Raw genomic sequence first — 262147 nt, forward strand, 5'->3', positions numbered from 1 at the left:
CCATCCTACCGATCCTCAACTTCGGCGATGTCATTTAGAAAATAGCCTCCAACACTCTACTCAACAAATTGGATGCAGTCTATCACAGTGCCATCCGTTTTGTCACTAAAGCCGCATATACTACCCACCACTGCGACATGTACGCTCTCGTTGGCTGGCCCTCGCTTCATACGTCGCCAAACCCACTGGCTCCAGGTCATCTACAAGTCTCTGCTAGGTAAAGCCCCGCCTTATCTCAGCTCACTGGTCACCATACCAGCACCCACCCATAGCACGTACTCCAGCAGGTATATCTCACTAGTCACCCCCAAAGCTAATTCTTCCTTTGGCTGCTTCTCCTTCCAGTTCTCTGCTGCCAATGACTGGAACGAACTGCAAAAATCACTAAAGCTGGAGACTCATCTCCCTCACTAGCTTTAAGCACCAGCTGTCAGAGCAGCTCACAGATCACTGCACCTGTACATAGCCCATCTGTAAATAGCCCATCCAATCTACCTCATCCCCATACTGTATTTATTTATCTTGCTCCTTTGCACCCCAGTATCTCTTCTTGCACATTCATCTCCTGCACATTCTACCATTCCAGTGTTTAATTGCTATATTGTAATTACTTTGCCACCATGGCCTATGTATTGCCTTACCTCCCTTAACCTARGTCATTTGCACATGCTGTATATAGATTTTTRTACTGTATTATTGACTGTATGTTTGTTTATTCCATGTGTAACTCTGTTGTTGTATGTGTTTTGCTTTATCTTGGCATTTGCCAAGACCTTGTTCTCAACTAGCCTACCTGGTTTAATAAAAGGTGAAATAAAACATTTATAAAATTTAAAAAATGGTTCTGCTGAAAGGTGCAATATTCTCCCAGTGTCTGTTGGAAAGCAGACTGAACCAGGTTTTCCTCTAGGATTTTGCCTGTATTTAGCTCTATTCCGTTTATTTTTATTATAAAAGAACCTCCCTAGTCCGTGACGATGACAAGCATACTCATGACATGATGCAGGCAGTATTACTTTAGTGCCTTATTGCAAACAGGATGCATGTTTTGGAATATTTGTATTGTGTACAAGCTTCCTTCTTTTCACTCTGTTAGTATTGTTAGTATTGTGGAGTAACTACAATGTTATTGATCCAWCRTCAGTTTTCTCCTATCACAGCCATTAAACTCTAACTGTTTTCAAATCACAATTGGCATCATGGTGAAATCCCTGAGCGGTTTCTTGTCTCTCCGGCAACTGAGTTCGGCTGTAATACAACAACATTTGGAAAAAGTCAAGGGGTGCGAATACCRTCTGAAGGCACTGTAACTCATTCTGTCTCACACACAAACACACACTATTTAGGTTAGTGTAGAGTCAAGGCTTTGTCATTCAAAGAATATTGTGCCTTTCTTTTAGGTCTGCCAAGCACACCTTGGCCGCTGCCAGCCACAACACCACTGTCCCTGACAGCTTCTCCCTGTACTGCCTGCTCTGGGCCCATCAAGCAAGGGTCGTATTAGACCACGATCGATGGACAGAGCACCACAGGGAAAGACCACAGGGAAGCACCACAGGGAAAGACATCCTGGAGTGGGTGGATCTGCTCTTAACACCWGCCCAGAGAAGCTTCTGGATTCTTGACAGCTGTGGCATTATGTTACTGCAGAGCGTGAAACGGTCAGTGTCTCAGTCACATCCCCTGCCACGCCACCTGCTCCTGRAAACCCACCCACGGGGGGTCCTCCCCAGGATGCCCATGACCCAGGCTGCAGTCAAGAGYATGGTGAAAAAATGTAATGATTACATGTCTAGCATGTGGCCAGCCAAAGTCCCGCTGATGGCTCATCCATTCATTAATTTGGCTGTTTATTTACCACCACAGACAGATGCTGGCACTAAGACAGCACTCAGTCAGCTGTATAAGGAAATAAGCAAACAAGAAACCACACACCCAGAGGCGGCGCTCCTAGTGGCCAGACTTTAAWGCAGGGAAACTTAAATCAGTTCTTRCAAATTTCTATCAACATGTTAAATGTGCAACCAAAGGGAAAAAAATTCTAGATCACCTGTACTCCACACACATAGACGCGTACAAAGCTCTCCCTCACCCTCCATTTGGTAAATCCGACCACAACTCTATCCTCCTGATTCCTGCTTACAAGCAAAAATTAAAGCAGGAAACACCAGTGACTCGGTCTATAAAAAAGTGGCCAGATGAAGCYGATGCTAAACTACAGGACTGTTTTGCTATCACAGACTGGAACATTTTCCAGGATTCTTCCGATGGCATTGAGGAGTACACCACATCCGTCACTGGCTTTATCAATAAGTGCATCGAGGACGTCGTCCCCACAGTGACTGTACGTACATACCCCAACCAGAAGCCATGGATTACAGGCAACATTCGTACTGAGCTAAAGGGTAGAGCTGCCGCTTTCAAGGTGCGGGACTCGAACCTGGAAGCTTACAAGAAATTCTGCTATGCCCTGCGATGAACCATCAAACAGGCAAAGCGTCAATACAGGGCTAAGATTGAATCATACTACACCGGCTTCGACGCTGTCTTATGTGGCGGGCTTCCAAACTATTACAGACTACAAAGGGAAGCACAGCCGCAAGCTGCCCAGTGACACGAGCCTACAGATAAGCTAAATACTTCTATGCAAGAAAACACTGAGACATGCATGAGAGCATCAGCTGTTCCGGATGACTGTGTGACGACTGTGTGATCACGCTCTCCGTAGCCAACGTGAGTAAGACCTTTAAACAGGTCAACATACACAAGGCTGCGGGACCGAACAGATTACCAGGACGTGTGCTCCGGGCATGTGCTGACCAACTGGCAGGTGTCTTCACTGACATTTTCAACATATCCCTGATTGTGTCTGTAATACCAACATGTTTCAAGCAGACCACCATAGTCCCTGTGCCCAAGAACACAAAAACAACATGTCTAAATGACTACAGACCCGTAGCACTCACGTCCTTAGCCATGAAGTGCTTTGAAATGTTGGTAATGGCTCACATAACACCATTATCCCAGAAACCCTAGACCCACTCCAATTTGCATACGCCCAAACAGATCCACAGATGATGCAATCTCTATTGCACTCCACACTGCCCTTTCACACCTGGACAAAAGGAACACTTATGTGAGAATGCTATTCATTGACTACAGCTTCGCGTTCAACACATAGTACCCTCAAGCTAATCACTACGCAACGATCCTGGGACTAAACACCTCCCTCTGCAACTGGATCCTGGACTTCCTGGCGGGCCGCCCCCAGGTGGTGAGGCTAGGTAGCAACACATCTGCCACGCTGATCCTCAACACTGGAGCTCCCCAGGGGGGCGTGCTCAGTCCCCTCCTGTACTCCCTGTTCACCCACGACTGCATGGCCAGGCACGACTCCAACACCATCATTAAGTTTGCAGACGACACAACAGTGGTAGAGCTGATCACCGACAACGATGAGACAGCCTATAGGGAGGAAGTCAGAGACCTGGCCGGGTGGTGCCAGAAAAACAACCTATCCCTCAACGTAACCAAGACTAAGGAGATGATTGTGGACTACGGGAAAAGGAGGACCAAGCACGCCCCCATTCTCATCAATGGGGCTGTAGTGGAGCAAGTTGAGAGCTTCAAGCTCCTTGGTGTCCACATCACCAACGTACTATCATGGTCCAAACACACCAAGACAGTCGTGAAGAGGGCACGACAAAGCCTATTCCCCCTCAGGAAACTAAAAAGATTTGGCATGGGTCCTGAGATCTTCAAAAGTTTCTACAGCTGCAACATCGAGAGCATCCTGACTGGTTGCATCACTGCCTTGTACGGCAATTGCTTGGCCTCTGACCGCAAGGCACTACAGAGGGTAGTGTGTACGGCCCAGTACATCACTGGGGCTAAGCTGCCTGCCATCCAGGACCTCTATACCAGGCGGTGTCAGAGGAAGGCCCTAAAAATTGTCAGACCCCAGTCATAGACTGTTCTCTCTACTACCGCATGGCAAGCGGTACCGAAGTGCCAAGTCGAGGAGAAAAAGGCTTCTCAACAGCTTTTACCCGCAAGCCATAAGACTCCTGAACAGGTAATCAAATGGCTACACAGGCTATTTGCATTGTGTGCCACCCCCAACCCCTCTTTTTACGCTGCTGCTACTCTCTGTTTATCATATATGCATAGTCACTTTAACTATACATTCATGTACATACTACCTCAATTGGGCCGACCAACCAGTGCTCCCGCACATTGGCTAACCGGGCTATCTGCATTGTGTCCCACCCACCACCCGCCAACCCCTCTTTTATGCTACTGCTAGTCTCTGTTCATCATATATGCATAGTCACTTTAACCATATTTACATGTACATACTACCTCAATCAGCCTGACTAACAGGTAGCCTCGCTACTTTTATAGCGAGGGTATGTAGCCTCGCTACTTTTATAGCCTCGCTTCTGTATATAGCCTGTCTTTTTACTGTTGTTTTATTTCTTTGCCTACCTATTGTTCACCAAATACCTTTTTGCACTATTGGTTAGAGCCTGTAAGTAAGCATTTCAATGTAAGGTCTACACCTGTTGATTTTATCAGACCAGAGAGGTAAAGTACTTTACCTGCTCTAAAAAAGCCAGACTTACAAAGCAGAAGGCCTCACTGCCTTCTTACAAGGGGAGCCTTCCCAGCCAAAACAGTTCGTAAGAGTATGTGCATATATTGTGACGTTTTGTGGTGTTTTTCTTAGTTTGGACTTCGATTAAGGTGTAATTTGGTTGTTCAGGCAATTTTTCTTGAGGCGAGCCGAAGTCCGTACCCAAAGTCTACGCCCCATCGTCGGCGATTGGTAAACAGTAGGGAWTCTTCAGTAAAGTCTTTGTTGTCATTCAATGAGAGACGACTCGTTTTTATGGACATCATTTTTTTCATTTAGAAATACTGCACCAAACATTTTAGTTAGATAAAAAAGTAAAGATAATTGACAGATTTCTTGAGTTATCTTAGATTAATTCTGACTATTTTGAGGAAGTGTATACTGGCTACGGCATCTCAAAATGGACAAACAGTAATATTGACTTTTTTCTAGTTTTTTCAAGCGAATGTCTTAAGGGAGTACTCGAACAAACTCGTTTGGTTCGTCTAGCCAACTTCGGCTGTCGGGAACTGAAGCATGCCGAGGCCTTAAGCAGAGGGAGGCAGTGAGGAAGCAGGGATAAAAACTGGTGAAGGCCCAAAAAGTAAGACAGCTGTGTGTACGCTTCTTTCACAAAGGGTAATTCACCTATTACAAACAGCCTATTTATCTTGTAGCCTATATTCATTACCAAAACAAGCCTTGCTTTAGTGAATATCAAGTCACATCATATTTGTCACATCTGCCGAATACAACAGGTGTAGACCTTAACGCGAAATGCTTACTTACAAGCCCTTAACCAACAATGCAGTTCAAGAAATAGAGTTAAGAAAGTTTTTATTTGATTTAGTAAATATTAACACAATAAAATAACGAGGATATATACAGGGGGTACCGGTACTGAGTCAATGTGCGGGGGTACAGGTTAAAAGATGTCATTTGTACATGTAGGTAGGGGTAAAGTGACTATGCATAGATAATAAACAGCCAGTAGCAGCAGTGTAAAAACAAGGGGGGGGGGTCAATGTAAATAGTCAGGGTGGCCATTTGATTAATTGTTCAGCAGTCTTTTGGCTTGGGGGTAAAAGCTGTTAATGAGTCTTTTGGACCTAGACTTGGCGCTTCGCTTTCTTGGGCACAGGGACTATGGTGGTCTGCTTGAAACATGTAGGTATTATAGGCTCGGTCAGGGAGAGGTTGAAAAATCAGTTAAGACACTTGCCAGTTGGTCCGCACATGCTTTGAGTACACGTCCTGTTAATTGATCTGGAATGGACAGTGCCCGGTATAGGGGGCACTGTCCATTCTGCTGATAAAGCGCATTGGAGACAGGTTGGCGCAAAATCTGTAGCCTATCACTTCAAAAGCACTCAATCAGTGGTCTCGGAGTCTCGGCATTTGAACATTATGTTTATTGTGGTTTAGCGTGACATAAGCAGAATTCAATATAATTCCAATGCAAGAACCCCCAAAATATCTCCCGCTCACCAATTTATACTGGCCCCTTAGAATTAAGCTCAAAGTAAAGCAATCTAACGATCCAGGTTTGTTGCATGAAGAAATAGGTGTTGTTCATGAAGCATATACAATGTCTTCGGAAAGTATTCAGACCCCTTGACTTGTTCCACAATTTGTTACGTTACGGCCTTATTCTAAAAGGTATTAAATAAAATGTTTTCCTCATCAATCTACACACAATACACCATAATGACAAAGTGAAAACAGATACCTTTCAGACCTTTTGCTATGAGACTCAAAATTGAGCTCCGGTGCATCCTGCTTCCATTGATCATCCTTGAGATGTTTCTACGACTTCTTTGGAGTCCACCTGTGGTAAAATTCAACTAATTGGACATGTTTTGGAAAGGCACGCACCTGTCTATATTAGGTCCCACAGTTGACAGTGCATGTCAGAGCAAAAACCAAACCATGAGGTCAAAGGAGCGCCGAGACAGGACTGTGTCGAGGCACAGATCTGGGGAACGGTACCAAATGTCCCCAAGAACACAGTGTCCTCCAAATTCACCAGAGTAGAGCATCCCGTACATGCGCAGAAGCTTCGGGAACTGTGCAGTCCACAAAGATGAAATTGCATTGAATCTAATCTAATTAATATAATCCATTGATTTACTGGGGTGCAGATAATCAATTATTCAAGAATCGATAGGTCATTTTAATTTGTGATATTTACCCAACAACTTCCCAAATCCCGGTCTTTAGCTTTAATAAATGAATGGTTAATATTGAAAATGAATTATAGAGCTTCAAGCCCAAAAACAAAGACTGATGCAAACCCAATGTTGAAATATTGAAAACCTCTTCAAAAGATGCACACACAAAAGCCAGCAGTAAATAAAAGAATGATTTAATAGAATTTGAATCTTTTCCTTTCAAAAGCCATATTTTAAACAAAAATTAGGCTTTCAGTCCCAACATACATACATACATACATACAGCACAACGGCAGTTGAACCTCCATCACTGCAGTGAGAAAGACTGCAGACAGGCAAACAGACAAATTGTCCTCTGGCCAAGTCCAAGTCCTGCCTCGAGTCAAAAGGGGGTTAGCCCCAAAAATAGACTCATCTACAGGCAAGCACCAACTAAACTGGAGGCGGTAGCATACCAGAATACATAAGAAAAGAAACTGTAATATTAGGATAGGCACAATGAGAATCGCTATACAGAAAAAACACAGGGCAAGAAAATTATCATAGCACATCCATCTGGTGACATTTTTCTTTACTTCAATGGAGCATTTGGGGAAGGAAAGTGTGACAGAAAGCTTGTTTCACAGAGAATAGTGGCCACGAAAGGAGGGGAGCTAAGTAAGGGTACATCTCGATAGTCTAAAATGGCCTCATCTCTCCTTCATCTGCCCCTATGTGAAAACACAATATGGTAGACTAGAGGACACCTACTGAGGCAATAGCTGTCTGTCTTGCTGTTCCACATCATTGCAGATAAATAGAACGAGWCAATCCGGAGCCACTTTTACTACTGCAAATTAACTAAGCTCATTAAGAACATCCGGGATGTGGCTCGTGCCAAAGGGAAACTCACCTCAGCGGCGATAGACCGCAAACGCCACAAAGCTAAAGAAAATGGTGATGCCCACTAGTGACGCGGTGGCGGGTGCGGTGAAGAATTGACGGTACTGGATCTGGAAGTACCAGAGCACAGACAGCATGAGCACAAACAGGGGCACCATGAGGCTGCCCACGTTGAGGGCCACGTGGACCTGGTCGGCAGCCCGGGCCCCTGCTGGTGCTGCCCTGGTGGCGTGCTGGGAGATGTGGCAGTGCAAGACGCAGTTGTCAGCCAGGTTTAGCGAGGCCAGTGTCTGGCCATCGTCCTGAAGCAGCTGGCCCTGGTAGATGAGGCGCACCTGGTGCTCTTGACCGGCGAAGTAGGTCCTGAAGTGGGGTTGGGGAGAAAGGACAAGGGTTACATCAGAGTTAGGTAGTTTTCTGCTGGCCGCCATCAATCTCATTTTGTGGTTATTCTCCGGGAAGACCACATGCAACACGTGGACAACATCTGCCGAGAGTGGTCTTAGACCAGATGATCTAGCAGATGTCATGAACTATATGTTGGAATGTATGCTTTATATGACGAGTTAAAGTAAGAAATTGCATGAATGTTGGCTATTATGTTGGACACTCACAGCGGTCCCCCAGTGTTTATGAAGTTAACATCTGAATTAAGTAATACAGACCACACTGAAGTGTCCTGGGATTTATTTGCGAGTCCGAAAGTCATGTAACAAGATAGGAGGGACGATTGCAACTGCAATGTAACAACATCCATGTTTTTTAGTTTTTTAAAATGTTTTTGTAAAACATGCACCTTACATCAGATCATKTTGAAACTCTCTGTAAAGCCAACTTCCATCAAGGTTTAATTTGGTCTCCAATTTAATTGGTGGTATAGGCACATGTATATTTTATTACAAATCTCAAATTTGTGTCTACATTCAACTGGTTAAGGTTAATTGTGATATACACAGATTGTACAAAACATTATGAAGAACTGCTCTTTCCATGACAGACTGACCAGGTGAAAGCTATGATCCCTTATTGATGGCACTTGTTAAATCCACTTCAATCAATGTAGATGAAGGATTTTTAAGCCTTGAGACATTAATTGAGACATGGATTGTGTATGTGTGCCATTCAGAGGGTGAATGGCCAAGACAAGATTTAAGTGCCTTTGAACAAGGTATGGTAGTAGGTGCCAGGCCCACCAGTTTGTGTCAAGAACTGCAACACTGCTGGGTTTGCGCTCAACATTTTGAGAATGGTCCACCATCAAGAATGGTCCACCACCCAAAGGACATCCAGCCAACTTGACACAAATGTGGGAAGCATTGGACACAACATGGACCAACATCCCTGTGGAAGGCTTTCAGCACCTTGTAGAGTCCATGCCCCAATGAATTAYGGCTGTTCTGAGGGGGAAAGATGGGGTGCAAGTCAATATTAGGAAGGTGTTCTTGATGTTTTGTACACTCAGTGTATGTAAAGAGTACAAATGCCCCTATTAGGGTGTGGTGCCTGGCCTTAGCCTATGCAGTATATTATTCAGGCTACCCTAAAGTACTTTACCTTCTGCTGAAATTATAATATTAGAAAAATGTTCCAGACGACAACAAATGTCTATTTCAGACTCAGTCCCATCCATAACAAAGGGTGTAATAACCATAATGGTTATTTTTTCTCTCCACGGTAATATTGGAAATTACAATATTTTCCAATGTATGATTTTTGTGTTCAGCAGAGCTTTCCTTCGAAATGGCTATCCATGTTTTTACCCAAGCCTTACGAACTCAGACTTTTGCTAATATCTCCCCAAAAAGCTTGGCCATTCACATCCACAACGTCTGCTTTTTGGGGTATACACCCTCGCCAAGGGGGACTATAGAAACACACACCAAACGTTTAATGTATGTTCTGTTTGTCCATTCTCTCAGACATTTAAGTTGTGGTATTGCGTGGGGGTGTCACATCCATAATGCTAGAATTGCCCTTATATTTTAGGTTCTGCTGGGGTAGGATAGTTCATTAGGCCCAAATCTATGGATTTCACATGATTGGGAATATAGATATGCATCTGTTGGTCACAGATACCTTTAAACAAAAAAAGAAGGGGCGTGGAACAGAAAACCAGTCAGTATCTGGTGTGACCATTTGCCTCACGCGGCGCGACATCTCCTTCACATAGAGTTGATCAGGCTGATGATTGTGGCTTGATGTCCCACTCTTCAGTGCGAAGTTGCTGGATATTGGCGGGAACTGTCGTACACGTCAATCCAGAGCATCCCAAACATGCTCAATGGGTGACATGTCTGGTGAGTATGCAGGCAATGAAGGAACTGGGACATTTTCAGCTTCCAGGAATTGTGTACAGATCCTTGCAACATGGGGCCGTGCATTATCATGCTGAAACATGAGGTGATGGAGGTGGAAGAATGGCACGACAATGATCCTCAGGATCTCATCACGGTATCTCTGTGCATTCAAATGTCAATCGATAAGATGCAATTGTGTTCGCTGACCGTAGCTTATGCCTGCCCATACCATAAACCCACCGCTTGCCCACACTACGCCATACACGCTGTCTGCAATCTGCCTGGCATTCATGCAGTCAGCATGCCAATTGCACACTCCTCACAACTTGGCATTGTGTGAGAAAACATCACATTTTAAAAAGTGGCCTTCTATTGTCTCCAGCACAAGCTTCTTGATATGCCACACCTGACAGGTGGATGGATTATCTTGGCAAAGGAGAAATGCTCAGCAATGGACGTAAACAAATTTGTGCACAAAATTTGAGAGTTTTAACTTTTTGTTTTATATGACGTGACAGTACATGTCACCTTTTATTTCAGGGTATTTTCATACCTATCTGATTTACTGTTTAGAAATTAAATCACTTTATGTATCTAGTCCCCACATTTGAAGGGGTCATAAGTGTTTGGACAAATTCACTTGGTGTATTCAATTTTGTCAAAAGTTTATTTGATTCCATATTCCTAGCACGCAATGACTACATCAAGCTTGTGACTACAAACTTGTTGGATGCATTTGCAGTTTGTTTTGGTCGTGTTTGGAAGTATGCTGTGCCCAATAGAAATGAATTGTTAAGTAATCTAGTGTCATTTTGGAGTTACTTTTATTGTAAATAAGAATAGAATATGTTTGCGCTAGATTAATGTGGATGCTACCATGATTATGGATGACCATGAATMAATCGTTTATAATGATGAAACTCAGACGCACAGTTGCAGATGCAATGATCATGCCCACAAAACAATTTTTCATATGATAATTATTCCTCAGTAACTTTATATAGTAAAATAGGCTCTGAGCTATGACCGTTTTTGGATAATTTACATTTACAACGCATTCGGAAAGTATTCAGACCCCCTTGACCTGTTGCACATTTTGTTACGTTACAGACTTATTCTAAAATGGATTAAATAGTCCCCCCCCCCCAATCGACACAATACCCTATAACAAAGCAAAAACWGTTTTTTAGATATTTTTGCAAATGTATTAAAAACAGCGATTGGCAGCGTTTAAAGCCTTGAGTCTTCTTGGGTATGATGCTACAAGCTTCTCACACTTGTATTTGAGGGGTTTGTCCCATTCTTCTCTGCAAATCCACTCAAGCTCTGTCAGGTTGGATGGGGAGCGTCGCGGCACAGCTATTTTCAGGTCTCTCCAGAGATTTTCAATCGGGTTCATGTCCGAACACTGGCTGGGCCACTCAAGGACATTCAGAGACTTGTCCCGAAGCCACTCATGCGTTGTATTGGCTGTGTGCTTAGGGTCGTTGTGCTGTTGGAAGGTGAACCTTCGCCCCAGTCTGAGGTCTTAAAGGGCTCTGGAGCAGGTTTTCATCAAGGATCTCTCTGTACTTTGCTCTATTCATCTTACCCTCAATCCTGACTAGTCTCCCAGTCCCTGCTGCTGAAAAACATCCCCACAGCATGATGCTACCCCCACGCTTCACAGTAGGGATGGTGCCAGGGTTCCTCCAGACATAATGCTTGGCATTCCGGCCAAAGAGTTTAATCTTGGTTTCATCAGACCAGAAAATCTGGTATCTCATGGTCTGAGAGTCCTTTAGATGCTTTTTGGCAAACTCCAAGCGGTCTGTCGTGCATTTTACTGAGGAGTGGCTTCCGTCTGGCCACTCTGTCATAAAGACCTGATTGGAGYAGTGCTGCAGAGATGGTTGGCCTTCTGGAAGGTTCTCCCATCTCCACAGAAGAACTCTGGAGCTCTGTCAGAGTGACCATTGTGTCTTGGTCACCTCCCTAACCAAGGTCCTTCTCCCCCGATGCGCAGTTTGGCCAGGCGGCCAGCTCTAGGAAGAGTCTCAGTGGTTCTAAACAGGTGTGTGCCTTTCCAAATCATGTCCAATCAATTGAATTTAACACAGGTGGACTCCAATCAAGTTGTAGAAACATCACAAGGATGATCAATGGAAACAGGATGCACCTGAGCTCAATTTTGATTCTCATAGCAAAGGGTCTGAATACTTATGTAAATGTGTTTTTTTTTGGGGGGTCATTAAATTTGGAGATGGGTAAACTTTGAGAACCTCCATCTCCTTAATATTTTGAAATTCAGGTCCAAAACGTCGCTTTCTGACCACTTCTACCATGGGCAAACATGTATGGAAGGTTTTGTTCAAATCAAAGGGGGTGAGGTAAAAGAGTGATTGAATTCATATGGAACGTCCCTTAGTAAATCGAACCCTAAAACATAAACAATGGTTTCCCACTTTGAAATAAGCTACATAGTTAAGGGCACCACATTATAAATTGTACACCATCTTCAAATGAGACTCAGCAGTATGTTGCCACAAGCAGCAGTATTTTTATTTGGAAATACTCTTTCGTGTTTTGGGTATTTTGAAACACACAGCGCAAAACAACTTGTCTTCTTTAAATAGACGTAGCTGTAAATGCCTGCCAATACTTTCTAAATGCATTTAATACTCAATTAAATATAGGTGTATTTTCACATAACCTAATCTTAATGCTTTTTGCCAAATGTATTTGAAAGTAATTGAAATATAGTTCTATGAACGCAGGTCTGATTGATACACACCCACCCCTTCACCTCTGCCAGCCTCAATAGTGGTCGGCACCAGTGTGAATCTATGTAAACACACTACCCAAATCTTAACCATAGGGATTATATTCAAACCATCTTACCACAACCCACAAATCCCTAGTTTCTGCCTCAGGATTTGGAAGACTATTAAGTCGATTCCCTTGATGCTATAAGTCAGCATAAAAAGCCTCCTGAAACACCTTGCCATGTGCGTCACCATCCCCAAGGTCTAGAAGGAGACACAGAATGCTGTGAGACGGCTCTGCAATTTCAACTGTTGAGAATGAGTTAGCCTTGCACTTGGTTAATCCCTGCAAGTCTCTACATAAAGGTTCAATTACATTTTTTTTTAAAGACATGTTTAAACTTGCAGATAGTCCCTGGAAAAAATAGGGGAAAGTGTAGGTGTACTTGTATGGTGGGTAAGCCGCCCTCTTAACTAGGAGACCAACCAAATTGAATGCATGTCTCAGTGTTCATATGAATGAATAGGCCAAATGCAATAGATAGATACAAACCTCAAAAGAATAGGTACCTTTTGATGTAACCAATGGTGTCCTCAGGCTTGACCTGGGCCATCCTCTCTGTGTCGTTGAGGAACTTAAGACGCAAGACCATGTTCCTCTCGGCAGCGGCAGCAGTATCCACATCAGGGAAGTGGCTGTCACTTGAGGCACTGTCTAGTGGACTCGGGGTGGGGAAAGAAGGGGAAGGAGAGGGGCCGGCTCCAGCCTGGCCACCTCCGACGCCCTCTCGGTGTCTCATACCATCCCTCCTGAAGCCCGACCCCTCTTCTTCCAGAAGGCTGCTCTCTCCACCTGCCCCCTCTACTCCCCTTTCTCCACCCCCCTCAGGAATCTGTCCTCCCGCCTCTGCCTTACCTTCCTCCCCCAAAGGTGGGGTCAGGCTGACCAGAGTGGTTGTGGTGGGTGGCAACTCCGGACTGTCGCTGTCATTGGTGGTGATGTTATTGGGAGCCGGGTGCTGATCGGAGGGGCCGGTCCGGAGCTGGAGGGAGGCAGAGACTGAAGAGGAGGAGGCGGAGGTAGGGGTTGTGGTGAAGAGGTTTTCAGGGGGCTCGGCCGTGTGCGTGGAGGCCCAGGCAATCACCAGTACCAGCAGCAGGAGGACCGCCCCAAAGAGCAGGGTGACCTCGTCCCCCACCCCCTCGATTAGAGCCATACCCAGGCCGGGGGTCCCACACTAAGGCAAGGTTTGACTAGGCACCTGGAACAAAGGGGGAGAGAGGAAAAGGATTTGGTTGGGGCTCAGTCTAACACATACTAATTCATGTAGGCAACATTCAGAGGTGTTCAGTTCTTACGGCACAAAGTCTACTCAATTATGGATTGTTAAAATCATAAATAAAAACCATGTTTCAAAACAGAAATTGCACTATTCAGCACATTTCTCCATGACATCCGAAAAATAGGAGCATCTAAGATAGATTGGTCTGACTGCGTACTGCTAATGGGCGTTACTTGCAAGAGGAAGTTGAATTGAGTTCTTGAGCTGCAATGATTGTGGGGGGCATGGTAGTGGCTGTGGCCAACATTTTTAAAGGCCCTCTTGGCCACAGAGACAATATTTTGCTTTTTAAAGCAATGACAGACTTTTTGTCTTGGGGCTGAGATAAAACATTTCAGCTTTAAAGCTAATTTCTTGATATTCTTTTTCATTGTGACATGGCTTATCCTGTGTTCTTATGCTATCTAAGCAACTCAAACATTTTAACAAAATTGCGGCCACGTGCCACAACATTTTATGAATTTTAGATTCTTTCCAACTGTCTAGTTTTCAATTTGTGACTGTTAGATTTCAAAGATTCTTATTCAAAAACATATTGCTCCATTATCTTTTTTACATACTTTCTGTTTTTAGTAATATCAGGTTACACTGACAATGTCACCATCAAGAAATACAAAACAATACATAAAGTTTTCTTTTGCTTATTTTTTGGAGTGGCGGCAACTAGGCTTGGGCGGTATCTAGATTGTCATACCGACCTTGTGCCATCACGGGCCATCCCACCAGACAGGTGTACCATATCAAGAACCTGATTAAACAGCATGATCATTACACAGGTGCACCTTTTCTGGGGATAATAAAGGGGCACTCTAAAATGTCCAGTTCAGTTTTGTCACAACARAARGCCACAGATGTCTCAAGTTGAGGGAGCGTGTAATTGGCATGCTGACTGCAGGAATGTCCWCCAGAGCTGTTGCCAGAGAATGTAATGTTAATTTCTCTACCATATGTCGCCTCCAACGTCTTCTACGAATCAGATCAAATGTTATTGTTCACATACACATGGTTAGCAGATGTTAATGTGAGTGTAGCAAAATGCTTGTGCTTCTAGTTCCGACCCGTGCAGTAATATCTAACAATTTCAGAACAACTACCTTATACACACAAGTGTAAAGGAATGAATAAGAATATGTACATAAAAATATATGTATGAGCAATGGCCGAACAGCATAGGCAAGATGCAGTAGATGGTATAGAGTACAGTATATACATATAAGATGAATAATGTAAGGTATATAAACATAATATAAAGTGGCTTTGTTTAAAGTGACTAGTGACACAAATTACATCCAATTTTTTATTATTAAAGTGGCTAGAGATGAGTCAGTATGTTGGCAGCAACCACTCACTGTTAGTGATGGCTGTTTAACAGTCTGATGGCCTTGAGATAGAAGCTGTTTTTCAGTCTCTCGGTCCCAGCTTTGATGCACCTGTACTGACCTTGCCTTCTGGATGATAGCGGGGTGAACAGGCAGTGGCTCGGGAGGTTATTGTCCTTGATGATCTTTTTGGCCTTCCTGTGAAATCGGGTGGTGTAGGTGTCCTGGAGGGCAGGTAGTTTGCCCCCGGTGATGCGTTGTGCAGACATCACTACCCTCTGGAGAGCCTTGCGGTTGTGGGCGGTGCAGTTGCAGTACCAGGCGGTGATACAGCCCGACAGGATGCTCTCGATTGTGCATCCGTAAATGTTGAGTGTTTTTGGTGGCAAGACAAATTTCTTCAGCCTCCTGAGGTTGAAGAGGCGCTGTTGCGCCTTCTTCACCACACTGTCTGTGTGAGTGGACCATTTCAGTTTGTCCGTGATGTGTACGCCGAGGAACTTGAAACCTCCCACCTTCTCCACTACTGTCCCGTCGATGTGGATAGGGGGCTGCTCCCTCTGCTGTTTCCTGAAGTCCACGATCATCTCCATTGTTTTGTTGACGTTGAGTGTGAGGTTATTTTCATGACACCACACTCCGAGGGCCCACACCTCCTCCCTGTAGGCCGTCTCGTCATTGTTGTTAATCAAGCCTACCACTGTAATGTCGTCTGCAAACTTGATGATTGAGTTGGAGGCGTGCATGGCCACGCAGTCATGGGTGAACAGGGCGTACAGGAGAGGGCTGAGAACGCACCCTTGTGGGGCCCCAGTGTTGAGGATCAGCGGGGTGGAATATTTCATACCCTCACCACCTGGGGCAGCATGTCAGAAAGTCCAGGACCCAGTCCACAGGGTGGGGTCGAGACCCAGGGTCTGGAGTTTAATGACGAATTTGAAGGTACAATGGTGTTAAGTGCTGAGCTGTAATCGATGAACAGCATTCTTACATACGGTTGAAGTTGGAAGTTTACATACACCTAGCCAAATACATTTAAACTAAGTTTTTCAAAATTCCTGACATTTAATCCTAGTAAAAATTCCCTGTCTTAGGGCAGTTAGGATCACCATTTTATTTTAACAATGTGAAATGTCAGAATAATAGTAGAGAGAATGATTTATTTCAGCTTTTATTTCTTTCCTCACATTCCCAGTGTGTCAGACGTTACAACACTCAAATAGTATTTGGTAGCATTGCCTTTAAATTGTTAACTTGGGTCAAACGTTCGGGTAGCCTTCCACAAGCTTCCCACAATAAGTTGGGTGAATTTTGGCCCATTCCTCCTGACAGAGCTGGTGTAACTCAGTCAGGTTTGTAGGCCTCCTTGCTCGCACATGCTTTTTCAGTACGCCCACAACATTTCTATAGGATTGAGGTCAGGGCTTTGTGATGGCCACTCCAATACCTTGACTTTGTTGTCCTTAAGCCATTTTGCCACAACTTTGTAAGTATGCTTGGGGTCATTGTCCATTTGGAAGACCCATTTGCGACCAAGCTTTAACTTCCTGACTGACTCTTGAGATTGGCTTCAATATATCCACATCATTTTCCTACCTCATGATGCCATCTATTTGTTGAAGTGCACCAGTCCCTCCTGCAGCAAAGCATCCCGACAATATGATGCTGCCACCCCCCTGCTTCACGGTTAAGATGGTGTTCTTCGGCTTGCAAGCATCCCCTTTTTCCTCCAAACATAATAATGGTCATTATGGCCAAACAGTTGTATTTTTGTTCATCAGATCAGAGGACATTTCTCCAAAAAGTATGATCATTGTCCCCATGTGCAGTTGCAAACCGTAGACTGGCTTTTTATGGCGGTTTTTGGAGCAGTGGCTTCTTACTTGCGGAGCGGCCTTTCAGGTTATGTTGAATATAGGACTCGTTTTTACTGTGGATATAGATACTTTTGTACCTGTTTCCTCCAGCATCTTCACAAGTACTTTACTGTTGTTCTGGGATTGAGATGCACTTTTTGCACCAAAGTACGTCCATCTCTAGGAGACAGAATGCGTCTCCTTCCTGACGGTATGACAGCTGTGTGTCCCATGGTGTTTTATTTGCTTACTATTGTTGTACAGATGAACGTGGTATCTTTAGGCGTTTGGAAATTGCTCCCAGGGATGAACCAGACTTGTGGAGGTCTACAATTTCTTTTCTGAGGTCTTGGCTGATTTCTTTTGATTTTCCCATGATGTCAAGCAAAGAGGCACTGAGTTTGAAGGTAGGCCTTGAAATACATCCACAGGTACACTTCCAATTGACTCAAATGATGTCAATTAGCCTATCAGAAGCATCTAACGCCATGACATCCTTTACTGGAATTTTCCAAGCTGTTTAACAGGCCACAAGTCAACTTAATGTATGTAAACTTCTGACCGACTGGAATTGTGATACAGTGAATTATAAGTGATATAATCCATCTGTAAACAATTGTTGGAAAAATTACTTGTGTCATGCACAAAGTAGATGTCCTAATCGACTTGCCAAAACTATAGTTTGTTAACAAGACATTTGTGGAGTGGTTGAAAAACGAGTTTTAATGACCTAAGTGTACTGGCGTTTCTTGTTTTAGTTTCTGTCTGTAGGCTGGGAGCAACAAAATGGAGTCGTGGTCAGATTTGCCGAAAGGAGGGCGGGGGAGGGCTTTGTATGCGTAGCGGAAGTTAGAGTAACAATGATCCAGAATTTTGTCAGCCCGGGTCGTGCAAAACCACCAGCTACAATATATGCAGCCTCAGGATATGTGGTTTCCAGTTTACATAGAGTCCAATGAAGTTCTTTCAGGGTCGTCGAGGTGTCTGCTTGGGGGGATATACACGACTGTGATTATAATCGAAGAGAATTCTCTTGGTAGATAATGCGGTCGGCATTTGATTGTAAGGGATTCTAAGCCAGGTGAACAAAAGGATGTGAGTTCCTGTATGTTGTTATGATCACACCATGACTCGTTAATCATAAGGCATACACCCCCGCCCTTCTTCTTAACAGAGAGATGTTTGTTTCTGTTGGGGCGATGCATGAAGAAACCGGGTGGCTGTACCAACTCTGCTAACATATCACGAGTGAGCCATGTTCCCGTTAAACAGAGAATGTTACAATCTCTTATGTCTCCCTGGAAGGCAACCCTTTCTCGAAATTTGTCTACCTTGTCAAGAGACTGGACATTGGCGAGTAGTATACTCGGGAGCGGTGAGCGATGTGCCCGTCTACGGAGCCTGACCAGAAGACCGCTCCGTCTGCCCCTTCTGCGGCATCTTTGTTTTGGGTCACCTACTGGGATTCGATCCATTGTTCTGGGTGGTGGTCCAAACAGAGGATCCACTTCGGGAAAGTCGTATTCCTGGTCGTAATGTTGGTAAATTGCGTTGCTCTTATATCCAATAGTACTTCCCAGCTGTATGTGATAAGACTTAAGATTTCCTGGGGTAACAGTGTAAGAAATAATACTTTTAAAAAATTAAATACTGCATAGTTTCCTAAGAACGCGAAGCGAGGCGACCATCTCTGTCGGCGCCAGGTGTACGGTGTAAGTGAATTTGGCAGTACATCCAAACAGCCTAACAACCACAGACCATGTTCATAGCATCGTGTGGGCTAGTGGTTTTCTGATGTCAACGTTGTGAACAGAGTGCCTCATGGTGGTGGTGGGGTTATGGTATGGCAGGCATAAGCTACGAACAACGAACACAATTGCATTTTATCAATTGGCAATTTCAATGCACAAAAATACCGTTACGAGATCCTAAGGCCCATTTTTTTCTTTTACATATCTGTGACCAGTCATGTGAAATCCACAGATTAGGGACAAATTTACTTATTTCAATTGACTGATTTCCTCATATGAACTCTAACTTAAGTAATTTACTCAGTGGTGTAATTTTACTCAGTGGTGTAAAGTACTTAAGTAATAGTTTCAAGTATTTTTTATTTAAGTCTTTTTGGGGGTATATGTACTTTACTATTTATATTTTTAACAACTTTTACTTCACTACATTCCTAAAGAAAATAATGTACTTTTTACTCCATTTTCCCTGACACCCAAAAGTACTTGAATGCTTATCAGAACAGGACAATTGTCTAATTTACACACTTATCAAGAGAACATCCCTGGTCATCCCTACTGCCTCTGATTTGGCAGACTCACTAAACACATGCTTATTTTCCAGATGATGTCTGAGTGTTGGAGCATGCCCCTGGCTATACGTAAATTAAAAATGATGGCATCTGGTTTGCTTTATATAAGGAATTGGAAATGATTTACTTTTGATACTTTCGTATATATTAGCAATTACAATTACTTTTGGTACTTAAGTATAAAAACAAATAATTCTAGACTTTTACTCAAGTAGTAATTTATTGGGTGACTTCCCCTTTTACTAAAGTAATTTTCTATTAAACGGTATCTTTAAATTTTACTGAAGTAAAAGTAAAGATACACTTGCCCCTTGCCAAGCCATAATTGTAAATAAAAATGTGTTTTTAACTGACCTGCAATTATTATGCGTACTTGTCTTGTACATTCAAACAGTCATGACAACTGTGGGGTCAAAAAGTCCTGCTATGTGGTGTGATCGGTCTCTCTGTGATCCTGAACGTAACGATAGGCTGGCTATAGGCTATTTATTGGTCAATATTTATTGGATACAAAGTAAGTAGTTAACTGACCTACCATAAATTCTGCATTAGTAACTACCACCAACTAGTTAGTTAGTTGTAGTGAACAAGGTCGTGACTACACACTTCGACTAACTTACACTAGAAAGCAAACACAAACTATCTTACGTTAGTTTGCTAACAAGCCAGGCCTAGTTAGTTACCTAGCTACGTACGTTCACAAGTTCCTTAACCACTGGCTCTACGAGGGCAGTTGGTTAACTTTAACTTATCTCCTGCAAACTCGCTTAGCTAGCTAGTTAGCTACCTGCTGGCGACGATAGTGTGTAACTAGTACAGCAGCTAGTTACCTAGACTAGCAAGCATCCGCCTAACCCTAACAGGTAGTCGTCATTCGTCAAATATCCCAACATTTCAAGCCATAGTAGCTAACTACTAACTGTAGCGGCTCTAACGGCAAAAGATTAATCAACCAGAGTTTAATGTCAACCAAACTAACGACTAGTGTTACTACAACGATACTAAAACAAAATATATGCATAGTAGAACTTACTGTTAACATTTGAAATAGCATCATTGTAGCTAAATCATTATCCAATTTGATGTGCACTTCCTTACACCAGCATTTCGTCATCAATATTAAAAAGGTACTTCCGGTTCACGGAATTTCAAAATAAAAGTTCCGCTCGTAATAGTAATTATTCAGTATATATATATATATATAATTATTATGTGTATATATATATAATTATTATGTGTGTATATATATATGTGTGTGTGTGTGTGTGGGTATATAAACAAAAACAACTGTCCAAACATTAACAATGATTCATATTTGTTCATATTTATGTCACATTTGCATTATTTGTGGGTTTTAAAACATTTTCCAAAGATAAATAAATTCCCCCAATGCATTAGGCCTATAAATTACATGTTGGCTTTAAGAGACAAAAATATTTTTATGTGTCGATGTAAAAGTGGGGTTGGAAATACTCATTAGGGTCTTCTAAACAGCTTCTACCCACAAGCCATAAGACTCCTGAATAGCTAATCAAATGGCTACCCAGACTATTTGTATTGCCCCCCGCCGCCCTCTTCTACGCTGCGGCTGCTACTCTCTGTTATTATCACTTTAATAACTATACCTACATGTACATATTACCTCAATACCTCGACACTGGTGCACCTGCACATTGACTCTACCAGTACCCCCTGTAAATAGCCCTGCTATTGTTATTTACTGCTGCTCTTTAATTATTTGTTATTCTTATCTCTTACTTTCTTTCTTTTTAGGTATTTTCTTAAAACTGCATTGTTGGTTAAGGGCTTGTAAGTAAGCATTTCACTGTACGGTCTACTACACCTGTTGTATTCGGCGCATGTGACAAATACGATTTGATTTGATCTATACTGAACAAAAATATAAATGCAACATGCAACAATTTCAACGATTTGACTAGGGTACAGTTCATGTAAGGAAATCTGYAAAAAAATGTATTAGGCCCTAATCTATGGATTTCACATGAAGTGGGTGGGCCTGGGAGGGCAAAGGCCCACCCACTTGGGAGACTGACTCCCCCACTGGGGAGCAAGGCCCAGCCAATCAGAATGAGTTTCCCCACAAAAGGGCTTTATTACAGACAGAAATACTCCTCCGTTTCATGACTTATGCTAGAGAAATTCACATTCAATTCTCTGGCAACAGCTCTGGTGGACATTCCTTCTGTAATAAGCTCACGTAGTTGCTGTCACAAACTCCACACAGTTGTCACTGACTAATTGGATATTAATTTAAAATCAAATCCAATTTGTCACATGCGCCAAATAGAGTGAAATGTAGGTATAGTTAAAGTGACTATGCATAGATAATAAACAGAGTAGCTGCAGCGTAAAAGGGGGGGGGGGGGGGTTGCAAATAGTCTGGGTAGTCATTTAAATAGCTGTTCAGGAGTCTTATGGCTTGGGGGTAGAAGCTGTTAAGAAGTTTTTTGGACCTAGACTTGGCGCACCGGTACCGCTTGCCTTGCGGTCGCAGAGAGAACAGTCTATGACTAGGGTGACTGACCCATGCCAAATCTTTTCAGTCTCCTGAGGGGGAATTGTCTTTGTCGTGCCCTCTTCACGACTGTCTTGGTATGTTTGAACCATGATAGTTTGTTGGTGATGTGGACACCAAGGAACTTATAGCTCTCAACCTGCTCCACTACAGCCCCGTCGATGAGAATGGGGGCGTGCTCTGTCCTCCTTTTCCTGTAGTCCACAATTATCTTGTTTGTCTTGATCACGTTGAGGGAGAGGTTGCTGTCCTGGCACCACAAGGCCAGTTCTCTGACCTCCTACCTGTAGGCTGTCTCATCGTTGTCGGTGATCAGGACCTACCACTGTTGTGTCATCGGAAAACTTAATGATGGTGTTGGAGTCGTGCCTGGCCAGTATCTGTGAAAATGATCATGAATGCCTTGCGTAAATAGCAGGTAGGCTAGGCCATGTCAATCCCTTATAAAGCTTAATAGGAATCATGGATTGACTCAAGGCACTTCCATGGTTGTTATTTTGGTAGAATAACAACAAGGTTACATGTTTCAGATCTGGTGTTGTAAGTAGAGAAAGAGAGCCTCCGGGTGAGCATGGACCAGTGGATTTTGCATAGTGCTTTCACAGATAGATTTGGTCTCATTTCTGTGGTTGGTTTTGTATAGGCCCTTGTTTCTCTATAGTCCAGTGGTCCATTCAACCCTCCAGATATGACACAACATAGGAAAACAGGATTACCCATAGGTAAAAGGAATACTGATGATGCTTTCCTTTTCATGACCACTAGCATTGTTACATGTCTGAACTCTTTAGAGCTCACCATAATTATACTGAACATGCAACAATTTCAAAGATTTTACTTAGTTACAGTTCATATGAGGAAATACGTCAATTGAAATGAATTAATTAGTCCCTAATCTATGGATTTTACATGACTGGGAACACAGATATGCATGTTGGTCACAGATACAATACCTGAAAAGAATGGGCCTTACAATGGGCCTAAGGATCTCGTCACGGGATTTATGTGCATTTAAATTGCCACCATGGGGCATTCTGTTCACAATGTTGACAGCAAACCGCTCGGCGACACGACTCCATACACATAGTGTTGGAGCCAAATTCCCATTTTCTTTATTTGTGCTATATTTATTGTTTTGCTCCATTTAGAAGAACATTATTTGAATATAAGTATAAATATTGCATGATGGAGTATGATTGATTAACTCGTGTTTTGGGGGTTTTCTATGGTTATCATTTGTATTTAAAACCATTATGGAGCCTTTCCTGGGCACATCCCTTTTTTCCCATGTTCCCCTTAACTCTTTAGCAGTATGGGTCTACCTCAGTTCCCTCCGCTACACTAAGCAAGCTGGTAGTAGTCTATACACTTTAAATCCGATCGCTTTGACTTTGTTAATCGATGGAATATAGCCTATGAAATTACGGTTTGCTTGGATAATAAATGTTTATTTTTACACTATTGGAGTTTTGGATTCCCTGTTCTGTGGTTTCTTTGGAAGCGCATCTGACTACGGCATCATATACCTGTGGAATTGGATTACAAATTGCCCCAAAACTATTGCTGGATGGAACGCTGACGAATGGGTTATCAGCATGATCAAACATCGGATTGGAGGTAAAGATTTAATTTGAAGGTGAAAAAGCGATGATACTCTACTGTATAAATTAAGAAGTGACAGAAGCTATTGTAACTCTCTGACTGTTTGATTTGCACTACTCACTGTGGAGCGAGGGGAATGAAGTGCGGGGGGGAGGGGGGGGGGTTCATATCGCTTCTAGCCAATTCCCTGAAAGGGACTGTTCACATGACAGCACTGTTAGCCAATATTTCAGCTTCGAGCTCCAATTCTTCCTTTTGTGCTTTGAGTTGAGCCTCTTGTTTCTCCAATGCTTGTTTCCATTTCAATACTTCAACTTTAACCAGTAAGGCTGCCTTTTCAGCCTCCAAATGGAGCCTGATAGAAGATGTGGTGGATTGTACAGAGTGCCGGGGGGGGGTACCCTAACTCTGTTTATACAGGTTCCTCAGTTATGAGGCTTGCATCTAATTATTGAATAAAATGAATGAGTAAAGATGAAACTATTTGCGAAATGATGTGATGTTAACCAATAAAATTCGAGAATTGGCCTTCCATGTAAAGTTTAACTAAGTCGGTAGCCACGCCCATGTGAATAGACATTGGTTGGAAATGATGAACCAACCCCTTTTCCACTCTTGAATAAAAGCCTCCATGACGAAAAGTCACCTCCGTTCCAAATACTGTGAGTTTAAAGAGAATAATTCTAATTTCAACTCTACAAGCCAGGAAATGCGAGAGCTTGCGCTACATGTGAAATGGTATGAACTCTGAACTATTGATCACCCAAAGAAGAAGTGCATACTAAGCTAGCATATATCAGACTGCAGCTGAACATATGTGCAAATCTAGCACGAGAACACTGACCAACGAGGAAGCATCTCCAGAATGAGATGAACCTCTCAGACGACGTGAACCTCTACACGATGCCCTAGAAGATTTCACAAAGGACGAGGGCGACATCGACTGGGCAAACCCGAGCCTCACATCACCAGCTCAACTATCGAAGCCAGCTTCACGTAAATACAATGCATTGCTTTTCAGAATGAGCGATCGTTAGTGGCACATGTATTTATGTGAGAATAGCTTCCCAGGTCCGATAGAGACCCATGTTCCTTCCTTCCAAAACCTCCTTCTCTTCTCTCTGAATCTATCGTGTTATAACCAAGCTGTTTTTGTTTAGTCCACTAGGGACGGTATTTACTGTATAATGTTATTATGTATTGTATATTCGGTAATTGTTTAATTAGTTAGTAAATAAACAATTGAGCCAATTTGTTTATGGATGATTTCATAAGTAAAGGCTGGGTTGGTGCAGATAACCAAGAATTTTACGACGTTCAGATGAGACTGATATTAAGTAAAGAATAATTAATGACTGATTGACTGCTATTGATATAAAAGATCTTCAGATCTTTAAGAGTGGATTCGGGAGATCGCCGCTCTATATAAACTAATGCTTCCGTGGTGCCCCAGGTCATTAATGGTTTAWTTGTTACATGCTTTAATTCAATCATGTAATCAATTAAATGTTAGGTAATCGATTTGATAAAATAGCTCGTCACCGCATTAAAGAAGTCAGAGACACGACAGTGCTAAACTGAATGTATTCCATGAGTATGAAGCCACTAAGGGAGTGAGAAACAAATCACATGATGGAATGAATGATTACCTAAATGAAATGGTATGGTCTGAGGATACCTCGGGAAAGGTTGCTCAAAGAAAAGAGCTGCCCAACACCCCTCAGGTTGTCACAAGTCCCCATAGCACACAACCAAACACCATGGCTGACCTGGGATCCCTATTGTTCACCACGTCTGTGCTTACTGCACAGGGCCAGGGTCAAAGTAGTATGTTGTAACAAAGGGCTACCACCACATACCTCTTGTTTCATCGTAGGTCAACTAACACACAGGCGGAGCGTGCCTTTTTGAGCATGCTATTGAAGACAGTACCGAGAACAGCAAAGAGAGACTGCACCTTTTGGAGCAATTCCCCATGGGGCAACCCAGAGATCTAGTCCGCAGTTGCCAACATTTGGTGGCTGACAGAGGTTCTGCAGAGGCCAAAAGGCTTCTGATAAAACACTTTAGAGAATTTWTTTATTTATTTACTTCACATTTATTTAACCAGGTAAGTTCTCATTTACAACTGCGACCTGGCCAAGATAAAGCYTTAGCAGTGAGACACAAACAACAACAGAGTTACAGATGGAATAAACAAACATACAGTCAAAAACACAATACAAAACAATCTATATACAGTGTGTGCAAATGAGGTAAGATTAGGGAGGAAASGCAATAAATATCCGTAGTGGCCAAATAATTACAATTTAGCAATTAAACACTGGAGTGATAGATGTGCAGAAGATGAATGTGCAAGTAGAGATACTMGGGTGCAAAGGAGCTATTTTTTTTTTTTTTACAGATGGGCTATGTACAGGTGCAGTAATCTGTGAGCTGCTCTGATCAGCTTCAGTGATTTTTTCAAATCGTTCCAGTCATTGGCAGACGAGAACTGGAAGGAAAGGCGGCCAAAGAGGAATTGGCTTTGGTGGTGACTCATGAAATATACCTGCTGGAGCGCGTGCTACGGGTGGGTGCTGCTATGGTGACCAGTGAGCTGAGATAAGGTGGGGCTTTACCTAGCAGAGACTTGTAGATGACCTGGAGCCAGTGGGTTTGGCGACGAATATGAAGTGAGGGCCAGCCAACGAGAGCATACAGATCGCAGTGGTGGGTAGTATATGGGGCTTTGGTGACAAAACTGTGATAGACTGCATCCAATTTGCKGAGTAGAGTGTTGGAGGCTATTTTGTAAATGACATTGCCGAAGTCAAGGATCGTTAGGATGGTCAGTTTTACGAGGGTATGTTTGGCAGCATGAGTGAAGGATGCTTTGTTGCGAAATAGGAAGCCGATTCTATAATTAATTTTGGATTGGAGATGTTTAATGTGAGTCTGGAAGGAGAGTTTACAGTCTAACCAGACACCTAGGTATTTGTAGTTGTCCACATATTCAGGTGTGCAGGTGCGGGCAATGATCGGTTGAAGAGCATGCATTTAGTTTTACTTGCATTTAAGAGCAGTTGGAGGCCACTGAAGGAGAGTTGTATGGCATTGAAGCTCGTCTGGAGGTTAGTTAACACAGTGTCCAAAGAAGGGCCAGAAGTATATAGAATGGTGTTGTCTGCGTAGAGGTGGATCAGAGAATCACCAGCAGCAAGAGCGACATTGATGTATACAGAGAAGAGAGTCGGCCCGAGAATAGAACCCTGTGGCACCCCCATAGAGACTGCCAGAGGTCCGGACAACAGGCCCTCCGATTTGACACACTGAACTTTGTCTGAGAAGTAGTTGGTGAACCAGGCGAGGCAGTCATTAGAGAAACCAAGGCTGTTGAGTCTGCCGATAAGAATGCGTGATTGACAGAGTCGAAAGCCTTGGCCAGGTCGATGAATACGGCTGCACAGCATTGTCTTTTATCGATGGCGGTTATGATATCGTTTAGGACCTTGAGCGTGGCTGAGGTGCACCCATGACCAGCTCTGAAACCAGATTGCATCGCGGAGAAGGTACGGTGGGATTCGAAATGGTCGGTAATTTGTTTGTTAACTTGGCTTTCGAAGACCTTAGGAAGGCAGGGTAGGATAGATGTAGGTCTATAACAGTTTGGGTCTAGAGTGTCTCCCCCTTTTGAAGAGGGGGGTGACCGCGGCAGCTTTCCAATCTTTGTGGATCTCAGACAATACAAAAGAGAGGTTGAACAGGTTAACTTCTACAGGATTGGTGGGTCCTAACGTAGGCTAATGCGATTAGCATGAGGTTGTAAGTAACAAGAACATTTCCCAGGACATAGACATATCTGATATTGGCAGAAAGCTTAAAAATTATTGTTAATCTAACTGCACTGTCCAATTTACAGTAGCTATTACAGTGAAAGAATACCATGCCATTATTTGAAGAGAGTGCACAGTTATGAACTTGAAAAGTTATTAATAAACCAATTAGGCACATTTGGGCAGTCTTGATACAACATTTTGAACAGAAATGCAATGGTTCATTGGATCAGATTAAAACTTTGCACATACACTGCTGCCATCTAGTGGCCATCTAAATTGCACTGGAATAATACATTATGGCCTTTCTCTTGCATTTCAAAGATGATGGTGCCAAAAAACTGTTGTTTTGTGTTATATTCTGTGTTATATTCTCCTACATTCATTTCACATTTTGTTTCCTTTCAAATGGTATCAAGAATATGCATATCCTTGCTTCAGGTCCCGAACTACAGCCAGTTAGATTTGGGTATGTCATTTTTGGTGAAATGTTTTAAAAAGGGTCCGATCCTTAAGAGGTTTTGAAAGAGGTGTGTTTTCTGTTGTCCTTTGTGGAAGCTTGAATTGTTTACTGCGTGCGTTTTTCGAGTGTACTGTGATCCTGCAGCTACCATTTCTCAGTAAAGTATTTATGTTTATCCTTAATCACTGATTCCTCATCTGGTCTCTTCTCTGCACCTGGGTCCAACCTCACCATGTCACAACTTTGGGTATGGGGGAGGGTCGCTGTTTTCATTTCAGAGATCCGATTTTTGTCCAGGTATTCTGAATTATAAATAATGTACAGTCCCCAATTAAAACATGATATTTTGTCCTTATAACTTTACATGAACTGTAGGTTGTACATTTTGACATTACTTTGCAGAATTTTGTATCACATTGGCCAGCAAGCACACGCTCTTTGATATCTAGGTGTATTACTGCGTTTGGTAACAAGGCATTGCTGTAGCGTTAGTACTGGTAAAAACAGTAATTTACTGACTGAGCAATACACTGAGGGGCACGGACTCTACAAGGTGTAAAAAGCATTCCACAGGGATGCTGGCCAATGTTGACTCCAATGCTTCCCACAGTTGTGTCAAGTTGGTTGGATGTCCTTTGAGTGGTGGACCATTCTTTATACACGTGTGAAAAACCCAGAAGCGTTATAGTTCTTGACACACTCAAACCGGTGCGCATAGTACCTACTATCATACCCCGTTCAAAGGCACTTAAATCTTTTGTCTTGCCCATTCACCCTCTGAATGGCACACATATAAACTCAGCAAAAAAAGAAACGTCGCTTTTCCAGGACCCTGTATTTCAAAGATATTTCGTAAAAATCCAAATAACTTCACAGATCTTCATTGTAAAGGGTTTAAACACTGTTTCCCATTCTTGTTCAACGATAAACAATTAATGAACATGCACCTGTGGAACAGTCATTAAGACACTAACAGCTTACAGACGGTAGGCAATTAAGGTCACAGTTATGACTGTGAAATGACCCTCCAGCATGACAATGCCACCAGCCATATTGCTCGTTCTGTGCATGATTTCCTGCAAGACAGGAATGTCAGAGTTCTGCCATGGCCAGCGAAGAACCTGGAAACGCTCCCTAAAAACTTCAGCGAGCAGGCCTTTCTGATCGACCTGGCCCGGGTATCCTGGAAGGATATTGACCTCATCCCGTCAGTAGAGGATGCCTGGTCATTCTTTAAAAGTGCCTTCCTCACCATCTTAAATAAGCATGCCCCTTTCAAAAAAAATTGAACCAGGAACAGATATATCCCTTGGTTCTCTCCAGACCTGACTGCCCTTGACCAGCACAAAACCATCCTGTGGTGTTCTGCATTAGCATCGAATAGCCCCCATGACATGCAACTTTCAGGGAAGTTAGGAACAAATATACACAGGCAGTTAGGAAAGCTAAGGCTAGCTTTTTCAAGCAGAAATTTGCATCCTGTAGCACAAACTCAAAAGAGTTCTGGGACACTGTAAAGTCCATGGAGAATAAGAGCACCTCCTCCCAGCTGCCCACTGCACTGAGGCTAGGAAACACTGTCATCACCAATAAATCAACTATAATTGAGAATTTCAATAAGCATTTTTCTATGGCTGGCCATGCTTTCCACCTGGCTACCCCTACCCCGATCAACAGCCCTGCACTCCCCACAGCAACTCGCACAAGCCTCCCCCACTTCTCCTTCACCCAAATCCAGATAGCTGATGTTCTGAAAGAGCTGCAAAATCTGGACCTCTACAAATCAGCCGGGCTAGACAATCTGGACCCTCTCTTTCTAAAATGATCTGCCAAAATTGTTGCAACCCCTATCACTAACAGAGAAATCATAATGAGTAAATGGGACACACCTGAGTGTCATTAATGTCTCAAGGAAGGTCTCTACCGCCCTCTGGTGACAGGTGGAACCATGACACAAAATTCAAAATATGAATTCAAACTTTGTGGATAGCAGAGAACATGCCTTCTGTTTACCCTCACTCATAGGACAGACAAGACCAGAGCCTTAGATATGCAGTTTTAGAAACTGTTCTCCGTTTTGTAAGCATTACATGGCAAAGTAGACAGAAGGTTATGGATTTGTAGACCACCATGTAGAAGGGTAGAGATGAAAAGATCTCCGTTTATAATAAAAGTACTGCATGAATCTATCATCTTATTTGTGGTCCGAGGGAGAAAAAAACTTTTAGAAACATATTTCATGGAATTCTACATKATTTGACTTGACTGGAGACAAGTAGAATATATTTTAATACCATAACAGACCATGACAATGAATGAACACATGCTGCAGCATCGGAGATGTATTGATTGCTATACAGGTTATTGTTAAAAAAGAGGATAGTCTAAGTTTGGAACAGTGTTAAAGTTGTCTATCAACTGTAAAGATGTAGCGCAATAGAACCAGTTCCAATTGAAGTATCTAATCATCAATGAATACGAGGAAAAATACCTTCGTTTTTTTAACACAACGGACGCATTTTCATTTGGGAAGCTATCATTTTCTAATTTATTCTATTTTATTCCATGGTATTGTTGTGACAAAATATATTTGTGTTGACTGTGATTAGGGCATGGGAATATAAGAGCATCTGCAAGACTAAATTTACAACCTAGGCATGGATAGGTCACTGCATGATCCTCAAACCAAAGACTGTCCAACTTGTGTTTCTAAAAGTGAATTCAAAAGGCACTGTATAGCCTAATAAGGCATTTTTTCATTTCATTGTAAGGATTTTCTTTACATAAAATTGTATACAGTCTAAATGCGAAAGGTTGTTGTTGAAGTGCTGTTGTTGAAATGCTGAGCGCTCCTGCCAGCCTGTTGCGTGTCACAAATGCGTCACAATTTATTTCTTAAATGACAGGCTATAGCCTTGAAATACTACTACTAATAATAATATAGCTTAAATAATTCATTTTCATTCCTTCTTTGGCTATCTGACTTTCTCCTGATTGATTTAGAGTTGGTATGTTGTTTTAATAGCCTGTTGAAATGTTGAACATCAATTGATAGTGACGGAATTACACATTACTTATTTTCACCTCTGCTATAGAAGGTTGTGGCAGAGCCTCTGCATTTCATATAGACAAACCAAAGATATCCCATGTGTCAGTCACGTCTTTCCCAGGCATTATACAGCTTTTTTCTAACAGACTAAAGTGTCATTATAGATCGCTTTATATAATCAGGCCCATTTAATACAAATATTATAGCAAACAAGGAGTAGGCTTATGTTTTTAGACATTTTCTTTAACAAAAGCCACAATAACCTCACATACACCCTCAATTCGAGGCCTGGTTTTAACTTAACACACCAAGCCCTTCACTGACACTGAGAAATTTAAGGAGGGCATGACTGAAGGAATTGGTTGACAAAATCTATGGATCGTAGACGATAGGCTCTATTTTAACAAACCTAACACAATGATACATTTAAGTGCTGGCTGTAGCGTTATAGGTTCGGGGGGGGGGGGTGTCAGAAATATTTTTGCTATTTTCACAACCAAGAATGATGGACGCAGTGCTGGCGGTAGAGTGAAAGGGCTGGGGTTTGAAGAATAATATGTGGGTGGGTGAAGGCTTGACCCCTCATTGGCCAATCAAGAATGCTCCATTGCAAAATATGCGGTTGCTCCAAGTTGTGTATTTACAACCTTTTATGATATTGCCTTGGAATCAACTCCAAATCTAATGTTAGGGCGTTTATAGTGTGTTAATCATCTCACAGAAACGAAATAACCAAATGTAGACGTACCCCATCTTTGCTAAATACATTAAGTTAACTTGAACCTGCTTGTACAAGTCAGTACAAGTACAAGTCAGTACAAGTCAAAAGTTTGGACACATCTACTCATTCCAGTTTTTTTTCTCACTATTTTCTACATTGTAGAATAATAGTGAAGACATCAAAACTATGAAATAACACATATGGAATCATGTAGTAACCAAAAAAGTGTTAAACAAATCAAAATATATTTTATATTTGAGATTCTTCAAAGTAGCCACCCTTTGCATTGATGACAGCTTTGCACACTCTTGTCACTCTCTCAACAAGCTTCACCTGGAAGGCTATACCAACAGTCCTGAAGGAGTTCCCACATATGCTGTGCACTTGTTGTTGGCTGCTTTTCCTTCACTCTGCTGTCCAACTCATCCCAAACCATCTCAATTGGGTTGAGGTTGGGTGATTGTGGAGGCCAGGTCATCTGATGCTGTACTCCATCACTCTCCTTCTTGGTCAAATAGGCCTTACACAGCCTGGAGGTGTGTTGGGTCATTGTCCTGTTGAAAAACAAATGATAGTCCCACTAAGCGCAAACCAGATGGGATGGCGCATTTCTGCAGGATGCTGTGGTAGCCATGCTGGTCAAGTGTGCCTTGAATTCTAAATAAATCACAGACAGTGTCACCAACAAAGCACCCCCACACCATCACACCTCCACCTCCATGCTTCACGGTGGGAAACACACATGCGGAGATCATCCGTTCACCTACTCTGCGTCTCACAAAGACACGGCTGTTGGAACCAAAAATCTCAAATTTCCACCGGTTTAATGTCCATTGCTCGTGTATTTTGGGCCCAAACACGTCTCTTATTCTTATTAGTGTCCTTTAGTAGTGGTTTCTTTGCAGCAATTTGGCCATGAAGGCCTGATTCACACAGTCTCCTCTGAACAGTTGATGTTGAGATATGTCTGTTAGTTGAACTCTGTAAAGCATTTATTTGGGCTGCAATTTCTGAGGCTGGTAAATCTAATGAACTTTTCCTCTACAGCAAAGGTAACTCTGGGTCTTCCTTTCCTGTGGCAGTCCTCATYAAAGCCAGTTTCATCATAGCTCTTGTTTGTTTTTGCAAATGCAGTTGAAGAAACTTGTTTTTTTACCAAATAGGGCTATCTTCAGTATACCACCGCTACCTTGTCACGACACAACTGATTGGCTAAAACACATTAAGAAGGAAAGAAATTCCACAAATGAACTTTTAACAAGGCACACCTGTTAATTGAAATGCATTCSAGGTGACTACCTCTTGAAGCTGGTTGAGAGAATGCCAAGAGTGTGCAAAGCTGTCATCAAGGCAAAGGGTGGCTACTTTGAAGAATCTCAAATATATCAAATATATTTAAATTTTGTTTAACACTTTCTTTGGTTGCTACGTGATTCCATATATGTTGTTTCATAGTTTTGATGTCTTCACTATTATTCTACAATGTAGAAAATAGTCAAAATAAAGAAAACCCCTTGAATGAGTAGGTGTGTCCAAACTTTTGACTGGTACTCAATATTTGTGTTAAAGTATCCGTGAGCTCCTTTTCTGCTGCAGTAGCTTTGGCTTTGACTGGTGCATGTGACGGCGTGTCTGCAGTCCATAGATTCTTTCCAGTGAKATGAGTAATCGTGTAGGAGTAATTCATGCCTCATCCTGAAGCGTTGGATTTGTGGAGGAAGGGTGTCCAAGGATTGGTTCCTCAGAAGGGTCAGGAGCGGTTTGTGATTAGTTTGCAGCTGAAAGTGTTGATCAATGAGAAAGTCTCTGAATATTTCACGTGCCCATGTCAGCTCCAGAGCTTATTTTTCCACTTGAGTGTATCTCTGCTCAGTCGGTGTGAGAGACCGGGAAGCGTAGGCAACTGGGTCTATTCTTCTGCAGCAGCACTCRTAGTCCGTAGAAAGACGCATCAGCTGACACATTGATCTCTTTGTTTGGGTCGGACAGGGCGCGCACAGGTGTGGATGTCAGCTCCTCCTACAGCTCTTTGAAGGCTTTAGCCCCGGCAGGACCAGTGTTTCTTCTTTGAGAGTAGGTTTCTGAGAGGCTTGTCCTTTTCTGCTAACTGAGGGATGAACTTTCCCAGTTGGTTCACCATTCCTAGAAAACTTTGCAGCTCGCTGACGTTGGATGGCTCCGCCATCTCCTTGACAGCCTCTGTCTTTGTCGGGTCAGGCTGTACTCCTTTGTCCGAGATAATGTGGCCCAGGAACTTCACTTCCCCTTTGACAGGTCACATTTGTCCATGTTCAGAGCTAAGCCGGCTTTTTCCATCTTCTGCAATGCGGCATGAGGTCTTGCATCATGCGCCTCCTGTGTTTGGCCCGGGACCAACAAATCATCCATGTGACAGACCACAACTTCCAGGCCTTCAGTGACCTCTGTCACCATTCTGTTCTGGAAGTGTTCAGGTGCTGATCGATGCCAAAAAGCAGATGGTTGAAGTAGTAATGTCCAAAAGGTGTGATGAAGGTTGTTAGCTTAACTGACTCCTCGGCTAGCGGGATCTGCAAGAAGCCCATGTTCGGGTCGAGCTTGCTGAAGATCTTCACCCCGGCTAGTGAGCCAAGGGTCTGTGACAGTGGGAAGTATGTATTTGTCTCTARACACTGACTCATTGAGACTGGTGAAATCAACACATATCCTGTCAGAGGAATCCGTTGTAGAGTGAATAGGGTTCTGCGCCGGGTTTCAGCTTGATGGTATATGGGTGTTGTACTGTGCCAAGACCGCTGCACAGCTTTGGATAGCTTTCTTTCAGTGTCTGTAAATCAATGCTGTCGAGTCGAGCAACTAGCTCAATCTTTGTGATAGTTGGTCTGCCTAGTAAAGCTGTGTGTAGATCTCTGTTGACATCATACATGACCTCCAGTGTCTCCTTTTCTCCCTTTCGTAGAACCACACTTGTGACGCTGACCACGTCCAGCGGCGCACTTCCTGGTCCTAGCAGACCTTTTGTTGGTTTTTGCAGAGCTGGCTTGCTGGTTACTGCAAAAATGTGATTGAACACATTGTCTGGGATAACAGTCACATCAACAGTCATATATTTTGAATTTCACATTTCTGTCCATCACTTGAATGTCAATCATCCATGGGTCACTTCCTGCTGTCATTGTCCTTGGAAAATGCTATCATCATCTTCTTAAACCATGTTTACGGCTCTTGATGACATACACACACATAGGTAATGTCCCTTCTTCCCACAGGAGTGACACACTACTTCATTAGCTGCACACTATGCTCTTGGTTGTGCATTGATTTTACCTCAGTTTCGACACTTTGACTACRTTTTGTCATTAGCGTTAGCATTTCCATGGCTAGCTTTCTCACGCTYTAATTTCTGTTTCCACTGGCCGCTTTTCTGCATAACTCTATCCACTGAGGATGCCTCTTTTGTTGTTTCTGTGTCACCTCGCAAGCAACTTTGCTGCTTTTACACTTCTTCAGTTTGCCTTGCCATCTCAATGGCTCTCTCTAGCGTGAGATCTTTATCTAGCTGCATACTTCTGACAGATATATGTCTGCTAACCCAACGACAAGCCTGTCTCTAATTAGTTAATTATGCAAAAGACCAGTTGCAGTACTCTGCTAAGGCATATAAGGCTGTGACAAAAATAATCCTCTGTTTCATTTCCCCCCCTGTCTCCGCATGTTACAGCGAGCTCTCTCGTAGATCATGTTCTTTTTCACAATAAAGAATGCAAAAAATCCATCTCTTATTTGTCCATACTGTTTTTGCTCAAGTTCGTTTAGGTTTAGACCCCTCGAAACGGCATCTGCTTCGTCACATATACAGTGTTTACCTGGTTCTCCTCAGTAGATGTGTGAAGATTATTCGCCTGACGAAAGCTCCTAATTCATTTGGTTCATTCTTGAGGTTTAGAAAAATCAAACGGCTCCAGGGGCTGGATGCTAAAAGTTGGGCCTGTATGTGCGAGTATCTGTGCCCCTCCCGGTGCACCTTGCACGGGTGGCAGGCCTCTTCCCACTGCTGCCAGTGGCTGCTGCGCTTCTCCCGCGACATCATCCATGCTGATTAGCCTCCTCYATTTTTTTTACCCAAAACTTTTCAACCCAGTACTGTAATTTAAACTCTGTTAGTAAATACACTCGTTCTATCCAACTTCTGACACCATGTTGTGCAATCAATCTTGTCTGTACGTGAGTAAAATAACTACTCACGGTGAATCTTTATGAAGGCATATTTATTGCTGACGTGATGTTGCTTCACATTACAAGTCACGAGAGAGAAATGTTCTGATGAACCCCTACATTCCCACAGGCCATGATTAGCATATTGCCAATCAGGATGCAATATGCAAATAACACCACAGATACGTGAGCTGAGTGTAATGTGTTGTCCATGAGAGACTTGACAACCCTGAAAGTGAAAGGAAGTGGCAATTCCATGCAAAATTCCAACTGCAAGCTAGTGAKGTATTCAGACCACCAGTAGGAGGCAAAAGGCAAGAAAACACTCAAGTGTCAATACAAAGGTAAAGTGGTTGAACTGGAGTTTCAAGTGATAGAACAAGACGCACCAGCAACATTTGGATTATCAGCTTGTCTGCAAATGGGCTTAATACAGTGAATATTCAGACTGACATTTTGAGTGAATAGGAAGATTTATTCACGACTTGGATGTGTTCCKGGAGTTCATTACATACAAATAGACCTAGAAGTCACACCAGTGGTTCACTCACCCGGAAAAGTGAAAAACTGAACCGCATGGCAAACATGGATGTTGTCGTCAGGCAAACTGAGCCTATTGAAGGGGTAGACAGCTTGGTGACAATCAAAATACAGGTATGCATGGACCCACAGGATCTAAACACAAAGCCATCAAGAGAGAACATTGTAATTTACGTACCATTGAAGAGGTAGTTGCTGAAATGCCTAACGCCAAGGTATTTTCAGTAGATGAGGCAAACCAAGGATTCTGGCAAATCCAACTGGATGAAGAGAGCACTGTTAGGGAGGTATTCATTCAAGTGACTGCGGTTTGGAATTGCGTCTGCTCCAGAGGTTTTTCAGAGGTGCCTCGCCCAGCATTTGGAATGTCTGGAAGGTGTCATAAACATCATGGATGACATTCGTCTGGGGTGATGACACAGAGCAGCACGACCGGAGACTGAGAAGCATCAACTTGAAACTGAATAAGGACAAGTGCAAAATCAGAATTACATAAATTCGCTTCCTTGGACATGTGTTAAGCAAACAAGGCCTGAAACCAGACTCCCAAAAGGTGTAGCGGTTCAGAGGTTCATGGGAAAGTTGCAGTATCTCGCAAAGTTAATCTTAAATCTCTCAGATGTCAGCACACCACTGAAACAACTGCTGGAAGGAGACGTTCAGTGGCACTGGGAGTCTTCACAGTAACAGAGCTTCAAAAGCTTGAAATCACTCATCAGCAATGCGCCAGTGTTAAAGTACTATGATGTGAAAAAATCTGTGACCCTATCTCAGGATGCAAGCTCAGAAGGCTTGGGAGCTGTGATCCTGCATGGTGGTCAGCCAATCGCATATGGGTCAAGATCCCTCAATGTCAAGAGATATGCTCAAATTGAAAAAGAGCTACTGGCAATAGTGTATGGCTGAGAGAAGTTTCATCAATACCTGTATGGAGAACCGATCCAGGTGGATCACCAGCCAGACTACAGAGAATGCTGATGAGACTACAGAGATACAGTCTCCATGTGATATAAACCAGGAAAGGAGATGTACATCACTGATGCGCTGAGATGAGCGTACCTGAAGGAACAGGTTGCTAGAGAAATTGCTAGATGTAAAGTACATCGCTCATCAACTTCCTGTTTCAGAAGAAATACTGCAGCAATTCAAAACAGCAACAGCAGAAGATGAAGAGTTAAGACCGGTCACAGAAACAGTTTAAAAAAAGGATGGCGAGACAGAAGAGGAAAAATTGCAAAGAAAATTCCGCACTATTGGACCTTCAGAGAGGACTTGATGGACTGCTGTTTAAAAGTTCAAAACTTGTCGTTCATCAGAAAATGAGAGAATAAATTCTGGAAAAAGTCCATGAAGCATACAGGGGAATCGTAAAATGTAAGAATCAAGCAAGAGATGTTCTGTTCTGGCCAGGCATGGCTAAACAGATTTGAAGATGTTGTAACAAAATGTGCAGTCTGCAACGCACACAAAATCAATACCAAAGAGCCTCATCCATGTCTCATCCAGTCCCAGAGAGAGCTTGGGCCAAAGTTTGAGGAGACCTCTTTCATTACAATGACACAGAATATCTACTCAAAATACCCAGAAATCTCCAAGCTCAGTGGAACAACAAGAAAACACGTCATTATAGCACTAAAGTTAATCTTCGCAAGTACCTGACGTTTTGTGCTCCAATAATGGAAGAGTTGCTGAGTCAAGAAATGTCAGAGTTCTCTACCAGCTGGGATTTCAAACATGTCACGTCGAGCCCTAGATTTCCACAGTCAAACGGCCAAGCTGAGAGAGAAGTTCAGACTGTGAAGAGCCTGTTGAGAAAGGTACAAGACAGCTTACATCCTTACATAGCTCTCCTTGAGTACAGAAACACACCCCTGGATGGAGTAGGTATCTCACCAGCACAACTATTAATGGGAAGAAGGCTGAAGAGAAAGATTCCAACATCAAAGAGATCAGCATTTCAGGAGCCGTCTCACAAGCAGACAGAGACAAAAACACTACTTTGACTAAGCTTTCGGTCAAGAAGGAAGGAGAACGAGTAAGGATCAGACAAGACAACAAATGGCAACCAGCAAGTGTACTTGGAAAACAGTTGTACTTGGAAAACAAGTTCATACATAGTACGAACACCAAACGAGAGAATCTACAGAAGGAACCAGAGACACCTGTTAAAAACACATGAAACAACACACCCAGAGAGACACACAGAAACTGTAATGGACTTACCTTATCCCGTGGAAAGAGAACCTGAAACAAGTGTCAGCCTAGAGAGAGTTATGGACAGCATAACGAAACACAGAGACGGCCCTACCTCTTAACTCTGAAACACATTTTTTAGTCTTAACTACACTCCAAATCAAATGGCTACTCTAATAAAAAAAATTACYTGTCAACATCAGAAGTATAAGGAGAAACAAATAGGAGCTGATGCAACTTCTTCTAGAAAAGCAAATTAGCATTGCCTCTATACACAAATCCTTTCTAAGTACTAATACAAGATTCCGCATTCCTGGCTATAACATTCTCAGAAAGGATCGACCAGAGGGATGCAGAGGTAGTGTGGCACTTCTTTTAGAGGAAGGAATTGAGTACTCTGAAGCTGTTTTTAACCTCACCAAAGAAGAACTTAACAACAACGAGTACACTGCAGTAAAAATACCCTTAAATGCACATACAACTCTTCTGATAGCCACTTTATACTGTCCACCCACAACAACACCCTCTGAAAAATGGATTACTGCCCTTGCAGACCACAATGGCGATACCATCATAATGGGAGATTTTAATACCAAACACATTGATTTTAACTGCAATACTACAAAACCCTCGGGAAGGGTATTAAGGGATATCCTTGACAACAAACCTGGCCATCCTCAACACCGATGAGCCAACACACATACATTCTTGCACCTCCACGGCAGACATTCTTGATCTTGTCCTCTGTTCCCCGGACTTGTCCGCTAACCTCCTTAGCTTCTCGTTAGTCATGGCGTGGGAAGTGACCACCTTCCTGTCCTTGCCTCCTTTTCTCTCCAACTTCAACCGGCAAAACAAAGGTACAACTACAAAAAAGCAAACTGGGAAAAATACAGAAAATGCATTACAGACAAGATAAGAAATATTGCAGTAACAATACAGAACACCAAGGATTTGGACCAGGTGGCTGAGAGAATCGGGAGTGTCCTCATCCAGGCCCGGGAAGAAACTATTTCACTTACCACCATCAGARCACCACAACGACAACTCCCACCACATATCCTCAGTCTCATCAAGCAGAAGAGAAAGGTCTCGATAGATTTTATTAGAACAAGAGCACCAAACCTGAAAACAGAAGTTAATCAGTTACAGAATCATATCAGATACCAACTCACCCTCCACAAACAGCAACAGTGGACTGCCTTTTATCACCAGCTAGATACAGACACTAACCCTCGGAACTTCTGGCAAAAAAAATCTAAACAATTAATGGAGACAAAATGAATAATATCATACCTGTGCTAAAGTCTCAAGACCAACTCATCAAAGACAACAAAACAGAAGCTATGTTGTTTAGGAACCACCGACAAAATGTTAATTCTTGTCCCAATGACCTTCTCTTTGACAAAGACTGGAAAAACATTGTCGACAGAGAAATACAGAAAACAATATATACAGTTGAAGTCGGAAGTTTACATACACTTAGGTTGGAGTCACTGAAACTCGTTTTTCAACCACTCAACAAATTTCTTGTTAACAAACTATAGTTTTGTCAAGTCGGATAGGACATCTACTTTCGTGCATGACACAAGTAGTCATTCCAACAATTGTTTACAGACAGATTATTTCACTTATAATTCCACTGCTCCAAAACCCCCATAAAAAGCGAGACTACGGTTTGCAACTGCACATGGGGACAAAGATCATACTTCTTGGAGAAATGTCCTCTGGTCTGGTGAAACAAAAATAGAACTGTTTGGTCATAATGACCATCATTATGTTTGGAGGAAAAAGGGGGAAGCTTGTAAGCCGAAGAAAACCATCACAATTGTGAAGCACGGMGGTGGCAGCATCATGTTGTGGGGGTGCTTTGCTGCAGGAGGGACTGGTGCACTGCACAAAATAGATGGCATCATGAGGTAGGAAAATGATGTGGATATATTGAAGCAACATCTCAAGACCATCAGTCAGGAAGTTAAAGCTTGGTCACAAATGGGTCTTCCAAATGGACAATGACCCCAAGCATACTTCCAAAGTTGTGGCAAAATGGCTTAAGGACAACAAAGTTAAGGTATTGGAGTGGCCATCACAAAGCCCTGACCTCAATCCCATAGAAAATGTGTGGGCAGAACTGAAAAAGCATGTGCGAACAAGTAGGCCTACAAACCTGACTCAGTTACACCAGCTCTATCAGGAGGAATGGGCCAAAATTCACCCAACTTATTGTGGGAAGCTTGTGGAAGGCTATCTGAAACGTTTGACCCAAGTTAAACAATTTAAAAAGGCAATGCTACCAAATACTAATTGAGTGTATGTACACTTCTGACCCACTGGGAATGTGATGAAAGAAATAAAAGCTGAAATAAATCATTCTCTCTACTATTATTCTGACATTTCACATTGTTAAAATAAAATGGTGATCCTACCTGACCTAAYACAGGACATTTTTACCAGGATTAAATGTCAGGAATTGTGAYAAACTGAGTTTAAATGTATTTTGTTAAGGTGTATGTAAACTTTGTGTGTTGTGTAGTGGCTTTGCTGGCATGCATTCTACATTTGTATGTTTGCCCCATCAAGATTTACATGCTAAAATTGCCACTGGTGGCAAGGAATATGAACTAACAATTTATAGAGCAAACAACGCAATTATCACAACACATGGGTTGTAATATGGATCTTTTTTCCTGGTTACCCAAACACCACTACTCAAGTCAAATCAAATGTATTTGTCACATACACATGGTTAGCAGATGTTAATGCGAGCGTAGAGAAATGCTTGTGCTTCTAGTTCCGACCATGCAGTAATATCTAACAAGTAATCTAACCTAACAATTTCCCAACAAGTGTAAAGGAATGAATAAGAATATGTACATAAAAATATATGAATGAGCGATGGCCGAACGGCATAGGCAAGATGCAGTAGATGGTATAGAGTACAGTATATACATATGAGATGAGTAATGTAGGGTATGTAAACATTATATAAAGTGGCATTGCTTAAAGTGGCTAGTGATACATTTATTACATCAATTTATTCATTATTAAAGTGGCTAGAGATGAGTCAGTATGTTGGCAGCAGCCACTCACTGTTAGTGATGGCTGTGTAACAGTCTGATGGCTTTGAGATAGAAGCTGTTTTTCAGTCTCTCGGTCCCAGCTTTGATGCACCTGTACTGACCTTGCCTTCTGGATGATAGCGGGGTAAACAGGCAGTGGCTCGGGTGGTTGTTGTCCTTGATGATCTTTTTGGCCTTCTTGTGACATCGGGTGGTGTAGGTGTCCTGGAGGGCAGGTAGTTTGCCCCCGGTGATGCGTTGTGCAGACCTCACTAACCTCTGGAGAGCCTTACTGTTGTGGGCAGAGCAGTTGCCGTACCAGGCGGTGATACAGCCCGACAGGATGCTCTCGATTGTGCATCTGTCCACCCGCTGCTGCGCCTTCTTCACCACGCTGTGTGGGTGGACCATTTTAGTTTGTCCGTGATGTGTACGCCGAGGAACTTAAAACTTTGCACCTTCTCCACTACTGTCCCGTCGATGTGGATAGGGGGCTGCTCCCTCTGCTGTTTCCTGAAGTCCACGATCATCTCCTTTGTTTTGTTGACATTGAGTGTGAGGTTATTTTCCTGACACCACACTCCGAGGGCCCTCACCTGCTCCCTGTAGGCCGTCTCGTCGTTGTTGGTAATCAAGCCTACCACTGTAGTGTCGTCTGCAAACTTGATGATTGAGTTGGAGGCGTGCATGGCCACGCAGTCATGGGTGAACAGGGAGTACAGGAGAGGGCTGAGAACGCACCCTTGAGGGGCCTCAGTGTTGAGGATCAGCGGGGTGGAGATGTTGTTTCCTACCCTCACCACCTGGGGGCGGCCCGTCAGGAAGCCCAGGCCCCAGATGCACAGGGCGGGGTCGAGACCCAGGGTCTCGAGCTTAATGACGAGTTTGGAGGGTACTATGGTGTTAAGTGCTGAGCTGTAATCGATGAACAGCATTCTTACATAGCTATTCCTCTGAGTTAGGGCAGTGTGCAGATGGGTTAGGGCAGTGTGCAGTGTGATTGCGATTGCGTCGTCTTTGGATCTATTGGGGTGGTAAGCAAATTGGAGTGGGTCTAGGGTGTCAGGTAGGGTGGAMGTGATATGGTCCTTGACTAGTCTCTCAAAGCACTTCATGATGACAGAAGTGAGTGCTAAGGGGCAATAGTTATTTAGCTCAGTTACCTTCGCTTTTTTGGAACAGGAACAACGGTGGCCCTTTTGCAGCATGTGGGAACAGCAGACTGGGAAAAGGATTGATTGAATATGTCCGTAAACACACCAGCCAGCTGGTCTGCGCAAGCTCTGAGGACGCGGCTGGGGATGCCGTCTAGGCCGGCAGCCTTGCGAGGGTTAACATGTTGAAATGTTTTACTCACGTTGGCTGCAGTGAAGGAGAACCCGCAGGTTTTGGTAGCGGGTCGTGTCAGTGGCACTGTATTGTCCTCAAAGCGAGCAAAGAAGTTATTTCGTTTGTCTGGGAGAAAGACATCGTGGTCCGAGACATGGCTGGTTTTCCTTTTGTAGTCCTTGATTGACTATAGACCCTTCCACATACCTCTCGTGTCTGAGCCGTTGAATTGCAACTCTACTTTGTCTCTATACTGACGCTTAGCTTGTTTGATTGCCTTGCGGAGGGATTAGCGACACTGTTTGTATTCGGTCATGTTTCCGGTCACCTTGCCCTGATTAAAAGCAGTTGTTCGCGCTTTCAGTTCTGCACAAATGCTGCCATCAATCCACGGTTTCTGGTTGGGGAATTGTTATGTAATTTAGTAATTCATGTTCATAAATTGCAATTATCTTTTTAGGTCTGAACCCCAGAGGTTGTAAAGTTCTGGTTTAAATGAAACCGACAGAATTCCCATCTCACAATTAYTCAGATACAATTTTATTGGCGAGAGCTCTCCAGTGCATATACAAAAACATTCCTTTTATACTTTGCTCTTAACCTACACACATACATACACACTAATATATGGGATTTTCCCCTGGAGTCTCACCACAGTTTATTACCACTCAGCTGACAGTTCCAGTCCCCCCCAGATACGGGAAACCTGGAGGGGCTCTCCCTGTCTTATCTCATCTCCCCAGAGTTTTCGCGGGGTTGGTTCAAACATCGGTCAAGGAGTCTCTTTGCTTTCTTTCGGCACACACATACATTCCTTTCTTCCCCAATGGTTATCATTTTTAATTACCCCTTGTCCATGCTACATAACCTCTAATCCTAATGGTTATGTTTCCGGGTATAATTATTTAATAATTTATCTTAAACCTTGATAAAATATTTTAACAGGAATGTTTTTAATAGACGCTGTGGGGACAACATCCCCGATGCACTTGCTAATAAACTCGCTCACCGAATCAGCATATTCATCAATGTTATTGTCCGACGCTATGCGGAACATTTCCCAGTCCAAGTGATCGAAGCAATCTTGAAGCGTGGAATCCGATTGGTCAGACCAGCGTTGAACAGACCTGAGCACGAGCGTTTTCTGTTTTAGTTTCTGTCTGTAGGCTGGGAGCAACAAAATGGAGTCGTGGTCAGATTTTCCGAAAGGAGGGCGGGGGAGGGCTTTATATGCGTCGCGGAAGTTAGAATAACAATGATCGAGGGTTTTGCCAGCCCGGGTCATGCATTCGATATAATGATACAATTTAGGGAGCCTTGTTTTCAGATTAGCCTTGTTAAAATCCCCAGCTACAATAAATGCAGCCTCAGGATATGTGGTTTCCAGTTTACATAGAGTCAAATGAAGTTCTTTCAGGGCCGTCGATGTGTCTGCTTGGGGGCAATATACACGACTGTGATTATGATCGAAGAGAATTCTCTTGGTAGATATTGTGGTCGGCATTTGATTGTAAGGAATTCTAGGTCAGGTGAACAGAAGGACTTGAGGTCCTGTATGTTGTTATGATCACACCAAGTCTCGTTAATCATAAGGTATACACCCCCGCCCTTCTTCTTACCAGAGAGATGTTTGTTTCTGTTGGCGCGATGCGTGAAGAAGCCAGGTGGCTGTACCGACTCTGATGACGTATCCCAAGTGAGTCATGAAACGTATTGCGTTTACAATAATTTTTATTGTAACCCTGGACAAGCACACCAGATTCAACTTGTCAACTAATCATCAAGCCCTCAATGAGTTGAATGAGGCATGTTTGTCAAGGTCTACAATGAGACTATGTGCTGTTGGGGGTACTCGAGGATCAGGGCTAGGAGACACTTCCCAAGAAAGATGCCAGTGTTCCTGAGTTGGATGACCGTTCAAAAGGTTTTTCCCAGTAGGAGCTCATGTTTTCCCGAGTTCCCAGTTGTCTTGAACGCGCTGAAGTCAGAAGTCAGAGATTTCCGAGTTCCCAGTTGTCTTCAGTTAGGCAATAACTTTTAAGCTACTCCAGGAAGTGACGTTGCAGGCTAGCTCAGTGCTGCCTCCTCTCATTGAGCAACTCAAATTGAAGGCCGACCGGGGTACTGCAGACTTCCATTAACAACAAAATTATTTTTATAATTTCTGTGTGAGATTTTAAAATAATCTGGTGTATTAGAAGAGGTCGGCTTTGAACTTCCGTGTCATGCACATTTTTTCACTTGAGAAATACTGCACCTAACATGTTAGTTAGATGTAAAATTGTGCGACTTAGATCTCCTTGGCAAAACCATCCAAATTAATGACAGTTTTCTTTAGTTAATTTAGATTAATTCTGACTATTGTCAGGCAGTATACTGGCAACGTCATCTCAAGATGAACAAATAGGCACTTCCTCAAAACAGTCCGAATGAATCTAACATAACTCAAGAAATATTAATATTGACGTTTTTGCCGAGGAGATTTTAGTCGTGCAAACTTGAATGCCTAATCTCCGACTCAGCCTCCCGAAAAAAGCTTCTCCCAAGCGGGTGTGACACCTACTGGCGCTGCTGCACTGCTGATCCCACCTGATGATCTGTTCCCCGTCTGCCCTGGCCTGTCTCCCCCTGTCTTGCACAAGTACAACCACCACACTCCCCCCCTCTCTCACGAGCTTTCGCTTGCCTCCATCTTACACGCACATATACACACACGGTGTGCATGGACACACACACGGTGTGCATGGACACACTGATCTGAATTTTGGCTAATTAACTTGTGAAGCTTATTATGTGAGCTTCCTCAGAAACTCTTTAATTAACTAGTATACAGTAGGTGTACTATTTATTTATTTTATCTCAAACTTTTATAGCCTACAGGACTCATTTTCTTTTTTTATTATTATTATTTTTTCACCTTTATTTAACCAGGTAGGCTAGTTGAGAACAAGTTCTCATTTGCAACTGCGACCTGGCCAAGATAAAGCATAGCAGTGTGAACAGACAACAACACAGAGTTACACATGGAGTAAACAATAAACAAGTCAATAACATGGTAGAAAAAAAGAGAGCTACTCTCTCAAGTTATCTTGTTGGGGCAAGTGACTCTTTGAACTTACAATGGCTAGCCCCAAGTCGTTTTATTTTTTTCTTGTGCTTTATGCTATTTTCCCCATGACTCTTGCGTGCTTTGTTGTCTATGAACTTACTCATTTACCCAACCGTGGGACAGAATATGTTTGTCCCCACACTCGGGACTCTGACCCTCTATTGGTTACACGGACTCTTGGCCTCCCATCCTATTCTAACCACCTTTCGCTGGCTTTGTATTCATATTACCTGAGGAAATTGCTGTACAATATGATCTGGTTACCACCTGATGCACATTCAAATMTCATATAAAATCAACACTGCAGAGCTCTCCCTGTCCTCTGCCGTGCCCTGAAATATTACTGCTGATGACATCTGGAAATGTGTACATACACCCTGGCCCATTTCTGTTACTAGCCCCAATTATGACTTGTGCTCTGATTTCTGCTTCACTGATTTCTGCTCTCGTAAAAGCCTTCGTAAAAGCCTCTCGTAAAAGTTTTCTMTACATTAACACTAGAAGCTTATTACCTAAAATGGATCAATTTAAAGTGTGGATTCACAGCTCCAATCCAGATGTGTTGGTCATTACTGAGACATGGTTAAAAAAGAGTGTTTTGAACACTGATTTTAACCTTTCTGGTTATAACCTTTTTCAGCAAGACAGATCTTCCAAACGTGGGGGAGTGGCAATCTTTACCAAGGATCACCTTCAGTGCTCGGTTGTCTCTACCAAGTCTGTCCCCAAACAATTTGATTTGCTGGTTTTAAGCATTAAGCTTTCAAATTTCGCTTTGTTGACTGTTGCTGGGTGTTATCATCCACCATCAGCACCGGCCTGTACCCTACCTGCCCTAAGCTCTCTCCTGGCCCCTTACACTAAGTCTGAATTTGTGACAGTGATCACTGTTTTACAGCCTGTGTTCGTAATGGCTGCTCAGTTAATTAAACGACCTGTCCTGATTTGTCATAGACGCTTGCTAATAAACTTTAATGAACAAGCCTTCCTTCATGACCTGGCCTGTGTAAATTGGTATAGAATCACCTTGATCCCCTCTGTTGAAGACGCTTGGACCTTCTTTTTTAAATATTTTCAGTGGTATTGTTAACACACCCCCATAAATAAAATTAAAATTAAAAACAGGTTCAGCCCCTGGTTCAACCTTGATCTGGCAGAGTTATTCCACCTCAAGAATTCCATTTGGCGAAAGGCTCGGCACACGCATACTCAGGCTGACTGGCTCTCCTTCAGGCAAATGAGAAATAAGTGCACTCAGGCTATCCGGAGGGCCAAAGTTAGTTACTTTAAGGAGCACTTCTCTCTCTCTGTGGGTCTAACCCCAAGAAGTTCTGGAAAACGGTTAAAGACCTGGAGAATAAACCCTCTCCTCACAGCTGCCCATGTCCCTTAATGTTGGTGATGTGGTTGTTACTGACAAGAAACACATGGCTGAACTCTTTAATCACCACTTCATTAAGCCAGGATTCCTATTTGGCTCAACCATGCCTCCTTGCCCGTCCAACATTTCCACATCTCTCAGCCCTTCTAATGCGACTAGCCCGGATGCTCCTCCCTCTTTTCCCCCTGTCCCACTACAAAGTTTCTCTCTGCAGGCGGTCACTGAGTCCGAGATGCTAAAGAAGCTCCTAAAACTTGACCCCCAAAAAACAGCTGGGTCAGAAGGTTTAGATCCTTTCTTCTTTAAGGTTGCTGCCCCTATCATCACCAAGCTTGTCTCTGACCTTTTTAACCTGTCTCTCCTTTCTGGGGAGGTTCCCATTGCTTGGAAGGCAGCCACAGTGCGTCCCTTATTTAAAGGGGAGATCAAGCTGATCCTAACTGTTATACGGCAATTTATATTTTGCCCTGTTTATCAAAAGTGTTGGAAAAACTTGGCAATAATCAACTGACTGGCTTTCTTAATATCTATAGTATTCTCTCTGGTATGCAATCTGGTTTCCGCTCAGGTTATGGATGTGTCACTGCAACCTTGAAGGTCCTAAATGATGACACCATTGCCCTTGATTCTAAGCAATATTGTGCTGCTATTTTTGTTGACTTGGCCAATGCTTTTGATACGGTAGACCATTCCATTCTTGTGGGCCGGCTAAGGAGTATTGGTGTCTCTGAGGGGTCTTTGGCCTGGTTTGCTAACTACCTCTCTCAAAGAGTGCAGGGTATAAAGTCAGAACATCTGCTGTCTCAGCCACTGCCCGTCACCAAGAGAGTACACCAAGGCTCGATCCTTGGTCCCATGCTCTTCTCAATTTACATCAACAACATAGTTCAGGCAGTAGGAAGCTCTCTCATACATTTATATGCAGATGATACAGTCTTGTACTCAACTTACCTCTCCTCGGATTTTGTGTTAAACTCTCTAAAACAAAGCTTTCTTAGTGTCCTACAAGCTTTCTCTGCCCTTAACATTGTTCTGAACACCTCCAAAACTAAGGTCACGTGGTTCGGAAAGAAAAATGCCCCTCTTCACACCGGTGTGATTACTACCTCTGAGGGTTTAGAGCTTGAGGTAGCCACCTCATACAAGTACTTGGGAGTATGGCTAGATGGTACACTGTCCTTCTCTCAGCACATATCCAAGCTGCAGGCTAAGGTTAAATCTGGACTTGGTTTCTTCTATCATAATCGCTCCTCTTTCACCCCAGCTGTCAAACGAACCCTTATTCAGATGACCATCCTACCCATGCTAGATTACGGAGACTTAATTTATAGATCGACAGGTAAGGGTGCTCTAGAGCATCGAGGTGTTCTTTACCATTCAGCCATCAGATCTGCCACCCTTGCTCCTTACAGGACACATCACTGCACTATATACTCCTCTGTAAACTGGTCATCTCTGTATACCAGTCGCAACCCCCACTGGTTGATGCTTATTTATAAAACCCTCTTTGGCCTCACTCCCCACTATCTGAGATACCTACTGCAACCCTCATCTTCCACATACAACAACAGTTCTGCCAGTCACATTCTGTTAAAGGTCCCCAAAGCACACACATCCCTGGGTCGCTTTTCTTTTCAGTTCGCTTCAGGTAGAGACTGGAACGAGCTGCAACAAACACTCAAACTGGACAGTTGTATCTCAATCTCTTCATTCAAAGACTCAATCATGGACATTCTTAATGACACTTGTGGCTGCTTCACGTGATGTATTGTTTTCTCTATCTTCTTGCCCTTTGTGCTGTTGTCTGTGCCCAATAATGTTTTTACTATGTTATGTGCTGCTAACATGTTGTGCTACTTCCATGTTGTGTTGTTGTCATGTGTTGCTACCATGCTATGTTGTTATGTGTTGCTGCCATGATGTGATGTTGTCTTCGGTCTCTCTTTGTGTAGTGTTGTGTTGTCTCTCTTGTCATGATGTTTGTTTTGTCCTATATTTGTATTTAATTTATTTTTAATCACAGCCCCCGTCCCCACAGGAGGCCTTTTGGTAGGTCGTCATTAAAAATAAATAAAATAATGTGTGTTTTGTCCAATATATATATATTTTATATTCCCAATCCCCATCCCAAAAGGAGGCCTTTTGGTAGGCTGTCATTGTAAATGAGAATTTGTTTTTTAACTGACTTGCCTTGTTAAATAAAGATAAAAAATAAATACAAATAAATACATGTTCCGGATGGGAGCCTGAGGACGGCTTTACACGTAGCTGATGCAACCGGCCCCTGATCCCTACAGTCCAGTAGGTGGCGGTAATGCACCTTTGAAGTTGGTTGCTAGGAGCCAATAAACATCATAGAAGAAGAAGTCCTCATTGGCGTCGCCCTGTGCTGAAAGGTGTGCTTCATGGCGGTGGCTGTTTCTGCGGTAAATAAATCGAATAGCATTGTTTTTCGATTATATTTTACACCAATGGTCCATCTCTGATGGTTAAAAGGGATTATTGACCATATTTTGCACAGCTCATCGTTGAATGCGTACAGTACAAGCTTGTCCTGCACTCATCCTGTTCCCTTATTCAGTTGGCTAACGTTAGATGGCTAGCTAGTTAGCTTGCTAACCCAGCTTGACACTGGCTCGTTAGTTAGCATAGCCATTACTGGCACTACAAACCCAACCGCTAGTTAGCTTGCTAACGTTACTATCGAGTAAATGTGAATTGAGTACCGTTAGTTAACTAGATAGCAAAGAGCGGGATCTATAGACCTAGCTAACTATGAAGCTAACGTTCGTTCGCTAGGTACTAACCAACGAACTTGCATCTTTCGATAATAGTAGTTAACTAACGTTGGATAATTACTAGTAGTAGCGTCCCTCGCGAAACTGGGTAGSCGCCAGCTAGCTATCCAAGTCGGCTGGATGTAGTTAACTAGCTACCTAACTAGTCAATTAACGTTAGTCAGGTAGCCGAGCCTGACAACGGTCTGTCATAGCTAAGGTTAACTAGTAACGTTAGTAGCTAGGGAGGTCGAACGTTCAGCCTGCTACACACCCTGGCTATTGACGCTCTGATATAGAGCGCCTGGTTAAATTGTGTTTAGGAGCCTTTCTCCGTGGTTAAAGTAGGAAGAACGATGTATTGAATTACTTTGACATATTTCATTATACTACGTTAATGTCCCTATGGTGGACAGGAAGTGTTAGTACATTAGACTGACGTTATCAACACACAAGAACAGGAAATACACATTTTTACTTCCGATTGGTGATGTTAGTATCAAGTTTATAGTCATAACGAGCTTAAAACAGATCAATAACTTTGGTTTAGTACCAGTGTTTTTGTCATACGCGCCAGTCTGTAGTGGGATTTAACGTAGCTGTCATTTTCAGACCACCGTGGCTAGGGAAAAAAATCGGTAGCTCCTCCCGTAAGTCTCTGGCCTGGTGAATTCATGGATTTGAGGATTAAACTATCATTCAAAACCTAGAAACTGGTGTAAGGTGGTGATTGGTTGAAATGATCCTGTGAAAACGGTTTCCTTTTCCGTATTGGCCATCATTTTCTCACAGAGATATAAGTTGATAAATGGCTACAACAGGTTGTCGTTTATCAACACACGTAGTGTGTCCAAGTTCATTGAGGTTTGTCTGTTAGAACATAGCTTCCCAAACTTGGTCCTGGGCACCCTCCCAGATGTCCCCCCCCCCCCCTAGCACTACACAGCTGATTTCAAATGATCAAAGCTTGATGAGTTGGTCATTTAAATCAGCTGTGTAGTGCACCCAGGGTGGGCCCAGGATCGCGTTTGGGAAACGCTGTATTAGAAGAGTGCAAATGGTACATGTCGCTGCGGTTATTGTCCCAGTTCCATTGATTTCAATACAATATCAACGAGAGAGATTCATTTGCACGCACTATTGATTACAGTAGAACAGGGCAAATTAACTTTTTGGTCCACCAGTCACTGTGACAGGTAGATTTTAAAATCTATAAGTCACTCATTTTTTACCAGCCAAAATATAAATTTTCCCTGCTCAAATTACACCAACAAAAAATGATGAGCATGCTTTGTAATTTTTCTAAAACAATACATGTATTACTAGTAAGAAGTAATGTGGTATATTGTTTAATTGCATTTTTTTGTGATCTGAGTCTTTTAACCAAAATATCACAGATGAGACACAAATGTTTGCCTGCCCCTGTAAGGGTGAAATGTTATTGCGATAACTCGTCATGTTTGTGCCTGTGAGATTGAGTCTGCGTTGTCTTCTCCTTGCGAGCAGTTGAAACTCAACCATAGAAAAACCATCTTYCTTGTGAACAAAACAATGTAAATATCCAAGAAACACAAGGACAAAAAGTCTCACTTCAGTAGACTTACCTTTCAAGTTAATTAGACCAACTTTTATCCCTGTGCGCTGTGCTTCTAAAAATGCAACTTTCTCTCAGCTCTTCACATGCACACAGCCCCCAACCAGGCAGTGTTGCAGCGTGAGGTGGAATAGGTTATATAGGATTCATTGACTTTGTGCGATTCATTTACCAGCTATGAAACAGAATGGAAGAAATACTTTGAAAACAGCTGCTGCAGCATTTATTTGACTATAAATGTGGGGTCATACTTGACTATTTTCATTCACAAATGTGAGTGAAATGGTGCCCTGAACATCTGCCAACGTGGCCAGTGAAAGGGACATCTTACCCGCCACTGCCAAAATCTACCTMCATTTGGCTGGTTGCGGGTGTTAATTTTAMGCCCTTCAGTAGAACATGCTAATCAATAACGCTTGGTAAATAATGGTGCGTGTGCAGTTTAGAAGGTACTAATTTAGTGTGAAATGTTCGTAGGGAGTAACATTTATGTATTGGTCTTCAAAATATCACAACTTATTTCAGCATATTGATTATGAATTTGGACATCTAAAACCGGTGTTTTGACACTCGGCCATAAATCAAAAATCCAAAAAGTCAGGAAGCAGCAACAGTATCAGTTTCAGTGTATGTTTTTGGAATATAAATGGTTCTTACATTTTATACAGGATTTTACATTATTAGGTAAAAACTACCGAATGAGCTGCAAAATGTGCTYGGATTGATTGATTTCAATGATGTGAGTGAAATTGTGAAAATATGTTTGTCCTAGCTACTCGTGGGGCAAATTATTTTTGGTGATATCTGGTTTAACATCAAAAATCAATCAAACCAAGTTTTTGGACTCATTCAGCTGTTTTTACATAATTAGGTACAATACCATTTGAAATTAATGTTGGAAGTGAAATTTCTATTCCTGTTGACAAMACATTTTGATAAATAGCCCAATGACAAATTGCAATTTTAATGTGTCAATCAATAACCAATATGCAGAAACACTTTGTCATATATTGAAAAGTGAAAATGTACTATCTACACGTGTAACAATAGTAATCATATTACTTGTATTTTTTTTAAACGAGCACCCTATTAACTTCACACATACCAAAAACCCTGTGGATTTGACAAGTGGCAATAAATCACTGATATCGATTAGGGGAGACATCAGGTTGTATGAGTTTTAAAAAAACATAAAAACTGGATATTTCTTTTACATCACTGGTTAGAGGACAACCTGCAGCAGACAGTCAGCTACATTTTGGAGTGATGCATTTGAATTTTGGGGTTGCCAAAACGGAAAGAGAAATTCAACACTTTTTTTCAATCACACTAGGGCTGGGGGTGATATATGGCCAAAATATATCACGTTATTTAAAAAAATTGGACTGTGGTATTTTTAGTTTTTGAGTAATAAAATATCTACATTTGCTTTGAGTAGTGAGTGATCCTAGGGTGGCAACACATACATTCTAAGTGATTTCAAGTAGTCTTTCTCCATTCTGATTGGTTTATACTGTTCAATTCAACTTCAACCAAAACAAATTTCACCACTTTTATCATTTCTGCATTTGCTGTACCCAATTGTCCAACTTGAGTAAAAGTAAAGATATGTTAATAGAAAATGACCCAAGTAAAAGTGAAAGTCACCCAGTAAAATACTACTTGTGTAAAAGTATTTGGTTTTAAATATACTTAAGTATCAAAAGTAAATGTAAGTATAATTAATTAAACATTTCTTATATTAAGCAAACCAGATAGCACCATTTTCTTATTTAGTTTTTTTTTTTACGGCTAGCCAGGGGCACACTCCAACACTCAGACATAATTTACAAACAAAGTATTTGTTTGTAAATTAGTCCTCCAGATCATAAGCAGTAGATGACCAGGGATGTTCTCTTGACAAGTGTGTGAATTGGATAATTTTCTTGTCCTGCTAAGCATTCAAAATGTAACGAGTACTTTTGGGTATCAGAAACAATGTATGGAGTAAAAAGTACATTTTTTTTATTTTTTTACAGTATAAGTAATAGTTGTCAAAAATAGTAAAGTACAGATACAAAAAAAACAATTTAAGTACTTAAGTATTTTTACTTAAGTACTTTACACCACTGCTCAATTGAGATAATTTCCACACTTCACGATATGGGCAAATAATCTAGGACTTATTTTTAACCAAATGTTGCAATTGCGATTTGACTTGCTAATTACAGCAAAACTGTTGGAATCATGGAAGTAGAATGACTATTCTAATTCTATAGTTAGAATACAGTGTTGTTTGAGATGACAACGAATTAAAATGCGAGGGAGGAGTTATTGTGACAGGGTAGGAACTAAAGTGTTGATAAGTGTTTCCTAGGGGACCTTATAAGCTTTTGGCTACATTGCATGTTTTTTTCTTAGCTACTTCATGTAGCTTACATATTCTTGCTTTGCATATTCCTCTTTGATTTAGAAGATACTGTTGCACAAACAACATGCTGATTTAGGTCTACACCGTCATTAGTATTATCAGGCTGTATTAGCTAGCTACGTTTGCTCTTACTCAGTACATTTATTAGCTAGCTAGCGTGGCTAGGTCTGTGTGGAAAGTGGCGCGGAGAGAGATGACTCAAGTAGCGAGGTAAACTATAAAAATTGACATTACACATGGCGTATCACATTTAACAAACCAAACATTCAAATCCCAGTATAGAAGTTAAAGTAAAATCCCAAACCAGTCCCTGCATCAATACCGGTATATCATAAAATACGGTATACTGCCCAGCCCTAAATCACACATATCGATATAATGTTGAAATCAATAAAACAAGAGGGGGGAAGTCAGGTTGCACGTCCTGTTCAAACCACAGGCAATCTGGGAATAATATATATATATCATTGGTTTAGGACTTGTAGAAGACCGCCAGCTACATTTTGGATTGTTGCATTTTGTTTCAAGGGGGTTACCAATACGGAAAGGTTATCATGTTGGTGCTGCCAAAATGTTTTATTCATGAAGGCTACACTGTCCTGCAAAATCATCCCTTTGTCCCGTATTTGGGTATTTTAAATGTGGTCACCTTAGTTGTATGCGCTGTTTAAAATAACATTATACAAAGACAGCACAGAAACTTGGAATAATCTATATATGGTTGGTTAGATGAGGATTTGTAGAAGGCTGCTATCTATATTTTGGAATGTTGGATGTTGATTTCGGGAAGCTGTCAATACGGAAATGGGAGCAAACCTCTTTTTCAATTTTTGGACTTCAACGAATCATGACCTGGCATAGGATATTAACACTGACAAGGGTTGGCTGTTAGTTTGACTCTCAAATCCATGTATTGGTGTGTGGTCAGCAACTTTTATAGAGAGACCGCCCAGAATTATCTGTGCCATTTTGAGAAAGAAAATTATTAATGTGTTCCTCAGTGTGTGTGGCAAAATCAACAGTACAAAACAGTAAAACATTTCTTCACTGGAACTTAGGGACCATGAAAAACAGCCCCAGACCATTTTATGTTCTCCACCAAACTTTACAGTTGGCACTATGGATTGGGGAAAGTAGCGTTATCCTGGCATCTGCCAAACCCGGATTTGTCCGTTGGACTAACATATGGTGAAGCATGATTCATCACTACAGAGAACGTGTTTCCACTGCTTCAGAGTCCAGCCGACACTTGGCATTGTGCATGGTGATCTTAGACTTGTGTGTGGCTGCTCGGCCATCGAATACCATTTCATGAACCTCCCGACAAACAGTTCTTGTGCTGACATTGCTTCCATTGGCAGTTTGGAACTCGGTAGTGAGTGTTGCAACTGAGGACAGACGATTTTTACACGCTTCAGCACTCGGTGCTCCCGTTCTGTGTGCTTGTGTGGCCTACCACTTCACGGCTGAGCCTCTGTTGCTCCTAGATGTTTCCACTTCACAATAACAGCACTTCCAGTTGACTGGGGTAGCTCTAGCAGGGTAGAAATGATACATTATTTGCCACGGCTATAGAGTGCGCCGTACGTCATTAAGTTGGAAAAATGGCAGAGAAAGGCAAGCGACTGGCGCGAACAGCCTGCTCTGCTCCTATCGAGTCTGCTGCTGTGCTTTTAACTCAGTGGTTCCCAACCTTTTTCGTTTACTGCACCACCAAGTGAAATTTGCTCTGCCCTGAGTCCCCCAGCATCTATGGTCTCATGAGTCTTCTCAAGTACACCCTGTTGATAGGCCAGGTACCCCAAAGTGGTCATAGTACGCCTGGTTGGGAACCATTGTTTTAGCTGACCCAATATTAAAAAAGTAGCGATTGGTGCTTTGGAAACATGCTGGGAACGTGTCTACAACTTCTTCAACAAGCTGTCAAACTATCCAGGGCTCTATTACCCTTTTTCACAAAGAGCACGTGTGTGCCAAAGTTGTAGGCGCACACAAAGAAATATAGTAGCACAACAAAAAATATTTGAGGTATTAAAGATAGAATTTCAAAAAATTCTAGGCGCAATGGTTCTTCTTAATAAAACTTTGAGGTCGCACAGCTAAATATTTAGGCGCATATCTGAGTAAAATGTTCGCAGACTGTGGAGCCTTGCTGTCGTAAATAAGTGATAAGCTACACGCTTTTTGTCAGTGCAGCGCCCAACCTTGGCTAGCTAGCTAACATTACTTGCCTGTGTTTGTCAGTGAAGCTAGCTAGCGGCAAGCAGGCTACAGCAAACTAAATCAGCTGATGAAATCACCGATGACCGAAATACAGTGTATTCGGGAAGTTCAGACCCCTTGACTTTTTCCACATTTTGTTATGTTACAGCCTTATTCTAAAATGTATTAAATCGTTTTTTCCCCTCATCAATCTACACACAATACCCCATAATGACAAAGCAAAAACTGTTTTTTAGAAATATGAAATATCACATTTACATAAGTATTCAGACTCTTTACTCAGTACTTTGTTGAAGAACCTTTGGCAGCGATTACAGCCTTGAGTCTTGGGTATGACGCTACATGCTTGGCACACCTGTATTTGGGGAGTTTCTCCAATTCTTCTCTGCAGATCCTCTCAAGCACTGTCAGGTTGGATGGGGGGAGCATTGCTGCACAGCTATTTTCAGGTCTCTCCAGAGATGTTCGATCAGGTTCAAGTCCGGGCTCTGGCTGGGCCACCCAAGGACATTCAAAAACTTGTCCCGAAGCCACTCCTGCGTTGTGTTGCRTGTGTGCTTCGGGTCATTGTCCTGTTGGAAGGTGAACCTTCACCCCAGTCTGAGGTCCTGAGCGCTCTGGAGCTGGGTTTCATCAAGCATCTCTCTGTACTTTGCTCCGTTCATCTTTCCCTCAATCCTGACTAGTCTCCCAGTTCCTGCTGCTGAAAAACAGCCCCACAGCATGATGATGCCACCACCATGCTTCACCGTATGGATGGTGCCAGGTTCTCTACAGATGTGACGCTTGGTGTCGAGTTCATTCTTGGTTTCATCAGACCAGAGAATCTTGTTTCTCATGGTCTGAGAGTCTTTGGGTGCCTTTTGGCAAACTCCAAGCGGGCTTTCATGTGCCTTTTACTGAGGAGTGGCCACTCTACCATAAAGGCCTGATTGGTGGAGTGCTGCAGAGATGGTTTTCCTTCTGGAAGGTTCTCCCATCCCCATAAATGACTTCTGGAGCTCTGTCAGAGTGACTATCGGGTTTTTGGTCACCTCCCTGACCATGACCCTTCTCCCCCATTTGCTTTGTCTGGCCAGGTAGCCAGCTCAAGGAAGATACTTGGTGGTTCCTAACTTCCATGTGTTCTTGGGGACCTTCAATGCTGCAGGAATGTTTTGGTACCATTCCCCAGATCTGTGCCTCAACACAATTCTGTCTCTGAGCTCTACAGACAATTCCTTTGACCACTTGGCTTGATTTTTGCTCTGACGTGCACTGTCAACTGTGGTACCTTATATAGACAGGTGTGTGCCTTTCTAAATCATGTCCAATCAATTTAATTTACCACAGGTGGACTCCAATCAAGTTGTAGAAACAGACAGTGAGAAAGTTGTAAAAACAAAACGACATCTAATTCCGCACAAAATATGTGCAAGTACAGTGCATTCAGGAAAGTATTCAGACCCCTTGACTTCATCCACATTTTGTTAAGTTACAGCTGTAACGGCAGATTTCCTCCTCTTCGTCTGAAGAGGAGGTGTAGCAGGGATCGGACCAAAGCGCAGCGTGGTTAGTGTTTATCATGTTTTAATAATGACAAAAACGTGAACACTACAAACTACAAAACAATAAATGTGAAAAACCGAAATAGTCCTATCTGGTGCATAGACACAAAGACAGAAGACAACCACCCACAAAACCCAACACAAAACAGGCTACCTAAATATGGTTCCCAATCAGAGACAATGACAAACACCTGCCTCTGATTGAGAACCATATCAGGCCAAACAACAAACCCAACATAGAAACACAACACATAGATAACCCACCCAAATCACGCCCTGACCACACTAAAACACAGAAAATACAAAAGAACTATGGTCAAAACGTGACAACAGCCTTATTCTAATTTTAAAAAATCAAAAACCAAGCCATTTTTATCAAAACCAAGCCATGACGTCGAAAGAATTGTCTGTATACAATTCATTATGGGGTATTGTGTTTATATTTGATTTAAAAAAGTATATTTAATCAATTTTAGAATAAGGCTGTAACTTAACAAAATGTGGATGAAGTCAAGGGGGTCTGAATACTTTCCTGAATGAACTGTACTTGCACATATTTTGTGCGGAATTAGATGTCGTTTTGTTTTTACAACTTTCTCACTGTCTGTCAGATTATGCGTCTGTGTTTTCCCCAGTGCCTGTTTTTCGTAGCGAGTGAGTCATGCACAAGACAGGTTGCGAGAGACGATGCTCGCGAATGGCTTTTGAATTTTGGAATATTGAGTGTCAGTTGGGACGTCGAGTGTGCATCGTCTCACTGCTCATTTTGGTGCATCCCTCTGGAGTTCGTAAATGCCACGTTAGTTTTTCTTCTGTGTGGTCGTCAATAGGGGGACCCAAATTCATGGCACGCACTGTAGAATTATGCACACTTATTGAGGAGATGGCACTCAGTCCCCCACATAGGCTATTGAAAGAAGTGGCCACACTTCTTCTTTTGGAAGACATTGTTATATTTAGTTAACATCATGTTTTCTTTAATCCTGTTATTCTTAGACTACACTAAATGTCTGAACCAAAAATGAGTCATATTTTAGTCTGAATTTATACCGTTAGAAAACCACAGTGCAGGTTTATCTAAATTGTTTATATTTTTGTATATCAAATATGTTACTGTTCCCGTGTGTCATTTTACCACCACAGTGTAATGATGAGCACGGTTTATTTCAGAGCAAGCTCAAAATAGGCGCATCTTCTCAATTGTACCTGCATATTTGAGAAACGGCTACTTGTCTCTCAAACCTAGGTCATGTATGCTAAATGGTGCAAAAGGCTTAATTTGCATTATATTGTTACAAAACCAGCACAGTAGGAGATAGTGGATATAATTAGAACTTGTAAGTTAACTGCATTCATTATTGAGCCTTCTACTTGGAGTCTCGGATCATATTTGAGTTTGGGGGTAGGGGTTGGTTATACATAGTTAGCTTGTTTGTACATGTTAATTCAACCATCTTGGTCTTGTCTTTTCTGAGTAGAGATTTGCAGAGATTTGATTTGGGTGTTTCCGGCAGAGATTTGTAGTGGGTGTTTCCTCCCTGTCATCATAACCATACACTTGTGTGCCTGCAGGGAGGCGAGGCTCTGATGATGGAGAATGGACAGAGCACCGCCTCAAAGCTCGGCCTGCCGCCTCTCACCCCTGAGCAGCAGGAGGCACTGCAGAAGGTAAGGCCCCCTAGAACGGTTTTATTCAAGAGATTTTCACAAAAGCGATAGGCCAACAGTGCAGACATGGTATAGTCACAGGCTGCAGTATTCTTTTGTTCTGCTGGAGGAGTGGGGCAGTCACTCCTCACATATTTTTGTTGTTAATTGGATTGAACTGAAATGGGGAAGAAAGATAGAGGAGAGAGTGTGCTTTAATGACAGTGCCCTATATAAAAGCAGGAAAATAGTCTGTAGTTTAACATGACAACATCTTTTGGATGGTAGACTATTTCATGATAACAATAATGGGAAAACGAGGTCTGACCTCGACGTGACATTATTTCCCTTACAAATATGTTATATGAACCATCAATTATACATCTTATTTAGGAGACCTGAGGCTATCATTACAAAAAGTCATGCTTAATGCTTTTGTGCAGTTGTCAAGTGAATTGCTTAAGTGAATAGCTCAATTGATGGTGATCAGTGTCACACATTGTATGACATTACTTACAATTTCTGTTCAGAGCACAGTAAATAAAATATATATATATTTGACTCATTGACTTAACGTCTTAGCCCAGCCTATCAACATCAAAGCGACAAACCGAAGATATCCACATCAGGGTTTCCGTTAGCACAATCTGGCGCCGGACAACGTGACCGGCAAGATTTTAATTTACCGGGCATCCAAATGCGTTGGGTGTGTACCGCATTAGGCCGTCCACCCACTGTGCTCAAAATCACATTTAGATTATTGTCATTTATCTTATCAGAATGGAAATTAGCCTGTAAAGTTCTAATAAAATAAAGTCAAACGATGTTCTTATACCAGCATGACAGGGTTTTATTGAAAAGCAAAACATTGCCTGTTGCTTCTTCATCCCTGCTATAAATCTCAAATTAATATAATAATAATAAAATAAAATAAACTTTTAGCCTAGAATGTGCCSCCTGCACGGTAATAAAACAACTTCAAAATATAATATTTGTATAATGTAATTTGCTAACGACCTGTCCTATAGACTATTTGTATGAAATGTGTTAATAAATAACATAACACAGCTGTTTTCAAATACAACCTAGGTCCCTCTAATGTAATTTAGCCTAGGCATGAACATTTTAATTAGCCCAATAACTAACAAAACATGGCTGTCTACATGGCTGTCTAGCCGGTCACGATTAGAAGGGATTCAGATTTTGTCAAATTTGACTTTTCCTAGTAGGTTAGGATAATTAGGTTAAGGTTAGGGTTAGCAAAATTGCAAAAAAAAATGCAAAATGCAACTTTTGATGTTAGTTTGACAAAAGATGGATAAAAGATTATGCACACACTGACAATTATACATGTCTCTGCGCCCTAACAACGGGAGTCATTGTCCACAAAGCGGCACAGAGTGCTGTCTAGCTCCCGCCTTTCCTTTCTTTGGATTGGTGGATACATCTCATTATTGTAATTCCTTTTTGAATATTCGATAAGGGTTGTTGACTTCAACTGCCTGTATTCAATGGAGAGAGAAGCTATTCTGCTAGCGTCATGCAATGAATATGCGTAGTGTTAGGTTCTAATTCCCAGAGTAAAAACTCAACGGACACTATGAAAGCTCAAGCCAAGTTTATTCTTCCCTGAGGGTCAATACAGCTGCATTAGACAAAGACATGGTTAGAATAGTTGTTATATATGTAACACACTTTGGGTGGTCTCCTTCTTCTCGCTAAACAAAGTGATACGGTAATACACTTTTCTTCTCCCTTAACGTGACCTGACCTGTCCTCAACCCCCTTCATCACGAATCCATGGCTCTCTCCCCTCATCAATGCCTGCCACATGTGATCGCTTTCCCTACGCTCAGTACATTTCAAGCTTAGTTGCACCCACCATATACCTTCTTCCTACAGATAACCATTAACCTRTGGTGTAGACCCAAGACTACGGCACCACTCAGGTCTCTATTACAACTAATGATTAATAACATTTAAAGTTCAGAAATCCATTCCTATCAATAGCCATCTCGATATAACGTTTTTTTCCCAAAGTTGCCGGGATGTCACATGTCCTCCTAATATCAGTAACAACTTAAGCATTATGAAACTTTTATTAGATCAAATAAACCTCAAGTAGCAAATTTAGCCAGAATTTTTTTTTTGTTGATCAGATTCGACATTCATAGACCTCCATGCAAAAACTCCTTGTTTGTTGGTCGAAACAAAGCAGAAACTCCACCTGCTGGAGGGAGACAGATTTTTTGCTGAATTGGGCCTCTCTCTTCCTTTTCCTCTAGGGCTAGATCCCTTCTAGCCATGACCGGGCCGGCCGGTCCGGTCCCACTCCCCATTCCCATTGTGATTCAGCACCACAGCAGTGGAAAGAGGACACTCTAGGTGGCCACAAAATGAACAAACTATAAAACTGATGTTGGACAATCAAATTCGATATGTAAATTAACAAAATTAGTTGCGGCTGGTTCATTGAGAGAGAGCTTATTTTACAATGCTCCTGTGAAACGAGGCCTGCTTCATGCATTTATGAAAGCACTTGTTTCCAAAGCTCAAATAATGTCTTTTCACAGTTCTACTGAATGGTGTTAATAAATGTTATGTTTATTGTAATTTGAACTATTGTGGGGTRGTGACTCGAGTCGTGTGATTATACGTGGCTTATTGATACAACTGTTTCCTACTATAGYTAGTTGGCTGCCTAGTGATGACAACATTGTAACTCTCCAATCTGAATAGTTGGCAACGATGTTTCGTTTCCAWGTGCTACTGAATAACCTCAACTGATATGCACAAATTGCTCATGATACACATCATTACTCTAGTCCAGTGATTCCCAAACTATTATAGTCCCGTACCCCTTCAAACATTCAACCTCCAGCTGCGTACCCCCTCTAGCACCAGGGTCAGGGAACTCTCAAATGTTGTTTTTGCCATCATCATAAYCCTGCCACACACACTATATGATACATTTATTAAACATAAGAATGAGTGTGAGTTTTTGTCACAACACGGCTCGTGGGAAGTGACAAAGAGCTCTTATAGGACCAGGGCACAAATATGAATCAATAGTTTTGTTCTTTATTTAGCATCTTACATATAAAACCTTATTTGTTCATCAAAAATTGTTAATTACRCACCAAAGGTTAATGAGAAGGGTGTGCTTGAAAGGATGCACATAACTCTGCAATGTTGGGTTGTATTGGAGAGAGTCTCAGTCTTAAATCATTTTCCACACAGTCTGTGCCTGTATTCACGCTAGTGAGGGCCGAGAATCCACTCTCACATAGGTACGTGGTTGCAAATGGCATCAGTGTCTTAACAATGCGATTTGCCGAGGCAGGATACTCTGAGCGCAGCCCTATCCAGAAATTTGGCAGTAGCTTCTGATTAAATACAATTTTCACAGGACCTCTTGTCGCAATTTCGATGAGGCTCTCTTGTTCAAATATTGGCAAGTGGACATTAGGCAGGGCATGAAAGAGATAACGAATCCAGTTGTTTGTGTCATCTGTTTCGGGAAAGTACATGTGTACTTGCTTACTCAGGTGCTTCGCAATATCACATTTGACATTGCCTGTAAGCTTGAGTTCATTTGCACACAAAAAATCATACAATAATGGAAAGACCTGTGTGTTGTCTTTTTTAATGCAGACAGAGAAGAGCTCCAACTTCTTAATCATTGCCTCAATTTTGTCCCGCACATTGAATATAGTTGCGGAGAGTCCCTGTAATCCTAGATTCAGATCATTCAGGCGAGAAAAAACATCACCCAGATAGGCCAGTCATGTGAGAAACTCGTTCTGAAAAGGATGTTCTGTAAAGAAAACTTTAAGCTCATCTCTCAATTTTAAGAAAACGTGTCAATACTTTGCCCCCTGATAACCAGCGCACCTCTATATGTTGTAAAAGTATGGTCCCTGCCCATATCATTGCATAATGCAGAAAATACACGAGAGATCAGGGGCCTTGCTTTACAGTGAAAATGGTTAACTTTGTTTGTGTTCAAAACGTCTTTCAAGCTGTCCCTTGGCAGCAAGAGCCTCTCGGTGGATGCTGCAGTGTACCCAAGTGGCGTCGGGAGCAACTGCTTGCATGCGCATTACCCCTCCACTATGTCTCCCTGTCATGGCTTTTGCGCCATCAGTACAGATACCAACATGAGCAGCAGCTACATACGAACCGGTAGTAGAATTCCCGCGAGAGAGTAACGGTTAATGTGATTGGATGTTAATTAGTTATTTCGTTGAACACTAGATGGTTTATTTTTCTTTTGGGCAGTGAAATGAGGCTACTCAGGCGACAAACTCACTCTCACGCACATTGGAAAATATAAATGGACTTTGAAAATGTGTAGAGATTTTTTTTGTGTGTTAAATGTGAATCACATTTTTATTTGGCGTACCCCTGACGGCATTGCGTGCACCCCAGTTTGGGAATACCTGGTCTGGGTTAATATGGGAAAGTTMAAAATTTCTCATTTAATTGGAAGAACCTGAAAAAGTATGTTCGACAATTTAATTTATTAAATTGAATGAGACCATGATATCCAATCAATTGAGATTGGCGGGGTTATCATAAGTGTAACCAGTAGTTTAAATGTTAGGGTACATTCACCACCCGGTTCACATATCCCTAAGGCCGAAGCCACATGGGACTCCCGCGAAGGTGGGACTTCCAAGCTTAGCAAAAACACATTTTACTGATTAATCAATGTTATTGATAAATCAAACCTGTATAGGTTATTGGGGAATTAAACTTTAATTAACCTGAAAGTGTAGCTGTATCAAGGTTAATGTGGAAGAGTTAAAATTGTCTCATTTGTAGAAACCAATCATTTTGGATGTAATTTAAAATGTCCATTTGAAAAAGGTAAGTCTGGCAATTTTACCTCTTAGTTAACTGAAATGAGACAACGATATCCAATCCGTTGAGATTGGCTGGATATCATAAGTAACCACTTGATATAAACGTGATACACGTTGGATGTCACAAATCATATTTTTTTTTTTAATTCTGGTGTTTCTTCACCCCCCGGGGTGAAAGTATGATCGCAGAAAGCTGAAATAAAACGGAAGTACAACGGGCGGGACTTCCGTCGCCCAAGACAGAGGAGTTTCAACGTGACACAGGAAAACCAAAATGGTTGCTCTCCCTTTGTTAGCTGTAGCATCTCGTGCAAGCTAATCCTACTTTGCACACTTTCAAGCATAACATAAACAAGGGAATGGTTTTACTAATAACGTCTTCCGTTCAAACCCTTTACGGCGCTATTAACCGGAATGCGCAGAGAACAACAAAATACACCGTGGTCTCCTCACGCTTCTGAAATGTGAGGGACAGAGAATTATCGCTTGGTCAGGGTAATATGACCTCAAATTTCAATCGGCTGGCCCTATGTCCTCGCTCTTGAAATTAATAATGACCGAGTCTACCCCGCTTCTGAACACGAGAGACAGAAATAGCACTTTGGCCCAACGCGTCTGTTTGTCAGATATCTATAATTAGCACTAGAAATTTAATCTTAACCCTACACTGACTATGTCAGAGAAACAAGATYGAGGGAACCTCCTTGTATTGTTCAAATGGCAACACACYTCAACAAATCCTGTCTACAACTCCCATGTTGTATAATATAATCTGGGTGCGTAATGCAATCTGCTTTCCAATTTTATAAAGGCTGAATCAAAATAAATGCTTCATTCTATCTTAGATTCCTCGCATGGGAGCATCATTATGTCGTGTCGTTGACTATCATTAAATGTGAAGACTATCTTATCAAATCAATTCTCTGAGTAATTTAATTCCACGATTAAACAAATCATGTAACTTGAATTAACTTGGAAGTCGGGGCACCACTGGAATGTTTATAGAGTTTCAATTCCTGAATATAACTCTTAAGATATTTTCATATCCTATCGAGTACAGTCTTGTATTAATGTACTATTATTACTTCGTCAGTCTCATTACTGAATGTCGCAAACCCTTGAATATCTGCACGAACCCTAGCCTAAATCATGAATCAGCGATATACAAATTGGTTCAATGATTAAGTTAATAAGTAAATAAATAAATCACTGAATTGCATAAACACACACAATTAGTTCATACATGATACAAAGAAAAAGTCCCTAGTGGACGAAACCGATATGACGTCTAGGTAGACAAAGGAAAGGGGGTGGGGACCGCTCAGAGTGGGAAACTCATAGCTGATAACTACACTCATAGAAATTGCTAATACTTTGAATATGAACAACCGCTCATTCGAAAACAAATTGCAATTTACGTATTTACGAGTGTATGTCTTGCTGTCTCTCTCTGTGGTCGCCGGTCTATCTGCTGGAGAGAGTCGACAAGAAAAGTTTTGTTCCAAATGCATACGTCAGGCGTACCCATGTTGTCGCATAGAATAGATGTTTCGACGGTTGTCGGTATTCTTCGTCCTAGGTTACGTACATTTCCAGCTGCAGACTGAAAAGGCCTTGTCTAAGATTTGCTCCTTCTGTACATTTTGTAGGAAGTGGGATTTATACTCTGGAAGAAGGGGGCATTCCATGATGCCGACCAAGTCTATGCCCACGTGGCCACTTATTTGGTTAAAACCTTTATAAAAATAACAATTCTCATTTAGAAGGCACACATCACATTACATCTTTTCACAAATAGTTTCATATTTACTAATTAATTTTATCCAACATCTAGATAGAAATCTGATAATTGAAAAGTGTACACAGAGATACAGTAATGTGGATTCRCTGTCTTTCAGGAGGTCACCAAATGAAACAACTTTGACAGGATTGTTCTTAAAATACCCACGGACAATTCCCACATTCTCAAAAATAGAAATCTTGTTTAATTATTCAAATGTTTAATTGTCCAAGTGTCTCTCTGTGTTCCACAGTTTACATTCCAATCTCAAACACCACAGAGCATAGAGGCAGCGTATTTTACGACCGCCGTAAAACAGCCGACTTTCCCCCCTCTACGAGAGAGAGCACGCTATAGAGTGGACCCACTGTAACCTGATCCTTCAGATCGTCATAGGAGAGTTATGACAACACCCAATGAGAGACAAACCTGGAGAGTTTCTTTTTCATAGACCAATGTGGCAAACAAATTGATATTTGAATGTGATTGAATTACTAAATGTAATTTTGACAATATTTGACTTGCACTAACACACCAGATTCTACTGATAAGATACTCAACAGGACCCTGATGAGCTGAGTGTGTTGAGCATGGCTGGGAAAATAGCCTTGCACCCCAGTAGCTCTCCAGATGGAGAGTTGGCTACATTTGTTTTATACAGTAACAGTCCAGTTTCTCTGAGGCATTTTCTCATTGCGGTGTAGACTATAAAGTATTCTGATACTAAGTGTGCAGGCTAGTATTGGTATCAAAGGTCACATTTCTGGTATCATGTCACTAGTGTGATGTTGAAAATGTCAACCTCTTCTCTGCAGGCCAAGAAGTATGCCATGGAGCAGAGCATTAAGAGCGTGCTGGTCAAACAGACCCTGGCCCATCAACAACAGCAGCTCACCAACTTACAGGTAAGGAGAACCTTGGCACCATTGCACCGGCCTCGTTTGTGGGGTGACAGCCCTGTCCACCAAGCTTCCGTCCTCATACGGTGCTGAGAACCCCTGCACAGTCTTCACATTTTGTTGAAACACTTAACATATTTAACTGTTCTACACAACGTACTACACACTTCATGGAAAACAAATACAGCCATACAAAGTTTATTTACTGTTGAAAAAAAACCTAGACTTGATGTCTGCACACCTGCGTAAATTGAATTAGCATAATACAAAAACAAATCCATAAAAATCTGTCTGTTTAAACAGAGATACATTTTTTGCATGAGCTGGGTCTCAGTCCACCGCATTCGCCAATGGCGACCTTCTGCATCTGCGGTGGAAGGTGGCCAATCTACAGCTGTGTTTATCAGACTTTATTTATGTAACCCTTATTTTACCAGGTAAGTTGACTGAGAATGTGTTCTCATTTATAGCAACAACTTGGGGAATAGTTGCAGGGGAGAGATGAATGAGCCAATTGCAAGCTGGGGATGATTAGGTGGCTGTGATGGCCAGATTGGGAATTTAGCCAAGACACCGACTTTAACACCCCTACAATAAGTGCCATATGATCTTTAGTGACAACAGAGAGTCATGACACCCGTTTAACGTTCCCAATAACTGCCCTGGGGCATTGGGATATTTTTTTAGACCAGAGGAAAGAGTGCCTCGTACTGGCCCTCCAACACCACTTCCAGCAGCATTTGGTCTCCCATCCAGAGACCAACCCCAGTTTAAAAAATGAGTGGAAGTAGTTTAGTGACCCCCAAGGGGTTCTAAAAATCAAAAGATAAATTATCCTTCTTAAAACAATTCCATATGTTGGCAATGAGGCCCTTTATCTACTTCCATGAAGTCAGATGAAACTTGTGGATACCAATTGTATGTCTGTGTCCAGTGTGAAAGAAGTTCGAGGTAGTTTCGTGAGCCAATACTAACGAGCAATAGTAATAGTTAGTAATGACTGGGTCTCTATGGGTATCTACTAGCATGCTAGGAGATAAAATGGAATTGTAGACAGCAAACAAAAAAAGATATACAGAAAAATTGCAAGGTTATAGCAAAAATAATGTTCTCATGATTTGGTCATTTAATTTATGGAACATTGCATCTCTGTAGATGCTAGTCAGCCTGCAAAGTAAATATGGGCTCATGGTAGATGCTGTACTACTGGCCTAAGGTAAGATAAATATCACTAAACTAGTAACGGTACATTTCCCAAAGAAAGTGTGTGTTCTTGCTTCAGCTCTCTAGAACTATTTAATTAAAGTGGGCGATGTATTAACCTGTTGAACTCAGATGCCCTCTGATGGCATTTTCTAAACTACACATAATATTGAATACTACCCTCAAAGTACATTTCGGTTTCAAAACTATATGAACTATACTGAACAAAAATATAAACGCAACATGTAAAGTGTTGGTCCCATTTTTCATGAGCTGAAATAAAAGATCCCAGAAATGTTCCATACTCAAAAAGATCCTCTCAAATTTTGTGCACAAAGTTGTTTACATCTGTTAGTGAGCATTTCTCCATTGCCAATACAATCCATCCACCTGACAGGTTTGGCATATCAAGAAGCTGCTTAACCTTTCTAGCGCAGGCGTTCCTGCGGAAGGAATATCACACACTTTCCCTATTTCTCACTTTTTAAATACGGTGGATAAAGGGGGGCATGCCTTTGTCCACATTTTACTTTTCATCAGCCAACACGATGAGTAGGCCTAACGAACAGCAAAAGCACTAGCCTATGTCAATCTACTATCCCCCATAGTACAAAAGTCAACCTATTCTATTCTGTGCGAGAAATAAATATTCCAAACATAGTCTGGGACAGTTGTGGGATGCGATAGATCTCAAATGAATACAACCGCTAGTATCAAAAATCCTTTTTAATGCAATGTGGCTGACGCAACAGATCTGAACGTTTAGCTTAAAATGTTGATAAACTATTAGGCTATTTCTTCACATTATAAGCGCAGCCATGAGCACATGGTAGGAGGCAGAAAACACCATTATCAAAAGTGACCGCAAATGCAATTATGCATGTAATGCTTTTATTATAAAGGTGCATTTTTATGGTGAYAATTATTTTCCCCAAACTTGAAACTCGCGCGCTGCTTATGTATGCCAGTTAGGCTCTACACCCCCTTGTAAAGCAGATTAATCTGCTTATTTTAAGAAGTTATTTGACCACTTTAGTTGTGATACAAACCTTATCAAAACATATAGGCCTATAGGCTAGGCTACATGAGGTGTGTGACTATGATTTAGAAAAAGTCAAAACTGGGCGTCATTCACAAGTGATAGGCTAATATTGTCACCCATCAGATTATTCTTGATTTAATCTTGCGTTTACATATACAAAAAAATATATATATATATATTTCACATTTATTTAACCAGGTAGGCTAGTTGAGAACAAGTTCTCATTTACAACTGCGACCTGGCCAAGATAAAGCAATAGCAGTGCGACACAAACAACAACACAGAGTTACAGATGGAATAAACAAACATACAGTCAATAGTAAAATAGAAAAAGTCTATATAGTGTGTGCAAATGAGGTAAGATTAGGGAGGTAAGTCAATAAATAGGCCATGGTGGCGAAATAATTACAATATAGCAATTAAACACTGGAGTGATAGATGTGCAGAAGATGAATGTGCAAGTAGAGATATTGGGGTGCAAAGGAGCAAAATAAATAACAGTATGGGGATGAGGTAGTTGAATGGGCTCAGTACAGATGGGCTATGTGCAGTGATATGTGAGCTGCTCTGACAGCTGGTGCTTAAAGTTAGTGAGGGAGATGAGTCTCCAGCTTCAGAGATTCTTTTTTGCAGTTCGTTCCAGTCATTGGCAGCGGAGAACTGGAAGGAAAGGCAGTCAAAGGAGGAATTAGCTTTGGGGGTGAACAGTGAAAGATACCTGCTGGAGCGCGTGCTACGGGTGGGTGTTGCTATGGTGACCAGTGAGCTGAGATAAGGCGGGGCCTTACCTAGCAAAAACTTATAGATGACCTGGAGCCAGTGGGTTTGACAACGAATATGAAGCGAGGGCCAGCCAACAAGAGCATACAGGTTGCAGTGGTGGGTAGTATATGGGGCTTTGACAAAACAGATGTCACTGTGATAGACTGCATCCAATTTGCTGAGTAGAGTGTTGGAGGCTATTTTGTAAATGACATCGCCGAAGTCAAGGATCGGTAGGATAGTCAGTTTTACGAGGGTATGTTTGGCAGCATGAGTGAAGGATGCTTTGTTGCGAAATAGGAAGCTGATTCTGGATTTAATTTTGGATTGGAGATGSTTAATGTGAGTCTGGAAGGAGAGTTTACAGTCTAACCAGACACCTAGGTATTTGGAGTTGTCCACATATTCTAAGTCAGAACCATCCAGAGTAGTGATGCTGGACGGGAGGGCAGGTGCCGGCAGCGATCGGTTGAAGAGCATGCATTTAGTCTTACTTGCATTTAAGAGCAGRTGGAGGCCACGGAAGGAGAGTTGRATGGCATTGAAGCTCGTCTGGAGGTTAGTTAACACATTGTCCAAAGAAGGGCCAGAAGTATACAGAATGGTATCGTCTGCGTAGAGGTGTATCAAATAATCACCAGCAGCAAGATCATCATTGATGTATACAGAGAAAAGAGTCGGCCCGAGGATTGAACCGAAATAATAAATGTGTGAAATGTGTTTTGATTTAGAATGCACCATTATCATGCACCTGTCTCAAAACAGGCAGGGGGACAAAAATACATGTCATCTATGCACTTAAATAGCAAAAGGAGGAGGCTTTTCCCGTGGTTCATTTTCATGCCAGCCAGGTAGGCTATACTCTTGTTATAAAGAGAAGCAATGTGCTTAATATTAAGGAAGTTGAGAAATGAATATAGTTGGCCTAGCTGAAGGGATCCTCATATTTGTATTAGTGTCCATCACTCTGTTTTCTCACGCAATTGCATAGCCCATAGAAATGTTGCCCAACAGGAGCTCATGGACTCTCATTAAGTGTTTTATTAGATTTTTTAAAACATTTGCATTGATGTCAGAGTGATTAGAGGGACAATAGAGTGCTGAGTACCAGGCAGTTAGCAAGTTTGGTAGGCTACTAATGACCAGCAGCAGCATCAGTGCTTGGAGAAGCCTAATTACCGTGACTAAAAGGTCATTTGGAATTTGACTGCCTTCATGACTCGTGATCGCCGGTGTGGCAGTAATACGGTCACCGCAACAGCCCTAGTCGTGCCCTCTTCACGACTGTCGTGGTGTGTTTGGACCATGACTAGAATGCATTAGTGATTTGTATTTTCGGCAATTGAAGAAGCAACGGCAGGCCATGGGAATGTGTAGCCTAGCTCACGTAGCCTATCCAGGACACTTTGTGTAGCGTTTAGCGGTTTTGCTAGCTAATGATAACATATTCTGGTAGATTCAATGTAATGTTAACTACAAAGTAGTCTAGGCCTAGCTGGCAGAACAATATCAGGATTATTGGCATCATTCCGGTTGGGCATTTGTTTTGCAAACTCTGCTGTCACAGGAACAGTGTTCGTCAAAACAGTCTCTTGCTGGTGCACACTTTCCCAGACCTCAAAGGTTGGTTTAATGTCTGGATTCCATCCGTACGCATCATACATTTTATAGGGCCCTACTAAATCCGTTTTAAGCAATGCACGTTCATGAGATTAGATGCGTCATAATGATGGTTGCTAGGCAGCAGTCATTACTAGGCTGTTACCATCCTCGTGGCAGTTCTAAACTTTGCGAGGCATGTCAATTCGGTGTCCTTTTTATCCACTCCAAACTTGGTGCAAAACCACGCCCATGAGAAACCTAGCAACTTTCAAAGCCACACTGATTGGTCAGAGTTCGGTTGTTCTCCGTCAGAAGTAAAGGCACGCGAGAGAAGGAAGAACAAAACATTGCAATCCATACCTTGCATTTTCCCGAATTTGCGTATTTGCATTAAACTATGTGGCTTTTTAAGCGAGTGATTGCAGCCAGCCTGACTGACCAGATGGATAGCATCGACATCATGGATAGTTGCATTGTTTTAGAAGCTAAGTAAGCTGTGAATTACATCCAGTGTTATCGCTAGTTTACAATGCCGATTGGGCTGAAGCTGTATAGTAGTCTGCGTCACCTAGAGTTATCGAAGTTTTTACAAAAGGACTATAGAGAAACTTAGCTACATGACATTTGTGCTAGTCGGCAACTAAAAGAGATGCTGCATAGCTAGCTCTAGCTGAGTGGCCAAAGCTAGCTCCATTGATTCGCTATTACTGACAATCATGTAACGTTAGCTATCTACATTGTCACTTGTTGCTTGCATTTCGTTTAGCTCATTTCAAACGAGGCCGCGAAACTGCGCATCTCCCGTTGTTCGTGGCGTGGCGAACTCCGTTCGCGGTGTTGATGAATATTAATTCATGGAAGCAGGCAGAACTAATTTATCAGCAATAGGTTTATTCAAGCAATTGCAAGGAAGCTCACTCTCAGGATAAAGCCGGAGAGGATCCTTATATACTTCCTCTACACAAAGAGCTATAAAGCTTACAAAATAGATAAAGGGTAATTAGTTCTACTCCCTTAAAGTTCTCACAGCCTATGTGTCAAAGATAGGCTCTAAAGATCGTATCACTCCCCTAAAGAAGAATTCAGCCTGGATGGCTTTTAGTGCCCCAAAGATAAGGACGAATAACGAATCACTACTTTGTGGGGTGTATGAAGAGATTAATGGACAGCTGTGGAAAATGACCCGTGACTGTGGAAAATTACCAGTAACTGTAACACAACCATTTTGCACCCACAATAGCATTAGACTAATAAAGCTGACTGACCTTTCCATGATATCAGAGTTATAGTTTTAAGTTAAATCTCTCATTGTCATACTGCAATGTTTGTATGTTTGTAAACATTGTAAATGTGAAGAAACCCTGTATAGCCTCAAAACATGATTAAAAATGATTAACAAACTATTAACCATGTTTGGAGGCTATACAGTGTTTGTTCACATTTACATTGTAAACAAACATTGGAGTAAAACAAGCTCATATTTTGCCATGTTTGGCACACAAACATTTACAGCAAAGAAATTGTAAAAGATGGTTGGTTGTCGAAGGGGCAGTGCAGTTAATGTGATTTTATTGTTTTTTTTTCATGCTAGTTCCACACTGTGAGGTCAAAATAACGCTCTGAAATTGTGAGAATGATGGTAATGCACTTTTTGTGTAAATTGAAAAAAATGCCTGGAATTTCAGCATCTTCAGGTAGGATGAAACTTTTTGCCAACATCATTACGTCACAATATGATCTGATTATAATAGACCAATGACTGTTCATCTGGGTAAGATGGTGGGCCAAAGGTGGCTCAGGGAAATAAATCATTTTTTTAGGGCGGTGTATTTTCATTAAATAAGCATACAGTGATGATTTAAAAAAATATATATAATAATTAAAAAATTACAAAGACTGCATGGGGGCTTTAACCCTTGTGTGGTGTTCAGGTCTGTGGGACCCATTTTCAATGTTTACTAAAATAAGTGATCCAATTAATGATTTTTTCAACCTGAGACTTGTAAAATAACACATTTTCATTGACTGCACACTGTGCACCCCCCTACACATTTATATTACACATGTGGTGTAAGGGTTCACTGTACTCGGGTAATACAAGTGTGTTTGTGTGTGTGTGGGTAAAAAAAAGTACAAATTAAACAAAAAGGTTTGCTGTAGGCCTTCACTCTGTTTTCCTCTTCCATGGGCCTGCTGTCTCAACAGCACCAAGAACCTGTCTGTCTGTCTGTCTCCTGCTTTTCTCGCACTCTTTACCCTTTGTAGTGTGTGAAACTACACAATGTCTTATGGGAACCTGCACAATGTTATTTCGATACATTGTAAAAAAAATTAAAAAAAATAAAAATTATAATAAAAATAAAAAAAAAATCTGAATTTTCACACACTTTACCCCAGCCAGGTGCAAATTGGGGGAGGGACACAACAACAAATAAATAGCTTTGCATGTGTGGCTCCTAACCACAATCAATCAGTATGGCAAAAATAATCTCTGCTCAAATGGCAGAGATTATGTGTGGAAAGAGGCTCTTCCACTTTGGAAGATGAAGAATTTTCCTAATATGAGGATCATGTCTCTGTCAATTTGAGGTCTGACAGTGAGTTGGAAGAAGAGGATGAGATTGAACCTCGGCCAGGACCAGCCCATCAGCAACCAGCTCATCATGTTCAAGATAAACATGAATTATTCCACCCATGTCTTGATTATAATYGATTTTTGTAAACAAAAATCACTTCCTTTWWAAAAAAACAAATAGCGCTTTTATTGATAAATGTGATATAGCAGGGGTAAATGGCAAATATTAACCATGTATGCTATCTATATTGCTTGTAATTGATCTAAGTATTAAGTATTTTTACGTAAATTGTTATGGCTGTGTTTTTAAAAACCCAATAATGTTGTGGGTACATCAGACAAGCGAACATTGGGTGAATAASAAAAACATGGACACCACACAAGGGTTAATACACAGATAAATTACTTTATCCACCCAGACCTTTGCTACCCAGGAAATTTGTGGGACCGGACCTTCTCAAATAGTWCTTGAGTGCCCAAGGCCTAAATATTGTATTATTTTGTTCTTGATTTGCACATAGGCAACTCCAAATRSACGGAGGTTGTGAAATATGAACACAAGATGAGATGCAAATGCTTTTGAAAATATAGATTATACTTTTTTTTATTTTATTGTGAATAGAACAAACGCTGTACTCATACATTGGGATAATATTTGAAACCCCCYACTTCCCAACATTCCTTCCTTACTGAGAAGATTGTGTAGTGTAGGAAATGTGAGGAGTTTATTAGTAGGTTTTATCCAAAATATAAACGCAACATGCAACAATTTCAACGATTTTACTGAGTTACAGTTCATATCAGGAAATCCGTCAATTGAAATGAATTAGGCCCTAATCTATGGATTTCACATGACTGGGCAGGGGAGGGCTTTGGAGGGCATATGTGACCGACCGCCTCGATTTGGTCTTATGTAGCAATATTTGAAATGGTGTTTTTTTTTAAACGTTGGATAAAAGTGGAGACTCAGCGCTAGAAAATTGTATATCATACACTGCAGTTGAGGTACAATGGGAAAGTAATTCAACTTCTAGCCCCACTTTTGAGAAAATGTCCCTTGAATATATTGGTACACCAACTGGAGAGCTCTGCTTTGTCTAAACCCATTCAGCACACTTCACGGCCTCTAAAGCCTTAGCCCCACCCATCTCTTTAGGGATACTGATAATGGCGGAGGTGATAGCTGCCGTTTTACGGTCTCCTAACCAATTGTGCCGTTGTGTGTTTTTTTGCGTTATTTGTAACTTATTTTGTACATAATGTTTCTGCCACTGTCTCTTATGACCGAAAATAGCTTCTAGATATCAGGACAGTGATTACTCACCACGAACTGGTAAACACTTTTTTTCTTTAATGAGTTGAACGCTAAGGATTTACATCAGACACCCAACAAGGCCCTCATCCCTGTGATTCGCATGAGAAAGAGACGGAGATATCGGGGACGTAGGTCTGYGTGCCTAATAAGCACCCAACAGCGAGTGGGTAATCTGCCTCTACCATCAGTCCTATTAGCCAACGTACAATCATTGGATAGCAAAATAGACGCCTCTTTAAGGATACTGGATGCACGCCTCCAACTCAATAATCAAGTTTGTAGACGAGTAGTAGTGGGCTTGATTACCAACAACGAGATCAGTACAGGTGCATCAAAGCTGGGACCGAGAAGCTGTTTTTCAGTCTCTATGTCAAGGCCATCAGACTGCTAAAAAGCAATCACTAACTCAGAGAGGCTGCTGCCTACATTGAGACCCAATCACTGGCCACTTTAATAAATGGATCACTAGTCACTTTATACAATGCACTCTAAATAATGCCACTTTAATAATGTTTACATATCTTACATTACTCATATCGCGTGTATATACTGTATTGTATACCATCTATTGCACCTTGCCTATGCCGCTCGGCCATCGCTCATCCATATACTTACATGTACATATTCTCACTAACCCCTTTAGATTTGTGTGTATTAGGTAGTTGTTGGGGAATTGTTAGATTACTTGTTAGATATTACTGCACTGCCGGAACTAGAAGCACAAGCATTTCGCTACACTCGCATTAACATCTGCTAACCATGTGTATGTGACAAATAACAATTGATTTGATTTAGACAAACTACGATCACGAATATCCTACCATCGGGACATTAAAAACTGGAATATCTTATGTTTCACCGAGTCGTGGCTGAACGACGACATGAATAACATACAGCTGGCGGATTTCACGCTGCATCGGCAAGATAGAACAGCCACCTCCGGTATGACAAGGGGTGGCGGTCGATGTATATTTGTAAACAACAGCTGGTGCACGAAATCTGATACTAAGGAAGTCTCGAGGTTTTGCTCGCCTCAGGTAGAGTATGTCATGATAAGCTGTAGACCACACTATTTACCAAGATAGTTTAAATCTATATTCTTCATAGCTGTCTATTTACCACCACAAACCGATGCTGGCACTAAGACCCCACTCAATGAGCTGTATACGGCCATAAGCAAACAGGAAAAATGCTCATCCAGATGCGGCGCTCCTAGTGGCCGGGGACATTAATGCAGGGAAACTTAAATCCGTTTTACCACATTTCTACTATGTTAAATGTACAACCAGAGGGTGAAAAAACTCGAGACCACCTTTACTCCACACACAGAGACACGTACAAAGCTCTCCCTCGCCCTCCATAATTCTATCCTCCTCATTCCAGCTTACAAGCAAAAACTAAAGCAGGAAGCACCAGTGACTCGATCAATAAATAAGTGGTCAGATAACGCAAATGCTAAGCTACAGAACTGTTTTGCTAGCACAGACTGGAATATGTTCCGGGATTCATCCGATGGCATTGAGGAGTACACTGCTGGCTTCATCAATAAGTGCATCGATGACGTCGTCCCCACAGTGACTGTACGTACATACCCCAACCAGAAGCCATGGATTACAGGCAACATCCGGACTGAGCTAAAGGGTAGAGCTGCCGCTTTCAAGGAGCGGGACTCTAACCCGGAAGCTTATAAGAAATCCCGCTATGCCCTCCGACGAACCATCAATCAGGCAAAGCGTCAATACAGGACTAAGATTGAATTGTACTACACCGGCTCCGACACTCATCGGATGTCAGTAACACTGAAACATGCATGAGAGTATCAGCTGTCCCGGACAACTGCGTGATCACGCTCTCCGCAGCCGATATGAGTAAGACCTTTAAACAGGTTACATTCAAAAGGCCGAAGGGCCACCAGGACGTGTACTCCGAGCATGCGCTGACCAACTGACAACTATTTTCACTGACATTTTCAACCTCTCCCTGTCTGAGTCTGTAATACCAACATGTTTCAAGCAGACATCATAGTCCCTGTGCCCAAGAACACTAATGTAACCTGCCTAAATGACTACTGACCCATAGCACTCACGTCTGTAGCCATGAAGTGCTTGAAAGGCTGGTCATGGCTCACATCAACACCCATATCCCAGAAATGCCTTTTCTCACCTGGACAAAAGGAACACCTATGTGAGAATGCTATTCATTGACGACAGCTCAGCGTTCAACACCATAGTGCCTTTAAAGCTCATCACTAAGCTAAGGACCCTGGGACTAAACACCTCCCTCTGCAACTTGATCCTGGGCTGCCCCCAGGTGGTAACGGTAGGGAACAACACATCCACCATGCTGATCCTCAACACGGGGGCCCCTCAGGGGTGCATGCTCAGTCCCCTCCTGCACTCCCTGTTCACTCATGACTGCATGTTCAGGTGGCATGACTCCAACACCATCATTACATTTGCCGACGACACAACAGTGGTAGGCCTGATCACCAACAACGATGAGACAGCCTATAGGGAGGAGGTCAGAGACCTGGCCATGTGGTGCCAGGATAACAACCTCTCCCTCAACATGATCAAGACGAAGGAGGTGATTGTGGACTACAGGAAAAGGAGGACCGAGCATGCCCCCATTCTCACCGACGGGGCTGTAGTGGAGCAGGTTGAGAGCTTCAAGTTCCTGTCCACATCACCAACAAACTATCATGGTCCAAACACACCAAGACACTCGTGAAGAGGGCACGACAAAGCATATTCCCACTCAGGAGACCGAAAAGATTTGGCATGGTTCCTCAGATCCTCAAAAAGTTATACAGCTGCACCATCGAGAGCATCCTGACTGGTTACATCACTGTCTGGTACGGCGATTGCTCGGCCTCTAACCGCAAGGCACTACAGAGGGTAGTACGTATGTTCCAGTACATCACTGGGGCAGAGCTTCCTACCATCCAGGACCTCTATAACAGGTGGTGTCAGAGGAAGGCCCTAAAAATTGTCAAAGACCCCAGCCACCCCAGTCATAGACTGTTCTCTCTACTACCGCATGGCAAGCGGTACCGGAGCGCCAAGTCCAGGACCAAAAGCCTTCTTAACAGCTTCTATCCCCGAGCAATAAGACTCGTTAACAGCTAATCAAATGGCTACCCAGACAATTTGCATTGTCCCCCCCTCCCCCTGCTCTTATGATGCTGCTACTCTGTTTATGATCTATGCATAGTCACTTTCACTCTCCCTACATGTACTTATTGCCTCAATTACTTCGACTAATCTGTGCCCACGCACTTTGACTGTTCCGGTTTCCCCTGTATATTTAGCCTCACTTCTGTTATTAACTTTTAAATGGATTTCTGATTTAAATAATATTACTACATAGATCATACACGTAACGTTAGCTAGCAAGCCAGCAAGCTAATGTTTGCTAGCTAACTAATAGTACGCTTTAACTTGCAATGAAAACGACTTTCTGACTAAATTAGAAACTTATATCTGATAATGTAGCTACACTCTTACCCGTATACATGAATTAACGCTTCACAGTTCACTGGAACTATTTAACTCTGTTTTGTTTGTAGCTACGTCTTGTTTGGCCAGCGTTGTGTCAAGGAATTCTCTCCGGTTCACGCTGACCGTGGCGTGTGCAGAGAGTAGCACATCACTTTTCCAACTGATTTGTTGATAGCGGCTGCTAAATTCAGGGCATCAATGTTGTTGAGAAAAGTAGCAAAACTTTTGTAGTTCTCGATGGCTAACGACAAAACTGCACATTTTAGTGTGGCCCTTTATTGTCCCCACCACAAGGTGCACCTGTGTAATGACCATGCTATTTAATCAGCTTATTGATATGCCATGGATTATCTTGGCAAAGGAGAAATGTAAAGAAATTTGTACCTTATTTTTTTTATTTTTTATTTTAAAATAAGCTTTTTGTGCGTATTGAACATTTCTGGGATATTTTATTTCAGCTCATGAAGCATGGGACCAACACTGTACATGTTGCGTTTATATTTTTGTTCGTTATAGTATAAAACATGACTCAATTACTTTCAATGCTGCGTTTTAGAATACATTTTGATTGATGGGCCTTTGTCCTAAGCGGCATAGCCTTTTTTGACAAGCCTCTTTTCTGAGTTAAATGTATACTTTTTCTCTTAGATGGCATCGCTGACAATGGGCTTTGGAGATCCCCTCTCACCTTTACAATCGGTAAGCTGTTATATCATTTATTATGTTAAAAACCCCATGTTATTTTTATCATAACATGAATGTCTTGTTGTTAAACCAAAATAGAGAATCTTTGCATGATTTTCTCTGTATTTTTTAAATTCAATTACACAATCAATAGAGTGGAATTCATGCAATGGAATGTCAATAACTGAAGCAAGCAATTCCACCTATCTCCATTTCTTGTGTGTCTTTGGTCAGTGTTTGTGTTTGTAATATACAGTGGAACAGCAAGTCAGTGTTATATTCAAGCACAGTTTCCTCCTATTGTAGGTAGCGGCTCAGAGACAGCGAGCATTAGCCATCATGTGCCGAGTGTACGTGGGCTCCATTTACTACGAGCTGGGAGAGGACACGGTCCGGCAGGCCTTTGCCCCGTTCGGCCCCATCAAGAGCATRGACATGTCCTGGGACTCTGTTACAATGAAACACAAGGTGAGATTTCACAACTGAACATTAGAACATCCCAGACTTGTATTCCTCAGCTGAACTCAGCTGTTGAATGAGGGATTCCTTTACTGTATGTTCTCTGTATCTACCCACAATGTTGTAAGGATATTTATTGTTATTGCATTTGTGTATAATTTAAACTATAGCCCGACCAATATCATTGTCTCCCGTCAGGTGGTGCCACTCCTGTTCAACGCTCGTCCCTCAACCGACCTGTCTTGTAGGTCGTGGAATAAAAATGTTTATATTTTAAGCATCCGCCACAGAAAATGAAAACATAGTTCCTAATTTCTGGAATTACTGAGCTCTCGCATGAATCTCTGACACAGGCAGAATTAGCTTCATTATTATACACACATTTTGACAGTGATTCAAAAATTTGCAATTGTGAGAAAATGTATTCAAAGCGGCTCTACCTCCTGCAAAAATGATCTGAAAGCATATCGTTTGCCACTGACTTGATCAGCTGATTGAACTTGTTGCTAGCTAGCTTGCTGAAATACTAGGTAAGCAAGCTTGTCTCTAAATGTTTAAACCTGTTGAAATGAAATGCTACTTCTGCAGCTTGCTGATGTACAGTGCTGTGAAAAAGTATTTGCCCCCCTTCTAATTTTCTCTACTTTTGCATATTTATTTTTTTGACTGAATGTTATAAGATCTTCAACCCAAACGTAATATTAAATAAAGGGAACCCGAGTGAACAAATAACACAACAATTACATACTTATTTAATTTATTTCATAAACAAAGGTATGCAACACCCAATGCCCCTGTGTGAATAAGTAATTGCCCCATTACACTRAATAACTGGTTGTGCCARCTTTAGCTGCAATGACTCCAACCAAACGCTTCATGTAGTTGTTTATCAGTCTGTCACGTATCTGTGGAGGAATTTTGGCCCACTCATCCATGCAGAACTGCTTTAACTCAGTGTGTTTTCAAGCAGGAACTGCTCATTTCAAGTCCTGCCACAACATCTTATTTGGGATTAGGTCTAGGACTTTGACTCCCATTATGTCTTGTGAAAACCAAACACTGCATTCCACATTAAGAACCTCCTACCAACGGTCAAGCATGGTGGTGGTAGTGTGATGGTTTGTGGATGCTTTGCTGCCTCAGGACCTGGACGACTTGCCTTAATAGAAGGAACCATGAATTCTGCTCTTTATCACAGAATTCTACAGGAGAATGTCAGGCCATCTGTCTGTGGTTGCAGTCATTGCAGCTAAAGGTGGTACCACCAGTTATTGAGTGTAAGGGGGCAATAACTTTTTCACACAGGGGAATTGGGTGTTGCATAACATTGTTAATTAAATAAATCAAATTAGTATACTTAAAAAAAATATATATTTGTAAACTCAGGTTCCCTTTATCGAATATTAGGTTTTGGTTGAGTATCTGATAACATTCAGTATCAAAAATAGAGAAAATCAAAAAGGGGGCAYATACTTTTTCACTGCACTATATTTGTAGACTGCTGCACCAAACCGGTAGCCTGGCTGACGCACAGACCACGTGACACAGTGAGAGGAGCTGTGGCCCGATGGTCTGGACACCCTTTCCTTATTAATCCATATTCCACTCTCAAAAAGTGCATGCATTTATTGGGGGGGGTTGAGACCTCTCACTGTTTTTATGACAAAATACAATCGTTGTAATTGAAGGGGTTGCCGTTCGGGAGCTGTGTGTGACTGTGCATGTGTAGGGCCCTATAAAATCTTTGTTTTCCCAAATTCGTTTTTTCCCGGTTTTAGTTTTCCTGGTTTGGGATTCCTTACATCTTTTTTATTTTGTGACTCAAAATTACAACTGGATGAGTCCATGACCATGCATAAATCACAAAAAGTGTAATTGTGCATTTAGCAAGAGGAATGTTTGGCTAACGATGTTTCTGTACTGCACATGTGATGGCATAGTTTGCAAAACAAATGCCCGCCCGATTGATACAAATAATCATGATATCATTCTGCCCAGTAGGCCTACTTTGCAGTTAACATTTAATTCAAAAGGTTTTGTTGAAGGCCTTTCTCTCTACCCACAAGACGTTTGTCATTAGCATCGCTAACTGGCTACACAAAGTGAGAGACAAAAGTGAGCACTACACAGACAGGGGAATTAACATGCCATTGCTTCTTCAGAACATTGTAGGAAATTCTAATCCTTCATACATTTTTGTTCATGTCTTGTSAGAAAATAATGCTAATCAATTCTTTTTCGACTAAGTTTAATACAATGAATTGATCTTCTACTAACGTCAACACATTTTAAAATATTGTTTAATTCCATTTTAACATCTGGACCGTGATTCTGTCCGCATTCTCCGCATGGCGGATTTAATAGGGCCCTACATGTGGGTTTTTGAGTGAGAAAGACACAGAGGAGAACTAACCAGTAAAAGCCCTTCATTATCGACTCATCGTGCCGACTACTGACAGCATCGAAACGGCCTCCCAGACTCTGAAGCCAGGAGGACCAGGCTACCAAAAAGGAATTGTTTTCAGAGATTAGCTCGTAACGTTGGATCAGACTGAGCAGTGTAGCCAATCGCTACTTTGTAATGTTGGGTTGAATGCAAGAGCAGCAGCAGCGGCTGATGACACTTGTGGCAGAACAGCAAGTGCTTCTTGAAAATTCTTTATATTGGAAGTACAAGAGTAGAGCTATGTATATTCTTTAAAATTACTAAACGACAGTCKATTTTTTTACTTGATGCATAACCACAGATCTACACCTCATGCTACAACTACACATGAATGTCAGTTTTTTTGTTTGGTTGTAAAACTGATTCAACAGAAGCTCAGATTAGAAAATACAGTAGAATAAGGGAGTGGATGTTGACTGATATTATCAGCTGATATATAGGTAACAGGCCAATATCCATATATTGGTTGGGCTCTAATTTGAACATATTAATGGGCAATTCCACCACTTCTCAACCTCATATTCATCATCTTCAGCACCAAACTAGTGTCTACATCTGTGAAAACAGCGCTGTGATTAATCAGTGATTAAAAAGATAAGGTCCTTTAAAATGATTCTCTGTGACATCACAGTTCATCTTAACAGAATAGAAATTAGGCTGTAAATGCTGTAAATGTTTATTGTAATTTGAACTATCGTGGGGATAGGGTGAGGGTTAGACTCGTGTCACGTGACTCGAGTCGTGTGATTATACGTGGCTTATTGATACAACTGTTTCCTACTATAGGTAGGTGGCTGCCTAGTGATGACAACATTGTAACTCTCCAATCTGAATATTTGGCAACGATGCTTCTTTTCAACGTGCTACTGAATAACCTCAACTGATATGCACCAATTGCTCATGATCCACATCATTACTCTAGTCTATCAATCCATTCCAAATCTTTATACTATACATGATGCATATGTTGATCTTGCCTAGGGTAGCAGCAGAACTGCTAGGACCGGGCCTGACTAACACAGTAATTTGTCTCTAATTTACTTGCGTTTGTGGCCAACCTTGGCCTGCTCAAAGTGCATTGCTGTTGTTGGGACTGTTGTAACACTTTACCTGACACCCAGTGTCATAACACGTTATGACACGGTCATAACAGTTGACATAACTTGTCATAACCTGACATATTGCCATAACACTGTCACGACCCATATATTTACACCTATTGTGATATATATTGCGTTATTTTATGGCTTGCTATGACACCTACATAAGCGTTTCAAAATACACATTTAATCAAATTAGTTTTTTCCCTACCAAGAAGTTTCCTTTTGTTTGAAGGTTTCTCATAAATTCATTCTTTAGTTGTTTTTTTCATCATATTTTAAATAACATGTAGAAAATACACTTTATGACACTGTCATGAAGCATTATGACCATTCTGTGTCACTTTACTTGGACTAAGAAAATACTCTTTAGGACACTGTCATAATCATCACGTACATGCCCTTATATCAGTCAAAAAGAGGCTGTCTCGTCCTGCTCCTGAAATCTGCTCCTGCATTCAGCCCAGTCATCAACAACAGAACATTGGGGTAGGTGCATGTCTGACATCAATGTGTGTGCAATTACAATGATCATTTAACATGGTCAATTTAAAGAATAATTATATAACTAAAACACAGTTGACATGTAGGCTATGGTGTAATGTAATGTTTTGCCTTGTGTGGTAGGTTTTGTGGGTTTTGACACTTATTTAGGTGTCATAACAGCCATAAAATAACGCAATATATGTCACAACAGGTCTAAATATGTGTCATGACAGTGTTATGATTATATTACAACAGGTTATGACAAGTTATGTCAGCTGTTATCACATTTTATGACATGGTTATTACCGTGTCGTAATGTGTTATGACGTTGGGTGTCAAGTATTACCTGACTGGTATTTTTTTATCTGAACTTACCGTCTAACGGAAACCCTCGAGGGAGGATGTTTTCTTGCTCCCCACGTCACCGCGAATCTCTGTGTTTGAAAATCAATGTTTTTAAAATGGTTTAACTTTTGATGTCATTGGGTAGAACCTTTTAACTTTAGAAATGTGTTAGCCAAAACTTGAAATGCGCTGTTTTCACATACACTGAGTGTACAAAACATTAGGACCACCTTCCTAATACTGAGTTGCATACCCTTTTGTCCTCAGCAGAGCCTCAATTCGTTGGGGGTATGGACTCCACAAGGTTTCAAGCGTTCCACAGGGATGCTGGCCCACGTTGATGCCGATGCTTCCCACAGTTGTGTCAAGTTGTCTGGATGTCCTTTGAGTGGTGGACCATTCCTGATACACACAGGGAACTGTTGAGCATGAAAAACCCAGCAGCCTTGGAGTTCTTGACACACAAACTGGTTCGCCTGGCACCTACTACCATATCCCGTTCAAAGGCACTTAAATATTTTGTGTTGCCCATTCACCCTCTGAATGGCACACATACACAATCCATGTCTCAAGGCTTAAAAATCCTTCTTTAACCTGTCTACTCCCCTTCATCTACACTGATAGAATTGGATTTAACAAGTGACATCGATAAGCCTAGTGACATAGCTTTCATCTGATCATTCTCTCAATAACAGGTGCTCATAATGTTTTGTACACTCGGTGTATGTAGACACTGGTATTGTGCTGGAGATAATGAAAATTAGTTTGAAAAGCGGTGTAATTGCCCTTTAAAGTTTTGGTGCAGTGTGTTATAGTCATCAATAGTTTTGCAACTATCCTGCCCTGCAATATAATTGTAAGCAATCTCTTGTATTTAGGAATAAGCTATTAACCATGAGTATTGATGGTAGTTGCAGATACCATACCATCTTAAAATAAATAAACCCTAACAAATGTATTTTAATTTTAGTCCTAGTTGAAGTTTCTCCAGAGCGTATAGCCATTGTTTCCCAAACAGGTAAATRCCCTTTGCAAAGACCCGTCTCCCTGCTTCAGGTTGAAGCCTGACTTTTTTGTTGTTCCCCTGTCCCTRAGGGTTTTGCATTTGTGGAGTATGATGTGCCTGAGGCAGCCCAGCTATCCCTTGAGCAGATGAACTCCGTTTTGCTGGGAGGGAGAAACATTAAGGTGAGCTCTGCTGTCAACTTTTAAAGAGTTTCTTGATTTTGTTGCTCAATGCCATGACTACACTATTTTAACACACATTACACTTTAAGGTGGGACGACCYAGCAACATCGGACAGGCCCAGCCGATCATTGACCAGCTGGCAGAAGAGGCGCGCGCCTTCAACCGAATCTACGTGGCGTCTGTGCACCCCGACCTCTCGGACGAGGACATCAAGAGTGTGTTTGAGGCGTTCGGCCGGATCAAGTCGTGCACTCTGGCGAGAGACCCCACCACGGGGAAACACAAGAGCTACGGCTTTATTGGTGAGGAAAACTTCTCCAGACTGCGACTTTAAATTGGTTGCAAACTAACCCCCTTGAAACAAATAAAATAATGCCGTTAAATCAATATATTATTTTGGTTTAGTATTATTTCAGTGCGTTTGGAAAGTATTCAGACCKCCTGATCTTTTCCACATTTTGTTACGTTACAGCCTTATTCTGAAGTGGATTAAATCTTTAACCCCCTCATCAATCTACACACAATTCCCCATAATGACAAAGCAAAAACAGGTTTTTCAAACATTTTTGTAAATGTATTATATATAAAAAATATATATAAAACATTTACATAAGTATTCAGACCCTTTACTCAGTACTTTGTTGAAGCACCACTGGCAGCGATTACAGCCTCAAGTCTTCTTTGGTATGATGCTACAAGCTTGGCACACCTGTATTTGGGGAGTTTCTCCCATTCTTCTCTGCAGATCCTCTCAAGTTCTGTCAGGTTGGATTGGGAGCATTGCTGCACAGCTATTTTCAGGTCTCTCCAGAGATGTTTGATCGGGTTCAAGACTGGGCTCTGGCTGGGCCACCCAAGGACATTCAGAGATTTGTCCCGAAGTCCCTCCTGTGTTGTCTTGGCTGTGTGCTTAGGGTCGTTGTCCTGTTGGAAGGTGAACGTTCACCCCAGTGAGATCCCGAGCACCCTGGAGCAGGTTTTCATCAAGGATCTCTCAAATTAAATACAAATCAAATATTATTGGTCACATACACATGGTTAGCAGATGTTAATTGCGAAATTCTTGAGCTTCTAGTTCCGACAGTGCAATAATATCTAACAAGTAATCTTACAATTCCACAACAACTACATTATACCCACAAATGTAAAGGGATGGTATAAGAATATGTACATATAAATATATGGATGAGCGATGGCCGAGCGGCATAGGCAAGATGCTATAAAATACACTATATACATTTGAGATGAGTAATGTAAGATATGTAGACATTATTAAAGTGTGATTTAAAGTGGTCAATGATTTGAGTCTATGTAGGCAGCAGTCTCTCTGAGTTGGTGACGGCTGTTTAACAGTCTGATGGCCTTGAGATAGAAGCTGTTTTTCAGTCTCTCGGTCCCAGCTTTGATACACTTGTACCTCACGTTCTGGATGGTAGTGGGGTGAACAGGCAGTGGCTCGGGTGGTTGTTGTGCGTGATGATATTTTTGGCCTTCCTGTGACAACGGGTGCTGTAGGTGTCCTGGAGGACAGGTAGTTTGCACCCGGTGATGCGTTGTACAGACCGCACCACCCTCTGGAGAGCTTTGCGGTTGATGGGCGGCGCAGTTGCCGTACCAGGCGGTGATTGAGCCCGTCAGGATGCTCTCAATTGAGCGTCTGTAAAAGTTTGTGAGGGTTTTAGGTGACTAGCCAAATTTCTTCAGCCTCCTGAGGTTGAAGAGGCGCAGTTGCACATTCTTCACCACTCTGTCTGTGTGGGTGGATCATTTCAGTTTGTCTGTGATGTGTATGCCGAGGAACTTAAAACTTTCCACCTTCTCCACTACTGTCTTGTCGATGTGGATAGGGGGGTGCTACCTTTGCTGTTTCCTGAAGTCCACAATCATCTCCTTAGTTTTGTTGACGTTGAGTGAGAGCTTGTTTTCCTGACACCACACTCCGAGGGCCCTCACCTCCTCCCTGTCTCATCGTTGTTGGTAATCAAGCCCACTACTGTTGTGTTGTCTGCAAACTTGATGATTGAGTTGGAGGCGTGCATGGCCACGCAGTCATGGGTGAACAGAGAGTACAGGAGGGGGCTGAGCACACACCCTTGCGGGGCCCCAGTGTTGAGGGTCAGTGAAGTGGAGATGTTGTTTCCTACCTACACCACCTGGGGGCGGCCTGTCAGAAAGACCAGGACCCAATTCCACAGGGCGGGGTTAAGACCCAGGGCCTTAAGCTTAATGATGAGCTAGGAGGGTACTATGGTGTTGAATGCTGAGTTGTAGTCAATGAACAGCATTCTTACATAGGTATTCCTTTTGTTCAGATGGGATAGGGCAGTGTGATGGCGATATGCAAACTGAAGTGGATCTAGGGTGGCAGGTAAGGTGGAGGTGATATGATCCTTGACTGGTCTCTCAAAGCACTTCATGATGACAGAAGTGAGTGCTACGGTGCGATAGTCATTTAGTTCAGTTATCTTTGCCTTCTTTGGTACAGGAACATTGGTGGCCATCTTGAAGCATGTGGGTACAGCAGACTGGGATAGGGAGCGATTAAATATGTCCGTAAACACACCAGCCAGCTGGCCTGCTTATGCTCTGAGGACGCGGCTASGGATGCCGTCTGGGCCAGCAGCCTTGCGAGGGTTAACGCGTTTAAAATGTCTAACTCACGCGGCCACGGAGAAGGAGTGGGGGGCTCGCAGTCCTTGGTAGCGGGCCGCGACTGTGGCACTGTATTATCCTGAAAYCGGGCAAAGAAAGTGTTTAGTTTGTCTGGAAGCAAGACGTRGGTGTACGTGACGTTGCTGGTTTTCCTTTTTGCAGTGTGTAATTGCCTGTAGACCCTGCCACATACGTCTRGTGTCTGAGCCGTTGAATTGCGACTCTACTTTGTCCCTATACAGGCATTTCACTTGTTTGATTGCCTTGCGGAGGGAATAACTACAGTGGTTCCTCCTTTAAAAGTTGTGAACTTACACCGCGGGACTTAGASGTACCCAGCGTCACTGCTTCATTGCTCCAGACCACCACAAGGGGGAGTTAGAGCACTCATTATGCATTTGGGTCCCAAGGTTTTTATATGGCCATCATATCGAGTGGATCCAATGACGAATTTGACGCGAGCCACCCGTCCCTGGTGACTTCAGCAAAGATGGCTGACAAAACATAACGTCATAATGAGTCAAGCAAAAAATCTACAATTGAGAGGAATATGTTAGTGAATGTAGAGACAAACAATTGTGCATATTTTTTTGTCATAAAGTCCATTTACGGAAATCGCTTTTTAGCAAGTTTTTTTTCAGCCATATCCAATACTAGGTGTATCAAACTCATTCATTATACACTTCAACAGTGTTTARCGCTCCTGGGACATCAATGATTACACATTGTAACTATTTAAGTAAAGGCTGTTTTGTAATTCATATATACAGAATAAAAAACAGTACATCCTGCCAGCATGCCCACAAGCGTGCTGAATGACGCGTGGAAGAGGGCGAGCAACGAGATGGGAGTACCAATCCAGGCTATTTGTCTGAGACCAGCATAATAATGTAATGAAACAAGCAGGTAGCAGGTTTTGAACCCTCAACATTCTAGCCCGAAGTCCAGTACGCTATCGACTGTGCCCAAATGTATTAATTGGGGTTGGGTCCGATTGTGGTTAAAAACACTATCTATTGGAATCTTTAACATGTGGAAAGGGGAAAAAATATGATTAGTTTTTCACAGGCATAGCAGGATGGGCTATTAGCTGAACAATAGACTATTCAACCTTTTTACTAAATAATTGTCTAATAGCCGAACTAGGTGTGAATCCTCCCCAACTTGAGCTAGGTGTGAACCCCCCCAAACTTGCAACAAATCATTTTCAGGACTATCTAGAAAAAGCAGCGAAGAATGATTGGATGAAGCTCTTAATTTGGCATGGGGGAAAACACGAGATGAACTGTTACAAAAAAGCCCCGCTACAGCTAAAGAAAACGCCGTAATGTTCACAACTACATATACTTTGAACTCGCGAAAAGTGGGAGATGCAGTCAAGAAACACTGGCATGTTTTATCATCGGACCCAGCTTTGCCTGCTGAATTAAAAAATCCATCACTTATTGTATATAGGAGAGGTCACAATTTACACGATAAATTGGTCCCTGCCAACTGCCAGCCACAAAAGAAAATCAGCCAGGCTCTTTCACGCCCTCTTCCAAATAGTAGCTATAAATGCAGAGGTTGCGCACAGTGCAACAATATGATGAAGTGTGAATATTTCTGCCACCCACACACAGGAAAACGGTTCCAAATAAAGGACATTATGACATGCTCCACCACGCATGTTATCTACATTTATTAAATGTCCATGTGGGCTGTGCTATGTAGGTTAAACCTCTCATTCTCTCAAACAGAGAATTAGTGAACATCAAAGTTAAAGTAGGAGAAACGACAGGAATTATCCAGTCGCTGTATATTTTAATGACCTAAAACGTGGCATTTCTACCTCTTTAGATTTTTTGGCATAGAGAAAGTTAAGATATCAGACAGGGGGATGTGATATAAATACTACTCTGAGTAAAAGAGAATGTTTTGTATTTTCACCCTCCAGACATTATTTCCTYAAGGTCTTAATGATGAATGCTWTGGTATGTTATGTTGTAAATTTGAACATGAATTATGCCCCTATTTCAGCTTACATGTGTTTCTTACACTGTACCCAATAATTTATATGAAACCTTCTTGGTAGGTCGATGTCCTCATTGTGGTTTTACAGACGCGTTTAATACGTTTTATGTACACACTTTATTTGAATATTTATGAAATGCATATTSTTATATTTGGTAGCACTTATTTGTTTTTCCTTTGCCTCCAACCCCTTTCGATGCGTGGAACGGATGTGGGTGTGGCTAGGTCTACATAAGGGTGCTAATTTAAAAAACTCACAAAAGCTCTGACGAAGGCCGTGAGGTCGATACATAACGCTAAATAAAGATCAGTGATACTATCAAGAGCAGTGCGCGGGTTCCTTCTTCTTTTTCCTCATCTTATCGGCTGTTGCCATGCACTTGCAAAAAAGATAGCTCAGATGTGCGAGTGCCTTTTGAATTTTGAATTTGACTTTACAAACAACAAGAGGGCTTAATTGGAGTCTATTTATTCGGTTACAAATCCTGGAATGTAGGTGTAGGTGTACATGTTACATTTCTAACTCAAAACAGCARTTCTTCATCAACATCTTTATGCTTTCGTTAATCTTCTTGATCTACTTCCTTTTTTTCTGTAGCAATTTTGAAGCAAATTGCTCAAGGGCCACGGTTGATTCGTCTGTCATGATGACGTTATTGAATGTCTTGCCAGCTTTGATCCATGCCTGGGCCTGCAGGACGTAACGTTGTTTGTTTGTTGTTTGTCAGACGAATCAATGGGTCGAAACTACAGAACAGTACAAAACAAGTGAACACACATGGTTAATGTTCTGAGATTTAAAAAAATAAAATAATAATATATATATACCTGTGAGCGCTGGAACTCCACCTCCGACAGGCAGAGTCAACATTCGTGGTGGGTTCGTCAGGTTTTCGGTTCACCCTGACATTTCCATTCCTCTTATGACAACAGAACTTGACAAACTGCTCACCAGGCACAGCAAGGGCCGCCCGGACTGTTATGCTGTTCTGCTATTCCAAGGATGTGTAACCGAAGAGAGATACCACGAGTGGGCACAGAATACATAGCCTTCCCGCTGTGGATGTCTATTTCAGTACCATTTCGCGCTGCTCTGAGACTAGCATGGAGAAATGAAAATGTTCAAATATTCCATGATATTCTTAAGATATGTGTTGACTGAATATAAGCAAGTGATGTCTGCTAAATAATCAAGTTAGGTTTCTCCAGAAAMAAATAATTTTAAATAACTTTCTTTATTTACAAATTAGTGAGAATGTTCAAGAATAGCCTTTTTCTCGCTCACTCTAGGTTAAATGAAAACCAAATCTCCAAAATATTGTTACTTTTAAACAAAGCGATTTTTAAAAATTWATTTAGAATGATATAAAAGCCCCTTAGATATTCTCACAGATCCTAGCGGAAAATGCTCCTTAGATATTAATTTAGAGTCCTCCAATCCTCGAAATGTAATTATTGGTGGAGAGTCACGTCATTGAATTTTTTTTTTCTCTCTCGATATACTGTAGGCCTACCATAGGCGAAATGAGTCTCACTAGTGTTGTGTAAAAATTGTGTAGGTCTTATTTATTTAAAGAGCATATAAAAGTTAGAAGCAAAAGCCTACAACTATTTTAGCACCGTTTCGTGCTGCTCTGAGGCAAGCATGGGGACTGGTCTTGATAAATCAATGAGATTTTTATTTTCACTTAAGTTTCCATTTGACTATTGGTTAGACAAGAATTAGAAAATTAGGGTGCAGAAATGTTATGCTCTTAGTGTAACATTTATTTAACTAGGCAAATCAGTTAAGAACAAATTCTAATTTACAAGGACAGCCTACTCCTTCCTCATAAATAGCCCAGTACTGTACTGCCGACCTTCATTTTCCGTTCCAGCAAGTACCAGTCAAAAGTTTGGACACACCTACACCTACATTCCAGGATTTGTATATTTTATATAATAATATAATGTTAAATAATACACTTTCAAAATGCAGATGTTGATTTAGTTATGGATCCATAACGAATTACTATGGGAATAAATATCACTGATTTACAGAAATATTGGAACAAAGTTGTTAAATAAAGGCAAACAATTTAGAATCCTCCAGTCCTGTAGCCTACTCCCGACCGTCACATTGTACAGCGCAGGGTTTTGTTTTTCATTTTTCTATGAATAGAAACACCATAATATGAATCAAATTAATTAAGCCACGTTTTTTAAAATCAATCCCATATACTATGTTATTACAAAAAAGGTTTTAAATTCTCTGGTAATGCCAATACGGAATACTATCAAATGCTTCTCAAAGATGCCCTCTGGTGGTCAAACTAGCAATAACTTGCAGTAACAGAAAAAGTGGCTGAGAATTAAATGACGTACCACAGAATGCTGCAGCAGCCCGCAAGGTGTGCCGCAGTATGACGCAACATTTAAAGGAGGAACCACTGTACGCTGTTTATATTTGGCCATATTCCCCGACATCTTTCTATGGTTGAATGCGGTGGTTCGCACTTTCAGTTTTGCGCGAATGCCGCCATCTATCCATGGTGTCTGGTTAGTGTAGGTTTTAGTAGTCACAGTGGGTACAACATCTCCAATGCCCTTCCTTATAAACTCACTCACCGAGTCAGCATAAAAATCAATGTTATTCTCTGAGGCTTCCCAGAACATTTCCCAGTCCGCGTGATCGAAACAATCTTGAAGAGTGGATTCCATTTGGTCAGACCAGCGTTGAAGGGTTCTAGTCACAGGTACATCCTGTTTGAGCTTCTGCCTATAGGACGGTAGGAGCAAGATGGAGTCATGGTCGGATTTGCCGAAGGGAGGGCGGGGGAGGGCCTTGTATGTATCGCAGAAGTTAGTGTAGCAGTGTTCCAGTGTATTGCCTGCGGTGCTACAGTCAATGTGCTATAGTCAATGTGCTGGTAGAATTTAGGTAGCCTTGTTCTTAAATTAGCCTTGTTAAAATCCCCAGCTACAATAAATGCCACCTCAGGATATATGGTTTCTAGTTTGCATAGAGTCCAGTGAAGTTCCTTGAGGGCCGTCGAGGTATCTGCTGGGGGGGGAATATACACAGCTGTAACTATAATCAAAGATACTTCTATAATCAAAGATAATGTGGTCGGCATTTGATTTTAAGGAATTCTAGGTCAGATGAACAAAAGGACTTGAGATCCTGTATGTTGTTATGATTACACCATGAGTCGTTAATCATGAAGCATACACCCCCGCCCTTCTTCTTACCAGAGAGATGTTTGTTTCTGTCGGCGCTACGCATGAAGAAACCCAGGTGGCTGTTCCGACTCCTACAACATATCCCGAGAGAGCCATGTTTCCGTGAAACAGAGAATGTTACAATCTCTGTTGTCTCTCTGGAAGGCAACCCTTGCCCTAATTTCATCCACCTTGTTGTCTAGAGACTAGACATTGGCGAGTAATATGTTCGGAAGCGGTGGGTGGTGTGCACGCCTTCGAAGTCTGACCAGGAGGCCGCTCCGTCTACCTTTCCTGCGGCGATGTTGTTTTGGGTTGGCCTCTGGGATTAGATCCAATGTCCTGGGTGGTGGTCCGAACAAAGGGTCCGCTTCAGAAAAGTCGTGTTCCTGGTCGTAAAATTGGTAAGTTGACTTTGCTCTTATATCCAACAGTTCTTCCCGTCTGTATGTAATAACACTTAAAACAATGTAAGAAGTAATACATAAAGAAACTAAATACTGCATAGTTTCCAAAGGACTCTCTGTCGGCGCCATCTTGCGTCATGCAGATCTCTCTGTACTTTGCTCCGTTAATCTTTCCTTTGAACCTGACTAGTCTCCCAGTCTCTGCTGCTGAAAACTTCCCCACAGCATGATGCTGCCACCACCATGCTTCACCGTAGTGCCAGGTTTCCTCAGAGACGTGACTCTTGGCATTCAGGGCAAAGAGTTCAATCTTGTTTAATCAGATCAGAGAATCTTGTTTCCCATGTTCTGAGAGTCCTTTAGGTGCCTGTTGGCAAAGTCCAAGCGGGCTGTCATTTTGCTTTTTAATGAGGAGTGGCTCTCTGGTGCTCTGTCAGAGCGACCATCACGTTCTTGGTTACCTCCCTGTCCAAGGTCCTTCTCCCCCATTTGCTCAGTTTGGCCGGGCGGCCAGCTCTAGGAAAGGTTTTGGTGGTTCCACACTTCTTCCATTTAAGAAGGATGGAGGCTACTGTGTTCTTGGGGACCTTCAATGCTGCATACATTTTTTAGTACCCTTCCCCAGATCTGTGCCTCAACACAATCCTGTCTCGGAACTCTACGGACAATTCCTTCGACTTCATGGGTTGGTTTTTGCTCTGACATGCACTGTCAGCTGTGGGACCTTACATAGGCAGATGTGTGCCTTTCCAAATCATGTCCAATCAATTGATTTTACCACAGGTGGACTCCAATGAAGTTGTAGAAACATCTCAACGATGATCAATGGAAACAGAATCCACCTGAGCTCAATTTTGAGTCTCATAGCAAAGGGTCTGAATACTTACAGTATCAGTCAAAAGTTTGGACACACCTACTCATTCAAGTGTTTTTCTTTATTTTTACTATTGTCTACATTGTAGAATAATAGTGAAGACATCTAAACTATGAAATAACACATATGGATTCATGTAGTCACCAGCGAAGTGTAAAACAAATCAAAATATATTTTAGATTCTTCAAAGTAGCCACCCTTTGCCTTGATGACAGCATTGCACACTCTTGGCATTCTTTCAACCAGCTTTATGAGGTAGTCACCTGAAATGTATTTCAATTAACAGGTGTGCCTTGTTATGAGTTAATTTGTGGAATTTATTTCCTTAATGCGTTTGAGCCAATCAGTTGTGTTGTGACAAGGTAGGGTGGTATACAGAAGATAGTCCTATTTGGTAAAAGACCAAGTCCATATTATGGCAAGAACAGCTCAAATAAGCAAAGACAAACGACAGTCCATCATCACTTTAAGACATGAAGGCCAGTCAATCCGGAAAATATCAAGAACGTTGAAAGTTTCTTCAAGTGCAGTCGCAAAAACCATCAAGCGCTATGATGAAACTGGCTCTCATGAGGACCGCCACAGGATAGGAAGAACCAGAGTTACCTCTACTACAGAGGATGTTCATTAGAGTTACTAGCCTCAAAAAATGCTTCACAGACTTCAAGTAACAGACACATTTCAACATCAAGGCCTTCATGGTTGAATTTCTGCAAAGAAACCACTACTAAAGAACACCATTGAGACAAGGAGACTTTCTTGGGCCAAGAAACATGATCAATGGACATTAGACCGGTGGAAATCTGTCCTGTGGTCTGATGAGTCCAAATTTGAGATTTTTGGTTCCAACCTCCGTGTCTTTGTGAGATGCGGAGTAGGTGAATGGATGATCCCCGCATGTGTGGTTCCCACCGTGAAGCATGGAGGAGGTGTGGCGGTATGGGGGTGCTTTGCTGGTGACATTGTCTGTGATTTATTTAGAATTCAAGAACACTTAACCAGCATGGCTACCACAGCATTCTGCAGCGATACGCCATCCCATCTGGTTTGGGTTTAGTGGGCCTATCATTTATTTTTCAACAAGAAAATGACCCAACACACCTTCAGACTGTGTAAGGGCTATTTGACCAAGAAGGAGAGTGATGGAGTGCTGCATCTGTACATGGCAGCTAAAAGTTGAGTTGTGTATACAACAGAAAATTCTAGAAAACCAATATAAATCAATAAATGTGATACAGGTTTATTAAGACATTTTAAGTCATCAGGCAGTTGTTGAAGTATTTTGGATGGTTTTAGTGGAGGATGTATCGATGGTCTGGAGGAGGGAGCATCTCGATCACAGCCAAGGGGAATAGCTGGTCAGAGACGGGTAGGTCAGCAGTACACATAGCTGTCACCAATATTCTCAGCTTCTCCGTGCATTGGGCTTTGTAGATAGCTAGCTACTCTTCCAGTAATATTTGTGTAGCACCCACTTGGTTGATGCCACCAATGGCGCATAGGCCCAGAGTAGAAAATCTTCACTATTTCAAGTCATTTCCATTTGGGCAGTCCTCTCACTTCAGGCTTCTCCGATGTTGTGGCATTCAAATCAAAACAGTTTCATTCAGCTAGCTAGCTAAGCTTAACCAAGTGCCAACAGTTAGCATTAGCGCAATATTAATAGATGTGGTAGTGTGAAATGGTAAAATGTGGGGTTTGGAAGTATTTTAACTTTTAACAGGTGCAAGACTTACAATAGTGGATTAATTGACAAACTCAGCAAAAAAATAAATGTCCCTTTTTCAAGACCCTGTTTTTCAAAGATAAAAATCCAAATAACTTCACAGATCTTCATTGTAAAGGGTTTAAACACTGTTTCCCATGCTTGTTCAATGAACCATAAACAATTAATGAACATGCACCTGTGGAACGGTCGTTAAGACGTAAAACAGCTTACAAACGGTAGGCAATTAAGGTCACAGTTATGAAAACTTAGGACACAAAAGAGGCCTTTCTACTGACTGAAAAACACCAAAAGAAAGATGCCCAGGGTCCCTGCTCATCTGTGTGAATGTGCCTTAGGCATGCTGCAAGGAGGCATGAAGACTGCAGATGTGGCCAGGGCAATAAGTTGCAATGTCCTTGCAGTGACAGACCACGTGTAACATCACCTGCACAGGATCGGTACATCCGAACATCACACCTGCGGGACAGGTACAGGATGGCAACAACAACTGCCCGAGTTACACCAGGAACGCACAATCCCTCCGTCGGTGCTCAGACTGTCCGCAATAGGCTGGGAGAGGCTGGACTGAGGGCTTGTAGGCCTGTTGTAAGGCAGGTCCTCACCAGACATCACCGGCAACAAAGTCGCCTATGGGCACAAACCCGCCTTCGCTGGACCAGACAGGACTGGCAAAAAGTGCTCTTCACTGACGAGTCAGGGTTTTGTCTCACCAGGGGTGATGGTCGGATTCGCGTTTATCGTCAAAGGAATGAGCGTTACACCGAGGCCTGTACTCTCCCTCATGTGGTACCCTTCCTGCAGGCTCATCCTGACATGACCCTCCAGCATGACAATGCCACCAGCCTCAATGCTCGTTCTGTGCATGATTTCCTGCAAGACAGGAATGTCAGTGTTCTACCATGGCCATTGAGCACGCCTGGGACCTGTTGGATCGGAGGGTGAGGGCTAGGGCCCCCCAGAAAATGTCTGGGAACTTGCAGGTGCCTTAGTGGAAGAGTTGGGTAACATCTCACAGCAGGAACTTGCAAATCTGGTGCAGTCCATGAGGAGGAGATGCACTGCAGTCCTTAATGCAGCTGGTGGCCACACCAGATACTGACTGTTACTTTTGATTTTGATCCCCCCTTTGTTCAGGGACACATTATTCCATTTCTGTTAGTCACATGTTGGTGGAACTTGTTCAGCTTATGTCAGTTGTTGAATCTTATGTTCATACAAATATTTACACGTGTTAAGTTTCCTGAAAATAAACGCAGTTGACAGTAAGAGGACGTGTCTTTTTTTGCTGAGTTTAGTTAATGTTCTGTCCGGGTTGGGATGGCTATGGTGTGACCGACAGTAATACAATGTGTTGTGCATTTTGCAGAGTAGGCTACGGCACTCGTATGCATTACCACATTGGGGTTTGTTCTTTAACGAACCCCTTAATTGTGCAGGTATCATGACTGTGGGTGATAATCAGGTAATAGCAATTATGTTACAATAACGTTCATGCCAGTACTATGTTATGCATCTGTTAAACCCGCTTCCCAAATAAGACAATCAGGTATTGAATCTAGGGCTGTGATAGTCATGGAATTCGCCACACATTTTCCTCCTCTTTTCCACTCCTGACTGCATGTGCCGCTGCTGCAGTAAGGGGCGTTGCCTAGGCAACCAAAGACTTGTTTGCTACAACACCTTCCTTGTTTTAGCAAGGAGCAACAAAGTTTCATCACCGTGTAGAGTCCACGTTACAGCAGAAACGGACTCAAACGCACAAATTCCCAACCGTCCCGTCAGCCATTTTTTTAAATATTTTTTTTTACAGTTATGATGGTTATTTTATTTTCATGACGGTATTCATCCATAACTGTCGGTTACACAGTTATACGGTAATTGTGCCAGCCCTAATTTAATCTATTTTGTTTCCCATCTGCCACCCGTTAGAATACGACAAGGCTCAGTCCTCCCAGGATGCAGTTTCCTCCATGAATCTCTTTGACCTAGGGGGTCAATACCTGCGTGTGGGCAAAGCGGTCACCCCCCCCATGCCCCTGCTCACTCCGACCACACCTGGCGGACTCCCCGCTGCAGCAGCTGTGGCGGCTGCAGCTGCCACAGCCAAAATCACTGCCCAGGTTAGTACTGTCTGCGCCCTCATTTTAGAAGACACTATTTTCCACTGTTGGGGTCAGTTGCAAATTGAATTTACGTTGGCGCAAGAGATTCAATTTCAATTCAAGCTCTGTGATATATTCTTTGAATGATGTATTGTTTCATAAAGCCAGACTCAGTAAGTCCCAATTAATATTAGCTATGTCATTTGTGTATATGAAATATTAAACTGACAGGGTGACAGTTTTACCTTTTTGGAAACAAACACAGGCAAAACATAACTAGGGCCATGCATTTTAGGTACTTTTTGAGGCACTTTGGTTTTACTGGTATATCCAGCATTATCAACTTGTGTTGCTGCAGGTAGAAAATCTGAGGAAATTGTCTTTAATTGACACAAGCAGTCTCCAATCAATCAATGTCTGGTTGTGCATGTGTGTGTTCAGTGGGGGAATTGCCTAAATCAGGGGAGGCGTAGCTCTATGAATTGCACAAAACCTATTATTTGGCAGGGAATACTGTTCGTAGATCAGTGACTGCACCTCAATTAGCTCAAGCTGATCATCTCTAACGGAATAGTGACAAAGCAATGGACAGAAATGACAGTCTGTATTTATTGCTGTTGTAGTAAAGTGCCCTAGTAATTCCATCAAAATTTTCCAAATACTGAATCGATCCACAATATTTCACTTGGTTTGCAGCAGCATGAGCAAATGGCATGCCTGCCGGGGTAGTTCGGCAGTGACTCTGACCCCACGTAGCTCATTTGAATATCCAAGTGTATGTTCATCTTATTGGCTGAGCAGGCAAATCAGCAGTTTTTTTCCCCCCATTTTTTTCCTGTTATGCACCCAAACCAGGGCACAGAGAAAAACAGCTTTTTAACATCCTTATTTTTAAAAAAATTGGGAAGGACATCTATTTATTATATATTGTAATACATTTTAGGTCATATTTCTTTGAAATCTGGAACACTGGACAGATACTTTAAGGGCGCTGCATTGCCCCCTTCCTTTGGGAGCCCCAGATCCCGACACCTCACTTTTTTACGTGTGTCACTCTCATCCACTTCAATACATTATATTTCAAATGCAAGTATGCACGTGAATGTGCGCATGACTGACGTGATCCATATAAAATGCACTAATATGCTGGAGGAGAAAACAAAACACAATGCACACCTCGGTCTTCCAGGACAGACTATCCCGACTTTTTTGGTTTGTTGCCTTTCTCATTTTCTGTCCTTGTAGTCACTGGCACAGTCCAGGTGGTGTACCCTCATGTCTGGCTTTGTTCTTCCAGGAGACGGTTGGGTCATCGGTGCTGGGAGCGCTGGCTGGGCCCGCCCTCCTCTCGCAACAGTTGGGTGGCCTGCCCCAAGCCGTCATGGCAGCCCAGGCCCCGGGGATCATCACAGGTAAGCCAAGCACCTCAACCCCCCCGCCCCACACGCACACACACACACACACGTTTGTTTAAAGAAAAGTGTATGCACATCCAACAAGTCTCCATGGTTGCAGGCTACCAACAATTCCAATTGGGAAAAAAGTATACTGTTTAAAAGCTCCTAAAAGTTTAATGGCAATGTTTCTACTACTAAGGACCTCGGCCATGCCTGCGCAGTTGGGAGGGGTTTGGAGTAGAGTCGTTAGTAAAGTATATACAGTCAACGCCATGTATTTGGACAGTAAAGCGGAGAAAAAAAATATTTGTCTCTAAACTCCAGCATTTTGGATTTGAGATCAAATGTTTGAGGCAACAGTACAGAATGTATTATTTATTTGAGGGTATTTCCATACTGTATCTGTTTAACCATTTAGAAATGAAAGCACTTTATGTATCTACTCGTGCTGAATGATTAGCCCGAAATTTTGGTTAGTTACGATTTTTTTAACTTAACTTATTTGAATTCCATTTAATTCGTTTTTTTTCTTCTGTGAGCTCAACACACCGTTTCTCCAGAGAGAAATCTAATCACAGAGTTTCTAAACCCAGAGACCCAATATCACAATACTTCTGGGAATGCTTCGCGAAGCAGACTCGACAGACCAGACAGGGGTTTGGGGTTTGGGAATTCAATGGGACAAAAGAAAAACTCTTTGTTGTTAATTTTCGCGAAATTTTAACGCACAACCTTGATTTGAGCCAATGTCTTAAGTAACTGAGCATGTTATTACGCCAACCTCGTGAAAGTGACACACTGACACGTTTTAGTTTTCGTCAAGAACAAGTTTATATCGAAGGAGTGCCTTTGATTTGACGGCCTGCACATGCGCAGTTCGGCGGGAGATGACCATTAAACCCGATGACTGCACATGAGCTTGTGTTTCTGCGCATGAGCTTAGCTAGCCAACGCTGCCATGACATCCCCTACAAGCATGATCGGGGATTTCTATTGGAGAAGCAGTTTCTAGGCATCTTCGATTTAATCAAGCATGAACTGTGGTAGGTTGTAGAAAGATGTGGTTTTCAACAGGCTAATCAATATTCATCATAGTTAAGTGCGGAAAACGGGGTAATTGACTACAATGACCAGAATCCATTGCACCTACAGCTGCCTGTTCTCATTGGTTTTTGCCCAGGCTTGCTTGAGGGGCCAGCAGACAGACATGGAAAGGAAGAGTGACAGAGAGCAGTTGCTTAGGTATCTCTAACCGAAATACATCTAATTGATTGATAGTTGTCTGTTTTGCCATGTACAAATGTGTTATTCAATGCGTTTCTATGGGCTACAGTGGTAAAGGCCAAATTCAATGTTTGCTCACATTTTTTATTTTATTTTGATATACACTACCGGTCAAAGGTTTTAGAACATCCTACTCATTCAAGGGTTTTTCTTTATTTTTAACCATTTTCTACATTGTAGAACAATAGTGAAGACATCAAAACTAAGAAATAGCACATATGGAATCATGTAGTGTTAAACAAATCAAAATATATTTTATAGTCTTCAAATAGCCACCCTTTGGCTTGATGACAGCTTTGCACACTCTTGGTATTCTCTCAACCAGCTTCACCTGAAACGCTTTTCCAACAGTCTTGAAGGAGTTCCCACATATGCTGAACACTTGTTGGCTGCTTTTCGTTCACTCTGCGGTCCGACTCATCCCAAACCATCTCAATTTGGTTGAGGTCGGGGGATTGTGGAGGCCAGGTCATCTGATGCAGCACTCCTTCACTCTCCTTCTTGGTCAAATAGCCCTTACACAGTCTGGAGGTGTGTTGGGTCATTGGCCTGTTGAAAAACAAATGATAGTCCCACTAAGCACAAACCAGATGGGATGGCGTGTCGCTGCAGAATGCTGTGGTATCCATGCTGGTTAAGTGTGCCTTGAATTCTAAATAAATCATCAGCAAAGTACCCCCACACCATAACACCTCCTCCTCCATGCTTTATGGTGGGAAACACACATGCGGAGATCATCCAGTCACACACACCACGTCTCACAATGCCACGGCGGTTGGAACCAAAAATCTCAAATTTGGACTCATCAGACCAAAGGACAGATTTCCACCGGTCTAATGTCCATTGCTCGTGTTTCTTGGCCCAAGAAAGTCTCTTCTTGTTATTGGTGTCCTTTATTAGTGCTTTCTTTGCAGCAATTCAACAATGAAGGCCTGATTCACACAGTCTCCTCTGAACAGTTGATGTTGAGATGTGTCTGTTACTTGAACTCATTTATTTGGGCTGCAATTTCTAAGGCTGGTGACTCTAATGAACTTATCCTCTGCAGCAGAGGTAACTCTGGGTCTTCCATTCCTGTGGCTGTCCTCATGAGAGCCAGTTTTATCATAGCGCTTGACGGTTTTTGCGACTGCACTTGAAGAAACTTTCAAAGTTCTTGAAATTTTCCATATAGACTGACCTTCATGTAAGTAATGATGGTCTGTCGTTTCTCTTTGCTTATTTGAGCTGTTCTTGCCATAATTTGGACTTGGTCTTTTACCAAATAAGGCTATCTTCTGTATACCCCCCCTACCTTGTCACAACACAACTGATTGTCTCAAACGCATTATGAAGGAAAGAAATTCCACAAATTAACTTTTAAGAAGGCACACCTGTTAACTGAAATGCGTTCCAAGTGACTACCTCATGAAGCTGGTTGAGAGAATGCCAAGAGTGTGCAAAGCTGTCTACAAGCCAAAGGGTGGCTATTTGAAGAATTTCACATATAAAATATATTTAGATGTTTTTAATACTTTTTTGGTTTCTACATGATTCCATATGTTTTATTTCATAGTTTTGATGTCTTCACTATTATTCTACAATGTAGAAAATAGTCAAAATTAAAGAAAAACCCTTGAATGAGTAGGTGTTCTAAAACTTTTGACCAGTAGTGTATGCCTCATTTAAAATCAAGTGGGTAAATGATCCATTTTATGACCATCTTAAAACAATTCCATATGTTAGCTTAGTAGATATTGAGCTATAAGGGCTTAGACCTACAGGGGTTAAAGTAAAGTTATGTGACTAAAGGATAGTTTATTAATAAGTGATACGCAGTAATAGGCCGTCTCTACCATCATAAGGGTTTTATTAATTAAATAATAGTCATCATCATACCAAAAACAAATATACAACACTAAAATATGTTATTTAAGTAATGTGAATACTTGTCTCATCGCTACAACTCGGGCTCGGAAGAGACGAAGGTCGAAAGCCATGCGTCCTCCGAAACACAACCCAACCAAGCCGCACTGCTTCTTAACACAGCGCGCATCCAACCCGGAAGCCAGCCGCACCAATGTGTCGGAGGAAACACCGTGCACCTGGCGACCTTGGTTAGCGTGCACTGCGCCCGGCCCGCCACAGGAGTCGCAGGTGCGCGATGAGACAAGGATATCCCTACCGGCCAAACCCTCCCTAACCCGGACGACGCTAGGCCAATTGTGCGTCGCCCCACGGACCTCCCAGTCGCGGCAGGCTGCGACAGAGCCTGGGCGCGAACCCAGAGTCTCTGGTGGCGCAGCTAGCGCTGCGATGCAGTGCCTTAGACCACTGCGCCACCCGGGAGGCCCATAAATACAATTTTAATAATGATGAGTGAGAAAGTTTGACGTCCCTCTTATTGGTATTGGTGATTAATAAGGATTTATTCATGATTTTTCTTAATCTTGGCATCAGGATTAATTTCGAAGTGTTCAGAAACATATCACTTAGAAAGAAAATTGCTCCATTCACCATTCAGTTCCTAATGGACAAAGAATTTCCCAAAACACAACCAAAACTAACTGCAAATGCATCCAACAAGTTTGTGGAGTCACGTGCTATGAATATGAGACCAACTTTTAAACTTTTGACTACTTTAATACACAAATGAAAATTACAGATAAATTAAGTGCATTAATTTCTAAATGGTAATGTATGTCTGAAAATACCCTCAAATKAAAGTTGACAGTCTGTACTGTCGTCTCATATGATACATTTGGTCTCAAATCCAAAATGCTGGAGTATAGAGCCAAATGAAAGGTGCAATATGCAGAAATAGCTCCGCCTTTTCCTGTTTGCAAAATTCAAATAGTTTTCCTAATTTCAGTTTATGTGGCAAAACAAGCAGTCATTGTGTAGAGAATCATTCTACTGGCCATGAAGAAGTTCTGTGGGGGTTCATTTGGGATTTAGCAAAAGATTAAGGGGATGTGGAAAGAGGAACTCTGACTTCCTGGTAACCTCGCCGATTTGAAAGGACATCATGGGGGGTGGTATAGGAATCTGATCGCTGCTCTAAACAGCCTGATTCTGTTTTACTGCTGTTATCACTCTGGCCTTTGTTCAACGGATGTGTGTTTGGAATATGCCAGAAAATGGCTGCTCCAAATAGAAACAGTGGCTGGGTTTAGGTCAAAAACCCTGTGGCCAAATATAGTGCTTTGAATATGCCGGGTATGCCTTCTGATTGGTGAAAGGTGATTCAATCACTGCCAATTTAGTTATGTATAATTCCCTCATAACAGACATAGGCTCAAACAGTTTCAATGAGGACGAATGCCAGGCTGATATGTGAAGTGAAATGGAATGATGAACGCCGCAATCGGGCTTGTTCCACCAGGCTAGCTTGTGTGGACTGAGTTGAAATGGGAAGATGGAAGATTGGACTGTAAGAAATTGAGTTGAGGAGCAGGTGCTGGTAATGGCAGCTTTCACACTCAGCCTTTTGTTTGGCCTTGAATCAGAAAGAAAATAAGTTACTTTTAAACACCCTCTTTGCACCACCATTGAACAATGTGCCTCTCATTGGCTGGCGAGGGAACTGTGTGCATTTTATTAGCATGCCTTTCACTGCATGGGCTATCCAGAGTGAGACAGTGAGTTGGTGTGTATGAAAAGAGGCCAGATGCCCAGGTAAGTGCAGAATTGGACAGTTGTAGGGTCATTGGGAATGAATTGGATAAATACAAGTACTGGCAACAGACAAGCTGATGCAACATATATTATAAGATGTATGTTAGCTGTGTTATGTGGTCATTTAGAGGCCATTTCCCAAAACAGCGCTGTAAACGCGCAATTTTGTAGCAGTCTTTTTAAGTCAAATAGAGGGGCTGTTCAGTTGACATATTTGGGACCAAATTACAATGAGAAGTAACGTGCAGTAATGTGTTTTGCCTATATTAACAACTACAGGTTGTTGACAAACTCCTATTAAAGATTGTATTTATTAGGGTTTTAACCATTCTCCCAAAATGACTATCAATTGTCATCTCAATGCCTTTCACTTTGTTTTGAGTTCAGTAAGAAGAGAGAGACAGTTCTGTATAGAGCAGGGGTGTCAAACATATGGCCCTCACGCCAGATGTGGCCAGCGAGAGTTCCAATCCAGCCCYCGGGTTGGTTTGAGTAAAGAATTATAGAAAAAAAATATTTTAAGCGGGGGGAAACGAACTCAATATACTTTAAAATGACTAAAACCAAATCAAAACTGTGTATAAATAATGGACCCATATTCGTACAGTTTCTTGACTGTCCAGCTCGCTAGAAGTGTCAGGGAGCATAGAAATGTAAAAAAATGATGGATAGAGGACACTTTTTTGTTCACTTTGTTGGCAAGGAAGTATAACCAATTTTCAGTGCAGCCCTCCGGACCTCGTTGAAGAACGAATGCGGCCCCCGGGGCAAAATGAGTTTGACACCGCTGGTGTAGCGTTACAGGGAGTCCTGAAAATAACTTAGTGACACCCTATAATGTTATATGGTGGAACCAAAACGAGATGAGGAATTAAACCGGTGCATTTGTCTGAAGTGGAATTGCCTCTGTACTTTTTTCAGGCTGCTGTTGTCTCCTACAGTGTGTTAGTTGTACATAGCCTGTCGGAGGACCACTCCACTAATAGATTCTCTTTTATTGTCTCTTCTCTCCTTGTCTCTCTCTTTTTTCTCTCTCCTTTCTTCCCCTCCCTCTCTTGACTCCACAATCGCACCGACAGTGGCCACTTAATCCCTCCCCTTTGCTGCACACTGACCAACCAAGTGTGAAGAGGACTGTTTCTAGCCCCTCCCCTCATAAACATAGCCCCTCATTCCTATTGGCCAGTGAGTCTCAGATCCTGTGTGTTTTGTGGAGTTTACTTTTGGTATGCATCAACATGACCATTAAGAAGCTACAACCAGGGTGGTTAGAGGGTGGGGGGGATTCATTTGAATACATTCATTTTTCTATTGTAAGGAGTGTTTAGTTTGCATCCCATGCCCCTCCTCCCTTTCCCCTTAAAGGGGCAGTCTGCAGTTGCTACATCCATTTTTGGATTGTGAATTAATGATGTACCCATTTGATTCTTGAAGAATATACATTGCATCAAGAAAGCATTCACACCCCTTYACTTTTGCCAGATTTTACTGTGTTACAGCCTGAATTTAAAATGGATTAAATATAGTTTTTTTTGCCACTGCCCTACACACAATATCCCATAATGTCAAAATGGAATTATGTTATACATTTTTTATTTTATTATTATTATTTTTTATTTTTTACAAATGATTAAAAAGGAAAAGTTAAATGTCAAGAGTCGAAAAGTATTCAACCCTTTTGTTATGGCAAGCCTAAATAAGTTCAGGAGCACAAACATTTGCTTAAGTTGCATGGACTAATAATGTTTCACATGATTTTTGAATGACTACATCATGTCTGTACCCCACACACAGTGTATCAATACAACCAGTCTCTACAAAAATACAGGTGTCCTTTCTAACTCAGTTGCCGGAATGGAAGGAAATCACTCAGGGATTTCACCATGTGGCCAATTGACTTTTAAACAGAGTTTAATGGCTGTGATAGGATGGATCAACATTGTAGTTACTCCATAATACAAACCTAAATGACAGAGGGAAAGGTAAGAAGCCTTTACAGAATATAAAAATATATTTTTTTAAATGCATTCTGTTTGCAAGGCACTAAAATAATACTGCAAAGAAATGTGGTAAAGCAATTCACATTTTTTCCTGGATACAAAGTGGTATGTTTGGGGCAAATCTGAATCAACACATTGCTGAGTACCACTATCCATATTCTCAAGCATAGTGGTGGCTGCATCATGTTATGGGTATGCTTGTAATCGTTAAGAACTGGGGAGTCTTTCAGAATAAAAAAGATACGGAATGGAGCTTAGCACAGGCAAAATCCTAGAGGAAAACCTGGTTCAGTCAGCTTTCCACCAGACACCGAGATATGAATTCACCTTTCAGCATGAAAATAACCTAACCAAGAAGACAGTGAATGTTCCTTATTGGCCGAGTTACAGTTTTGACTTCAATCTATATGAAAAAATCTATGGCAAGACKTGAAAATGGTTGTCTAGCAATGATCAACAACCAATTTGATTGAWGGTTTTGAAAAGAATAATGGGCAAATGCTACACAATCTAGGTGTGCAAAGCTCTMAGAAACTTACCCAGAAAGACTCGCAGCTGTAATCACTGCCAAAGGTGCTTCRACAAACTATTGAKTCAGGGCTGTGAATACTTATGGKAATMAGAAATGTATGTATTTCATTTTCAATAAATTCTTAAAAACATTTGAACTTTGTCATTATGGGGTGTTGTTTGTAGATGGGGTGAGACACAAAAATCTATTTTAATCCATTTTGAATTCAMGCTGTAACACGACAAAATGTGGAATAAGTCAAGGGGTATGAATACTTTCTGAGGGCAATGTAACTTCAAGTTCAACTGATGTACTCCATCAGAACCCAAAATATACAAGCTTGTTTTACTCCAATGTTTGTAATCAAAGTCAATGTAAACAAACACTGTGGTTAAAACGATACATTTGATATCCTGGATGGTCAGTCTTTGCATCTATAGCTCTGCCTATCCATCTGAGAGTGGTTATATTTCTCCAGCCCCCTCCCTCAMCATTTTAKCGAATCAGGGAGAGGAGGACGCTTGTTTATTGATTCAACTGCMGATTGCCGCTTTAACACTTACTTGACCAAGAATAATGGACTAGGAAATCCATATTTACCTGGAATAGATGGTAGAGCTTTAGAAGGGGGTTGGAAGGCTTTGCTATAGAGATTCTTTGCCATCTAACTTTTGCCAACCCCAAAACATCACGTGGAAATGTTCCTTATGCAACAGAACACACGTTGTCAGTCCAGTCACAGCCTGCTAGTGGACACAACATTCCAATACCATGATTGCTAGCTCCAGTTCGATAGCACCCTTTTACTTGACAGTGAGCTGTCGTGTCACAATTAAACATTGCTAGACAGGAGCCAACCCAGCCAGTTATCTTGGGAGAAGCCCKTGAGGGGCCACTGGCTTAGGGCTTGGGGAGGCTCCTCTGTTGGCTGTCCAACCTTGGGGGGGTTTGACCTTTTTGTGCTGCCTCCTTCCGTTCTCTTTTACAGGGGTAACCCCAGTGCGGCCCGCTTTGCCTGTGCTACCTCAGGTGGGCCTGGTCAACCCAGTGCTGGCCTTACCACCGGTGCTGGTCACCTCTCTGGTGGCGGCCCAGGAGGCCAAGAAGAAGGAAGTGGAGGAGGAGGCCTTGCAGGATGGGACGGGCCAGGAGCCGCTGAGTGAGCAGGAGCACATGAGCATCTCCGGGAGCAGCGCCAGACACATGGTCATGCAGAAGTTGCTCCGCAAACAAGAGGTGGGTTGAAATGTTCCTGTTTTTTTTTCTTCTTCTTGAACACAGTGGATGAGTTAGCAGTGCTCCAGTCTAACCTTTTCCCCTTGTGGCACTAGCCCATATTTGTGACCGACTGGCTCAATTCGCTCTTATGTAGCAAAATTTGAAATTGTTTTATTTATTTTGGATAAAAGTAGAGACTCAGAGCTACAAAATGGTACATCGTAGTTGAGGAACAATGGGAAAGTAATTCTGCTTTGAAAGTTGATTAATTTGTAACCTCACTTTAGTGAAAATGGCCCTTGAGTGTTTTGGTACCAACTGGAGAGCTAATCTTTGTCTACACCCAATAAAGCCCTTGAGTTGAATTGAATTGAGAGGGAAAGGGGGATACCTAGTCAGTTGTACAACTGAAATGTCTCTTCCGCATTTAACCCAACCCCCCTGAATCAGAGAGGTGCCTTAATCGACATACACATCTTTGGCCATGCCGATTAATCGGTCGACCTCTAGTATTCAGTAAATAAGTTGGTTCATCTTACATGTCCAAGCAGGAATGCATGATTCAATATATTTTAATGTGCAACCTAATCCAGTGATTGTCATGAATTTTGGGTATTGTTATATTTTACTGTCAAAATAGGGCTCCTGAATGTTATGGTATTTCTTTTTTCAATAGAGATGGAATTGCTTATATCTTTATGTGCGCTAACATCACATAGGCTAATTATACTGACCAAAAATATAAACACAACATGCAACAATGTCATTGATTTTACTAAGCTACAGTGCATATGAGGAAATCAGTTAATTGAAATAAAATGGCAGCCAAGCAGGAGTGGCTTCGGGACAAGTCTCTGAATGTCCTTGAGTGGCCCAGCCAGAGCCCGCACTTTAACCCGATCGAAAATCTCTGTCATTATGGGGTATTGTGTGTAGATTGATGAGGAAAAATATATATTTAATCAATTTTAGAATAAGGCTGTAACGTAACAAAATGTGGAAAAAGTAAATGTCTGAATACTTTCCGAATGTAAAATATAAACATAACCTACATAAAGCCAATATATCTGTGAAGTTTCACTACTACATTAACCTACATAAAGCCAATAAATAAAAACATTGCAGCCTGCAGGTAGAAAATATAATAATTAATTATAACCTATAATTTACATTGGCTACGCATGGCCTGTCTGCAAGGAACATGAAACATTATATCAACTGTTAACTTGGGTCCGGCCTGAAGCTAGCATTATCAAACTTGCAACATTTTCAAAAATATTCTGGGCCCTCAGTTTCCTACGCCAGTGAGCTCCGGACAGACAGACACAGCTGTAGGCTATTTGCACAAGGGATAAGAAGTAGTCCTATTTTATGACGTTTCCACCGGATCAGAGCATTAKATTTTTTCTCCTTTCACGCCGAGTAATTATCGAAAGAGAGCTGGAAATATTTTTGAAATAGGCTACGTTAAGGAACTATTGTCATTCTCATTTTACTTGCTGTTTACTTGCTGTTTGAGGTGAAGAAAGAATTACTTTGAGAAGCTCCACAGTGGTGGTGAGCTAAGACAGAAGACTCCACAGTGGTGGTGAGTTCAGAAATAATATCAGATCTCCAAATTGGCACATTTATAGGCCTACATTTGCACGCAGGCCAGGTAGCCTAGGCCTACTTCTGTGCATAGTCAGATGCGCATCCTAACTCAACATTGACAGGAGAGCTACAAACTAAAGACAATGAATAAATTGACAAAACTTGTTCCTCACAAGTATAGCCTAGGTTGTGCGGTCCGCAAACAACTTGTCCACTCCGACAATGAGAACGGTAAAAGACTAATAGTAATATATTGAATGCATTAACAGAAATTACCGTAACAAAAACAAACATTGTAGATTAGACATTATCGGAATTAAAGGCAAATGTACTACTGGTGATGCTGGTGTGCCATCCCGGCGGCCTGCACAATGGATTAGTCCACTGAGACAGACATGATTTAGACAGGTGTCTTGTGTGCCATGAAAAATATACAGTACCAGTCAAAAGTTTGGACACACTTACTCATTCAAGGGTTTTTCTTTATTTTTACTATTTTCTACATTGTCGAATAATAGTGAAGACATCAACACTATGAAATAACAAATATGTTACCCAAGAAGTGTAAAACATAAAAATATATTTTAGGTTCTTCAGAGTAGCCACCCTTTGCCTTGATGACAGCTTTGCACACTCTTGGCATTCTCTCAACCAGCATCATCTGGAATGCTTTTCCAACGGTCTTGGGAGTTCCCACATTTGCTGAGCACTTGTTGGCTGCTTTTCCTTCACTCTGTGGTCCAAATCATCCCAAACCATTTCAATTGGGTTGAGGTCGGGTGATTGTGGAGGCCAGGTCATCTGATGCAGCACTCCATCACTCTCCTTCTTGGCCAAATAGCCCTTACACAGCCTGGAGGTGTGTTGGTTCATTGTCCTGTTGAAAAATAAATGATAGTCCCACTAAGTGAAAACCAGATGGGATGGCGTATCGCTGCAGAATGCTGTGGTAGCCATGCTGGTTAAGTGTGCCTTGAATTCTAAATAAATCACAGACAATGTCACCAACAAAGCACCATCACACCTCCTCCTCCATGCTTCACAGTGGGAACCACACATGCGGAGATCATCCGTTCACCTACTCTGCGTCTCACAAAGACAAGGAGGTTGGAACCAAAAATCTCAAATTTGGACTCCAGACCAAAGGACAGATTTCCACCGGTCTAATGTCCATTGCTTGTGTTTCTTGGCCCAAGCAAGTCTCTTCTTTTTATTGGTGTCCTTTAGTAGTGGTTTCTTTGCAGCAATCAACCATGAAGGCCTGATTCACGCAGTCTCCTCTGAACTGTTGATGTTGAGATGTGTCTGTTACTTTAACTCTGAAGCATTTATTTGGGCTGCAATCTGAGGTGCAGTTAACTGTAATGTACTTATCCTCTGCAGCAAAGGTAACTCTGGGTCTTCGTTTCCTGTGGCGGTTCTCGTGAGAGCCAGTTTCATCATAGCGCTTGATGGTTTTTGCGACTGCACTTGAAGAAACTTTCAAAGTTCTTGAAATTTTCCACATTGACTGACCTTCATGTCTTAAAATAATGATGGACTGTCATATCTCTTTGCTGATTTGAGCTGTTCTTGCCATAATTTGGACTTGGTCTTTTARTAAGTAGGGCTATCTTCTGTATACCACCCCTACCTTGCCACAACACAACTGATTGGCTCAAACGCATTATGAAGGAAAGAAATTCGACAAATTAACTTTTAAGAAGGCACACCTGTTCATTGAATTGTATTCCAGGTGACTACCTTGGCTGGTTGCCAAGAGTGTGCAAAGCTGTCATTCGGGCAAAGGGTGGCTACTTTAAAGAATCTGAAATATATTTTATATATTTTTGTTTACTACATGATTCCATATGTGTTATTTCATAGTGTTGATATCTTCATTATTATTCTACAATGTAGAAAATAGTAAAACATTTAGAAAAACCCTGGAATGAGTAGGCGCGTCCAAACTTTTTTCTGGTACTGTTTATATTTGCAACTGCTCAACCCCCTAAAATCTTGGTCGACCAAAAGCCTATCGGCAAAATATTTGACCAGTCTACTAAATGGGGTCAGCCCTACATGAGGATAATGCACTTTACTATTTCACCAAGTCACGGTTTTAGCCTCCCAAAGGTGATCAAGTAAAATGTGCAGCCGATGCTTCTTAAAACTTGAACTCGCACAGCCAAGTAAAAGGGTCGCAAAATGTTACTAAGTGGTCACAGTCTGGAGCCCTGGTTGGGGTTGTAATTGCGCAGTTCAGCCACAAGGGCTACAGTTGCATTCTCTGAAAAGTTTCCACAACATTAATAGTCGCAACGTGTGGGTAACTAACTGTACCGTCAGTGTTTTTTCTCTGATCAAGAAAGTAACTGGTAGCACACATATATTTTGTGTTTTAATAATGCATTGTACAATAATAATGCTTTTCTTCCACTGTGCCCAGTCGACGGTGATGGTGCTGCGGAACATGGTAGGACCAGAGGACATCGACGATGACCTGGAGGGTGAGGTGACTGAGGAGTGCGGCAAGTTTGGCGCGGTCAACCGTGTCATCATCTACCAGGAAAAGCAGGGCGAGGAGGATGATGCGGAGGTAATTGTCAAGATCTTTGTGGAGTTCTCCATGGCGGCAGAGATGAACAAGGCCATCCAGGCACTCAATAATCGCTGGTTTGGAGGTCGCAAGGTCATTGCCGAGGTGTACGACCAGGAGCGCTTTGAGAACAGCGACTTATCTGCATAAGACGTTCTGACCTTTCTGAAAGATCTCTACTACTACGACCACAACCTCTGGTGTTTCTCTCTCCCTCACACACATACACACACACTTACACAGACAAGGCTGCCACGCACCACTGTAGGTGATGCTGGCCTCTTTTTAACCAGTTTTTTTTTTTTTTTTTCAATGTTGATATTAATATTATTAATGCTCCTGTTTGGGGACACCGACAAAGCAAGGAGACGCTCATGGATTTTTTTATTTTATTATTGTGGCCTACTGTGAAGGGCTGGATATTTGTTTTTGTATTGTTTTCAGTTTCATTTCCCAGATTTTAGTTTTATTTCGGTTACACCTTTTTTGATTAAGTCAATTCTACAAAGGTTCTCTTGTTATATAGCTCTTGGTATTAATTGCCCAAAACAATAAATTCCTCATGAATAAAGTGGTTTGATATTTTGATTATTGATATTAATCCAGAAAGTAACTACAGGGAGCAGGGGCCGGTTAGTCTAGTTTGGTCAACAACAAAAAAAAGTTGGTTTTAAAATGCGAGGTCAGACATAGTTACGTCCGACTTTTTGATCAGAATTTACACCTGTTGCACCAAACAAAATAAGTACTCGTAGCTAAGTCCGGCATAAGCATTTCGCGTTCATGAGATTTGATGCTTCGTAACGATGGTTGCTAGGCAGCGCCCGTTACTAAGCAGTTGCCATCCTTGTGGAAGTACTAAACTTTGATGTCACTTTGTACATCTCTTCACAACGCCCACCACTATGCATACACGTTTTCTTAACGAACATTTGATGGATCCTAAAGAATTACTGTGGGAATAAATATTACTGAATGACAAAAAATATTTCAATAATAAGCTAATGCAATTGAAGGCATGTATCAAATGGTTGCTTACTGAAACGTACAGTAATCCATTCGTTATAATAATTGTAGCTAAAGCAATAGCCGTGTGTGGTCAACTAGATAATTTCAGCACCGCAAAATTGCTAATTAATAGACAGACACATATAGATATATAGATCGAGAGAGAGAGATCGATATAGACAGACACAGATAGCTAAATAGATCTAGCTAACGTTATCACCGCCAGAACACAGAGCCTTCTTGCTAGTGAAGCAGACAGGACAATTAAACCAAAATGCCCAGGGGTTGCTGTGTTCCATTCTACAGTAACACCAGCAGAACACACCAAGCCCAGCTAGAACATTTGGTTCCTTGGAAGCGTATGTTTTTTTTWACCTAAAACAGACATCTAAATGGGTGAAGGAGAATATGTACATGTAAGTATATGGATGAGCGATGGCCGAGCGGCATCGGCAAGGTGCAATAGATGGTATAAAATACAGTATATACATGTGATATGAGTAATGTAAGATATGTAAACATTATTAAAGTGGCATTATTTAGAGTGACAAGTGATCCATTTATTGAAGTGGCCAGTGAATCGTTCTTAATGTAGGCAGCAGCCTCTCTGAGTTAGTGATTGCTGTTTAGCAGTCTGATGGCCTTGAGATAGAAGCTGTTTTTCAGTCTCTCGGTCCCCGCTTTGATGCACCTGTACTGATCTCGCCTTCTGGATGATAGCGGGGTGAACAGGCAGTGGCTCGGGTGGTTGTTGTCCTTGATGATCTTTTTGTCCTTCCTGTGACATCGGTGCTGTAGGTGTCATGGAGGGCAGGTAGTTTGCCCCCGGTGATGAGATGTGCAGACCACACCCTCTGGAGAGTCTTGTGCTTGAGGGCGSTGCWGTTGCCGTACCAGGCGGTGATGCAGCCCAACAGGATCCTCTCAATTGTGCATCCTGCCCACATTGCAATATTTACGCAGTAGCTCTTTTTCCAATGGTCAAATTAACTCACAAGATTGGTATTTTATTTGTATTTTTATTTAACCCTTTTTTAATCAGGTAAGTTGACAGAACACATTCTCATTTACAGCAACGACCTGGGGAATAGTTACAGGGGAGGGGGGGGTTGAATGAGCCGGTTGGTCATTCGGTTGGTCTTGGGTACTGTATGTAAACCTACATCTACTACCAGGGCGACCGCTATCATAGGTATGCTTTCATTTTTCAGAATTGGGTGTGTGCACGGGATAAATATTGTAAATAAAGCATTTGAAGAAAAAATATATCCACCCCATGTGGGATTAGAATATAAACTTATCCTCATAGCCTATTTGCTTTTTTTTCTTTGTAAAAGCACATAGATTTGTATGAAACGGTAAGCAAAAACCTTGAATTTGGTATTATGAGGAAATGTGCCTTAATGCCTTCTGAACTTTGTGTAACGTCAGTAGTCTAGTCAAGAAAGCATTATGCAAAATATATTGGCCCACTGTACTTACCAAGACCATTGCCAATTAAGGCGCGCTGTCACCTGCTTTTATAATAAGCCTTGAGATGGTACTGAGTTGAATATTTTCCCGGTATTTTTCCAATGTTCCATTTCAAGAATACATRTATTTTCTCCTGGGTAACCCGGTATGTCCCGCCAAAACTGGAAGTGTCATTCAAAAGCCTCTGTKTGAATTTGATTAGACTTTTGATTGAAAATTCAACCCTGATGCWACCTGGACCTGATGAGCCATACATTAAAAACTTTTTATGAGCCCAAAAAAGCCCAGATGATTGTGCCATTATCCAATAGGACGTATTTTTRGTCGCTGTCTACATACCACCACAGACCGATGCTGGCAATAAAACCGCACTCAATGAGCTGTATACCGCCATAAACAAACAGAAAAATGCTCATCCAGAGGCGGCGCTCCGAGTGCCCGGGGACTTTAATGCAGGGAAACTTAAATACATTTCTAGCAGCATGTTAAATGTGCAATTAGAGGGGAAAAAACTCTAGCCCACCTTTACTCAACACASAGAGACGCGTACAAAGGTCTCACTCGCCCTCCATTTGGCAAATCTGACCATAATTCTATCCTGATTCCTGCTTACAAGCAAAAATTAAAGCAGGAAGCACCAGTGACCCGGTCTATAAAAAGTGGTCATATGAAGCAGATGCTAAACTACAGGACCGTTGTGTACATACGTAAACTCAGCAAAAAAAGAAACGTTCCTTTTTCAGGACCCTGTCTTTAAAAGATAATTTGTAAAAATACAAATAACTTCKCAGATCTTCATTGCAAAGGGTTTTAACACTGTTTCCCATGCTTGTTCAATGAACCATAAACAATTAATGAACATGCACCTGTGGAACAGTCGTTAAGACACTAACAGCTTACAGACGGTAGGCAATTAAGGTCAGTTATGAAAACTTAGGACACTAAAGAGGCCTTTCTACTGACTCAGAAAACACCAAAAGATAGATCATCTGCGTGAACATGCCTTAGGCATMTCTCAAGGAGGCATGAGGACTGCAGATGTGGCCAGGGCAATAAATTGCAATGTTCGTATTGTGAGACGCCTAAGACAGCACTACAGGTAGACAGGACTGACAGCTGATCGTCCTCGCAGTGGCAGACCACGTGTAACAACACCTGCACAGGATCGGTACATCCGAACATCACACCTGCGGGACAGGTACAGGATGGTAACAACAACTGCCAGAGTTACACCAGGAACTCACAATCCTTCCATCAGTGCTCAGACTGTCCGCAATAGGCTGAGAGAGGCTGGACTGAGGGCTTGTAGGCCTGTTGTAAGGCAGGTCCTGACCAGACATCACCGGCAACAACGTCGCCTATGGGCACAAATCCACCGTCGCTGGACCAGACAGGACTGGCCAAAAGTGCTCTTCACTGKCGAGTCATGGTTTTGTCTCACCAGGGGTGATGGTCGGATTTGCGTTTATCGTCGAAGGAATGAGCGTTACACCGAGGCCTCTACTCTGGAGCGGGAGCGATTTGGAGGTGGAGGGTCCGTCATGGTCTGGGGCGGTGTTTCACAGCATCATCGAACTGAGCTTGTTGTCATTGCAGGCAATCTCAACGCTGTGCATTACAGGGAAGACATCCTCCTCTCTCATGTGGTACCCTTCCTGCAGGCTCATCCTGACATGACCCTCCAGCAAATGCTCGTTCTGTGCGTGATTTCCTGCAAGACAGGAATGTCAGTGTTCTGCCATGGCCATTGAGCACATCTGGGACCTGTTGGATCGGAGGGTGAGGGCTAGTGCCATTTCCCTCCAGAAATGTCCAGGAACTTGCGGGTGCCTTGGTGGAAAAGGGGGGTAACATCTCACAACAAGAACTGACAAATCTGGTGCAGTCCATGAGGAGGAGATGCACTGCAGTCCTTAATGCAGCTGGTGGCCACACCAGATACTGACTGTTACTTTTGATTTTTAACCCCCCTTTGTTCAGGGACACATTATTCCATTTCTGTTAGTCAAATGTTTGTGGAACTTGTTCAGTTTATGTCTCAGTTGTTGAATCTTGTTATGTTCATTTAAATATTTACACATGTTAAGTTTGCAGAAAATAAACGCAGTTGAAGGTGAGAGGATGTTTCTTTCATTGCTGAGTTTATATACCCCAACCAGAAGCCATGGATTACAGGCAACATTTGAACTGAGCTAAAGGGTAGAGCTGCCGCTTTCAAGGAGCGGGACTCTAACCCGGAAGCTTATAAGATATCCCGCTATGCCCTCCGATGAACGATCAAACAGGCAAAGCGCCAATTCAGGACCAAGATCGAATCGTACTACAACGGCTCCGAAGCTCGTCGGATGTGACGGGGCTTGCAAACTATTACAGACTACAAAGGYAAGCACAGCCGAGAGCAGCCCAGTGACACGAGCCTACCAGACGAGCTAAATAACTTCTATGCTCGCTTCGAGGCAAGTAACATTGAAACATGCATGAGAGCATCAGCTGTTCCGGACGAATGTGTAATCACACTCTRCGCAGTCGATGTGCGTAATACCTTTAAACAGGTCATCATTCACAAGGCCGCAGGGCCAGACGGATTACCAGGATGTGTACTCCAAGCATGCGCTGACCAACTGGCAAGTGTCTTCACTGACATTTTCAACCTCTCCCTGTCTGAGTCTGTAATACCAACATGTTTCAAGCAGACCACCATAGTCCCTGTGCCCAAGAACACTAAGATAACCTGCCTAAATGACTACCGACCTGTTAGCACTCAAGTCTGTAGCCATGAAGTGCTTTGAAAGGCCGGTCATGGCTCACATCAACACCATTATCCCAGAAACCCTAGACCCACCCCAACAGATCCACAGATGATTCAGTCGCACTCCACACTGCCCTTTCCCACGTGGACAAAAATAACACCTATGTGAGAATGCTATTCATTGACTACAGCTCAGCGTTCAACACCATAGTGTCCTCAAAGCTCATCACTAAGCTAAGAACCCTGGGACTAAGGACCTCCCTCTGCAACTGTATCCTGGACTTCCTGACGGGCAGCCCCCATGGTAGAGAAGAACACAATTGCCAAGCTGATCCTCAACACGGGTGCCCCTCAGGGGTGCGTGCTCAGTCCCCTCCTGTACTCCCTGTTCACTCATGACTGCATGGCCAGTCARGACTCCAACACCATCATTAAGTTTGCCGATGACACAACAGTGGTAGGCCTGATCACRGACAACGATGAGACAGCCTATAGGGAGGTCAGAGACCTGACCGTGTGGTGCAAGGACAACAATCTCTCCCTCAACGTGATCACGACAAAAGAGATGATTGTGTGACTACAGGAAAAGGAGGACCGAGCACGCCCCCATTCTCATCGACGGGGCTGTAGTGGAGCAGGTTGAGAGCTTCAAGTTTCTTGGTGTCCACATCACCAACAAACTAACATGGTCCAAGCACACCAAGACAGTCGTGAAGAGGGCACGACAAAACCTATTCCCCCTCAGGAGACTGAAAAGATTTGGCATGGGTCCTCAGATCCTCAAAAGGTTTTACAGCTGCACCATCGAGAGCATCCTGACGGGTTGCATCACTGCCTGGTATGGCAACTGCTCGGCCTCCGACCACAAGGCACTACAGAGGGTATTGCGTACGGCCCAGTACATCACTGGGGCAAAGCTTCCTGCCATCCAGGACCTCTATACCAGGCGGTGTCAGAGGAAGCCCCTTAAAATGGTCAGACTCCAGCCACCCGAGTCATATACTGTTCTCTCTGCTACCGCATTGTAAGCGGTATCGGAGCGCCAAGTCTAGGCCCAAGAGGCTTCTAAACAGCTTCTAACCCAAGCCATAAGACTCCTGAACATCTAATCAAATGGCTACCCAGACAATTTGCATTGCCCCCACCCCTTTTTATACACTACTGCTACTCTCTGTTATTGTCTATGCATAGTCACTTTAATAACTCTACCTACATGTACATATTACCTCAATTCCCTCAACACCGGTGCCCCCGCACATTGACTCTGTACCGGTACCCCCTGTATATAGCCCCGCTATTGTTATTTTACTGCTGCTCTTTAATTATTTGTTATTCTTATCGCTTACTTTTTTTAGGTATTTTCTTAAAACTGCATTGTTGGTTAAGGGCTTGTAAGTAAGCATTTCACTGTAAGGTCTACACCTGTTGTATTCGGCGTATGTGACAAATACAAATTGATTTGATATATGAAATATAGTCTACTGCACATTACACACATCCGAAAAACATAAAATTTCATAGATGTACCTAGCTATATGCTCTCTTGAGTAAGTAAATGAAACTAGCTCCAGTAGGCTGATATTTTTGAGTGGGAACTGTATTACTGTATCATATGGACTGAAATTACACACCTCATTCAAACCTGAAAAAAGCTGAGAGAACATGTAATTCTGTTTCAGCACATGCTGCCAACAAAGTTACAGGTATATGCTAGCGAATTTGATTTTAATATTGAAATATAATAGGGCCATGTATAATTAGTAAGCTGACGCATACAGTATATAGGTCTACCTTTCATAAGTTCCACTAATGTTATTAGCCTACCTCTATCTTTCTCTTGTTGATTAATGAGGGGTCACTACAGTTCCTGGTTCATCATTGTAAATAAGAATTTGTTCTTATGACTTGCCTAGTTAAATAAAGGTTCAATATTTTTTTGTTTGTTAAATAAACATTAAAACAATTATGTGGTCTACAACTTATCATGAGATACTCATCCGCAGGCGAGCAAAACTTCGAGACTTCCTTAGATGTCGTGCACCAGCTGTTGTTTACAAATATACATAGACCACCAACCCTTGTCTTAACAGAGGCTGCTGTACTATCCTGCGGAAAATGCGTAAAACCCGCCAGCTGTATGTTATTCATGTCGTTGTTCAGCCACAACTCGGGGAAACACAAGATATTACAGTTTTTAATGTCCCGTTGGTAGAATATACGTGATCGTAGTTCATCTAATTATTATCCAATGATTGTACGTTAGCTAATAGGACCGATGGTAAAGGCAGATTACCCGCTCGCCATCGGATCCTAACAAGGCACCCCGACCTACGTCCCCGATATCTCCGTCTCTTTCTCCTGCGAATGACGGGGATGAGGGCCTTGTCGGGTGTCTGAAGTAAATCCTTTGCATCCGACTCGTTAACTTCTCTGGGATATGTGGGACAGTAGCGTCCCACTTGGCCAAAAGCAAGAAAAAATGTAGCGCGCCAAATTCAAATATATTACTCTAAAAATCAATCTTTCATGAAATCACACATGAAAGACACCAAATTAAAGCTACACATGTTGTGAATCCAGCCAACATGTCTGATTTCAAAAAGGATTTACGGTGAAAGCACACCAAACGATTATGTTAGCTCAGTACAAAGCCACAGAAAAACACAGCCATTTTCCCAGCAAAAGATAGTAGTCACAAAAAGCAGAAAGAGATAAAATTAATCACTAACCTTTGATGATCTTCATCAGATGACAATCATAGGACATCATGTTACACAATACATTTATATTTTGTTCGATAATGTGCATATTTATATCCACAAATCTCGGTTTTCATTGGCGCCATGTTCAGAAATGCCTCCAAAATATCCAGAGAAATTGCAGAGAGCCACGTCAAATAACAGAAATACTCATCATAAACTTTGATGAAAGATACATGTTTTACATATAATTAAAGATACATTTGTTCTTAATGCAACCGCTGTGTCAGATTTCAAAAAAACTTTACGTAAAAAGCACACCATGCAATAATCTGAGACGGCGCTCAAACATAACAACATTTCTCCACCATCTTGGAGTCAACAGAAATTACATCATAAATATTCCCTTACCTTTGATCATCTTCATCAGAATGCACTCCCAGGAATTCCACAATAAATCGTTGTTTTCTTCGATAATGTCCATTACTTATGTCTAAGTAGCTACTTTTGATAGCATGTTTAGTGCACATGTCCAAACGCTCGCGCAAATTCAGGCGAACTCGGACGAAAACTTCAAAAAGTTATATAACAGGTCAAATACACTGGTCAAACTAAGTAGAGAATCAATCTTCAGGATGTTGTTATCATATATATCCAATAACGTTCCAACCGGAGCATTCCTTCATGTCTGTCGAAGTTATGGAACGCAAGGCGATATCATGAGGAAAGCGCATGACCAGGAACTGGCAATCTGCCAGACCAATGACTGAAACACCTCCCATCCGGCCCCACATCACACTAGAGGCTTCATTCCACGTTCTACAGACTGTTGACATCTAGTGGAAGGCGTAGGAAGTGCAAACAGATCCATATCTTACAGGGAATTGAATCGGCGATGAGTTGAACATTGACCAGTCTCAGAACTCTCACTTCCTGTTTGGATTTTTTCTCAGGTTTTTGCCTGCCATATGAGTTATTGTATACTCACAGACATCATTCAAACAGTTTTAGAAACTTCAGAGTGTTTTCTATCCAATAGTAATAATAATATGCATATATTAGCATCTGGGACAGAGTAGGAGGCAGTTTACTATGGGCACGCAATTCATCCAAAAGTGAAAATGCTGCCCCCTATCATAAAGAAGTTAAAGAAAAAAAATCTAATTCCATTCCGAGGTGAGTAATCGCTGTCCTGATATCTAGAACCTCTTTCTGGTCATAAGAGACCGAAAGGGTGTAATTTAAGGGTGGCTATTTGAAGAATCTCAAATCTCAAATATATTTTGATTTGTTTCTCTTTTTTGGTTACTACATGATTCCATATGTGTTAGTTCATAGTTTTGATGTCTTCACTATTATTCTACAATGTAGAAAATAGTAAAAATTCAGAAAAACCCTTGAATGAATAGGTGTTCTAAAATTTTGACTGGTAGTGTAAATGCCAGACACGGACAAGAACCTGACACCCTCAGCACACAGGGGGACAAACACCTGCCTGGAGGTGACAGCATTCCCTCCCCCATATGCCCCCCTAGGCACAACTACGACAACATAACCAACAAAAACGGGTCACAACTCCTGCAGCTCTGTCGCACGCTGGGTATGTACAGTACATAGTCAATGGTAGGCTTCGAGGGGACTCCTATGGTAGGTACACCTATACAGTGGTTCTTCCTTTAAATGTTGCGGCGTACTGCAGCACAGCTTGTGGGGTGCCGCAGAATTCTATGGCAGTGTCAGCCATTGTTGCCAGAATGACACAATTTACCACAATTTGCCACCATCTACCACAAATGGTCGCGTCATAAGCTCCAAACTTTTAAAGGAAGAACCACTGTAGTTCATCTCTTGGCAGTACTACTACAGCCTACTTTATCACTGACCTTGTCATGGAAATATTCAGTCAATAGTATTTCTCAAATTCCGGAGCCTGTGAGTTCAAATATACTTTTATTACAGAGTAATATAAGCCGAGCTGGATCATGAAAACAACTAACTTTCCAGCCTTGGCACACACTCTTTATACAGGTTTCATCCTTACGTCACACACGTAGTGACTCCTCTTTATGTTAATGATTCATCCCCTCTGGCATTTGGCCACTGTTATCCTTTTTGCCGTGCACTAATTTTAGTTTGGTTTCACATTAGGGCATGGGAACTTTAGAGCCATAGCAATGGTTCAAATGTAAATAGACATGTCCACTCCCCAGGCAGGGGCATGTCTAATGGTGTCTAATGACCCAGACGCACATATAGAGTGCACTTATTCTTTTGACCACTCTGAAATGAACACACGTGTTCTGGAAAATTCCCAATAGGCATAACCAACCATAGCAACAGTAAATATTAGGACATAGCACTGGTACAGAATTAAACAGTCATGTCCATTTCCCAGACAGGTGCATGTCTAATGGTGTCTAATGACCCAGACACACATATAGAGTGCACTCATCCTGCTAACTCCTCTGAAATGTATAATGGGCACATACTACTGGAAATGTTCCAGTACATATCTGCCAGAATAGGTATGTCATCAGGAGCAACAGGCATGTCACTCCTCCTTATCCCTGGACTCTGGATATTCAGGAGAGAGTGTATGTTGGCTATTGGGAGTTGCACCTTGGTCCTCTTCTCTTTCCGTTTCCTCCGGGCTCCAGCCTGGTGTATCAGTATCCTCTGCTTCCTCATGGCTCGATGGTCGCTCACCGATCTCCTCCAGAACTCTGGTACAGTGGTTTAGATGGTACCACGTAGTGCTTCCTTTCACCTGGACGGCTGTTGGTGTTGCTAGGACTACTTCGTAGGGACCCTCTCGCCTTAGCTCGTTCCACTTCCTCCGGAACACTCGGATGTAGACCTGGTTCCCTGGGATCACCGGACATGGAACCTCTGGTCCTGGTTCAGGTTTATGCCTTCTTTCCGTGAGGTTTTCAAACTCAGAGACTAATGGCGTCTGTTCTATGATTACACCATACACAATCTTATTCCCATCTCTCATCACACCCCCACTTTCTCCTTCTGGTTCCTAAGAGAGTGATAGCATAAGACTTGGAAAGCAACGAAAAACACAAAACATAACAGTATTAACAATGTGTTAAGCTATGCAAATGATATATGCATGAAAACCAAAGTATGAGACCATGACAATTCCCACTCTCTCTTCACCTGACTCTATGCCTCCAGGATACTTTTCTGCTGGCCCTAAAAAGCCTCCTCATGCTTTTGCCCAGTCTTCCCCTTTCTGGCCCCAGGTTCCAAGGTGTTCCCAAGCCATGTCATTTTCACTTTGTTCCCGATCTCCTTCATTGCCACTTGATAGGCACATCACCTGATAGGCAAGTGCATATCCCTAATCAATGCTACATCCTCTTGAGGTAACTCAGCACTGTATATGCTCTCACATCGATGCCTTCAAAATGTTGCTTAGAGTACAATTACCCCAACATCAATCCTCTTTCATATGATGCATTAACCAATAAAACAGCTAACCCAACCCAACTATGATGTTAAAGTAGCTCCTAGACGCAACCCATCTGCATGTATGTCTACAGTGGAATCTAGTCTCTCTCTCTCTTTAGCTCCGCTTCCTCTATCATGGTGTCTTCAAGCTCACCCATTATGCAGCTAGACCTTACTTTTAGTGAGAACTATGCACTCACCGAGGAGAGACATGACGATCTTTACCGCTGCAGGTGCTGCAAGTGGTACTGTGTGTGGACCAGACCAATGCTGTCCCAACACCCCCCGCCTGGTGTATCTTGATGTACACTCAATCTCCAGAATTCAGCCCATGCCCTTGGTTATCTCTGGCTCCTTATGTGCTGCTTTCACCTAAGGACATAGACTGTCCTCTTATGGCAAGATCACTAATTTATTTGTGATATTTAAATAACAGCCCTATGTAAACATTCTACAAGGGCACAAGGCGAGACCCAGATGCAGACAAGGGAGGCAGATAGTTTGAGTCTTTGATATTTATTACATCCAAAAGGGGTAGGCAAGAGAATGGTCGTGAACAGGCAAAAGGTCAAAAGCAGTTCAGAGTCCAGGAGGTACAGCAGCTTAGGAACTGCAATCTGGGAGGAATTATTTTGAATATCCCATAGGCTTGCATTGAAATAACCTAAAAAAACAACAATTCCGGATGGATTCTCCTCGGGTTTCGCCTGCCATATCAGTTTTGTTATACTCACAGACATTATTTTAACAGTGTTAGAAACTTCAGAGTGTTTTCTATCCAATGCTACCAATTATATGCCTATCCTAGCTTCTGGGACTGAGTAACAGGCAGTTTACTTTGGGCACGTCAGTCATCCGAACTTCCAAATACTGCCCCCTTGCCTTAAGAAGTTTTTAAACTCAGAAAGCTATCTACAATCTCAACCATACTCCACCTCTCTTTTCGCTAATGTTTATGTTACCAGGTGACTTTTTAATTAGACTTCTAGTCAAAACAAAATAAAGGCTCACGAGTTTAAAACTACTAAGGTTTTCTTGAGTCGCATGGTTCTCGAAACCCCCAAATATGTTATCTTGTTTAGCCGGTTGTACTTTACCATAGCTATACTTCCTTGTGACCCTGCTCTACCACATAGTTTACATATTGTATCAACACAGAGCCCCCAAATCTAAACCCTTTAGCGATTGTTTGAATGCGGCGTGACATAAAGTTAAACTATTTTTAAACATAATTTATGCTCTCGCCCATATATACTGCCCATTTTAATATGTTACCTAATATCCACTGTCCTTGATTCTCACAAGGATTATTCAACCCCAAAATCCGCTAAGAAACAGGATTGGTCCATTTCCCAGAAGGCAGTCAAGCACCCAAGCTAACTGGCTAAAGTTGGCTAGCTAATTTAGCTAACACTACTTCCAGATATAAACAAGATAATATATCTTCACTCCATTCTACTCACATCGCAGAGCTGGTTAGGTTCTTTACTTGTTTGTTAAAAATATTGGTGAGTAACTGTGCTGCTGGCAATAATTCAAATTACGCTGCTATTTTCAACTCTCTAGAGACAGCAGGAGCGGTAGAGATACTATGAATGATCGGCTATGAAAAGCCAACTGACAATAACTCCTGAGGTGCTGACCTGTTGCACCCTCTACAACCACTGTGATTATTATTATTTGACTCTGCTGGTCTCCACCCGGCACAGCCAGAAGAGGACTTGCCACCCCGCATAGCCTGGTTCCTCTCTAGGTTTCTTCCTAGGTTCCGGCGTTTCTAGGGAGTTTTTCCTAGTCACCGTGCTTCTACATCTGCATTGCTTGCTGTTTGGGATTTTAGGCTGTACAGCACTTTGTGACATCAGCTGATGTAAAAAGGGCTTTATAAATACATTTGATTTGACAAGTTATCTCTGTGTCCCCCTACTCTACAGTTATAATACATGTTTACTGCTAATGAGAGTTTACGCAGTTCCAACATAATCCAAAGGATGGCAGCCTAAAATCACAATCCTACTACATTGCACTAACCAGAACATTATTTCATGCAAAACATTAATTTGTGGTCTAGGCTGCCATCCTTTGGATTATTTTGGAACTGCACAGTGCTCACTGCATGACAAGATCACATTAGTTAGCAGTAATGTGACCAATATCAACAGAAGGCTCTTTATTGTCAATCAAATATTGTAAAGGGTTTATGAAAACTTTGAAACAAAATAACGATTAAAAATACTTTACCAACAATTTTTGGTCTTGGAAAATTAACATTAGTTAAGCATTTGCAATTTGTACTTGCTAATAGATTTGTATAAATGTTATTATAACAGCAGTTATACAATAACCTAACACCATATTCTATGGGTTTATTGACCACAATCTACTGAGTATTTCCTGGTAGAATAGTTCTCTCTACAACCCAATATGTATCCCATGTACAGTCTATTACAGTGTATTGCATTTGGGCTGAAAGTTTGCTAGATTGAATCCCTGAGCAGACAAGGTAAAAATCTGTCGATCTGCCCTTAAGTAAGGCAGTTAATCCCCAACAATTTAAGCGGACCCCTGCACCTCTCAGATTCAGAGGGGTTTGGGTTAAATGCAGAAGACACATTTCAGTTGAATGAAATTCAAGGCTTTTATGTTGAAGGTTTCCTTATTACCATACAATTTCACGTCATAATTTGCGTTGCTGGCAGAATACTAGTGGATTGGAGAATATTCCGACTACGGTGTCTCGAGTCGGTCAGTTCCCCATTGTTAGGCGTTTTCAAAATTCGTAATTTCCCTTTTCCTCAATGACGATGGGTGATATGATATATGAAGAACTGGAGGATTTGATGCATTTTTCAGTCCACGATTTACCAGGTCGTGGATATGCTGTTATGGAGGAGATCAGAAGGCAAGGGAAACTCTGCGATGTCACCCTGAAGGTATGTGTGGAGTTAGCCTAGTAGCTAGCAAAGCGCACTACAGTAACTTACTTTGAGAAAATAGCTAGCCGGCTAACTAGCTATCTTGCTAGCAATAGAATTGAGGCAAGCTAACTAACTGAGTCTACTAACAAGTTGGGCGGCCAAATCGTGGATAAAACTACCATGACAATTGAAAGGGAAGGGATAAATGTGTTAGATAACTAACGTTACTTATTTGGCACGATAACCGCGACTTCTACATTCATATAATGCTTTACAGTCAGTAGCTACACTAGCTAGCTAGCTGCAGAGCCTTCTATTTGTAAATATAAAGCTCTAGCCCAGGTAAGTTATTGGCTAAGCAGCATAGTTAGCTACTGTAGCTACTGACTGTAAAGCATTATATGAATGTAGAAGTCGCGGTTATCGTGCCAAATAAGTAACGTTAGTTATCTAACACATTTAGCCCTTCCCTTTCAATTGTCATGGTAGTTTTATCCACGATTTGGCCGCACAACTTGCTAGTAGACTCACCCTACGTCCGGAAGAACCAATAAAAGCTTTAGCCAGAGGGAGTTTTACTTCGTTAGTTATTGGGTTGTAGAGAGAACTACTGTTAGCACCTACTGAAGTCTACTCTAACGTTAACGTTACTGCCAATGCTGCAAGTAAAACATATTTTTTTGCTGTGATGGCGAAACAGCACACTAACGTTAGCTAGTTAACGTTAATTGGGTGTACGGGTTACCTAAAACGTAAAGGTCATCTTTAGTACTAACATCATCTTGACTGTTTGTTTTTTGGGAAACTCACCGCTGGTGTCTAGCTAGCAATAGTAATGGCCTCTCAAGCAAGACTTAGCCAACTGGTTACTAACGTATACAATACACAGCCCTGCTGAATTAGAATAGTATAACGTAGCTAGTCCAGTATGCCTTGCTTTCAGACAAATATGGACTACTGACCATTGTTATCTCAGATTGCGGTATTCTTTAATCAAATTAACATGACTAGCCAGCCATTGCCCTTATCTTCACAAACCTCGAGCCGACTGTCAATTGTCCTAAAATCTGTGGCTTTAACACCTGCAGCATCAACTAAAAGTTCACATTGCATGTGGTAAGTAGGACCCTCGTCAGGGAACATGGAAACAGGACTTATATGTTCGCTCTTCAGGCCCTCCCACGTGATGCACCTGCTCTATTAATAAGCACCATCATTATGATAAGCTGCAGTGTACTGTCCTGTAGCCTACGTATCTACTGGGCCATATTCTGAAGCCCTTGGGAATTTCATCTTTGTCTGTAATGCATCACCTCCAGCGAGCCTTCACTCTGGCTTCCATTAGTGCACTTTCTCTTTAACACGACCTGCACTGCATGCCCTATATGAAGGCGACTTCATGCCTTGACCTTGGTATTGGTTAGGCCTAACAGTCAGTGCACCCACCTCACGCAAGATGTCTCTTTTGATTTTATAGTTTTCCATATAAAATAAACACACATTTCTCAAATAAGTAGCCTAATGAACAGTGGTGGAAAAAGTACCCACTTGTCATACTTGAGTAAAAGTATATATACACCTTAATACAAAGTTACTAAAGTAAAAGTCACTCAGTAAAATACTACTTAAGTAAATGTCAAAGTATTTGGTTCTAAATATACTTAAGTATCAAAAGTAAATGTAATTGCTAAAATTGAGTAAAAGTGTAAATCATTTCAAATTCCTTCTATTAACCAAAGCAGACGGCACCATTTTCTTGTTTTTAAAATGTATGGATAGCCAGGGGCACACTCCAACACTCAGACATCATTTACAAAAGGTGTATTTGTGTTTAGTGAGTCCGCCAGATCAGAGGTAGAAGGGATAACCATGTGTTGTCTTGATAAGTGCGCGAATTGGACCATTTTCCTGCCCTGCTAAGTGTTCACAATGTAACGAGTACTTTTACGTGTCACGTAAAATGTATGGAGTAGAAAGTACATTATTTCCTTTAAGATTGTAGTGAAGTAAAAGTTGAAAAATATAAATAGTATAGTACAGATACCACAAACTACTTAAGTAGTACTTTAAAGTATTTTTACTGAAGTACTTCACACCACTGCTACTGAATACAATAGGCTATAATCTTATGTTGGTGTTGCCAAGGGGGAAGCAATGGTTAAAGGTGACATTAAGTTCTGATTACAGTTGAAGTCGGAAGTTACATACACCTTAGCCAAATACATTTAAACTCAGTTTTTTCACAATTCCTGACATTTAATCCTAGTAAAAATTCCCTGTCACTTTTTTTTCAGAATGTGAAATGTCAGAATAATAGTAGAGAGAATGATTTATTTCAGCTTTTATTTCTTTCATCACATTCCCAGTGGGTCAGAAGTTTACATACACTCAATTAGTATTTGGTAGCATTGACTTTTTAAATTGTTTAACCTGGGTCAAACATTTCGGGTAGCCTTCCACAAGCTTCCCACAATAAGTTAGTGTAACTGAGTTACATTTGTAGGCCTCCTTGCTCGTACACGCTGTTTCAGTTTTGCCCACACATTTTCTATGAGATTGAGGTCAGGGCTTTGTGATGGCCACTCCAATACCTTGACTTTGTTGTACTTAAGGCATTTTGTCACAACTTTGGAAGTATGCTTGGGGTCATTGTCCATTTTGAAGACCCATTTGCGACCAAGCTTTAACTTCCTGACTGATGTCTTGAGATGTTGCTTCAATATATCCACATAATTTCCCTGCCTCATGATGCCATCTATTTTGTGAAATGCACCAGTCCCTCCTGCAGCAAAGCACCCCCACAACATGATGCTGCCACCTCCGTGCTTCACAGTTGGGATGGTGTTCTTCAGCTTGCAAGCATCCCCCTTTTTCCTCCAAACATAACAATGGTCGTTATGGGGAAACAGTTCTATTTTTGTTTAATCAGATCAGATCAGAGGACATTTCTCCAAAAAGTATGATCTTTGTCTCCATGTGCAGTTGCAAACCGTAGTCTGGCTTTTTTATGGCGGTTTTGGAGCAGTGGCTTCTTCCTTGCTGAGCGGCCTTTTAGGTTATGTCGATATAGGATTCATTTTACTGTGGATATAGATACTTTCGTACCTGTGTCCTCCAGCATCTTCACATGGTCCTTTGCTGTTGTTCTGGGATTGATTTGGACTTTTCGCACCAAGGTACGTTCATCTCTAGGAGACAGAACACGTCTCCTTTCTGAGCACTATGACAGCTGCGTGGTCTCATGGTGTTTATACTTGCGTACTATTGTTTGTACAGATGAACGTGGTACCTTCAGGCGTTTGGAAATTGCTCCCAAGGATGAACCAGACTTTTTTTCTGAGGTCTTGGCTGATTTCTTTTGATTTTCCCATGATGTCAAGCAAAGAGGCACTGAGTTTGAAGGTAGGCCTTGAAATACATCCACAGGTACACCTCCAATTGACTCAAATGATGTCAATTAGCCTATCAGAAGCTTCTAAAGCCATGACATCATTTTTTGGAATTTTCCAAGCTGTTTCAAGGCACAGTCAACTAAACTTCTGACCAACTGGAATTGTTATACAGTTAATTATAAGTGAAATAATCTGTCTGTAAACAATTGTTGGAAAAATTACTTGTAATCCACAAAGTAGATGTCCTAACCGACTTGCCAAAACTATAGTTTGTCAACAAGAAATTAGTGGAGTGGTTGAAAAACGAGTTTTAATGACTCCAACGTAAGTGTATGTAAACTTCCGACTTCAACTGTGTTACAATTCTGTCAAATGAATGCACTTGAGGTGGGCTTGATTTAGCTTGAAATATGCACCCTTTTGATGCTATTCCATTTGTTCCATTCTACCGTATGGAACATGTATTTGACAGGCTATGTATTTGACCCATGTCTGGACTAAATCACTTGCTTGTATCGCCCTTACAGGTTGGAGACCACAAGTTCAGCGCCCACAGGATTGTTCTGGCTGCCTCCATCCCTTACTTCCATGCCATGTTTACAAATGACATGGTAGAGTGCAAGCAAGATGAGATTGTAATGCAAGGGATGGACCCTAGGTAAGGCCCTTGTAGCCTACTCACTCAGCAGCACTGAGAGTGGAGACTGTTAAAGCAGCAAAGGGGAAACATCGCCATATTAATGCCCATTTGAAAGGAGATGTTCGAAGTGCAGGTGTATTGGCTGGACCAGAAACAACCCATCACCCTAGCCAATATTAATAATTGTAATAACACATTTAAAATCAGTTACAACGTTATTATCGCCTTCCTTTTGAAAATAAATCGCTGCAGTCGTGCACACAGGATGTTTCAAGTCATTTATGTGCGTTATTCTGACAATTCACAAATTCTCTGCTGAACTGTCAAGCTGATCACCTAACAATGCAAACCATGTTCCAAAATGTTCAACAAAGTAGGCTAAGTGCTTTTTATGTAAAATGGACCTGTTTTAAAGATGCACTAGGCAGGAATCGCTCTGCCATTTCATGGTTGCAAAAATTCTAATAGTTCACCTAATTTCAGTCTGTGACAAAACAAGCTAGTATAATGTAGAGAATCATTGCACAGTCTAAACCGCTGTGAAATATTGTATTTTCAGCTGTTTGAAGCTGGTGTACAAAACCAAAAGTAAAAGACGCAAAACTAAAAGGAAGAACTGGAAGCATAGAAATAGCACACATAGAACATATCTACCACTTTTTAAACTTGCTTTCAATGAGAATGACAGATCTGTAACTTGAAATTTCTATGTGAATTTGGTCGGGTCACGCAAAAAGTTACATATTGCTGCTTTAAGTTGATTCCCTCCTCGAAGCACCTGCAACCCAATGCATGCGTACCTGTATGAAACAAGAAATAAAATCACATTTTATTTGTCACCTGTGCCGAATACAACAGGTGTAGACCTTACTGTGAAATGCTTACTAACAAGACCTTATCCAACAATGCAGTTCAAGGATTAGAGTTATATATAATATATATATATATATATACAGTATATATATTTACTAAATATACTAAAGTTTAAAAAAAATCTGATCTATCAAAAAGTAACATGACATTTACATAACAATAACGAGGCTATATACAGTGGGTACCGGTACCGAGTCAATGTGTCGGGGTACAGGTTAATCAAGGTAATTTGAAAAGTGACTATGCATAGATAATATACAGCGAGTAGCAGCAGTGTAAAAACAAAGGGGGACGGGGGGTTCAATGTAAATAGTCCATGTGGCCATTTGATTAGTTTAGTTGTTCAGCACTTATTGATTGGGGGTAGAATCTGTTAAGGAGCCTTTTGGTCCTAGACTTGGTGCTCTAGTATCGCTTGCCATGCAGTAGCAGAGAGAACAGTCAATGACTTGGGTGACTGGAGTCTTTGACCATTTTTAGGTCTTGGATGTCAGTAATCTTGGCCCCAGTGATGTACTGGGCCGTACGCACTACCCTCTGAATTGCCTTCCGGTCAGATGCCGAGCAGTTGCGGTAATGCAACCGGCCAGGATGCTCTCGATGGTGCAGCTGTAGAACTTCGGGGAACCCATGCCAAATCTTTTCAGTTTCCTGAGGGGGAAGAGGTGTTGTCGTGCCCTCTTCACAACTGTCTTGGTGTGTTTGGACCATGATCGTTTGTTGGGGATGTGGACATCAAGGAACTTAACTCTCGACCCGCTCCAGCCCTGTTGATGTTAATGGGGGCCTGTTCGGTCCTCCTTTTCCTATAGTCCACGATCATTTCCTTTGTCTTGCTCACATTGAAAGAGATGTTGTTGTCCTGGCACCACACTGCCAGGTCTCTGACCTCCTCCCTATAGGCTCTCATCATTGTCGGTGATCAGGCCTACCATTGTTGTGTCGTCAGCTGGAGTTGTGCTTGGTCAAGCAGTCGTAGGTGAACAGGGAGTGCAGGAGGGGACTAAGCACGCACCCCTGAGGGGCCCCAATGTTGAGGATCAGCGTAGCAGATGTGTTGTTGCCTACCCTTACCACCAGGATCCAGTTGCAGATGGAGGTGTTTAGTCCCAGGGTCCTTAGTGCACCACAAGGCTCATCACTAAGCTATGTTGTTGTAGTCAATGAATAGCATTCTCACTTAGGTGTTCCTTTTGTCCAGGTTGAAAAGGGCAGTGTGGAGTGCGAGTGCGTCATCTGTGGATCTGTTGAGGCGGTATGCGAATTGGAGTGGGTCTAGGGTTTCTGGCATGATGGTGTTGTGACCCATGACCAGCATTTCAAAGCACTTCATGGCTACCGACATGAGTGCTATGCGGCGGTAATCATTTAGGCAGGTTACCTTCTCTATCTTGGGCACAGGGACTATGGTGGTCTGCTTGAAACATGGAGGTATTACAGACTCGGCCAGGGAGAGGTTGAAAATGTCAGTGAAGACACATGCCAGTTGGTCCGTGCATGCTTTGAGTACACGTCCTGGTAATCCGTCTGGCCCTGCAGCTTTGTGAATGTTGACCTGTTTAAAGGTCTTGCTCACATTGGCTATGGAGACCGACATCACCCAGTCGTGCGGAACAGCTTGTGCTCTCATGCATGCTTCAGTGTTGCTTGCCTCAAATAGAGAATAAAAGGGAATTAGCTCATTCGGTAGGCTCGCGTCACTGGGCAGCTCGTGGCTGGGTTTCCCTTTTGTAGTCCGTAATAGTTTTCAAGCCCAGCCACATCCGACAAGGGTCAGAGCTGTTTTAGTAGGATTCAATCTTAGTCCTGTATTGATGCTTTGCCTGTTTGAGGGTTTGTCTGAGTACATAGCGGGATTTCTTATAGGCGTCCGCATTCGTGTCCCGCTCCTTGAAAGCCGAAACTCTAGCCTTTAGCTCGTTGCGGATCTTGTCTGTAATCCATGGCTTCTGGTTGGGGTATGTACGTACAGTCACTGTGGGGACGTCGATGCATTTATTGATGAAGCCGGTGACTGGGGGGGTGTACTCCTCAATGCCATTGGATGAATCCCGGAACATATTCCAGTCTGTGCTAGCAAAACATTCCTGTAGCTTAGCGTTCACGTCATCTGACCACTTCTGTATTGAGTGAGTTACTGGTACTTCCTGCTTTAGTTTTTGCTTGTAAGCAGGAATCAGGAGGATATAATTATGGTGTAGGCCTAAATCAGCATGTTGTTTGTGCAACAGTATCTTCTAAATCAAAGAGGACTAGGTGAAGGATGAATATATGAAAAAACATTGAATGTAGCCAAACACTAGGAAACAATGAGCAACACTTTGGTACCTACCCTGTCACAATAACTCATCCGTGGCATTTTAATTAGTTGTCATGTCAACTATTTGATTTATTAATTAAATGGCCTACGGACTATTACTTTACATACCCCCCCATTTGTTTTGTACACTGCTGCTACTCGCTGTTATTATCTATGCATAGTCACTTCACCCCTACCTACATGTACAAATTATCTCAACAAACCTGTACCCCCGCTCACTGACTCGGTACCAGTACCCCCTGTATATAGCCTTGTTATTTAGTTGTATTTTTTACTTTAGTTTATTTGGTTAATATTTTCTTAACTCTTCTTTAGGGTTGCACATTTTGGGGAATATTCAGAGGTGGAAACTTTCCGTGGCAATATATGGGAATTAACAGAAATGTATATCTATTAATACCATTTAAATGTCGATGTTTTTTGCATTGGATATATTTACAATATCACATGGAGACAGAAACATAAACCTTTTACCTTATCATAAGTAGACATAATTGCAAATGATTAAAACCTTCCAATAGAAATTTAAAAAACGATTTAGTTACGAATTTAACCTCTCTAGGGTATGTGGGACGGTAGCGTCTCACCTCGTCAACATCCAGTGAAACTGCAGGGCGCCAAATTCAAAACAACAGAAATACCATAATTAAAAATTCCTCAAACATACATGTATTTTACACCATTTTAAAGATACACTTGTTGTAAATCCAGCCACAGTGTCCGATTTTTCAAAAAGGCTTTACGACCAAAGCAAACCAAACGATTATGTTAGGTCAGAGCCAAGTCACAGAAAAACACAGCCATTTCTCCAGCCAAAGAGAGGAGTCATAAAAAGCAGTAATATAGATACAATTAATCACTAACCTTTGATCTTCATCAGATGACACTCATAGGACTTCATGTTACACAATACATGTATGTTTTGTTCGGTAAAGTTCATATTTATATCCAAAAATCTGAGTTTACATTGGCGCGTTATGTTCAGTAGTCCCAAAACATCCGGTGATTTTGCAGAGAGCCACATCAATTTACAGAAATAGTCATCATAAATGTTCATGAAAATACAAGTGTTATACATGGAATTTTAGATCCACTACTCCTTAATGCAACCGCTGTGTCAGATATATATTTTTTTAACTATACGGAAAAAGCAAACCATGCAATAATCTGAGTACAGCGCTCAGACGACAAATCAACCCAAGATATCCGCCATGTTGGAGTCAACAGAAGTCAGAAATAGCATTATAAATATTCACTTACCTTTGATGATCTTCATCAGAATGCACCCCCAGGAATCCCAGTTCCACAATAAATGTTTGTTTTGTTCGATAATGTCCATCATTTATGTCCAAATTCCTCCTTGTTGTTTGCGCGTTTAGTACACAATCTAAACTCACGACGCACGTGCAAGTCCAGCGGAAAGTACGGACGAAAAGTCCCAAAAGTTCCGTTACAGTCCGTAGAAAAATGTCAAACGATGTATAGAATCAATCTTTAGAATCAACATTTATTCAAATTAGTTTTTCCCTGCCAAGAAATGTCCTTTCGTTTTGAAAGTTTGTTTCTTAAATCCTTTTGTTGTAATGAAATCTTCATGTTTTTTCCATCCATATTTGAAATAACTTGTGGAAATTACACTTTGACACTGCTATAAAGCACTATGACCATCCTGTCACTTTACTTGGACTAAGAAAATACACTTTATGACACTGTCAAGAAGTATTATGACCACGTAAGCCAGATAGGCCTATCACATACAACCCTTATATCAGTCAAAAAGAGGGTGTCTTGTCCTGCTCCTGAAATCTGCTGCTGCGTTCAGCCCAGTCATCAGAACATTGGAGTAGGGGCATGTCTGACATCAATGTGTGTGCAATTATAATGATGTATGAAGATTATATATAATATTAACATACTGTTGACACGCAAGCTATGGTGTAATGGAATGTGTTGCCTTGTGTGGTCGGTTTTGGCATTCTAATATAGGTATCATAACCAGCCATAAATTAACGCTATATATGTCACAAGTCTAAATATGTCAAGACAATGTTATGACCATATTATAACAGCTAATGACAAGTTTATAAGCTGTTATGACATGGTTATGCCAGTGTCAAGTAAAGTGTTACCAAAGTAACTAATCGGTGGGGGGGGGGTGTTTCTGTACTGGGCCATAGTGCTGCTCCCTTACATTAGGTGTCCTTTCTTTTTTCCCCTTGGCAGTGCACTTGAAGCTTTGATCAATTTTGCGTATAATGGCCATGTGGCCATCGACCAGCAGAACGTCCAGTCCCTGCTGATTGGAGCCAGCTTTTTGCAGCTGCAGAATGTCAAGGATGCCTGCTGCTCCTTCCTCCAGGAAAGGTGTGTTCTCACACATGCATTATACACACACACACACACACACACATTTAATTGATCCTTGAAAATTGTAAATGCATGTGCCATGTGTTGGCTGATTTTATATTGATCGATCAAGAGAGAACCTTGTTTAACCTTTTTTCCTCCCTCACTTCACGTTTGGGCTGCTCAAACCACTGAGGCATTTAAAGCAGGCCTTAAGACTCACCTCTACCAGCTGGTCTACCCTTCCTCTTATATTTGATTGTTGCGTTTTTTAATATATATGTATAAAACACTAAAGATTCTAAGCTGTGGGGGGATTTCCTCCCTCCTACAATTTTTGCGGCAGTTTTTGGGCTCAAAGGAAGTGCATCGTCCTCTTACGTCCGATTGGCCACTTCATACTCTGCTGTGTTTTGTATTTTTGTTTACTGCACCCAATGTTCCTAGACTGAATAATTTGGCTATATTTAGCCTACAGATATTGATTTGATATACATCTTGATGAGGAATGCTTTTCCAACTGTCTTGAAGGAATTCCCACATATGTGACCGACCGACCGCCTTGATTCGGTCTTATGTAGCAACATTTGAAGTTGTGTTTTTTTACATTGGATAAAAGCAGAGACACAGAGCTACACAATTGTGTGTAATGCACTGCATTTGAGGAACAATGGGAAAGTCATTCTGCTTTGAAAGTTGATCAACTTGTAAACTCACTTTTGAGAAAATTGTCTTTTTTTAATGTTTTGGTATCAACTGGAGAGCTCTTCTTTGTCTGCACCCCTTCAGCATAGTTCACACTCTCTTAAGCTTTAGCCCGACCATCTCTTTTTAAGGGTTGATCTGAGCGTTCTGTCCTAACAGCAGTCAAGCACCYAAGCTAACTGGCTAAGTTGATAGATCTACTTCCAGACACAAATGAGAGAACAGCTCACTGAACATTACTTTCCCTAGCAGAGCTGGTTAGGCTGTTATGTTATCTAGAGCATTGGGGACAGTTTGTCTGTTCATAAATTCAGAGAGTTTCGCTCTCGGAGCGTTCACACTGGATGCTCTGGCCAATGAGATGGGTTGATCCGAGCGTTCTGACCTCACAACGGCATTCACGCACCCAGGCTAACTTTCTAACATTGGCTACTTCCAGACACAAATGAGAGAACACCCCACTCTGACCATTTTACTCACTCTGGCAGAGCTGGTTAGGCTGTTTTCATGTTATCCAGAGCGTTGGTGACTAACTGTGCTGCTGGCAACAATTTAATTACGATTTTTTTCCCCCCCAATGTTTGCTGACACCGGCCATATTCAACGGGTGTTGAGCGTTTGTAACTAAATCAGTTATTCTGCGCTCTGGCACACTCAGACGAGAGTGTTCTGAAATCGGAGTAGATGGTCAGACTGAATTTACGAACGCACCCGAAGTGGTTACTTGCATAGTGGAGTCTTGTGTTAAGACATGTAGGTAAGTAGCTAGCTAACAATGACCCATACCCCCATGACTTTACTACCCTGTATTAATCTGCAGGTAGCTAACCAACCAGGTATATCTCTTAATAGTTTTATATCAATGAGATGGGCACATGTAGTTGTTACAGAATGTAATATATACAGTGGAAGTCTGAAGTTTACATACACTTAGGTTGGAGTCATTAAAACTAGTTTTTCAACCACTCCACACATTTCTTGTTAAGAAACTATAGTTTTGGAAGGTCGGTTACGACATCTAGCAAGTCATTTTTCCAAAAATTGTTTACAGACAGATTATTTCACTTATAATTCACTGTATCACAATTCCAGTGGATCAGAAGTGTACATACTCTAAGTTGACTATGCCTTTAAACAGCTTGGAAAATTCCAGAAAATTATGTCATGGCTTTAGAAGCTTCTGATAGGCTAACTGACATCATTTGAGTCAATTGGAGGGGTACCTGTGGATGTATTTCAAGGCATACCTTCAAACTCAGTGCCTCTTTGCTTGACATCATGGGAAAATCAAAAGAAATCAGCCAAGACCTCAGAAAATAAGTTGTAGACCTCCACAAGTCTGGATCATCCTTGGGAGCAATTTCCAAACGACTGAAGGTACCACGTTCATCTGTACAAACACCATGGGACCATGCAGCCGTCATACCGCTCAGGAAGGAGACACGTTCTGTCTCCTAGAGATGAACGTATTTTGGTGCGAAAAGTGCAAATCAATCCCAGAACAACAGCAAAGGACCTTGTGAAGATGCTGGAGGAAACGGGTACAAAAGTATCTATTACCACAGTAAAACGAGGCCTGAAAGGTCGCTCAGCAGGGAAGAAGCCACTGCTCCAAAACCGCCATTAAAAAGCCAGACTACGGTTTGCAACTGCGCATGGGGACAAAGATCATACTTTTTGGAGAAATGTCCTCTGGTCTGATGAAACAAAAATAGAACTGTTTGGCCATAATGACCATCGTTATGTTTGGAGGAAAAAGGTGGATGCTTGCAAGCCGAAGAACACCATCCCAACCGTGAAGGACGGGGGTGGCAGCATCATGTTGTGGGGCATCATGTTGTACTTTGCTGCAGGAGGGACTGGTGCACTTCACAAAATAGATGGCATCATGAGGCAGGGAAATTATGTGGATATATTGAAGCAACATCTCAAGACATCAGTCAGGAAGTTAAAGCTTGGTTGCAACTGGGTCTTCCAAATGGACAATGACCCCAAGCATACTTCCAAAGTTGTGGCAAAATGCCTTCAGGACAAGGTATTGTAGTGGCCATTACAAAGTCCTGACCTCAATCCCATAGAAAATGTGTGGGCAAAACTGAAAAATTGTGTGCGAGCAAGGAGGCCTAAACCTGACTCAGTTACACCAGCTCTGTCAGGAGGAATGGGCCAAAATCACCCAACTTCTTGTGGGAAGCTTATGGAAGGCTCCCTAAAACGTTTGACCCAAGTTAAACAATTTAAAGACAATGCTACCAAATACCAATTAAGTGTATGTTAACTTCTGACCCACTGGGAATGTGATGAAAGAAATAAAAGCTTAAATAAATCATTGACTCAACTATTATTCTGACATTTGACATTCTTAAAATAAAATGGTGATCCTAAAAAAAATTGAAAAAGCCATATCTCAGACTGGCCAATAAAAGATTAAGATGGTCGAAAGAACAGACACTGGACAGAGGACTGGACAGAGGACCTCTGCCTAGAAAGCCAGCATCCCGGAGTCGCCTCTTCACTGTTGACGTTGAGACTGGTGTTTTGCGGGTACTAGTTAATGAAGCTGCCAATTGAGGACTTGTGAGGCGTCTGATCAATTTGGTGTTTATTTTAATGGACCAAAAATTCTCTTTCAAAACAATGACATTTCTAATTGACCCCAAACTTTTGAACAGTAGTGTATATGTACAAAATGACCAAGTAGGAGGCCTGGAAGGCAGGAAAAATGACATTCATGTAAGAAATGGTCTGATATCAAACTCTTGGTTCAGATCTTTAGGAGACATGGTGCATAAATGGTGAATCCAATAAAGTTCTCTTAATAAAAGATGATCAGGATCTTACCTCCTCCTAGGAGTCTTAACATGTTCGATACTGTTGTATCTCAGAGAGCTAATGTTGTGACGAGCCTCCAAGAAATGCGCAGCCACAGGGTTTCTCTGGTCAAGAATCCTGATATTACTCTTGTTCTGCTATCCTTTTTTTCAGAGCTCGTTTAGTTTTTCCTACATAGCTTAGACCACAAATACACTTGATCAGATATATAATGTTTTTGTTGTGTAACACGTTAAGAATACCATCAGGCTCATGCCCAATCTTTTCAACCTCTTGAGGGGGAAGAGGTGTTGTCATGCCCTCTTCACGACTGTGTTGGTTTGTGTGAACCATGATAGATCCTTAGTATTGTGGACATCGAGGAACTTGAAGCTCTCAACCCGTTCCACTACAGCCCCGCCAATGGGAATGGAGGCGTGCTCGGCCCGCCGATTCCTGTAGTCCACGATCAGCTCCTTTTGTCTTGATCACTTTGAGGGAGAGGTTGTTGTTCTGGCACCACACTACCAGGTCTCTGACGTCCTCCCTATAGGCTGTCTCATTGTCGTCGGTGATCAGGCCTACCATCGTTTTGTCATCTGCAAATGTAATGATAGTGTAGGATTTATGGGTGAACAGGGAGTACAGGAGGGGACTCAGCACGCAACCCTGAGGTGGCGCATGTGTTGATGGTCAGCGCGGCGGATGTGTTGCCTACACTCAGCTACACTCGTGGCGGCCCATCAGGAAGTCCAGGATCCAGTTGCAGAGAGAGGTGTTCAGTCCCAGAGTCCTTTGCTTAGTTGTGAGCTTGGGGGCACTATGGTGTTGAATGCTGAGCTGTAGTCAATGAACAGCATTCTCACATAGGTGTTCCTCTTGTCCAGGTGGGAAAGGGCATTGTGAAGTGCAGTATATGTTACCTTGGTGTTCTGCTTGAAACATGTAGGTATTACAGACTGGGTCAAAGAGAGGTTGAAAATGTCAGTGAAGACACTTGCCAGCTCATCTGGTAGGCTCACTTCACTGGGCAGGTTGCGGCTGTGATTACCTTTGTAATCCGTGATAGTTTGCGAACTCTGCCACATCTAACGAYCGTCGGAGCCAGTGTAGTAGGCTTTGATCTTAGTCCTGTATTGACTTTTTGCTTGTTTTATGGTTCGTCGGAGGGCATAGCGGGATTTCTTATAATAGTCGGGATTAGTGTCCCACACGTTTAAATTTTAATAATAAAATATATATATTTTATTTAAACATGCACCATACATTGAAACTGAATCTGGAAAGCTAACCGTTGTCAAGGTTTTATATGGACTATATAATTGGTTTCTCTCTCTTCATTGTCAGTATCCTTTATTTTTTTGAGCAGTGTATATATGTATTTATATATATAAACTCAGCAAAAAAAGAAAAACCCTGTCTTTTAAAAGATCATTCGTAAAAATCCAAAACTTCACAGATCTTCATTGTAAAGGATTTAAACACTGTTTCCCATGCTTGTTCAATGAACCATAAACAATTAATGAACATGCACCTGTGGAACGGTAGTTAAGACGTAAAACAGCTTACAAACGGTAGGCAATTAAGGTCACAGTTATGAAAACATAGGACACTAAAGAGGCCTTTCTACTGACTCTGAAAAACACCAAAAGAAAGATGCCACGGGTCCCTGCTCATCTGCGTGAACGTGCCTTAGGCATGCTGCAAGGAGGCATGAGGACTGCAGATGTGGCTAGAGCAATAAGTTGCAATGTCCGTACTGTGAGACGCCTGAGACAGCGCTACAGGGAGACAGGATGGACAGCTGATCGTCCTCACAGTGGCAGACCACGTGTAACAACACCTTCACAGGATCGGTCCATCCGAACATCACACCTACGGGACAGGTACAGGATGGCAACAACAACTGCCCGAGTTACACCAGGAACGCACACTCCCTCCATCAGTACTCAGACTGTCCGCAATAGGCTGAGAGAGGCTGGACTGAGGGCTTGTAGGCCTGTTGTAAGGCAGGTCCTCACCAGACATCACCGGCAACAACTTTGCCTATGGGCACAAACCCACCTTCGCTGGACCAGACAGGACTGGCAGAAAGTGCTCTTCACTGACGAGTCGCGGTTTTGCTTCACCAGGGGTGATGGTCAGATTTGCGTTTATCGTCGAAGGAATGAGCGTTACACCGAGGCCTGTACTCTGGAGCAGGATCGATTTGGAGGTGGAGGGTCCATCATGGTCTGGGGGGGTGTATCACAGCGTCATCGGACTGAGCCTGTTGTCACTGCAGGCAATCTCAACGCTGTGCGTTACAGGGAAGAAATCCTCCTCCCTCATGTGGTACCCTTCCTGCAGGCTCATCCTGACATGACCCTCCAGCATGACAATGCCACCAGCCATACTGCTCGTTCTGTGCGTGATTTCCTGCAAGCCAGGAATATCAGTGTTCTTCCATGGCCAGCAAAGAGCCCGGATCTCCCATTGAGCACGTCTTGGACCTGTTGGATCGGAGGGTGAGGACTAGGGCTGCCCCCCCCCCGGGAACTTGCAGGTGCCTTGGTGGAAGAGGGGGGTAACATCTCACAGCAAGAACTGACAAAACTGGTGCAGTCCATGAGGAGGAGATGCACTGCAGTACTTAATGCAGCTGGTGGCCACACCAGATACTGTTACTTTTGATTTTGACCCCCCCTTTGTTCAGGGACACATTATTCAATTCTGTTAGTCACATGTCTGTGGAACATGTTCAGTTTATGTCTCAGTTGTTGAATCTTGTTATGTTCATACAAATATTTACACATGTTAAGTTTGCTAAAAATAAATGCACTTGACAGTGAGAGGACGTTTCTTTTTTTCATATAAGAGAAGGGGAAAAATGACCTATGAGGATGTGGGGCCTGGCAAGTTTTGGGGGTACTGGACAAATTTTAGATCTTGTGAGCGGAAACTTGAATATTGAGAATTTTGTGCAACTTCCAGCTCGCATTTACAGTGAACATTGAGGTTGTACTCTTACAGTTTTAGACCGTAGTCAATAGGCTATTGTGGCTATTTTAGCCTAATTTAAGCCTACCAACAAAACCAATAGCAAATCCCATAACATTTTCACATGGAAATCGCTTTCCATTTCTATGATATGTTCTACGGTAGGTTATACTAGGTGTTCAATGCAGGCCTACAGTGCATGAGACTTTTAAAAATGTTTTTACATTTTGAAGGGCTTGACAATATTTCATGATTTTTCACTTGGTCTGTAACACAATGGGCCAAATAGGTGACTGTAAATTGTATTGTGTTGTATGATGCAAGAAACCACTTGACAAAATAAAATGCTATTACCATACAGAGAATTAGACAATGTAGGCTACCCCTCTGCCTATTGGCTTTTTGCATATTCGAGCCTGTCTCAAAATACAACACTGCCCCTTTTAATTAAGACAATTAAGTGGCACAGCACTGTATCTCAGGCACTGTATCTCAATGCTAGATGTGTCACTACATACCCTGGTTCGATTCCAGGCTGTATCACAACCCAGCGACGTCCGGTTTAGGGTTTGTCCGGGGTAGGCCGTCATTATAAATAATAATTTGTTTTTAACTGATTTGCCTAGTTAAATAAATATTTCTACCTGACTGGGTTTTCAAAGACTGCTTGAAATGTAGCCTACACATTTCGTGCTCTTGTAGGAAGCAATAACTCCCCATTGCGTACCTGTACTTATAACTGGGCTGCTAACTAGCAAGGATGATCAACAATGTGCTCACGCGTGGATCTGAACAGTGCAGATATGTTGATTCGATCACAGAAAAACATTGCTCTATATAGTGCCATCTAATGGGGCGAACTCTGTGAATTTCAATCTCTTGCATCTCTGCGCGACATGGCATTTCTTCTGCGCTGCAGTCCTGGAGGAGGTGCGCGGCCACGCACGTACCCACGCGGTTTAGAGGGAACATTGGTGCCTGGCCTTGGGGTACTCTTCAGGTTACCTGTAATTATGCAATCCTAAGGAACTATGCCATCTGCTGACATTCCAAATGAAAACATGTGTTATGATAGATTTTGATCAAGAAATCTTTCAGAGTTGATTGTCTATTTCAGACTCTAACATCCATAATGGAGGGTGTAACATCCATAAGTTGTTTTTCCTCTCTAACGTAATAATGGAAATGACAATGTTCAAAATGATCGTTTTTGTGTTTCTTTCCACATGGCAATCCATGTTTTGACTTACAAACTCAGACTTTTGCTAATATATTCAGTCTCCCCAAAAATTGTGTCCATGTCATGTAACATCCATAACCCCAAGCACACATCAAAATCCACAAAGAAATGTATTATTTCACCACGAAATCAACATTTTGCAATGGCCATCAGTCTCCGGACTTGAACCGCATTGAAAACGTGTGGTTTGAATTCAAGAGGGCAGTCCATAAGGGCAAATCTGAAGGATCTCAAGGATCTGTAAAGATTCTGTATAGGGGTCCTTCCCAATGTGTTCTCAAATCTCATAAGACATTTTCGAAAAAGGCTCAGTGCCATTATCCTCACAAGGGGAGGTTGCCAGGGGATTGAAAATAGGAGTGCCAAAAAATACTTAAACATGATCTTTCTCAGAGCAATTGTATTGGTATAAAATAATATTTTCCCATTTGTTTGAGCATATAATATAGCAAAGTGTTTGTATAATTTATTTTATAGTCTTTTGGTCATCTTTATCAAGGGTGCCAATAATTTTGGACCTGACTGTATATATATAAAATATATTATTTGCTGTTATATTTTCATTATTACTTTATTTCTAATTTGATAATTTTTGTAATAAAAACATTTTCAAATGTAATAAATAACTATGTCCAAAGAGGGGCAGTGCCATACTCGGCAGCACCACCTTGTTTAAATTTCCTGGGGAGAACCCTATTACTAGCAGCACCCAACCCTTGTGGGTGGTTGACAATTTAATCATTTCATTCCTCATTTCTGCAAATCAAAAATGTGTTTTTCTGTTCAGCTTTTGTCTCTTTATACGCCAATAATATTCTCAACACTGGAGCATTTATAAAACTCCCAAAAGTCCTTGGCACTATAACTAAATTATTTTTCAATATTGCACACTTAGGGTGACATCTTGCGTGAGCAAAATAACCATGAGATTTATAAGTAACTGGAAGTTGCGAATAACTAATTTGAACTTTTGCTCTCTCTCTCTTTCACCCCAGACTTCACCCTAAGAACTGTCTGGGCGTGCGACAGTTTGCAGAGACCATGATGTGCACGACACTGTACGACGCGGCCAACAGTTTTGTCCACCAGCACTTTGTGGAGGTGTCCGTGTCTGAGGAGTTCCTCGGTCTCAGGCCAGAGGAAGTACTGGAGCTGGTGGGTTGTGACGAACTCAACATCAAAGCGGAGGAGCAGGTCTGTGGCTTTTATTGTCGTTAGGGGTTCAAGCAGTGAAACATGGTTAAGCGATACCAAGGGACTCGGTATGCAAATTTGGAAAGCTCAAACCCCGCACCCTGTTTGAGATAGTCACACATTTGGTCAAATCCATTCAATTGAAATACTTTGTAAAATAATTTCTCCAACTTCTCGAACATTTGCCATGATGGATTTTCCATAATTTTGACTTTTGTGAGCAACACTTGAAAAATTGTATCACTCAATCTGTATACAGTGCCTTCGGAAAGTATTCAGACCCRTTGACTTTTTCCACATTTTGTTACTTTACAGTCTGCTTCTAAAACTGATTAAATATAATTTCAGCAATCTAAACACTATACCCCATAATGACAAAGGAAAAACACGTTTTTAGATTTATTTTGCAAATGTATATATTTATTTAAATTAAATGTAATACCTTATTTACATAAGTATTCAGACCCTTTGCTATGAGACTTGAAATTGAGCTCAGGTGCATCTTGTTTCCATTGATCATCCTTGAGATGGTTCTGCAATTTGATTGGAGTCCACATGTAGTAAATTCAATTGATTGGACATGATTTCCCACAGTTGACAGTGCGTGAACGGAGCAAAGTACATAGAGATCGTTGATGGAAACCTGCTCCAGAGCGCTTAGGACCTCAGACTGGGGCGAAGGTTCACCTTCCAACAGGACAATGACCCTAAGCACAGGCAAAACAACACAGGAATGGCTTCGGGACAAGTTTCTGAATGTTCTTGAGTGGCCCAGCAAGAGCCCGGACTTGAACCCGATCAAACATCTCTGGAGAGACCTGAAAATAGATGTGCAGCAATGCTCCCCATCCAACCTGACGGAGCTTGAGAGGATCTGAAGAGAAGAATGGGAGAAACTCCAAATATAGGTGTCCCAAGCTTGTAGTATAATACCCAAGAAGACTCAAGGCTGTAATCTCTGCCAAAGGTTCTTCCACAAAGTACTGAGTAAAGGGTCTGAATACTTATGTAAATGTGATATTTCATTATGGGGTATTGTGTGTAGATTGAGGGGGCAAAAATTATTTAATCAATTGTAAGATAAGGCTGTAACCTAACAGTGTGGAAAAAGTCGAGGGGTCTGAATACTTTCCGTAAGCACTCTCTGTGTGTATATATACTGTACCAGTCAAAAGTTTTATAACACCTACTCATTCATGGGTTTTTTATTTTTAATATTTTCTACATTGTAGAATAATAGTGAAGACATCAAAACAATGAAATAACATATATGGAATTATGTAGTAACCGAAAAAGTGTTAGACAAATCAAAATATGTTTTATATTTGAGGTTCTTCAAAGTAGCCACCCTTTGCCTTGATGACAGCTTTGCACACTCTTGGCATTCTCCAGTTGTGTTGTGACAAGATAGGGGTGGTATACAGAAGATATCCCTATTTGGTAAAAGACCAAGTTCATATTTTTACAAGAACAGCTCAAATAAGCAAAGAGAAACGACAGTCCATCATTACTTTAAGACATGAAAGTCAGTCAATTAAGAACTTTGAAAGTTTGTTAATGTGGAGTCGCAAAAACGATCAAGCACTATGATGAAACTGGCTCTCATGAGGACCGCCACAGGAAAGGAATTTTTGGTCCCAACCACCGTGTCTTTGTGATGCAGAGTAGGTGAACGGATGATCTCCACATGTGTGGTTCCCACGGTGAAGCATGGAGGAGGTGGTGTGATGGCATGGGGGTGCTTTGCTGGTGACACTGTCTGCCTTGATTTCTAAATAAATCACACACTTAACCAGCATGGCTACCACACGCCATTCCAACTGGTTTGCGCTTAGTACGAGTATCATTTGTTTTTCAACACGATAATGACCCAAAACACACCTCCAGGCTGTGTAAGTGCTATTTGACCAAGGAGAGTGATGGAGTGCTGCATCACATGACCTGGCCTCCACAATCACCTGACCACAATGCCAAGGGTGTGCAAAGCTGTCATCAAGGCAAAGGGTGGCTACTTTGAAGAATCTGAAATCTAAAATATATTTTGATTTGTTTAAACACTTTTTGCTTACAACATGATTCCATGTGTGTTAGTTCAGAGTTTTGATGTCTTTACTATTATTCTACAATGTAGAAAATAGTAAAAAATAAAGGAACTGTTGAATGAGTAGGTGTCCAAACTTTTGGCTGATACTATATGTGTATAAATAAAAAAAATTATAATATGCACAAAACAAATTTAGGCAGCAGGGATCTTGATTCAGGAGGGGATTGATTGTCTCTGCTGTAACCAAGAAGCTTGACACATATGTGTGTGTGTATAGTGCGTATGTTATCGTGTGTCTGTGCATATGTTTGTTGCTTCACAGTCCTTTGTTCCGTAAGGCATTTTTTAAATCTGTGTTTTAAATGAAATTTTACTGCTTGCATCAGTTACGTGTAATAGAGTTCCGTATATTCAGAAAAAGTTAATGTCCTCAGAGGCAATTCAGCTTGCAGCAGTCAAAGGATATTTAGAAACAAATAGGCAGGGTAAGTGCAATTTCATAGTGCAATTAGTCCAACATTTGTTACGTTGCGGAATTGCATTCGGAATAAAAGAGAACTTGGCCCTATTTTTTTTTTTTTAACCTTAGGTTGTCTGTACCTGTGCCCAGAGGGAAGGAGCTGGAATTCAGGGTGGAGTGGATGGGAAGAGTCAACCTCTATTCTTTTGGCTCTGCCCAGGTAGAGAGATGACAGCTCTTGTTGTTGCTGCCCCATGATTTTTCCCCAAGTCCTGACTATCTTGCCCAACCTATTTTTCTGTGCAACCTTGATATTCCCAAACCAGCAGGTCAAGCAGTAGGACAGAATGCTCTCAATTAACCATTTTAAAAAGTGCAGTATCCGTAGGCCAACAGACTGTATTTCCTTTCTTAAAAATAGCTTCAGTACACTGATCCCAGGACAGCTTGTTGTCAATGACTAGTCCATGGTATTTGTACTCCTCCACTATGTCAATGGGCTCACCTTTTATCAGTGATGGTGTGTGCATGGTAGTGTTTCTTCGAAAGTCAATCACCATGTCCTTTGTTTTTTATGTATTTAATATTAGATGGGATGACGACACCAGACAGTAAAATCATTCAGAACCGGTCCGTGCTCAGTCTCATCCGCTTTGAGAAGACTGACCAAAGCAGTATTGTCAGCATATTTGATCAGGTGGCGCCCTGGGAACCGGCTCCGGCAGCTGTCTGTATACAGTATGTATAGTACTGGTGAAAGAACACTGCCCTGTGGGGTTCCTACTGAAGTGGTGCGCACCTCAGAGAGTGTGTTGCCAACTCGTACCTGCTGAGACCTATCAGTTAGGAAGTTGGTGATCCATGTGATAAGCATAGCATCAAGTCCGAAGTCTCCTCTGTCTGTCTGCGAGGACCAACGTAATTATTGTGTAAATTCCGAGGAGAAATCTGCAAACATGATACACACATGGTTTTACTGCCCTTTTAAATGCATGTACAGCAGATGTAAGAGTGAAAGGATGGCATAATCTGTCCCTCTCTCTGACCGGTATGCAGATTGGAGGGGGTCAAGAAGGTGTCGGGTGGTGTTAATTATGTATGCCTTGATGATCTTTTCAAGAGATGTAATCAAGAGAGAGGTAATAGCGACAGGTCTGTAATCATTTGATGCAGATGGATGAGAGGTTTTTGGGATGGGTACAACAATAGATTGTTTCCAATGTATCCAGGGACCGCTGAAAGAGAGGGCAGAAGACACCGCTCAGCCGAGTGGAACAGTGTTTCAAGACTGTATCAAATATCCTCTGGTCTGATGAAACAAAAACAGAACTGTTTGGCCATAATGACCATTGTTATGTTTGGAGGAAAAAGGGGGTGACTTGCAATCCGAAGAACACCATCCATACTGTGATGCACGGTGGTGGCAGCATCATGTTGTGGGGATGCTTTGCTGCAGGAGGGACTGGTGCCCTTCACAAAATAGATGGCATCATGAGGAAAATAAATAAAAGCTGAAATAAATAATTCTCTACTTTTATTCTGACATTTCACATTCTGAAAATAAAGTGGTGATCCTAACTGACCTAAGACAGGGCATTTGTACTAGGATTAAATGTCAGTAATTGTGAAAAACTGAGTTTAAATGTATTTGGCTAAGGTGTATGTAAACATCCATCTTCAACTGTAAGTGGGTTTCAGAGATATAATGCGTATGAATTTGGTGGGTTGAGATTAAGTATAAAAGCACTAAACCTCTCTCTAAAACCTTCACTTATTCAAAAGTTTTACTTGAACCCTAAAGAAAAGCTCATCCATTGTTTAAAAACGGCCTTTTTGCCTTTGTGTAGATTGCCATGTCTCATTTTCGATTAATTGAAAATGACACTTTTTTTCAAACAAGCATGTCTGATACAATGTTGTTGAATGAGCTGGCTACAATTTCAATTTCATCCCCCTGAAAAGATAGAAAACATTATGGCTGAACTCAAATGTGCTGGTTGATAAAATACCTGTATTTATGTGAAAGATGTCTGAAAAGGGTATTTTGTTCTTAAATGATATTGAAATGGTGAAGTTATGTCCTTCATGGAGGTATCAGAATTGTACGGGAAGGTCTGCTCAATCCAAGAGTAKAACCAYTTGATTACAGCATAACCCCAAAAATGGAGGAGGTGCACACACACACATTTAGTTGATTCCCTCCTAAGGTCAATACAATGTTGTTGAATGCCATGTTAATGCCTGGATTCTGTGAGGGCCCTAATTATKATTTTTGGACCAGAATGAGGCTCTCATTACCTATTTTTCTTGCGGTGATGATTRGCCATCTTCATTTATTTTTTTATAGTTTATCTGCAGATAAGCATCAATAAGCCTAGGCCTACCAGTAGCCTCTGCAAATTAGGGAGCCAAATGAATGGCTTTCTCAGCGATGCGGTAGGCTGCACTGACTGACGAGACAAGTCACTCTATTTATCATCACTGTCTGGCAAGCCCCGAGATCCTAGGAAAGGAAACCTAGGATATCCTGTGGTCTACTTGTCCCAATGCGATACCTTGGTATATAACCAGGGGAGATATCAATTCTGTTTGTACATGTGTTTACATGTATATGCTTGTTAATAAAACCTATTTGAAACGAGCCATTACACCTCTTTATCATGGCTTTTCATTATTATTCAGGTTATTACTTATAAATAAATTAAGAAATGCCAGATCGGAGAGGATCTGGCACATTTTTGGATTGACACATTAATGGAGTCAGTGTCTGTTGGCTTTTCTGCATTTTTTTGGGAATACATATCCTATTTCGATGCACAAAACCATTCAAACAAAGTCTGAGGGGTTTTCTCTCACTTTTCCCYAAATATTCGCATAACGTCACAAACCCTGCTGCTGCGGTCATCCGACCATTCTTCAGAGGGGACGCGGTAATGAGAGAAATAATGTAGCTTAACTTCTTATGGCTAGGGGGCAGCATTTTCTCATTTGGATGAAAAGCGTGCCCAGAGTAAACTGCCTGCTACTCAGTCCCAGTTGCTAATATCAGTCCTAGACAGGCTATTTCTGCTTACCTGACCTGTTTCTGATTACATGGCTTCCAGCTAACGTCACTCCGTATCTTGCCCGGCTTCCCCGTTGAATAGCAGTTTGGAGTAGCTAGCTTGCTACTCCCCCCGGGTATTCCAGTTTGTTTTCGCCCATCCGGTCTAAACAAATGTCGACGGGTTAACCGACCAAGTCGTCATGGCAGGGGGAGGGAAAGCAGCGCAAGCCTAGCAAGGCTTTCCCTTGCAGTTGCGGCCATTTCGTGTCCCAGTCTGATTTACATTGCATTCAGCTGGGCCCCGGTGTCCTTAAACGTAGAGCGTGGTAGGCCTCGTTCTTGCTCGGGGAAGATGTTGCGAACAAAATCTCAGAAGAGGGACAGCCATCTTCCCCTCAAGCTCCCAGCATATTCGGAGGACGCCTATCTGTCCCTGGGGGCGGACCTTTCAGATAAATCACGAAGTGAGGATGACGGCATGTCTCTTGCTGCATCAGGCAGCACCCTCTCTGACCAGGGGAGGTATTACGCCCCTGAGGAAGAGTGCATCTCCTCTGCCCAGCCAAACTGAGAAGGGAGGGCAGGAGTCAATGGCTGATCTCCCCTTCTTCAAACCGATCAAACGCGCTGCCTCCAAACTCGATCCCGAGTATTCTATGTCTCCCACACCTACAGTACCAGTCAAAAGTTTGGACACACCTACTCATTCAAGGGTTTTTCTTTATTTTGACTATTTTCTACATTGTAGAATAATAGTGAAGACATCAAAACTATGAAATAATCATGTAGTAACCAAAGATAGTGTTAAACATCAATATATTTGAGATTCTTCGAAGTAGCCACCCTTTGCCTTTGACAGCTTTGCGCACACTTGACATTCTCTCAACCAGCTTCATGAGGTAGTCACCTGGAATGCATTTCAATTAACAGGTGCGCCTTGTTAAAAGTGAATTTGTGCAATTTCTTTACTGTTTAATGCGTTTGAGCCAATCAGTTGTGTTGTGACAAGGTACAGAAGATAGCCCTATTTGGTAAAAGTCCAGCTCAAATAAGCAAAGTGAAACGACTCCATTATTTTAAGACATGAAGGTCAGTCAATCCGTAAAACATGAAGGTCAGTCAATCCAGTGCCAGGCTACGCCCACTTGGATATGAATGGCATGGAGTTGTTGGGATATTTCATAGCCCCCCACCTCGAGACCTATAGCCCTCGTTGGGGTGGGTCAAAACCACTGTTACCCCAGTTTAGTTCTTTAAAGAGTTCCCATCATATCCAGGCCCAGGGGCAGAAGGGTGATGGTTCCACATTTAGCCTTTTTAACCATAAACCTCTCAAGGCCAACCTTGTCTGGCCAACAGGCCTGACAGGTCCCCCTTCCCTACCATGGGACAGGTTGCCCAAATGCGCAGTTGCCCCATTGGGGCGGCCACCAGAGGGCTCTCTCCACCCACCTATTCCCCTGCTCTGGGTTCCCCCGCTCTTCACAGAAGTCTCCCCCTGGGCAGTCTCCCCCTGGGTCCTGCGTTTCATGGGAGTAGTGCAGTCCACTGCACAGGGTGAATCGGCCGTGCCCTCAAAGATGAGTGTCTCTTTTGGCCAAGGGAGTGGTACCTAGGGAGGAAGCTCACCAAGGCTTCTTCGGGGGGAGGGGTACACCCCGTCTTAGATTTATGGTACTTCAAGTGTCTGAGTGTCTACGGATTTCGAATGCTAACGCATCGCATGCTGTTAGATTCTATTCGGCTGAACGAGTAGTTCACTACTGTTGACCTCAAGGATGCTTAATTCCACATCAGTTTGTTCTGCACACAGGTGATATGATGTTCACCTTTGAGAGCATAGCTTAGGAATTTCTCACCTTTCCATTCCGTCTGTCCCTGGCCCCACAGACATTCAGGAAGTGTGCTGAAGCCACCGTAGCCCTAGTCCTAACCTACACCCGGGTTCAGGAAGCGGAGCACACAGCCCTCCTGATGTCGCACCTGCTCACCGTGGAGAGCGCAACAGCTTTTTGCCACTGCTTCTCGGTCACGTACTGGATGTGTCTGAGGGGTCTTAGGCTCATGACCTCCATGATTGTGGTAGTCCCGCTTGGCCTCCTCCTTGTGAGACTTCCAGCGTGCCCCTCTCTAATGCTGGAGAGACCCATCCCTCTTGATGCAGGGTTGCCCCACGGGGAGAGTCATACGCAAGTTGGTGACAACAGATGCGTCACTACAGGGATGGGGGAAAGTTCACAAAGGGCATATGGTCTGACCATATCAATGTTCTCCAGCTCTTTTTTTGTTTTAATATAACCTTTTATTTAAGGGAGTCCCATTGAGACGGAGGTCTCTTTTGCAAGGGAGCCCTGCATCACAAGATCAGCAAAAATTACTAATTTAAAGTTAGACATAAAAACTTCAAGGCGGGAGCACAGGAAACTCAAAAATGCTAAAACATGCACATTCCTCTCTAAAGAGGTCTTCAACTAAGTCTCTGAACTGCCCGAAAGGCACCAATGCATCCAACTGTCCAAAGAAACAAAAAGCCATCCCTGTGAGCGGGTATGGTATCTCATACTTCTATAGGTTAGTAATGATTTAAGGTAATGCAGGAGTTTTTTGCGCAAGAGCTTTATAAATGATCAGACCGATGTTTTGACCTACGTGATACCAATGAGGGCCAGCCCACTTTCTGATAGAGAATGCAGTGATGAGTTCAAAATCGTTCGCCTGTGATAAAACTGACTGCTGTGGTAAACAGCGTCTAACATGACCGGATTTGAATCCCTAAGCTTTTTCCTAATCCCTCTGACATTCTGTGTCCCCTCATTCCAGGTGTTTGAAGCAGTTCTTGCGTGGGTACGGCATGAACGCGAGGATCGGGAACCTCGGCTCCCTGAGTTGCTCTCCAAGACCCGTCTGCCCCTTTGTCGACCCCAGTTCTTGGCAGACCGCGTTCAACAGGATGAGCTGGTGCGCTTTTGCCACAAATGCAGGTGACTGACGCTGTTTGTTGCATCTATTTTCATTTTCTTTCATGTTTTAATGTATGGTTGCTTTAACAGTGCCTTCAGAAAGTATTCACACCCCTTGACATTTCCACATTTTGTTGAGCTACAGCCTGAATTTAAAATAGATTAAATTGGAGAGAAAACATGTCACTGGCCTATAGACAATACCCCATAATGTCAAAGTGGAATTGTTTTTCAAAAGGTTTACAAATTATTATAAAATGAAAAGCTGAAATGTCTTGAGTAAGCCTAAATAAGTTCAGGAGTAAACATTTGCTTAACAAGTCACGTAATATGTTGCATGGACTTACTATGTGTGCAATAATAGTGTTTAATATACTTTCTGAATGACTACCTCATCTCTGTACCCAACACAAACAATTATCTGTAATGTCCGTCAGTCGAGTAGTGAATTTCAGACACAGATTCAACCACAAAGACAAGGGAGTTTTCCAGTGCCTCGAAAAAAGGCCATCTATCGGTAGATGGGTAAATATAAAAAAGCAGACATTGAACATCCCTTTGAGCATGGTAAAGTTATTAATTATACTTGGGATGGAGTATCAATACACCCAGACACTACAAAGATACAGGCGTCCTTCCTAACTTAGTTGCCGGAGAGGAAGGAAACCGCTCAGGGATTTCACCATGAGGCCAATGGTGACTTTCAAACAGTTAGAGTTTAATGGCTGTGATAGGCGAAAACTGAAGATGGATCAACAACATTGTAGTTACTCCACAATACTAACCTAAATGACAGTGTGAAAAGAAGGAAGCCTGTACAGAATACAAATATTCGAAAACATGCATTCTGTTTGCAACAAGGCACTAAAGTAATAATGCATAAAAATAAGTAATAATAATAATAATAAGTACATAAGTAGAGTACCACTCTCCCTATTTTCAAGCATAGTGGTGGCTGCATCATGTTATGGGTATGCTTGTAATTGTTAAGGACTGGGGAGTAAGACTAAAAAAGAKACGGAATGGAGCTAAGCAAAGGCAAAATCCTAGAGGAAACCTGGTTGTCTGCTTTCTACCAGACACTGGGAGATGAATTCACCTTTTAGCAGGACAATAACCTAAAACACAAGGCCAAATCTACACTGGAGTTGCTTACCAAGAAGACAGTTAATGTTCCTGAGTGGCCATGTTACAGTTTTGACTTAAATTTGCTTGAAAATGTATGGCAAGACTTGAAAAGGGTTGTCTCGCAATGATCAACAACCACCTTGACAGAGCTTGAAGAATAAAAAAGAAATGTATAATAGACAGATTGTACAATCCAGGTGTGCAAAGCTCTTAGACTCACCCAGAAAGACGCACAGCTATGATCACTGCCACAGGTAATTCTAACATGTATTGACTCAGAGGTTCAAATACTTATTTAAATGACATATTTCTGTGTTTCATTTTCAATAGATTTGCAACTATTTCTGAAAACAATGTTTTCACTTTGTCGTTATGGGGTATTGTGTGTAGATGGGTGAGACAAACATATATTTCATAAACTTTTTATTCAGGATGTAGCACAAAATGTGAAATAAGTCGAGAGGTATGAATACCTTCTGAAGGCACTGTACTAGCAGAACCAATTTTATTTTAGTCTACTTTAATAAAGACAAATGGCATGGACAAAATGATTGGCACCCTGGAGCTTGTACATGTTTGCACATCCTTTGGCCAAGATAACTGCAGACAAATTCATTTGCTGCACTTTCTTACTGGCAATTTGGCCCACTCTTTAGTAGCACAATGCTCTAGTACTTTAATGTTTGAGGGGTGCCCTCCACCAATGGCTGTTTCCAGCTCTCGCCATAGTTATGGATGTGATTCAGATCTCGACTCTTCGCTGGACTGGCCAGCGTTTTCTTCTCGAACCGTTCCAGGTTGCTTTTGATGTTATGGGGTCGTTGTCCCCGCTGGAAGACTTCCAACCTACAACAGAGACACAGTTGGACACTGGGTTGAACATTGCACTTCAAAACACCTTGATAATCTGCTGATTTCATGATGTCTTGCTCACGTTCAAGGCCCCCCAGTACCCGATGCAGCAAAGTAACCCCACAGCATTATCGAACCTCCCCATGTTTGATTGTAGGGAGGGTGTTATTTTGTTTGAATGTTTCATTTCGTTGTTGGTTAACAGGAAGACCCCACTGCTGAAGGAGACACGTGGTATGATTCTGTGGTTTCCAAGGTGCAGAGATGGCAGCTTTGGATGATTTACTTTTATATATTTATTCATTATTCACTCTTAAGTGTTTCTTTATGATAAAAAAATATATATATTAGATTTAGGAAGCTGATTTAAGAAAATTTTACATTAATTTAGAAATGTTGGAAGAATGGTAGATTTGAGAATAATACAGTCCTATTAATTTAATGTTTTGATTCGAATTCGCTAAACAATGACAACGTGCATCCACTATTCAAGATGATTCCTTAACGGTCATCAGCAGGTCAAGACTACCCTGAGTAAGCAGCTTGAAAACATGGAAAAACCATAGACGCGACGGAGAGGTAGAAAACGTATTCACTGACCGAAAATGTTAGTTTGTCCTCTTGGCCGCAGAGACAACATTTTTCCTTATATTCTACACATTTTGCCATGGGAGAGAGAACATTTCAGTTTTAAAGCTAGTTCCCTGCATTTCTACACATTCTGGCATGGGGCTGAGAGAAAATGTGCAGCTTTAAAGTACATTTTCCTGCAGTTCTACACATTTTGCCATGGCTTACGCTGTGTTCTTATGTTATCTGAGTGGCTCAAACATTATTTTAAAAATCAATGAGTGCCCCATGCCATGCCATTTCTTGAATTTTAGATTCTCCCTGACTGTCTAGTTTTTATTTTGGTGATTTGTTAGTTCTCAAATAATCATATTTAAAAAAAATGTAGATCTATTATCTTTTCTACATTTGATTTTTTGATCATATATTTTAGAGTGGCGGCAACGATTTGAGTATGTGGCACAGTTGGTGGAGCATGGCACTTGCAACACCAGGTTTGTGGGTTCGATACCCATGGGGGACCAGAGGTTCCGGCGCCTTCGTCCTTGATTGCTTCCCAATCAAGATCGGATCCAGAGGTACCTGCGTCTTTGTCCTCYGTTCTGTCTCCCTCTCCGGTGGCTACTACCTCGGGTTCAGATCCTCGGCGCTCCCAGCCTCACCAGACCGTGAGGCTGCCTGAGAGACCGTCCCATTCAACATCACCAACTGTCATCATAGGCAGCTCTATGGTGAGAAACATCTCGGTCCCCAAGGAAAATACCCTGTGCTACCCAGGAGCACGAGTACAGGACATAACAAGGCTGCTTCCGACTGTTCTACCACAGATGCAGGGAGAAGACAGTCGTAGTCCATGTGGGGTCAAACGACATCAGGAGGGCTAGCTCGGAACATTTGAAAATTGATTTTAAAGAACTGATTTTAGCACTAAAAAAGACTCCAAAAACGGCCAATAATTTCAGGTCCAGTACCATCGTTGGGGCGCGGGTGTGACTGAGTCGATAGGAACATTAGCCCGGGCTATTTAGGAGGGATATCACACCTGGCTCAAATGATTGTCTAGTTGTGTTTTTCCTGCTGAGGGGTGCTCTATACCTGCGCCAAGAGGGGAGTAGTTCAAAGTCCAGGTACAGGGGGTGGCTTGGGTCTAAAATTATTTTGTGAGCCTTGCGGAGGGCCCTGACCTTAACGATCTCATCCAGCCTGTCTAGTTGACTCCAAGTACCTTGCTTGCTGTGGTGATAATCCTTCTCAACATATTTCTCTGGCTGACACTGGCATTGCCAAACCAACAAACAATACAAAAAGTTAAAATATTCTCAATAAAAGATTTGTAAAACAGAGTCAGTGTAGTACAGTCTACATTAAAAGATCACAGCTTTTTGAGAAAGTACAGTCTCTGTTGGGTCTTTTTGTAGATCAGGTCTGTACATTTACTCCACTGAAGCTTATTGTTCAAGAGGACACCCAGTTATTTGTATTCCTCTACAATTTCTATATTCTTACCTCTGATAGATGTTGCAGAGGTAGGTGTTGTACACTTCCTGAAGTCAATGCACATCTCTTTGATCTTGTTGGTGTTGAGGACCAAGTATGATTCCTCACACCACTCTACAAAGTTATCTAGGACCGGGCCATGATGTTCCTCATCATCATGCAACAGGCTGATCAAGGCAGTGTCATCAGCGAACTTAACGAGGTGTCTGTCAGGATGGGAACTAGTATAATGCTATAATGTGGATAACGAGTTACTTGTCTAACAGAACACAGAGGGAGTTCTTTAATGGAAGCCTCTCAAATATAATCCAGTTAGAATCAATAATTCCCCAGGGTAGCTGTTTAGGCCCCTTGCTTTTTTCAGTTTTTACTAACGACATGCCACTGACTGAGTAAAGCCAGAGTTTCTATGTATGCAGATGACTCAACACTATACACGTCAGCTAGTACAGCGACTGAAATGACTGCAACACTCAACAAAGAGCTGCAGTTAGTTTCAGAGTGGGTGGCAAGGAATAAGTTAGCCCTGAATATTTCTTAAACTAAAAGCATTGTATTTGGAACAAAACACTCACTAAACCCTAAACCTCAACTATATCTCGTAATGAATAATGTGGAAATTGAGCAAGTTGAGGTGACTAAACTGCTTGGAGTAACCCTAGATTGTAAACTGTCATGGTCAAAACATGTTGATGCAGTAGTAGCTAAAATGGGGAGAAGTCTGTCTATAATAAAGTGATGCTCTGCCTTCTTAACAACACTATCAACAAGGCAGGTCCTACAGGCCCTAGTTCTGTCGCACCTTACCTTCTGTTCAGTTGTGTGGTCAGGTGCCACAAAAAAGGACTTAGGAAAATTGCATTTGGCTCAGAACAGGGCAGCATGGCTGGCCCTTGGATGTACACAGAGAGCTAATATTAATAATATACATGTCAACCTATCCTGGCTCAAAGTGGAGGAGAGATTTACTTCATCACTACTTGTATTTATAAGAGTTGAATGCACCGAGCATTTAAACTACTGGCACACAGCTCGGACACCCGTGCATACCCCACAAGACATGCGACGAGGTCTTTTCACAGTCCCCAAGTCCAGAACAGACTATGGGAGGCAGACAGTACTACATAGAGCCATGACTACATGGAACTCTATTCCACATCAAGTAATTGACTCAAGCAGTAAAATTAGATTTAAAAAACACCTTATGGAACAGCGGGGACTGGGAAGCAACACATAGGCACAGACACATACACATGGATTTAGTACTGTCGATATATGGTGGAGTAGGGGCCTGAGGGCACACAGTGTGTTGTGAAATCTGTGAATGTATTGTAATGTTTTTAAAATTGTATAAACTGCCTTAATTTTGCTGGACCCCAGGAAGAGTAGCTGCTGCTTTGGCAGCAGCTAATGGGGATCCATAAATACAAAAAAAATGCACTACTGTAAGTCGCTCTCCTAAATGACAAAACATATATATATATGGGAAACACTGTAATAGTACTCATAAGGTCAMAGTATCCAAAGCACGGACACTGGTTGACAATTTGGATTAATTTGGATTCTTTCTGCTGGCAGAGAGGACTGAAATTGCTACTGTCAGAGACATGGTTTGACCCAATTGTGTGGATTATGTGTGGATTATCCCCCCCACAATCCAATTCAGAGGATTAATTTACCCAACATCTAACCGACAGCATTGATACTATCAGGGGAAGGTACATTGATGCTGGGATCCTTATCATGGGGGATTGTAACCATGTTGATGTGTCTGGACTATACCCAGGGAATGGATTAGAACAACGTGTTAACATTACAACTAAACAGAATGCCATCCTTGACTTTGTCATTCACAATCTAGAGGACTTTTATAGTAGCCCTACAACAATGTCACCTTTTGGGTCTCAGTGATCCTAATATTGTAGTTGTCACACCCAAGTCTCACTCTGCCTCCCACACCAAACCAGGAAAACAGTTATTCAACCAATGAAAGAGTCCAGCATCAGAGCATGTGGCCAGTAGCTTTCCCTCCATAAATGAAGTAACAAATGTGTAGAGAGCACAGGAAAAAACACCCTGAATCATGCCATTGCAACCTTCTTTCCAAAACGGGTGGTTAGGATGCATGCACAGGATGAGGAGTCGATTTCACCTAGAATCAAAGAGCTGATTAAAAAGACMGAAAGCCTTCCGTGAAAAAGACTGGCCTTCATGGCGCACTCTGAGGAACAAAGCCCATAGAGAGATCAAGGCAGCAAGATGAACATTCTACCACAACAAAATCCAGAATAACAAGAGGGAGAACCCAGCCACATGGTACCATCAAATGAGGTCTCTGACCAGCAGTAGAAAGACCATCTCCATCYAAGTTGACAGGCTCGATCCAGACAACCATTCTTCCATTGCCAATCATATAATTACAGGTTTTTTCATCTGTCACCACAGATGAAAATTACCACCACTAAACCTGTCCAGACCTACCTCATTCTGCCAGGTATGCCACTGTTAACCTTGTAATGCGACAAGACACTCTCCTTCCAACCAAAATAAAACGATCTCTAACCCAGGGGAAACCAATTGAGACCACGGTCCATTGACAAGGTGGCAGGATACAATCATCACATCGATCAGACAACGTACCATGGGAAACAATACAATCAACATGACTCAGACCAGGGGTACTCATTTTAACAAGGGTGGCATGGTAACAATACAGTTCAACGATGGAAATCAAGACCAACGGTCTCATTTACAAGGGTGGCAATGGGAACCAACATCAAACGAGATCAGACCAGGGTCTCATTTACAAGGGTGGCATGGGAACAATACATCAACATGATCAGACCACGGTCTCATTTACAAGGGTGGCATGGGAACAATACATCAACATGATCAGACTTTCTCGCCAACATAATTGGAGTCCGTCAGTTGTCTTTTAGATGTTGGTGTGTGGGATAAAAGAGCCAGGGGCTCCTGAGTGGCGCAGCGGTCTAAGGCACTGCACCTCAGTGCAAAAGGCGTCACTGTAGTCCCTGGTTTGAATCCAGGCTACATCACATCCGGCCGTGATTGGGAGTCCCATAGGGTGGCGCACAATTGGCCCAGCGTCGTCCAGGTTTGGCCGGGGTAGGCCGTCATTGTAAATAAGAATTTGTTCTTAACTGACTTTGAATCACTGTAGTCACTCTTACCTGGTCTTCTGTTGTCTGCTGCATGACCCAGTCTATTGCCAGGTTGAAGAGTACGGCTGACATCACACAACCTTGACAAACTTCGGACTTCACAGCAAAGCTCATGTTGCTCGTTCCCACAGTGCATGAAAAGTTGCTATAGAACTGTTTTATGATAACATGTGTGGGAATTCCATGAATTCTTAAGATCTTCCATAGGCTTTCGTGGTGGATGCTGTCAAAAGTCTTCTGGCAGTCAATAAAGTTGATGTAGAGTTTTTGTTGCCAGTTTACATTGCTCGAGGATGTTCCGGAGGGTGACTATCTGGTCTGTACAGCTCCTTCCTCCCCTTAAATCCATTTATTCGTTCCTAAGTACTTTGTTTACAGCTGAAGATATCTGTCGTATGATAATCTTGCAAAATATCTTGCTGGGAACAGATATACATGTGATGCCCCTCCAGTTGTTGCAGTCAGAAAGTGGGTCCTTAGGTACCTGTATGATGACCCCTCGTGGCCCAATCTGAAGGTATATTTCCCTTCATCCAGGTGTCAGTGAAGAGTGGAAGAAGGATGTTTGCAGGCAATACTGGATCGATTTTGAACAGCTCTGCGTTGAGGTTATCAGGACCTGGATTTTTCCCATTCTCTAGTGACTTGATGGTAGTGATTGTTTCTACTTTGCTTGGTGGGTCAGTGTCTGGAGCAGCTTCAGACATGTTCATTGGATCCACAGGGTGTTCTCTGAGAATCTCTCTGAAATGTTCTGTCCATCCTTTCTTCCTGTTAATTTTCGGTAGTTAGGAGATTGCCTTGCTTGTCTTTGATTTGAGTATTTGCCACAAATTAAGTTAGTGATTTTGAATACTGTCCCTTGCTATTTTTTCATTTTTATTTAACCTTTATTTAACTAGGCAAGTCAGTTCAAAAATACATTCTTATTTACAATAATTACCTAACCTGGACAACACTGGGACAACTGTGCGCCGCTCTATGGGACTCCCGATCACAGCCGGTTGTGATACAGCCCGGGATCAAACCAGGGTCTGCAGTGATGCTTCTTGCTCTGAGATGCAGTGCCTTAGAAGCTGGGCCACTCGGGAGCGTGCTGCTGATTTTTCAGCTGCACTTGCCAGCTCCTCCGGTAGGCCATTTTGTCTCTTCTTACTAGCCTTTTGACTTGTGTGTTGGTTTTTCTGTACTGCTCCTTCAATTTCTATTTCAGCCTTTGTGATTTGGCATTGTTTTTTTTCACGGTCCCTTCTTTCCTCAATCATTCACCATGTTTCTAGGTGATCCATTGCCTTCTGTGTCCTATGGTTTTTTCTTTCTACTTTCTCCCACTTTCCTATCTACATTCCCTGCTGTCTCCTCCTCATCTTCTTATGTGTGTTTGAAAGGGCTTGATACTTGTTGCGAACTTGCATTGTGAAGGTTTTCTTGGCAGTTTGTTCCCTCAGCATGCCAACATCAAATCTTGGTGTTCCTTTTCTTGGTGGTCCTGAGCGTTCCCTTAAGTTTGATGATGGTGGTCACTGGCGACATCTGCTTACCTTCGCACCTTGACGTCCCTCGGCGAGCTTCTCCACTTGCTGTTGATCATCAGGTGGTCAATCTGGTTCCTGCCTCTTCCATTAGGAGAGTACCATGTCAATTTTGGGATATTCCTGTGGGGAAACAGGGTGCCACCTATCACCAGGTTATTTGTGACGGAGAATGTTGCCAGTCTCTCACTATTGTCATTCAAGTTCTCACATCCATGCTTCTCCATTCAGGTCTCCGATGACGATTCAGGTCTCTGTCAGATTGGAGGGTGTTATAGAACAGGTATTTTTCTTCGTCTTTGGCATCATTTGTGAGAGCATAACATTGGATTATTGTTTGTTTCGTATGTTGTCATTTTATCATTCTGCTGCTGATTGGTTTCCATTCATCAGGGGTTTCTCTACACCGTTTTCTGTAGGATGATGGTGAGAACTTCACGATGGCTTTTATCATTCTGCTGCTGATTGGTTTCCATTCCGTCAGGGGTTTCTCTACACCGTTCTGTAGGATGATGGTGAGAACTTCACGATGGCTTTTATCATTCTGCTGCTGATTGGTTTCCATTCCATCAGGGTTCTCTACACCTTTCTGTAGGATGATGGGGAGACTTTCATGATGGCTCTTATCATTRTGCTGCTGATTGGTTTCCATTCCATCAGGGTTTTCTCTACACCGTTCTGTAGGATGATGGGGAGACTTTCATGATGGCTCTTATCATTCTGCTGCTGATTGGTTTCCATTCCATCAGGGGTTTCTCTACACCGTTCTGTTGGATGATGGTGAGAACTTCACAATGGCTTTTATCATTATGCTGTTGATTGGTTTCCATTCCATCAGGGGTTTCTCTACACCATTCTGTTGGATGATGGTGAGACCTTCACGATGTTGTCTGTCCTCCCATCCAGAGTGTAGTACTGTTTCTCCAGTGCTGGTTCTCATGGATCCAGAGCTAATCCAACTGGCTTCCCTCACCCCCAGGATCTGTAGCTTGGGATCTCCTCATTTTGTTGGTAAGCTGTGCCAGCTTTCAGACTCAAACATTGTTTGAACATTCAATAAGCCAACATGCAGTTTGTTTTTGGTGTATAGTGCTCCCGTCTTCATGTCACCAGATTCCCGTAGGCTTTCACTGATGGTGGTCATACAAGTCTGGGACTCTGGGAGATCCTCGCATCCACTTGTAGAATTGACATTTGTTGCTGTTTTTGTAGCACAAAGGTTTTACGGGATGGGGTTGCTAGTCCCATGGCCAACCGTCCACCATTTCTTGTTTCTGGAAATGTTGGAGTTGATTTGTTAGTCCTCTCCCKTAGCCTTTTGTCTTTCTGGTGATGGATTCGTCTCATACCACGTGAGACCGAACGGGCTTTGGGTTGTGTACAAGCTGCCTCGGCGCGTCAGGCCAAACCAATTTCTGCTGCTGTGTAGTGAAAGCCAACAGAATATGTTGGCTTTGGGTTTAGCAGTTTATACAAGCAGTGCAACGCAGACTCCTTTTTGTTATGTCAAGAAAATTAGACTGAACTCCATCAGCAGCCATACTTTGACTTCTGTTGTGCAGGTATTTTTTCAACCAGTCACAGGCTGCTTGGTTTAGACCAATTTCTGACAGCCTCCACAGCAGGAGTGCATGATCGACCGTATCAAATGCTTTTGACTGATCAATATAAAGTGCAGCACAGAGCTGTTTCCTGTCCATTGCGTTAATTACAGTACCAGTCAAGAGTTTGGTACACACCTACTCATTCCATGGGTTTTCTTAATTTGTACTATTTTCTACATTGTAGAATAAAAGTGAAGACATCGAAACTAGTGCCAGACTGGTGGAGTAAACAGTACTAATGGGGGTGAAATAACTCCACAGGACTTAGAGTACTTATTTTTTTAATATATATATACAGTGGMGCAAAAAAGTATTTAGTCAGCCACCAATTGTGCAAGTTCTCCCACTTAAAAAGATGAGAGAGGCCTGTAATTTTKATCATAGGTACACTTCAACTATGACAGACAAAATGAGGGGAAAAAATCCTGAAAATCACATTGTAGGATTTTTAATTAATTAATTTGCAAAATATGGTGGAAAATAAGTATTTGGTCAATAACAAAAGTTTATCTCAATACTTTGTTATATACCCTTTGTTGGCAATGACAGAGGTCAAACGTTTTCTGTAAGTCTTCACAAGGTTTTCACACACTGTTGCTGGMATTTTGGCCCATTGTGAACATACACAGGACTGAGTGGTAATAATGGGAATTACCTGGGGGCTTGGGCTGTCAGTCACTCGGTTAGCTACTGTGCTATGTTCGTAGGGAGGCTCTGTGTTCCCCCGCGGCCGTTTGAGTGTATTCCGCCTCCCTCTTCCAAAACCGTTCAAAATTGTCAATGAATGCCACTTTCACCGTGGCACAGTGTTTTCCGCCAGTTGTGGATTTGGAGGAGACCGGCTAAAGAGGTTAGACCCACAGCCTATTGAGGGTAGCGGACCAGAGATAAGAATCTGCTTGCCTGCATACTTTGTGGCTCCTATCAGGTCCATGAAGTCTTGTTTCAGGTTTTCGGAGGTACCCTGTTTAATGTCAATCGAACCCATATGTATTACCAGAGAGTCAGCCTTAGGTAACTGCTGCTTGATTGTGGCAAGCATCACTAGAATGTCATGGATTTTCGCTCCAGGAAAGCACCAAGGAGTGGAACAGGTCGGTATCTCCCAGCTCGCCTCTCCTATGGCCGATAGAGAGATTTAGCACCAAGATGTGCTGTGGGAACGTCGCTGAACTTGGTGGGCTGTAGCAACATCAGTGAACTTGGTGACGAGGCTCTCCTTTTGCTTCAGCTCCCCGATGTCATCCACCATCCGGTCACACAAGGCACTTTTTACAGACAAATCCCTGCCCCAGGTGAATTCGGTTTTCCACCTCGTCCTTTAGTTCAGGTAACATTTCACAGCGGCTGCAGTGGAGATTCAATGGTTGGCTGTTGGTAGCCATTMGATAATTGCCATTAGCCATTTGGCAATAAACAAGGCAGGCTAGCCTTTCTAAGTTAGAAAGTCCAGTAAAGCTCCGGTAAAAGTGACTTCCAATGTTGTAAAGTAAATAGAGATGTTAGTACCAACTGCAAACCGTAGACGAGTGTGTCATGTGCAATTTATAGGCGGAGTAAAAATACAAATTTAACGGGTGTATTTTTCCGGACTCATACAGGCTGTCTGTAAATACACCCGATACAAAAAAATGTAATTAAATGAAAGTAGACTCTAGCCTGTTTAAAATTTTACTTTCTGCAACAATTCACGCTCGACACACAGCTCACTAGACTGAACCCCTGATTCTAAACCTGAGAAGCCCACTGCATGCGACAGAACATATACCAAAAGCAAAAAGGATACTCAAAAGCAGAGAGGTCATCGTATGTCTTTTAAGTCATTTTTCCAATAAGCATAGCATAGGCCTACTGTATTTACTGCCACAGCATGACCCCTCTTCCTTTTGCTTGTTTCCATCTCCGGACACACACTTCAGGTGGTGTCCAGCTCCAAAGCGCTTGGCGTGACATTCCAAGCCAACCTAAAATTGGACTTGCACATCTCTGACATTACCGAAGGCTCTAGACCTTCTCCAGTACAGCGCTCTGGTCTGGCACCCAGGTCTCACAGCCCACCAACACAACCAACGATGTGGGCCCCATTATCGCCAGTAATGGGGCCCACATCATTATTGGCTGCAAGAAGCATTTGTCGGCAGTTATCTTGGCTAAAGGCTGGGCAACCATATACTAAATTGTTATCTTTTGAACACCCAATAACTAGGTGTGGAGACAGTTTTTAGAAGAAATTGTGAAATATTGAAGATTAGTGCAAGGGTGCCAATATATTTGGCCGCAACTGTATATCTGGCATGTGTATCTAAAATGGTTATTGCGAAATAGTTAATCTAAGTTTGGATAAATGTGTATATATCTGCTACTTTTGGAGGCCAAGTAGCTATCATGTAATATTACTGTCATACATTACCAACCTTTTGAGGTGTGTGTTCCTTCCAACAGGGATCTTGTTGATGAAGCGAAGGATTTCCACCTCATGCCAGAGCGCCGTCCTCACCTGCCCGCTTTTAAGACTCGACAAAGATGCTGTACTTCAATCGCAGGGCTAATATATGCAGTCGGTGGACTAAATAGTGCAGGTACACTTTTAACATCGCCTGGATTTGTCCCAATGGTGTAAAAATGTTGGTACACATCCACAACTTTTTCCACCTCATATCCAGTATCTCCAGCACAATATCAGTGTCAACATATGCGAAAACGATCGTTTCTCCATTCGGTACTTAAAAAGGTAAAAAGGTCCTAAGAAAGTGCCACCTGATGTCATCAAATGTTTTTTTTAAAACAACAGTGATTTTCACAGACAACGAGATTTGCAGTAATGCGGAAACTCATTGCAGGTTTTGAAAGTGACTGTGTTTTTTGATGACATCAGCTGGCACTTTCAAAGGACCTTTTTCTTTTAATCTATTTAACTACGGAAAGTATAAACGTGCCTWTTATGGTGTGGTGCTGGAGATAATGAAMGAGGTTAAAAAGTGGTGAATTTACTCTTTTACAATGAAATTGCCAGAGGGTCTGTGAGATGTCCAGTAATTTCAACTAATAATTTGTGATTGAAGAAATGACTTAAATACCTTAATGAGATGTAAAGATCTAATCCGCATTTGCAAACACTGCCACTGTTTACCCCCCCCCAGCGCCTTTGCAATTCTTGTTGATGAAAGAATATATTTTTTGCAGTACATATTCTGCTGTTCTATCGCCTGTGCAATGTCTGAGGAAAACAAACAATGTTAGTTGTTTGCAGTAATTCTTTGTTGTTGTAATATCCCAAATGGATGCTGCAGTTTTACCAATTAAGGATTCTCACTTTAACGGTTTTACTTAAAGGCCCAATGCACTCAAAATGTTTGTTTTTACTGTGTCATATTGTACAACAGCTGATGAAACTAACACTGTAAAAGTGTGAAAAAATATGATAGTTGCTGGTTGAAAATACAATCTGAATCTATACGTCTAATCGGCAGATTTTGCATGGGTGAAGTTTAATAGATAACAGCTAGTTTAACAGCTAGTTTCCCGTTTTCCCCTCCTCACTCAGACCACTCCCAGACAGTCTTAGAAAAAGTATTGCTTTCTTTTTGACCATTTTAATGGGAAACTATTACAGTAAGGTACTTAAAGGAGAAGTTTATCCAAAACCCGGAAACTCCCAAACGATTGCAAAAATTGAAACTAGTTAAGTGGAAATGGCCTTCACTCTCCCTGTTAGTGCTATACTGAAACAGCTGCAAAAATGGGTCAGGTGACTCGTGACATTGCCGGATGCTCATTCGGGCCAGACGCTTTCAATAAAACAACATTTGTCCACACTTCGCGGATTTCCGAATCTTGAATTCACTGGCACCTGAGCAGATTAATGCCTGCATCCAGCAACGTCATGAGTCACCTGACCATTTTTGCAGCTGTTTCAGTACAACACTACAGGGAGTGCGGGCAAACTCCACTGAACTAGTCTCAATGTATGGAATCACTTGTGAATTTTGTGTAAACTTCTCCTTTAATTGTTACCCAGAAATGTGATATTAATATAAAAATGTATTTTATTTAGTTAGCACTGTGTGATTGAWTGACTCTACATACYMTAATGAGAGAAAATTGACAGGGTTACTCAGTGCTTGGAAAGGAAACATTGTCTGCCAGTGGATGAGAGGGCACATGAGACATGGCTTCAGCTCATGTCAGGAAAGCATTGACACTGGTAGTAGAGATGTCCTGCTCCTTGCCTGACTATTCCTAAATGTTTGTATTTTACACTGCTCATTTGTCCGAATTTTTATATTTCACCCCCCGAAAAGTATTTAGTGCCTTTTTACCAGTTTTTTTCACACCTATTCCCAGCTTAGCCAGCCAAGACAAGGGGCTGTAGGATGAGACTGAGATGTTTTGTATTGAAGTCAAAGTACCCAGAGGAGGATGGAAAATAGCTTACCTCCAGCTACACCATGGTGCTACCCTAGAGGGTGCTGTTGAGACTACTGTAGACCATTGCAAAACAGTGTGTTTTAACCACATATTTGGTGACGTGAATATATTTAGTATAGTTTTATCTAAAAAAGATAACAATTTATGTTGGTTCTTGTTATGCTCAACGAGCTCAGGTTTCCACCAGCTCAACTGCTTTTAAGCTATGATTTGATTATTATATTTTCAATGTTTGGGGGGTGGAAAAAAAGGGGGAAAAGGAATAGTTTCACCATAATTAAGAGTTCAGTTCACGTAACAAGGTTGACCTTAAAATGAGGGACAGACTTTTAGGATTAAATGTCAGGAATTGTGAATAACTGAGTTTAAATGTATTTGACTAAGGTGTATGTGTTTGTGTGTATACAGTTGAAGTCGGAAGTTTACATACACCTTAGCTAAATATATTTAAACTCAGTTTTTCACAATTCCTGATATTTAATCCTAGTAAAAATTCCCTGTCTTAGGGTCACCACTTTATTTTAAGAATGTGAAATGTCAGAATAATGGTAGAGAGAATGATTTTATTCAGCTTTTATTTCTTTCATCACATTCCCAGTGGGTCAGAAGTTTACATACACTCAATTAGTATTTGGTAGCATTGCCTTTAAATTGTTTAACTTGGGTCAAACGTTTTGGGTAGCCTTCCACAAGCTCCCACAATAAGTTGGTTGAATTTTGGCCCATTTCTCCTGATAGAGCTGGTGTAACTGAGTCAGGTTTGTAGGCCTCCTTGCTCGCACATGCTTTTTCAGTTCTGCCCACAAATTTTCTATAGGATTGAGGTCAGGGCTTTGTGATGGCCACTCCAATACCTTGACTTTGTTGTCCTTAAGCCAATTTGCCACAACTTTGGGAGTATGCTTGGGGTCATTGTCCATTTGGAAGACCCATTTGCAACCAAGCTTTAACTTCCTGACTTGCTTCGATATATCCACATAATTTTCCTACCTCATGATGGCATCTCATTTGTAAAGTGCACCAGTCCCTCCTGCAGCAATGCACCCCCACAACATGATGCTGCCACCCCTGTGCTTCACGGTTGGGATGGTGTTCTTCGGCTTGCAAGCATCCCCCATTTTCTTCCAAACATAACGATGTTCATTATGGCCAAACAGGTCTATTTTTGTTTCATCAGACCAGAGGACATTTCTCCAAAAAGTATGATCTTTGTCCCCATGTGCAGTTGCAAACCGTAGTCTGGCTTTTTTATGGCGGTTTTGGAGCAGTGGCTACTTCCTTGCTGAGCGGCCTTTCAGGTTATGTCTATATAGGACACGTTTTACTGTGGATATAGATACTTTTGTACCTGTTTCCTCCAGCATCTTCACAAGGTCCTTTGCTGTTGTTCTGGGATTGAGTCGCACTTTTCGCATCAAAGTACGTTCATCTCTAGGAGACAGAATGCTTCTCCTTCCTGAGCGGTATGACGGCTGCGTGGTCCCATGGTGTTTATACTTGCGTACTATTGTTTGTACAGATAAACGTGGTACCTTCAGGCGTTTGGAAATTTCTCCCAAGGATGAACCAGACTTGTGGAGGTCTCCAATTTTTTATCCCAGATTTCTTGGCTGATTTCTTTTGATTTCCCCATGATGTCAAGCAAAGAGGCACTGAGTTTGAAGGTAGGCCTTGAAATACATCCACAGGGACACCTCCAATTGAGCCAAATTATGTCAATTAGCCTATCAGAAGCTTCTAAAGCCATGACATAATTTTCTGGAATTTTCCAAGCTGTTTAAAGGCACAGTCAACTTAGTGTATGTATACTTCTGACCTACTGGAATTGTGATACAGTGAATTATAAGTGAAATCATCTGTCTGTGAAGAATTGTTTGAAAAATTAATTGTGTCATGCACAAAGTAGATATCATAACTGACTTGCCAAAACTATAGTTTGTTAACAAGACATTTGTGGAGTGGTTGAAGAACGAGGTTTAATGACTCCAACCTAAAGTGTATGTAAACTTCCGACTTCAACTGTACGTGTATGTGTGTCATATTGTCCATGACTTTCTATATGGTTAAAGAGAAAATAGGCTAATTTAATGGAGAGAAAAAATCAACAATGGCATTTTTTTTCAATTAACTCTTCCAACTATAGACTTTTTTCACAACTACCACCAGTTTGGTTCCAAAAAATGTACAAGAAATACATAGTAAAAAAATGTTTGTAAAAAAATAAAGAAAGAAGGTATTTCAAGCTGAAACCCTCATATATAACATCAGTGGTGTTCACTAAGTTGGTTTATATTTAGGATCATGTTTCACAGCTGTCATTCTATTTTTTATTTGAAAGAAATATATTTTACATGTTAAGGCCACACAGAGGGCCAGAGATAATTACAGACATCTGTGGAAATCTAAGGTATCCAAAAGGGATACTAGATGTCTTGTTATAAATAACATAAAATCCTTAAATTACAAAACTTCTGATAGTTTAACTGGTAAACTTTGAAAGTTTCCAGTAATATACCGTCCCTTTGCAACCTAAATCAAATCAACAAAGTAACTAGGGCTTTACAATGATGGTGAAAACTTTTGGGGTAAAGTGGGTCAAGTTGTAAAAACACAACGAGGGACATTTTTGGCACTTTAGCAAGTCTTTATAAAAAAATCTGATATATTGAATTTTCCATGTGGTTCATATTAAAGTGCACTTCATTTGTGGATAACAGTCTTTTAAAATGTAATATTGGTGCACAATTTCTACTTAAAATATCAACGGGACTCAAAAGGCACTTTGTGGAATGACCCACATATCAGTACACAAGCCATTGGAAGTTATTGAAACCGTGACCCAAAAACTGAGGTTCAAATCAAATCATGGACTAAGTGAATCATTACACCCTAAACTTGTTTATTTTTGTTTAAATGTTGTGCATTGTTTTTTTTTATCCAGGTGACTCATTGACTGTAGTTGAAGTATTTGACCCAATTGCAAATTGCTGGGACCGCTGTCAGCCAATGAGTACAGCTCGAAGTCGAGTGGGTGTGGCAGTTGTCAATGGGTTACTTTACGCAATCGGTGGATATGATGGACAATCACGGCTAAGCACAGTGGAGGTCTATAACCCAGAAACGGATACTTGGACATGTGTTGCTAGCATGAACAGTCAACGCAGGTGAGAATGTCTTTCCAATGATGTACTTTAGGGTTGTTTTATATGAATTCAATCACTTTGACTGCACCCCTTTTTTAATTGAAATGAAACTTTCCATAAATGTTTGTCCATGGTAGAAGTAGTCAGACATTTTTGAACCGGAATACCAAAACATTCAGGAGATAGGTGCTCAAAGATGACTGATTTTAATCACTGAAAAATATACACGCTTGAGTTTGATATTATTTGATCGCTTACAAAAGGGATTGTCAAACTGGAAAAAGGGTATACCCAAACGCGCTTCAGCACAGCTTAAACGAAAAGGGGGGGGGGGGTTCAAGTGCTTAACTGTGGAATTTGAAAATCCCCCAAAACATTCCTTACCCCGGGATACTTCAACTGGTGACTATCTGGGGGAATAAATATAAAGGAGCACTTTGTTGCTGCGTAAATCTGATCGATTTATTGYCATGAATCGCCTTCATCGGAACCTTGAATAGGAAAACGGGGGGAGGCACCTATATTCCCTCACAAGGGAGTGTCCCGCTTGTCATGTCAATCAAACATGTCAATACTGTCAGTAGTAGTAGTAACTACCCAGGTTATTCAAATGAGTATGATCATCATTCAATATTCCTACACATACATTCAACATACATTCAATAACAAGACAGAGAAATAAACAAACAAAGAAAAATGTACTTACAAAAAAGGAGAAGGCTGTTCATTCAAACCTTTTGGCTCCACGAGATCTAAGCATTCGATCCAAAGTGCCTCTCTTAACAATTTCCTCACCATATTGCCACCTCTGGAGGAAAGAGAAACTTTCTCAATTTCCCATAATTTCATGGTAGAGGCTGAGCCATGATTGGCCTTCATGTAATGCCTGCGCGATTGCATAGGGTTGTCAAACTATTTGATAGTTTCTCGTACATTTTTTTAAACATTACAAAAAAATGTACCTTTAACGTCCATGAAAATTTTTCATGTACCTTTTAACGTCCATGTTAATAATTATGTGCATGCCATTTGTTTCTTTTCCAAATTAAAAATTTGGTAACTTAAGTACAATTTATTTTTTTATAATTCTGTAATGTTGAAGATCTAATACTGTGGAGACAAGTTTTTATAAATTTCAATTTATTTAAGAAAAGTGCAAGGGTGCCAATATATTTGTCCGCAACTGTATGTGAAAATAACAAAAATATTTGACATAATTGATTTTTCAAGGGCTGAAATAAAAGATCCCATAAATTTTCCATACACACAAAAGGTGTATTTCTCTTGGACGGCTGGCATTCTGACTGCAGGGATGTACACCAGAGCTGTTGCCAGAGAATTGATTGTTCATTTCTCTGCCATAAGCTGCCTCCAATGTCGCTTTAGAGAATTTGGCATTACGTCCAACCGGCCTCACAACCGCAGACCACATGTAACCACGCCAGCCCAGGACCTCCACAGCTAGGCTTCTTCACCTGCAGGATTGTCTGAGACCAGCCACCCAGACAACTGATGAAACGGAGGATAATTTTTGTCTGTCATAAAGCCATTTTGTTGGGAAAAACTAATTCTGATTGGCTGGGCCTGGCTCCCCAGTGGGTGGGCCTATGCCCTCCAAGGCCCATCCATGGCTGCGCCAAGTCAAGTGAAATCCATAGATTAGGGCTTAATGAATTCATTTCAATTTACTGATTTCCTCATATGAACTGTAACTCAGTAAAATCATTGAAATTGTTGCATGTTGCGTTTATATTTTTTCTAGATATTATAAAACAGTTTTGAAACCCTGTTTATAAGCTTTCAAATCAAATCTGAACTATTCATCTTTTTCAGTGACGCTGCCATGGATGTCTCATGGTAGGGTGGGGTATGCAAAATTGGTCACATTTGAGCACCTCTATCTCATGAATGTTTTGGCATTCAGGTCCAAAATGTTACTTTCTGACATCTTCTACCATCGGCAACCATGTATGGCATGTTTCATTCAAAGCAAAATGGGTGTGGTCGAAAAGTGATTGAATTCCTATAGAACAGCCAATTATTAAGTAGATACAGTGTACTGATTACTTGTAGATGTACTGATTACCTGTAGATTTTGATAAGTTGTTTAGTAGGCTCCAAATTTACCCTATTTTATCTACCTAGTAGCTGATCGAGACATTCTAAAATGCTTAAAGGAGGATTGTTCACATGTTTTACTTTGCACTAAAGTGCGGTGGTCCTTGTAAATGAATAGGTTTAAAATGAGTTGGAGAGAAATCAGGCATGCAATTTAAAACATGATAAATAGGAGTAATTGACTGGGATTTTGGTCCCTGAATGCAATTTCTTAGTATATGTTGGCATTGGCTAGTTTATCAAAACCAGATTGCAGTCACTCTTTGTCCATCGACTGCATTCAAACAAGTAAATGAATTATTCCCCAAACCAAACAATGATAACTTTCCCCAGTTGTGGAACAGCTACTATTGTGAAAAGTTCTACTAGTACCCACCCTATTTAAGTCATGTAACCTACAACTCGACTTGGTGTGCTTGAACGTKATCTCATCAACGAATCGAATAAGCCCCGGGGAAAGCATAGACATACAGTACCAGTCAAAAGTTTGCTACACATATACTCATTCCAGGGTTTTTATTTATTTTTTACTATTTTCTACATTGTAGAATAATAMTGAAGACATCAAAACTATGAAATATCACATGGAGTCATGTAGGACCCAAAAAAGAGTTAAACAAAATCAAAATATATTTTATATTTGAGATTCTTCAAACAGCCACCCTTTGCCTTGATGACAGCTTTGCACACTCTTGGTATTCTCTCAGCCAGCTTCATGAGGTAGTCACCTGGAATGCATTTCAATMAACAGGTGTGCCTTGTTAAAAGTTTATTTGTGGAATTTCTTTCCTTTTTAATGCATTTTAGCCAATCAGTTGTGTTGTGACAAGGTACAGAAGATAGCCCTATTTGGTAAAAGACCAAGTCCATATTATGGCAAGAACAGCTCAAATAAGCAAAGAGAAATGACAGCCCATCATTACTCTAAGACATGAAGGTCAGTCAATCCGGAACATTTCAAGAACTTTGAAAGTTCAAGCGCTATGAAGAAACTGGCTCTCATGAGGACCGCCACAGGAAAGGAAGAACCAGAGTTACCTCTTAAGTTCATTAGCGTTACCAGCCTCAGAAACTGCAGCCCAAATAAATGCTTCACAGAGTTCAAGTAACAGACACATCTCAACATCAACTGTTCAGAGGAGACTGCGTGAATCAGGCTTTCGTGGTCGAATTGCTGCAAAGAAACCAGTACTAAAGGACACCAATAAGAAGAAGGGCCAAGAAACACGAGCAATGGAAATTAGACCGGTGAAAATCTGTCCTTTTGTCTGGAGTCCAAATTTGAGATTTTTGGTTCCAACTGCCGTGTCTTTGTGAGACGCAGAGTAGGTGAACAGACGATCTCTGTATCTGTGGTTCCCAGCATGAAGCATGGAGGAGGAGGTGTGATGGTGCTTTGCTGGCGATACTGCAAGTGATTTATTTAGAATTCAAGGCACACTTACCCAGCATGGCTACCACAGCATTCTGCAGCGATACACCATCCCATCTGCTTTGCGCTTAGAAGGACTATGATTTGTTTTTCAACAGGACAATGACCCAAAACACACCTCCACTCTGTGTAAGGGCTATTTGACCAAGAAGGAGAGTGATGGAGTGCTGCATCAGAAGACCTGGCCTCCGCAATCACCTGACCTCAACCCAATTGAGATGGTGTGTGATGAGTTAGACTGCAGAGTGATGGAAAAGCAGCCAACAAACAAGTGCTCAGAATATGTGGGAACTTCTTCAAGACTGTTGAAAAGCATTCCAGGTGAAGCTGGTTGAGAGAATACCAAGAGTGTCTAAAGCTGTCATCAAGGCAAAGGGGGCTCTTTGAAGAATCTCACATATATTTTGATTTGTTTAACACTTTTTTGGTTACTACATGATTCCATATGTGTTATTTCATAGTGTTGATGTCTTCACTATTATTCTACAATATAGAAAATAGTAAAATAAAGAAAAAGCCTTGAATGAGTAGGTGTGTCCAAACGTTTGACTGTTACTGTATATTCTATGGTTTTTATACACCATTGGCGAAAACCCTAGTTAAATGGACAGGAGCTTCTTGATCCAGTTGATGGGTCTGCAAAAGCACGTTGTTTTTCTCAGTGTGTTTATCCTCGTTCCCCTTTCTCCATCTCTCCGAATGCAGTGCAATGGGAACAGTGGTGGTTGACGGACATATCTATGTGTGCGGGGGCTATGATGGCAAATCCTCACTCAACTCAGTAGAGTGCTACTCTCCAGAAGCCAACAGGTTCTGTACATTTCCTATGTGATTTACTTTCCTTTGACTCCCTGAATTCCAAGTCAAGCTAGACCAGAGGGTATTCTACGTACCTGGTTTGAGGAGTTAGTGAGGTAACTTTGGTCAACTCTGAGTTCCACTCGGGATAACCGGTACCATGAAAGTGTCTCACCTTTTAGCCAGGTACATTTCTTTGGCAACAAATGCCTCAGAACTAACCTGCTCCGGGGCAGGCTAACTCAGGCCCAACTCAGTTTATCCTGGATGATTTTTGAGCCGTGAGTTGAGGACCAATTGAATCACATTCCCTCTCTCTCGCAAACATTGCGTCATCATGCCCTTCATTTGAGGAAGACGATCAATTGAAATATTTTATTAATTCAATGTTTTTTGTGTTAAATTTTTTTCAATTAAAATACCTATCACATTGCATATTTAGAAATMACAGAATGCATTTGAAAGTTCACACACAGTAATACTTTTGTATGACATTCTAAAATGATTTTAATAGACTGCCACTTGCGTATCACTGACCTAGTCCCTACTCCCATTGTACTTGTGGAGATCTGTGAGGATTGGATTTTTAAATTGAACCTTTACTTAACTAGGCAAGTCAGTTAAGAACAAATTCTTATTTACAATTGCGGGCCTACCCCGGCCGAATCCGCACGACGCTGGGCCAATTGTGCGCCGCCCTATGGGACTCCCAATCACGGCCGGATGCGATGCAGCCTGGATTCGCACTGAGATGCGGTGTCTTAGACTACTGCGCCACTCGGGATAGGTGTCTGCCGTACAGCAACAATTCCCCCTTGAAGGAGAAGATGGAACTACTTCCACATTTAACCCAAGGCTTTGACCCTTGATTGACAATGGAGATGTAATCTACAGTGAGTGTACAAAACATTAGGAATACGTAATGTTAGTAACACCTAATATTGCGTTGCATCACCTTTTGTCCTCAGAACAGCCTCAATTCGTCAGGGCATGGACTCTACAATGTGTTGAAAGCGTTCTACAGGGATGCTGGATCATATTGACTCCAATGCTTCCCACAGTTAGTGTCAAGTTGGGCCATTCTTGATGCACATGGGAAACTGTTGAGCGTGAAAACCCCAGCAGCGTTGCGCCTGGCACCTACTACCATACCCCGTTCAAAGGCACTTCAATCTTTTGTTTTTCCCATTCACCCTTTGAATGGCACACATATACAATCCATGTCTCAATTATCTAAAGGATTAAAAATCCTTCTTTAACCTGTCTCCTCCCCTTCATCTACACAGATTGAAGTGGATTCAACTTGTGCCATTAATAAGGGATCATAGCTTTGACCTGGATTCACCTGGTCAGTCTGTCATGGAAAGAGCAGGTGGTCTTAATGTTTTCTACACTCAGTGTATATACATGCTCCTACCTCCACATGAACTGTTGTGGAAGTCGGCCTGATACTGCTGTTTACTTAATGCATTTAAACATGTTTTATTATTATTATTATTAAACCTTTATTTAACTAGGCAAGTCTAATTTACAATGACGGCCTACCCCGGCCAAATCCAGATYACGCTGGGCCAATTGTGCGCCGCCCTATGGGACTCCCAATTACGGCCGGATGTGATACAGCCTGGATTCGAACCAGGGACTGTAGTGACGCCTCTTGCACTGAGATGCAGTTCCTTAGACTGCTGCGCCACTCGGGAGCCCCGCCGACTACCTTTTTAATTCTGAGCTTGGTTGTGGAGGAATGTAAAAGTTATTTTTATATWTTTTTTTTATTGCTAATGTCATATTTTGTAACATTCATTTTGTGTATTTCTGCTGTGTTTTACTTGCTTACACTTATCCAATCCTATCCAAAACCATTACTTTAGATCATATCACATCACACATATCAAGTATGTAAAACCATTTTTTCAAATGTATCCAGGAAATAGAATTGGTCATTTCAATTTTTGTCTTTAATAATTAGTCGTAGCAAATCAAAATGTCGTCGCAGTGTGACTTTTATATGAAGTGAAAAGGTGTAGCCCATCTGTATCAACATTAATTAACGTGCATCTGCTTTTCTTTATACACTCGTGCAGGTGGACAGTAATGACAGAGATGAGTGCAAGTCGCAGTGCAGCTGGGGTGACTGTTTATGATGGAAGGATTTTTGTATCTGGGGGTCATGACGGTTTACAGATCTTCAATACGGTAAGGAGGGCATTTGACACACAGCCTGCACATTGCTGACAGGACTACGGTAGATGAACGGGAGAGATATTACGAATTCCACAGTATGGCGGTTCTAAACAGGAGAGGATTAGGTCTATTAGGCACTATTTGCAGGTGGGAAATGTGACATGTATGGCCTCTTTAAATCTAAAAATGGATTAGATATTTTTCTTAAGATCTACACAACCTACTTGAAAATGCAATTAGAATTTTGGATTACATAATGTAGGCCTTCGCACTCCTTAAGATCAGGAACTAACATTTTCGCACTCCTTGCTGTGGTAGATCTTAAGATCAGGAACTAACATTTTCACACTCCTTGCTGTGGTACATCTTAAGATCAGGAACTAACATTTTCACACTCCTTGCTGTGGTACATCTTAAGATCAGGAACTAACATTTTCACACTCCTTGCTGTGGTACATCTTAAGATCAGAAACTAACATTTTCACACTCCTTGCTGTGGTACATCTTAAGATCAGGAACTAACATTTTCACACTCCTTGCTGTGGTACATCTTAAGATCAGGAACTAACATTTTCACACTCCTTGCTGTGGTACATCTTAAGATCAGGAACTAACATTTTCACACTCCTTGCTGTGGTACATCTTAAGATCAGGAACTAACATTTTCACACTCCTTGCTGTGGTACATCTTAAGATCAGGAACTAACATTTTCACACTCCTTGCTGTGGTACATCTTAAGATCAGAAACTAACATTTTCACAAAATATGTCTAGTCTCAGCCCTGACTTTTAAAACTGGTTGAAAATCAAAGACAATAGTTACATATTGCAGTCCATCAATGATTCCCGACCAATTTGACTGAGCTTGAGCAATTTTGCTGAGAATGATGGATAGATGTTGCCTCAAAAGTTGTGCAATATTGGTGGAAACTAATAACAATTATTCACAGCTGTATTTGCTGCCAAAGGTGCTTCCACTAAGTATCAACTATAGGGTGTGAAGATGCTACGCCATCAATATAATAATACACAATTATACCTTTTTTTGTGGAACTTTTAAAGTGTGCAGTAGGTTGCTTTGATCAGTGGGGGAAAATCCCAATTTATGCATTTCTAGATTTTAAATGAAGGGAGCAAAATGTGAAAACTGTGAAAAAGATGTGAAGACTTTCAGTAGGCACTGTATATACGCCTCTCCCCATCACAGACTGGGATTCAATCCCCACCCCCCGCTCCAAACCCTTCACTCCCCGCTCCGAACCCTTCACTCCGTCCGACCCTTTCACTCCGCGCTCGAAGCTTCTCCTCCCGCTCCGAACCTTCACCCCCGCTCCGAACCTTCACTCCCGCTCCAAACCCTTACTTTCCCCGCTCCGAACCCTTCTCCTCCCCGCTCCGAAACTTCTCCTCCCCGTCCGAACCCTTACTCCCCCACTCCCGCTCCAAACCCTTCTCCTCCCCGCTCCAAACCTTTCACTCCCGTCCGAACCTTCTACTCCCCGCTCCGAACCCTTCATTTCCCCGCTTCCGAACCTTTCATCCGCTCCGACCCTTCACTCCCGCTCCGAACCCTTCACTCCCCTGCTCCGAACCCTTCACTCCCCGTCTGAACCCTTCACCACCGCTCCGAACCCTTCAATCCCCGTCCGAAACCTTCAATCCCACCCCCCGCTCCGAACCCTTCAATCCCCGCTCCGAAACCTTCATCCCCACCCCCCGCTCCGAACCTTCCCTCCTCCCCGCTCCGAACCCTTCTCCTCCCGCTCCGAAGGTGGGACCGTCTGCCTCCCCGTCCGAACCCTTCTCCTCCCGCGCTCCGAAACCTTCTCCCTCCCCGCTTGACAGCCGCTCCCGAAAACCTTTCTCCTCCGGGAGACCGCTTTCCGAACCCTTTCTCCCATGATCCCCGCTCCAAACCCTTCTTTCCCCGCTCCAAAACCCCTCTTCTGCTCGCCCGCTCAAACCCTTCTCCTCCCCGCTCCTAACCTTTGACTTAACTTCCGCTGCCCCGCTCCAAACACCTTCTCCTTCCCCGCTCCAGAACCCTTCTCCTCTCTGTACTAACTTTTAATCCCCCCGCTTCTAACCCTTTACTCCCCCGTCACTACTTTTACTATTTTTACTTTCCAAAACCCTTCACTTCCCGCTCCAAACGCCTTCATCCCCCACTTCACAGCCGCTCCAAGAACCCATTCACTTCCCCTTCTAAGCCTTACTCTCCCCGCCCGCTCTCCATAGCCCTTACTCTCCCCGCTCCAAGCCTTATCTCCTCAAGCCCTTACTCTCCCTCCCAGCTCCAAGCCCTTACTCTCCCGCTCCAAGCCCTTACTCCTCCGCGCCCAAGCCTTACCTCCGCGCTCCAACCCTTCTCCTCCCGCCGCCGAACACCTTCACTCCCGCTCCGAACCTTCATCTCCAATTCACTCCCCGCTTCCAGAACCCTTCCTCCCCGCTCCGAAAACTTCTCTCCCCGCCCTCGAACCTTTACTCCCCCCACTCCCCGCTCCAAACCCTTCTCTCCCCTCCGAACACCTTTCACCCCGCGCTCCGACCTTCACCTCCTCCGACTTACTCCCGCTCCGAACCTTCACTCCCCGCTCCGAACCCTTCACCTCCGTCCGAACCCTCACTCCCGCTTCCGAACCCTTCAATCCCCGCTGCCGAACCCATCCGTGACCCTTCACCCCCGCTCCGAAACCCTTAATCCCCGCTCCGAAACCTTCAATCCCCACCCCCGCTCCGAACCCTTCAATCCCCCGCTCCGAAACCTTCAATCCCCACCCCCCGCTCCGACCCGTTCTCCCCGCCCCCTCCGAAACCCTTCTCCTCCCGCGGTCCGAACCCTTCTTCCTCCCCGCTCAAACTTCCTCCGCTCCCCGCTCCGAACCTTCTCCTCCCGCTCCGAACCTCCTCCGTGAACCCTACCCCCCCCCCCACTCCCCGCTCCAAACCCTCCTCTCCCCCGCTCCAAACCTTCTCCTCCCCGTCAAAACCCTTCTCTCCCCGCTCCTAACCCTTTACTCCCCGCTCCCCGCCTCCAAACCCTTCTCCTCCCGCTCCAAACCCTTCTCCTCCGCGTACTAACCTTACTCCCCCGCTTCTAACCCTTACTCCCCCCGCTCACTACTCCAAACCACCTTCACTCCCTGCTCCAAACCCTTCACTCCCACTTCCCGCTCCCACCCTTCACTCCCACTCCAAGCCCTTACTCTCCCCGCTCCAAGCCCTTACTCTCGCCTCCCCTGTCCTCCAACGCCTTACTCTCCCCGCTCCAAGCCCTTATCTCCGTCAGCACCCCGCCAAACCCTTACTCTCCCGCTCCAAGCCTTATCTCCCCCACTCAAGCCCTTACTCTCCCCGCTCCACATCTTACTCCTCCCCGCTCCGAAACCCTTCTCCTCCCTCTCCCAAACCCTTCTCCTCCCTCTCCAAACCCTTTTCTCCTCCCTCTCAAAACCCTTCTCCCTCCCCTCTCCAAACCCTTCCTCCTCCCCTCTCAAACCCTTTACTCTGCCCCGGCTCCCAAACCCTTCTCCTCCCGCTCCAACTTCACTCCCGCTCCGAAACCCCTTTACCCTCGCTCCCCGCTCCGAACCCTTTCTCTTCCCCGCTCCAACCCTTCTCCTCCCCGCTCCTACCCTTTACTCCCGCTCCCCACTCCCAAACCTTCCCATCCTCGCTCCAAACACTTCTCCTCCCTCTCCATAACCCTTCTCCTCCCTCTCCAAACCTTCTCCTCTGCCTCTTCAAACCCTTCTCCCCGCTCCAAACCCTTTATCGGCCCCCTGCTCCAAACCCCTTCTCCTCCCCGCTCCAAACCCGTCTCCTCTCCGCTCCAAACCTTTACTCCCGCTCCAAACCCTTCTACACTCCCCCCGATTCCCGCTCCGAACCCTTTCTCCTCCCCGCTCCGAACCTTTCTCCTCCCCCGCTCCGAACACCTTTCCCCCCCCCGCTCGCAAACCTTTTTCACTCTCCGCTCCAAACTTTTAAGTGTATCTGGTACTATACCCATGTATCATCTCTGATGACATTAAGTGGCTGCACAGGCAATTTAGCATTTTCAAAATTGACACTTTAGTGCTGTTTAGACAAGCAACAAGTTTTGCCCTTCCACTTCCATTCTAATCAGTGTAATCTACTGTAGGCTGATCTGGTAAAAATAATCAATGACCAATAGATAGCTTACATTTCAAAAACGGTTTGGATCAATCAATATCATCACGGGTGAATGGTAAAAAGTTCTTAATCTCTTAAATCGTGAACATACCCTTTAAAATGCATTAGACACTGAAAGAGAATGACTAATGACACCTCCCATCCTGTAGGTGGAGTACTACAACCAGCACACAGCCCTTTGGCACCCCGTTGCTGGCATGATGAACAAGCGCTGTCGCCACGGCGCTGCAGCCCTTGGCAGCCAGCTCTATGTGGCGGGGGGTTATGATGGCTCCGGGTTCCTCAGCGGGGCCGAGGTGTACAGCTCGGTGGCAGACCAATGGAGCCACCTGGTGGCCATGAACACACGGCGCAGCAGAGTCTCACTGGTGGCAAACTGTGGCAGGCTTTACTCCGTGGGTGGCTATGACGGACAATCCAACCTGAGCTCTGTAGAGATGTACGATGCTGAGACCAACCGCTGGACATTCATGGCACCCATGGTGTGCCACGAGGGTGGGGTGGGTGTTGGTTGTATACCCCTTCAGCCTGCTTAACCCCTACCATCCCCAAAAGCCCAAAGACTTTTAGATTTTTTTTAATGAATTTTTAAATCAATTAACAAGAAAAATTTATAACTGTATGTTTCTGTATACCAGGTACCACAGTTCAAACCATTTGATTTATTTAAGTCTGGTTTAGCCATTGTACCATTTGAAAGGTTTATAATGAGAATGTTCATAGGGCATTAGTACATGAGTAAACATATGTTGGGATTCAGTTGCGTAGTTTGTAGGGATACAGAGGCTGGGGTTTTGGGATGGCCGGAGGTAACTGCCCTGACCATTAGGCTCTAAGCTCCTATAAATGAACTTGTAATGAACAAGTAGATTTAGAGAGSGATGAATGGATCGCAGGATAAGTGTGGACTTGTATCGTATGATATGTGCATCAGACTTTACAACCTTGAAGTGATACTACATACCAGAATCTGTCCAGAATGTTACTATCACTATCAATGTCMGCACCATTGTACTGAGGATTGAGTTGCACTATCTGATCTGGAAGCCTTGTCATGGTTTCATAATATGGTACAGGTTTCACAATGTTGGTGAATTTCTTTGTGTTTTGGGAAAAAAGGTATTATTTGGATTGGGATCATTTGTAACTGACCACCATAACTGCTTGCCCTTTGGGTGTGGGAACTGTTTTCCCAACAAGGATCCCAGCCAAAGGGAACTGAAGAACTGTCTTCCGGTTGATTGCATTACGATGCCACAACACCAAGTTGTATAGCAACTTGATAACCCTTCACAATGAACAACACATGAGGTGCGTTCAACAGAGGAAATTGTTTGCTAACGTTATCTTAACATATTCCGTTTGTTTTCTGTTAGCTGCGAAAGTTGGCTAACAGTGTGAGAAGGTGGTAGTGTGCTGCGAACGTAAACTATCTGTTTCGGGTCTAAGCCGCCACCACGTAGGCTTTCTATTGCATGTAGTAGGAATAGGAACGTCATTTTCAGTTTGATTCTCATTGCTAAACTGTCCTGGTAATCCTTACAAACATTTAGCTTTTTATTAATGTTTCACCAGAACGTTCATTCAAAATTGTTCAACTTGAGATTGTTACTAAGTAACATGTTCGTCACAAACAGAACCCTTGTTGAACGCACCTCTGCTCAAAGTGCAATTCCATCTTTTATTATACATTTACATTTACATTTAAGTCATTWAGCAGACGCTCTTATCCAGAGCGACTTACAATAGTATGGGAGAACTTAAGTGGCTAAAATATGATGACGGGTGATTTGAAGAGTGGCGACAATGCATAGCGACGATGTTACTGCAAATGTTATGCTTTATTACCCAAAATATTGAATATGTCAAAAGCAGACTGTGTGCAGCACATTTAGGGAGCGTTCCAGTAACATTCGGAGGTCTTATAGCATCTGCCACTGGTAACGTTGTGTGGGAGCTTGCCATTCCCTTGGAACAACAGTGGCAAACTATTTTAAGAATGAGGTATTGTGTAATGTAATTGAAAATGGATTGTACAGTGAGATGTAGTATTGCTTGTTTGTCAGACTTTACCTGCTGCATTTGTCACGATTTAAATAACTTTAATTTGGGATTAATTACTGTGAACTTTTGAAATGTTGATGTTTTGCTTATTTCTGCTGATGTTCTGGTAATATATTACACACACACATTTTATATATATATATATATWTTTTTTTTTTGCATAATTATGTTTGCAGTATTCTTACTGCTCTTCACTTTTGGTACTGTCTGGTKCCAGGCTACAAAATTGTATTTATTAGTGCATTTCTTGTTGTTGTTGCTTGATTCTTAACTGTACAATTAGTACTACTATCACAAATATGTAAGCTTGAAGGGATAGTGATTTTTTTTWATGACTTCCCTAGGGTGTTGTTCTTTTCTCCAAACCGTTTACGAATTTGTTAGATTATTCTCGACGTTGCTAAATGAACTTCTGACTAGCATTTTGGGAGAATGTAGGATTCCATCCGTTAGTAGTGCATTCAAAACCATCACAATTGGTGCAAGTTGAGTTGCAGCCATTTTTTTTATATCAACAGGGACATCCCATTGAGACCATGGCCTCTTTTTATAAGGGAGCCCTGCACACAATCATATAAATTCACAATATTTACAATTCCAACGCAATAAAAACATACACTATTTACAAGTAATTTAAGAAAAGTAACTTACAAAACACGATCATGACAAACGAACACATTCCCTCAGTAAAAAAAGGTAAATCAACCAGTCGTCTTAACTGCTCTAGTGGCACCAAGACATCCAACCTGAGAGAGTTCTGGGGATCATTCCACAAGTAAGGCGCAAATAAACGTAACGCAGATCTACCGAACTCAGTGGACACCGATGGGCTCTCCAGAGTTAGCCATCTCTGAGACCGGGTCTGGTCGCTCGTACATCTTTAGGTTACGATGAAGTGAGGTACGGCGGATGTTTGTGTAAGAGCGCTTTATAAACACAAATAGTGCAATGCGTCGATCGATGAGACTTCAAAGAGGGCCAGCTTACTTTCTGATACAGAAAGCAGTGATATGTACTGAACCTGTCACCTGTAAATAAAGCGCAGTGCGCTATGAGTAACTGCGTCCAATGGTTTCAATACAGTGGGAGCCGCATTCATATAGGCGATATCACCATAATCTATAACCGGTATGAATGTCAACTGAATGTTTTGTTTTCTGCAACTTAATGAAAGGCATGCCCTATTCCTATAAAGGAAGCAGTCCATTTTGAAATTCTTAACTACCTCATCGATATGCTTTTTGAAAGATAGCTTTGTATCAATCCAGATACCCAGACCTGATCAATGTGGGCACCATCCAATGCATAAATAATCAGTTACATTTTTAAGCTTTTTGGAAAATCACATATGCTTACTTTTACCTGGATGAAGTACCAATTTCAGTTCAACAAAGGAAAGTAAAAAAGGCAGATTGTAGTTCTGAGAGAGTCTTGTCAACAGAAGGGGCAAAAGAATACACAACGGTATCGTCCGCATACAAGTGGAGGTTATCATTTCTTACAGACGAACKAATATTGTTTATATAGAAAAAAATCGACCCTTGGGGGACACCTTTGGTAATATTAAGGGAACTTGACAACGCCATCAGAAGAAACATGTCCTCTCTGTCAGATAGTTTTCAAACCAATTGCATGCCCGACCAGGCCAATTTCAGACAGTCTACAAATTAGTAATGAATGGTCAACAGTGTTGAAAGCCTTCACAATCAAATTGTATTTGTCACATGTGCTGAATACAACATTTCACTTACAGTGAAATGCTTACTTACAAGTCCTAGCCAACAATGCAGTTAAGAAAAATAATAATTAGAAGAGAAATAAAAGTAGCAAATAACTAAAGAGCAGCAGTAACATAACAATAGCGAGGCTATATAGAGGGGGCACCGGTACAGAGTGTGTACCGGTGCAGTGGCACCGGTTAGTCGAGTAATTGAGGTAATGTGTACACGTAGGTAGAGTTATTAATTGACTATGCATAGATAATAACAGGGTAGCAGCAGTGTAAAAAATGATAAAATAAAAAAAAGGGGGGGGGGGGCAATGCAAACAGTCTGGGTAGCCATTTGATTAGATGTTCAGGAGTCTTATGGCTTGGGGGTAGAAGCTATTTAGAAGCCTTGGCCTAGACACGGCGCTCCGGTCAGTCTTTACATGCGGTAGCAGGAGAAACAGTCCAGGGCCTTCCTCGGACACCGCCTGGTATAGAAGGTCCTGGATCAAATCCAATTGATTTATATAGCCCTTCTTACATCAGCTGATATCTCAAAGTGCTGTACATTAACCCAGCCTAAAACCCCAAACAGCAAGCAATGCAGGTGTAGAAGCACGGTGGCTAGGAATAACTCCCTAGGAAGAAACCTAGAGAGGAACCAGGCTTTGAGGGGTGCCAGTCCTCTTCTGGCTGTGACGGATGGTTATAACAGAACATGGCCAAGATGTTCAAATGTTCATAAATGACCAGCATGGTCAAATAATTATAATCACAGTAGTTGTCGAGGGTGCAACAAGTCAGAACCTCAGGAGTAAATGTCAGTTGGCTTTTCATAGCCGATCATTAAGAGTATCTCTACCGCTCCTGCGTCTCTAGAGAGTTGAAAACAGCAGGTCTGGGACAGGTAGCACGTCCGGTGAACAGGTCAGGGTTCCATAGCCGCAGGCAGAACAGTTGAAACTGGCAGCAGCAACGGCCAGGTGGACTGGGGACAGCAAGGAGTCAGGTAGTCCTGAGGCATGGTCCTAGGGCTCAGGTCCTCCGAGAAGAGAGAGAAGAGAAGAAAGAAAGAGAGAATTAGAGAGAGCATACTTAAATTCACACAGGACACCGGATAAGACAGGAGAAGTACTCCAGATAACAGACTGACCCTAGCCCCCCGACACATAAACTACTGCAGCATAAATACTGGAGGCTGAGACAGGAGGGGTCAGGAGACATGTGGCCCCATCCGATAATACCCCCGGACAGGGCCAAACAGGCAGGATATAAACCCCACACACTTTGCCAAGCACGCCCCCACACCACTAGAGGGATATCTTCAACCACCAACTTACCATCCTGAGACAAGGCCGAGTATAGCCCACAAAGATCTCCGCCACGGCACAACCCAAAGAACAAATTCTTATTTTCAATGACGGCCTAGGAACAGTGGGTTAACTGCCTTGTTCAGGGGCAGAACGACAAAGCAGCATCTGCTATGGCAGTGTACCTGTCAGACCGACCAACTCATACTAGAGACCAGCCCATACCGCAATCCATTCACTCAATTATTTTACAAACGACTGCAGGTCCTGCGAGGTAGCCGTCATTATTTGACCCATTTTTCTCCCCAATTTCGTAATATCCAATTGTCTCATCGCTACAACTCCCCAACGGTCTCGGGAGAGGCGGAAGTCGAGACGTGTCCTCAGAAACATGACTCGTCAAGAAGCGCTGCTTTTTAATACACTTCTCGCTTAACTCGGAAGTCAGCGATACCAATGTGTCGGAGGAAACACTGTTTGACTGATGACCGATGTAAGCTTGCAGGCGCCCGGCCTGCCACAAGGAGCACGATGAGACAAGGAATTGCCAACCGGCCATCCCTCCCCCAAACCCGGGCGGCGCTGGGCCAATGTGCACCGCCCTTATGGGATTCCCGGCCACGGATCAAACCCCAGGCTGTAGTGGCGTCTCAGCACTGCAATGCAGAGCCTTACACTGCAGCACCAGTCAGGAGGCCACCAGTCGTTAATTTATTCAGAATCGACACCTCAAACTGACGTTCAAAAGACGTTTGTTGTGTAATTGTCTTTAGGTGAACACTCAAGGCGGTCTCTAGTACAGGTCTCTTGGTGTACAGTATGTACACTTTCTAATCCTGAAACATTATCGGGAGCAGTGTCTTCCATAATGTGGTATATAATGTTGTTTGCATCTACAAACCTCTTGCGGCGCTTGACGTTCCCTATCATGGCATCGCAACCCCTATAACCGTGACACTGTAGTGAGCTAGCATCTGATTTCTACCAAGTGCTGTTCTCTTGTTGATTAGTTTCATAAGGAACTGATTTAGTAGTGCAAATGTTAAAGTCGAGACTGTGTGTAATCGATGTGGTCAAAGCAGTTTGTTTCCACAAAAGATTTAAGACCTAAATGTGGATCTTATTTCCTGTTTGATTCTGTTCGTATGAAATTATCAGTTACACTTAACGTAGACTGCAGGTATAATGTTTTATTAGTTTAAAAGCATGTATGTGCCATTCATTGTCTTATTTTAAGGCTAATAATGTTATATTTCTATGTAAGTAACGTTTAACTGACTCAGCGGCTGTTTATTTAGTCCGGATCATTACGAGATAAGTATCACGCCCTGACCTATTTTTAGTTTGGTCAGGGTGTGATGTGGGTGGGTATTCTATGTTGTAGGTCTAGGTTTTCTGTTTCTAAGTGTTTGGCCTGGTATGGTTCTCAATCAGAGGCAGCTGTCTATCGTTGTCTCTGATTGAGAGCCATACTTAAGGTAGCCTGTTTTCCCACTTGTGTTTGTGGGTGGTTAGTGTTTGTTGCACCTGTCAGAACTGTTCGTTGGTCGTTTTGTTGTTTTTGTTCGTGTATTATGGATACGTATCACGCTGCACTTTGGTCCTCCTCTCCTTCTCCCGATGACTTTCGTTACAATAAGACATTATAGAGGGTCATAAATGCTTATGACAAGTCTTACAATGCATTATAATTGCATTATACCTGCAGGTTGAGTAAAGGGTAAGCAAGTTACCTTTTTTTTCGGTTGCTGTACGCTCTGTTTTCTTTAGGGGCTTAGGTAATCTCTGCTCCTTGTTATTTTGCGAATGGTAATGTAAAGAAATCCAGTTTTCTGTGGTGTATATTGTTTTTACTTTATCGACACTTCTTTGCAATCATTGTAGTTATTGATTTTCAGATGTTTGAGTATAATTTGGATGTGTATGAGAACCTGTCATCTCCCAAGGGAGACGTTGTTTTTGAGAAGTTTACCCTATCCAATTATGCTCACACAAAAAGCCAGACATTATGAATTTAGAACGGAGTATTACTGATGGGAAATAACATGAGTGTTCTAGAGAACAACCTCCTAACTTGCACAGCAGTCACTAAAAGTATTGTTCTTAAACGTGTTGTTTATTTGTTTATGGGAGACTCGTTGACTGAGTATTTGACCGTCCGACACACATCTGCTCTACAGGTAGACTGAGTGGTCATTTCACAAGTCACAAAATGTTTTATTTTTTTTAGGACTGGATAACATGGCTGTCAAATCCCTTTGGGGGCATTTAGATTATATTTTTTTACAGATTGAAAAACTATGGGTAGCATATTTTGAAAAGACTACTTATCGGATGTTTGACAAAATGTTTTTTGGGGGGTTTAGGACAGCAGGCAAAATTGCTTGTCTCCTGTGTGTGCTGCAATAAATCATGGGGTTTTTGTCTTTTGTCAAATGTCAAGAATGTAACACGTCTGAAAGGCAATATGTGTAGACTATTGCAGGAGTAGAAAAATACATTTCAGCGTAGGGTAGACATTTTCAGTTCAATGTTGCTTTTCACCTTGGTGTGTCATGGAGGATTTTTGCCCATGTACACTGAACAAAAATATAAATGCAACAATTTCAAAGATTTTACTGAGTTATAGTTCAACTGATATTCACGTCAATGCTATATTCCTGTCTACTCGATGCAGGGAGAAAGCAGCAGGTACACCCGGTGCTCTACAGAAAGACCTAAAGAGAATTACTAATCCAGCCCATGTGAGACAAAACTCGAACCACCCTATAACAAAGGATATCGTAAATCTATGCACACAAACCCTGTCTCCACCAAAGTCCACAGTTTGTAGAACCCGTTATATTCCCTTGCCTGATGAGATGGAGCAACTGGAGACCATTCTGGGATTGTTGGTTGTAGAGATACGCTTCCTCCTTGACTGTAAATTGTAGTGCTTGCACTACATGGTAGGTATACGTTTGATAATACATTGCTTATTATATGAATACATAAATGTGAGATTGAGTAGTGAAGGCATGAACACATTGAGTGATGGACGCATGAACGCACACACGGGTGTTAGCCTGGCCGTGTAGTTTCATTATATCACCACTTGATGACGACAGAGGACAATGATAACAACCTACCAGGGACTCTTTCTACATGCACAAATCCAGTGACAAACTCAATGATTTACATATACACAAGTTGACTCACAGGATACTGTGTCAAGCACCGCGCCTCCATTTTGGCATTCCCCAACATTGTAAAAAATATTTTGGAAGTTATAGAAATACATTTACTAATGTGTTTTTGCCAAGTGTGTTCTATTACAGACACCTTAATGCATACTATATTATGTGAGCTAAACATAATTTTTTATTTAACCTTTATTTAACTAGGCAAGTCAGTTAAGAACAAATTCTTATTTACAATGACGGCCTACCCCGGCCAAACCCTAACCCAGACGACACTGGGCCAATTGTCCCCTATGGGACTCCCAATCACAGCTGGTTGTGATACAGCCTGGAATTGAACCAGGGTCTGTAGTGATGCCTCTAGCACTGAGCTGCAGTGCCTTAAACCGCTACGCCACTCGGGAGCCCACCATGAAAATTATATAGAACATTTTCCTTAAAGTATAATTTTACTGTCCCCACTACAACAACAAAAAGACATAAATAAATTACATTTATTTTAAATGCAGAAATACATTAATTCCTATGGCATTCCTATGGAGGACTGCTTTTCTGAGAAGTGCCAATATGGCCGACCGGTGGCTTCAAACCTCTCCATGGCCAAAACATAGCATTTCTATCAAGGGTTTATATACATCATTGCATACATTACAGTCAATGGAGATACAGTATTTCTTCCAAATATGATTGCCATATGAAGTGAATGGAGCAGTTAACCAGCACATGCTCTTCCTACACTTTTTATTTACAGTATTACAATTATGTGAAACCACTTACAGTTTAATATTAAGTATATATTAATATAAAAAACACTGGCTGCACATGACAGCAAAGTCAGTCAGCAAAGAAACATTTAATAATTGCATTCAGCATTATTTTGTGTGTCTACGTGAAACTGCAGTCAAATGTATTTTAAATAGTGTAGGTGTACGTATGGGCACTACTATTAACGTTCAGAAAGTACTGTATTTTACGAGTAGTCATACATTGTGTCAAAACAGGGACAAGTAGCTTTAAGAGTGGGTTGACAGCGTTGAGCGTGTACAGAGAAAGCGACGAATTGGGCGAGTTCTTTTTACATGTCCCGGTGCAAAGGGTTGCGGGGTATAAACATTTTACACCATTCCATTGGTCCTTAAATTAAATCTGACTCGACCGGGGCACCAGGCCTTGCTAAATGAACTGGCCCATTGAGTGTTGACGCCAGCAATGCAATACCCAATTTGTCTCGAGCAGATGCAAGCAAGCATAAAATACAGCCAATTGAGGATAGAATAGTTGAAATAAGTTATCCATGTTTAAGTTTTCAGAAAGAACTGAAGAGTTTAGAAAATGTCAAGTCATGCCTTAAGGTAATTTACTTGTTTGTTAGAGAAACAGGCATCGCGAGGGAGCAACGCTGTGAGAGAAAGGAGCAGAGATCGGCAGGTAGGTAGGCTGTGACAGTGGGCTCATAACGAAAATGCCTTTGAGAAGAATACTCGCTAAATTTTTTCCCCCTCCATTTAATTAATTGTAGCTACACTTTGTCAGTCTAACAATTGACACCCTGTCCACTTCATAATTGTGAACGTATAGCTAAGACGGAAAGAGAACATGTAGCTCGGAGTGAGACGGAGTGCAGTATAGTCCAAGGAACTTTGCTATGTTTTTCATAAAGGCAAATTGGCTCTGGAAGCCAAAACAGCCAAATACTCAATCTAAACGTGAATCGATTCTCAATTGTGGTACGGATCTAGAAACATTAATACCTCTACTTCCATAAAACATCCAAAATTATTTCACAATGCAAAATAGTGGCAGTCAACAGTTTTAAGTAACACCACGTTTGTGGCGTCGGTCTTCTGTTTACACACAGGTGTTCGGGGAGACAGACAGCTAATAGCACAGGTAGTCCACACTGTATCTTCCCTTTTCCGTAAACAAGCGCTGTGACATGGAAATATAGCCAACCCTATAAAGGTGTACTATCAATTTAACTTTTTGTTTTCTGAAAAGTATTTATTGTTGATATGAAAGATAAGGTCCTTGTCAAGCTTCCAAAACTGCCTTAGCTGTTTAGACCGAAATGTGGGGCTCTTAACAAAACTCATCTGTACAGAAGTCGCCATTGTCCAATGACTTCTGTGTAAGTAATAAATGGAACTGAGAGTCATGATCTAGGGCTAGTTCGCTAGCTAGTCCAACAACACCACAATTCATGGAGCAGAATACCCAYAAACCTGGTAGTTTGTTCACTGTTCTCGGGTGCAGGATGTCAATGTTAGCCTTTTTCTATAATAATAATAATATTTGCTGCCTGGTTAAAGAACAGATACCCAGGCTACTACACGTGACAACTTTGTGAACTTCGGTATGCTATATTGATAGAGTATAGGTGTGGTATGGCAATGGGCCATTTGTCAACTGCAAGTCAAGTTCACTAACCATGTCCAGTCTCTCCAATTTGGAGCTCTGGCAATGCCTGTCTATCATGTGCAGATACGTTAAAGCCTTTTAATGGTGTATATTTATATTACATTTTGCAAGTAAGTGTTTGCTCACTGGGAAATTAATATCCAATTAGTCAATGACAACTGTGTGGAGTTCAGTGTTTGTGACAGAAACTGTGAGCTTATTATAGACACAATTTCCTATGAAGATGAAGCTCTTAACTACTCGTGTAGCAATTATTTATTTATTTTACCAGGTAAGTTGACTGAGAACACATTCTCATTTACAGCAAGAACCTGGGGAATAGTTACAAGGGAGAGGGGATGAATGAGCCAATTGTAAACTGGGGATGATTAGGTGGCCATGATGGTATGAAGGACAGATTGAGATTTTATCCACTCTTATGATAAGTGCCATGGGATCTTTAGTGACCACAGAGAGTCAGGACACCTGTTTAATGTCCCACATGAAAGACAGCACCCTACACAGGGAAATGTCCCCAATCACTGCCCTGGGGCATTGGGTATTTTTTTTAGACCAGAGGAAAGGGTGCCTCCTACTGCGTCCAGCATCTGGTCTCCCATCCAGGGACTGACCAAGACCAACCCTGCTTAGCTTCAGAAGCAAGACAGGAGGATGCAGGGTGGTATTCTGCTGGCTTATGAGTGACAGTGCAAAAGATGTTACAGTTGAAGTCGGAAGTTTACATACACCTTAGCCAAATACATTAACTCCGTTTTTCACAATTCCTGACATTTAATCCAAGTAAAAATTCCCTGCCTTAGGTCAGTGAGGATCACCACTTTATTTTAAGAAATAGAAATGTCTTATTTATTTAAGGTTTTATTTCTTTCATCACATTCCCAGTGGGTCAGAAGTTTACATACACTCAATTAGATTTGGTAGCATTGCCTTTAAATTGTTTAATTTGGTTCAAACGTTTCGGGTAGCCTTCCACAAACTTCCCACAATCAGTTGGGTGAATTTTGGCCCATTCCTCCTGACAGAGCTGGTGTATCTGAGTCAGGTTGTAAGGCCTCCTTGCTCGCACACGCTTTTTCAGTTCTGCCCACAAATTTTCTATAGAATTGAGGTCAGGGCTTTGTGATGGCCACTCCAATACCTTGACTTTGTTGTCCTTAACCTCTCTTGGGTACGTGAGACGTTAGCGTCCCACCTCTTCAACAGCCAGTGAAACTGCTGGGCGCCAAATTCAAATACAGAAATACTAATTATAAAAATTCAGAAAACAAAACATATTTTACATAGGTTTAAAGATGAACTTCTTGTGAATCCAACCACGGTGTCAGATTTAAAAAAATGCTTTACGGCGAAAGCATACCTTACGATTATTTGAGAACATAGCCCACTAGACAAATCATTAAACAGTAACCAGCCATGTAGAACAGTTACACAATTTAGAAATAGAGATAAAATTAATCCCTTACCTTTGATGATCTTCATATGGTTGCACTCAGCAGACATTCATTTACTCAAATGTTCCTTTTATTCGATAAAGTCTCTTTATACCCAAAAACCTCTGTTTTGTTTGCGTGTTTTCTTCAGTAATCCACAGGCTCAAACGCAGTCAAAACAGGAAGACCAAAAAAAATCTAAATTGTATCCGTAAAGTTCATAGAAACATGTCAAACGATGTTTATATTCAAACCTCAGTTTTTTTTTTGCCTAAATAATCGATAATATTTCAACCGGACAATAACGTCAATATAAAATGTAAACAAGAAAGGCACTCTCTCGGTTGTGCGCATGAAAAAGCTCCGTGACACTTTAGGGTCCACTCATTCAGACTGCCCTTACTTCCTCATTTTTCAGAATACAAGACTGAACCAATTTCTAAAGACTGTTGACATCTAGTGGAAGGCATAGAAACTGCAATTTGAGTCCTAAGTCAATGGATATTGTAATGGCATTGAATAGAAAACTACAAACCCCCCCCCAAAAAAAATCCATTCAGGAAGTATTTTCAGGTTTACGCCTGCCAAATCAGTTCTGTTATACTCATAGACACTATTTTAACAGTTTTGGAAACTTTAGAGTGTTTTCTATCCAAATCTACAAGTTATATGCATATCATATCTTCTGGGCCCGAGAAACAGGCAGTTTAATTTGGGCATGCATTTCATCCAAAATTCCGAATGCTGCCCCCTACCCTAGAGAAGTTAAGCCATTTTGCCTCAACTTTGGAAGTATGCTTGGGGTCATTGTCCATTTGGAAGACCCATTTGCGACCAAGCTTTAACTTCCTGACTGGTGTCTTGAGATGTTGCTTCAATATATCCACATCATTTTCCTCCTCATGATGCTGTCTATTTTGTGAAATGTACCAGTCCCTCCTGCAGCAAAGCACCCCCACAACATGATGCTGCCACCCACGTGCTTCATGGTTGGGATGGTGTTCTTCGGCTTGCAAGCCTCCCACTTTTTCCTCCAAACATAATGATGGTCATTATGTCCAAACAGTTCTATTTTTGTTTCATCAGACCAGAGGACATTTCTCCAAAAAGTACAATATTTTTCCCTATGTGCAGTTGCAAACCGTAGTCTGGCTTTTTTTAATGGCGGTTTTGGAGCAGTGGCTTCTTCCTTGCTGAGCGGCCATTCAGGTTATGTCGATATAGGACTTGTTTTACTGTGGATATAGATACTTTTGTACCTGTTTCCTCCAGCATCTTCACAGGGTCCTTTGCTGTTGTTCTGGGATTGATTTGCTCTTTTCGCACCAAAACACGTTCATCTTTAGGAGACAGAATGCTTCTCCTTCCTGAGCGGTATGACGGCTGCGTGGTCCCATGGTGTTTATACTTGCGTACTATTGTTTGTACAGATGAACGTGGTACCTTCAGGAAATTGCTCCCAAGGATGAACCAGACTTGTGGAGGTCTACAATTGTTTTTCTGAGATCTTGGCTGATTTCTTTAGATTTTCCCATGATGTCAAACAGAGGCACAGAGTAGGTCTTGAAATACATCCACAGGTTCACCTCCAATTGACTCAAATTATGTCAATTAGCCTATCAGAAGCTTCTAAAGCCATGACATCATTTTCTGGAATTTTCCTAGCTGTTTAAAGGCACAGTCAACTTCCTGTGTGTAAACTTCTGACCCACTGGAATTGTGAAATAATCTGTCTGTAAACAATTTTTGGAAAAATTACTTGTCATGCACAAAGTAGATGTCCTAACCGACTTGCCAAAACTATAGTTTGTTAACAAGAAATTTGTGGAATGGTTGAAAAATGAGTTTTAGTAACTCCAACCTATGTGTATGTATTCTTCCAACTTCAACTGTACATGTGCGTGTTGTTTTCATAGATAGCTTTTAATAGTTTGTAGCTCAAACCATTTGGACTCTACAGACATTTTTGTAATGAAGACCCAATGATCCGTGAACCGTACATGATACAGACAACCGGAGTCCTATACAGTGCATTCAGAAAAAATATTCAGACCCCTTGACTTTTTCCACATTTTGTTACATTACAACCTTCTAAAATGGATTAAATAAAAAATCCTCATCAATCCTCACACATCACCCCGTAATGACAAAGTCAAAACAGGTTTTTAGAAATTTTTGCAAATGTATTAAAAATAAAAAACAGGTACCTTATTTACATAAGTATTCAGGACCTTTGCTATGAGACTCAAAATTGAGCTCAAGTGCATCCTGTTTCCATTGATCATCCTTGAGATGTTAATCCAACTTGATTGGAGTCCACCTGTGGTAAATTCAATTGATTGGACATGATTTGTAAAGGCACACACCTGTCTATATAAGATCCCACAGTTAACAGTGCATGTCAGAGCAAAAACCAAACCATGAGGTCGAAGGAATTGTCCGTAGAGCTCTGAGACAGGATTGTGTCGAGGCACAGATCTGGGGAAGGTTACCAAAACATTTATATACCATTGAAGGTCCCCAAGAACACAGTGGCCTCCATCATTCTTAAATGGAAGAAGTTTAGAACCACCACAACCCGGCAAAACTGAGCAATCGACCCTAAGCACGCAGCCAAGACAACGCAGGAGTGGCTTCGGGACAAGTCTCTGAATGTCCTTGAGTGGCACAGCCGAGCCCAGACTTGAACCCAATCGAACATCTCTAGAGAGACCTGAAAATAGCTGTGTGGCGATACTCCCCATCCAACGAGACAGCGCTTGAGAGAAACTGCAGAGAAGAATGGGAGAAACTCCCCAAATACAGGTGTGCCAAGCTTGTAGCGTCATACCCAAGAAGACATTGCTAAATAGCCCAGTACTGTAGCCTACTCCCGACCGTCACGTTGTACAGCGCCATATTTTCTGTTCCATCCTAACTGAAACCCAGAGGGTTTTTAGTTTTTCTTGTAATAGAAACCCCATAATATTAATCAAATTAATTTAGCAACATTTCTTAATCAATCCCATGTACTATGTTCTTACAAACAAAACAAAAAATCTCTAGTACAGCCACTATTGAAAGCTATCAAATGCTTCTCAAAGATGCCCTTTGGTGGTCAAACTAGCACTAACTAGCATTAATGGTACCAATGGTTTACACTTATATAACGTGCCATAGAATTCTGCGGCACCATGCAAGCTGCGCCGCAACTTTTTTAAAGGACAAACCAATGTACTGAAGAAGACCCGAGGCTGTAAGCGCTGCCAAAGGTGCTTCAACAAAGTACTGAATAAAGGATCTGAATCCTTATGTAAATTTGATATTTTCAGTTTTTAAATTTATAAAATCCCCACATTTCTAAACCTGTTTTTGCCTTGTCAATGTGAGGTATTGTGTGTATGTGTGTGTAGACTGAGATTAATATATATTTTTTTGCCATTTTAGATTAAGCCTGTAACGTAACAAAATGTGGAAAAAGTAAATGGGTCTGAATACTTTCAGAATGCACTGTAGTCACAGATTTGTAAAATCATTCTCACAGATCATACCACTGCTGAGAAGAGATTAATAATATTTGACCGACTGGGGATAAAAACAAAAACAATGGCTGGCGTGAGAATCTAAATCCATTGTACATTGTCAATTATTTGTGTTTGCTGTACTTTGCATCACATTCAGACTTCTCTAGCAATACGAAGCAAGTTCAACAGTGTTAGAAAACCGCCAGAAAAGAAGGTAGGTGAACCTGCAGGAGAAAAGGAGAGTAAACGTGTAGCTCCACTCTATAGGGGCCCTGCCTGCCTTCACACGCAGTGTCTTATCACACACCTGGTGTCAGATACGGGGCCTGAGGGCAGCAGTTAGGCCTACTGACTGAGCACGGCTCTCTACCTCCTACGCACTGTGCCCTGCCTCACCCCAGCCCAGCCCAACACAACACAGCCAAACCACAGAGACTGTCAAAGAACTCCCATACAGAAACCAGAAGGTACATATTTACAGGGATTATACTAATAATGACAAAATCCTACCACTGACAATGGTAATACTGTTGATACAGTTGTAATGGCTTTCAAGTATGAATAGAAAAAGTCATGAGTGATTTCATTGATTTGAACTGTTTTTAGTCAACAAATTATCTTATTGCATGTAAATGTAAGTCATATAAGTGGGATAATCTCAGTGCCTTAACCATGTAGGGATCATTCAAAGAATCTGACTACCTGTATGATGCAAAAATAATCTACTGCTAATGGAATTATTTACATGTACCCAAATTTGATAATTTGTCTTTTGTAGAGACCCCTGCATGCTGACATGCACATTAGCCTACTCATTAGCATAGACTGGTGCCATTATATGGAGATCTGATAGCAACGGTGGTTATGGTTTTATACCTGTCATTACGTGACCAATTTATACACATCTAGTGTTTTTACTGGAGCAATTAAGGTTAATGGCTCTTCGCTAATTGTAGAACTGAAGTCCCTGATTGTGACCAACAGCATAAAGTCCCATGTGGGTTTTCCCCCATTTTTAAAAATGTATTTTACCACATGAGTCTTATTCACTAGGCACCAAACTTTCACTCACTCTCATACACTATATGGCAAGCTTCTCCCCTCAGTGTTTTACATTTAGATAATGAATCACTCAACAAACCTCACAGGGAATGGTGAGAATGGCCGAATCAGGAAGTTTATTTGATCAGTGCAAAGTGGAGTTGTTAAATTAAGTGCAGTAATCTCTTCACAGAAGCTGAACGACTGGCTCCCCATGCCTCAGTGAGTCCTGAGTGCATTTTGGACTCAGTCAATATCTGACCGCTTAGGGTGCTGATATCTCATTGACTGCCTGAGAGGATCAATGCCTTTTCTGGCACTAACAAGTGCTCGTGATCAAAACAATAGCATGTTATGCCATGAGTAATGCCTAATTGCCTATATGGAGCCATAGAAGGCCACGCATTTTGAGAGCAAAAAAATGTTTTATAATCTTGCCTAGTGTTTGCTAATCAAACAGGATATGACTTGTCTTTTACAGACCCAATGTATAGGCTAAACAATTTTCTTCCTTGTATTTTTCACCTTTAATGGATTGTCAAATAGTCAACTTTTTTTGTCATGATAACAATAAGTGACAAATGATCTATGTGACAATATATTTGTCAATCTCCTTTAATTAATTGCCTCACCAAATGCATCATAGCTGTTTTCTTCACCAACTCCTGATGCCAGCCGGAACTCCCTTCAGAATCCAGTAGCTGTAGTGATGGGGTGACAATTGGATGATTACTTCCAAATAAGTAAGCTATTAGCACAATTATTAAGGCCAGATCAATTAAAGATGCACTATACAGAAATTGCTCCGCCATTTCCTGGTTGCAAAAATTAGAATAGTTCGCCTAATTTCAGTTTGTGACAAAACAAGCAATTATATTTTAGAGAAGCATTGTACAATATAAACCACTGTGAAATATGTTTTCCATTACCAAATATATATTGTGTTTGAAGCGGGTGTACAAAACCGAAAGTAAAATACGCTAAAACGAAACTTAAGCAAAGGAAGCGTAGAAATGGCGCACTTACAACCAATCTACTGCTTCTTATACTTTTCTTTCAATGAGTGAAAGATCTAGAACTCAAATTTTTATGTGAATTTGGTCGGGTCACCCAAAAAGTTACATGTTGCAGTTTTAACCTCAAACCAATGATACATTTTGATTTTAGCCTAGCTACTGCTTCTCATTTTTTATTCCGTACATTTATGCTATCTTGCATTGTATTAGTGAACTCCCACTACACTCGCTACACATTGAGCCTCTTTGCCACTTTGATTGGCCAATGTAAATAACAAGCTGCACTCATGAAGGATACCGGACAGCAACCGGTCTCTTTTTTATGGGCTGCATGTCATAAACTGCATTGAAAAGTTTTTATTTATTTTTTAAAAGCCTTTTCAGTGTTAAAATAGAACTATACATTCTTTCGCTGCAAAAATGAATACCCACACAAGTACTCGAATACTAACGTCCATTTGGATATTCAAATAACCGTGCACATCCCCAGTTTCTACCTGAGGCAGATGTGCCGCTTCTGTGCAATCAAGCCACTATTAAAATTTCTTAATCTGGGTCAGGCTGTGTGAATGAGGGTCAGGCTGTGTGAATGAGTGTGAGAACATGATTCACTGTATTGTCTCATTGTTCCTTAGAGGATTGAAATGATTTCGAGCCCACTCATCTTTGTCATATCATCCACCTCCTCCAATGGATAGAGAGAACATTGGTCCCTGTAGTACTGTATCAAATTTCCTGCTACGACTTTGTACATTTAAGCCTTGCTTTGAATGATGGTCCTCTATCTGTTACCAACTGTGAAGGAACATTCTTTAGTATCTTCTATTGAAATACAGTATGTTGTGGATGAAAGTAGGTTCACAATTTCATGCAAACCTTCAGTTTTTACTACAAGTGAAGGTTAGCGATACAAAGAAGAGTTTGTGAATGTTCAATCAGCAGGATCTAATTAGGCCTATATCTTTTACTACACGCAGGGCCTTTTTAAAATATATTTGTCGAGTAGGCTACTTACAAGATTCAAATAACGGGAGATCAAGACAAACAGCATTGCATGTTACAACACTTAAAGCAAAGCCTTAGTCAGTACCAATAGTACTGCCCTTAAACGTCACCTCTTAATGGGTTTTGTCCGGACACGTGGAACAATTGCGCAAAGAAACAATGCCAGTTGTCTGTGTTCAAGTGCTCATGATTAATAAAGATTGCCCATTCAATCGCCCTTGTTTTTCTAACAGTGGCGTGATGACTTCATTATGACCACATCAGTGAAAGGCCTCCCTGTACTGTTGGCGCATGAATCAGCAATTACTCGACTGGGTGAACTGGACCACTTCCATTTTCTCTGCAGTTTGTCGTTCAGAAAAGTTCACCCAATTAATGGATCACAGTCATATCACAGCCATGGTGCAATTCTGACGCAATGTTGTACCATGGAAAATTGCCTGTTTTTAATGACAATTCAGATACYGTAATGAACCTTACAACATTGACCATCTACATTAGGCCTAAGTGAAAGGACTGGTCTGTATCAATGACTGTCCTCCCTGGGTTTGGGGGGGGGGCAGTATGTAAATAAAATCTACAATGATCAAATAAATGCAAGCTAGGGTTGTATGGCTTTTTAGCTATGTATAGTAGCGTGTGTATAAGTATATATATATATAAGTATATGTATAGTATAAGCCTCTTCATGTATATCTCTTGGTGGTTTATATCCCAGGAAGTCTGAAGTGTGTATTTTCTAAGGACAAAGGAATCATTTGTGAGGGCATGGCGAAGAATGGAGTGGTGTTTCTCTCCAGTCCTAACCCTACACTAGGTGGGTGTACAGTCAATCCTGTCTGTGAATCGGTTTGATTCATCGAGCTCCCTGGGGGCCCCTTGGGCATTCCTCAACTGCCAACATATGTATTTATTATTATTTCTTTTTTGGTACTCACTTGGGGTCACCACCCCAAAAATATATACATTTTGATAATACAACATTTTGACATATGCAAGTCAATTTAGATACTATATCAACCTTTTGATAATCTGCCCTTGCCTTCCGTCCTGCTAGCTAACGTTCAATCTCTGGAAAATAAATGGGACGAACTGAAAGCGCATTTATCCTACCAACGGGACATTGAAAACTGTAATATCTTATGTTTCACCGAGTCATGGCTGAACAACGACATTATGAACATACAGCTGGCAGGTTATACACTTTATCACCAGGACAAGAGCAGCCTCTGGTAAGACACGGGGCGGGGGCCTATGCATTTATGTAAACAACAGCTGGTGCATGATATCTAAGGAAAACTCAAGGTTTTGCTCACRTGAGGTAGAGTATCTTGAACCTTAATGCAAAGGAGCAGTGTTCCCATTCCCTGCCTTGGGACTTTGGTGTCCCCTAGGAAAGCATGCCTTCTACTCTACATGGTAATGTTGGTCTAAATGTAAAGACCATGAATTGGTTGGATATTTAAATCACTTAGTGCTTGGCTGAAACATGTTGGCCACCTTTGACCCAYCACTGGAAGTATTAGTGCTTCCGTCAGTTTATCCAGTCCACAGTCTGAACCTTAGTGGCAGGTGCTAGGAGAAGTGGCTAGGGTGAGAAATGGAACCGAGCCTGTGTCCCATACCAACACACTGACTGCCTACGCCGCTCCCTTGGACCTCCGTGTAGTCTTGCTTTGTATGATTTTGTTTTGTTTTTCTCATTTGCCTAGTTGACACACTACCTTTTCATCAAGGTCTATGTACTGAAACATGCATGAAAGCATCAGCTGTTCCGGACGACTGTGTGATCACACTCTCTGCAGCCGATGTAAGACCTTTAAACAGGTCAACATTCAGACAGATTACCAGGACGTGTACTCCGAGCATGCTCTGACCAACTGGKAYGTGTCTTCACTGACATTTTCAACCTGTCCCTGACTGAGTCTGTAACACCAACATGTTCCAAGCAGACCACCATAATCCCTGTGCCCAAGAACACTAAGGTGAACTGCCTAAATGACTACCGGCCGGTATCACTCACGTCTGTAGCCATGGAATGCTTTGGAAGGCTGGTCATGGCTCACATCATCACCATTATCCCAGAAACCCTAGACCCACTCCAATTTCCATACCGCACCAACAGATCCACAGATGATGCAATCTCTATTTCACTCCACACTGCCCTTTCTCACTTGGACAAAAGGAACACCTATGTGAGAATGCAATTCATTGACTACAGCTCAGCGTTCAACACCATAGAGCCCAACACCATAGTGCCCTCAAAGTTCATCTCTAAGCTAAGGACCCTGGGACTAAACACCTCCCTCTGCAACTTGATCCTGGACTTCCTGACAGTCCGCCCTCAGGTGGTAAGGGTAGGTAACAACACATACCCCACGCTGATCCTCAACACGGGGGCCCCTCAGGGTTGCGTGCTCAGTCCCCTCCTGTACTCCCTGTTCACTCATGACTGCACGGCCAGGCACGACTCCAACACCCTCATTAAGTTTGCTGATGACACAACAGCGACAGCGATGAGACAGCCTATAGGGAGGAGGTCAGAGACCTGACCGTCTGGTGCAAGGACAACAACCCCTTCCTCAACGTGATCAAGACAAAGGAGATGACTGTGGACTACAGGAAAAGGAGGACTGAGCACGGCCCCATTCTCATCAACGGGGCTGTAGTGGAGCAGGTTGAGAGCTTCAAGTTCCTTGGTGTCCACATCACCAACAAACTAACATGGTCCAAGTACACCAAGACAGTTGTGAAGAGGGCACGACAAAACCTATTCCCCCTCAGGAGAATGAAAATATTTGGCATGGGTCCTCAGATCCTCAAAAGGTTCTTCAGCTGCACCATCGAGAGCATCCTGACCGGTTGCATCGCTGCCAGGTATGGCAACTGCTCGGCCTCCGACCGCAAGGCATTACAGAGTGTAGTGCATAGGGCCCAGTACATCACTGGGGCCAAGCTTCTTGCCATCCAGGACCTCTATATCAGGCGGTGTCAGAGGTGGCCCTAAAAATTGTCAAAGACTCCAGCCACCCTTGTCATAGACTGTTCTCTTTGCTACCGCACGGCAAGAGATAACGGAGCGCCAAGTCTAGGTCCAAGTGGCTCCTAAATAGCTTCTACCCCCAAGCCATAAGACTTCTGAACAGCTAATCAAATGGCTACTAAATTGTTTCCCACTCATCAGCTTGGATAGAGTCAAGAATATGTTTAGCATTATTCTAAAGGCCTACTGCAACACACACAGCATGTTTTTGTTTCCCTTACAATACATTTGATTAGTTATAGTAAATAAAACAGTCCCATAACAGATTATTTTTATAAAGTAAAAGTGAATGATATCAACCTGCAAGGTCACCTGGTCAAATTTTTTGCTGCTGATAAATAGGCATAACACWATTTTTTTTATTAAATCAACCACTTCACCCTCATTCATTTAGGCCAAATTGAATTATTATTAATAATAATAATATTATTATTATATAAAAAATGTTACCTTTATTTAACTAGGCAAGTCAGTAAGAACAAATTCTTATTTACAAATTCTTATTCTTATATTATTCTAATTGAAATTAACGGCCATTCATTCAGTGAGGAGAGAGAGAGAAGCATCGGCGTCTGTCTGGGTACCAACGTTCTACTGTGCGTTGTCTTGGCGAGTTAAGTTTGGTAAAAGTGTGAGTGGAAAAAACGGTAAAAAGACTCAATACTTTTCTGTTTGCTAATTTCTCAGAACTATGAAATCACAATGTAAAATAAAAACATTTAGGAAAAGTCAGGGAAGGTTCTAGTGTTAAATGTGTTAAACTCACATKGGCTACGGAGAGCAAGATCACACAGTCGTCCGGTACAGCTGGTGCTCTCATGCATGGTTTAGTGTTGCTTGCTTCAGAAGCAACACTCACCAGGCAGGCTCTTGTTGCTGGGCAGCTCTGGGCTGGGTTTCCCTTTGTAATCCATGATKGTTTGCAAGCCCTGCCACATTCGTCATAGCCGGCATTGTAGGATTCGATCTTTGTCCTGTATTGACGTTTTGCCTGTGTAATGGCTCGGAGGTCGTAGCGGGATTTCTTACAAGCGTCCAAATTAGTTTCCCGGTCCTTAAATGTGGATGTTACCTGTAATCCATGGCTTTTMGTTGGGGTATGTACTAGAGGRCGAATGGCCGATTAATCGGGGCCGATTTCAAGTTTTCATAACAATCGGAAATCGGTATTTTTGGGCGCAGATTTGCCTATTTTTTATTTTATTTATTTAAAAAAAATGTACAACTTTATTTAATCTTTATATAACTATGCAAGTCAGTTAAGAACACATTCTTATTTTCAATGACGGCCTAGGAACGTTCTGCCTCGTTTAGGGGCAGAACGACAGATTTTTAACCTTGTCAGCTCGGGGGATCCAATCTTGCAACCTTGCAGTTAACTAGTCCAATGCAACACCTGATTACATTGCACTCCACGAGGAGCAAGTTGTAAAGTAAGTTGCTAGCTAGCATTAAACTTATCTTATAAAAAACAATCAATCAATGACTGTCATCGCTCCAATGTGTACTTAACCATAAACATCAATGCCTTTCTTCAAATCAATACACAAGTATATATTTTTAAACCTGCATATTTAGCTAAAAAACATCCAGGTTAGCAGGCAATATTAACCAGGTGAAATTGTGTCATTTCTCTTGCGTTCATTGCACGCAGAGTCAGGGTATATGCAACAGTCTGGCTCTTTGCGAACTAATTATGACATAACATTGAAGGTTGTGCAATGTAACAGGAATATTTAGACTCATGGATGCCACCCGTTAGATAAAATATGGAACGGAATAAACGTTTTGTTTTTGAGGTGATAGTTTCCAGATTAGCCAAAGGTATATGGTTTAGAGAGAAATAGTCGACGCGTTATAATTCCTGTAATAACTTGCGGCTGAATTTGAAAGGGGTTCCTTCGTTATTTTACCGTTCATGTCTTCCATAGAGAATGTCTTGATCTACTTCAAATAAGGTCTGTGTTTCGTGCAGGCTTAAACCGCCTCGGCGTTTTGATACCCGTGTAAATCTCACTAGGATAAGGTAACGTTTGTCACCATATTTTCATAAATCCACTCTCAAAAAAATGTATCTTCGCTTATATTTAGCCAATATTGATCATAGTTACCTTGTCCTATGGATATCTACACAGTTATAAAATTGGCGGTGTAAGCCTACACGAAACACAGACCTTATTTTAAGTGAATCTAAAAATATCCTATGCAATAAATGAAGGAACCGCTTTTCAGATTTTGCTAGGTGTCATGGGAATTATGACTCGCACTTTGGTTGTCAATTCTTACCATGCCCATTATTAAAATAGGATTTCCTGCATATAGAAATTAAGGTTTTTGTTTTCAACATTCATCACAGGTAACTTAAACTCTATTTTTATTCAAACAGTTTTGAGAGTATTTGTCTRCTAAGCAGACTCTTCAGTATCATTGTCACTTCAGAGCTGTGTGCGTGTGTGTGTATTTATGTATTATATTAAGTTAAAATAAAAGTGTTCATTGTTCATTCAGTATTGTTGCAATTGTCATTATTACAAAAATGTGTGTGTGTGTATGATATATATATATATATATATATTTAAAAAAAAATCTTTTTTAATAAATCGGCCGATTAATCGGTATCGGCTTTTTTTGTCCTCCAATAATCGGTATCGGTATCGTCATTGAAAAATCATAATCGGTCGACCTCTAGTATGTACGGTGCCTTCAGAGAGTATTCACACCCCTTGACTTTTTCCACATTTTGTTGTTACAGCCTGAATTGAAAATGTATTATATTGAGATTTTGTGTCACTGGCCTACACACAATAACCCCATAATGTCGAAGTGGAATTTTGTTGTTAGAAATTCCCTGAGAAATTCCCGGAGTGTCGCAGCAGTCTAAGGCATTGCGTCGCAGTGCTAGAGATCCGGGTTCGATCCTGGGCTGTGTCGCAGCAGACCGGGGAGACCCATGAGACGGCGCATAATTGGCACCGCATCGTTCGGGTTAGGGGAGGGCGTGCATGCGCCCTGCCAGGCGCATGCACGCTGACTTCAGGTCGCCAGCTGTACGGTGCGGCTGGCTCCCGGGTTAAGCGAGCAATGTGTCAAGAAGCAGTGCGGATTGGCGGGTTGTGTTTCGAAGGACGCATGGCTCTCGACCTTCACATCTCCCGAGTCCGTACGGGAGATGCAGCGATGGGACTGTAACTGTAACTAAAAATGAGACTGTAACTAAAAATGTGCTTAACAAGTCACATAATAAGTTGCATAGGCTCACTCTACTGTATGGGCAATAATAGTGTTTAACATGATTTTTGAATGACTACCTCATCTCTGTACCCCACAGATACAATTTTATGCAAGGTCCCTCAGTCGAGCAGTGAATTACAAACACAGATTCAACCACAAAGACCAGGTAGGTTTTCCAATGCCTTGCAAAAATGCAAATGAAAAAGCTGACATTTTAATATCCCTTTGAGCATGGTGAAGTTATTAATGACACTTTGGATGGTGTATCAATACACCCAGTCACTACAAAGATACAGGCTAACTCAGTGGCTGGAGAGGAAGGGAACAGCTCAGGGATTTCACCATGAGGCCAATGGTGACTTTTAAACAGTTTAGAGTTTCATGGCTGTGATAGGAGAAAACTGAGAATGGATCAACAACATTGTAGTTGCTCCACAATACTAAACTAAATGACAGAGTGAACAGAAGGAAGCCTGTACAGAATAAAAATATTACAAAACATGCATCCTGTTYAGCAATAAGGCACTGTAGTAGAACAGGCAAAATCCCTGAGGAAAACCTGTGTCAGTCTGCTGTCCAAAGGATACGGGGAGACAATTTCACCTTTCAGCAGGACAATAACCTAAAACACAAAGCCAAATATACTCTGGAATTGCTTACCAAGACGACATAGAATTTTCCTCAGTTGTCTTTTTGCAGTTTTGACATAAATCGCCATGGAAATCTAGGGCAAGACTTGAAAATAGCTGTCTAGCAATGATCAGCAACCAACTTGACAGAACTTGAAGAATGGTGAAAAGATTAACGTGCAAAAATAATTCCAGGAATTCAGGTGTAGAAATTTCTTATGGACTTACCCAGAACGACTCACAGCTGTAATCGCTGCCAAAGATGAAAACGTATATAAATGAGATATTTCTGTATTAAATGTTCAATACATTAGCAAAGATTTCCAAAAACATGTTTTCACTTTGTCATTATGGGGTATTTTTTTTGTTATCCATTTTGAGTTGTGTCTGTAACAAAACAAAATGCGGAATAAGTCAAGGTGAATGAATACTTTCTCAATGCATTGTACGTACGGTCACTGTAAAACGACATCCCTACAGGTTTCATTTTATTAGGGATCATTTCCCCCTCAGGTTGTAGAATTGTCCGATTTGTCTGTGGAGGTGGCCGTGGCACTTGACTTTACAGAAAAACTGACTGGTGGACTGCACTTAAGGACGTTCTCAAGCCCACCAACTACCACAAATTCCTACTATCTTTCAAAGCGCTGTCTCAATGTTTTACCTCATTAGATATTAATGCTTGTTGGAGATAAGGGCTGGGAGGCAGTTGGCCCCCTGCTGAGCACTCTGACCCCATCACTCATCAGGGTGTCATGATTACGGTGGTTGTATGTGTACCAAGAACAGAGGGTTATGTTTTCAGTCGGTGAGAGTTAGAGAGGAAGAAAGTGTAGGTGTTGCACTGTCTCCGCAACCCACGCTACCAAATTTGATAGTAGGACTAATACAGCATCGATGTTGTACAGTGTTCTTCGTCAAGTAGGACCAACCTTGATTACAACTTCCAGTAAATATGACCATATATTGACATTAATTGTTATGCAATGGTATTGATTCTGGGGGTGTGCTTTTTTCTCTCAGGCAGTTTCCTGAAATAGACTCCTTGGGTGTGTGTGGTTTCCCATGGACGGGGACGTGCGAGACCATGTGACCCGCTGACCTTTCCGCACCATCCCACAGCGACATAATGGACTCTTAGCCGGGGCTGCGCCTCGCCACGGACCGGGGCCTGCCGCCATCCAGTCCGTGCGTGACCTCTGACTTCCTAACCCCCCCCCCCCCCCCCACCAGCCGTACACCCTACTGTCCCTGAGGGTAGGCTCGTCCCCAGAGAGAGAGAGAGCGAGAGTGTACAGACAGACGGAGGGACAACTTCTACTTTCGGCCTTCAGCCTACCATCACCTAGGAGGTAAGACATGTGTTGTGTTTATACATTATGAATGCTTGGTGAAAATCTTTGTTAGTTAGGATGTGTGTGTGTGTGTGTGTGTGTGTGTGTGTGTGTGTGTGTGTGTGTGTGTGTTGCAAGAAAGTTGTTCTTCTGTCAAATGTGGTCTGAATCTAGAGTCTGGGCTAAGTTTTCTTGGTCTGCAAATTCAGATAAAGGAACGATGCAAAGATAGATGCCCATTGAGATTCACCCTCGCTGTCAAAGCCGTGTTCATTCAGTTTCCAGTCCAAATTCTTATGTCCAAAGCATCTCAGCAATGCAGACATGCAATGAAATCAGTCTGACTTGCTTTGCTTGGTGGAAGGAATGTGCAAGTGAGATCCAGTTTTGAATGGAGGGTATTTATTCACTTTAATAGGGTTAGCTAAGGAGGATGTCATTCGGGGGTCACAGGTTGTCCAGTGTTTTCTAACTGAGACTGCTGGAGCAATTTTTTTTGTACATGGTGGTGTTTTGGCTTTTTGTGTTTTTGTAGCAGTAAGACCAAAACAAAGTTGCACACACACATTGCACTTTGTACTGTGTGTACACAACCACCCAACCACATACTCCTACACACGCAAACAGACAAAGCGATGCTGATTGGTTGGCCATTTCCTGCGAAAACAGGCGTGTGCCCACGCAAAAGCGAAGCATATCTGAGAGCAGTGGGTTTTTTTTCTCTCTTTGGCTGAAATGTCTGCATGACAGTGGCGTTTCCAGAGCCAGCTGAGCTGATGAGGTAAYAGTCAGTCCGTCAGGCCCTGCTTGGCTACACAAGAGCTCCTCTGTTCCTTCCTCCCACTCAGACGAGATACAGGCCAGCCATGCACCCAAACAGCTGTCTGCTGCTCACTGTTGCTGTTTAAAGAGGACTGCCTGAGAGGTGTGTACAGGAAATAATTAGTGAACGCTCCCTACTTAGCAGCTATTATCTTCTTTTCTCTGGTAGACCAACAGTCTTTGGGTAAATGCGGGGGAGGAGTGTGAGGCCGGCCCGGAATAGCAGCGAGTGTGCTTCTTGTGAAGTGTCTCTCAATGTTGGGAGGGCCTGGGGGGCCCAGACTGACGGCAGAGAAGTAAGAGGAAGGAGCCCTTGCGGGTGGTGGCAGGGGGAGTGTTATTTTAATCAGGGTGCCACGTCCCCCCCCAACCCACCAACCCTCTCGCTCTCTGTCCCTCAAACAATTTTCCCTCTTAAATTCTCTTCTTTTCTGTTCCTTCTTGCTCTCTTTCTGCACACACCTCTCCCTTCATCCTTCCCCATTTGAGCTCATCTTCAGTGTTTTTGCTCACACTCTCTCGCTGTAATAATGTATGCCATTTTAGCAGATGCTTTTATCCAAAGTGATTTAGTCATGCACGCATACATTTTACATACGGGTGGTCCTGGGAATGGAACCCACTATCCTGCCGTTGCAAGTGCCATGCTCTCCTCTCTCTCCCACATCAGCACACACAGTTATCGCCTTACCACAGTCAAGGACATGCGGTGTGCCTGTTCCGGATATATGTCAGGTGTGTCATGAACGTGTCCGGAAGCGTGTTCATATGGCCCTTTTAACGGGGGCAGGCCGTTGCGTTCTCCAGTTATAGGTTGGTGGTGCTGTCTCGTTTTCAATGTTCCTCCTCCCCAATGGACTGTATGTGTTTGTGGTGCATTGGTTTCATTTTCATTTTTCATTTTGGGATGAAATACTGTTAAGAATAATAGCCCACTTGTTTTTCAGTACAGTGTGTGGGGCCCAGTGGTGTGGTGTTCTTAAAGAGATAAATTACCCCAACACATATACAGCTTTTTTCATGTATCCTACTCTACTCTACTCTGCCCACACACAGGCAGCTCAATTCTGATATTTTTCCACTAATTGGTCTTTTCACCAATCAGATCAGATCTTTTGCCAATAACCGGGCAAACACACACCATGTGTTGTCTGCTATACTATGCGTTAGGAAAAATCTGCAGGCTTCAATCCAGTTCTTGTCAGTTGGACAGTGACATGTGTTCTCCAGGACCACCTGGGAGTGTTGAGCTGCTCTAAGCTAGTTGTCACACGTTGGCATGCAGTCAGACTAGCTATCCGAAGGCTGTAACGCCACTAGTTACTAACCTTGCCCATACACTCGTGATTCACGGCAACCAGAAACATATCAGGGACGTGCTGGAGATGGAGCGTCTGATAAGCGTACGTACGACTCYCTCACTTAGATTGTCTGTGTTAACAGGCGTCCTAGTAACACAGACAGCCCTGTAGTAGGTGGGAGACTGCATTCATCTCAATCTCGTGTAATCAATTTTTTTTCTCTCCTCTCTAAGATGCCCCTTATTTCTAGACTCTCTCCATGTGTTTCCACCTCTAAAGTCTCTTCATCTTTCCGTCTCCCAATCTCCTTGTCTTGGGTACATTTCTTGCTTCGGCACACACCTCTCTTAAAGATTCTATTTTCTTTCTTCTCTTTCCCCCCCTCTCACTCTGGTTCATCAGGCTGTTGTTATGTGCCGCTTCTCTTCTCTTTTCCTTTTTATTCTTTCACTCAGGAAAACACCGGAAGAGCGGGTAACACATCGACCAGATTGGCAGTGTAGTCTAGCGCACTCACCGCAGGTGTGACTCGATGCGATCTCTGACAGAGCACATCAGCAACGCCACACATACGCCACACTAGCATGCTTACGCCTACTTACGCCTCCACACTAGCATGCTTACGCCTCGTCCACATAACCAACCTATCATGAAAAACAGTGTGCCACTGTGCCTGTTCTCAGTTCATCCCATTTGAGCACTGTGCACATCAGGAGTATGTCAGTGGACGACAGAGTTGAGAGATGGAAAACGGACACACTAGTTAGCTAGTTTGCAGATGCCTCGATTCTCTATAAATAGAACAAATGCCTCAGGGAAGTTCTACAGACAGGGAACTATTAACGTGCAAAGAACCTCAACACGCCAACGAGGCACTCGGGTAAATGTTTGCATGTTTCTGGTGCTGGTTCTGGCTTCCTTTGATCGTCTCCCGTCCTTCATCCAACTCAGCAGCACAGATCTGAAATAGATCAACAAGTAAAATAAGGCTAGATAGTGAAATCCTGAAAGTATTCAGACCCCTTGCCTTTTCTAAATTTTGATACGTTACAGCCTTATTCTAAAATTGATTATCAATCTACACACTGCCCCATAATGACAAAGCAGCCTCGAGTCTTCTTGGGTATGACACTACGAGCTTGGCAGACATTTAGGGCTCCCGGGTGGCGCAGCGGTCTAAGTCACTGCATCTCAGTGCAAGAGGTGTCACTGCAGTCCCTGGTTCGAATCCAGGCTGTATCACAACCGGCCGTGATTGGGAGTCCCATAGGGCGGCGCACAATTGGCCCAGTGTCGTCCGGGTTTGGCCGGTGTAGACAGTCATTGTAAATTAGAAGTTATTCTTAACTGACTTGCTTAGTTAAATAAAGGTTAAATAAAATATGTGTCAGTGAGGACTGTTAAATGTCAGTGAGGACTGTTCTCTACATAATCTACATCTATATATCTGAAAGCTCCACAACGTTGTACTCTACTGAACGTTGCCCTGTTTCAAACCACGTTCTTATTAGAAGAGCTGGTAATGCTTTAATCTATTGTGAATCTAGAGCATTATATTACTTACTTACCTCCCCCAGGTCATAGAGTGCATGAGTCTGAGAAAATACTGCCTTAGTCCACCACCTCCACCTGCCTACATGTCTAAAAGCAAAAAGCAGGTTTTTTCCCTCTAGAATTATTGTTATTCAATTTTGAAAGTAGACTAATCCCAGAAAGACAAGTCACAAGTGACGGTGCGTCCTACTGAATTCAACGGAAGTGGCTGCCCATATTGAGGTTAACGTAGGTTATTTGTTGTTGATGTGATGGTATGATAAGGGGTGGTACTGAGGAGTGGGGCTGGAGGGACTGTGGTGGCAGCAGAATAAGCCACACAAATGTGTCAGGCTGAAGGTCAAGCTGTGCGTGATGCTGTGTGTGCCCGTGCAGCAGTTTTTAGTTGCTAGACAAACTGAATCCATGAGATGCCATCAAAGCCCAGCAGCTTTGGGACATTTGCTTGTGTAATCATGCCCATCTCTGGGGGATTTTTGGGCCCCTCCTTTTGTCATTTTCATGTAATAGCCTATGGAAGAAAACAAGTTCCAACTCAGTCAAAGCTATTTTTCTTTTAATTCCTTRACGGTAAAGTGAGATGAAATGCATGTTCAGGTTCCACCTCCAAGGAATGACAAAGGCTACTTAAACATATTCATGGGTGTGGGTATTTCCACGTGGAGTTGATGAACATCAACAAATAGTGCACTGACCGCTCTGTGTAGCTAGCTATCTTGCTAACCTTATCTAGCTAGCTAATGTTATCTATTGTTGCTGGATTTTTTTAAACTATACCATATTCAAAAGATTAGCCAGCTGGCTCTATGGCTGYTACTAGAACTAGATTTGTTATAAGCATTGATTTAGGGAAAACGTCACCACAAAATCTTTGACTTCATCATCAAAGTACTGAGTAAAGGGTCTGAATAGTTATGTAAATGTAGTTTTATTTTTATTTATTTTATTAAATTTTCAACAATTTCTATACCTGTTTTTGCTTTGTCATTATGGGGTATTGTGTGTAGTTTGATGAGGAAAACAAACCATTTTATCAATTTTAGAATAAGGCTGCAACATAACAAAATGTGAAAATGTCAAGTGGTCTGAACTTTCGGAATGCACTGTATATCATATTTTCACTAAAACGATTACTTATTTACTTAAATATGGGAAGTTCTGGACATTGTCTTTCAGCTCTAAAAAGTGGATTTATACTGGTGAGGCCGTTAAAAGAAACTCAATCCAGATGCAGCTATCAGCCCTCTAATTCGTTTCATACGAACAGGCCTACTAGCCTATTAGCATTTGAGTTATTTTTGATCATATGTTTTTTTTATGGGATGTCGATGATAGACTGGAGAACTGAGGCAATGATTATTTGGAAGTACCAGTTTTTTTGGGTGGTGTTATGACCTGACTGTGGCTTTGAACCGTTCTCTTCCTCCTCACTAAGCTCCTTGCTCTGTGCAGGGATAGGCCACATAGCTGGCTGGCAGCTTGTAACTCCTGGTTTGGTATGAAGAATGCCTTTCTCCCCACAGGTGTGATTACCACCTCTGAGGGTTTAGAGCTTGAGGTGGTCGCCTCATACAAGTACCTGGGAGTATGGCTAGACGGTACACTGTCCTTCTCTCAGCACATATTAAAGCTGCAGGCTAAGGATAAATCTAGACTTGGTTTCCTCTATCGTAATCGCTCCTCTATCACCRCAGCTGCCAAACTAACCCTGATTCAGATGACCATCCTGCCCATGCTAGACTACTTAGACGTAATATATAGATCAGATGGGAAGGGTGCTCTCGAGTGGCTAGATGTTCTTTACCATTCTGCCTTCTGATTTGCCACCAATGCTCCTTATAGGACACATCACTGCACTTTGTAAACTGGTCATCTCTGTGTACCCGTCGCAAGACCCACTGGTTGATGCTTATTTATAAAAACCTCTTAGGCCTCACTCCTCCCTATTCCGAGATACCTACTGCAGCCCTCATCCTCCACATACAACACCCGTTCTGCCAGTCACATTCTGTTAAAGGTCCGCAAAGCGCACACATCCCTGTGTCGCTCTTCTTTTCAGTTCGCTGGAGCTAGCGACTGGAACGAGCTGCAACAAACACTCAAACTGGACAGTTTTATCTCTTCATTCAAAGACTCAATCATGGACACTCTTACTGACAGTTGTGGCTGCTTCGCGTGATGTATTGTTGTCTCTACCTTCTTGCCCTTTGTGCTGTTGTCTGTGCCCGATAATGTTTGTACCATGCTTTGTGCTGCTGCCATGTTGTGCTGCTGCCATGTTGTGTTGTTGTATTAGGTCTCTCTTTATGTAGTGTTGTGGTGTCTCTCTTGTCGTGATGTGTGTGTTGTCCTATATATCTTTTTTTATTTTTAATCCCAGCAGGAGGCCTTCTGGTTGGCCGTCATTGTAAATAAACATTTGTTCTTAACTGACTTGCCTGGTTAAATAAAGGTTCTACTGGGCCATACCTCAAAATGTGACCTTGAGTCCTGCCTAGGCCCTGGCCTCCCGCCCTCTCCTGTCCCCCTAATCCTCTCACTGCTCCCCTCACGTCCACCCAGAGCCCCGAAAGACCTCTAAACATAACGTGTCACCCCACTTTCCTAGAAAGGRGCAAGCGAGCGAGGATTAGGCCTATATGGCACGGAATTGCCGGTTGCTCGCATACGCAATCACACATGCCCACACTGACTCTCATGAACATGCATTTGTATCTCCTGGGGATTTTCTCACCGTCACCATGCCGAAGCCCGTCCTRCTTTTGTTGCAAAGCGGAAAAGCTTTTCTAGGAAAAGGAATGATGAAAGGGCTTTGTTGTGTTCGTGTCTGGATCTGGTGACTCCAGCCAAGTGCTGCGTTCAGTATGATACAGGCAGCTCTCCACGGAACACAGTAGCCCTCAGAGGGRAAATGAGGGAGGAACCATAGTTCACAGAACTCTCCTGCACTGACTGGGCCAGGTGGTTTGTACCAGCACTGCACTGTGGGTATTTTTCCCCTATAACTTCCGCTGGTTGCACTTACCTGTAGGTTTCTACCCCAACCTCAGCTTTTGCATTTTAACAAGTTCTGGTTAGGGCATTTAGAATGCTACAATAATAGAAACACACTGATAACATTTAAACAATTCCTTAAAAGCTAGTAGAAAGCTAGTAGAAAGAAAAGGGAAGTGCTTCTAGGATACAAAATCACTTTTTTTAAATACTTTTTTTGGGGCAGGGTTTTAATGAATTGAACCTTGAAATGCTTTGAAATGCACTCAATCTGCTCAGTACAGTTACAGCAGTGGTAACCAACCTTTGAGTCAAAATGCTAAAGCATGACTTAAAAAATGTGAACATAATATTAAAAATATTTCGGTAGCAATTAGGTTTGTAAAGCAGGCAATATTATCCTCAATATTAAAAAAGAGAAACACCAATAATAACATTTACATTTAAGTCATTTAGCAGATGCTCTTATCCAGAGCGACTTACAAATTGGAAAGTTCATACATATTCATCCTGGTCCCCCCGTGGGAATTGAACCCACAACCCTGGCGTTGCAAGCGCCATGCTCTACCAACTGAGCCACACGGGACCATAACGACGCGAGCTTATCGGAACACTTTGCTACACTCCTTCATTGCAGTGCTGGTTGCAGCGTGTGGAAGTAGGAAGAAAGCACATTTGATGGCTTAGGAAGGTGTTGAACAAAGTGTTGACAACGCTGAATAACGACTTCAACATGAACTCACACAAACAGCAGCTCTTTGACGTATTCGTTGAGACTCTCTAGTCATGGTTTTAAACATTTTGAAATCTCACCGTATCAACTTTGCTGTGCCTGTCGAACTTCGGGGCTTCTTTTTACAGTCTACAGCTTGAAGGAAACCYTGCAGACATGGTGATCTGAGCTACCTGATTGGCCAGAGGTAGGCTTATGGGCGCACTTGATTTGCTATCTGGGCCTGCTGGGTAGGCGGAGTTCTATCATCACACGCATGAAGTGGTTCAAAATGGGAACACTATGTCTTCCCGGTGCTAGGGCTGCTGAATCAAGTGCACCTACCGCCAACAGCGCGAAACGAATACAGATTTTTTTAAATATTTTTTTTTACAGAAATGATCAACTAGGAATTCCTTGGAGATCGACTGGTGACGACTGAGTTAGCGCATAGGCCTGATATTTGAACGGATCCTTGTTATACAGAACTAGCACKTAGATGGTTTGCTGTGTAGCTTCTACTGACACAACTATTTCCTCAAAAATGACGTTTTGAGTTGTTGCAAAGCTTCTACATCACCCCCTGTTCTTGATCCTACAGAGAAACAAGTCTTAATATCACAAGAGTATTTATCTCGTCTTTCGGTCTCTCCCGCTTTGCAACACATAGTGGGGACTTGGGATATAAGAGGAGAAAAYGACATTTTGTTTTCAGATATGACCGCTAGCACATGGCCTGGGAGTCTGGCTTTACCAGTGACCTGCCACTGGCAAGCTATAGCTTTTAGCCTAAAGCAGTAATCAAATGGAAAAGCTACCCAGCTAAACAATTCTCTGCAGTAGAAATKAACAATCTTTACCCCAAGCTCACAATATCAACTGTCATATGATATGACCAGGCATTATTTGTTGTGATAAAGAAGTATAATTTTGTTTCAGAAATATTAGGCCTACATCCTTGGATGGTATACATCCACCTGTCATCGTAACCTATATAATTCAAGGCTGTCTTACTTCAGCCATCATTTTTCCACAATCAAAAGGACTCGGGGCTATCGCCATATTGCTATCCAGTGGGTCACATAAGTATAACACCTTGACAGTATCATTTTTGAAGTTCAATTTCTTTAATCAGGAAATGTAACATTAGTAGGACAGTATTGCAATCGTTACTACCTCCTCTGTAAAATGGATTCATACAGTAGCATGTCTGAAGGTTTCACCCTCAAGGATGAAGTCATCCACTAAGTCAACAGCAGTTGATCTTACACTGGAAAAGGTGGCACACACACATTGAATTTGCAGTTAACTTGTCGCCACTGGTCAGTGGTTACTGTAATGGTGTAGATCTGTTGTTCTTGAATGYCTCTTCCTGTATTCCTGGTGTGCACTAGCGTGATAATAATGCCGGTCTGCATTAACATGCTCGCCTAAAGGCTAGACGTTAGTTCCGAGGGAAATGGGATAGTGGCGCCATCTTTAAGATCTGGGTCACGGTTTCCCAAACTCACAAAGTTCCCCAGATGCCTGCGGGTGATCATCTCGGATTCTGTACCGCTGTTCGTCTCATGGCGACCAGCATATTGGTCGTCTTCCTGACCTATGAGACGCCACACAGCCACTAACTGTGCTTGACAGATTCTACCGCATGACTTAATGAAGCTCAAGTGTCTATTCTATTAATGCTGCGATGAGTCCTATGGTTCCGTTTTACTTTATACACCCAACTGTGATGCCTCTGGCTATTTCATTGTTTAAGAGAGGATGTAGGCTAATTGTCATAGCAGAGTTGTGAGTGTACATTAGTGTGTGTATGAATTTAATTGGTCTGGACAGAGCTGATACGATCTCCAAAGGATGATAGGACTTTTGATTCTTCTTGGGGCTCCTCGGGAACTTCCCTCGCACCCTAACTGTGTTTCCCTAAGTGTCATCTCAAACTGCCAAATATAACGATGCACCATCTGCTAGCATCTAGTATGTATGTAAAACAAATTCTGGCGGTGACATACTTTCCTGCTTACTGCAGCATACTTAGTCAAGTCCCTGATTTTAGATTTCCACTATATGAGCCCTAAGCTTTGAGAGTAGACCACGGGGATATAATGCAGTGCTGATTTAAAGCTTACCTCAGGACTGCCTGCGGTCTACCCACTAACTGTCGTAAAGAGACTGGTGGGACTGGGAGCCATGTCTTCATGAAGGGTTGCTCCTGCCAAAAATGGGTTGTGATGTCGGAGTTCAGAATGATACAATTAGTAGCGTACACCCCCAGCCTGTCTGCGCCACTTTCTATCACAGGGAAATAAAAGGCGTAAGCCTACATGTTTAACAGGCCTCGGCTAAATGTCTACCTTGAGACAAAATGGCGGGCAAATAGAACCAGAGAGCCCCCCCTACTTCCTAAACCTGATTTGGCCATTAATGGAGCGTGTTAACTTAATCGGTGAGGCAGTGACCCAGCACGGCTCAGCTCAGCCTGGTCCGGCCTTGGCCCACGCATGCCTCCCCACTTCCTTATGCTCTCTCCTACGCTATTGTTCTTTTTTCCCTCGGTCTCTCGCGCTCTCCTCCACTTATACCTCTCTTTCTCTCTCTTGTTCTCTCCCCCACTATGTTTTTGTCTCAGTATTGTATGCTTCCTGGAGGGATAAGTGCTGGTGCTGATGTGAGAATGAGGGTAAAGAGATCTGGGGGGGTGGGTGTTTAATGACATTGCTGTTGATTCTGCAGCCATCTGGTGTGTGTGTGTGTGTCTGTGTGTTTATGAGAGACTGAGTAAAAAAACGTGTCGGAAGTGAGAGAAAGAGCGATAACAGATTGAATGTGAGTCGAGGAAAACACATGGAGTGAGATTTGTTTCTTTATTCTGTATGTCTACCACAATCGCTGTGTGTATTCGACATAAGTCACAAATATAACTATGACCTGTGAATATATACAAATGTTTTATAAATAAAATCATAATCTGTAAATAGGTAAAAAATATTTCAGCTATATTCACCTTAAGTCACAAATTAACTCATGATTTACACTATCCAAAAGTATGTGGACATCTCTTTAAATTTGGCGATTTTAGATTTGGCGATTTCAGCCACACCCGTTGCTGACAGGTGTATAAAATCGAGCACACAGCCATGTAATCTCCATAGACAAACATTGGCAGTAGACTGGCCTTACTGAAGAGCTCAGTGACTTTCAACGGGGCTGAGGATGCCACCTTRCCAACAAGTCAGTTTGTAAAATTTCAGCCCATGCTAGAGCTGCCCCGGTCAACTAAGTGCTGTTATTGTGAAGTGGAAACATCTAGGAGCAACAATGGCTCAGCCGCGAAATGGTAGGCCACACAAGATCACAGAACGGGACCGCCGAGTGCTGAAGTGTGTGGCACGTAAAAAATCGTCTGTCCTCGGTTGCAACACTCGCTACCGAGTTCCAAACTGTTTCTGGAAGCAAGGTCAGCACAATAACTGTTCCTCGGGAGCGTCATGTAATGGGTTTCAGTGTCCGAGCAGCCACACGCAAGCCTAAGATCGCCATGCGCAATACCAAGCGTCGGCTGGAGTGGTGTAAACCTGGCCGCCTTTGGACTCTGGAGCAGTGGAAACGTGTTCTCTAGAGTGATGAATCACGCTTTACCATCTGGCAGTCCGACGGACAAGTCGTGTTTGGCAGATGCCAGGAGAACGCTACCTGCCCCAATGCATAGTGCCAACTGAAAAGTTTGGAGGAGGAATAATGGTCTGGGGCTGTTTTTTCATGGTTTGGGCTCGGCCCCTTAGTTCCAGTGAAGGAAAATCTTAACACTACAGTACACAATGGCATTGTATAGACAACTCTGCTTCCAACTTTGTGGCAACAGTTTATGGAAGGCACTTTCCTGTTTCAGCATGACAATGGACACCTCGCACAAAGCGAGGTCCACACAGAAAGGGTTTGTTGGCCTGCACAGAGCCCTGACCTCAACCCCATCGAACACCTTTTGAGATGAATTGAAACGCCGACTGCGAGCCAGGCCTCACTCGCCCAATATCAGTGCCCGGCCTCACTCATGCTCTTGTGGCTGAATGGAAGCAAGTCCCTGCAGCAATGTTCCAACATCTAGTGGAAAGCCTTCGCAGAAGAGTGGTGGCTGTTATACCAGCAAAGGGTACCAACATTGTGGACACCAACGAGCAGGTGTCCACATACTTTTGGTCATGTAGTGTATATTCAACATAGCTCACAAATTAAATGTAGAATGATTTGTGAGTAAATGTTTAGAAATCCCTGACATTAACAACTGTGGAATGTGCATTTGTGCATTCAAAAAGTGCTTGTGGATCTCTATTCACCCACTAATTAATTTGTCATTTTTGTGTTCGCTTGTAATGTATCAATATTAATATATAGCTTAACTTTGGATTTCACCCTGGTGTCATAATCAAATAATTTAGACCGTTTGCAAGTTTTGACGGATTGAGAGTGAGCTTCTCTTCTCCCGCTTCGACCATGCAGTGCAGGTAGCTAAAGTGATCGCTGTCTTCATTATGAAATGATCAACTTTACCCTGTATATGGAAAAATGACCATATATTCTGTTGTTTTTTCAAGCAAAACTACCAAAACTATTGCTGATAGCGTACCTGAACAATCAAAATAAAATGTAATGTAAGCCCTGATGAGCATGTAGCCTACCTATAGCCAGATGAGAGTTGTGTCTCCGGTGGTAGCTCTGGCTACTTTCCGGTAAAACATCATTTTCAACTGCGCATTTGACAACCAATGTAATTTGTTAGGATATTCTTTGTCACAAAAAAAGGATATTGCGCAAGCCATTTTTACAWACATTTGAATGCTGAATGTGACATGCAGATGTGTCAGATCAGGAATAGGCCTACAGTGCCTTTTAGAAAGTATTCACACCCTTTTAACTTTTCACATTTTGTTGTTACAGCCTGAATTTCAGATGGATTAAATTTCGATTTTGTTTCACTGGCCTACACACACAGTGGAATTATGTTTTTAAGATTTTTCTTTACAAATGTATAAATGAAAAGCTTAAAAGTTTGAGTCAATAAATATTCAGTCCCTTTGTTATGACATAAGTTGCATGGACTTACTGTGTACAATAATGGTGTTCAACAGGATTTTTGAATGATTACCTCAGCTCTGTACCCCACTCAATTATCTGTATGGTCCCTCAGTCGAGCAGTGCATTTCAAACACAGATTCAACCACAAAGACCAGGGAGGTTTTCCAATGCCTCACAAAGAAGGGCACCTATTGGTAGATGGGTAAAAATAAAAACAGTAGACATTGAATATTCCTTTGAGCATGGTGAAGTTCTTAATTACACTTTGGATGGTGTATCAATACACCCAATCACTACAAAGATACAGGCGTCCTTCCTAACTCAGTTGCTGGAGAGGAAGGAAACCGCTCAAGGATTTCACCATGAGGCCAATGGTGACTTTAAAACAGTTACCGAGTTTAATGGCTGCGATAGGAGAACTGAGGATGAACAACATTGTAGTTACACCATAATACTATCCAAAATGACAGAGTGAAAAGGAGTCCTGTACAGAATATTCCAAAACATTCATCCTGTTTGCAATAAGGCACTAAAGTAAAACTGCAAAAAATGTGGCAAAGAAATTAACTTTATGTTCTGAATACAAAGCATTATGTTTGGGTCAAATCCAACACATCACTCTCTTCATATTTTCATGGATGGTGGTGGCTGCATCATGTTATGGGTATGCTTGTCATCAGCAAGTACTATAGTTTTATTTTTGGACAAGAGGAAACGGAATAGAGCTAAGCACAGGCAACATCCTAGAGGAAAATCTGGTTCAGTCTGCTTTCCAACAGACAAAACAAGGCCAAATATACTCTGGAGTTGCTTACCAAAATGACATTGAATGTTCCTGAGTGGCCTAGTTACAGTTTAGACTTAAATCGTCTTGAAAATCGATGGCAAGACATAAAAAATGGCTGTCTAGCAATGATCAACAACCAACTTGAACGAGTTTGAAGAATTTTTAAAAGAATAATCTGCAAATATTGTACAATCCAGGTATGCAAAGCTCTTAGACTTCCCCAGAAAGACTCACAGAATACAGATCCACAAGCACTTTTTCAATGCGGAAATGCACATCCCACAGTTTTAAAATGTTAAATATTTCTAAACATTTGCTCAAAAATAATTTTACATTTGTCAAAATTGTAGTTTTTATTTGTGAGCTATGTTGAATATATTTACATTACATMAATTTATTTGTGATTTATGGTAAATTTGTGAAATATTTTTACATTTACAGATTATGGTTTTATTTACTAAATGTTTTGCTATATTTATAGATCATAGTTTTATTTGTGTTATGTTGAATATACACACGGGTCGTGGTCGACATAATTACAGAATAAAGTAACAAATCTCACTCTATAGAAACACACCAGCATGGGATATCCACCTATATCAAAAGGAGTAGATGAGGATAGACTCAAAGAGGGGGAGAGGAACAGCAGCTCATCTATGAATTACAGCTCTATGGAGGCCACTGCTTCAATAGAGAACGAATGAGGGAGGATGGAGAGAGGGATTGAACAACCAAATGTTCTGTGAGAGTGGAAGTGAGGATGAGAAAGAAGTCAAGCAAGGCAGGGAGGTTTAAGCCCACTGAAAATGTGTGATTACGGATTGAGCTGTGAGAGGGGGTGGGAGAGCCCACAACAGCACATTGCAAGGACAGGACAACAAAGCCTCTCGTTCGGGAGAGAGGAAGAGGAGGGAGCATGGGTGAAGAGTCGGCAGGTTATCTTTCTTATATGTGTGTTTTTGGACTTCATTCTGGAACTAATTGGACCTTCTGTCTTAACCTTGCCAAACATCTTGTAGAAGAAAGTATTGTTTGTTACTTAAATAAATTGTAATAAATTCTTAATTGACTACACCAATCCTAACCTACATGAAGGGGATAGGGGATGGAATGGGGCATTCCTCTAGTCCCAAGTCTGTAAAACTGTGTGTAGTGTGAGTTGTTTGCAATAGTTTCTCCTAAATATTTTCTTAGACATACACAGCTTCAAGCACCATTAAATGGGAGGGAAGTCAATGAATCATCTTCATTTGCCCAATATCTTGATTAATTGCAGCGCCCAGAAAAGTCACAGGAGCAGAGGACACAACTATGCACACAACTGTACAGTATGTTTGTGTCTACCTCCGTGTGTGTACAGTATTTGCTCGCTGTGCAGGACTAGGAGGGTACAGATTTAGCAACGGAGCTGGAGAGGGGATGAGAGCATTAAGCCTGCTCAGCAGGCTGCYAATAGCAGGCCCCAGGACAGGAACAGGACTGGACTGGACCGGCCAAACATAGAGGGGGGAGAGAGAGACGATCAACAACCGCAGTGCTAATGCATTTGACAGTGCCATCGAGACCATGACTCTACCGMCAAATTTAGACTGCGGAGAGAGAATCAGTGGGCGCGCAGAAGCTGTTTCTGGTTCTGCTTCTTGTTCTCATTTTTCCCCCCCCCGTTCGTTCTCTCTCTACTCCCCCCTTCATCCAGATGTCTGCTCAGCTAGCCTCCAGATGTCCTCTCCCTCCCCTCCCATAGTGGAGAGGTGTTTTCTACGCACACACACACACACCGCCCATCGTGGCTGTGTTTTTCTCCCTCTCCGGGGAGGATTAGTGCTCCTCATCAGTGCCTGCCGCCGCCCTCGTCGGCCTCCTGCCACCTCATTGGCTGCTGCTCTCAGGACCACCGCTGACTGGAGATCACTGTGACGACAACCAGGAAGGGGGGGGGGGTTCTGTTATTGCCGTGGCGGTGGGGAGGCGGCCACTCACCAAATCACCGACTAGCTGGGACCCCCAAAAAATTGTGAGGGGGAAAAAAAGGATTGGGAAGGAAATAGAGAAAAATACAATAACAAGGGATTAACTGTCGGCTTCAACGGAGCAATCAGGGAGTATGTTGAAAACGGACCAAAAAACACACCCAGATTCTCTCTCTCTCTCTCTCTCTCTCTCTGTCTATGTCTGTGTGTGCTAAGTTGCTGGTCGGAGTGGACAGCTGTTCAAAAACAAGGGAAGAAGGATGGAGGAAAAAACGAGTGAAATAAAAAAACAGCCCTGGGGTAAAAGACTCATTCTGCATCCTCTTGTTTTCCAAAGCCACCATCATATAATGAGGGAGAGGTGCATCGCTGAACGAGTGCAGCGTGCATCAGCACTGAGGCAGGATGAAGGAAGGAGCGGCGTGTGAGAGAAGGAGACGGTGACAGCCTGTGATGGAGGAGGAGTGCAAGGGAGAGGGAGTGAGAGAGCAGGACTGGAAGGTCGTTACCACAGGGCGAGACAGAAATAAACAGGGATCCGTCACCCTTTGACATCTCTTAAAGGCTACTTTCAACACAAATCAACAAAAGAGCTGAATCCTGCTGCAGTCGCATATAGGAAACCCCTCCYCAGAACCTGACTCAACCTGCCAACCAGCCAATGCATTCCCAGAGGAATGGCCTGTGTCCATTGTGAAGAGGACACTCCTACCTTGTTCCTATCCTTCTAAATGTACCTAACCAAAGAARTTGGTCACTCGTTATGACTGTCTGACCACAACATCCCCTTTTGACTGCGACCCAAACCAGGAATTGGCCTCTGTCTACAGAAAGGAAGAAGGGACTATCTTTGACCATCCYCTGCTAAGAGGAATAGCCTCATCTGTTGTTCACAAGAACACACACTGGATTGGTGAATGTGTCTCAAACCAAGGCGGACTAGGTGTACAGCTAACTAAAGAGACATCCCTATTCTCTAGTATCCCTACACTGCTACTGTACTACAAACAGGAATATCTGTATCGGTTGACGTAAACACATACTGGAGGGGTAGGCTGAGGCAATTGGAGAGCTGACAGACAGACTGACCGTCAGACAGGCGGCCTTTGACCTCAACATGGGAGAGACGGCCGAGTACCAGCGACTGTCCAGCGATGACGAGGAGGTAGTTCCCTTCACACCCACACCTATCATATAATGACGGTCACTTGTTTTCTAACAGCACTGCTGTCTAGCTATTTATCGGTAGAGTATGTAGCCTGCATTATGACATGCCAGGAAGTATATGTCTGTGTGTCTTTCAGGTCCTGTTCTTGTGGGTGTACCTGAAAGGAGTCAGTGTATTATTTATTAGTCATTATTTTGATTGTGGGTGAGGTATTTCAAGTCTACTGATTCAACAAATGGCTGTCTTTTCATATCTCCCCAAGTCTAGTGCTTTGTATTGTAGTCTGAATTTAAAGCACACCTCCAGGCTAATGTGCCCTCTGTGTGTGTATACTCAATTTATGCTGTGTGTGTTCCAGGTACCCATCTGGTAGAATAATCATAGCCATCCTTTTTCTCCCATTGGTTGAACAAATGCAGTGTTTACGGCTAAGCTAGCTAGTTTGTGTCTCTATCTGTAATGGTCTGTGTGTCTGCTCAACCCTTCTGTTCATGGCCCAGTCACACACTCACGCATACACACACACACACACACACCCAGCCTACGTTATTGAATGCAGAACCATGAGGTCATTGATGAAGTGCTGCTGAATGAGCTTCGTGACAGGACTCACCCACACCCTGCTTCTGTCCTCCATCCATCCTTCTCTCTCATGTTCTTTCCCTCCTTTCTCATTAGTGTGATATGCAGTCATTAGAGGGCTGTCTGTGTCCCTGCATTGACAGAGTAGCCTGTTCTGTTAGCTCGGGGGAGGAGGGCTACGGTTGCCAAAGAGGAACTAGCTATGCCAGGGAGTGCCTTCTGAGGAGAAAAGTGTCTTTTTGACTTTGTTACATTAGGTTTTTCATAACCCAGCGTGTGTGTTTTTGTCTTTTTCCCTCAATTGGTTTCTCTTTTTTTTTGCCGGGCTTGTAAAGTACATATTGACCTTGCAAAGAAGTCAGGTATGCGTTGTCTCTGACCAGAATGTTGGTGCTCGGGTTGGTTGGCTGTAGGCTCAATTATTCGGCTGGCTTTAAGGTGGCGTTCGTGTCAAACGCACGTTAGTTTGATATTTTGTCATGTAAAAACTGGCGCACTGGCGTTTTCCAGCCCTAAAGCCAGGTTTGGCAATTTACCTGTCTTCTATTAGCTCGCTTGCCCTGAGATGGGCGTGGTGGAAATGTTTGAGGTGTGTCCTTAAAAACATGATCCAAAGTGCTAATTTCAGGCAGCGCTGATAGGGATATTTAAGACCAACCAAAAGCTGGTTTTAGCGGTAACGCAGTTGGTTATGGCATGAATTTTGAAAGCGGATACGAAGCCTATCCAGCCGTGAATCACAGTGCCCATATGTGACCCACCATCTGTATTCGGTCCTACGTAGCAACATTTGAAATAGTTTTTTTACATTGGATAAAAGTAGAGACTCTACAAAATGGTATATAATACAATACAGTTGAGGAACAATGGGAAAGTAATTTTGCTTTGAAAGTTGATAAACTTGTAAACTCACTTTTAAGAAAATGGCCTTTGAATATTTTGATACTACTACTGGAGAGCACTTATTTTTCTACACCCATTCAACATCGTTCACACTCTCTTAAGCCTTTGCCCCACCCATCTCTTTAAGGGTTGATCCGAGCATTCTGTAGTAAGAGTAGTCAAGCACCCAAGCTAACTTCCTAGCTACTTCCAGACATCTAAGTGGGAGAGAACAGCTCACCTAACATTACTCACCCTAGCAGAGCTGGTTAGGCTGTTATGTTATCCAGAGCGTTGGTGACTGCAACTGTGCTGTCAAATTGTCCTTTTGGTAAATTCAGAGCGTATCAGGTTCAGAGCGTACCCTGGACGCTCTGGCCGATGAGTAGGGTTGATCTGAACGTTCTGATCTCACAACAGTAGTCAAGCACCCAAGTTAACTGGCTAACATTGGCTAGTTTGCTAGCTACTTCCAGACACATAATGAGAGAACACCCCACTCTGACAATTTTACTCGCCCTYGCAGAGCTGGTAAGGCTGTTTTCATGTTATCCAGAGCGTTGGTGACTGTAACTGTGCTGCTGGCAAAATTTAATTACATTTTTTTGCCGATGTTTACTGACACTGGCCATATTCAATGGGTGTTGAGCATTCATAAATTCACGAGCTATTCTGTGCTCTGGCACACTCAGACGAGAGTAGATGGCCAGACTGAATATACAAATGCACCCAAAATGGTTACTTGCAATGTGGAGTCTTTTGTTAAGACATGTAGCTAGCTAGGTTAACAATGAACCATAATCCCAACTAATGATGAATCTGCAGGTTGGTTAGCTTGCTAACATTAGGCTATAGCCAATCAAGCAAAATACTATGAGATACGAATAATAATATTATACACGTAACGTTAGCTAGCTTGGTAGGTTAACAATGATCCGTAATCCCAACTCATGACGTTACTACTCTGCCTGAATCTTCAGGTAGCTAACCGACTAGGTTCAATGTTAGCTAGCTAACATTAGGCTAAAGRTAGCCAAGCAAATGACTCTGAAATACGAATAAGATCATACACGTAATGTTAGCTAGCGAGCCAGCCAGCTAACGTTAACTAGCTAGCTAACAGTACACTTTAACTTGAAATGAAACCACTTTCTGTCAAAATTAGAAAGGTGTAATATCTAAAAATGTAGCTAGCTAGACTATCTTACCCATATACATCATTCATGGATGGACGCGTCTCCTGACGGATGCCATGGTTGCCCTCAGTTTGAAGATGTAATCCGGAGACAGGTGTTTTCTCCATTTCATTAGCTGACATACTCGAAATCCACTGATTTCAGAACTTGGTCCTCCAGAAAGTGGAGAGCAACACTTAATGCAGTTTTACTACACGATACCTTTTTTTTTTTAAAAGCTGTGTTAGACAGGATTACCTACATATACTGACCAGCTCAAATAGACAGAAGCGTGCTATTTGGAAGACCAATCCAAACTCATCTCTCGGCATGTCCAGCCCACACATTATCTCAGCCAATCATGACTAGTGGGAAAGTTCATGTATTTTCCCGTGGCTAGCCAACTAGGCTCGTAATTTAACAATTGTAATTGTATTTACAGATGGCATACACGTTTGTTATTAAGGCACATGAAAGTTCACATGTTCCAGAAGGCATTTCTGCGAACAAATGTATCTTGATAAAATTTTTAGAAACATTCAAATGCCTCTCCTTTGAAGTAGTGACGTGCGACATACACCTAGCTTCTTGAAATGGGTCACATAATGGCATGGAACAAGAGTAGCKTAATGTGCTTTGAGTGCCTTTTTATACTTCGTTTTTAGAAACATAAACAGTTGATTTCCCATTTCGTTGTATTTGATTAAAAACCAAGCATAGCCTCCCCTCTCAATTAAGGCTCTTTTTTTGTCTGCCCAATGCAATTGTGAACTAGTCAAGACTGTCGATAAAGGGTTTGGCTCCTGAGACCACTTGGAAATAAATATTAATCACCAAAGCTTTATTAAAATGTCAAGTTTGAGAGTAGTAAAACAGTGAGCTGACATTCCCTTTTTATCTATGCATTGTAGGCAGGTCCTGTTTTCGACGTGGGTAAAACCCCCTCTGATGTAGAACCCAAGTCCGCCTACTATATCGAACGCTGGTTCAACAYCAATTTGTTTTTTTATCTTGCCGATTTTATGATATCATTACATTTTACATGATTGCTTGTTTTTTCATTTTAACTATATATTGCAACCAAATTTATTAAAATGATTTACCTTCCTGGTTTGATGGTGACAATGTCCGCGGCACGCTTGAACTTCTGGAGATGTGTGGATGCAATCTGATCTGTAAGATAGTTCCGATTTATGTTCATAAAACAGGCCTATTTAGGAGCAGTATAATGCTGAGTGGACATTCTCCCTTTCTCTTTATATTGGATKTTTGTCTAGCTACTGTGAAAAMTTTGTATGTGCGTAAAACCCTCCAAAATCTGTGTTTTAATATTATGTGCCCATGAAATGATGGTGCCTGTAAGTGTGACATAGCCTATTTAAAACAACTTGTTTCATTTAAAACGTTTTCATGCCGTCCTGCCTAGTTTGATCAGGGTCGTCATATTCAGTAGGGATACACAACAGAAAACGTTTTAAAACATTCTGCATTGCAAAGGAAGAACTGGAAAAATGTCCGCTTCCAGGAATTGTGTACAGATCCTTGCGACATGGGGCCGTGCATTATCATGCTGAAACATGCAGTGATGGCGGTGGATGAATGGCACAACAATGGGCCTTAGGATCTCGTCACGGTATCTCTGTGAATTCAAATTGCCATCGATAAAATTAAATTGTGTTCCTTGTCCGTAGCTTATGCCTGCCCATTCCATAACCCCACCGCCACCATGGGGCACTCTGTTCACAATGTTGACATCAGCTTTAACGACGCCTTACACACGGTCTGCCATCTGCCCAGGTAGAGTTGAAACTGTGATTCATCTGTGAAGAGCACTCTTCTCCAACCTGCCAGTGGCTATCGAAGGTGAGCATTTGGCCACTGCAGTCAGGTCAAGACCCTGGTGAGGATGACGAGCATGCAGATGAGCTTCCCTGAGATGGGACAGTTTGTGCAGAAATTCTTCAATTTTGCAAACCCACAGTTGCATCAGCTTTCCGGGTGGCTGGTCTCAGACGATCCAGCAATTGAAGAAGCCAGATGTGGAGGTTCTGGACTGGTGTGGTTACACATGGTCTGCGGTTATGAGGCCGGTTGGACGTACTGCCAAATTCTCTAAAACGACGTTGGRGGCGGCTTATGGTAGAGAAATGAACATTAAATTATCTGGCAACAGCTTTGGTGGACATTCCTGAAGTCAGCATGCCAATTACACACTCCCTCAACTTGAGACATCTGTGGTGTTGTGTGACAAAACTGCACATTTTACAGTGGCATTTTTTTGTCCCCAGCACAAATTACACCTTTGTAATGATCATGCTGTGCTATATGTGCTATATTATGTTTTTTCACATCTGCATAAAGCCTTTTTTTTCTCTCTTTTTTTTTCCTTCTCATAATTCACCCACAGACATTACAGGCATAGAAAGACTGGGATACAGATGATATTAAAGGCCCATTCTTTTTATTTTATTAATGATTTATAGGATTGATGGGGTAGACCCTCATGAAGGACCTCTGAGCACCGAAGATGATCTGGAGTGTAGTTGCCTTGAGTGGTGTGATGGGTCAGATCTCCAGTGAAGAGAATCAGCGCATTACAACTTTATCAATTAGAGATTTTAAAAGAACTAGAAAAGGGCATTCCTGAATAAACTTTGGACTCAGCTGGCTAAACGTTTTCCCATGGTACTAGTTGAAGTTTGTGGCAGTTATAGCTTGTTTTCAAAAAAGAGCAACTTGCTGATATACATACTTTGCGTCCTCCTCCAACGCGGCGGTCAGGGACATATTTTAGGACATTCCAGAGGGCCTGCAACACATTTTCTGGCTTTTCATGGCACTTACTGTAAGCATAAAAATAAATTTACGATTGGGATAATGTGGGCATGCAGGACACGACAGAATAGTAAAATATATCTTTAACAGTCAGAATCTACTAAACATTTCTCATTGTCTATGTCATGGAGCACACACACGAGTGGTAGCAAAGGCATGTTATTCTTCTGTCACTTCATGTTGAAGTGGGACATTAATTCATTGGTCATCAATCTGAAACATTTTAAGAAAGGGTATCAAAATTAGACAGTYGTAAATGCTAAAGTTTTGCTTAATCCTAATAAATCTAATATTCAAAAAAAGTTTTTATAAACACACCGCTCCATATTCCTGAGGACATTGTCACAAACAAAGGTTCCCCCAATTGAGGACAGTCTTAGAAAAGAAAGTATGTGTAATGAGACAATAAAACATGATATTTTTCAAAAGTGATCCATCATACCATCAATTATTGATGGTAATAAATGCGATTTAAAAAAAATTGTTTTTTTTATATCCTGGTGGATTTTATTTCAATATCCAACTACAAGACAGGCCTACGTGTTATTTYTTAAATTCTGAAAACAAATGTAGTTAGTCCCAATAGATGAACATCAKAATTGCATTCAGTGGAACAGAAGGCAATGTGCTGCACAATAAACAGTGCAATTAGCTAACAGACTAAATATTCCCGTTAGAAGCCATCAAGCTAACAGATATCATTCATTAGACAACCATCTTTTCATTGTACTGAAGTTTCACTGCATTTTAACGGCAGCTATTTTTTTCCGGGGTATCCTGTTTTTAAACAATTGTTTAAACAATTGTTATGGATGTGAATGTGCACTTTTGCTATTGAGTGGACTGCAACTGTGAAAAACATTTGCCATAGCCTGTAGTAAATCAAAAGTGTTTATAGCATTGGAAATTCTCTCAATTAGGGAGCATCTCTGATTGCTATAAGACCACAGAGACTGTCACAAATTAGCTTATAATGACCTAGCAAATTCAATGACTTGGATCAATGACTTGGAGGAGAAATCCAGTGTCTTCAGAAAGTATTCATACCCCTCGACTTATTTCATATTTTGTTGTGTTAGAGACTGAATTCAAAAATGGATTAAATAGATTTTTCGCCATACTCCATAATGACGGTGAAAACGTGTGTAAATCTGATTTACCTAAGTATTCACACCCCTGAGTCAATAATGTGTAGAAGAACCTTTGGTGCTTCGCACCTGTATTGTACAATTCAGTGCATTCGGAAAGTATTCAGACCCCTTTACCTTTTTCCACATTTTGTTARGTTACAGCCTTATTCTGAAATTAATTAAATCGTTTCTCCCTCTCATCAATCTACACAAAATACCCCATAATGACAAAGCAAAAACAGGTTTTTTATTGTAGAAAATGTATTACAAAATATAAAACTGATATTACATTTACATAAGGATTCAGATCCCTTACTCAGTACTTTGTTGAAGCACCTTTGTAAGCTATTACAGCCTCGGGTCTTCTTGAGTACAGTGGTTCGTCCTTTAAAAGTTGCAGCGTAGCTTGACTGGTGCCGCAGAATTCTATGGCACGTTATTTAAGTGCTAGTGCTAGTTTGACCACCAGAGGGCATCTTTGAGAAGCATTTGATAGCCTTCAATAGTGGATTCATTCATTTGATTAATATTAAAGTTACGTTGTTTTAGTTTGAACGTGCAGACTAGCACTAAGAACAGAACAGCGGGAACGTTTCCCTAGTCAGCTCCATTATTAGTGCAATGCCCCTTAAAGTYTTGCCAGTGTGGCGGGGTGGGGGTCCACACCCCTCCCTTCTGTTTTTTCCCCCCTTAAAAAAACTCCATAGTCCTTGCCATTGACAGGCATACCCATAGCATGATGCAGCCACCACCATACTTGAACATTTGAAGAGTGGTACTCTATGATGTGTTGTGTTGGATTTGTATTCAGGACATTAAGTTAATTTCTTTGCCACATTTTTTGCAGTTTTACTTTAGTGCATTATTGCAAACAGGATGCATGTGTTGGAATATTTATGTTCTGTAAATTCACTCTGTCAATTAAGTTAGTATTGTGGAGTAACTGCAATGTTGTTGACCCATCCTCAGTTCTCTTATGACAGCAATTAAACTCCATAACTGTTTTAAAATCACCATTGGCCTCATGTTGAAATTGTTTTCCATCCTCTCCAGCAACTGAGTTAGGAAGGACGCCTGTATCTTTGTAGTGACTGGGTGTATTGATACACCATCCAAAGTGTAATTAATAACTTCACCATACTCAAAGGGATATTTAATGTCTGCTTTTTTTTTTTACCCATCTACCAATGGGTGTCCTTCTTTGCGAGTCATTGAAAACCTCCCTGGTCTTTGTGGTTGAACCTGTGCTTTGAAATTTACTGCTTGAATGAGGGACCTTACAATTATCTGTATGTGTGGGGTAAAGAGATGAGGTCATTTTTTWAAAAGAATGCCATAACGAAGGGAATACTTATTGACTCAAGACATTTCAACTTTTACATTTAGTAAWTTGTAAAAATTTCTAAAAACATAATTCCACTTTGACATTATGGGCTATTGTGTGAATGCCAGTGACGCACAATCTCAATTTTATCAATTTTWAATTCAGGCTGTACCACAACAAAATGTGGAAAAAGACCAGGGCTGTGAATACTTTCTTTAGGCACTGTATGCCATGAGACCCTAACCCGCTTTGGTGGTCTCGGTCAGCTGTTTGCTGAATCATGCAAACCCTGCAGAAAAGGAATATTACTCAAATTTMAACAATTTATAATGGTGCTAGTGTCTTACTGTATATGCAATGGGTGCAWGTCCCACAAACACTATGCACATGTTTATATAGATTGGTGTCTATTGATTGATTACCATTTTGAAAACTGGTCAGTAGTTCAATCAGATTTCAARCAAAAAACAGATATCAACCAAAATAAGACATATAAATAAGACAAGTCAAAAAGACGTCATGAAGAAGACGTTGTGATCTGGTTAGAAGACTTCCGGACCAGATTTCAACCAGAAATATCATGTATGCCCACTTGGTGTAATGTACCCATCCTCTGMCTGTGGTTCAATGTGGAGTAGTACTGAACCAGGACTTCCATAGCAGTTTGACATATAACAGTCACATTTCCTTCACTCAGTCATTGCTAGGGAAAGCATTGTAGCTAGAACAATTAAAACCCTGAACGGATATTTCTCAAACTTATTAGGGTCCATAAACAGATCGACTACATGACTACACATCTATAGCATACAGATCATTTTATCCTCCGCTACACAATCTGCAAGAAAAGTTKGATAACTACTGCTATGTTATCTGCATTGGTAAATATCTTCAATCTCTATTGTTACGTTACTACAATAAAGATCGATGACAAGTGATTGACTTGAATTTTTTATGAACAGCAAGGCAAGCGTTRAAATTTGTACATTCAATTTGCGGTAAATGSTTTAGCTAGCTAAGCTAGATTCTTTACATCCACTGGGTTTCACAAGATGACATCCTGGTTTGCTCAGGAGTCCCTAAAACATTTAAACAACACAAATTACGTTTCAAAAGTCAAACGCCCATATAGCAAGCTATATGTTGTTACGTTCCCCAGTTTCTGTGTTGTAGTTTGTATTTGAGTGTGTGTTTCAGGAGATGGCTTCCTGAAATGATCCCCYAGCAGCTGATTGGTCGGCCCCAATTGATGATTGGAGAGCTGACCCCGCCCCCTCGTCAAGACGCAGCTGTTTCTAATTACCCATTCCGTCTGAAGCTATATAAAAGCCAGTGTTCTGTTGTTCAGAAGAGAGAGATCATAGGCACTCTTAGATCATTGTAGGCTGAGATCATTGCTGGAGAGATTGAATGTGATATAGATTATTGCTGAGAGAGGAGGTTGATGGCTGAGGGGTTATAGCATGTTGGTCGTTGGTATGTACTGTGTTAGTTGTTGCTGGGATCAGTTGGTATGTTCAGTGTGAGATTGTTGCTCAGATAGAGCTTATTTGATGTCCTTTGTTTCTTAGTTTGTTTGAGTAATTGTTTGATATTCTGTTTCATTTGTTCCCAGGGGGGAAGGGGAAGGCACCTAMGGAGTGCTTAGGCAAGAGGCCCGCGGGCATAGATATACCTGTAGTGTATATTCACTGTCTAGGCACACTAGGTAAGACCTGGGCGGACCACCCCTGTATTTTGGTTAGGGCACCAGGTGGTGCTAAGYTAGGTAAGTAGTGGGTAGGCAGGTTAGATAGGAGAGGGGGAGCTTTGATATTTACTTTCTTTGCTCTGGTTCCGTCCAGCCCCTTTTCCCCATATTACCGTGTAAGGAAATAAATCCTAGTAAGCGGTCAATTCTGCCTTTTGTCGTCCTTTCTCGCACCTACAGTTCATACCTCTTTTGCTTCACGGGGAGTTGAGTTGCAGCAGGGTGTTGCGTTCCCTCTTCTCAGAGGCGTGCGTAWCATATGTATAGCTAGTTGGCTAATGGTATCTAGTCAGCTAGCTTGTTAACACAGATTTGGTTGGAAAGGCTGAAACAGAGGCTTGAGCATTGCTTGGATGTTGGGTTGTGCGGACACATTTGTGAATAGGGCACTTACAAGCGAGGGCACATTTGGGCAGGTTCTTGGGTACTTGTAGAACCCATATGTGCATGTGCCTGCTTGAATGTACAGGTAACTGCCAAAATAAAAGAAACACCAACATAAAGTGGCTTAATAGGGTGTTGGGCCACCACGAGCCAACAGCTTCAATGCTGTTGCGGCGGTTTACAAGCATTTCGCATTAACATCTGCTAACCATGTGTATGTGACAAATAAAATTTGATTTGAATGCACCGTGGCATAGATTCGACAAATGTCTGGAACTCTATTGGAGGGATGCAACACCGTTCTTCCTCAAATGTTATTATTTTGTGTGTATTGTTGGTGGTGGYAAACACTCTCAGGCACTGTTCCAGAATCTGTTAAGTGTTCAAATGGGTTGAGATGTGATAACTGCCATGGCATATGGTTTATATCGTTTTCATACTCCTCAAACTCCTCCCCAAAAAGTCTATAAAAGAAAACATTCCGTGCCCTGTGGATAGGGACATTGTCATCCTACGGGGCCATTGCCTTTGTAGCCAAAATAATGGCCTGCCCAGCATTTGTATACATGACCCTAAGCATGACGGAATGTTAATMGCTTAATTAACTTAGGAATCACACCTGCTTTCAATATACMTTGTATCCCTCATTTACTCAAATGTTTCCATTATTTTGACAGTTACTTGCATGTTAAACATGGTAGAATGACTGTACACCCCATGTGAGCCTGATGTTTGGTGCCACCCTGTGGCTGACTGCTAGAGCTACAGGTGGGCTGGCCTGGCATAGACTGGCATCATTATTCCCTTCAACCTCAAAAGTTGTGCATGTGTACTCATAACTGTATTATTTGCGAACACTTAAAAAAGAGGAAGAAGTGTGTTCAGGGTTTGTGTATTCTTGTAAGAATGACAGTATGCAGTACTGTATGTATATATCTTTAGGTCTGTTTTTTTTTTTCTTCCTCTGCCCGAACTGGTCCAAACAGCAATTTTTTACCCACATGTCATTCTTGCAACCCCTCAGTATCTGTCAAGCTTTATTTCTGGAAAGTTGATCCCAGCATGGGTCTGTTTTCAAAGATTTAGGCCTACATTAATCATATAACCATTCATCTCAATGGCCAGCAGGAGTGCTCCTGTATCATTAGGAGCAGACACTCACTCAGTTTGGCTGGCTCTATCGCTGTCAATTGAGTTTGCGTATGACCTCTGAGTCAGCATATATAATGGAGTATCTTTTAGGCCTGAACAGACAGACTGATACATGGACAGGCCTATTGCAAAAGCCTCCTCGCGTTCTCTCGGAGTCGCGCTCTCAAATTCAGTTGCTTTATTGGCATGAAATACAATTTGTAGATATTGCCAAAGCAGTATAGTGGTASAGCATGTCAGTAAATACAGTACAATGCAAAGAGGATAATGAAGTACAGTTAATTTCAGTAGTGATGATACGTATAATCATGCATACAGGTACAACACTACTGCTGTTGTATTGTGTCATCTTTGGTCAATACATTTTTATTAGGGATGCACCGATATGACATTTTTGGCCGATACRGATATCCAATATTTTCCTTGCCAAAAAAAACAATACCGATAACCGATATTTAAAAATGTAGCGGCCTTAAGCATTCTAGTACAGTTAAATAGTTAACACACACATGGACGCGGCGGTCTAATGCACTGCATCTTAGTGCAAGAGGTCCCTGGCTTGAATCCAGGCTATATTACATCCGGCCGTGATTGGGAGTCCCATAGGCGGCGCACAAGCGGGTTTGGCTGTCATTGTAAATAAGAATTTGTTCTGAACTGACTTGCCTAGTTAAATAAAGGTTACACACACCACACTGACCAAAAAGTGATTTTGTTGGCATTTACGTGTGACCCCATTAACAGCAAAACATAATCAAAACCTATTTCTTTCACTTACTTGCTGTGCTGTTTCATTGTTCATTTGTTCAGTCTCAACCAGAATTTCATCATACATGTCAAGCAGTGAAGTTTCAGCTCTGTCTGTCCGTGGCCTCTCTTCCTAGGTGCGCACTGTCACTGTGTCCATTTCCATCTTGTCCAGCTGTGTATGTAACATTTCATGTAAACCCTGTTTCCTGTCTGCATCGAAGTAGCGGTCCTTGTACTTAGCATCGAGCATGGGGGCGACACAGTAAAGAGGGTCAGAGAGAATGCCACTGAATCTGTAACGAGTGCGCTGAGAGTCGGGAAGAAAGTTCAGGGAGTGAGTTTTAATGAAACAATAAAKACGTAACACAAACAATGCACCAACATGAAAACAGAGTCAATAACACCTGAGGAAATAACCYAGGGGAGTGACAGATATAGGGAAGATAATCAAGGAGGTGATGGAGTCCATGTGAGTGTCATGAGGCGCAGGTGTGTGAGACGATGGTGACAGGTGTGTAGGATAATCAGTATTTTGACTGTTATATTTGCAAATTCCACTCAGCTATCCGAGCAGCTAAACGATCGCTGCAGCAGTACTTAACCCATATGTAAATATCCCATCCAATCTACCTACCTCATCCCCATATTGTTTTTATTTACTTTTCTGCTCTTTTGCACACCAGTAATTCTACTTGCACATCATCACCTGCACATCTATCACTCCAGTGTTCTATTTATTGTCTTACCTCCTCACGTCATTTACACACAATGTACAGTCGTGGCCAAAAGTTTTGATAATGACACAAATATTAATTTTCACAAAGTCTGCTGCCTCAGTTTGTATGATGGCAATTTGCATATACTCCAGAATGTTATGAAGAGTGATCAGATGAATTGCAAAGTCCCTCTTTGCCATGCAAATGAACTGAATCCCCCAAAAACTTTTCCACTGCATTTCAGCTCTGCCACAAAAGGACCAGCTGACATGTCAGTGATTCTCTCGTTAACACAGGTGTGAGTGTTGACAAGGACAAGGCTGGAGATCACTCTGTCATGCTGATTGAGTTCGAATAACAGACTGGAAGCTTCAAAAGGAGGGTGGTGCTTGGAATCATTGTTCTTCCTCTGTCAACCATGGTTTCCTTGCAAGGAAACATGTGCCGTCATCATTGCTTTGCACAAAAAGGGCTTCACAGGCAAGGATARTGCTGCCAGTAAGATTGCACCTAAATCAACCATTTATCGGATCATCAAGAACTTCAAGGAGAGCGGTTCAATTGTTGTGCTTCAGGGCATCCAAGAAAGTCCAGCAAGCACCAGGACCGTCTCCTAAAGTTGATTCAGCTGCGGGATTGGGGCACCACCAGTACAGAGCTTGCTCAGGAATGGCAGCAGGCAGGTGTGAGTGCATCTGCACGCACAGTGAGGCGAAGACTTTTGGAGGATGGCCTGGTGTCAAGAAGGGCAGCAAAGAAACCACTTCTTCCAGGAAAAACATCAGGGACAGATTGATACTCTGCAAAAGGTACAGGGATTGGACTGCTGAGCACTGGGGTAAAGTCATTGTCGCTGATGAATCCCCTTTCCGATTGTTTGGGGTATCTGGAAAAACGCTTGTCCGGAGAAGACAAGGTGAGCGCTACCATCAGTCCTGTGTCATGCCAACAGTAAAGCATCCTGAGACCATTCATGTGTGTGGTTGCTTCTCAGCCAAGGGAGTGGGGGCTCACTCACAATTTTGCCTAAGAACACAGCCATGAATAAAGAATGGTACCAACACATCCACCGAGAGCAACTACATCCAACCATCCAGGAACAGTTTGGTGACGAACAATACCTTTTTGCAGCATGATGGAGCACCTTGCCATAAGGCAAAGTGTTAACTAAGTGGCTCGGGGAACAAAACATCGATATTTTGGGTCCATGGCCAGGAAACTCCCCAGACCTTAATCCCATTGAGAACTTGTGGTCAATCCTCAAAAGGCGGGTGGACAAACAAATACCCACAAATTCTGACAAACTCCAAGCATTGATTATGCAAGAATGGGCTGCCATCTCAAAACTTTAGGCCACGGTTGTATATAGACTTTCGTTTTTTTCTATTGTGTTATTGACTGTACGCTTGTTTATTCCATGTGTAACTCTGTTGTTTGTGCACACTGCTTTGCTTTATCTTGGCCAGGTCGCAGTTGTAAATTAGAACTTGTTCTCAACTAGCCTACCTGGTTAAATAAAGGTGAAATAAAATGTAGAAACAAATCTATAGCCTATTCTTAATGAATGCAATGTATGGGTTGTCCTGGGAATCAAATCCACAATCCTGCCGTTGCAAATGCCATGCTCTACCAACTGAGATATACAGGACCACCGATAGCTAAAAGGTACCCTACTTGTGTGTGAACAGACTGGGCTGTACTAAGGTATGTGTCTGAGTAGATTGCTCATCTGTTTTACCCTTTTCAATCATAATGAATGAGTCTCTATGAGACACTGTGAATTTTCTCATCTGTTTTAATGAAATGCAACATACACTGCTCAAAAAAATWAAGGGAACACTYAAATAACACATCCTAGATCTGAATGAATGAAATATTCTTATTAAATACTTTTTTCTTTACATAGTTGAATGTGCTGACAACAAAATCACACAAAAATTATCAATGGAAATCAAATTTATCAACCCATGGAGGTCTGGATTTGGAGTCACACTCAAAATTAAAGTGGAAAACCACACTACAGGCTGATCCAACTTTGAGTAAGTTGTCCTTAAAAGAATCAAAATGAGGGCTTCATAGTGTGTGTGCCTCCACGTGCCTGTTATACCTCCTACAACACCTGGATGCTCCTGAGAGGTGGCGGATGTTCCTGAGGGATCTCCTCCCAGACCTGGAACTGAAAGCATCCGCCAAACTCCTGGAGCAGTCATGTGGTGCAACGTGGCATTGGTGATGGAGCGAACATGATGTCCCAATGTGCTCAATTGGATGCAGGTCTGGAATGGGCGGCCAGTTCCATAGCATCAATGCCTTCCCTTGCAGGAACTGCTGACCCACGTCCAGCCACATGAGGTCTAGCATTGTCTTGCCATTAAGAGAGAACCCAGGGCCAACCGCACCAGCATTATGTCTCACAAGGGCTGAGATCTCATCTCGGTACCTAATGGCAAAGTCAGCACCTCTGCAGACACATGGAGGGCTGTCCGGCCCGCAAAAAAAAGCCACCCCACACCATTGACGACCCACCGCCGAACCGGTCATGCTGGAGGATGTTGCAGCAGCAGAACTGTTCTCCCGGCGTCTCCCAGACTCTGTCACGTTTCTTGCACATGTGCTCATGTGCTTCAGTGTGAACCTTGCTTCATCTGTGAAGAGCACAGGCGCCCCTCATACCACCCTCATGGAGTCTGTTTCTGACCTTTGAGCAACACAATGCACATTGTGCCTGCTGGAGTCATTTGCAGGGCTCTGCAGTGCTCCTCCTGCACAAAGCGGAGGTACGGTCCTGCTGCTGGGTGTTGCCCTCCTACGGCCTCCACCACGTCTCCTGATGTACTGGCCTGTCTCCTGGTAGCGCCTCCATGCTCTGGACACTACGCTGACAGACACAGCAAACCTTCTTGCCACAGCTCGCATTGATGTGCCATCTGGATAGCTGCACTACCTGAGCCACTTGTGTGGGTGTACGACTCCGTCTCATGCTACCCCTAGAGTGAAAGCACGCCAGAATTCAAAAGGACCAAAACATCAGCCAGGAAGCATAGGACTGAGAAGTGGTCTGTGGTCACCACCTGCAGAACCACTCCTTTATTGGGTGTCTTGCTAATGCCTATAATTTCCACTTGTTGTCATTCCATTGCACAACAGCATGTGAAATTTATTGTCAATCAGTGTCTTCCTAAGTGGACAGTTTGATTTCACAGAAGTGTGATTGACTTTGAGTTACATTATGTTGTTTAAGTGTTCCCTTTATTTTTTTGAGCAGTGATATAAGACCTGCTTTTGGCCAAAGCAGAAATTCACAAACTTTTGTTTATTTGTGTATTGTACGGATCGTGTCCCTAAACCGGTCGCGTTGTGCTAACGTGCTCTAATGTGATTAGAATGACGTTGTAAGTAACAGCCAGCATTCCAGGACATAGATATGTCTTATATGGACAGAAAGCTTACATTCTTGTTAATCTAACTGCAGTGTCTAATTTACAGTAGCTATACATAGAAAAAAATATCATCATTGTTTGAGGAGAGTGCACAACAACAAAACACTTTTCACGACAATGGTTTGATACATTCACCTCTGAAGGTAAATAATGAACTTACATTCAATAATCTTGCTCTCATTTGTCTTCGAGTGTTCCAGAGATAAAATGGAGCATAGATTTGTTTGATAAAATCCATTTTTATATTCAAATGTAGGAACTGGGTTGTACAGTTTGAACCCCTGCTGTCTGAAACTTTGCACACACTGCTTCCATCTGGTGGCCAAAATCTAAATTACACCTAKACTCCTATCTGATAGTATGGCCTTTCTCTTGCACTTCAAAGATGAAGAAAAAAATATATATATCAAAAACACATGTTTCTTTGTTTGAATTATCTTTTACCAGATCTAATGTGTTATATTCTCCTACATTAATTTCACATTTCCACAAACGGCAAAGTGTTTCCTTTAAAATGGTATCAAGAATATGCATTTCCTTGCTTCAGGTCCWGAGCTACAGGCAGTTAGATTTGGGTAAAAGGGTTCCGATCCATGCAACAACGCTTTTATTTATATGACAGCAGTTCAWTTTATCGTGGTTGACCATTGAGAAATGCTGAGCCGCACTGCATTCTGAGGTAGACGTGACCACTGACCAATAAGACCTGCTCACTTGGTGGAAAGGTCTCTTTAAATCGTCTCTGTCTCTAACCACGCTGTACTGTGGGGAGTTTGCAGACTGTATCCCTGGGCAGTGGGCGTTGGGGAAGGAGAGCTCCCTTTGTCATATCCTGTGGTGATGGTCAGGAGCCAGATACATGACTTCACCTCACTCTTACCAGCTGTGAGCACACAAAGAATTTCATCAATTTTAATGAACACAACAGGGTCACCATTGTCACCTTTAGTGGGAGTAGCCATTTGGAATGAAAACAACTCAAAATATAGGAGTGCTTGGGGACCAACCAACGTTGCTTTGAAAACTACAGAGGAGCCATTGTGGAACCACCAATTAACTTTTTGGCTCCCCAGCTGTTCGTTTTTTTTTCATTCAGAGAGGATGAAGAAAGGTGTAGACTGAGTATGTTAACCTGGACCCAACAAACAGTCATCACCTCAACGTTAAAAAAACGTTTCAAAAACCGTACGGAAACATTCTCCTCGTGTTTGCCGAACTGTATCGCCAAGCACTACTGGCTGGATCCTCCTCGGACATTCCTCCTTTAATTAGAGGCAGACTGTTTGACAACGGGATCCCAGTTTGTTGTAGTTCACGTCTCTCTCCCCGCCTTCCTTCCCTCCCACCCTCTCTACTGTCTGGTAGCCTTCCCGTTCTTTTCCTCTCATAAAGAAAGAGCTGCCTAATTAATAACTTTGGCTGTTATGACTGTGTGCTCAGAGTGAAGCCTTCTGCTGAAGCCTGAAAGAAGTGTGAGACTGAAAAAGAGGGAGAGAAAAGGAAAGCAAGGATAGACAAAGTTTAATAGTTCTGACTCATGGGCAGTGACGGACCAAAAGAAAATAGCCTGCCATTGAGTGGGAGAAAAACAGCTGGTATGGGTTTGTTTATAGTCTGCAGAGAACATTTTTGGAGGGTTAGCAGGCAGGAAATAAAGCCAGCATCAAATAAAGAACATGCTGTCGGCCCGAAAGCCGTGAGGGAATGGAGAGACTGTAGGGAGGAGTGAATGACAGAAGAAAAGGGTGACAGGGAGAGAGAGAGAGAGAAAAAAAAGCCGGAGAGGGTGGGAAAAGCGAGAAATGGTGGGGGGAGCTGGGGGAGAGAGGCAAGAGAAGGGCTGACTGGGTCAGAGGGAGAGGGAAGGAGAGTCAGTGAGTTGGAGCGAGAGAGGGGAGGAGTGTGTGTGGTGGTGGGGAGGGGGCCTGTTAAGATCCTAACATAAGTAGGGGGTGCACAGGAAACGAGCTCTCCATCCTGCAGTTAAATCTGACCTCTTGGCTCCGGATCAAATGCTCCTCTAGCCGAATACCATGGAGCCTCTGTCCTCGACACGGGGCACTTCCCTGGCCGTCTGAGAGCGGGAGGGAGGGAGAGAACATGGGGTAGGGGTACACTGTAAACCCCAATGTTATGTCATTACTCAAAACTTTTGAGGAAACCCATTGCACAATATTTCTGAGTACAGTTACTTAGTGATTTTGTAGTCATTACTCAAGCCGATAGTCACTGTGACCAATGTTCCCTCAAAACTTTTCAGTTACTGAGCGTGCTGAGTGCTAACTTGAACGTTGTGAAAATTCTATGCAACTTTCATTGCGCATTTACTGTGAACACTTTAATTTAGTTTTAACAGTGGCTATTTGATCGTAATGTAGGTCTACCACAGTGGCCTACCATTAAAAACAATGGAGAAAATGCATCCCATAACATTTTAACATGGAAATTGCTTCTCCATTGTTCAGCCTACAGTAGCAGCCAATGTGTGGTCTTCAATGTAGGCCTGCATTCCATAAGATTTGTTTAAAAAATATATATATATATCCAGGGCTTGACATTAACCTGTTRATCCACTTGTCCTTCAAACAATGAGGTGACTGAAAATGTTGTTTGATGCAAGAAACCACTTTACAAAATAAAATCCATGATTATTCCCACACCATTATTACAGAGAATCAGACAAATTATGCTACTCTGCCTATTGTCTACTTAGCTTATTCAAGCCTGTCTCAAAATACAGCACTGCCCCTTAACTGGGCTAATAACTCACATATGAACACATGTCCATCTACATTATTTTGATCTCAAAACAAGCGCATCTAATAACAACCACTCATGCGGTAAAAACAGCGCAAAGTGAATTACATAGATCCATCTATTGCAATGGTCTATTTGAATATAGGCCTACTGCAGTTCTGATTTGGTTATGGGCGGACCCGTCTGTGTAGAGTACAGGCCTGAGTCGTGCCTATCAATGCAATAGAATGGTACTCCGATGGGTTCTGCCTTCATAGTTCATAGTCTTGCATATTTAGTTCTGCATACTCAGTCTTGGATAGTTTGTTTTGTTTTGGTATGTTGCATTGAAAGTGGCAAATATTGCATTTTTCTTAAATGTATATTTTATATAACCTTTTTAACTAGGCAAGTCAGTTAAGAACAAATTCTTATTCGACCARAATTCTCACAGTGAAGGGAACCATTGGTGGTATTAACTAATGGTGAAAACTCTAGAAAGTTGAGTGAAGTTCAATCTCGTGCTTCTCTGCACGGGCTGATATTTCTTCTGTGCGTCAGTCCCGGGGGAGCTGTGCGCCCGCGAATGCGCGCAGTTTAGAGGGAACATTGACTGTGACCCAGTAGGGGCTCCAGACGCACCCTCTAAACCACACCTCCAATATAATTTCCCAGTGTGCCTTGCCTTTTCGAGTGAATTGTAGAGTTACCACCTATGATTGTATTTGTTAGTGACTGAGAAATAATTGTTGAATTCGTTCATTTTCTGTCCTGTGGCCTTCGCTAAGTGAATATTCCTAGGCGAATATTATCATTATAATTAAACTTTTTATGACAACACATTACACATCTCATAAGGCCTTTATTTTTAGGTTGAACTTTACCCTAATACGGTGGCCTGAAACTCATGGTTTACAGGCCACATCAGGCCTGCAAGTAGGGTAATTGTGTTAACRTTCCCAAAATTAACAGATAGAAAACATAAAACTGTTTGGAGGATTTCCAGCAATCTTCCAACCGTGATTCCTGGAAAACCTGGAAAAAACAGAAGTTTGCAACGCTACCTTATGCTTACTTGCYAATGTAATTCCTTTTGGAATCCAGACAGTTGGAGAAACTCCAATAGTGATCACTAGATTAGTAMTGTATGTGCAACAGTGCATGAGGATAGATGGGAAATCACAGATTGAAAACCCTATCAATTTATGTTGAGAGATGCTGATTTGTGTGTGTAGAGTACACTTCTGGGAAAACAGAATTCAGCCTCCAGGTTTTGTYCAATGTTGCAAACTCTCATACGTAACAACTCTCTGCAAAATGTCTGTCCTTCCCGGTCTGAAAACGGACGAACATAACACCAACAGGCATGTGGGGGGAGAGTTATTGAAATGTAACATCCAATCCAAATCTTGAACCAGGGGACCATTCAAACCGTTTTTGCAGTACAAAATTATCCAGACCACCAAGGCAGGCGTGACAGCGACGGGATTTTGGAGGTATGGCAACGTGAGAATTGGAACAGTGTAAGAAGACTACCTAAGCCATTTAAACTGGAACAACCATTTGTGACCCGATTCAGGAAACTTTGTCAGCAATGCCTTCTCGAACACGTTAACTTTCATGTGCCTTAATAACAAACTTGTAAACCATATATAAATACAAATAAAATTGTTAAATTACGAGCCTTGTTGGCCACAGAAAAAGTCAGCAACCTTCCCACGATTGGCTGAGAWAATGAGTGAGCTGGACATGCCGAGAGATGAGTTTGGATTGGTCTGCCATATAGAAGACTTCTGTCTATTTGAGCTCGTCAGTCTGTGTTGGTAATCCTGTTGAATGCTGCTTAATTTAAAAATGTTTTTGAAGTGTTGCTCTCCACTTTCTAGAGGATCAAGTTTTGAAATCAGTGGAATTAGAGTATGATAGCTAAAGAGATGGAGAAAACACCTGACTTTAGGTTAAATCTTTAAACTAAAGGGAACTGTGGTATGGCATTCCTGACAGGGAGACACGTCCATCATGCATGAGGATGAATACAGGTAAGATAGTCTAGTGTTAGCTAGCTACATTTTCAGATATTACACGTTTCTAATTTTGACAAAGTTTTTTCATTTCAAGCTAAAGTGTACTATTAGCTAGCTAGCTAATGTTAGCTGGCTGGCTCCCTAGCTGACGTTATTATTCGTTTCCCAGAGATGTTTTATTTTCTAGTTAGAGCCTAATGTTAGTTAACTAACATTGAACTTAGTTGGTTAGCTCCCAGCTCTGTGGCATTGTTGGCACTGTTCATTGTTGATTAACTAGCTAACGTTAGCTGGCTGGCTCGTTAGCTAATGTTACGTGACGTGTGTACAACAACCATTGAATATGCGTAATGAAATTGAAAATGAAATTGAAAATGAAATTGAAAATGAAATTGAAAATGAAATTGAAAATGAAATTGAAAATGAAATTGAAAATGAAATTGTTGCCAGCAGAGCTGGTTAGGCTGTTTTCATGTTATCCAGAGGTAAACAAATCATCGGCCAGAGCGTCAAGTGTCCACTCTGAGAGCGAAACGAGGGTGTGGCTAAAGCTTAAGAGGGTGTGAACAATGCTGAATGGGTGTAGACAAAGAAGAGCTCTTCACTAGGTACCAAAACATTCAAAGGCCATTTTCTCAAAAGTGAGTTTACAAGTTTATCAACTTTCAAAGCAGAAATACTGTCCCATTGTTCCTCAAATGCAGTGTATGATATACAATTTTGTAGCCCTGAGTCTCTAGTTTTATCCACTGTAGAAAAACACAATTTAAAATGTTACATAAGACCAAATCCAGGTGGTGAGACACATTTCAGTATCGGGTGCAAAAAATTTTACTAAATGATTGGATCAGTTTAGAAATTTGATTTATTTATCATTGAGTAGCATAATCAATCACTCAAGTGGGTATAGAAATTCACCGCCCACTTTCAAAATGTTCACCTTTTGCTGCCTTACAGCCTGAAATTAAAACACACAAAAAAAAGCTGGCTTTTTACTGTTTTGCTTTTAATACATTTTCAGATTTTATAAAKAWWWTTCACTTGGATATTGTGGGTTACTGTGTGTAAATAAAGCCAGAAAAAGTCAGATTTMTATGTGTTTTCAATTTAGGCTGTAAGGCAACAAAAGGTGGACATTTTRAAAGGGGGTGGTGACGTTCTATACCCAATGTACATGCACAACATGTTTTTAGGATGTTCTTGGGATGATGTGTCATGGTCCCCTGGAGGTTTTGTTTAGTTCCCGGTTTGTCCCAGGGACGTCCCAAAGGACGTTTTTAGGACATAAGATCAGCATACCCCAAATCCAGATGTTGTGAGTTTAAATCCCAGGTGGGGTAATATTGAAAAGTCAGTTAGTGGTCATGCCAGATGTAATCATATTGCCATTGATTTAAGAGTTATACACTATATTTTAGCTGAGCAGCGTACCACTTACCTTAACCCCCATACCATTGAATTACTTTTTAATGGTTTGGCACACCTGGGGCCATCAAGTGACAAAAACCTCCGGGGACCATGACACAATGTCTTAAAAACGTCTTTGGGGACGTTTTTACACAATGTCCTTTAGGGGACCATTTCGCGACGTTCCTGGGACGTCCTAACAACAAATGTTTGTTTGCAGAAACATTCCCTTGACCATCACGCAACGTCCTAATGACTAGTAAAATGAAAGTTCTGAGAACGTCCTACAATGGTCCGGACATAGTCCTCAGTGACGTCCTGGTAACTTACAGGGAACTAGACAAATGTCCCTCAGAGAATGTTCCCTTGGGACAATCATGCGACGTCACCTTGGTCATCATGAAACATTCCCTTGTGTTCATTGAATGTCCCTTGGATAACGTCCTATGAGAACCAAATATAAATATTTTCATAACGTTCCCTAATGGACATCAAAATACCTTATTATCACATTATACTCCGACCAAACAGGGACCTGTATTGAACGTCCTCTTATGGTCCTGAGGTTAACGTTATGTTTTAATGTTCCTAGAGTGGGATAACGTCTCGCTGAAACCTTTAAAGGGACATAATGGGAACGTCATCGAATGTCCTTAGGACATCCCGTTTGCTGGGAACCCAGTTTTAGACTGACCTGAAACTTACCAGAGAGAGGGAGGCAACGCAAGAGTCATATCTTTGCCCTAAATCTGTCCACGTTAAGCAGAGCCTTAATTATTAAGCTGGTGAGATTTTTTGTATGGGGGTAATGAATATCGAATTTAGTCAAGATTAACACAAATTACTATATGTGAGGCTTATTTGATCTAATATAAATGTTGTAATACCTAGGTTGTGTACTAATTATATACGTGTGAGGCATGTGACATACTAGCAACTTTAAGAAAAAACACTATCCCTGTTGAAATTCAAGACGGGCTATGCATATTCATCACGTCGATGAATTTAAAATGCCTTCGCCATATAATTCCTTATGGAATATTCAACTCCCCCTCATCTTTATATCAGAGTTGTGCCTGTTGTTCACATGCGTATCTATCCTCTCATTGTGGGAGGGGGGTGTTGACATGAGTCTGGTTTCGCCTCCACTCTGTAAGGCAATGCGGTCTTACAGAAAGGCCTTTTGAATATTTTTGTGATCATTKGAATTTTGCTAATCCCATGACTGCAATGTGTGTCTTCAAATTGAGGAGTGTTAGTGACACGATGTTTGCTAAGTAAGAATGGAAGTGAAATAGTACCCCCCCTCTTCACCCCCCAGTGGATGCAGATGCAAAGTGTTCCTCAAATGTGTGACAGTTAACAGGCATGCCATTAAAGAAAGAGTGATTTTAGTTATTACAGTATTGGTTCAAGTTATTACACTATTGATTTTMTTTACCACTTTATAATGTAACAATCAGTGCATAATGTAATATAATTATTTAATTATTACATTATGCACAAAAACTTTATTGCGTTGTGTTTAGCATATTTATAACTTTATTACATTATATATATGCAAAAGTTATTACATTATTAGCAGTTATTACATATATGGCAGTTATTACATTATCAGTTGCGACAGGGTTTACAGTGTGTAGAGGGTGAGGGAAAGGGAGATAAAAGGGAGGGCAGGGGAGGTATCGAGACAGGGGTTAGAGGAAAAGGGAGATTGAAAGGGAAAGAGAGCGAGGGAAGGAGAGAAMAGCAGGGAGAGCGGGAATACCAGGAATTACCAAACTGTCAGCACCAGCCATCCAGCAAGKGAAAGAGTAGAGAGTGAGGAGAGAGCCAGAGCGACACAGAAGGAACAGCTCATCCTTCCACTGCACACACACACACTAACACATGAATGTGCACCACAAACAAATAAATACACAAACTCGCTCACTTAAATAACTTGCCACACATACACACACTGTGAGTCAAACGCTCCGCTGCTCCCCACTTTCCTTTTCTCTCTTCTGCAGCTGGCTGCTCTGAGTGAACTGAGACCAGGTCGCTACTATTTTTAGCCCCACGATGGAGGGGATGGATAAACGAATGGGTGGAGAAGAGGGGGAGGAATAGGAGAGAGGGAGAGGTGGAGGGGGACCCGTTTTAGAAGTTCTGCTATAGAGACCTTGCTGCTTTGCATGGAAGACTGTCKGAGTAGTCTTACAAACTCGACGTAAGCTGACATACCTTGGCTACTGAACACTGGACAGTGTTGAGATAGATCTCAGCCAACCTCGGAATGCTGCCAGACAAACTAACAGTCCCTCAAAGCGCTTTCCTCTGGATTTATCCCTCTGATTCGACCATTGCTTAGGTTTCTTTTGATTTTTTTCCTGTGTTGTGTCAAGGAACTAAAGGAGCTTATGTGGATTGCCCCGCGATGGAATGTAGCCTGGCTACAAAAGCTCACAAAGTTGATKTTTTCCTTTCCCGGGATTGGGATTRGGATCGGTGGACGCACAGTGTTCCCCCTCCGGTGGTAGACCTGGGACTCCCGCTGCTCTGATACTGTCAGGCCACAGGAGAAGGCGCCTCTGAGGATTTAAAAACAGACATTCATACACGGAATTCGGGATGCGGCGTTTCGACAAGCTCAAAAAGTCGTTCCCTTTCCTGGCACACTTCCATGTGTACGGAGTAAGTCTACTTGTTTCCTCTCGTTGGCAAGTTGTTTTGATATTGGTGATATGGTAATGAAATGAATGGGTATAATCGTGGCTGGTCTGGTAATAGAATTGTGAGTGTATCCAAGGCATTTCTACCAAGGTGGAGGAAGTTMGGTGAAGATAAGGTTCCTCAAATGAAAGATGTTTGGGTCGCCTATGCTTGTATGGGTCTATCCTATYTCAAAGTGTACGCACCTGACACAAACACACACGTTCAGTGGCATGTCTCAACTTTGATATATACAGTGGTAGGCTGAACCTGTCCACATCCAATGTYTTTTTGATATGTAAGATCAATTAACATTACTAAGCCTGGTTTCAGTGGCAAACATGTTTTAGTTAGAAGCCAGACAATTCTTGSTTTCCTCCTGGAATTACTAGAGCTGTGTTTGAAAACCCATACTAACATACTGTATACTACAAACTTAATTAGTATATACTATATACTATTAGTTCATTTTAGTATATTGTAAACAAACGGTATCCTTTCAGTTGTGCGTACTATGGCTTTGCCTGTCTACAGGAAGTTGATGCTGTTGCTATGCAACCTCTTGCTAGCTTGAAGCATAACATTACTAACTAGACTTTGGGTGTGTTTGTCAATTCAATATGGAGTGTCATAGTGCGCTCTGGGCGTTCGTAAATTCAGGGCGTTGTCAGATTGTCCGTTCAAAAATTCGGAGCGTTTTGCTCTCGGAGCGTTCAGAGCGCACACTGGACGCTCTGGCCGAGGAGTAGGAGGGTTGATCCGAGCGTTCTGACCGGCAGTCAAGCACCCAAGCTAACTGGCTAACTTGCTAGCTACTTTAAGACACAAATGAGAGAACACCTCACTCTGACTATTTTACTCACCCTAACAGAGCTGGTTAAACTGTTCATGTTATCCAGAGGGTTGGTGACTAACTGTGCTGTTGGCAATATTTTAATAAAAAAAAAATTGCAGACGTTTACTGACACCGGCCACATTCAATGGGTGTTGAGCGTTCGTAAATTCATCAGTTATTCTGCYCTCTGCCTCTGGCAGTCAGACGAGAGGGCTCTGAAATCGGAGTAGATAGCCAGAGCGAATTTACGAYCGGACACGAACGACTATACCGCTTAGCTAAGCTATGAATGACGTGAATAATSTAGTCAATAAACGTTGGGTAGTTAGTTAGCATGAAGTAAATATACTGGCAAGTTCAATGTACTAGTAGCCAACTAACAACGTTACTGTAAGTAGGTGGCTAACATACCCGGTACATACTGCTGCTGTAATGATATGCTATGCGGTTCGTAAGGATAGCGTAGCTAACAAATTGTCAGCCAACGTGTAACTTACTTTATTACTTGATTCCATTGCTCAACATTTTCTTAACATTTGTCATTAGTTAAAGCAATGAATTTGTATGCGCTCTCGTCGGACTCCGGCTGCATATTTTCCGCCATTTTCTTAAAATCCGAAAACCTTGTGAAGCCAGAATTGCATTATGGGCCCTAAAAGCACGGAAATAGTGTCCACTGCGTGTATACTTCGTATTTTGACGAATTTAGTACTACATCCGGGAACTTTTGGCATACTAACTATATCCATACTATGAGCAATAAGCATACTATATACTTAATTTACGTCACAAATAGTATGGTTAGTGTGGTTAGTACACGATGTTTGCAGGGCTGGACAATATGGCCTTAAAATCATTTTTACTRATGGGCAATTTCACAATATACACTGAGTATACAAAAGATTAAGGACACCTGCTCTTTCCATGACAACTACTGATCAGGTGAATCCAGGTAAAAGCTATGATCCCTTATGGATGGCACTTGTGAAATCCACTTCAARCAGTGTAGTTGAAGGGGAGGTGACCGCTTAAAGAAGGATTTTTAAACCTTGTGACAATTGGGACATGGATTGTTTATGTGCCATTCAAAGGTTGAATGGGCAAGACAAAAAATATTTAAGTGTCTTTGTAACTGGGTATGGTAGTAGGTGCCAGGTGCACCGGTTTGTGTCAAGAATTGCAATGCTGCTGGGTTTTTCCACACTCAACAGTTTCCCTTGTGTATCAAGAATGGTCCARCACCCAAAGGACATACCGCCAACTTGACACAACTGTGGGAAGTATTGGAGTCAACATGGGCCAGCATCCCCGCTTTTGACACCTTGTTATGTCCATGCCCCGATGAATTGAGGCTYTTCTGAGGGCAAAAGGGAGTGGTGCAAATCAATATTAGGAAGGTGTTCCTAATGTTTGGTATACTCAGTGTATATCTCGATTAAATAAAAAAATAAAAAATGATTTCTCTAAATAGGCTTTGTTGTATTTTTGCAATCACTGATCTGGGTTTCGAATTTTGTAGCAGGCATTATAGAAAATGAACACAGGTCTCATAAACTAAACTCAAGCCCAAGTGCTAGTGAGTAGCCAGCTAATCTTTTTATATTTAAAGTCCAGCCATCTATTTGCTAGCTAACAAGGTAGAACAGTTTAATTGTTATGATCAATGTTCCCTCAAATTTTTTACGGCAATGAGTAAAATTTCAGGTCTGCTGAGTGCAAACTTGAACGTTGTGAAAGTTCTGTGCAACTTCCAGCACACGTTTACTGTCAACACTGAGCTGTACCTGCTTTAAGTTACGATTTCAGACAGTGGTAACGCAGGCTACTGTGGCTCTTCGATCCTAATGTAGACTTACCAGAGTGGCCTACCATCAAAAACAATGGAGAAAATGCGTCCCATAACATTTTAACATGGAAATAGCTGTTKTATTGTTCAGCCTACAGTAACAGCCAATGTGTGGTGTTCAATGTAGGCCTACATTCCATGAGACTTTTGAGAGAAAAAAACATGCAGGGCTTGACATTCTTATTTATCCACCTGTCCTTCAGGCAATGAGGTGACTGYAAATGTTGTGTTGTTTGATGCAAGAAACCACTTTACAAAATAAAATGCATTATTTCCATACCATTATTACAGAGAATTACGGACAAATTATGCTGCCTATTGGCTACTTAGCTTATTCAAGCCTGTCTCAAAATACTTTTCAAGGATGTCTGGAAATGTACACATTTTGTGCTCTCGTAGGAAGCAATCACTCCCCCTTTGCTGACTACAAATGATCTATAACTGGGCTAGTAACTCACTAACTAGCAAAGCATATGAACAAATTTGCACACGTGGCTRATGCTGTAAACACAGTCCAGTTCAAAAGTGAATGACACAGATCCATATATAGCAATGGATATTTGCATATAGGCCTACTGCAGCTCTGATTGGTTATATCACACCGGTCTGTGTAGAGTACAGGCTGAGTTGTGCATGCAATAGAATCTTACTCCGATGTATTCTGCCTACAAAAAAAATGTTTTGCATAGATCATTTTGTTTCGGTATGTTGCATTGAAAGTGGCTAATATTGCGTTGATTCGATCCCAGTTCCCACAGTAAAGGGAAACATTGATAGTGTTAACTAACTAGAAAGTTGAGTGAAGTTCAATCTGATARTTCTTCTGCGTGGCAGTACCGGGGAGCTATGCACCCGCGGGAACATTGGTTATGAACACACCCTTCTGTCCGTCTTTGAACAGCATGCTGGTCCACTTTGTGAAGATGTTGAAATCAAATGGCCTACCTTATTTCACAGAATGAGAACGAGTTGTGAATTCCTTATATAACATGTTTTTTATGCTCATTGCACTTTTTATTAAACACAGACTACAGCTAGTATAAGTCTGGCTAAAATGCTAGCAGTACATGGTACCGGAATGTTGCTCACAACAGAAACGGAGCATTCATTTTCCAGAATCAATCAACCCATTTTAGTAGGGTCTGCTCTTCACACAATTTGAGGAGTTAAAACACAACCTTTCTAAGAATACCCTTTTTAACTTCTCCTCTGTTACAGTAAAATAATGTCTCTCTGTGTTTCGGTGTCCATATGACGGATTCTGTTGGACCAAACCTCAAATGCAAATAACGAGTTGAAGCTGCTTCTTGTCAGAGAGGAAGAAGTGATCTTAAATCTTTGTTGCTTTGAGTGGCAGGGGGAGGGGTTTGGTATCTGTGTGCAAGTGGGAAGATACACAGAAAAGGAGGAGTGAAGGAGACGACCAAAAAGTCAACATGAGAACAAGCGGACATATAAGCTCATAWAAACTAAAAATAAGAAAAAAACMTGATTCTTGCGATACAGGCGATTGGAATATTGCGCAAAATTAATTTGATATACTGCCCCGGGCCAAAATGTAAATTAGCTTGGATTGCATAAATCCCTGACCCAAAGATGGTCACACACCTGGATTTGTTTATTGCCAATGAAAACTGAAGTAACTTCTGCAGCTGGGTATTTTCGATGCAACAGAGACACTCTGGGACGGACAACATTGCTTCACTTTGCCAAATGTCAAAGCCCTGCCACATGACGGTCATTGTTTCACATTGCGAGGCCAATGCTAAATGCCTTCTCCCAGTTATGAACTGCAATGATGAGGCCCATTTGRCCATTTAAAAAAACTTGCTTAATCWTTTTCTCTGGCTTGACCAAACCTCACCACAACAGCTGTGCTTGCTCTTCTTGAGCTTAGGACGACATACTAACACAGTCTACCCACTAAATGTATTCTACTAAACACGCTAATGAATACACTATATATAGAAAGGTATGTGGACACAATTCAAATTAGTTGATTKGGCTATTTCAGCCACACCCGTTGCTTCACCATCTGACYGACGAATCTGGGTTTGGCTACCTGCCCGAATACATAGTGCCAACTGTAAKGTTTGGTGGAGGAGGAATAATGGTCTGGGGCTGTTTTTCYTGGTTRWGTCTAGGCCCCTTAGTTCCAGTGAAGGGAAATCTTAACGCTACAGCATACAATGACATTCWAGACGAMTATGTGCTTCCAACTTTGTGGCAACAGTTTGGGGAAGGCCCTTTCCTGTTTCAGAATGACAATGTCCCCATGCACAAAGTGAGGTCCATACAGAAATGGTTTGTCAAAATCGGTGTGGAAGAACATGACTGGCCTGCACAGAGCCCTGAACTCAACCCCACCCCGCGAGCCAYGCCTAATCTRCCAACATCAGTTCCCGACCTCACRAATGCTCTTGTGGCTGAATGGAAGCAAGTCCCRGCAGCATTGTTCCAACATCTAGTAGAAAGCCTTCCCAGAAGAGTGAAGGCTGTTATAGCACCAATGCCCATGATGTTGGAATGCAATGTTTTGAAGAGCGGGTGTCCACATACTTTTGGGTATGTAGTGTACAAGTCTAGACATCCTAAAACAGTCTCCATGTCTCGATTCATTCTTGAGACGCTCTGACTTTAAGGCTAACGTTACAAGTGGTCGAAGTAGGCATCCACAGATCCAGTTGAGGAAAGCACTGCTTGTTTTTGCCTGGCTCTGTCTCTTTTTGTTGCCTGACTCATTTTGACTCAGGAACACTGAGACAAATACCTCTGGGCTGACTTGTGGAGACTACAGGGAGGGGTTTTGCGCAGCATGTCTTGAGAGCAGTCCAGGACCTTTTGTATTTCTTCATTCCGACTAGGGGAATGAGTTCTGGCCAGAAGCATTTTTCACCAGGGACTTCTTGTAGCTCTTCCAACCCCATTCCATTACTCCAAACCCTCCCTCCTTTCTCCCTCCACTTGGAGGTGAAAGTTAGTGAGCTCAATCCTCAAGGAAGAGACAGCATTCTGAAAACTTGTGGTGGATTTGTCATTATACTGCACTTCCTATCCAATTGTTTCAGACCAGAAGGTGCAGATGACAGAAAGGTGACAGAGACCTGACCAGTTCTTTTCAGACCAGACACTGCAGGTCAAGGGAAGGAGACGAGCAGAGAAAGCCACTTTAGACCATTGAGATGCAGCCTTTTCTGTTGGCCAGCATTCCCCACCGCCCCGTGACAAGTGACACCTAGCAGCGGAACACCGCATCCAGCTTCCGCCCCTCGTGCCTCCTAAGCGCCAAATCCGTGTACACAACGTCAATATTTCTCTTTCTACCGCCAACTGCCTTGCTCCAAAAAGGTCAGTGGAAACTTACTACCAGGGCACAAGACTGATACAATTTAGTGGCATTTTGCGACCCTTTGACTTGACTGTGCGACTTGCGATTGGTTCGAGCTGCACATTCTACATAGTCACCTCACTCTAAGCGTCCTATTTTTAGGAGGCTAATAACATGATTTGGTCAAARAGTAAAGTGCATTATCCTCATGATTCCTGTAATGAAAGTGTCTGTCCTGAGTCAGATGCTGTGCCTGTTTCGCTGGGGCCTGCTGCTGTGATGAGCGACCTGCTCTCACTGCCTCTCCCATTGCACTCCGGGAGAAAAAGAAAAGTGTCCTGATTTGTAGAACATTTCAAAATCCAATAGTGGGAAAATACAACTATCTTGTGTAATATTTGTCACCATTGAAGAGAGGAGGTTCTCAGCGTGCTGTAGGTATACCTTTTGAGTTCTATAGCACCTATTTTACATCCAATCAATATGATATGGCTTTGAGATACGGAGCATGCAAAATTCACGTTGGCCATTGCGAGTGTATGGACCTCATTGGGTAGTATGCTACGACTGCAAAGTTTCTTTTTAGGACATTACATTTACTGTTAGATTAATACATAGCTTATACCAGTGGGTATTACATTTAGCATGCAATCTAGCTAGTGTGTTTTGAGTTTCCGCWWKCTCGGGTGGTGAATTAGCCCCAAATAAATTAGCCTATGATAAAGATCTAGGCAAATTAATCTTGATTGAACAAAAGTCTGTAGTCCTATTTTTAACAGTAAAATATAACAAAAGCCTAATTGCCAACCCAAAATTCATGACAATCACTGGATTAGGTTGCACATCAAAATATCTCGAGTCATGCATTCTTGCTTTAACTTGTTAGATGCAACGTATTTATAGAATACCACCTCTGTAGTCTATGCCACTTTTTAAAGCACTGTGAATGACATTATAAAATGATTAGGCCTACTAGTTCTTTCTATTCCCTGACGCCGTGAAAAAGACTCCTGCTTGTTCTCGTGTTGGACTGGACAGATGCTGAGGTTGTTTAAACGTTTCAAGGCCGACATTTAACCTCTGTTGGTATCGGCTCTGACAAGCCTGGCTGCCAGGCAGGGGATGTCGACTCACGTCTTAGGCACTGCCACGAGTGGTGACACTTCTGGTTGCAACAGCTAAGCAGGGAAGTTTCAGCATCGTGACCAAAATGAAGATCTACAGAAGGTAATGCATGAATAAAGTACCTTGTAGAGCAATTCTCATCCGTTTCTTTTTCCATTTTCCTACAATACAGCTTAGCAGAGTGGCTTTTCTTCAAACACCTGATTTTCAGCGAATGAAGGTATCAAATCAGCTCCGCACTGAGCTGGAACAAAAGCTTGCAGCTCAGCTGTTTTGCACTATTGCTGCAATGCTAGTTCAGTAGACGACTGACCTTAACCTACTGCATGAGGCCATTTTTTTTAATGAGTGGAATTAAGCCAAAAAGCTATTTGGGGCTGTGGTCATTTGTTTCACGAATTCGCTACATTTAAAGTTGAGTGTTTCCCCTTAAATGAGACGGATAACCTTTAGCCTGAGCATGGMTGAGTCAGTTGAGCCCACTACTTTCTACTTGGGGGTTGTCGAAGTGGATAAAGCCCAGTTGCCAGACCACTAAGAGGTGTGAAATTCCAAAGTGCTGCTTGGAATATTGAGACAGGAATATTACTGCATGTGACCTAGTTGTATGTGCTTGTAGTGGATTCGTATCAGGATGCAAACATCTGCTGTAACCATTTTGAAACACGTTTTAATCAAAATAGAAGTCAGCTCTTCTCATGTCACTCATTTGAGTGATATGCTATGTGTATATGTCTTGCTAGTTAGTGAAAGGTTTTTGGACTTGGTCATAAAGACCTGTGTGTGTACATGGGTGCATAAGTGTGGGTGCGCTATCAGGTGTGTGTCTGCAAAAATTATGAGTTGAGATTGTACTTTATTGTCTGCTTGACTGACTAATCGTAGACTCATTTTAACTATGAAACTAAAAGAAGCGACACTCCAGTCTCCAACCCAAACCCATTAACAGTTGAACTGGGAAAGAGGAAGCCATGACCCCCTTTGCTCCTTAACCTATGACCCTGCCTTGGTCAATACCGGAATCCCATCAGTCACAAAAGGCTGATTGAGTCCTCTGACCTAAATGACATACAACTTAAAAACCTGGGTCACATCATATCATTTTGCAATGTCTAACTTTTTTGGGTTCGTTTTGAAGATCTTAACTGCAAAGCTAGGGAAGTTGGTTTCATGTATGCTCGTGAGCATTGTTGTGATGTTGCAATTTTATAGATCCGTTTCAGTACAACAGTTTTTGGGAAACCAATCAGATGCTAACAATGCGTGTGACATCACGGAGTTGTCAACTTGTCATTGAGGAAACTTCCAGCCTTTTCACATAGCATTAGAAGTTTAAACAGCATAGCACAGGAGCTACTGTAGCATGATGTCGGTTTTTCTGCAGTAGACTACACACACACACACCACACTTATGAGGCACTCACTGAGGCACTTAAAGACTTCCTGACACTCAGGTGACCCCTTGCTTGTCTTCTTATGGGGTCATAGATGGGATACAGCTTTTGTCAAAAGCTGATTTTTTTATTTTTTATATATATATATATTTATTTATTTTCTCAATTTTAGCTAAGCCTAACCCTTTTCCTAACCTTAACCTCATTCTCCTAACCTTAACGCAGCAGGTTAGGAGAATGAGGTTATCTTAAACCTGCTACGAAAAGTCACTTTTGACCAAAGTTGTATCCCATCTAGACAAAACCCTCTTGCGAAAGAGGAGCCCCGTATCTGAGGTACTAGTCATTGCTGCTCTTCCGCCAATAGAAAAATTCAGCAGCCAATCATATAAAACATTTCCCTCTCTCTTTTTCCCCCTCACTATCGTTTCCGAGCCTCTGTCTGTCTGTCTCTGTCTGTCTGTCTGTCTGTCTGTCTGTCTGTCTGTCTGTCTGTCTGTCTCCTTTTTTTTTCTATCCCGCTTTATCTCTATCAGGACTAGATCGGTGGATAATTGAAAGCACCTGATATCCGACAAACGCTCCGAGTCAAATAGAGAGGAGAGCATCCGGACATGTTTGATAGAAGTCAAAACAATTCTTGGTATCCTGATGACATTTGTTTGTCAGTTTCAGTTGACCGCTTTCGCCACATAAACAACTCAGCACAGTAGTCGATGTGTAGGCTATCAACCAAGAGCATACAGCTCTATATGCAGCTCTATATATTCTACGCAAGGTATGTTTGAGAATGAGGAAAAGGGCATCATTTGTTTGGATTGATTGGTTATCTGCATAGATTGTCTGTTTGGATAGATTGACTGGGACTTTTGAGGGATGTCATGTAGGCAGGCCTACAGCACATCGTGGTACGATCTGATGAGCGGTGCACAGTAGGGTACATGAAGCCTGTTGTGTATCATCTGGACTCCAGATGCACGTTTTCTTTTCCTGTGTCTGTGTACTGATGTGTCTGTCTACCAATCCATGACAGTGCTAGTGTACTCTTGGGGGGGGGGGACTGGTGTGGTAAATTGCTGTATCTGTGTCTGACTGTGAAGAGGTTGTGTAGTTTTCTGGTTTTTCAGTTAGTTTTGAGTGTGTGTTTTTTTTGTACAGGTAATGTGTGCATGCGTGCGAGGAGAACACATAATGGCTCAATGTTTAAACCCAGTTTCTCCTCCATTTTTCTGCGTGTTATCCAGAAGCTGGGCAGTAATATGCAGTCGGAGGAGGGCACAGAATGGCTCCTGGAGCTGCTGATGGAGGTGCAGCTGCAGCAGTACTTCCTGCGTATCCGCGACGACCTCAACGTGACGCGACTCTCCCACTTCGACTACGTCAAGAACGAGGACCTGGAGAAGATTGGCATGGGGCGGCCCGGTGAGTTTTATAGTGGGGGTGGAGTGTGTGTGTGTGCAGCCACCTTTCAAATCAAATCAAACTTTATTTGTCACATGCGCCGAATACAACAAGTGTAGACCTTAACATGAAATGCTTACTTACAAGCCTTTAACCAACATTGCAGTTCAAGAAGAGTTAAGAAAAGATTGACCAAATAAACTAAAGTAAAGAATAAAAATTATAAAAAGTGACACAATAACATAACAATAACGAGGCTATATACAGGGGGTACTGGTACCGAGTCTGTGCGGGGGTACAGGTTAGTTGAGGTAATTTCTACATGTATGTAGGGGTGAAGTGACTGTGCATAGATAATGAACAGCGAATAGCAGCAGTGTACAAAACAGAGCAGATATTTTCTTTCCAACACGAATGCCCTTAATATCTTTTCATAATTCACATTTAACCGGTAATTAAACCCTTCAAATGTAATTTCCCCTAAGCCGTTCTAACACGGGCGTGCGTCCTTAAGCACATTAGTGGGAGAGTGAAAAAAGTAGTCTTCCTTTTCCATTCGTCACTCTCTAAGCCACCCTCTCAATGCCTCTCTACTCACTCGGATTTCCACTGTCCTCATTTTTCTCTCTTTTTCTCTGGTTTTCATTCCTTTCATTTACATTGTCTGTAGGTGAGCTCAGAGTTGCAACCTGTGAGTTGATTCTTTAAAAAAAAGTTGTAAGTCACTCATATACACTGAGTATACAAAATATCAGCTACTACCGCGATGTCATTC

General features: G+C 42.1%; 4 protein-coding genes and 1 long non-coding RNA gene across 5 annotated transcripts in view; 4 read left to right on the forward strand and 1 right to left on the reverse strand.

Moving 5' to 3' along the window:
* Nucleotides 1–6964: 6964 nt before the first annotated feature.
* Nucleotides 6965–20677, reverse strand: tmub1 (transmembrane and ubiquitin-like domain containing 1). The gene is made up of 3 exons (XM_023977594.1): nt 20581–20677; nt 13280–13971; nt 6965–8031 (listed from the first exon to the last, which is right to left on the reverse strand). Exons 2-3 carry the CDS (start codon nt 13924–13926, stop codon nt 7680–7682), a joined length of 999 nt encoding a protein of 332 aa, XP_023833362.1. The 5' UTR covers nt 13927–13971; nt 20581–20677; the 3' UTR covers nt 6965–7679.
* Nucleotides 20678–49885: 29208 nt separating this feature from the next.
* puf60a (poly-U binding splicing factor a) lies at nt 49886–113781 on the forward strand. The gene is made up of 11 exons (XM_023977844.1): nt 49886–49964; nt 59662–59757; nt 67200–67289; nt 79931–79981; nt 80273–80434; nt 85898–85990; nt 86080–86293; nt 98797–98987; nt 100267–100381; nt 108807–109054; nt 113058–113781. Exons 1-11 carry the CDS (start codon nt 49944–49946, stop codon nt 113355–113357), a joined length of 1581 nt encoding a protein of 526 aa, XP_023833612.1. The 5' UTR covers nt 49886–49943; the 3' UTR covers nt 113358–113781.
* A 13544-nt stretch (nt 113782–127325) lies between these two features.
* Nucleotides 127326–186293, forward strand: klhl18 (kelch-like family member 18). Its single transcript, XM_023977846.2, has 10 exons — nt 127326–127528; nt 131433–131563; nt 136962–137102; nt 145815–146013; nt 154384–154544; nt 167331–167467; nt 172258–172480; nt 176715–176819; nt 178892–179003; nt 183320–186293. The coding sequence occupies exons 1-10, from the start codon at nt 127394–127396 to the stop codon at nt 183704–183706; spliced, it is 1731 nt and encodes a 576-aa protein (XP_023833614.1). The 5' UTR covers nt 127326–127393; the 3' UTR covers nt 183707–186293.
* Nucleotides 186294–192609: 6316 nt separating this feature from the next.
* LOC139023514 (uncharacterized) lies at nt 192610–209972 on the forward strand. Its single transcript, XR_011474636.1, has 3 exons — nt 192610–192859; nt 208216–208284; nt 209771–209972. It is a non-coding gene; the product is annotated as an uncharacterized lncRNA (long non-coding RNA).
* Nucleotides 209973–250856: 40884 nt separating this feature from the next.
* The window catches only part of tnk2b (tyrosine kinase, non-receptor, 2b), a 68990-nt gene continuing 57699 nt past the window's right edge, over nt 250857–262147 (forward strand). Inside the window, exons 1-2 of the mRNA XM_070436821.1 lie at nt 250857–251425; nt 261216–261393. Of these exons, the coding sequence (XP_070292922.1) occupies nt 251363–251425; nt 261216–261393 (241 nt within the window). The 5' untranslated portion in view covers nt 250857–251362. The remainder of the gene's footprint in view (nt 251426–261215; nt 261394–262147) is intronic.

Source organism: Salvelinus sp. IW2-2015, linkage group LG32, assembly GCF_002910315.2.
Source record: "Salvelinus sp. IW2-2015 linkage group LG32, ASM291031v2, whole genome shotgun sequence".
NCBI classification, from domain to species: domain Eukaryota; kingdom Metazoa; phylum Chordata; class Actinopteri; order Salmoniformes; family Salmonidae; genus Salvelinus; species Salvelinus sp. IW2-2015.

Bases quoted from the DNA above. Each gene is read 5' to 3' on its own strand.
- tmub1 (XM_023977594.1), bottom strand. From the start codon at position 13,926: ATGGCTCTAATCGAGGGGGTGGGGGACGAGGTCACCCTGCTCTTTGGG. The intron at 8,032-13,279 runs GTACCTATTCTT...ACCCCACTTCAG, and splicing joins ACCATTGGTTACATCAAAAG to GACCTACTTCGCCGGTCAAG.
- klhl18 (XM_023977846.2), top strand. From the start codon at position 127,394: ATGACGATGGGTGATATGATATATGAAGAACTGGAGGATTTGATGCAT. The intron at 137,103-145,814 runs GTGTGTTCTCAC...CTTTCACCCCAG, and splicing joins TGCTCCTTCCTCCAGGAAAG to ACTTCACCCTAAGAACTGTC. The intron at 176,820-178,891 runs GTTCTGTACATT...ACACTCGTGCAG, and splicing joins TACTCTCCAGAAGCCAACAG to GTGGACAGTAATGACAGAGA.